Here is a 271,900-nt window from a genome sequence, read left to right on the forward strand (position 1 = left end):
ATCCAACTCGCCCAAACCCATTAATCTTATATTTATGTACTTAAAACAAAAAGCTAACTCCCTCTTGACAAATAAGTTGGTAATAGCTTGGTGGTAATAGTAGTTGCTATTTGCACAAGTGGTGCAGGTTTAAATCACATTACATGCATTTTATTTTTACACAAGCGGCGAAGCCATTGGACTATGTTCGGGTTTCGGATTTGACTGAACTACTTAGGTTAAAACCAGTTAGACCAACTTGAACTATCTAATTAGATTGTCTTTGAGCTAATCACATCAAGAGTGTTGAACCGTTTAGATCCGAATCAGTACGGTTGGACTGAACTAGGTCGGTTCAGTCAATGACGGATTGACTTGGACCAGCCCATATCAGGTTTGTGCACGGGTTTGGGACTGAACTGATTGGCCCAAAGCGGGTCAGGAGAAGTATATCGAACATGTTAGGATTCGGGTCAAGTTGTACAAATACGAGTCGGGCCAGACGATCCAAACCGGGAAAAACAAGTGGGGAAGATTTAGGGTCCGGACACCATCCCACCCACCCCATTTTGGGTTCGGGTAGACCCAGATCAACATGCTCTGGGTTGGGCTGGGTTCTGCCTGGGCTGACCGACCCAAACGAATTGAATCGAGGCGATCGAGTCTGTTCATATTTAGACCAAGTTGAGCTGGTTCGAACTCGAGTCAAGTTGATTTGGATTTGTGTCGATTTGGGTGAAGTGTGTTGATTTGAGACAAAACTAATTTTAGTCAATAATTAATATAAAATGAATGTATTAATTATAAATTATTTCATTTAAATGAAAACAATTAAAAAAATGGCTAACAAATTAATACTTATATCTTTAATGGTTAACCCAATGGTTATCCACAACCCAACCAACCCAACCCATTTAAATTGACCCAATGATTGATCAAACCCATTTCCAACATGCCAATTAGATGGGCGGTTGGGTGGATTAGATGCTAGGTGGGTTCAGCGGATTGGGTGAAAAATTGTCTCCCCTACTCCCATGAATTTAAAATGAAATTCTCACTACAAACAAACAAATGTACATTGCACCATTTCAAATTGGTCCTCCGACGGTCACAGTCAATAAATAAATAGGTTCCCTTCTAGGCAAGAATGGATAAGAGTGAATAACACTATAGCCTTTGGTTGCAAAATTCTTGCCATAGGCCTCATTCTTTTTATGTGAGAAATTAGCCTCTAGCATAGAAATTGAGGTAGCATGCAATATGAAAAATGATCATACCCGATCTTGCTAATTTCCATTATTTAAAGAAACTCTACGTCAATGGACATAAGACCATATTTGATTTCGCTTTTATTAAGTACTTTTTATAAGTACTTTACATAAGTGTTGTAAAGTACTTATTGAAAAAACAACTTGAGAGTGGTTTTTTTTTAAGCACTTATTAAATAAGTGCATGTTCAAAATTTTTGGGACGGCTCAATCCCTGGTTAATTTTTTAAAATCCCCAAAATACCCCCATGTGTTAGAGAAACCCTCTTCTTCCTCATTCAAACAAACTCGAGTACACCAACGGTGGCACCAGTAATGGGAACATTCGATGACCATCAAACAACCTAAAAACTCACCAAGGATCAAATCACTTTTGGAATGATTTTGTGCATGTTTTCATGAACATTTTTGGTTTTTTGAGGTATTTAATATTTGGAACCCTTTTGGCATTGTTCATTGCCAGATCTGGTTTTTTGGAAGGATTTCACTCCATTATCACCGTACAATTGTTGTTGACATCAGGTTGGTCATCCTCCACCTTCGTCTTTGCTTTATAATTATTTTTAGTGTAACATTTTGCTCAAAACTGTTTTTTTTTTATTATTTTTAGAGATAAAAACGATAATGTAGTGATTTTTTGAAGTGTATGTGGTTGTGTTAATTATTTTGCATAATCCGAATAATGGGTGATGGGAATTTTTGTTAATTAGTTCGGTTGTGTTAATTCTCTTATGTTAAATATTACTGCACTTTTGTGTTTTTCTTCCAAGTTATGAATAATTGGTGATGTTTTCCAAATTTAATTTTTCCTTAATCCGAATGTTGATTGTTTTTTTATTAATATGATTTTTTGTGATACTATAATTTAAAAAAAAAAATTATTTCACATTGTATATGCTGAAATATATGAATCATAATATGTTGAAATATGTAAATAATAATACACTAAAATATTTGAATAATAATATGCTAAAATATGTTTTATTGATTTTTTATATGAATAATGATATCCTTGTTAGACAGTTTTGTATGCCCTTAGCTTCAAATAGAATGATGTACTTTATGAGTTTATTGTAATTGAATAAAGATACATATTTGATTCATGTCCCCTTGGTATGTTTCTGTGTAATACCCTTAAACTGGACACTTAATGAGACTCGTGTTAGTTTAGAATGTTCACAGCCAGTGGGTCGGTCTGGGGAGACCTATCCTGACAAGGCTGACACTGTAGTGCCACCAAGTCGGTTGGGGTGGCCTGTCTCAGCTGCCAGGGTGAGACCCTAGGCACATACAGTGTAGGATTAATTGAATCTTTGAACTGGACCAGATTTCCAGTATTACCCTGGACCTTGGAGATTGATGGGCAAAACTGGAAAGTTACACCCGACCCCTAGACTCGATTATGATACTGCACTAGGTGTCGGATTGGGCTATCTTTGATGTACCAATCAGTGAGATCCTTAGCGGGGGTCAAAACCTGGGTATGTTGGGACAGTCCGAGAATTCATCTGAGTGGGTGATCATAGTGACAGGATCAGCCCCTTTGTCGGACAAAGGTAATGATCGGGGATGCACTCTCACTGATGGAAACCAAGACTGCCGGCAGTCGATTTCAACCGTTGAGATTTGTTTTGCAAAATATATTTTATATAAGATATAAAAGTATATATATGGTTTCTAAAATGTTTGCAAGAAGGTTTTAATTCCCGGGATCTATATGAATGGAGAGTGCAACATTGTTCCTTGCAGCCGAGGGAGATGTCCTCTCTTGTCGGGCAGTGTATGATCATTATGGGCTGAGAGGTTAAGTGTAAGACCATTGAGGATAATACCTGATGGGCTAATCTTGCATTTGCCCACAGTCCCTGGGTGTTACAAAGTGGCTTGGCCCAGGGACCTCTTAGGGTAAGTGTTGGGCCCGTAGAGCCCATTTGATGGGTTTCAGGGGGTGCATTGTCTTTAACAGTGTATTCGGCCAGGCCTTGTAACAAAGGCTGGGCCGAAACCATGTGGCTGATGTGTAGATCAATGCTTGGGTCCCACGCCATACAAGGAAGCCCAACTGGGCAGCAGTTAAGAGGGTTAAGTGAGCACATAAGCTTAATGGGCCTAAAGCCCATTTCGAACTGGGCTGTTTATTTAGTTAATAAAGGGGCGAAATCTGAAGTGGATCAGCTAATAAGATTGGGCTTAGACCCTATCCACTTAGAGAGTCCAAGATCTAAATAAGATTTAGATCTGGAAACCTCCTAATCAGATTAGGAGATGGCTGATCTGATCTCTAGATAAGATAAGGATTATCCCTTATCACTTAAAGGGACTTCTAACCCAAATGTGATTTGGATTAGCAACTCCTAATCTGATTAGGAGTTGATCCCTTTAAGATTATAAAAGAAGAAGGGGGCGGCAGCCTAAAACACACACAGATCATCAGGTTTTCTTTAGTGCTGAAATCAAGAAGAGAGAATTCTGCTCCCTGCAAATACTCTCTTGCCGCCTCCTTGTTCTTGCCGTCCTGTTTGCCAGTTCGATCTCCACTTGTGGGAGAAGTCAAGATTGGATCTTGACATCAGTCATTTGAGAAAGGATTGAAAGGAAGCTGTGCTCACGTACCATCTTGCTGATTCTTGCGAAGGACAGAGTTCTTGGAGAAGAACACTGCTGATTCTGCTCCACCTGCACTGCGCCATCTTCAGTGGGAGCAGTCTTTGGATCCTTCCTTGGGCGTGAACACCTTCGTTGGGAGATATTACTTCTCCGTATCAGGTATAATCCTTCCCACTCCTTTTTGGTTCAGATCTGGTTCAATTTATGGTTCAGAATTGATCCTTGAAAATATGATTTTCTAAATGGGGAATACGATTCCCAGTTGAAGGGAGAGAAAAATTTTTGAAATTCGCCCCTTATTCCGCAATCTTTTGGGCGTCCATAGGATGGATCTCTCATCCCTTCAATCCTGAAATTTCATTTTGGTGATTCTTATTGCATATTATTGTTGTTGTTGTTATTATTATTATTATTATTATTATTATTATTATTATTATGTGAAAAATATTGTTTATATGTATGGGTGAAATGAGGGTTAAAATTGTCATTTATGCTAAAATAAGCACTTGTAGGGAATACAGTTCACCAAACATCCTCACCCCAATAAGTGCTTAAAAAACTCAATAAGTGATTTAGAAAATGGATCACAAAACAATGTTAAGTAGTGGTTAAAATAAGTACTTAGAATAAGCACTTGTCCATCACTTAACCACCAAACATAGCCTAAGTGCCGACCTAAGTCTACAAAACCACCGCCATATATGTTGATCGGCAAACTGCCATGGAAACTTTAATTGAAATCAAGACCAGCACTTTTCTTCAATTTTTGTGTTAAGCACATCTCTTATGGACTAGCAATTGGAATAAGAAATCAATTTCTATTATGTTCCAACTTATTTCAATTGTTGGTATGTTTTTTTTTTTTCATTGGGATTGCAAGGGAGTCGAGCTACTATGCTTGCACAGTAGATGTAATTTCCTTCTCAATAAATAAATGCATCAATGGCAAATTGGACTAATGTATCCCAAGTACCAATAATCGAGAGTTGTCAATGGATCAGGTTTACTTAACGGACCTGAATAGACTGAACCGATTATAACGATTTTGGTTCCATAGTTTTGTCCCAGTTAATAATTGGATTGGTTTTGATTGAAAAATTCGGGGCCCTCCTAAATTGAAGATTTTTCTTTTCCTTATCATAAGTTACAAATTGCCTAAAAGTCTATGATTATTCACAAAGGTTGTAATATTGAAGGAGCTTGTGGCTTTTGTGGAGAGTTTGAAGATATTGATCATATCTTTAAGAAATGCTCATATGCGAAGCAGATTTGGATGGTGGTTGAGCTTAATATTGTTGGGTTATTATATTATGGTTCATATGGAAAAATAAAAATGAGATACATTTAATAATAAAACCATCCCTCCTATCTTGATTGAGAGCTTTGAATTGCTTCATAGAGGTTGTGAATTGTATCAAGATGAAGGGAAATTTTGGGGTTCATTATGTGTCTCGTAATGCTGATGATTGGTGTACTATTATGTGTATTGCTGAGGATCACCTTGGAGCCATTCGTAATCTTAAAGCATACAGGATTGGCTTACTACTATCAATATTGCTGAAGCTTGGATAGCCTAGGAAACTTACAATATGACTTTCAATATTAGAGAGCCCTCGATCATAATTGAAGGGGATTTAATGTTGGTCATCAATTATCTGAAGAGATTTGTTGCTATTGTTATTGAACATCATGGAATACCGTAGACATGTTAGCTCGCATTTGGCTTGTCATCATGCTTTTTAGAGAGGTGAATCAAGCTGCTGATTGGCTGATACACAATGCTATCATGGATGGACAAGTTAATCTAAATTGTATTCCTTCTTTTAGTTTTATTTGTTTATAAGAATTTAATTGACGTGGTTTCCAAATTATACGAAAGATAAATGAGGTGGGAGACAAGTTATTTGGGGGTAGTAAGGTAAGATGAAAATCGATGTAGTTCTCATCCATAAGAGAAAATTATGGTTTGATGAAGTGATGCAAATTTTGCATTAATTTTTTAAATGTAAAGTGTAAATCATAGTTACAAATAAATAAATGCAAAATTTGTATTTGATTCATATTTGCATTTTGCAATGCAAATTAAACCCAGACAAAACAACACGAGATATGATTAACTGAACCAATAGTTGTTCATAAGGCTATGAACCAATAATAACACTACACACCACGCACCTCACCAGGCATAAAATACATTTAACTTCTCGTATGGGACCTATATATTTTGGCGTTCGGCTTCAATCAATCCAAATCTCATTCAAACAATTTTTAGGCTCCGTTTGGTTTGTGGGATGGAGATGAGAAAAAAGGGAATATTTCAAAAATATTCTTTTTTCTCTCATTTGTTTCAAGAAAAATAAGGGGATGGGATGAAAAAAAAGTGGGATGTGAGATTCTAAAATTGTGCAATTGGGGTTTCACCAAAACAGTGCGACTCCAACTCCTCTCTCTATCTCTCCTTTCTTCTCTATTCTGTCTCTCTGTGCGTCTCTGCTTCTATCTGTCCATCTCCCTTCTCTCTCTCTCATCAAAAGCAAAACCAAAAGCAAGAAAAAAAGAGAAAAAACCAACCCCAAATCATGGAAGGAGATGCAAACACACCATCCTTTTGGCTACAAACTAGTACCACCATCAGCTGTAGCCATCGTCGTTCTTCTTCTCCTTTATTTCTTAACTCCATCGTTCTAATCGTCGTATGGCCTCTCGCCGCTTTCTTTCTCTTGCTCTTTGTCATTCCTTCCTTCCATAGGATTCTCAGTAGGAGGAACTACGAGTCCTCCAACAGCACTGATGATGAGTACACCAATGTTGCCAGCAGCAGCACCTCCCAAGTGGCCGATAAATCACATCCATCCTCAACCCCACATCCCTGGTTCGAGTATCACGACCACAGCTTCTACAATCCCATGACATTCTCCACCGATTCCACTAGGGTCGGGCATTTGAGGAGGAATAGAAGCTCCTACCCGGATCTTAGGCTAGAATCCTCGTGGTTTTCCGAGAGCGATGATAGAGCTCAATGATAGTGTACCAGAAGTCACGAAAATCCATTCACCACAACCACATGCTCAAACACTGCCGTCGTCGCCTCCTCCTCCTCCACCCCACCGCAACGGGAATCGAAACAATCGGAACATAAAAGTAGCAAAAGCGAAAAGAGGGGGAGCAGTGGAGCGAACGACATAGCAACTACATTGGCCTCGCTATACCATCAAAGGAAGAAGAAGAAGAAGCAGAAGAACAAGGATAGTTATGGTTACGATAGTTCCCTTCACTCTCCACCATCTTTTCATTTAGTGATGAAGGAAGATTTGGCCCGACCTCTCGACCACCCAACACGTGAAAACAACCAAGGGTGGTCTGGCAGAAGCAGCAACTCAGCATGGTAGTACGCTCAAGGCACGAGCTCCGAGAGGAGGAACCAGCGGTCCGAGCTTCCCAAATGGAGCCCGAACTCTCCCTTTGGCCCTGAGCCTTACGAGGAGCGCAAAGGGCAACAACCCAAACTGGCCCACCCCAGGGCAGTTCGGGCCACACCTCTATCCGAACTCAAGAGTTCACCTCGCACACCACTCCAACACTTCGTCTCCAGGCCGCTGAACTGAACAACCGTACCTAACACCAAAGGAGTCTGTATCCTGAGGCGGCGCACCTGACTGACTTAGGATCTGACGCTTGACAGCTGCACTTCAACGGCCACCTGCCACTGCCACCTCCAATCACAGAAACGGCTCCGACAAAGAGAGCAGTGGCAGTTGTCTGCCCCAGCAGAGGTGATGACACCCAAACTGGCAGAAGTGCAGAGGTAATGATACTCGACCTGACAGGAGCTTGGAAGTGAGTGCGCGAAGTGGTTATAAAAGGCTCTCTTCCCCCCAAGAACGAGGTACGTGATAACTTTGCGCCATCTGGTTTTTCATCTTGCCCTTGAGGAAATACTAACTTGAGCTTCGGAGCACTCTCATTGGGTTCCTCCCCGGAGATTACTCGCTTTCTTCCCCATTTCAGGCACCTTTTGCTCCAGCTAGAGGCAAGATCGTTGACAACCAGGACCGACCGGATTGCGCTCCATCAATTGGCGACGTCTGTGGGAACGCTTCTAAAAGCCTCCCTCTAAAACTCTCATAACCCCTTTTTTCCAAGAAACCCCAACACCCATGGCTTCTTCCAGCAATGTCGGACGTAGCACGGAGATGAACGCCACCGGGGAACAACTTCAAGTCCCCGTGGTGTGCATCGGGCAGTTCACCATCCCCCTTCTGGTGGATGGGACCCCCAGCCTAAATGCGCCACGAACAGTGGCGCCCGTGAATCTTCCCGCCATGAACGTCCCCCTTCCTCTCCCTGTCGAGACAACCTTTACCGAACCAACTAGTGTCCCCCTGGCGACTAGCCAAAACCAGTTTGATGACTTGATGCAGTACATGCGGGCAATGCAAGCCCAAATGCAGCAGTTCCAGCAGCACCAAGTACTGCACCACATCTCTCTGTATCACTATCAACAGCAGTTCCCCCAACTGCCTCTGAACCAACCACAACTTCCACCTCGGCACCCCGCTCCGAAGTCATTTAAGCCCTCCCCTCAGGACAGACGCCTTCACCGAGGAGAAGCCTCCCAACCTCAGAACCCCCCCAAGAGCCAGGCCTCATCCCCGGGCCGGAGGGAAAGAAAAATCACCCCCGCCTCGCAGCTCAACGGCGGGTCGGGAACCTTGCATGCCAAGTCAGCACCTCGGCACTCCAAGTCTGAGCTCTCGCCCACAGAGAACTGATTCAGCGTCCTAGCGGCGGACTACCAATAGTCCGGACCCATCGAGCTCGGCAACACCGAGGCCAGCAGCGCCAGTACCAGGCCTACTCAGCAACGAAGACGCCGGCGAGGTCGCCGAACTACCACCCGCGTCCAGCCCGAGCTCCGAGGTAAAGAAGAGACAAGCTCGGACGAAGTAAAAGCTGCCTCTATTCTCTCAGTCCCTTCCCCCCTCTCATCAGAACTCCTTGCAGTTCCCATGCCCAGAAATTTCAAACTCCCCCCTTTAAACAAGTATGATGGTTCCTTCAACCCCAACGACCACGTTGATGCCTTCCAGTCCCAAATGCACCTGGCAAGGGCCAGTGAATCATGCACGTGCGTGGCCTTCACTACCACCTTCAGGGGGGTGGCCTGCACCTGGTACAGGAACCTGGCCCTCGGGTCAGTAAGAAGCTGGACCTAGTTTGTGCAGGTCTTCACCGCGCACTTCGTTACCAGCAAGCGGTGCCCCAGAACTGAGGAGAGCATCTTCGGAGTAGTCCAGAGAGAAGGAGAGTCCATCCGGGGCTACATCAAGTTGTTCAATGATGCGTGCTTGCAGATACCGTGACTGGACCCCGCGGTGCAGCTCGCGGCAGCCAAGAGAGTGACACACAAGGAGTTCAAGTGGCACATGGTAGTTAGCCAGCCCGCGACGGTAGCTGAATTCCTCAAGCTCGCGGATAAATTCACGAGAACAAAGGAGGAGTTCAACCAAAGGACCGAAAGCGGGATCAAGAAAAGGAAGAGGGAAGGCGAGCCCTCCAACCCAGATGACAGAAGAAGGAAAGATCCAGCTCGGGAGATGAAGCCGAGCCAGCCGTTCCGAGCTCCCTTAGCAGCTCGGACAAACTACACACCCTTAAACGCGAAGCGGGCTGAGATCTTGATGATGATCAAAGATGCCCCGTACGTGAAGTGGCCACCTCGTCTGAAGGGAAACCCGAACGAGAGGAATAAAAATTTGTATTGCAGCTTCCATAGGGACCACGGTCATAGTACCGAACATTGTAATAATCTCTGGGACGAGATAGAGGGACTCATCCATCGTGGGTACATAAGAAATTTTGTACAGCATAATAATAATAATAAGGCAGGTCGGTAAGGGGAGCATGGCAAGGATGTCCCCGAGTCCAGCAGTAGGTCGGCCGAACAGTCGCAAAGACAGCCTCCGGAAGAGAGGCCAGTTCAGGGAACCATCCACGTGATAGTGGGAGGTTTGGTAGTAGCGGGTTGTACTTCGGCAACGGCCCGGACGTCAGTTCGCGAAGCTACCCGAGAAGAGCAGAACCCTCCGAAGAGGCCGAAGACGGAGGAACCGATTTTCTTCACGGAAGACAATGCGCAAGGGGTCCACTACCCCCACGATGATGCGCTTGTCATCAAACTAAGGATCAGTGACTTCGAAGTCAAGCGCGTGCTTGTTGATTCAGGCAGCTCGACGGACATTCTCTTCAAGTCGGCGTTTGACCAGCTTCAGTTGCAGAGAAGCGAGCTGAAGCCCGCAAACACTCCTCTGGTGGGCTTCAGCGGAGAGGAAGTCAGGCCCCTCGGGAAAATTACAGTACCTGTGGAAGTCGGCACATGGCCCTGTGCAGTCAGACTCAACCACAATTTCTTGGTGGCCGCTCTGAGCCGCTTCATGTCCTAGTCGGCAGACCGCTGCCTACCTTTCTTTAAAGCAATTAAAGGCAAAGGGTTTGAATGGACTCAAGACTACTAGCTCGCGTTCGATGAGCTAAAGAACTACCTTGCTAGTGTGTCGGTCTTAACCAGGCCCGAGGAGGGCGAGGTCTTGGAACCGTACCTCTCGGCAAGCGACGAGGTGGTCAGTTCGGTACTAATAAAAGAAGTAGATCGGGTCCAACGACCCATCTATTATGTTAGAAAAATTTTGCAGGGAGTAGAGACGAGATACCCGCAGATAGAAAAGCTGGCATACGCACTGATAATTGCAGCTCGGAAACTCCGCCCATATTTCCAGGCTCACACTATCATCGTCTTGACTGACAAACCTCTGAGTCAAGTCTTACTCAAGCCCGAGGTTTCCGGTCGGCTGACGAAGTAGGCCATCGAGCTCAGCGAGTACAACCTCCAGTATAAGCCACGAACTGCTATTAAGGCCCAAGCCTTAGCATATTTCATCATCGAGTGCACGTTTAGCTTCGAAGTCCCTAGGCCGGTTGAGCCCGAGATCCCTAGTTCGGGTGAGCCCAGAGCTCCTAGGCCAATAGAGTCCGAACCCCATGAGGTAGCAGCCAAGGTGGCATCTCTCCTAGTTAGACTAAACGCGAACTGGGATGAGGAGCCCTGGATCCTTCACGTAGATGGCTCCTCGAACCGACAAGGCAGTGGGGCTAGAATAGTCCTACGCGGCCCGAGTGGCACAAAATTGGAATACGCGCTACGCTTTGAGTTCGCGGCATCCAACAACGAGGCGGAGTACGAGGCATTGATAGTCGGGCTGGCCCTAGCGCAAAAGGTAAGAGCGAAACACATAGTTATCTGCAGCGATTCCCAGCTTGTGGCCAACCAGGTTATGGGCGAATACGAAGCACGCGAGCTAACTATGATCACCTACTTGGCAAAGGTAAAGGAGGCTCTGCTCAACTTCCAATCACACTTCATCAAGAAAATCCTGAGGTCAGAGAACACTGAGGCCGACGCTCTGTCCCGGTTAGCCAGCACCAGTCACAACGTCATGAGAACCGTGTACATAGAGGACTTACCTCGGCCTAGCATTCTCGGTGGAGCAGAGGAGGTCGCTTCCGTCTTTGAAGCAAAGCCGAGCTGGATCGACCCACTCGCGAGCTTCTTGCTAGATTGGACCCTCCCTATGGATTGCAATGCAGCTAGAAGGGTGCAGTGCCAAGTAGCCAAATATGTCATAATAGACGAACGGATGTACCGACGATCCTACACGCTCCCCTACCTGCGTTGCTTGCAACCTGCCTAAGCCGAGCTCGTACTCCGCGACACTCATGAAGGTCTGTGTGGCGGACACTTGGGGGGCAGGGCCCTCGCCCAGAAGGCACTTTGACAAGGGTACTACTGGCCAACGATTAAGGCAGAGGCCATCGAGCTCGTCCGAAAATGCGACAAGTATCAGAAGCATGCCAATATCCACCATCAGCCTGCCGCCAACCTCAAGTATCTCACCAGTCCATGGCCCTTTACGCAATGGGGCATCAACCTCCTGGGGCCATTCCCGCCAGCAATAGGTGGAAGGAAGTTCCTAGTAGTGGTGGTAGATTACTTCACAAAGTGGGTAGAAGCTGAACCTCTCGCAATAGTCACAGCTCGAAACGTACATAACTTCTTTTGGAAGAACATAGTATGTCGCTTCGAGTTACCTCGGGTACTGATCTCCGACAATGGCAAGCAGTTCGAGGATATCAAGTTTCAGGAATGGTGCCAAGATATGGGGATTCGGCAGAACTTCACATCGGTCGCGCACCCGTAGGAAAACGGTCAAACAGAAGTGATGAACAAAGCTGTCCTCCGCGGACTGAAAGCGCGACTAGACCGAGCTAAAGGGTTGTGGGTGGACAAGCTACCAAGTGTTCTATGGGCTCACCGAACTACGGAAATAACCGCCACGGGAGAGACCCCCTTTAACCTCACCTACGGCACTGAAACGGTAATCCCGGCGGAGATCGAAGTACCTACACTGCGACTAGACGCATACGACGATTAGACAAACGAAAACGAGCTACGTACCAACCTCAACCTGCTAGACGAGGTAAGAGACCTCGCGTACATCCAGACCGCAGCTTACCAACAAAGAGTAGCTCGGTACTACAATGCTAGAGTAAAAAAGCGGAACTTCCGCATCGGCAACCTGGTTCTCCATAAGATCATGGCACCCGAGCCCGGCGTGGGCAAACTTGGACCGAATTGGGAAGGGCCCTACCGAGTAAAGAGAGCACTCGGGGGAGCATACGAGCTCGAAACATTAGAGGGAAAACAAGTACCTCGAGCGTGGAACGTCGTTAACTTAAGACGATACTACCTATAAATTACCAAGCGAAGTGGACTAGGAGTCGCTATCAGAGCCTGAGGGTTAGAATGATGAGCTAACAAGAACCTCAGCACCATAAGACTTAGTCACCTCTTCGGCATGGACACGCAAAAGCAAAATGCTAACACCAAGTTGATAGGCAAAGTGATAACAGCAAGTTGATAAGGTCCTCGACATCTCATCATCAGAGGCATATGGTCAGTTCGGAAAAAAGAGGGTGACAACAACTTAATCAAAAGAACGTTTCATTACAAAATACCTTGTTTACATTCCAAAAAAAAAATAATAATAATAATATACTCTATTTACATTCCAGCAGTCCGACAATCTCAGTCCTCACCCTCGGAAGGCACGTCGACGATACCCGAGGATCCTGCCTCATCCTTAGAATCTGGTTCACCATCAGCCGCGTTGGCCATCACCTGAGTAATGCGCGAAGTAGTTATGGTGATGATGTCGAGCTCGGGGTACGTATTCCTGATCATCCACGGGCTCAGTTTAAAACCCCTTCTGTACGAGCCCACCATCAGGTCGTCAAAGAGCGGCAAGGCGATATAGTCTTCAACGGCCTTCTTCTTGGCATCCTCGATGCCTTGAGAAAAGATCTTTGTCCTCTCCCTAATATCCTCTTGAAGGTATTCGACCTGATGCTGCAAGTCCAGCCTCAGGTCCGCCATGTGCTTCACCACCACTCCCATGGCCTCGGTGTCTCTCTGAGACCTTGCTAGCCTGGCCTATGCAGCGCGAGAAGCCGCTTCGGCAGCACGGGAAGCCTCTTCGGCAGCTCGTGCCCGCCTCGAGCTCCTTTCCGCTTGGGCCGCTAAGGCATGGATGGAGGAGTTCACCTACCAAAAGGAAAAATAACGAGAATGTTCAAAGAGCAATATCAAGAAAGGTAATGACAAGGAGCCTGACAAGAAATCACTGACTTACCACCATGGCATAAGAGGCAGCACGCCCGGCTACATGGTTCAAAGGAAGCTCGGTCCACGCTGTGACCTCCTCAGGGTAAACGGCCTCCCTACTTTTTTGAAGAGCGTGGTTCGGCGACAACACGCTCCTGAACTCGCCTTGGCCTCCCGAGCCTGAAGGCCCAGCCCGCGTATAAGCAGCCTTAGTGTGAGGAGCCCCCGTATAAGCAGCCTCGGCGTAAGGGGCCCCTGCCGCTTCTTGTACTAGAGGGGCCATCTCGGGCTCCCTGGACGGATCCACTGGCGGATAGCCCGGTACCTCGGGCTCCACATCTCGGGGCAGTTCGGCACGAGTCCGTTTGGCAACTCGCTTCCTCCTCTTCATGGCATGAAACAGGTTCCCACCGCGAGTCTTTTTTGCGTCCATCACACCTACAAAAAGAGCTCGGCATCAGGAAAACGAAAGAACGGAAAGCAAAACAAAATGGCAAGCCTCTGAGCAAGGAACCTACCCGAACTCAGGCCGGCCTGGATGAGCTTGGCCTCCATCAGATAATGGTGGCATTTAGCCCAAGCCGGGCCCATTCTTGGAGGCCCTTCGCCGTCTCCCTATCTAGCGTAACACCATGATCGGGGGCAGCCATCCCCCACCCGGTTTGGAACGGCCACCCCACTGCACTTCGCACCCCAAAATAGTCTCGTTTCCACGCCGGGACCTTGTTGGGAAGATCATGTAAAAGCTTGAACCCCTGGCGAGGAGACAAGTAGTACGCCCGCCTATGCTCGGGAAGGGGACCCGCTTGCTTCTTAAGCATTAGAATGGAAGAAAAGATCTCCAGGTCTAAAGGCAAATTGTGTTCACAAAAGAGGGAGATAGTCCCAACCAAATTACAAATAGAATTCGGGTGAAGCTAACCGACGGTAACGCCGAAGTGGTTCATAACCTCGACGATGAGGGGGTGGAAAGGTAGGCGCAACCCAGCGACGAGCTGCTCCTGGAATATCACGATCTCGTCAGGACCGTGTTCCCAAGGGAAATCACCCGAGGGTATAAAGTAAGTATACTCCCTAGGTAGGTTGAACTAGGTGATAAGGGAGTAAAGCCCCTCAAGCGTCATGGTTGAGGGCCCAAACTTGTCTAACGTCCAACCTCGACAGGAGGAGGACGCCAAACTACCCGAGGCGACTCGGCCTACGGGTTCAAACTCTTCCTCGAGCTCCTCCTCGAGCTCTACCTCGGGCTCACTAAGGTTGTCGGGGGATGCAGCTCGGTTCGTAGAACCTGCATCTGACCCCCTCGAAGAACTGTCTAAGCTGTCCGTGTTAGACATCGGGAGGAAAAGAATACCAGGAAGAAAGTACCGACTCACCCGGGAAAAGTAAACAGACTACGGAAGGAAGATTTCCCTTCACTCTCCACCATCTTTTCATTTAGTGATGAAGGAAGATTTGGCCCGACCTCTTGACCACCCAACACGTGGAAACAACCAAGGGTAGCCTGGCAGAAGCAGCAGCTCGGCACGGCAGTACGCTCAAGGCGCGAGCTCCGAGAGGAGGAACTAGCGGTCCGAGCTCCCCGAAAGGAGCCCGAACTCTCCCTTTGGCCCCGAGCCTTACGAGGAGCGCAAAGGGCAACAACCCGAACTGGCCCACCCCAGGGCAGTTCGGGCCACACCTCTATTCGAAATCAAGACTTCACTTCGCACACCACTCCTGCACTTCGTCTCCAGGCCACCGAACTGAACAACCATACCTGACACCAAAGGAGTCCGTATCCTGAGGCGACGCACCTGACTGACTTAGGATCTGATGCTTGACAACCTTACTTCAACGGCCACCTGCCATCGCCACCTCCAATCACAGAGACAACTCCGACAAAGAGAGCAGTGGCGGTTGTCTGCCCCAACAAAGGTGATGACACCCGAACTGGCAGAAGTGCAGAGGTAATGATACCCGACCTGATAGGAGCTTGGGAGTGAGTGCACGAAGTGGTTATAAAAGGCTCTCTTCCCCCCAAGAACGAGATACGTGATAACTTTGCACCATATGGTTTTTCATCTTGCCTTTGAGGAAATACTAACTTGAGCTTCGAAGCACTCTTACCGGGTTCCTCCCCAGAGATTACTCGCTTTTTTCCCCGTTTCAGGCACCTTTTGCTCTAGCTAGAGGCAAGATCGTTGACAGCTAAGACCGACCGGATTGCACTCCATCATTTAGGATCACACCAAAACAGAGAAGAGAGTAGAACTCTATTTTGTGATAGTAATTTTCCTATTATTTTCCCATATAAAACCAAATAATGAAAAATTAAATTTTTATATTTTTCCATCCCATCTCATCTTTTCTCATCCCACCCAAATTTCCCCACAAATCAAACGGAGCCTTACACTCTTGCATTAAGAATACGTACTTATGTAATTTATTTCATGGAGAGATATTCCTAATCCAATATTGTCAAAAGGCAATTAGAACGGTGTGGGCATGGACTTACCGTGGTGGAAGCCGATCTCTGTATTTTGTCACTTGTGCACGGAGGCATTATCATTGCTTACACAACTAAAGCTTTCAGTTAATTCGGGCCGGGCCTGGTGTATTCCTCGGGTCAATTCGCCCAGTCCGTTCTAATATCGCCAAGGAGAATCTATACTCCTTATCCACCACACAACACGAGCAACAGAGCAGTAAACAATCTTACAGCCACATGCCACCCTCTATTGGGAATATCTACCCATGAATTATAAATATAAGTATGAGAGATGTTCTCTGTGTGCGGGCAGGACATGGTGTAAGTACGGTGTGAGATGCGCTCAGTTCGGAGCATATACGAACTCAAACAGCACCAACCTTGAAGACTAAACTGCCCCTAATAGTTCCACTATTTACAACACCGGCCTAGTGCACCAGACCAGACTGCTCCTACTGGTTCCATTATTTATAACAGTACACGGCAGCTGAACCCACTTCCTGACCTCTAGGCACAGCCGCACAGAGTGGTATTTTGGTGCTTATATCAAAGGACAGGGGTATTTTTGTTTCTCGGTTGAATGCCTCAAAGCCTTGTAACGGGATTGTATCATCGTAGTTCGAGACTGGATAGATAGGGGAGGAAGAACAAAGCTATCCTCATGGCGTCCACTGCGTTTCTACAATCTTCATCTTCTTCGTTTCATGGCCAATTTCCAGTCGTTTCTGTCTCTAATGCTACTAGAATTCTGTCGGGAAGATCTACAAATGGATGTCGGTTGACAGTGAAAGCTAGTACAGGTATCGTTTTGGTTGATAAATCTGAAGCAGAGACGGCTCATCGTCTGAAGACGAATTATTTGGAGAAAATCGCTCCTTTGCTGAAGGACGAGTTCTCTTACAAAAACATCCACGAGGTGTTGTCCCTTTTGTTCTAATTCTAGGGCTAGACAACTCCAATTTCAGTTTATTTTGCATATTTTCTCTCCATTTCGGGTTTCAACGTGCACGGCAAGGAACCATTTGGACTTGCCATTTTAGGGTTATCTATTCTTAATTATCCCCTTGGATTTCACCTTTTAATCTTGAAATGTTGAATTTTGGTAGATTCCCAAGATTGAGAAGGTTGTGGTGAATTGCGGTATTGGAGATGCTGCACAAAATTCGAAGGGTTTGGAAGCAGCATTGAAGGATTTGGCGGTCATTACCGGTCAGAGACCTGTAAAGACACGAGCAAGGAATTCTATTGCGACCTTCAAACTCAGGGAAGGCCAACCAATTGGTATTGCCGTCACACTGAGAGGAAATGTGAGTTTGTTTAATTAACTTCAGTTTCTCTAAGCTTGCTTTTACATTCAATTTTGCACTTCCTACAGCTTGGAGTTCAATATTTTCTAATGCTAGAACCTGAAATTAGAAGATTCATAATTTCATTGCATTCTTTGCTATTAGGTTGTGTTTGTGTGAAGGAAAAAGTAGGGAAAGGTAGGGAAATAGCCTTAATGATTGAACTGAGAATCAAAAGATACACAGATGTTGGACAGCGATAACGCTTGAACTTGAAATGATTGACATTCACAACGCCAGATACAAAATGTTGGATACTGGTAGTGTTGGAACTTACATTTCAAAGATTCATATTGCCATTTCTTATTATGCGCCTTCTTTTGTTATGTACTTATGTTAATGCATTGGATTGATCCCTATGTCAGTGAACTGTCAAGTTAGTTATTATTCTCCACTGTTTTGTCTTGTTCTTGTAAATCTGGAGATCTGAGTACAGGGGGCAGTTACCCGGGATTCGGCCCTGCATTCATCGTCTTACTTAATGGAGCTTGTTGGGTGAAAATAGGAACTATTACAAACAACCATGTTCCTTTTAAAGGGTAGTCAATGGATGGGAGTGGGATGATTACAAATTTATTATTGGGTTTTTGTTAATTTTCATTGTGACTGAAAATTACACCATTGAAATCCCTTGAATGATGGGTCTGAACCTGCTCGAGGGCATTCATTTCCTCATCTTTGCATTCATGATATATGTTTTCCATGCACAAAACATAGATCAATCAGATCTCTAGCAGTCTGCTCATATTTACTTGAACATGACAGATCATGTATTCGTTTCTGGATCGGCTTATAAACTTGGGGCTTCCTAGGACAAGGGATTTTCAAGGAGTAAATCCCAACAGCTTTGATGGGCATGGAAATTATAGCATTGGGATTCGTGATCAGAGTGTGTTCCCGGAAATCAGGTTTGATGGCCTTGGTAAGCCAAAGGGAATGGATGTCTGCATAACCACCACAGCTAAAACAGACAAGGAAGCTCAGAGGCTACTCTCTCTGATGGGAATGCCATTTAGAGAGGGAGGAGGTCCGACGACGGTGATGCGCAAGAAGAAGTTGAAGGCACATCACTTTGACTCGAAATCTAAGGGACGAAGATAGTTGATGATCTCTGGGTAGATACGTTTGCCTTGTACTTTTTCTTCTGTCATTGCCGATCCCTTCACTGTTTTTATTTTTTTTTATTTTTAATTTTTATGGTGTTAGTTTTGCCAACAACAACGAGATTGAACGGAAATGATTCTAGGTAAATTGTGATAAGCTCTGAAATTTGATGTGTTTTTCATATTTTGATATTTTCTTTTCTTGTTGCTACAACACTGCTTTTCATTTTATTGGCTAAAGAGTAGTCGCTTGAAGGAATAAATCTTGCAGATTCTAAGATCATGTGTAAGACGATATGCATCGATGTCGTAATCCAATCTTTGAATTATTACAGCATGATCTCAACGCGGTCGACCACTGAATATAATAGTGACATCGTTGTTATTGTAAAACCATCCGAATTTTGCTCCGTGGACTGTGGATGTCTTACTTTAACCTCCCTGCCAATTGACGATAGATGTTTTCGTCTTGTCGAATCATCCACGTTAGAACGAATCCTGCTCATTACGACCGGAAGTGTGTTAAAGGTAGAAAAAAAGGAAGAAAAGGGTAAGGAAATCTATTCAAATCTTGTAATTTCCAGTTTTCTGGTGATGAATGAATTTGCCCAAAGGCATTTTCTTAAAAAGAAAAAAAAAAACCCGACTTACAATAAGGGTTATGTCGTCATTGTCTTTGCCTAGATTTTCTGCTATTGATGAATGAATGGGTGTATTTGTGATGGAATTTACTTTAAACTCGTGAGGTTTCGTTGTTTGTTTGGGGTTAAGATCCTTAGGCTCAATTTGGAAGGAGTATAAATACAAATATGTAGAGTTCAAAACCTTTGTATGTATTTGCTTTGTATATATTTGTATTTATACTCCTTCAAAACTGAGTATGTACAATGTAAAACCTTGTATTTTATATTATTTGGTATGTATTTATACTGTACATATTTGTATTTACTCTTTCCAAACCGAGCCTTATGGATCATACAAATTTTTTTTTTGTACGATCCATTGATGCCAAACATCACCTTAATTACTCAAAAGGTAAGGTTTCTCACCTTTTGATAACACTAAGAAAAGTCCACAATTCCACTTGCGCTTACAAATGCACACGAGAGAGAGAGAGATGGTGGTAGTAAATGTGACGCAATCTGGCTGCTCCTAGCTGGAGATGAAATGGCTTCTAGTAGACGACGGGGCTAGTTGATCTGCACAGAGAACATCAAAGAACCCAGGGGCGTTTACCCGATGAGGTCGCTCCGATGTTTAAGTCAGTAACTTGCAAGCTGAGAGTAATTTAGGAAATAAGAAGGCTAGTGAGCAGTAATTGCACGTACCTTGGGCCCCTGGAGGGAGGCCTTTATATAATGGAGTCCTCGCGGGCCTCGCAGAGTAGTTCCGAGATCATTGCCATGATAGAATCTGTTTTCGCGTTAACTGGAGATAACATTATCAGTTGATAAGGTTAATCACTTCCGCTCGAATCGAACGGGGAGATAATTCTTAGTTGTTACGAGGTGTGATCCCGCAAAAATCAGGAACCATTGGAGTGACTTCCAGGGTTATATTGAGGGCAGATCGGTATACCAGAGTTGGTTTCTACCTCAAACTGATGTTCTCGAGCTAAGGCTCGTACACCTCGAACTGAATTATGTACTGGTGTCACAACTTAGTACCGAGGTGCCCTTAGCTCGGGATGATTTCAGCTCGAAGAACCCTTAGTTCGGGGTAGTGGAGTATCACTTTGTAGCGAGCTAGGTATGCCGAGTTGTCACCTAGGTCGAGTCATGTCCACATGTCCCCCTTATTATGAGGTCAGGCCAAATCACCCTCCATCAGTAGTAGTTTAATCCAACATATGAATAAAATTACATTGAAGTGGTTTTTCAAACGCATATTTGGAATACTAAGATGGATAATAGGAAGATAATATACTCGATGATTGTTTATTCAAAATTGTTATTCTACACAAAATTTCCATGAGGTTTCACTCCAACAACAGTGATGATTCTCAAGTTGGAAAATATTGCGGATGACAAGGAAAAGTTAGAAACTTGTTTTATCAAAATCTGACTACTGTGCCCTAGGCTGCTGTTTCTACTTGCATGGAGCTTCGAGCAATTTCTAGAGCCTCTTCAACAGAAGATGCACTCTGAAGCTTTTGTTTATCAACCAGTGGCCGGTTCCTTGCAAGTTTAGGAAGGAGTTCAAATTCCTGAAATAATATTCAGAGCAACGTCAATTTTCCAGTTTGGTAAGCAATATGCACAATCTGAAATCCCATCATGTATAAGTATATCTCTTATTGCATGTTCGATGGTCAAAACTGTTTAAAGGTAATGGAAGTTTTTAACATTACTCATAATTCATGTCTACGATATCCTAAGATTATACGGTGTACTAAGCGTGAAATACACAATGTTGTTCCTATTCTTAAGTAGACATGTCACACGTGATCTTAGAAGTGGTTCAATGAATAAGGCTGAACAATCAAGGAATCTTCCATGTGGCAAACTGGTTTGAATCACAAAAAGGCTAGACAGGTTCTATCGATATGGCAAATTTAGCTCCCAAACCCTTGCCATGTGGTCTGGATAAATTCTGTTTTTTTTTTAAGCAAGTTTAATAATAAAATATTGAAACTTTCAATGGTCGATATTACTTGTCAAACACACGGGAAGAATATGAGAAACATGGCTGATGTGGATGGGAGGGTTGAACAGGTGGTCAAACCAGAGGATCCCTTAGTGGATGGTTCTGATTGGCCACATAATCCCTCCAAGTGGCAGAAATAATGACAGGTTGTCTGGAAAGTCACTACTTGAGCCAACTACTGAACCTTTTTTCTTTTTCCTTCAATCTTTTGTATATTTTTCATTAAGTTGTGGCTGATTACTCATCGGTTCTTATTAATTTTGGAGACAAGTGCTGCTTAGAATCCTATTTGAGACAAGTTCAACTGAAGACATGCAACTTCAACCACTGGGGTACTCATTCTTAATTATTGCAGTCAATGTTCCTAGTCCAAGCAAGCAACCCTAATGCAAGAATGAGCTGAAACTTGATTAAGAGTAAAAAGCAATACCTCAGGGCTTCCACTTTCTAGGAGAACTCCTTTCAATTTACCTGTCACAACAGAAAAGAATAACAATTTTCTTACAAATGAATAAAGATTTGAGTAAAAAGGAAGAATCAGAAAAAATATATATATATATTTACCAGAATCTAGCCAAAAAGTAGCAATTTTAGGATTGAAGTTTCCAATTTCAATTGTCTCACCAACTGCTCAGTTAGGACCAAAAAGAAGAAACAGAGGGAAAAAAAAGAAAAGAATAATGAGTACTAAATACAAGTGAATGGAAGCACAAACCAGATAATATGATTGGTTTGTAGGGTATGTAACTGCAGTGCATATTTACAAATTATTACCATTATCTCCATAGAACTGCCACCACACTTTCCTTCTGCTCCCTTCATACTCAAAAACTCTAGAGTAGAAGTATGGGAGATAGTCATATCTGGATGCAAGGTACATCATTAATTTGGGAAATGGTTAGGTAAAATCTTCAAGTGCAGCACATACAAGAACAAACAAAGTAACAGTTGAGGCTGATTCTACATACAGGCTGGTCTGTGCACTTTGTAATGCTCTGACACAGTGTTGTGCTGAGCGACGAGCATGATCAACATGTTCAAATCGAGCAATCCGGTCATATATCTGATTGGAGAGGATTAGATGGACTATCAAGTTGATTTTTAATTTGATTTTTCAGTAAAGATGGAAATGGAGAATTTCATAAAGGCATACTTTCAAAGGGAATGCTGCAACATCTCCAATTGCGAAAATACCAGGTACTTTTGTTCGGAACTGACCATCAACCTGAGAAAAGGGATTCATTGTCAGCCCTGTATTTTTTTTGGATAAGGTTAATTCTATTTGTATTAAGAGAAATGAGTGGGAGTCTGTTACCGAAATTTACACACAGTAAGTTCAACTGTACTAATAGTTATATACAAAAGAGGATTAAAATAACTTGATCATATTCAAGCATGAAGTCTGAGAACCAAAAATACTTAAAATAGAAATCAAAGTATAAATGTATAATATCGGGAGACTATCTAAGAGGAACAACAGATTGCATGTAAATCAGTTCTACTGACCTGTATTCCACCAACATTGCTATTCAAGCCCACTGCTTCAAAGGGGCTGACAGTGGGCTTTGCTCCAATACCAACAATAACCTGCATTTGAAGAACCATTGCTCAATGCCATTTTCACCATTTCTCCATTTTCCAGGTTGCAGGTAAAAGTGATCTTATTTGAATGTATATCCTGTTTAATATGGATTCTTTTGAATGAAATAGGATGCATCTAATGGTATAGTGATCTTATTCTAAAACCCTGCATACTTTTGGATAAAGTGCATCATACTTAAGCTTTTAGGGGAAAAAACAAAACAGGAACAAATAATACAATATACATATGGCATTTTATTTGAGACCAATATGCCAATGAGCATCAAGTACCACGTCTGCTTCTATGGTAAATCCATCTTCAAGGTTAATAGCAGCCACACGTCCATCAGAACCAGCCTCCAAGTTTTTGATACGGGCACCCTAATCAAAGGATTGAGCAGATTCAGAAAGCATTATAAATGTACCACTTTTAATATTAAAATAAGTACACCAATTATATTCATCAAACTAAAATAAAAATTAGAAAACTACCTTCAAGAACTTGACCTCATTTTGTTGGTAGAGATCTTCATATCTCTGAGCAAGTGAAGGAGTAAATAGTCTTTGCATTAGATGGTTCTCTGGAAAAATAACCTATAAGAAAGTCCATAAATTAGAAGATTAAGTAAATCTGTAACTACCTTATGGGATGTGGGGACATATATCCAACTTTCTAGCAAGAGAAACATTATTTTGTCCAGTTAAAGAAAAGAAAAGAAAGAAAGATAACAAGGGATGTTAGAGCCATGTGGAAAAAGAGTCCTCTCAGATAAACAATTGAGCAAACATGATTCACCCAACTCCATTAAGGTTATCCTAGAAAGGCTATCTAGAAATTCATACTGTGGGAAGAGATAATTTATTCAACAATGATGTCACTATCACAAATTCAGAATGAGTAGAGAGCTCATTACAGAGCTATTACCACCAAGCTAGGAGATGTAATTTGGTCCACATTCTGGAATCTCAAGATTCTAGGAAAAACTGTACAGATCATTTACAATTGAGGCATGGAAATGTTAGGAAAAGCATAAAAAAGGGAGAAAGATATAGAAATTGAAGGTAATGACTCAATAAGTATTGCACAATCAAAATGATTTACACTTCATATCATGGATTTAGCTGTGATAAAGTGTATATTACAATGTCAGAATGATGCCAATGTAATGATGCTTGATTTAATATGCAATGATGGAAATCCATAGCAGCTTGGTGCATGTGCAATAAATTGCATTACCAAGTCCTCTCAGATAAACAATTGAGCAAACATGATTCACCCAACTCCATTAAGGTTATCCTAGAAAGGCTATCTAGAAATTCATACTGTGGGAAGAGATAATTTATTCAACAATGATGTCACTATCACAAATTCAGAATGAGTAGAGAGCTCATTACAGAGCTATTACCACCAAGCTAGGAGATGTAATTTGGTCCACATTCTGGAATCTCAAGATTCTAGGAAAAACTGTACAAATCATTTACAATTGAGGCATGGAAATGTTAGGAAAAGCATAAAAAAAGGAGAAAGATATAGAAATTGAAGGTAATGACTCAATAAGTATTGCACAATCAAAATGATTTACACTTCATATCATGGATTTAGCTGTGATAAAGTGTATATTACAATGTCAGAATGATGCCAATGTAATGATGCTTGATTTAATATGCAATGATGGAAATCCATAGCAGCTTGGTGCATGTGCAATAAATTGCATTACCAATTTCAGAATGTAATTATTACTCTGTCAATCAAAATCCTATTCCCATGGTACAAATTCAATTGTAATCATACCGTTGTATCAAGCTTCCAACCAGAAGCAGCAGCAGCAACCTCCATTCCAATATAGCCACCACCAACAATGACCACTTTCTGTGCTTTCTCCTAAAAGAAAATAAACATTTTTTTTATAACAAGAAATAAATCAGACAGTACTCAAAGCAAGTAATGGAAAGTAAGAAGCCATCCTCACTAAATAGAAACATCCCATAAATTATGGCCTCTAGACTTTCAACCATATACTAGGAAAGGAGCACTTATTTAACAGTTTATTTATCAATATTAAAGGTTGGGTTTCCATTTTATACTTCTTAAAGCCTTCTTTTGCCTTATGAAGATTCTATAGTTACCACTACAGGTTGCTGAGAATGATAAAAGAGCTAAATACTTATGATGCCCAGATATGGATATGGATATGGACACAGACATGGAAATAGAAAACTCATAGATCCCATACGAGTTTCAGGACCACAATACTAATTGCAGAGATTCAGGTTAAATTCTGGTTCAATGTATATAATGATATTCTTTTTCATAATTTGCAAATGGGTGCAGATCCATATATTAGTTGAAGGTGTTAGGAGACGATAACATTTGGAATCAAATTGAATTCTCAACAGCTTTGCAGATACAAGAAAGCACTCCCAAAGTTCCATCAAATGTCTTATACCATTTCTATATTATAGATTCATTCAATATAGGTCAAAAGATCCGTTGCAGCAGGATACGGCAATTGTAGCTAATCAAAGTAAAAGTAATAATCAGAATGGAATTTACCAATGATGATATTAGAGAATCAGTATCAGCAACATCACGGATATAGTGAACACCAGGCAAGTTTCCTCCAATTTTATCTGGAAATCTGAAAAAAAAAATGAGGATGCCACTTAACTTTATTTGTCAATCATCTAATTTCCAATAAATTTCAAAGGATCAAAAGGAAAGAACAAAGCAAACTCTGTATACTTTTTTTATGCATTTATACATTAATAATTATGGTTATTTTGACATTAAATATAATGTTATTGATATATTTATGGAAGTTATATGCATTTCTCAACGTATCCAAGTGTTTCCATATTTTTCGTTTGTATCCATGCATTTCCAAAGTGCATCATTATCCAAGTAGTTTGATACAATACCCAATACCGATACTTTAATCCTTGACCCTAATAGAATCTTACATCCCCCTGGAACCTTGCTTCTCATAATATAAGATATTTTGAGAATTTAGATAGTAGAATTCAACCAGCCCTAAAGGAGAGTTTGATTTGCCCTAATCTGGTGCCCAGTTAATCTAGAACTAAGTGCTAAAAGGCTGCAGGCATGACTTCCATTGGTGAAATTGATTTGGCCAGTTGTATTGGCATTGTTTATTGATTTTCCAATCAAAGAATTCAGATTTGAAAGCTGATCTTGGAGCCTCTACAGGTATGGATTAATTAAAAATTAAAAATAGTCAAATACTCCATGGTGATCTTAGGTTTACAATGAATCAAATTGGTGTTCTTTCTAGCAACTTCACTTTCATTCAATGCTTTAGCCCATGAATAAGTCTCATCCAATAGGCACATCTAGAAGAATATATGCCTTAACACATTGGGGATGACAACTAAAGTGGGAACCTTTAAGCTTTACTGCAAAACATATGAAGCATATCAAACTTGATGCTCCAGAACCTACACCTGCACTAGTTCCACTCTATGCTCTGGTGGCTTGGGTTTACATGCAAAACAACTTTTACCATACACAAATGGCATATAAATGCATACCTAGCTAAAACACCATTTTGATGGTTCGCTTTCAGAACCAAGAGCCTACAAATAAAATTTAATCATCCAATGCAATGTCATTCAGAGATTAAACTTGTCTAGCTACTAAAGATGGGGCAATTTCCAGGAATGAAAATATACAAATTGTGTGCCAAGACAATCCAAATGTTTATTTAGGCCTTTGACCAACCAATAGATGGGCTATCAATTAGATAATGCAGATTATTCAATATTGAGTATTCTAAACAATTCTAGTTCTCATAAATGCAAATCTAAATAAATAAAGCAAGTGGGTTGAAATAGCATCTAGGTTATTGTCTATGGTAGTGCTGTATTCTAAAAGAAATCGTTTTGGTTAAGAGTAGCATAAAGGTAGACATCACTTGAAGTTGAGAGGATTTGTACATTATAAGACTGCTCTTTAAGATAGGTAGGCATTTCCATAACAATTGGTCATAGTAGTTATGGTACCTCACGGCTGTGCATCCAGTGGCAATTATAAGGGATCCATACTTGAGAAGTTTGCCCGAGGATGTAGTAAGGGTCTGTTTTTCTATATCAAGACCTGTTACTGGATCTTCATACAACATCTTCACAAAAACGAGAAGCTATGTTATAGACAGTATTTGACAAAATATGCAATATTATCATGTAAAACTGGAAGCAACGTATTAGAAACATAAAACAGAAGAATCACAAAATAACTAAGTCTACCTCTATGCCCTTCTCTTTATACCATTCAGGAGTTTGCCTTTCGCCACCAGATCCAACGCAGGTGTGAAATCCCTGGCATATCATGGTTGGACAAAGTTATCAAAATCAAACGAAACTACTAGCAGAGGCTTGCTTTTTGTAAATTTCTTATGATTCACAGTTATATAACTTTTTATTTCTTTGAACTAAAAAAAATGTGTCGACAATATTCATAATTGACCTCTATTGAGAAAGAAAAGGGAAGAAAGAAACCATTGTAAAGCCAATCAAAGCTTTGTCCTAAAATTCTTATAAAGACGAGAAATGCCCATATTAGATAGATTGCATAATATGATCTCCTAAACCCCATGTTTTATTATAGCAAATACGTGCAAGGGTAGAACTTCATGATATTAACATCCGTGTTCCAACGCCAGGCAAATATTGGTTTCAAATTCCAGCCCTCTGTTTATTGTTAAGCATGAAATACTAACACCGGTGTCTCCTCAGTTACTAATCAAAATTGAGATCGTGCTCATCTTACAGGTAGTCGTGCCGGCTTTTTATCCAGAGGGAACAAATAACCTTTAGTCAAAGCGGGGCGCTCATAAGGCGCAAATGCCTGTATAAAGCACCAAAACGAAATCTCAAATTATAACTTCAAGGTTGCATACGAACTTTCACTATCAAACATCAAATTTTTACACTGACTAGAAGACCGATCATCGTACCTCCTTAGACACAATGCAAAGCCTTCCATTGGCCATTCCATGTTCGACAAATGTCCGAGCTGCGTAACCGGCTGAATTTCCACCCCCGACAATAACAAACCTGCAAAATCCGGGTCCACATAACAAAAACTCACAATTGGGTGCATATTCGAGCAGACAATGGTGATATAAACTCGGAGGCCTACTCTCGGTTCTGGTTAGCGAAAGTCGATGATGCAACGACGTAGGTCCTAGGAGAGCTACTGAAGGCGATTGAAGACGGTTGAGGAATTCGATTCAGTGAAGCAGGTTGAGGACACCAAAGAGAGAGGCCGTGCTTCAAGCTCAAAGAATTCGCCATGGTTGCAATTGATCTTCGAACTGTAAGTGCGAAACGATAAATTAGGATTTAAAGAATGGAAAAGAAAACGAAGATGGTTGAAGCTCTGTTGATGCTATTGTCTGAAACTCTGATTATACATATATAGTGGATGTTTCTGTGAATGAAGTCGGACCTGAACCTGAAGGCATCGAAATGCGCAGTTTTCCTGACCTTGATCGCGTTTCTTTGATTATTTTTTTTGTTGGACCTTCGAGTTAGCTCTTTGGGCGATCGAAGAGCCAGCAGCTTGAGTTGAAATAGTGAAACGTGAAACTTTTTCCCGACGAAGAACTTTGGCTGTCTTACGTTCGACAGCTTATGCTGTCGACGAGGCTCTCTGTTTAATGTTTATTGTTTAACACGTTAATCCATAATAACAGGGATTTAAGTCGGGCGGGCTGGGCTGGATTTTAGATAAACCTATCCAATCCTATTAATTGGGTCGAGCCCAAAGTATTTAGTCAGCCTAGTTCATAATAAAATTTGATGCATTCGGGTTGGACTCGAACTCAATTCAATTCAAGTTCGGGTTGATTTAAAAAATATGCATGATGCGGAAAAGATATGGTATGAAAAGAGTTTTGATCAATTAAAATTCATTCATGAATTTTGATAAATAACGCTTAATTGGTTATCCCATTTATGATTTTAGTTGACTGGTCATAAGTTTTTTAGATATCATATCTTTTCTATATCATAGTCTAACTCATATATATATATATATATATATATATATATATATTCATATATGCACATATACGCGTGTATAATCGGGCCGAGATAAGGCTTTCAAAGAAGTAGACCTGAGTCGAACCTAAAATTTTTAAAAGTCCAAAGTTTGGGTCTCAGGTCCAATTCGAAGAACAAAAATTTAAGCTCAACCCATGTGAGGGTTGGACCCGCTCTTGCACCCCTACCTTTAGCGCCGCACTAGAGATGTCAATTGGATGGTTTTGGTCTAACCCGATCCAGTCCAATGTGAGTCACTTATAAATGGATTGGACCCAATCCAATCCAAATCCAACCCAATCCATTAAAAATGTAAATGGATTGGATTGGATCCAACCCAAACCGAATGAAATATCAATTATTATATAAAAACACTTTTAGCATTGAAAAGGCACTTTTGTAAAAGTATTTTGATAAAAATATTTTCACAAACTTCATTGAAAGTACTAAAAGCACTTTTCAAAAAGTACTTCCATAGACTTTTACAAAAGTACTTTTGTAGAAATGCTTTTGTAAAAGTACTTTCAAAAAAGTGCTTTCGTAAAAGTACTTTTATAAAAGTGCTTTCGTAAAAGTACTTTCATAGAAGTATTTTCATAAAAGTACTTTTGTAAAAGCACTTTTTAAAAAGTACTTCAGACTTATAAAAGTATTTTTGTAGAAGTGCTTTTGTAAAAGTACTTTTATAAAAGTATTTTTGTAAAAGTACTTTCGTAGAAGTGTTTTTATAAAAGTACTTTCATAAAAATACTTTTGTAAAAGTGCTTTCATAAAAGTGATTTTCTAAAAGTGCTTCCGTAAAAGTACTTCTATAAAAGTACTATAAAAGTACTTTCATGAAAGAAATTCTGTAAAAGTGATTTCATAAAAGTGCTTTCGTGTAAAAGTACTTTTGTAAAAGTGCTTTAATAAAAGTACTTTTGTAAAAGTGATTTTGTAAAAATGCTTTTATAAAACTACTTCTGTAAAAGTGCTTTCATAAAAGTACTTTGGAAAAGTATTTTTACAAAATAAAAGTACTTTTATAAAAATGTTTTCATAAAAGTACTTTCATAAAAGTGATTTTGTGTTGTTTTCAATTTTGATTGATTTCAAATTGGACAAGGGTTTGGCCTCATGATCAGATTATTGGAAATTTGGTTTAAGGTGGCATTCGTTAAACCTGAAAAATTAAAAAGATATTAAAAGTGTCTGAAATCTGAAAAGAGGCATAGTTGCTTTTCTAATTTTTAGAGGATTTGAATCCGTAAGTTTGTTTGTGTTGGATGAACCCTTTACCATCTGAAATTTATTGATTTTACTATTTTACCCCTAGAACATACTGTTTGGAAATGTTGAATTCAATTTACATTATCTCATAAAAAATGATTTTCAACCTCAAAATAATATTGAAATAATATAAATAAAAATAATAAATCATTAATTATTAATTAATAAATGAAATGATTAAAATTAAAAAAATAATTAGTGACTATAAAAATATTAAAATAATTAATAATTTACACAAATAAAAATTAAAATAATTTTTAAAAATTAATAAAATAATTAAAATTTAATAGTTAATAAAAATAATTAATAAATAATAAATAACACAAATAAATTTAATAATAAATAATTAATGTTTAATAAAAATAATAAAATAATTAGTAATTAATAAAAAAATTGTGGTGGAAGACAGGGAAAGGGAGGGAGGGAGGAGATAGAGAGAGAGAGAGAGAGAAAGAGAAGACAAGGAGAGAGAGAGAGAAAGAGAGAGAGAACTGCCGCTGCGGAGAGAGAGAGAGAGAGTGAGAGAGAAGAACCATAGTGGCGGGAATACAGGAGAGAGAGAGAGAGAGAGAGTGCAGCGGCGGTGGTGGCAGTGGAGCTTCGTTAGTTCACATTGAGGGTTCAATTCGATTTACATGAAAGACAAAAATATGTAATATTAAAATTTTTTTGAGGGTATTTATGCCTTTTACGCACCTCTGAATTACGTCTGAACACATAAGTGTTAGGCTATTGACTTAAAATTTCAGATCTAGAAAAAGATTCCAGATCGATTTTCAGACGCAACACCAAATGAATCTAGTGTCTGAAAAGCAAGTTTTTTAGACACCAGACGTCTAAAAAGTGTTATCAAACGAGGCCTAAGTCTAATTCAAACCGATAAGAATATGGACCAATTTATTTTGAATTGGCCCAATCCAATAATTATAATGGACCGTTCAAATTCGATTTGATATGATTTGGATCGGATTGGATCCAAAACCAAAACCGGTCGATTGACACCCTAGGCTACACTGTTACTGAATCTTGCACTTGCACAGGGGCTAACGTGCCATAAACCATGCCTGTCTTATGTTCACAGCCTACGACGAGGCTCTCTATTTTAACACGTTAATCCATAAACCATGCCTTCAGCACCGCATTGAGGGATTGTTTAGTTCTGTTTGGTGTTTATTTACTAAACATTTATATGGATTTTATTTTGAAAACCAAAAAAAAGTGGTTGAAAAGCGTTTTTTATATATTTTTTCCAAGCTAGGCACCACATAAACTTAAGTTGTGTTTGGTTACGATGCAAATAAATTTGTACTAATGCAAAACTGTGGTGGTGCAAATGATTTCAGTGTAAATTCTGACTTATTTTTGTTTCAAATTTTAGCTTATTTTGTTTGATTGCATTACAAATGAACTAAATTAAGACATGAATCAGAATAAAGTAAAACCCAAAACAAAATTAAAAGAGAATTTGATTTTTTTTGTTTGCACTTCCATGCATTTGTATTAGGTCAAATAAAATTGCACTGCAACCAAACACGGCCTTGATAGTAAAAAATGCTTTGGTGTTAGGGACACTAAAAAGAAGCTCCCCCCCCCCCAATGCTCCCACATAAATTGAGACAAATGTTTAATTTGATAAACAATTTAACCAATTAGCTTCATTTTTAAGTAAATACGTCCTATATGGCATTGAACTAACACCATTTTTCAAATAAACGACAATGAAACCAAACACCATATGAATTTTGCATAAGGACTAATGTGCCACGTTAGAAAAGCCCAATAGGCAGCACATGTTGTTGAACATGGACACCCAAAGCTTTCTTTGCATGGAGCCACAATGCAATTTGCACAAAGCCTGGATCAATCTGAGTTTTTTTTTTTCATGGGTTTGGGTTTGGCAAAAAAATAAATAAAGTGAAAATTATAGTTTACCCATCACACAAATTTTTATTTATTTATTTTATTTATTTTGCAAAACCCTCACTTATAAAACACATGCTTCACCTTGTATTGTGTCATATTCCCCCACCTCACTATTATAGTGACAATTTTATTAAGTGGATCAATAATTTGCCCTAAAATTATCAGGTTTGACCTAAGCTTGGTTGGGCTTGGATTGAGGCATTGAGTACTCCAAATCCATCGAAGTACTCAGGTCCAACCCAACTCAAAACAAATACATGTATATCTAATATGCACATTTGTATATAAAGCTTGTATATATTTTTAATCGACCATCATACAAAAATGTATTAATAAATTCTTTTAAACTTCACCACCAACCTGACCATACCAACCAGGTCCAATCCAACCCAACCCAACCCGAGCCCAAATTTGATCTCAACTGTATTAGATTAAGCTCAACTTAGGCCTTGGTTGACTCTCAACCCAACCCTAGTAATAGTAGGATTTAATCCCAAATCTCCGGTACAACCAGCCATAGAGCTTACCAAGTTAGCCCATTGGTACCGTCAGTTAGAAAAAGGTGTTGATGATATAGAAATTTGATCCAAATGCTAAATATATTGGTATTCCTTTCTTTTGGTACAAATAAGCTTGCCTCAAAGTTTATCATAAACAACCTATAAACTAAGCTAAACCCAATGGAAAGCATCTTCTCTTAGTCAAGTTGGTAAGCCGATCCTCATTCAATCAGTGTGGCAGGTAGCTCCTGTTCATTGTATGAATTTGATCCAGTTCCACAAAAAACTGTTAATGAAATTGATAAAATCATTAGGGCCACCATTCGCTTTTTTGTAAGTTACTTACCCATGTGCTTTTATTTCTTATTTAATAAGGCAATGACCATTTTAGCCATACAAATCCATTATTGAAAATGACATTTTTGTCACATTCAAGTGTTGACAACTTTCTCCCTAGGTGGGAAAGTTATTTACCCACCTAGGAGATGAGTATCACTTACCCGGGTAAGTGATACCCAGGAAAATAAACTTCCTTGATCCCACATAAATATGAAAAAAGAACATGAAATTCTTGGTCAACCAACTTTCCCCCCTCTCAAAATCCAAAAAAAGAACGCCCCCTAGGAATTTCCAATGGAATTCTTCTACCAATAGACATAAATACTGATGGTGTGCTTGAGTATGGAGGCCTTGGCCTTCACCTTATCAGGACTGAGAACAAATCCCTTATCAAGAAATTAGCTTAGTGGTTTCTTAATATCATAAAATTTGGGCTAGAATTTGGAGATCAAAATATTTACACTGCAAGGACTTATTTCCCTCGGAATAAAAACATCAATCATGTTCTCTTTCTGGAAATCTATTGATCTTATTCTTAGAGACTTCCATCATGAAGTTGGATTTTCAGTCCAATCCCGCCACCATTGAGAATATCTCTATTTGTTCCTTGGAATCATTCTAATATCCAATTCTTTATGATCCCTCGACTCTTAGGGGGCGCTTTTTTTCGGATTTTGAGAAGGGGGAAAGTTGGTCAATGGGATTTTAATTCTCATTGAGCAAGAATCCCATGTTCTTTTTTCAGATTTATGTGGGGACCAGGGAAAGTTTATTTTCCTGGGTAGGTGGGTAAATAACTTTCCCACCCAAGGGGAAAGTTGCCAACACTGGAATGGGACAAAAATGCCCCTTTTAATAATGAATTGTTATGGATAAAATGGTCATTACCTTATTTATATGAGAAATAAAAGAACATGGGTAAATGCACTTACCCGGGTAAGTGTTTCCCTAGAAAAACTTACCCAGATAACTGCATTTACCCGGGTAAGTAACTTATCAAAAAGCCAACAGGGCCTTACCAAGATCTCTTCAATAAACCAAGATAACTAACTTTATGAATATGTTTATCCAAACTCCACTTTTTTTCCAAAAGATTCTTCCACTTCTTGGATCTGCCTAAAAAAAAAGGGTTAAGTATACTGCAACCCAATGCAGAATTCTGAATGACAACCCCCCATAGTCTACTAGTAGCCCCCCTATAAACTACATACCGCCCATGAATTTGGCATCAATTCATGGTCAGGATTCATCCCCGTATACGGTGGGGCTAAAAAATTCTGACTTGCACTAATCAGTCACTCTCCCAAAAAAAAGGAGCGACCACTTTTCTTCAAAGGAAGCCTACCTTGACTATTGACTTCTTCAGGGTTTTATCTAATTACCCAAAGTGTTGCTTTAGGTGGATTTAAAAATTCCCACTTCCCCCTAGGTTTCAACTTTTCTTTTGGAATGTTCTCAAGGACTTGATTCAAGCTAAAGACAAGTTAAACATGAATGATAATGATCAACACTACCTTCCTTTGTAATCAAGATTATGAGACTAAATCATCTTTTCTCTTTTCAATTATTCTCTTTGTTTCCTCCCTAAAATTTAAATTTCCTATATTTGTTTTACGATAATTGGCTTCAATGTGTTTGCAACCTTATTTAATCCTTACCCAAAAAGGAACTGATTTCTCAAGTCTTATTCCGGATTGATTTATCTCTTTATTATATTTGGATTGCTTGAAATGAGAAACTATTTAAGGATCGTTCTGTTTCAATCCATTGCGTCATAGCTAAGATCAATCCTTACTTCAATTTTCTAAAGATTTCCGATAATTTGATCCAAAATGTTTTCATCCGCCAATTCTAATATTCTCAATATCACTATTCCCACAAATACTTGATTGATATTATTTAGGGAAAATTCCCGATTAGTGCCCTGTATTTTGGGCCTACTGCCACTTTAGTCCCCGATCGAACTTTAAAATGTGACAATTCAGCACCCAAACTTTCAAAATGTATCAATCCAGTATCTACCATTAAACAGCTGTTAACCAACTGTTAAATGACATAGGCAACCCTATATTGATCACAAGTAGAAAGCAATACAATGTCACAATAAAGAGTTTCACTTGTAGAGTGCTTGATGATCTCCCTAATTGTGATGTCTTTTCATCATTTGGTTTGAAACCGACCATTTACAAGCAAATATGTTTATCTATTATTTTCAATTTAGTCTAAATGATGATGCCTCCATTCTAGCTGCTGTAACCAGTGGCCAATGGAAAAACCAAAGCTCCCCGACCGAATACGAAAAACTGAGGGAGTTGATTTTGGATTGCAATTACAAGGACATTGTCACCTTCAGATAGATGCTATTGAATTGTTCTAGGTTTTAGGATGCATGTCAAGAGATGATACCTCTGTTTTGTAGCCCCATGTAGCCAAGGGGAATTTTACTAACTAGAGAGATGCTAAAGTTGGGTTCTGGTTGGATGATGGAGGATGGAAAATCAATTAATTTTTGGCATGATAAATGGGTTGGGGTTGTGCCTCTTGCAAATAAAGTTAATAACAAAAAAGAATTGAGTCTATTGAGAACAATGATCTTCTTATTAGCGAAGTTGTTGATCAAGAAAGGAAAATTTAGAGAGATAATAAAATCTGTAATCCAAGCCATGCCCGACATACAATCAAGGTCATCTTCATCCCCTCCAAGGAGAGAAAAGATAAGTTGATATGGAGACTTAATGTGAATTATGCTAAGGTAAGTTTGATCCAATTCACCATGAAATTGGTGTATATTATGCTAAGGCAAGTTTGATCCAATTCACCACGAAATTGGTGTATATTATGCTAAGGCAAGTTTGATCCAAAGATCAATGGAGAATTTTAAGTGGAATTCCAAAGTTTGGAATCTTATTTTTCCTTTGAAGCTTGAAGTCTTTATTTTTCTCCTACTGAATAATAAACTTCCATCAAAGACATTTTTAAGGAATAGAGGAGTAAATATTGGTGAACTTGCAATCGATATGGTGAAGAAGAGGATTCTATCCATATTTTTAAGTATTGCAACTATGCAAAACAAATTTCGATGACTATTAAGCCTGATATAGAGGGGCCTAATGAGCGTGACCATCGATAAAGGAGTGGTGGGAAAGAATTTCTATAAATAAGGACTTTGGGTGTAATAATATAATGGAGAAGACATTGTGTATTTTTTGTGGTTTCTATGGAATAGTGGAAACCAAAAAGTTATCAAGGATATTGATATCCCTCCTCCTTAATCTTTGAGCAAGCTAAGAATGATTATTTGGAAAATTTTGAACAAGGACTCCATGGAAGAGAAGATCATGGTTTTCAAAACTGGATCAGACTGGATGGTCAGAATGAAAAATTCAGGAATCGGTTAGGTGATCGGTTCTGTTTTACCCTAGAACCGTTAGTTTGCCAAAAACCATTGATTTGGTTAGCAAATCGTTGACCCGAGTGGTCAAACCGTTCGAACCGTCCAATGGTTTGGATGTTTTTTTATTTTTAAATTTTTTTTTATTTTTTTGTTAGAACAGGTCGTCCGTTCGGTTTGAACGGTCGGATCGTTCGACCTGAGAATCGGACCCCTTACCGGTTCGTTATGCAGTTCGATTTTAAAAAACTTGGAGAAGACAAACTCTTGAAGATCAATTGTCTAGAAAAGTCATAACATTGATGTTGTTAAAATAAATGTTGATGCTTCTTGCATTATTGATGGTAATTGTTTGGTGGTTGCAATTGCTAGGAGCGACCTTGGAAAGATTATTGATGTTAAAGCTTTCTATCTTGGGCAATCAACAATAAACATGGCTGAAGCTTGGGCTGCTTGGGAAGCCCACAACTTGGCGTTAAATTTCAGGGACCACTCCATTATCATTATAAGTGATTTATAGCTCGTCATCTATTGTTTGTAGAAAGTTATGGATCCTCTATGGAGACTAAAGAACATCATTGAAGGTTGTTGGGAGCTAAGGAACCATTTTGAGAAGGGTATTACTTATAGACATGTACTACAAGGCCAATCAAGTTGTTGATTGGTTACTTATGTAACTCATTCATGTAGTCTACGTTTTCTAAATCTCAACCTCCAAGATTTTCTCGGGTCGCTGGCTTATATATGTACTAGTGATTTATGAGGGCGTGCTACCCCCTAGGGGTGTCAATTGGACTGGATTTGGTCCAATCCGATCCAGTCCAATGTGAGTCTATTATAAATGGATCAGGTCCAATCCAATCCAATAAATGTTTTGGACCAATTTGGACCGATTCAATTCAATGTCTGGACTGTCCAATCTGTTCAAATTTATTTTGATTTAGATTGGTTTCAATCCAAACTCAGTCCATTGACACATATATTAATGGACCATATATTGGCTTAATCCAACCCAATCCAATATAAATTTGTTATGGACAGACCAGGTCTAATCCAATCTAGTAAATATTTTGGATCGGATTGGTCCAGTCCAATATGTCTTGTTGGTCTGTCTAGTCCATCCAAATTGATTTTGGACTGGATGGGGTCCAATCCAAAACCGGTCCATTAACACCCTTACACCCCCCTCATTTTGTAACTCCTCTCTATTTATAAAAAAAAAAGAAAAAAGTTAACCACTGATAAAGGTGGTGTGTTAGGTTACATGTTGTATGAGAATGAAAAATGGGTAGGAATTTTGAAATTGAATTCACTCCTCACGTGCATTAGGAACATCTTCTATGAATGATAAAATTAAGTATGGAAGACTTTCTCAATACATGGATGAAAACATTGCGAGGTTGGTGTGAGGTGCATTTTGTGAGGAACAAATCGCAGGATTCTAGAATTTCTCCATGGTTTTCAAAAATGGACTAGACCGGACGGTCCGACCGGAAAACTGGGAACCGGTCAAGCCCCAAAACCGATTTTTGTTAAAAAACATTGATTTGGTCAACAAACCGCTGACCTGGGTGGTTGAACCTTTGAACCGTTCAACGGTTTTAACCGTTTTTATTTTTTTATTTTTTATTTTTTGTCAGAATGGGCCATCTGTTCGGTTCGAATGGTCGGACCATTCGACCCAGTAATTGGACCCCTGACCAATTTGTTGTTCGGGTCAATTTTAAAAACCTTGAATTTCACATTGTGGACACATAAAAACCCGTGCCCGATGCCCCTAGTGAAATGCAAACACACTTTACTTTAATAAATTGAATGTATCACATCAGTTATTAATTTTTTATTTTAAACAATGGAATTTTACATTTCACTAGGGTCACTGAATTTTTCTATGATTGCAGGTGAGTTCAGATCTGTGCCCTACAGGGGGCGCCCCACAACGTCCCACAGCACATCCCCACCATGTATTGGGAACATCTCCCAATGATAACATCATCATTTTTGGTACTATCATCGGGAGATGTTCCCAATACATGGCGGGGATGTGTTGTGGGACATTGTGGGGCGCCCCCTTGTGGGGTGCAAATGTGAACTCGTCGCCAGGTGATGTTTTCTTGGAATCCCCACCCAAAGTGAGCAACCATTTTTTGGATCACAACATTTTACTTCTTATTGTGATTCCCACAAGGGGAACAACGGTAGCCAAAATCCTTAGCATAATTTACCCTCAACCCATTTGTACTTACATTATTTATTCATCCTCAACCTCAAACTTAAGGGGTGGCATATTAACCATTGTCAAAAGGGGAATAAATGAAAATAGAGGACTTCACGCAGAATCTTATATCAATATAAATATATTAAGCTGAAATGTGTACGTAAGAAGGCCTATGGATGAGGGAAATGGAATCTAGCAGTATTTTTTGCCCTTTTTCATAGAAATTACAAGAATGTTACTCTCAATCAAATCTCTCTCTTTTGCTTTTATTTTCTTTTAAATTACAAGAATGCCACTGTCTCCTACCAACTCTCTCTCGCTCTCTCTTGCTTTTTTTCTTTCAAATTTTCCACAAACACACACACACACACATTCTCTCTCTCTCCTTATAAATTACAAGTAGGGGTGGCAACGAGCCGAACTTTTCACGAGCTGCTCGAGCTTGGCTCGTGAAAAGCTCTCGGCTTGGCTCGGTTTCAGCCGAGCTCGAGCTTGAGCTCAATTTAGTGGCTCGATTATTAAATGAGCCGAGCTTATATATATATATATATTTGATATTTAGTATATATATAATAAAAATATTATAATTCTTAATTTTTTAATTATAAAATAAAAAAAAGTATATATAATTTTATTTTTATAAAATATTTTTTCTAAATATTTTTATAAAATATAAAATGAGCCGAGCCGAGCCGAGCTAGAGATTATGAACTCTTGACTCGAGCCGAGCTCGAGCTCATGGTTCTGGCTCAAACCGAGCTCGAGCCTTGTAGAATAGTCTCGAGTCGAGCTCGAGCCTGGTACTATTCAGCTCGGCTCAGCTATAATTCTTAATTTTTTAATTATAAAATAAAAAAAAAGTATATATAATTTTTTATTTTTATAATAAAATATTTTTATAAAATATAAAATGAGCTGAGCCGAGCTGAGCTGGAGATTATGAACTCTTGACTCGAGCCGAGCTCAAGCTCATGGTTCTGGCTCGAACCGAGCTCGAGCCTTGTAGAATAGTCTCGAGTCGAGCTCGAGCCTGGTACTATTCGGCTCGGCTCAGCTCGAATCCACCCCTAATTACAAGAATGCCACTCTCTCTCCAACTGAGGGAGACCTCAGCTCGACATCTTGGCTACTAGGGGACCTGCAATCAAAGGTAGTCGAGTTCGAGCCAAGCCAAGCTCGAACTTCTGAGCTCAAGCTCAAGTTTCTTATTCAAATCGAGCTCGAGCTAGATGACACTTCGACCACTGAGGGAGACCTTGGCTCGACACCTCTGTCTCTGCGGGAGATCTCAGCTTAGCACCTCAACAATTGAGGGAGACCTCAGCTCGGCACCTTGTCAACTAAGGAAGACCTTAGCTCAACACCTTGCCTGCTAGGGAAACCTCAACTCAACACTTCAACAACCGAGGGAGACCTCGGCTCGACACCTTAGCTGCTTGAGAGACCTGCAATCAAAGGTAGTCGAGCTCGAACTTCTGAGCTTTTGACTTGAGTCGAGCTCGAGCCTGATAGTTTATGAGTGAGCCCCTGCAATGTAGGGCCCCCTCCGCTAGTATATCTATTAAAGGAATAGGGGTGGTCTCCCCTTTCGCCAAATGGCAGCCCTATATATATATAAGATTCTACATTGAAAATTCTCAATGAAGAATTTAATATATATTCCACCGGTTTGATCGTCTGATTCAAACGAATGGCCCGTTCTGACAACAAAAATTACAAGCAAAAAATACAGAACCCTTCTGGCCATTGATTTTCGGGTCGATGGTTCAATCATCCAGTTCGAACGAACGACCCGTTTTGACGACAAAAGTTATAGGAAAAAAATTGAGTGTGTGAGGTCTATTAAGCAGTATCATACGTGTTATGTCATTCGAGTGCATGATTCATAGGACCCTAAAATGGAACCATTCTAGCCATTGATTTTTGGGTCCACGGTTCAACCGTCCGGTTCGAATGGGATGGCCTGTTTTGACAACAAAAAATAAAAAAATAATAAACGGCCAAAAACCATTGAACGGGTCGATGGTTCGACCGCTCGGGTCAATGGGTTGTTAACTGATTCAACGGTTTTGGCTAGGGACCAGGATTGGGGTAAAATATAACCGGTTTCCTGGACAGTTCCCAATTAAAAAAAAAATGGCGGTTCGACTGTCCAATTCAACATACAGCTCATTCTGACAACAAAAATTACAGGCAAAAAATTGAGTGTGTGGGGTCCATTAAGTAGTATCGTACGTGTTATGTCATTCAAGTGTGTAACTCATACGACCCGAAAACAGAACCGTTTTGGCCACTAGTTTTTAGGTCGACAGTTCGACCATCCAGTTCGAACGGATGGCCTGTTATGACAACAAAAATTTAAAAAATAAAAAATTGATAAAAAACCATTGAACGGGTCAACGGTTCTACCAGTCGAGTCAATGGGTCGTTGATCGATTCAACGGTTTTTGGCCAGGGACTGGGATTGGATTTTCACTATTCAAAGGTTTCTTCTACTGTTGGCTTTATTCGAGCGTGTGCGGTATGTTCCTTTTTTTTCATTTTCTGTTTTTTTTGTATTTAGTCTTCTTCTTCTTCAAGATCCTCCAAAATGGTCTAGGGTTTACTACCATTTTATTTCTTCCCTTTTGTTTTTTCTTTGGGTTTTCTTGTGCAATATTTTTTTTTTTATTTTTTTCTTACAAGATGATCTGCTTTGTCTCTTTCTTTGATTGCATGTATGTTTAACTCCATTTCAAAGCGGAACTTTGAACTCGATTTTTCTGATATTTTTTCTTTGAGTTTTCTAATTTGGTGGATTTACCGCCAATTTTTTATGTGTTTAAGGTCACTTTGTATTTATCTTTCAAGGTTTTGGAATCCTCTTTCAAGGTTTTGGAATCCCTTGCAATGTCCACCATTCCCATGACTATGACTACAAAGTTATTTCGTATAATTATTGACATCTAGAAAAAATGGCCCAGGAGTGGAACTGTTCTGGCCATCGATTTCCAGGTTGACGGTTCGACCATCCGGTTCGAACGAATGACCCATTCTGATAACAAAAATTTAAAAAATAAAAATGGCCAAAAACCGTTTAACGGGTCGACCGTCTGGGCCAATGGATCGTTGACTGATTCAACGATTTTTGGCGAGAGACCGGCTTTGACAATATTGCAATTCCAACCCCTGCTAAGCAGGAACCCCTCCGCTAGTGCTTAGATTCCGTGACTTCTATTATCACTTATCAATACCTTCATTGGCTGAAGTGTCAGAACAACGGGTACCTTCGCGTAGAGAGTGAAGAACAGTGAAATTCATAATACTATGGATTTGCATAACTTTTCTGTACGTGTAAAAGGCTAGGCAGGTGCACTAGCCACCGTCTCGGCGATCAGCTCCGTTTGACTCTTAACCAGTTTTTTGGAAAAAAAGACCTATTTGATTTGAACAACGGTTTCTGACCATTTTTTAGAATCGGATGGTTAAACCATTAGCCCAAAATCAGTGGCCAAAGCGGATTCAGTTGTATCGATTTTTAAAACATTGGTAATTAAAGAAAGCAAAACGAAGAAGTCCATTACCATCCCTCACAAGACTTCCACTATCACCACTATCCCTAGAATTAATTTTCAAGCAATCTATCTCACATTTCTTCTTTTGATTGAGTTGGGACGCTAGGAGTGGGGACAAAATAGGAGCAACTTACCTCACGAAGCCATACATTTTCACCTATGCAAATGAAATTTGTAGCATAGGCAAACATGAAGTTTTGTGTGCATGTCCCCCACCCCACTACAACGAGGCGTTATATGTTAGACTTGAGTTAAAGATTGTGTTTGGTACCATTTTTGTTTATTCCTGAAACATTGGATCGATCAATATAAATTGGTGAAAAATTTAAATTATCACTTCGTATAAGGGAGTCATTTTTTAAAAAAATTAATGTACAAGATTAATCATTGACGTTTAGAGTTGAAATGTCTAATTTGACATTTTAAGGTGAAAGCAACAAATTGTATTGATCCACCTAAGACATTTTGATATAAAAAACATGTCTTACAAATTTGTATTGGCCAATCCCAAAACACAATGCTCCATTTGGGATCAGTATAAAATCGTGAAAGTGACGTTGCTTTTTGAAAAACACAATGGGTGGAAGAGTGTAAGATTTATATCGATAAAATCGATGCAGTTTTTACATCGATTATCGATGTAAAACTTTATGTCATGATGAGGTTTTACATCAGTTATCAACGTAAAACTCAACTCCATCCAAACGCACACTAAATTGAACCGGGATAGAGTTTTACGTTGATCATAATAACACGCTCCTTTCAAACACCTAAAAAACCAAACTGATGTAAACATCGGTTCTTGATTTATATCGCTTCAAAATGCAGCCTTAGGGATTAATTACATGATATATGTGAGACCCACTGGCACTAGGGTTCAAAATTTCTACACAAGTGGCTGATACAACTTCTTTTAAGGCTTTTTTTTTCCCTGAAAAAACGAAGAAGAAAAAGACATGCACGAGGTTCAAAGTATGTATAACCCCCTTTCATCGTATCAGGATGTATTATTACTTTGAACCGTGATCGATACAAGAATAGCCTACTTTTCCAGTGATGCCTTAAAACATCTGATCCATTGCTCACAAGGTTGTTTAACGAGGTATGTAACCAATCATGATTTTCAAAACCGGACAGGACCAGATGATGATCGGAAAAATTGGGAATCGATTAGGTGATCGGTTCTGTTTTACCCCAGAACCATTATTTCGCCAAAAACCGTTGGTGAATTGTTCAATGGTTTGGTTGTTTTTATTTTTTTAAATTTTTTAATTTTTTGTCAAAATGGACCATCCGTTCGGTTCGAATGGTTTAGCTATTCAACCCAGGAATCGGACCCTTGACCGATTCGATTTTAAAAACCTTGTAACCGATCATGAGTGACTAGGCTTAGTGTTCCATTGAGTTCAGCTTCAATCAGTGCAAAACCCATTCCAACACCCTTTACAACCTTGCACTAGGAATATCTCCCTACTTATGTGCTTTATTTCATGGGGAGATATTCTCAATGCAAGATTGGGAGAGGCGGTTTGAATAGTGTGAACAGTGACTTGCACTGACTAAAGCCGATCTCTGTTCCATTGGGCATGGGTCAGGGTCACATGGATATGAGACCGGATCTGCTTCTCAATAGGGCGCCTCACACCGACCTGATACACATCCTACCGTGCACTGGAACATCTTCCGTACTTATAAATTATTATTCACGGAAAGATGTTTCCAATGTAGAACAGGATCTGCTTCTCACATAGGGGTGCCTCGTAGGCACATCCATCGTGCATTGGGAATATCTCCCATGAATAATAATTTATAAATACGAGAGATGTTCCCAATGCATGGTAGGATGTGCATATGAGGTTTGTGTAAAGTGCCCTGGTGAGGAGCAGATCCGGTCTCTTCCAATGCACAACAGATGTGCCTGTGAAGTGCCCTTTGTGAGGAGCATCCCATGGATACGTACAATATTGTGAATCAGTGTGAATGAATGCATAGTGACTTAGTGGACTCCGGATCTCCTGCCCACAAAAACCCTGCCCATGCCTATTCCCAATACACCACCCCCCATGAATCGGGAACATCTCCCCGCTCATAATACTACGCGGAGGATGAGGTGTTCTCCATGTGCGACTATTATAAACGTAGGCAGGAGATCCGGACTCGAGTTAGTGAGTCTGGATCACCAAGAGATCCCAAGTTCCCAACTCTCTCAAGTCTGGGGCTAAGGCTAAGTTCCAACAAAAAAGAGTTTCTCTGTATACTTGGCATTTGGCAATGAATTTGAGAGATTGATATCGAAATGACCAGCCATTTTGCTTAGATAGTTAGATCCCACCCCGAGGACTGAGTCGACAATGTCCGACTCTATAAGCTGGTATTCATCAAAATTCAGATTTCCCTTAAAGAAATACAGTGACAGTCTATACAAAAAAATTACAGTGGTAACGAAGTGAGAAAGTAAAGCCATTTTCTTCGAATTGTGAAGCACCGAAGAGGGAAAGCTCAGATGGTGTTTAACAGGATAGCAGTATTGGCGGTGTCGAAACCCTTAGTTTTCAAGGCAGAGCAATCCATGGCGTCGGAGCTGCCAACTGATCGTACGAGTTACAGGAGAGCTTCTACCCGCAAAGGCGACATCGTCTTCGTCGTCAACCCCAAAGGCACACTCTTATATCCATGCCATCCTTTTTGCTATTCTTTTTTTGATGAAGTTCCAGCATTTAGAAACTTTTGATCTCTTCAATTCTTCCAAATCAGGCGCAAATGGCCGGACTGGTAAAGAGTGGAAGAAATTAGTTCCATATCTTAGGTCTCGTCTGGATGGAGTTTATAATGTGAGTATGCCCTTTTCATTAGTTTTGGTGTGGGTTTGCAATAATGTTTAAGTGGTTTTCTATATTTTAGGTGCTTTTGAGCACGAATTTCTGGGATCCTTCTTTTGTTATCACATCGTTTAAAGTGAATTCTTCTCTTGAGAGTATTCTTTATACTCCACAATTTGCATTTCCTATCTATGTTATTTGTTTTTCTTATTGTTTTTAGTGTTAATCCTTGAAGACTTCTTTGGAAATTGTTTTCGTTATTATATTGCATTTTTTTATTCAACTTTCTTGGGCACGCAATATTTCCTTTTCGGTTAGCTTTTTGGACTAGTGCTTGGATGACAATTTAAACTGAAACACATCTTAGAAATACTGCAGTTTTCATTTTTTTTTTTTAAATTTGTTCTTTTACAGTTCCTGTCGAGATTCATTCTCTTGGTAGGTTTATTGATTCATTTTGTCTCCAGATATGATTGACGAATTCTTTGTCTCCTATTGGCCTGTCTAAATAGTAAATTATCAAACCAGTCACTAATCTTAGGCTAAAAGTTTGTATTAGAGCTTGTTTGTGATTACTGGGAGATTTCAGAGATTAATGTATCACTTCGACATGTTTATTTATTTTTCTAATGATATCTAAGGACAAACTGTTGTGACAGTGAACCAAGGCAAACAGTAGGACATAATCGACACACTATATGCATCATATGGCAATTTGAGGTAACAAGACTAGGGGGTTGTTTGATAACAGATGAAGTGTCTAACTGAATGATTCATTTCTTTGTCTTGTAATGGATAAAATAATTAAATAATAGAATATTCGAGGTTACAATAATCAACCCAACACCAGATTCAGCCACTAAGGAGCTCACAAGTCACAACTAGAGCTGCAATGGGTCAGGTCTACCTGACAGAACCAAACCAACTGAACTGATTATGTTGGTTTTGGTTCTGGTTTGTGCCCCAATTAATAATTGGGTTGGAATTGGTTTTGTTCTCCCAGACCAATTAAGAGTTAAGACCTGAAACTGATTATATAGTTAATAATATATAGAGGTCTCCTGGTTTTCTTGTAATTTTTGTTACATTTTATGTCTAAAGGGTAAATTTCATAAACAGTAGATGAAATAATTTTTGTTTAGCAATATTCCAAGTATAATCGGGTCTAATCAGGTCAGACCTGATTATCCTGTTAATAATTGGTTCAATTCTGGGTCTGTCTTATAAAACTGATTAATAATTGTTTTGGGACTGGTCCACCCTATCCCAAACCAGACCAGGCCCATTGACAGCTCTACTCACAGTCTCCTTATTTGCTACAGGAGAAAGCCATAATTTATTTAGTTCAACCACTCCAGCTGTTATCAAATGGCTCTTGACATCTGGGGAAATCAGGATGATGTTTCATGTGGCGTGCAATTCTACATTCTATTGAGATGCCATGGCTAGAAAAAAGTTATATGTTTAAGGCAACTGTCTTGGAAAAATACTATTGTTCATTATTTTGAAGTGTCAAAATCAAAGGATACATAAGGAATGGAAATAGGGTGGGGATTATACTCCCCATCCCCGTCCTTGATCCTTGTCGGGGAGAAAAATGAACCTCCATTCCATCCCTGATTTTTGATGGAGGTGGGTTCCTCATGGGGTTCTGAATACCCTAATTTTGTTTTAATTAAAAGCTTGCTTTGGGCTTGAAGGGCATAAGAAGCCATATATGACTGGGAAAAAGATTTACTTAAAAGAAAGAAAAATATCATTAATCTAGTAACATCTATTTGAGTTGAATTGAATAGAAATCTAACTCGCATAACACCATAATAGCCACCTTCAATTTTGGGTTTGGGTGACCTATCTCACTTGGAAAAAAAGCATGATGGATAAACCTTTATGTCATTATTTTTCACACGATAAAGTTCCAACAACACAACAATAACAATCCAACACCTATAGCTAACTAAAACAGAGTAAGTCACCAAGATAACATAGAAGTTGAATTTGTTAAACATACAACACTAAATAGAAAACATGAAGGCCCCAATTAATGCCAGGAAGAGGAAAGGTCAACAATCAGCTAAGGGGGGGGGTGGAAATAATTGAACAATTAATCACATGAGGGCAATTATAGCTGGAGGGAACAAGGAGAGTCTTGGGGCATTTATTGCTATGTCAGTTATGAATAAGAAGAGTTTTTGGGCATTTATAACTAGGCCAGCTGGGCATTTATAGAGGGAGTCAGTTATGCTATCAGTAGAGTATAAGAAGGGGCTTTGGGGGATGGGGGTGGCATGTTTTTCTTTGAGTGAAGAATATTGTGAGTGTTTGTGAGAGTCGGCGGTCTCTCGAAGAACCGACCAACTGTTAATGTTTTCTGCTGAATGAATACTAGTTTCTTTTGTTGATGTTCGAGTGTGAACTCTGCTGTGAGTCTGAGAACTGTGTGTGAAGTTTCTGGGTCATATCAAAACACTAAACTAGAAAATAACATATATATATATGTAGTGGCATTATTGTAATTATATATAACTATTTTCAAAATTTAAAATATAACGGGTTGGCAGCTCGAGTGGGGATTTCACTCCCATTTATGTCCTCGGTCTCGATTGGGTATCCCAATTATTCCTTGTCCCTATCCTCGTCCTCGCCAGAGCAATCCCTATACTCGATTGGGGAGGTCGAGTACCCAATGGGGACAAGGAAAATTGCCATCACTATACATACTGGAGTAATTTTTTTTTTCGAAAAAGATAATTATATTGACAAAGTGTACATGGGGGGATGTACATATAAGAGAGTTTTTTCCCCAAAACATAAATCAAACCAAAAGTTATGGTAAGGAAGCTGATACTTGTCTCAGTATCCTACAATACTACACCCACATGGCAATTTTGAAAACATGAAATATCTTAAGCACTATAGAAGGGGATGCGCGTATTAGAGTCATGAAAATAATATAGTTGCTCATCCATGATCAACAAACAACAAGAACCATGGGACTTCCTCTTGAATATGTTCTAATGTTGGTTGTTGCACCCTTATACATATCCTTAATTAGGTCCACATACCTATTTAGCACTCCTTTTCCAAGACCCACTGTATTACCTCTCTAGGGAAGGGACTTTATCATATGCTTTCTCTAGATCAATGAACATCATGTGAAGGTCTCTCTGATTCTCTTTAAAATTTTCTATCAATCCTCTAAAAAAAAGATAGCTCCTATGGTTCATCTCCCATGTTGTAACCTTTGCTCAATTATTTTTTTTCCCAAAGTTTCATGATTTGGATCATAAGTTTAATCCCACAATAATTATCACAACTTTGTATATTGTATTTATTCTTAAATATAGGCACCATAATGCTTTTTTTTTCATGCATCTTCTTTTCTTTCATTATCTTATTGAATAGTTAATATCAAGCCACATCAGCTTATCTATTCCATACCTTTCCACACTTCTATTAGAATCCCATATTGTTTTAATGCCTTTCCCTTCTTTGTCTTATTTAACGCCTCCTTCATTTTAGTAATTCTAATTTTATGAAGGTACATGCTTTTTTAACACTATTAGAGTTACTAATCTTTCCTCCTTTACTACCCTCTACATGTTATTCATTTAATAAAATTTCAAAATAGTTTTTATTTTATTTTCTTGATTTTTCATTTTTTACCAAGATTCTTTGGTCTTCCTCTTTAATGCACCTAATATGGTTCAAATCTTTTGTCTTTTCTTTCTCTCATATTTGCTAGTTTATAAATTCCATTTTCCCCTCTTTAGGCTCAGTTTTAGAAGAGTGCAAATACAAATATGTACAGTGCAAACCTTGTATTTGTACTGTATATATTTGTACTTACACTCTTCCCAAACTGAGGCTTTAGTGCCTAATTGTGGTAGAGACCATCATATTCCTTAAATTTAATCTCACTTGTTTTCTTTTTAATTTATGATTTAATTTGTTTAAGCTTTCCCCATTTTTAGTCATTTGCCAATTTTTATAATTGGCTCATTTTAATTTGATTATATTTTGAATCTCTTCATTTCACCACCTAATTTCTTTATTACTTTGCCATCTTCCTTTAAATTCTCCTAAAACGATTTTTAGCTACTTTTTTTTATTTATGTAATTAGCCATTTTGAGCCATGTATCTTTAATCTTCCCATCTAAATTCCATTCTCCTTTTGCTATGCTTGTCTCTAAAACATGTGGGTTTTTCTCCTTTTAGGTTTTACCATTTAATTTCTTGGACATTTATTTTTTCTTATTTCTCTTGATATACATCTATCACCACTAATTTATGTTGTGTTGTTAAGCTTTCCCCTGAAATAATGCTGCAATCCTTACACATCATTCACTCTATTCTCCTAGTAAGGAAAATATTTATTTGACTTATATTTAATCCACTTAATGCTATTAAGCGATTATCTTTCTTTTTGAAACATGTGTGTACTTTAGACATATTGTAAACTATTGTAAATTCTAAAATTGTATCTCTTGTTTTATACCTCTCCCCAAGCCCAAATTCTCCATGTACCATATCATATCCTACACTTCTTTAGGCCATATGCCCATTTAGACTCCCTCCTATAAAAATCTCATTTTTATTTAGAATTTCTTCGATTGGTCCTTCTAAGTTTTCTTGTAAACCCACTTATGTTAATGAATTCACCTAAAACAAGTCTAATTAAAATTATTCTATTTCTAATTCTTTTAACATTTGCAATTTCATTTTTTTAGATCCTTATCTACTATAATTTCTAATCTCTTTCTATTTTTTACTTCTCCTATGTAACATAATTTGTTGCCATCAATTTCTTTGTTTTTTCCCTTTCTTTTAGTTTCTTATAAGCATTCAATATTAATCCTTTTACTAATTCTATAGTCTTTCCTGTTAATGTTCCTACATTCCAAGTGGCTAATCGAATTCATATTTCTTGGACTAACTTCTTTACCCACCCTTGTCCAAAAGGATGTGGGAATCCTTGCTCATTTTCTGGCACAACCAGGCATAGTTGTGATGTGTCTCTTCTGGGGAATGCCCTAGCATACCCTTGCCCATTTGATGCCAAACTCGGTTTAAGGTATAGTGTGTCGCTTCTAGGAAATGCCATGGCAAAAGTTAGGATCCATGGCCATAAGAGTTTGGCAAAAGTTTTAATGCTAGATGCCAACCTAATGCAACCATCTTTAGGATATCAAAAATAATTTCCCATTCCACTCCTTTCACACAACCCAACAAATTCAAAAGAGAACATGGACCATAAGATAGTATCCCTACTACCAAAGTTGAAAGGAAAAAAGAATCAAATCTCACATTGATGGAGGGAATAATTAGGATATCTAAAACTATGAATGGTAAAACTCCCAAAGAAAAGAGATGACTAGATAAATTGGAATAAGTGGTGAATTGACTTCCCCACAGGCTTTGCACATAGTGGAGAGTGCAGCAATTGTGGAGTTGTATCCCCCTCATTATAAAGGTGATCCATATGCACTATCAAGGAAGATGAGCTACATGAAAGCCTCTAAATGAGGGGTAACCCCTTTTCCCTGAATTCTGCTATAATTAGTCATTTTCATCTTCATGATTCCTCGGGCAAGAACAATGTAAAACGAGTTTTTACTAATACAAGATTTAAGAGAGGGTAACTGTAAATTGTAAAAGGAAAACAAAAGAAGGAAAGGGGTTATCAGTTATCACAAAAAGGAAGGAAAAAGCAAAGTGTCCTTCCTTTTATCTTTCTCTTCTCTTCTTTCTATTTATCTCAAATCCCTTTAATGCTTTATGTTTCAATGTAAAACCCTGAAACAAATTTAAGTAATATATGTAATGCATGATGTTTTAAATAAAATACAATTTAAGTAATTTAACAGATATGATAATAAAGCACATCTATTGCTGATCCAAAAAATAAATAAATAAAATAAAGCACATCTTTGGTAATAATGTTATATAGGGTGGCCACCTTGCAATTTTTGTTGCTTGGGTGGGTGACTTGTCACCCAGTCAATGCCTATATGATGCATTGACAACTATTCCTTTACGAACCTTTTCTGGAAACTGATATATTTTCCAATATGTTATGCATTTTTGGTTGATGCCTTATTGAAATTAATAGCATTTTTATTTCTTAACCTTTTCTCTATAATGTGTCTAGATATGTGAATCTTTTACTTCGGGTCCTTCTCATGCTATCGACATAACGAGGGAGGTACATCTTTTCCATTGATTTAAAATATGGATGAATTTAGCTCAGATAAGGGGCTTTTAAACTTGTTTTTATAATTGCTTTGTTTTGAATGGTCTAATGGCATGCACAGGCTATTCGGGAAGGGGCTGATGGTGTGATAGCGGTTGGAGGTGATGGTACTCTCCATGAGGTATGGGATGCTTTTCCATGTTGTTTTGAGGAGATGTTGTTACAATACTGTGGCTTAATTGGATGGTACCGGGAATTTCTCATTGTTGATTGTATTTGTTTTTTCATAAGGTGAATGTTGATAGGTGTGTGTTGCTCTAGTGCGACAGCTCCCCACCCCTCATCAGGAGTAACTCTTTTTGGAATTTAAAAACTTTTGCTCCATCTCTGTTGTTTGGGTGAAGTGAGTACACATAGGTTATGTTTTGTAGACAGTTTTTGTAACTCTTCAAGTTGGCCTGGGTCTTGCCTATAAGATTTGCACATAGATTTTCTTTTGCATTGGTTATGGATGGGTTGGCTATTAGCTAAACAAGGGGCAGAAAGGGATTCACTGTTTTGGGCTAAGCTGTAACTATAGTGTGTTTTTTCTTTCTTTTTTTCCTTTTCATGAGGTTCTTTGCTGCTCTTGGAAGATAAGTGTGTTTGTCTTCCTCTTGTAAATCTTCTATTGATGATTTAATGAAAGTGTTATTGATAAAAAAAAATGGATGGGTTGACTACAAATTTATAGCAGTTCACCTTGTTTAAATTGTTCACTAATCTTTGAGGTTTTTAGTCAATTAGTAATAGTAAATGCATGAACCGTTAAATGGCTGACAAGGAATATCTCAGTCAGGTTTCAGTGGGTCAGCAGATCAGCAAATGCAATGGCTGATTCTTTGGCCAAGCAAGGGGTGTCAAGGGGAGATCTGTTTTGGGCCACTTTGTAACTGTGTTTTAGGCTTGTGTTTGTTTAGTGTTTATGACTCAGTCCTAGGGGGAGGTAACACCTCGTGCCTCTTCCTAGGCTGAATGTACTACTATTTTTTGAATTAATAAAACTACTCTCATTTATCAAAAAAAAAAAGTAAATGCATGAACCAGTTTTAGTTTTATTGATAAAAACCAGTTTTAGGTTTGTTGGGGTTCAGACCTGTGCCTGAGCCATGTGTTGAAATCTAAGAGGCTGGTTGGGACTGGGTTATCATAACGAGCACGGCCTGGTCCGTCTGCAACAAATCGAGGGTGAGCCCTCCTCTTTCCTTGAGCGTAGAACTGGATACCAAGGTCTTTTTCGGGAGAGACTGATGGTAACCCCTTAGCCCCCCTTTCCTTCTTTTCTGGTCTGCCCTTGCTAGGACCCTCTGGGATCCTTTTATAGAAAGGATTCTCTGTCTTGTCTTTTTGTCCAGGTGGGATTGGGAGTCTCTTATTACATCTAATTCCCTAGGGCCCTATTTGTTCCGGGGATCGTTCTTGTAGTATCTTGTACTATCCTGTTTTTTGTCTCCATTGGGGATCTTGCCCTGGTGCCACCATGCTGGTCATAAATGCTTACCACCTACTCGCTTTGCCAGTCATTTAATGTGGGCTGACGTGGTGCAACCCCAAAGTCTCCCCATCCTACCAAGCCTTGCTCAGTTCAACATGCTCAGAGATTTCTTTCACGCTTGGTTCTACATTTTCGTGGTGGTTGGTTTCTTGGCCCAGTCCGTGTGCATGTCAAGATGTCCTTAATAAATATCCTGTCAACTTAGTCAAACTTGCCTTTTCATCTTGCGACCCATGGTGGATCACCATCTCTTGGATGCCGGACTTCATCATAGTAACAACAAGGTTAAAAAATGAATGAAGAAATGGATAAGATTTATGGCCAATAGATACTCAAACTCGCTTAGGAACAGTTAATGTTTTATTTAACTTGTTTACTAATAGCACGATTGAGGTTATTAGAGAATGAATAAATGCAGTATTAGAAGAACAATGAAAAGATACTTTAAAATCAAAAGACTTCGAGATAAATGGAACTAGGACAAAAATACATGGATCAATTTTAGGATAAAGAAATGAATGGAGGAATGACTAGGATTTATGGGCAAGAAATACTCAAAGTGGTCTAGGAACAAGTAAAGTTTCTTCTCATCATACCTATTCCTTCTTTGTTGATTCTAATAAGGTTGCATTTGGCATTCCTTATTTTAAGACATGCCCTTTTTGCAGTTAAAAGTTCAGTGTTCATAGGGGCGTTTTAACTGCAAAAAGGAGATAAGTCCTTAAAATAAGGAATGCCAAATGCAGCCTAAATCTACCTTTAATGTGGAATCTTGGGTTTAAGAGGGGCTTAAGAGATCTAGGATGCGAGTAACTCATCAGTCACTTGGAAAGCCTACTCAACTTGACATCCCAATTATGTAAGATTGTTGACATGAATTGTATTTTTGAAAACAAGAGTTGTGAGGAAAATAAAATGGCAGGTAAAATCAAGGAAATGCTGTTTTCTTGGTTGTCTTTTGTTTAAAGGAGCATAATAGCACTTTTTTTTTTGACAAGAGTCTTCTGTTTCTGCAATCAGTTTTCTGTTCATCTTTGTGTATTCCCAATGTACAGTTCCTTGTTGTACATGGGTCTTGGCATTTTGATTTAATACAATCTGTTGAGTTTTGGGTTGATATTACTTGTTTTATTTACATAATATAGTTAGGGAGTTAATGGGCCTTAGGCCCATTAGTTTATTTTTAAGTTAAAAGTGCTTATTCAGTTCTTACAAGTAGCCGACTTACTAAGGGCATACTTGTCTTTGTACCCTCTTTTATTTGTAAGTATATAATCTAATGAAAGGGGCGGCCAAACCTAATTTTTGGCTTCACCCATTCTCTTCTATCTCTCTTCTCTTTCTTTCTCAACTGAAACATTTTCTTCTCTTTCTTTTCTTCTGTCTTTTACAGTTTTTATATCAAAACAGGTCATCCAAACTTTTCCACTTGGTATCAGAGCAAGTTTAAAGATTTTTTTTGAGCTGCTCCATGCAGCCCTAGATCAACCGACTGCATGATGAAGTAAAGGGTTGATCAAAGACTTCAGGTAAGCCCAGTTTTTGGATTTTTTTGGTGGATTTGCAATCCCTTGTAGTTGGTCTAGGGTTTAACACCAAAATTGGGAAGGACTGGAGAAAGGGGGAGAGTCCTGATTTAGTAGGACTCTTCAATTTTGACTTAGGAAGTGGCGCTCTAGTTTTCTAAGGTTCCTTGAGGTTTTCTGAAGGGGTAGGTTCAAGTCCCAACCTTTTTTGAGGTCTCTGGAGGGAGCGACAACCTCTTCTCTCTCTTCTCCCGTTCCCACAGAAAAGGGAATCTTTGGAAGGAGGGGCTTTTAGGGTACTAGGAAGGTGTTTGAGGTTTCTAAAGGAGATAAATACCTTTCTTTTCATCTCAAATTGATTTCCTAATCTATTTTGGGAGTTATGGAGGGCTGTGGAGTTAAAAACAAATTTGTAGGTGAAATGAGATTTGGGGGGAGGAGGTGTTGGAGACCTCTTCAGGGCCGGGACCATCACTGTAGTTAAGTTGGATGGTACAAACTATGTAGAATGGTCACAATCTACAAAGAATGCCATTTGTGCTCGTGGGAAATTGAGGTATGTCACCGCTAAAAAAAAGAAACCTGAAACTAACTACTCCCGGTGGGTACAGGAGAACTACATGGTGATGACTTGGTTGTGCAATTCCATGTTACCCCATATTAGTAAGAACTTTTTATGGGCTAACACAACTATTGGGAAGGAGTAGTAGAAACCTATTCACAGAATGAGAATGTTGCTAGAGCCTACTAGTTGAAAAACCAGGTGATTACTACTAGGCAGGGAGATAAGTCTGTTGCTATTTATTTTTCAGCCCTCAAAACCTTATGGTAGGAGATAGACCATTTGGAGACTGTGGTTTGGGAAAGTAGCAAAGATGCAACAACTTATCAGAAGCTGGTAGAGAAGAATATGGTTTTTGAGTTTCTAGCTGGACTTAACCCTGAGTATGACATTGCACAACAACATATTCTTTCCTGAGATAGTGTAACTCTCTCTCTCTCTCTCTCTCAGGCATATGCCTTTGTGTCTAGAGAGAAGAGTAGGAGGAATGTGATGATGAGGAACCCATGCCTTAAACAGTCAGCCATGGTTAGCACAGTGAAGCCTAAACCGAGTGGGGACAAGGATGGAAATGACCTGAGGAAGGAGGATAAGAATGATCTAATCTGTGACTACTATAAGAAACCTAAACATACCAGAGATACCTGCTTGAAGCCACCTTGTACCGGGATGGCTCAAAAACAAGAATGATGTGAATATGGCAGTGACCGGTGATTTATCAAGGCCACCTACTACGACCTCTTTAGAGTCTGTTGTAGCAGCTACAATGAGGGCTGAATTGGAGAGATATGGGCAGTTTCTGAATCAGAGGGATATAGCCAGTTCTAACTCATTATTAGGTGGACAACAAGGCGCAGGTGGATCGGGAGGTAGCCATTCTACTTTGTTTGCGTATATAGGTAGTTCACATCCCACTACAAATTATGTATCCACTATAGGTAAGGGGGGACCTCCCTAGATTATAGACTCAGGAGCCTCAGAACATATGGCCAATATTTCCACCATTTTCTCCTCATATCACCTCTGCTTTGGCAGAGATAGAGTTTCCACAGTAGATGGATCACATGTTCCCATTGCTAAGAAAGGGTCTGTCAGGATAACTGATACCATTACCCTACCTTCTGTTCTTCATGTTCCTAGATTGAGCACTAATCTTTTATCTGTTAGTATCTTGACAAAGAATTTGAACTGTTTAGTAATTTTCTCTTGGTCATTGTGTTTTATAGGATTTGGAATCAAAGAGGACGATTGTGAGGTGAATGGAATCTATCTTCTTGATGTGCTTCCCAGTCATCGGAGTCATCATGTTAGCAGGAGCATTAAGTCAGAGTCAGTGAGTCAGGTTATGCTTTGGCATAATCGGTTAAGGCATTTGTCTTTTTCTTCTTTGCACTTTTTGTTTCTCAAATTGTTTGAGTTTGTTAGTTGGTCCGGCTTGGAGTGTGAGGGTTGCCAACTTGGAAAGCAAATGCTTCAGAAGGTGAACTAGTGAAGAATGTTGTAAGGTATCAGAGGTTAGTGGGGTGGTTGCTATACTTATGTATGACACGACTAGACATCTCTTATGTAGTGAGTGTGGTGAGTCAATACATGCATGCTTCACGAGTTCAACATTGGGAGGTTATTGACAGGATACTTTCCTATTTGAAGGGGCACCTAGGTATAGGTATATTGTTTGCTGACCATGGACAGTTGAAGTTAGAAGCTTACATAGATGCTGATTGGGCAGGGTGTCTAGATGACAAGAGATCTACATTAGGGGTTTGCACTCTTTTTAGAGGTAATCTAGTTTCATGGAAAAGTAAGAAACAAACAATTGTGGCAAGGTCAAGTGTAGAAGCTGAATACAGAGCCATGGCACATGGTGTTTTATATCTCCTTTGGATCCGTTCCTTGTTAGGGGAGATTGGAGTTGAGGCTAAAGAATCCATGCTGCTATATTGTGACAATCAAGCAGCAATTAACATTGCTTACAACCCAGTTCAGCATGATAGGACGAAGCATATTAGAAGGATAGACACTTTATAAGGGAAAGGGTGACATCGGGAGAAGTTTGCTTATCATATATTGCATCTAACTTGCAGCTTGTTGATGTTCTTATAAAAGGTGTTGCAAGAAACAAGATGGAGCATGATCTATGGAAGTTGGAAATGTGTGACATTTATTCCCAACTTGAGGGGGAGTGTTGATTTTTGGGCTGATATTACTTGTTTATATTTACATAATATAGTTAGGGAGTTATTGGGCCTTAGGTCCATTAGTTTATTTTTTAAGTTAAGAGTGCTTATTCAGTTCTTACAAGTAGCCAGCTTACCAGGGGCATACTTGTCTTTGTACCCTGTTTTATTTGTGAGTATATAATCTAATGAAAGAGGCGACCAGACCTAATTTTTGGCTTCTCCCATTCTCTTCTATCTCTCTTCTCTTTCTTTTTCAGCTGAAACATTTTCTTCTCTTTCTTTTACAGTTTTTATATCAAAGTAGGCCATCCAAACTTTTCTACTCAATCTATACTTTACCTGTCCTCAGGAAAAAAATGATTGCATAAGTGGGACCTGATAAGTTGAACAAAAGTTCACTGAGATGGGTTGGGCATAAATTGAAGTTTGAGAATCTATGGTAAAACATAGTTGCGTTTTTCTGTTAATAAAAGGTCAGAATGTTGTGAACCACTTGTTTAGTTGTGTTTATTTATTATTAATGAAAATTTTGAAGTACTTCTAATTACCAAAAAAAAAATCTATGCTTTAAGATGGAGGAGTTGGCAGCTGAAAGGGCTTTCTAAAGAAGGCAAGGTTATTTGGGGAGTAGGACCAGCTTTAGTAGTTTGGACAATATGTATGGAAAGGAACAAAAGACTGTTTGAAAACTTACAGAAGAGAATTTACTGAAAGGTTGTTGGGGTAGGTTGTATTCTTGGGTCGGAACACACATTGTTCAGGAATAGGCCTTATAGCTCCTTTTTTTACTCTGGAGCTCTTTCTGTATCTATGCACACAGAATATACAGATTAAAAGATGTACAGATCTGTTTGGGCACTACACAGCTCCTTGTTGTGCAGATTTGATTTGTTTTTGAGTAATATAATTCTTTACATTTTCCTCAAAAGAAAAAAAAAAGATGGAGGATATGGCCCTAGACTGTGTAGAATTGTGCAGCAGGATACATATACACCCAAATAGTTCAAATACATGTTTGTTGGTTCAGCTGAATTGAATACTTATGTACCAAGAAAGGATGACAAATTGATGGCAAAGACTTGTAAGATGATTGCTTTTAGCTATTTATGGGTATTTCCATATCTACTGTTGGCAGGCAATAACATTGTTACTCCACATGCCTACAATATTGTCACCGACTTATGTTATAATACTATCTCTTGTACTCCACATAGTGTTGGTAGTGTTCACTAGGGAACATGTCGGTTCCAATAAAATTTTATGTTGCTACCCATGAAGTGGAAATGGAAATATGTTGTGGAAACTATCTTCTACTCCACATGGTAATATGTCAATTCCGGTAAAATTTTGTGTCACTACCCATGGAAATGGAAATATTAAAGAAGTTAGGGACATTTTAAACCATGGTTCAGATCAGGTACCCAATTTGAAGAATTTTCATTGCCTCCAGGCCACTTCAAAATCTAACAAATATCCAATCCAGGACCACTCAGAGAGAATGATGCAGACAATGGGAGAAAATAACTATATTTTAAACTCTCAAACTTTCCAGCTTCAGTTCTTCCAATTACTCAGGTTTCTTCATCTCAAACAACCTACTCAGGTTTCTTCATCCCAAGTTGCAATAATTGTAAATTTTTCTTTTAGTTATGACGGAAAGAAAATTATGCAAGTCCTTCAAAACAAATTAAAAAGTTAAAAAAATCTAGTAATTTTTGTTTAACATAAACTCTGACATGAATTAGGTATTGAATCAATGGGCTGCACAGTCAACTGTAGACCTTAAAAGAAGCTAATCGTCATGCCTATAAGCACGTGTGTGCCCCTTTTCTTATTTATTTCCTACTTGGAGATATTTGTCATGTGATTGAACTTCTTGGAACAGGCTTAACATTGATAGGTAGTCTGTTTAGCATTTGTTGATCATAGGCTTTGATGAAGGGGAATTTGACCCGACCTCGCAATCACCCGACACGTGGCGAAAACAAGCAACTCGGGACAGTAGAGCGCCCGAAGCGAGCACCGAAAGCAAGTCCAAGCTCACTACTGAGCCCGAACTTCACCAGACCGCTTTAAAAGGAGCCCGAGCTCCCTACCAAGAGTCCGAGCTCCCTACAGGGAGTCCGAGCTCCCTATTAAGAACCCGAGCTCCCTACTGAGAACTCGAGCTCCCTGCAAGGAGCACGAACTATATTGGGCCCCAAGCCTCACAAAGCTGTGACCCGAGCTGGCCCATGGCAGCTCGGAACACTCCCCAAACCGAACTCAAGACATCTCGCTCGCCACTCCAACACTTCGCTTCCGAAACACCAGGCTGACCAAACGTACCTGACACCAAGGACGTCCGTATCCAAGGGCGACACACCTGACTGATTTGGGATCTGATGCCTGACAGCCGCACTTCAAACGCCCTCCTGCTACCGCCACTTGCCACCGTCGTTACTAGCCGCAGAGACGGCTCCGACAAAAGGAGCAGTGGCGGTTCTGTCCGGCCAGAGGAAATGACATCCGAACTGGCAGGAGTTCAGAAGTAATCATGCCCGATCTGACAGAAGCCTGGAAGTGAGTGCGCGAGGTGGTTATAAAAGGCTCCTACCCCACAAGAATGAGGTATGCTAACTTTTGCGCTATCTGGTCTATCTTGCCTTTGAAAGACTCTAACTTGAGCTTCGGAGCCCTTACGCCGGGTTCTCCCCGGAGCTTCTCTTCTCCCTCCGTTTCAGGTCCCTGCCACCCAGTTCAGAGGCAAGATCGTTGACAGCTAAGATCGGCCGGATTGTGCATCATCAATTGGCGCCGTCTGTGGGAACGCTTCAAAAGGCCTCCCTCCAAAACTCTCATACCCCTTTCTTCTTCTTTGAAAAACTCAATACTCATGGCCTCTTCCAGCAACGCCGGACGCGGCACAGAGACAAACACCACCGGGGAACAGCCTCAAGTTCCCGTGGTGTGTGTTGGGCAGTTCACCATCCTCTCGGTGGACGGAATTCCCAATCTGAATACGCCACAAGCAGTGGCGCCTGTAAACCTACCTGCCACAAACATCCCCTTTCCTCTCCCCATCGAGACTACCTTCACTGAACCAACCGCCGTCCCCCTGGCAGCTAGCCAAAATTGGTTGGACGACCTAATGTAGTGCATGCGGGCAATGCAAGCCCAGATGCAACAATTCCAGCAACACCAGCTTCATCAGCACCAAGTGTTGCACAACCTCTCCCAGTATCACTATCAACAACAGTTCCCTCAACTGCCACCGAACCAACCACTACTTCCACCTCGCCACCCTGCTCCGAAGCCGGTCAAGGCCTCTCCGCAGGATGGGCGCCTCCACCAAGGAAAGGCCTCCAGGCCCCAGAACCCCCAAAACAGCCAGGCCTCGTACCCAGGCCGGAGAGAGAAAAGTCATCCCCGCCTCGCAGCTCGCAGGCGGGTCGGGAACCTCACCCGCGAGATCGGCACCTTGGGGCTCCAAACTAGAGTTCCCACTCGTGGAAAACCGATTCGGCGCACTGGCAGCAGCGGACTACCAGCACTCCGGGCCCATCGAGCTCGGCAACACGGAGGCCAGCAGCGCCAGTACAAGGCCCACTCAGCAGCGAAGGCGCCGTCGAGGTCGACGAACCGCCACCCGCGTCCTGTCAGAGCTCAGAGGCAAAGGCGAGACGAGCTCGGACGAGGTAGGAGTTGCCCCGATTCTCTCAGTTCCTTCCCCCCTCGCGTCAGAACTCCTGGCAGTCCCCTTGCCCAGAGATTTCAAGCTCCCGCCTCTAAACAAGTATGACGGGTCCTTTGACCCCAACGACCACGTTGACGCTTTCTAGTCCCAAATGCACCTCGCCAGAGCCAGCGAATCATGCATGTGCGTGGCTTTCACCACCACCCTCAAGGGGATAGCCCTTACTTGGTACAGGAACCTGGCCCCCGGGTCGATAAAGTGTTGGGCTTAGTTCGTGTAGGTCTTCACTGCACACTTTGTCACCAGCAAACGGTGCCCCAGAGCAGAGGAAAGCATCTTCGGGGTAGTCCAAAGGGAAGGAGAACCCATACGGGGCTACATCAAACGATTCAATGAAGCATGCTTACAGATATCGCGGTTAGACCCCGCGGTGCAGCTCGCCGCAGCAAAAAGAGGGGTGACGCACAAAGAGTTCAAATGGCACATGGTAGCTAACCAGCCCGCGACTGTGGCCGAGTTCCTCAAGCTCGCGGACAAGTTCATGAGGACGGAGGAGGAAATCAACCAACGAACCGAGGGCGGAAATGAGAAAAGAAAGAGGGATGGCGAGCCCTCTAACTCAGCCGACCGAAAAAACCCGGCCCGGGACCCAAAACCGAACCAGTCGTTCCGAGCTCCCCTACCAGTTCGGACGGATTACACGCCACTGAACACAAGGCGGACCGAGATCTTAATGACGATCAAGGACGCCCCGTACGTGAAATGGCCACCTCGCCTAAAGGGAAATCCAAACGAAAGAAACAAGAATTTGTATTGTAGTTTCCATAGGGACCATGGTCACAGAACCGAGCAGTGCAATAACCTTCGAGACGAAATAGAGGGGTTCATCCGTCGCGGATACTTGAGAAACTTTGTACAGCACAACAATAATAGCAATAAAGCGGATCGGCCAGGCGAGCACGAAAAGGACGCCCCCGAAACTAGCAGCATGCCTGCCGAACCGTTGCAGCGACAGCCTCCGGTAGAGAGGCCAATTCGGGGAAACATCCATGTAATTGTGGGAGATTCGGTGGTAGCGGGGTGTACATCGGCGGCAGCCTGGACTTCAGTTCGCGAAGCGGTCCTCGAGGAGCGGAACCCTCCAAAAAGACTAAAGACCGAAGAGCTAATCCTCTTCACAGAAGACGACGCGCGAGGAGTTCGCTACCCCCACGATGACGCACTTGTCATTAAACTAAGGATCAGCGACTTCGAGGTTAGATGCGTACTCGTAGATTCGGGCAGCTCGGCGGACATCCTCTTCAAATCAGCGTTTGATCGGCTATAGCTGTCGTGGAGCGAACTAAAGCCCGCAAACACTCCCCTGGTGGGCTTCAGCGGAGAGGAAGTCAGGCCCCTTGGAAAAATAATGGTGCCTGTGGAAGTCGGCACGTGGCCTTGTGCGGTCAGACTCAACCACGACTTCCTGGTGGTCACGACCCCCTCCCCATACAATGCCATAATAGGGTGGCCAATCACGCATACCCTGCGGGCGGTGGTCTCCACCTACTATTTGGCCATGAAGTTCCCTACGAACTTCGGTGTGGGGGTAGCGCGGGGCGACCAGCTCGAGTCCCGCAAGTGCTACGTTGCCGCCCTAAAGGGAAAGACCAAGGCGGCCGGCGACCTCGATCTGGAGCGGCCCGCGGAACAAGGCGAAGAACGAGCCTCGCCCACAGAAGAAAAAGTCGCGATCCCAACCTCGCCTACAGACCCAGCTCGCGCACTCCAGATTGGTGCTTCCGTCAAAGAACCCCTACGGACCGAACTGGTAAGGTTTTTACTCCAAAATTTAGATATTTTTGCATGGTCCGCAGCCGATATGCCCGGTATTGACCCTGGTCTTATAACTCACAAACTTAACAATGACCCTTTAGTCAGACCCGTTAGACAGAAGAAACGGAACTTAGCCCCAGAGCGCTGGAAGGCAGTCGACGAGGAAGTCGAGAAGCTCCTCGCGACAGACTTCATAAGGGAAGTCCATTATCCGAGCTGGGTGGCCAACCCTGTGCTGGTGAAAAAGGCGAACGGCAAGTGGCGCATGTGCGTCGACTACACCGACCTGAACCGAGCTTGCCCGAAAGACTGCTTCCCCCTTCCTAGGATCGACCGCCTAGTGGACGCGACCTCGGGACATGAATTGCTAAGCTTCCTGGATGCCTACTCAGGCTACAACCAAATCCGGATGGACCAGTCCGACGAGGAAAAAACCAGCTTCATAACCGAGTTCGGTCTATACTGTTACAAGGTCACGCCCTTCGGGTTAAAAAATGCCGGGGCGACCTTCCAAAGACTTGTAAATAGGCTGTTTCGGCCCCTGATTGGCACAAAGATAGAGTGTTATGTAGACAACATGGTTGTCAAGACACGGTTTTCACAAGAACTAATAAAAGACTTGGACTCTGTCTTCCAAATCCTGCGTCAGTTTAGCATGAAATTGAACCCCAACAAATGTGTCTTTGGCGTCACCTCGGGCAAATTCCTAGGCTACGTTGTCAATCGGCGCGGTATCGAGGCCAACCCGGACAAGATAAAAGCCATCAGATATGAGACCGCCTCGGAAAGTAAAAGAAGTTAAGAGGCTAAACGGCCGCATAGCCGCTCTAAGCCGCTTCATGTCCAAGTCGGTAGATCGCTGCCTACCCTTCTTCAAAGCAATCAAAGGCAAAGGGTTCGAATGGACCCAAGACTGCCAGCTCGCGTTTGACGAGCTAAAAGGTTACCTCGCCAGTGTGCCAACCTTAGCTCGGCCCGAGGAAGGCGAAGTCTTAGAACTGTACCTCTCGGCTAGCGACGAGGTGGTCAGTTCGGTACTAGTAAAGGAAGCAGACCGGGTCCAACGACCCATATATTATGTTAGTAAAATCTTGTAGGGAGCAGAGACAAGGTACCCGTAGATAGAAAAGCTAGCGTACGCACTGGTGATAGCAGCACGGAAACTCCGCCCGTACTTCCAGGCTCACACCGTCATCGTCCTGACCGACAAACCTCTGAGACAAGTTTTACTCAAACCCGAGGTTTCCGGCCGACTGACGAAGTGGGCCATCGAACTCAGCGAGTACGATCTCCAGTACAAGCCAAGAACTGCCATTAAGGCCCAAGCCTTGGCAGATTTTATCGCAGAATGCACGTTTAGCCTCGAAGCCCCTGAGCCGGTCGAGCCCGAGATCCCTAGTTCGGGCGAGCTCGGAGCTCCCAAGCCAAACGAGTCCGAACCCCGTGAAGTAGCAGCCAGTGTAGCATCCCTCCCGGTTAGACCAAGCGCGAACTGGGATGAGGAGGCCTGGATCCTTCACGTAAATGGCTCCTCGAACCAACAAGGCAGCGGGGCTGGAATAGTGCTATGCGGCCCGAGCGGAACAAAGCTGGAATACGCACTACGCTTTGAGTTCGCGGCATCCAACAACGAGGCGGAGTACGAGGCACTGATAGCCGGGCTAAACCTAGCGCACAAGGTTGGAGCAAAGCACATGGTTATCTGCAGTGATTCCCAGCTCGTGGTCAACCAAGTTACAGGCGAATACGAAGCGCGCGAGCTCACAATGATTGCATATTTGGCAAAAGTAAAGGAGGCTCTGCTCAGCTTCCAGTCACACTTCATCAAGCAAATCCCGAGGTCAGAGAACGCTGAGGCCGACGCCCTGTCCCAACTAGCTAGCACGAGCCACAACGCCAGGAGAACCGTGTACGTAGAGGACTTACCTCGGCCCAGCATTCTCGGTGGGGCAGAAGAGGTCGCTCCCGTCACTGAAGCAGAGCCGAGCTGGATCGACCCACTCGTGAGCTTCCTGCTAGACGGAACCCTCCCCGCGGACCGCAACGCAGCCAAGAGGGTGCATCGCCAGGCAGCCAAATACGTCATGATAGACGAACGGTTGTACCGACGATCCTACACGCTCCCCTACCTGCGATGCTTGCGCTCAGCCGAAGCCGAGTTGGTACTCCGCGACACCCATGAAGGCTTGTGCGGCGGACACCTCGGGGGCAGAGCCCTCGCCCAAAAAGCACTTCGACAAGGATACTACTGGCCAACGATGAAGACAGAGGCAATCGAGCTCGTCAGAAAATGCGACAAGTGTCAGAAGCATTCCAACATCCACCAATAGCCCGCTGCCGACCTCAAATACCTCACCAGCCCATGGCCCTTCGCCCAATGGGGCATCGACCTCCTGGGGCCATTCCCACCAGCGACAGGCGGGAGAAAATTCCTAGTGGTGGCAGTAGATTACTTCACAAAGTGGATAGAAGCTGAACCCTTGGCAATAGTTACAGCCCGAAACATACAGAACTTCTTTTGGAAGAACATTGTATGCCGCTTCGGGCTACCTCGGGTACTGATCTCCGACAACGGCAAACAGTTCGAAGATATCAAGTTCCAAGAATGGTGCCAAAGTATGGGAATTAGTCAGAACTTCACGTCGGTCGCACAACCGCAGGCAAATGGCCAAACAGAAGTAATGAACAGAGCCATCCTCCGCGGATTGAAAGCACTATTAGACCGAGCCAAAGGTTTGTGGGCAGACGAACTACCAAGTGTTCTATGGGCTCACCGAACCACGGAAAAAACCGCCACAGGAGAGACCCCCTTTAACCTCACCTACGGCACCGAGGCGGTGATCCCGGCGGAAATCGAAGTGCCTACGTTGCGACTAGAAGCGTACGACGAACAGACAAACGAGGGCGAGTTACGTACCAATCTCGACCTACTGGACGAAGTGAGAGACCTCGCGCACATCCGAACTGCGGCCTACCAACAGAAGGTAGCTCGGTATTATAACGCGCGAGTAAAGAAGAGGAACTTCCGCGTCGGCGACCTGGTTCTCCGTAAGGTCATGGTGCCCGAACCGGCGTAGGGAAACTTGGACCAAACTGGGAAGGACCCTACAGAGTAAAGAAAGAACTCGGTGGGGGAGCATACGAGCTCGGAACCCTAGAAGGAAAACAAGTACCCCGAGCATGGAACGTCGTCAACTTAAGAAGATACTACCTATAAACCACCAAGGCAAGTACCCCGAAGCCTAGGTAGAAAACGAACTGAAGGACCGAAATGGTCAGTTCGGCAAAAAACGCAGCTCGAAGACAGGACAACCAGCAATTAAACAAAAAGCCATTTCAGTTCAGATAAATGTGTACATTCAAAAAAAAAAGCCATTTTACAAGCCAGGGGCTACTTCATCATTATCAGAAGCCACTTCGACAACACCCGAAGGACCTGCCTCCCCCTCGGAGTCCGGTTCGGCATCCGCAGCATTGGCCATCTCTTGAGTAATGCGCGAAGTGGATATGGCGCTGGTATCGAGCTCAGGGTATGTATTCCGGATCATCCACCGGCTTAGCTTGAAACCCCTCCTGTAGGAGTCCACCATCAGATCATCGAAATCCGGCGAAGCAATATAATCACTGACAGCTTTTTTCTTCGCGCCCTCGATGCCTTGAGAGAAGATCTGAGTCCTCTCCCTGATATCCTCCTGAAGATACTCGACATGATGCTGCAGGTCCAGCTTCAATTCCGCCATATGCTTCACCACCACTCCCATGGCCTCAACATCTCTCTGAGACCTCGCTTGCCTAGACCGCGCAAGGCGAGCAGCCTCCTCAGCAGCACGAGCAGCCTCCTCAGCAGCTGTGGTTATAAAAGGCTCCTACCCCCCAGGAACGAGGTAGGAGGCTGCTCGTGCTGCTGAGGAGGCTGCTCGCCTTGCGCGGTCTAGGCAAGCGAGGTCTCAGAGAGATGCTGAGGCCATGGGAGTGGTGGTGAAGCATATGGCGGAATTGAAGCTGGACCTGCAGCATTAGGTCGAGTATCTTCAGGAGGATATCAGGGAGAGGACTCAGATCTTCTCTCAAGGCATCGAGGACGCGAAGAAAAAAGCTGTCAGTGATTATATTGCTTCGCCGGATTTCAATGATCTGATGGTGGACTCCTACAGAAGGGGTTTCAAGCTAAGCCGGTGGATGATCCGGAATACGTACCCTGAGCTCAATACCAGCGCCATATCCACTTCGTGCATTACTCAAGAGATGGCCAATGCTGCGGATGCCGAACCGGACTCCGAGGGGGAGGCAGGTCCTTCGGGTGTTGTCGAAGTTGCTTCTGATAATGATGAAGTAGCCCCTGATTTGTAAAATGGCTTTTTTTTTTTGAATGTACACCTTTATCTGAAATGAAATGGCTTTTTGTTTAAGTGCTGGTTGTCCTGTCTTCGAGCTGACTTCCACAGGCACCGTTATTTTTCCACAGGCCACGTGCCAACTTCCACAGGCATCGTTATTTTTCCGAGGGGCCTGACTTCCTCTCCGCTGAAGCCCTCCAGGGGAGTATTTGCGGGCTTTAGTTCGCTCCTCGGCAGCTGTAGCCGATCAAACGCTGATTTGAAGAGGATGTCTGCCGAGCTGCCCGAATCTACGAGTACACGTCTAACCTCGAAGTCGCTGATTCTTAGTTTAATGACAAGCGCGTCATAGTGAGGGTAGCGAACTCCTCGCGCATCGTCTTCCATGAAGAGGATTGGCTCTTCGGTCTTTGGCCTTTTCGGAGGGTTCCGCTCATCGAGGACTGCTTCGCGAACTGAAGTCCGGGCTGCCGCCGATGTACACCCCGCTACCACCGAACTTCCCACAATTACATGGATGTTTCCCCGAATTAGCCTCTCTACCGGAGGCTGTCGCTGCAACGGTTCGGCAGGCATGCTGCTAGTTTCAGGGGCGTCCTTTTCGTGCTCGCCTGGCCGATCCGCTTTATTGCTATTATTGTTGTGCTGTACAAAGTTTCTTAAGTATCCGCGACGGATGAGCCCCTCTATTTCGTCTCGGAGGTTATTGCACTACTCGGTACTGTGACCATGGTCTTTATGGAAACTACAATACAAATTCTTGTTTCTTTCGTTTGGATTTCCCTTTAGGCGTGGTGGCCATTTCACGTACGGGGCGTCCTTGATCGTCATTAAGATCTCGGTCCGCCTTGTGTTCAGTGGCGTGTAATCCGTCCGGACTGGTGGGGGAGCTCGGAACGACTGGTTTGGTTTTGGGTCCCGGGCCGGGTTTTTTCGGTCGGCTGAGTTAGAGGGCTCGCCATCCCTCTTTCTTTTCTCGTTTCCGCCCTCGGTTCGTTGGTTGATTTCCTCCTCCGTCCTCATGAACTTGTCCGCGAGCTTGAGGAACTCGGCCACGGTCGCGGGCTGGTTAGCTACCATGTGCCATTTGAACTCTTTGTGCATCACCCCTCTTTTTGCTGCAGCGAGCTGCACCGTGGGGCCTAACCGCGGTATCTGTAAGCATGCTTCATTGAATCATTTGATGTAGCCCCGTATGGGTTCTCCTTCCCTTTGGACTACCCCGAAGATGCTTTCCTCTGTTCTGGGGCACCGTTTGCTGGTGACAAAGTGTGCAGTGAAGACCTGCACGAACTGAGCCCAACACTTTATCGACCCGGGGGCCAGGTTCCTGTACCAAGTGCCGGCTACCCCCTTGAGGGTGGTGGTGAAAGCCACGCACATGCATGATTCGCTGGCTCTGGCGAGGTGCATTTGGGACTGGAAAGCGTCAACGTGGTTGTTGGGGTTGAAGGACCCGTCATACTTGTCTAGAGGCGGGAGCTTGAAATCTCTGGGCAAGGGGACTGCCAGGAGTTCTGACGCGAGGGGGGAAGGAACTGAGAGAATCGGGGCAACTCCTACCTCGTCCGAGCTCGTCTCGCCTTTGCCTCTGAGCTCTGACAGGACGCGGGTGGCGGTTCGTCGACCTCGACGGCGCCTTCGCTGCTGAGTGGGCCTTGTACTGGCACTGCTGGCCTCCGTGTTGCCGAGCTCGATGGGCCCGGAGTGCTGGTAGTCCGCTGCTGCCAGTGCGCCGAATCGGTTTTCCACGAGTGGGAACTCTAGTTTGGAGCCCCAAGGTGCCGATCTCGCGGGTGAGGTTCCCGACCCGCCTGCGAGCTGCGAGGCGGGGATGACTTTTCTCTCTCTCTGGCCTGGGGACGAGGCCTGGCTGTTTGGGGGGTTCTGGGGCCTGGAGGCCTTTCCTTGGTGGAGGCACCCATCCTGCGGAGAGGCCTTGACCGGCTTCGGAGCAGGGTGGCGAGGTGGAAGTAGTGGTTGGTTCGGTGGCAGTTGGGGGAACTGCTGTTGATAGTGATACTGGGAGAAGTTGTGCAACACTTGGTGCTGGTGAAGCTGGTGTTGCTGGAATTGTTGCATCTGGGCTTGCATTGCCCGCATGCACTGCATTAGGTCGTCCAACCGATTTTGGCTAGCTGCCAGGGGGACGGCGGTTGGTTCAGTGAAGGTAGTCTCGATGGGGAGAGGAAAGGGGATGTTTGTGGCAGGTAGATTTATAGGCGCCACTGCTTGTGGCGTATTCAGATTGGGAATTCCGTCCACCGAGAGGGGGATGGTGAACTGCCCAACACACACCACGGGAACTTGAGGCTGTTCCCCGGTGGTGTTTGTCTCTGTGCCGCGTCCGGCGTTGCTGGAAGAGGCCATGAGTATTGAGTTTTTCAAAGAAGAAGAAAGGGGTATGAGAGTTTTGGAGGGAGGCCTTTTGAAGCGTTCCCACAGACGGCGCCAATTGATGATGCACAATCCGGCCGATCTTAGCTGTCAACGATCTTGCCTCTGAACTGGGTGGCAGGGACCTGAAACGGAGGGAGAAGAGAAGCTCCGGGGAGAACCCGGCGTAAGGGCTCCGAAGCTCAAGTTAGAGTCTTTCAAAGGCAAGATAGACCAGATAGCGCAAAAGTTAGCATACCTCGTTCCTGGGGGGTAGGAGCCTTTTATAACCGCCTTGCGCACTCACCTCCAGGCTTCCGTCAGATCGGGCATGATTACTTCTGAACTCCTGCCAGTTCGGATGTCACTTCCTCTGGCCAGACAGAACCGCCACTGCTCCTTTTGTCGGAGCCGTCTCTGCGGCTAGTAACGATGGTGGCAAGTGGCGGTAGCAGGAGGCCGTTTGAAGTGCGGCTGTCAGGCGTCAGATCCCAAATCAGTCAGGTACGTCGCCCTTGGATACGGACGTCCTTGGTGTCAGGTACGTTTGGTCAGCCTGGTGTTTCGGAAGCGAAGTGTTGGAGTGGCGAGCGAGATGTCTTGAGTTCGGTTTGGGGAGTGTTCCGAGCTGCCATGGGCCAGCTCGGGTCACAGCTTTGTGAGGCTTGGGGCCCAATATAGTTCGTGCTCCTTGCAGGGAGCTCGGGTTCTCAGTAGGGAGCTCGGGTTCTTAATAGGGAGCTTGGACTCCCCGTAGGGAGCTCGGACTCTTGGTAGGGAGCTCGGGCTCCTTTTAGAGCGGTCTGGTGGAGTTCGGGCTCAGTAGTGAGCTTGGACTTGCTTTCGGTGCTCGCTTCGGGCGCTCTACTGTCCCGAGTTGCTTGTTTTCGCCACGTGTCGGGTGATTGCGAGGTCGGGCCAAATTCCCCTTCATCAGGCTTGAATCAAATTAAATGAATGTCTTGATCTGATGTAGTGAATATTTGAATCAGATCCTGCATCACAATTTCTGCTTAAAGATTCAGTATTGGAAGTTGGGTTTGTCTAATTAGGCCAGAAGATACCTTTCTCAGTAGATCACGATAAAGAATTAGATAAATGTCACTGATACATTTGGATTGCAATTAGCAGGTTGTAAATGGCTTCTTCTGGGGAGGAAAACCTGTTGCTGCTGAAGACCAGGAGGCTACACATACAACTGCTCTTGGTGTAAGTGATTAAAATATGCGATTTCTTTTTGGTAGAAAATTTTAAAAGTTATTGCTTTTGGTGTTCTTGGTTACAGAATGCAAAGTACATGGTGGTGCTATTTCTAAACTATCTGGTCCTTGTCAAGTGAATATGTGATTATGCTATCTCTCTTGACAGCTCATTCCCTTGGGGACTGGATCTGATTTTGCCAGAACTTTTGGTTGGTTAGTTCTTGCTCCTACCTTGCTTCATTTGACATGAGACTTTGAATTTTTGGTTATTTGTGTTAGTTCATTGCTTCCTTTATGATTTGCTTTTTCAGGAAAAATGACCCTCATGATGCCATTGAACGCATAGTTAAAGGTTGTTATGCCTTACCACTTCTCCCCCTTATTTCATTGTAATATTTGATTCAGTGTATGACCATCAAAGTTTTGGCTTACGGTGACTTGTTTGCATCTCCATTTTTTGGGTGTACAAGTGATACATATATGCATTTAATTTGTTATTTTATCTAAGAAGGAAGGTTTGCCAGGGCAGAAATCTCGTATAGATGTTGGAGTTATTAATGGAGAAAGTGGAGAACCTCACTATTTTATAAATGTTGCCGATATACATTTGTAAGGAGCATTCTTTATGCTTTTCTGGGATCAGGCCTGACAATTCAGCAGTTTTGATTTTAAATGTCTCACCATTATATGTTGTGGAAGTCTGCAGGAGTGCAAAGGCAGGTTATTATGCTTCTCAATATAAAAGATTTGGGAACTTATGTTATGTCATTGGTGCTTTGAGGGGCTTTGTTGGGCACAAAAATCAGGACCTTAGGATCAAGGTTAGTGGTTTTTTTGAGTTTTTGGGTGCACATGTTCAATTTTTACACATGTGGATTATGGGATTCAAGTGATAATGACTGGTTTTTTAACCTTATAAAAAGTTGTTTTCTCTAGGTCAATGGGGGAGAGTGGGAAATATTTCCTCAAGTAACAGCCCTTTGCATTGGAAATGCAAAGTTCTTTGGTGGTGGCATGAAAATCACTCCAAATGCTGACCCCTGCAGTGGAGATTTTGAGGTTAAAAAATTTCTCTATACCATCTTGTTCATGTTCAATGGTTGCACCAACTATTTATGTGTGACAAAGCCATGCTTTTCTATCAACATTAATTTTGGATTACACTGTATGTGTGCCAGGTGGTGATTCTTCAAGACTTCAAATGGTATGACTTCATTCTTAAACTTCATAAGCTGTACCAGGGGACGCACCTGGCCGAGAAAAATGTGCACTCAAGAAGGTACATTTTTCTTTCTTTATAGGTGAAGGTTATATTTTATTTTATTTTTGATGAATACGAAGGTTTATTTTATTTTTATTCACAAAAATAAAAAGTTCTGTTATTATTTTTATTTCTTTGATTGGTAAATAAATATCACATCATCTTCATACCACTTTTGTTTACCTTTTCCTTTCTCTTTCCTGATTTATGATGAATCATGTAATTATTTTCCTGAAAACATGTAAAAAATGTCTTACAACCTTGACCTGATGATAAGCTCAAGTGTATCCTTTGCAGCATTCTTATTAAAAGTAACAATTATGACCTTAAGACACAGTGCATCATAAGGGTTTTATTGTAATGGCCTAGTTTCTGCAACAATAATCTCTAGTAATTAGGATTCATCTTTAAGAAAACAGATTGGTCCTAGTCTTACTGAATCAGTGAAATGATTCCTGACTGGTTATAGAGGGAGTTTTTTCCTGCCCAAACAATGACTTTCAACGGTCGTCTGGTTCGGGACAGGGTAGAACCATTCTGAACTGACTGCTAAAACCGACAGTATCGGAACCAAACCAGACCCGATCGGTTCTATTATTTCACAACCGGTACCAAACCAACGGGCCAATCGGAACAATCGGGTCTAACCCGATTGGACTCGATTAAATAAAAACCCATACTTAAGATGGTAAGACCTGTAGTTTTTGATAAAATATTCTATATTAATAAAAATACTAATGAATACAGCAGCAAGAAAGGACTTACTTGATGCTAGTTTGATAAGAAATGAACATTTTGTTCAATAACTTGTTTTCAGAATATCAGTAGGATATTTGTCAAAAAAAACCCTGTTGTACTTATATAATCTTGCTAAAAATAATCTGTAAACAGCCTACAATCCTATATAATTTCAGTTTAACCTTACTAAAAACAAAATAATAGCAATTAAATTGAAGCTATTGGGAAAAAACTAAGCAAACCTGCATCTATCGAGTGATCTTGAAATCAGACTGCCTGCTTATTCAAGAATTGAAATATCCAGCAATTAAGCTAGAGCCCACTTACTAGCCACCCATTTATCTGGTACTCCCAGTCCCATGTTCACATGGGTGGTATTTAAACTGTGATAAGCTTTTTTTCTTCTACCCCATCTTCTCTTTTTCTTTGTCCATGGTAGAGCTTGTGTGTAGGAGACGGTGGTGACTGAGAATTGGTGAGACGCAGAGACGGTGATGAGAAACTTTCTCAGAGAAAGAGAAAGTGACAAGTAGAACTTTAGAAGCTAAAGCCTCAAGTGGCAAAAGAAAAACAAAAGGGTAAAGGCCAAAAGGTTTTGAGCTCGAGGATTTTAGGTGTTAAAAGTAAAATTACAATTTTAGGCATACCTATAACTCTAAGACATGTATATATATAATGGCTTCGGGACAGTCAAAACCAGTCCCAAACCGATATTAATCGGGACACAAAATAAAACCAGTCTATCGGGTAGAGTCGGTAGACCCGACCCATTGACAGCCCTATATGCAACTGCAATGCGTACAAAGAAAAAGAAGGTCCTTGGTAAAACTTTGTGTAACTCCTGAATTGCTTATGGAGTGACGCAGAGTTGATGGAATCCACCCATGGATTTGCATACACTGGATCCTACTCCTTTCATAAGCCTATGGCTTTCAAAAGATGGGAGTCATGGAGATTTGGGGGGGGCGCTCAAAATTGGTTCTCTTGGATGAGTTACAGCAACCCTGGGGTTTGGTACAGGCTCACTATAAGAGAGATAAAGAGCATAGAAAAGGAATTGGTGCAACCTTTAGATGGTTAAAGAGGAAAGCAAATAGGATGGCTAAATAGGGGTGTATAGGGAACAACTGTTTTGGGCTGACTTGTAAATGGACTTTATTAGCTTGTAAAGGGGAATACCTCATTTGTATTAACATCAATGCTTTAATTTGAATGAATGAAATAATTTTACTGATAAAAAAAAAGAAAGAAAAACTGTTGACTTTTTGTGAGATGAAAAATCTCTGGTGTTGCAAATACACGCTATAATTACACATCTATGGGGACTTGTTTTTCTATTGTAACCTTCCGCATTCATGTTTGACTTCAAATATTTCATTTACATACTATGTTATAGACATCCATCCACCCTTGGGCTACTATGTTTGGTTTTTAATCTCCTTTTTTTCTTACCAGTTGAATGGTTGTTTTTGTAGTGTTAAGACCATTGAAGTGGAAGAAATTACAGGTGGTGGCAGCATTTATGTTCAGTCTGATGGAGAACATTTAGGGTTTCTTCCCAGGAAATTTTGTGTTTTACCTGCTGCAATTGAGATGTTGTGCTAATTTATGTCATGAAGACCATCGAATTTTCTGGTTTCGGCAACGATTAGCTGTAGAATTACATAGAATGGCTACCAACGCCTCTGCTTTCTCATGGCTAATTTGTGTTTGGTGTTGTCATAGAGATCGTTCCATATTGGGGTGTCTGCAATGCGTAGTTTTATCATAGGAAAAATAGGCGAGGAAAGAATAGACTGCAAGAAATTGAATTACAATTAACCACGGATCTTTTTCTTTTTTAATTGTTTTCCCTTGTATGTTTTTTTTAATAATAAAACAGCATTGAATTAGTTATATGAGTCTTGCATGCGGGGAGTTACGATGCAATGATATGCGGCCCTTACATGAAATGTAAGCAAAAAGATGAGCCGCTTGATTGTTGTTCCTACTTATATGTACAAACTTAATAACCTCAAAAGATGATATCAGTCTTTGCAAACAAATGATCGGACCATTGGATTGGCTTATCTATAGTAGCAAACTCCATTAAGGCTGCGCTATCTGAGAATACCAAAAGATGGTTAATGCCATGCGATTGTGCTGCTCGCAGCCCTTTTAGGACAGCAAGGCTTCCCTTCTGCAATGTAGAGTTGATGCTGCGCATGTTAGATGGTGAACTCTCGTCCTGCATAGCCTGTATTAGGATCAAAGGAGCCGTCGACATGTAGGGTTGGCATGAACTGTGGTGATGAGGTGGTGTGGTGGCTTTGCCTATGCTGGATGATATGCGTTAGGGGGAAATGGGATGATGTCTGTATGACATGATAGGTATCAGGCTGTCTATTTTCGAATATGCTTTTGTTCTTTGTTTTGATGATACTGAACCTGCTAAGATACAAGAGTGCTTGCTGCTCACCTAGTGTTGATTTTAGGCTTGTAAACCATTTGGTGATAGTGGTGTGGGGTTGATTTCCCGATATTGTGGCTGGGTTTAGCCCAATTTAGGCTTTACACCAAATTGCTCTTGCAAAAGTGCATTCAAAGAACAGGTGGAAGGTTGTCTCCTCACTAACATGACAGAAGTTGCACATTCGGTCCTCTTCTTGCAGCCAAGCCAAGCATTTCCGCTTAGCAAGCCATCTCATATTAGTTTCCATAAGAAAACCTGGAATCTGTGCAGTATTTTGAGCTTCCAAATTAGTTTCTAGTTGAAATGAGAACCGGAACTGGAGCTTTCAAATGAGGATAAGTGTTGATAGGCTGATTTCATCGAGTATACACCCGATTTGTTCTTCCAAATTACTTTATCTACCGATTGGTTTGTATTTGGAGTTATTGACAAAACATGAGAAAACGCAGACTCTTGGAAGAGAATGTTTAGTTTGGAAGTGTCCCAAGAACCTTTAGGTTCTTGACTTGTGGTTCAGATATCAAGGGGTTCAGACTTGGGATGTGCCCCAGTAAAGTGGGTATCCACGGGTCAGTAATGGCTAGGGTGTCTCGGCCATCTTTGATTGACCACAGTAAGTTTGTCTTTAACTGTGGTAGAATGGAGTGAGCTTGTTTCCACCAGTATGAACTAGTTCTGGTTTTTGGAGCAACAAATAGAGAGGTACGAGGGAAATATTTGGCTTTTATTTGCTTGCTCCAAGTACCCTTGTTATCACTTAAGAGCCGACAGATTTATTTCCCAAACATGGCCTTGTTCATAATCCCATAAGATCTGAAGCCCAGTCCTCCTTGTTGTTTATGTTTACATATCTTGCCCTAAGAGATAGTGTGTGTAGTTCTCCCAATTATCTAATTTTGAGTTTGTGGCTTTTGGGAAGATTGTTGTAGACATGGAGTATGTTGGGATGTACTGCAAGACTGATTTGACTAATGTGGTTTTGCATGCTTGGGACAACAGTTTTGAGCTCCATACATTTATTCTAGTTGACACTTTGCTAAGGACTTCTTTGTAGGTAGAACAGAGACGAGGGTTTGTACCAATTTGGTTACCAAGGTATTTGGAACTTACTAGTGATTTCTTCACATGGAGGGTATGTGAAAGAAACTTGCGGTGATGTCGAAGCACATTTCTGTTGAAGAAGATGCTTGATTTAGAATAGTTTATCTTTTACCTTGACATGGATTTGAAAGCGTTGAAGACTTTTACCAAGGCCTTGACTTGCACCAAATCGGATCTACAGAATAGAATACGGTCACCTGCAAAGAATAAGTGAGTGACTGGAATGGCTTCTTTGCTGATCTGAATTCCTTCAATTTGTCCAGATAACACAGCCTGATTGAGCAACAGGGTTAGTACCTCCATTCCAATGATAAAAAGGTAAGCAGAGATGGGATCCCCTTGTCTTATCCCCCTGCTTAATTTGAAATGTTCATGGGTTTCTCCTGCTAGTTTTATGGAGAAACTAGCTATGGACTTACACTTAGAAACTAGCTGTGGACATACCCTTGTATGTTCTGGGACATGAAATTTGATGTTTTATCTACAGAAATGAAAACTAAGATTGTATCTTCATCTGTACTAGTGGATCCTGCTTTATATATGCGCCTGGTTATTGATTTGTTGAGAAGATAAAGTCAGGCCACGAATGGTTGCACAGTTGCACCTACGGCTGCAATTGAACTGAATTCTGAACAGTTTGGGCTTGAGTTCGATTAGGCTCAATTTCAATTTGATTCTAATTGAGTTTGAAACTCAAGGTAAGCTTGATTAGTTATTTGAACTTGAGCTCGACCAATAAAAAGTTTTGTTCAAAAGCTCGTTAGCCTAGCTCATTAACATATATTATAGAATATAAAAATAGATACAATGTTTTAAAAACCACTGACCCAGGGACAGAACTATTTTTGCATTTGAGTTGCGGGTCATCGGTTCGATTAGTCGAGTTAAACGGTTTAGACCGTGTCATGTCAACATCTATATATTTTAAGTGTGTGTGTATATATTCAATAAATAATGTATAATTATGTTTTAGGTATGATATATGTATTATTTCATAATTTTTAATTTTTTATTTATAAAAACATTAAACATTGTGATTTGAGGCCAAAAAAGGGATTTTTTTTCTTGAAAATAGTGGGGCAAGGCGCCTTGGGACGCATAGTTCTAAAAAGTTAACCAAAATAAAAAAATCACCTCAATTGGATATTAGAGTGCAACGTTATGGCCTCTTGAAGTTTGTATGCATAGTTAGGGCATGTTTGTTTGCTCTGATGTCTGACCTTTGAAAGTGCAATAATTACATTAAGAGGTATATTGGTATTAGTAAACTTTTCTTTCCTCTGAACTCTGAATATGGAGAACATTGTTCTGAATTTTGAATTCTGAAAAATGTCAAATGTCCAATTTAACCCCATATAAGAGAATTTTTATTTATCTATATAATTCAATAAAGAAACAATAATAAAAATTATTATAATAAATATTACCTAATATTGATTATTAATATTAATTAATTAATAATAAATTAATGATTAATTCATTAATTATTAATCACTAATTAATAATTAATTATTTTTATGATTAATTAATACTTATTATTAATAATTAATTATTACTTAATTATGAATTATTATTATTAATTAACTAATGAAATATCATTACTAATTAACAATTAATTAGTAATTAATAATTAATAATTCATAATTGATTCAATAATTATTAATCACTAATTATTAATTAATAAATAATTATTTATTTTTATGATTAAATAATACTATTTTTAATAATTAATATTTTTATTGATAATAATTAATTAATTATTAATAAGCAATAATAATTAATTATTATGATTAGTTAATAAATATTATTAATAATTAATTAACTACTATTAATATTGATTGATTGATTGACTAATTAATTAATAATTAATTATTACTTAATTATGAATTATTATTAATATTAATTAATGAATTATTATTAATAATTACTAATTAATTAGTAATTAATAATTAATGAAACTGTACGATGATAATTAATATTGTAATTAATTAATTTCTACTAGAATATTACTATAACATATTATAATTTTAGTAATATTATATGATTATATTATAATATTAGTGTTATGAATATTATATTAATATTATATTATTACTATTCATAATTTATAATACTATTGAATATAAATAATTATTGGTTTCAATATAATATTATAATTGGTAAATAATATTCTAAATAATTAGTTATAACAATTGCTGTAAGTAATTATTAATAGCACTATAAGACGATAATGAATAATATAGTTAGTGAACTATTATTATAATAATAATATAATATGAATATTATAGTTATTATAATATTGCATTATAATAATATTATGGGGAAAATAAAATATTGGTGGTGGGTTTGATGGTTCTTCATATGAGATGTTATAAGTTAATTGAGCATTAGAGGGGCAATATGGGTAAAATCTATTAAAATAATGGCTTGAGTCATTTGTACTTTAGCTATAATTAGGCTTCAGTGTTAAGAGCCACCTAACACCTCTTTAGCGGTGAAAGTGGTACGAAACCACTTTAGCGTTAAGAGATTAGAGGCACCAAACAAGGCCTTAGTTTGCAACCAGTGATTCGGTCATTGGGTCCACCGAGTCAATGGTCCAACTGTCTCAGATGATTTTTGACATTTCTCTAGTTTTTACTCGAATCGGACCTGGAATCTTGATCGGGTGACAGTTCGAGCAGTTTAACTGGCCGGGTTGAAAACATTGATACATACATACATACATACATATATTATAGAATATATAAAAATATAATTTATAATATATATGATAAAATATATTTTTATATTTTATATATAATATAAGAATATACTATATATTATATTATAAAATATATATCACATATATATCTATAAAATACAAAAAATATATTCCTTTTTGAGCTCTTGAGTTGAATTTGAGTTCATCAAATATTTAATCTTGTGCTTAAATCAGGAAATAAAGTTCAAATCGAACTTAAACTTGAGCTTGAGCCTAAAAGTATTTTAGTCGAACTGAGCCAATACATGCATAAGTTCAACTTGGCTTGACTCAATTGCACCCTTAGTTGCACCTTCATATTAAATATGAAAAAGTACATTGCACTACACCGTAGAATTTTAAATTCCACTACAATCCTAAACAATTTAAAATGGCAAACACCTTTACCCTAAAACACCAATACCCACCCATGTATTGACATCAATTCCGAACTGACACCTACCCCAAGAGGCTAAGAATTCTTAGGGTGTGTTGAATAGTCATTCTCCCTATTAAATATTGGATAGTTTTCAAGTACTAAAGAGACTGCAAATAAAAAAAGGTGGTGAGGAACAAACAAGTGAAGGGATATTTTCCATTGATTTTGCTGTTGTGATGATTGCTTTTTGTGTTGAAAAACAAAAGCATATTGGCCAAACACCCCCTTTGTGTTCCACTTCCACATGGAGAGTGGCTTTGGGGTTAGACATTGACCAATTGGCCATTACATAATTCTTATTTTTTCATGTGCGAGTTTCATTTCTTCAAAATTTTGGACAAATTTCTTAAAGTACCCCTAAAGTTTAGCTAATTGACTAACTCTACTCCTACCTCTTGTCAAAATCCATATACACGTGGTGTATAAATACTTTTAAAACCCAATACTACCCTCTATCCCTCTTCTCTTCGCTTCTCTTGTTCCTCTCTTCAGCTTTTGACAGTAACACCACCGGTTGGAAAATGTGCCTGAAGCATCATTCCACACACCCAACACGGTCAGGAACCCTCCCTTTGCAGACTCGCAGTTCCTTGGTAACCAGAAATGAACTTCTAACTCTCTCTTAGAAGTTCAATGGTTCAATCTTCAAAAAATTTAAATCTGCAACAAATCCTCCAAAGAAATCAACAGATAAATTTTTGCTAAGGTTTTTTTTTTTTTGTGTGTGTTGTCGTCGTCGGAGAAACAGAAAGAAGAGAAAGTATGGCGAGGTTGACATCCAAGGATACCCAAGCCCTCTTCTGGTCTCTTCGCTTGGCCTACATCGCTACACCCGCAAATCTCAAGATAATTGATCTCTACGTGATTTTTGCAGCATTAATTCAGATTGTTTACATGGCAATTGTTGGATTTTTCCCATTCAATTCTTTACTTTCAGGAGTCCTTTCTTGTGTCTAGCTGTTTGCCTTCACATTCGGGTTAACAAAGAGAACAAGGAAATCAAGGACTTGCCACCAGAACGTGCATTTGCCGACTTTGTGCTCTACAATTTGGTGCTACATTTGATGATCATGAATTTCCTTGGATAGGTTGCATATGCTGTTATACTTTGGATCACCAAATTTAGCCTTTTGTTGGAAGTTGGAGCTATTAAGGCACTGAAGGGTGAGTTTATTTTCTTCTGTCTTTAGTTTTTGCTGGGGAATTCCAATTTTAGTTTAAACAGTAAGGGTAGACTAAGGGTATTTCCGCCAAACCCAGATTCGTAGTTCTTTGGTAACCTTATTTATACTGACAAAGATATTCATAATAGTTTGTGGAGGTGGAGCAATTGCTGTTTCCTTTTCCTTTTCAGCAGTTGGGTTTTATTTTGAAAATTTGAGAAACAGTAGAAGGTAAAATGGACATTTTACTTTTTTTCATTACCTTTTAACAATTACGACAATTGTCCAAAACAGTAGGGATACTTTAAGATAATACTGAAACAGTAGGGGTATAGTTAGTCAATTTCCTAAATCTTAGGGGTAGTTTAAGAAATTTATTTAGGCTATCGTGAAAGGAAATGGCTAACTCTGCTCCTTTGAAAGTTATCACAATGCCATCATGATCTCCCTTATCAAGTGGTTTTATTAAGTTGAATTTTGGTGGTAGTAATGAAGTTAATCCAAGTCCCCTAGGCATAAAAAGAGTTTTTAGAAATGAGAAAGGTAGAACTATTTCCCTTTTTAAGGTCCTATAGGTGTGGGAGACTCTTTTAAGGGCTGAAATTCCTGACTCATAGAAGGGATTCAAAAAAACAAGAAATTAAATATCTTCAAATTAATAATTGAATGTGATTCAAAGTTGGTTATAAACTGGCTACAAAAAGGAGAAGATAAGGTGGTGGATTATATTAATGAAAAAAGAAAGTTCAAGTGGTTGACACAAGGAATGAAAGTCAATTTGTTTTGGACAAAAAGCTAATTGCTTTATTAATGCATTGGCTAGATAAGGGGTGGAAAAGGATTTTTTTTTTTTGGGGTTATGTTGTAATTGTGTATTATTGTATAGGAAGAATTAAGAGAGTTTATCTCTTCTCTTCTTTGTACATCCCTAATTTTCTTTTAATGAATGAATTTCAATTATTGATAAAAAAGAGATAGTCATAGTTATATACCCCTAGATGCTCCCTTGTGAGACTGAGGGCCCATTTGATTCATAGTTGAAATCGAAATCGGAATGGTCTATTCCCACAATCTGTTTGGTTCAGATAGGAATTGGAATAAGCTAGAATGGGATCTCATTTCCAAGGGGAAGGAGTGCGTTTTACCAGAAAAAAAGAAGAAAGTCTTATAATGTTAGAAATGTATGATACCAGGAGAACTTTGGCCAAGTAAATTTTAATGGATATGAGACACTAATATCTATGATGCCTTCCCCCTCAAAAAATAAAATAAATAAATAATTAACAAACACACACACACATTTATCTCACAACTTATCAACAATTTCTTAAAGAAAAATTTATCAACAATTCATTTCATTAAAATAGATGAGACTATCTTTAGCTAAAGGGACATAATTGAAACCATGATTTTCCCCAAAATTGTTGATTTTGGTCAGCAAATTGTTGAACCGATTGGTTAACTGTTTGAACCATTCGAACGGTTTTGGCCATTTTTTTTGTCAAATCGGGCCGGCCATTCAAGTCGAACGGTCAGACTGTTCAAACTAATAACCAGACCCTTGATCGGTTCAGTCACCAATTCGGTTTTAAAAACCATGATTGAAATGAAAAGCATCATTATAATTTCAAACACCATCCATAAGTAGTCTTTGAAAATGGAGCTTTACACCGATTTACAATGCAAAACTACATTATTTCCAAATGCATACAAAATTAAACCGGGGCATAAAGTTTACCCTGGTTCAATTTTTCACCTCAAACAAACGTTGCCTTAGGAAAAATCTATTGAAATAAAAAAGACATTATTATACTGTATAGATTTAACCAATCGAAGCCCTTGAATTGTTCGGATATCATGTCTTTTCGGTATCATATCAAATGAACCGCGGTTCATGATCCAGAAAAAAACTTATAACCAATGAACCGCATAAGTGGTAAGTAATGGGCGGCACTCTAGGGAAGGGTGATTACAAAGCGCAGAGTTGGTGATATCCGTTCCGTTCAATCAATTCATTCTTGAATTCGAATTCTATGGGTAAGTTGGACTTTCTGATTTGAATCGATTCGATTTATTTTTGTTTTAAATTAATAAATTATTAAAATAATATAAATATTTTTATTATTTTTAAATATATTAATTTAAATAAAATAAAAAACAAAAAATATAAATATTTTTAATTATTTTTATTATATATATGTATTTTTTTATAAAAATATAAATAATATAATAAATTTATAAAAATATATTTATAAATAGATAATATATTATATATATTTATAAATATATAATATATATCGGATCGGATAGGGGTGATCCGAATTCGACAAATAAGATCGGATCATTTGCACCCATGACTCCAGCATTCGCATTACAAGAGTGCTCAGTGCTGTGAGTTCTGTTCAGTTCCATGAGACTTCCATCGGTCGATCAGCTACTTGTGAACCGTTTGTTATTCATCATTTGATCCTGAGCTCCGTAGTCTTTGGATCTAACAGTAGACAATCGAGGTTTATAGTGGTCCCATGGATTAGCTTATCCTGATCTCGTAGTTCTTCCGGCTAGTGGAGTGGCAAGTGGCTACCGTTCACTCGCGCGCGAGAGATTTTTCGAAAGAAACCGGAACCGCGGGTAAAGCCTCCCCTCAGCGCCTACCTTTCGAGTTTCATGAAAATGGTATCTGTCTTCTCCTTCAGTTCCATCGCTCCTAACCTCGATTCACAGCGCCGATATGTCATCTATCGGTCTCCTACTCGCCGGAGAGTTCGCACTTTCCAGTGTAATGGAAAGAACCCAACAACAACTAGCTCATCGACCGATAGAGGTTCCCAATCCGAGAATTTGTTGCTTAAGGCGGCCTGGTACGGCTCGGAGCTCCTTGGGATTGCTGCATCTTTTCTCCGTTCCCCATCCAACCCCGGAGCTCCCGATCGGAATCTCGAGCTTGCAGATGATAGGTCGGAAGTGCTTGATCGTACCCAGGTTGTAGAAACCATTAAGGAGGATTTCCAGCGGTCATATTTTGTTACAGGTTTGGTAAATTCTGGGCCTTTCGAGTTTTCTGGATTTTAGGAATTTCTTTCCAACAATTTTAATATCCACGAGTTGTATGTTTTATTGTTGTGGCTTCTTTGATACTGAAATGAAGTAACGGAGAACACTAATTGCATGCCCTTTCGGTCTTTGAACGGGTTTTGTGATAAAATTCTAGTAGTTTGATTGATCTCTGTTGCCACGGATTGCAGGAATAGAAACGACCAAACGAATACAATTAGAGGATGTTTTATTATAACCCCCATTTAACCATCCATTTAGTGTCGGCATGTAAATTTAATTGAAGAGACTCGATACTGCTCTGGAGGTCATTGCAAATTGTAGCAGAAACTGTTAGAAATCATCCCACTCCGTCCTCTTATCCTACAATCTCCTTTGTATTTGACATGGCGTATTCTTCTAGTATGTTGATTCAGTATTGTGGTTCTTCCGATCAAAGTAGGTCTCATTGTTTCGTGAGAATGACGAAATTATAATTGCATATTGCAAATACATCATGGTCGACCTTTCTGGACAATCTTGTAGCAGCAGAAGTTGTCGTGGCCTAGTGGGTGTCAACATTGTTTCGTGAGAATGCTTCTTAGTATGAGGATGTCTTTTCATAACTGGATTTGACTTAACCAGTAGATGCAAAGGTAAATTAGAGGATCTCATATTTATCATATATTATTTACTGGAATGAACTACTGTCCGCAAAGTGAAGGCGTAGGGAACTCATGAGGCAAGAATCAACATAACTAATGATGCTTCCTCTGCTAGGAACCTTCCCACTCTGCACAAACACTACATACCTGTTTCCCTTGTAAATCCCCAGGTTTAGGCATAAGCTGTAAGAATGATATTGGGGTATTCATTCTTCTTGTAAAAGATTTTTTTTTTTTTTTTTACCTATAACCATTTGGGGAAAAAGTTTTGGACTGTATCCATCCCGAACAGTATCATAGCTGATGTTAATAAAATTAAAATCAAATGGGAACTCCATTGGCAAGTCAGGCCAGCTTGGTGAGTTTCCAATGGATTTCACGTAGTTAATAGGTTCAGCTAAAGAGAATTTGAACATAATCTATGTATATCACCATTGAAATGCATATAAGCATGCATATAGTAGAAACGGAAATAAATGAAGAGGTAAAATATAAGTCCTAATGTACCTTAAAACTATGCCAAAGACTCAATATTTTGCTTCTCAAATAGAAGGGGTTTTGTTAGAGATATTACAACTGTAAGTTAGTTGTACAGCTGTCATCTGTTACAACAACCTTCGGGCTTAGGTGTACAACTGTTAGTCAGTTATTTTCTCCTCCAAATTGTATTTATAAATATCTCAGTCACTTAATGAAATCACGTTCTTCTTCTCTAATTGTTGCTCTGCGTTCTGCGTCTGAACCAGTTTTACATGGTATCAGAGCACTTGGAATAATCCATGGCCGTCGCCGTCAATTACTTGCAACAACGGTGATCTGCCGACTTCATCGTCTCTGTCTCCTTTCTTCTTCATCGTCTCCGTCTCCTTTCTTCTTGTGTTCCACTGGATAGGAGAGATGACAACTTCATCATCCACTAGTAATCTGTCGGCATCCATTGATCTGTTGTCTCCTTTCTTCTTGTTCCCCTCCGACAGTCCAGGAAACATCCTGGTTTCGCAGTTGCTCACCGACGACAATTATCCAACTTGTCCGAGGGCTATGAAAAACGCTCTTTGTGCCAAGATTAAAATCTGCTTCATAGACGGATCTTTATCACGTCTTGACCCTACCTCGCCAGAATGGACTGCTTGCGAGAAATGCAATGCCATCCGATACTCGCAGAGTGACATTCCAAGAATCCATCAATTGAAACGGGATCTGGCCATGCTACAACAAGCCGATCTCTTTGTCACCAGCTACTTCACCAGATTAAAAACACTCTGGGATGAGCTCGGCACCTTGATCACATATCCGGAATGCGCATGTGGCGCTGCTACAAAGATACTTGCGGCTGAACGAGAGAAGGAAAGATTGCATCAGTTCCTTATGGGCCTGCATGAAACCATACGGTCCAGCATCCTCGGGTCAGATCCATTGCCCTGTCTCGACAAGGCGTATTCTTTGATACTTCAAGAAGAACACCATCAGCAGTCTATTTCTCTTCGTGGCCCGCCGGTTCCTGAAGCATCGACACTGCAAGCTTTGTTTCAACCACCACCTCGGGCTTCAAATGGACCAGCTCGAACCAAGATTCGATAATGTTGTAAGGCTTATTTAATTATTACTTTATAGTTGCTGTTAGTAGGCTGATTTCTTAAGATACTTGTCTTTTTTCTTATTAGTTTGGTTCTAGGGTGTGCCGTTGAAGGGATGAGAGATCCATCCTATGGATGCCCAAAAGATTGCGGAATAAGGGGCGAATTTCAAAAATTTTTCTCTCCCTTCAACTGGGAATCGTATTCCCCATTTAGAAAATCATATTTTCAAGGATCAATTCTGAACCATAAACTGAACCAGATCTGAACCAAAAAGAAGGAAGGATTATACCTGATACGGAGAAGTAATTTTTCCCAACGAAGGTGTTCACGCCCAAGGAAGGATCCAAAGACTGCTCCCACTGAAGATGGCGCAGTGCAGGTGGAGCAGAATCAGCAGTGTTCTTCTCCAAGAACTCTGTCCTTCGCAAGAATCAGCAAGATGGCACGTGAGCACAACTTCCTTTCAATCCTTTCTCAAAGGACTGATGTCAAGATCCAATCTTGACTTCTCCCACAAGTGGAGATCGAACTGGAAAACAGGGCGGCAAGAACAGGGAGGCGGCAAGAGAGTATTTGCAGGGAGCAGAATTCTCTCTTTTAGATTTCAGCACCAAAGAAAACCTGATGATCTGTGTGTATTGTGTGTCTAAAGGCTGCCGCCCCCTTCTTCTTTTATAGTCTTAAAGGGATCAGCTCCTAATCAGATTAGGAGTTGCTAATCCAAATCATATTTGGGTTAGAAGTCCCTTTAAGTGATAAGGGATAATCCTTATCTTATCTGGAGATCAGATCAGCCATCTCCTAATCTGATTAGGAGGTTTCCAAATCTAAATCTTATTTAGATCTTGGACTCTCTAAGTGAATAGGGTCTAAGCCCAATCCTATTAGCTGATCCACTTCAGATTTCACCCCTTTATTAACTAAATAAGCAGCCCAGTTCGAAATGGGCTTTAGGCCCATTAAGCTTATGTGCTTACTTAACCCTCTTAACTGCTGCCCAGTTGGGCTTCCTTGTATGGCGTGGGACCCAAGCATTGATCTACACATCAGCCACATGGGTTCGGCCCAGCCTTTGTTACAAGGCCTGGCCGAATACACTGTTAAAGACAGTGCACCCCCTGAAACCCATCAAATGGGTTCTACGGGCCCAATACTTACCCTAAGATGTCCCTGGGCCAAGCCACCTTGTAACACCTAGGGACTGTGGGCAGATGCAAGATTAGCCCATCAGGTATTATCCTCAATGGTCTTACACTTAACCTCTCAGCCCATAATGATCATACACTGCCCGACAAGAGAGGACCTCTCCCTCGGCTGCAAGGAACAGTGTTGCACTCTCCACTCATATGGATCCCGGGAATTAAAACCTTCTTGCAAACATTTTAGAAACCATATATATACTTTTATGTCTTATATAAAATATATTTTGCAAAACAAATCTCAACGATTGAAATCGGCTGCCGGCAGTCTTGGTTTCCATCAGTGAGAGTGCATCCCCGATCATTACCTTTGTCCGACAAAGGGGCTGATCCTGTCACTATGATCACCCACTCAGATGAATTCTCGGACTGTCCCAACATACCCAGGTTTTGACCCCCGCTAAGGATCTCACTGATTGGTACATCAAAGATAGCCCAATCCGACACCTAGTGCAGTATCATAATCGAGTCTAGGGGTCGGGTGTAACTTTCCAGTTTTGCCCATCAATCTCCAAGGTCCAGGGCAATACTGGAAATCTGGTCCAGTTCAAAGATTCAATTAATCCTACACTGTATGTGCCTAGGGTCTCACCCTGGCAGCTGAGACAGGCCACCCCAACCAACTTGGTGGCACCACAGTGTCAGTCTTGTCAGGATAGGTCTCCCCAGACCGACCCACTGGCTGTGAACATTCTAAACTAACACGAGTCTCATTAAGTGTCCAGTTTAAGGGTATTATACAGAAACATACCAAGGGAACATGAATCAAATATGTATCTTTATTCATTTACAATAAACTCATAAAGTACATCATTCTGATTGAAGCTAAGGGCATACAAAACTGTCTAACAGCCGTCAGGGGCATATTTATAATTTCTATTCTCTTTAATTAAGTTAATATAAATAGAAAACTGGCGGCTGCCAGTAGTGACTTTTAACTCTCAATCGTATCTCCTTTTCTTCTTCTCTTCCTCTCTCTCTCTTTCTCTCCCACTCTCCATGAATCATTACATGGTATCAGAGCAGGTTTTCTGGGCTGTAAAAGACCTACGATCCCTACTATTTTGAGCAAGGTTCCCTTCTCAAAAATCTTGAACGTGAAAGACAGGGAAACCCTAGTAGGTTATTGGCGGAAACCCTAGCAGATTTCTGGTGGAAACCCTAGCAGATTTTTGGCGGTAGTTCCTGTGTTTTTTTTTCTTGGTCGTAATACCAAGGAAACCCTAGTAGGAGAAGGGCGATGCTGATATAGACTCCATGCCTTCTCTGTTCGATGTTATGAAGTCAATTTCAGGTTAGCATCTTCATACAAGTGAATAGGTGTGTTCTTTGTGTCTGTCTTCTTTGGCGATGATGTGTAGGGCTTATTCCTTGGTTATATATATATTGGTTTGGATGTTGGATTGTTAGGCTGTATGAACTGCATTCGGACTGATAGTAATGTCTGCCTTGGTTGTGTTGAACTGATTACTGGGCTGGTTTAATGACTAAATCTTCTCGGAGTTGATTCCAACAGTGTCTTGTTCTCTTCCTCACATCCTAGAAGTAAATTCCTTGAGAGTTGGTATTCTGTTTGTGGCTGCCGTGTAGTTGTTTGGTGTTTGGACTGTTTTTCAGCAGTTTCCGATGGCAAACTATGAATCAACTTCATCGGGGGTTACACCAACCCGCAGCACAATGGGTATGGGAGGTGAAAACATGATTTTTCTCATGCCAATTACTCCTTTAAATGGTCGGAACTACCTGGAGTGGGCTAAGAGCGTAAAACTCTATGTAACGGCAAGGGGTAAAGTTGGTTACATTAATGGAAGGGTGAAAGAACCCAAGGGTGAGACAACAGGACATGATAGGTGGGATCAAGAGAATAGTATGGTGATGTTTTGGTTCCTCGCAGCCATGGAACCTGATGTGAAGAAGAACTTTATGTGGGCAGATACTGCTAGTGAGATCTGGGAACATGCCAAAACTATCTATTCTGAACAAAGGCATTATGCCAAGGTTTACCAGTTACAAGCTGAATCTTCAACCTATAAACAGGGAAACCGTAGCTTGTCTTCATATCATTCAGCCCTTACCTCCATATGGAAAGAATTGGATCTTTATCAGGCTATAGAGTGGAAACATGATGATGATGCTAAGGCCTACAGGAAGCTGGTCTCTCAGCAACGTGTGTTTGCCTTCTTGTTGGGACTGAACCCTGCATATGAACCGTTGAGGGTTCAGATCCTAGGAAGCAAAGAGTTGCCGACGGTTTACGAGGTATACTCCCTTGTTCAATCGGAAGAAAGCAGGCGGAATGTAATGGTTACAGCTGAGGGGGAGCAACAAGTTGCTTTGGCTGCAGTGAATAATAACTATGCGGGGAAGAAAAGTGACACTAAGAAGACTGATGATAAAGATAAGTTGTTCTGTACCCACTGTCGGCATTCACGGCATACACGTGACACTTGTTGGGATATCCACGGGAAACCTAAGTGGGTAGTGAAGAATCAAGAACAAGGTAAAGGTCCAGGTCATCAAAAGAAAATGAACACGGCTCAGAATGCAGCATATGTGGCAACCCAAGATACTCAGGTTGCCGGTAGTACCTGGGAACACCCTAATAGGTCTGACCCCAAGGAAGATATACTGAATTCCTTCAGAGAGCACCTGGAATCTTATGGTAGGGCCCTGCGACAAATGGACAGCTCAGTCACTGGTAGTCCCTCTACTTCATTTGCATCTACTTTAGGTAATACGACTTCTGTATTCCATGTCATTCCCACGGATTCCCCTTGGATCATTGACTCAGGGGCCTCTAACCACATGACCGGTAAGCCCAACTTGTTTCAGTCTTATAGCCTTTTGTCAGGAAGGGATAGAGTGAGACTTGCAGAGGGTTCTTTTTCCTCCATTGCAGGCCAATGATCAATATCTCTTCTCCATGGCCTTAACCTGAATTGTGTATTGCATGTCCCTCAACTTCCTATAAATTTGCTTTCAATTAGTAGCATTACAAGCTCTTTAAATCGTAGTGTAACCTTTTTTGCTGACTCATGTGTTTTTCAGGACCTAACTTTTGGGAGGACGATTGGTAGAGGGAGCCTAGTGGACGGTCTCTACATTCTCGACAACAAAGCTGGTCTCTTGGTGACATCCTCAGAGTCACATAGTCAGTCGAATAAGACTCAAATTTTTTTTGTGGCATAGTCGTCTAGGTCATGCTTCTTTCGAAATAATACAGTCTTTGTTTCCAGTTTTATTTAAGTCATGTTTAGTGTCAGAGTTCCAGTGTCAAACGTGTCAGTTGAGCAAACAATGTAGAACAGTTTTTCATTCAAGTAATAAAAGATCAAATGTTCCTTTTCATGTTGTGTATTCTGATGTATGGGGGCCTACCAATGTAATCTCTGAGGGCGGATATAAGTACTTTATCACATCGATTGATGATTACTCTCGCTATACGTGGGTAATTCCTATGCGTAGTAGAGACAAAGTTCCAAAGATTGTGAAAGACTTCCAGAGGATGGTATTTATGCAGTTCCATGTTGAAATACAAATCTTCCAATCCGATAATGCAAAAGAATACTTCCATGGGGAGCTCAATGAGTTCTTTGCCTTCCACGAATTTATTCATAGGAGCTCATGCGCCAGAACACCACAACAGAATGGTGTTACAGAAAGAAAACACAAACACCTTCTTGAGGTAGCTCGTGGGATGATGTTACACATGAATGTTCCAAAAATGTTTTGGGTGGATGTTATACTTGCAGCAGCTTATGTCATCAATCGCATGCCCTCCAAAGTGCTGAACTACATGGCCCCTCATCAGTTATTGTACCCTCAGTCTCCTTTATTTTTCATTCCCATGAGAGTCTTTGGTTGTCGTGCCTTTGTCCATGATTTGTCTCCATCTCGAGGTAAGTTAGACCCTCGGTTCATTCCTTGTGTCTTTCTGGGGTATCCCTCCTCTCAAAAAGGGTATCGGTGCTTTGATCCCGTTAGTAGTAAGTTCTTTGTGTCTATGGATGTGTCATTCTTTGAGTCTGAGCCATTCTTCCCTGCTTCTCCTCAGGGGGAGAGTAGTAGTGTGGAAGAGGAGAAGCAGGTCCAGGTATCTCTTCCTTCTATTCCGGACCTTGCTCTCTTCCGTGTCTTCCAACGTACACGTCATAGAGATCAGCGGTGTGATAGAGATATGGAGCAGCCAAACACTGAGCAACCGACACCATTAGACTCCCAGGAAGTAAGTCTACTCCCTAACCCTACTCCTACTGTGGATGACCTCGGCATTCCTATTGCCCAACGAAAGGGAGTCAGGTCATGCACTACCAGACACCCCATTACCCATTTTGTCTCTTATGATCACATTTCCCCCTCATACCGAGTCTTCCTATCTGCAGTTAATTGCATCCCTATTCCCAGAAATGTTGCAGAAGCCTTAAAATGCCCTAAATGGACAGATGCCATGAAGGAGGAGATTAATGCTCTTCAAAAAAATCAAACTTGGGAATTGGTGGATCTTCCAAAGGGGAAAGACCCCGTGGGGTGTAAATGGGTGTTCACGGTCAAGCACAAGGCAGGCGAAACAGTTGAAAGGTACAAAGAAAGATTAGTAGCCAAAGGGTACACACAAGTATATGGGGTTGACTATGATGAGACTTTTGCTCCAGTAGCTAAGATGAACTCAATTAGGGTTCTCCTGTCCTTAGCTGCTAATCTTGATTGGGAGTTGCATCAATTGGACAAAGAATGTTTTTCTGAATGGTGACTTAGAGGAGGAAGTATACATGGTTCAACCCCTTGGTTTTTGTGCCAAGGGAAGTGAAAATAAGGTGTGTAAGCTGCGAAAGTCACTTTATGGCTTAAAACAGTCTCCCAGAGCCTGGTTCAGTAAGCTTCACATGGCAGTTCAACAGATGGGCTTCAAACAATGTCAGTATGATCATGCACTTTTTGTGAAGAGATGATAGGAACAGGTTATTGTATTGGTAGTGTATGTGGATGATATCATCATTACAGGAAGTTGGAGCTCAGAGATACAGAACTTGAAACAATTCTTTGCATCTAAATTTGAAGTGAAAGATCTAGGTCCCCTGAAGTATTTCAATGGGATTGAAGTTGCCCGCTTAGAAAAGGGTATCTGTATCTCTCAAAGGAAATACACCCTTGATCTATTACAAGATACAGGCAAATTAGGTGCAAGGCCAGCAGATACTCCCATGGATGTTGACCACAAGTTAGGTGACTGTGTTGGTGAACCTTTGAAAGATGTGAAACAGTTCCAAAGGTTAGTGGGAAAGCTGATTTATTTGTCCATGACCCATCCAAATATTGCCTATTCCGTTGGGGTCCTAAGCCAGTTCATGCACTCTCCTAAGAAACCACACATGGAGGCAGCAAAGAGAGTTCTTAGATACTTGAAGAAATATCCCGGGACAAGCCTACTATTCAGTAAACACAATCACCTAAAGGTGGAAGTCTTTACCGATGCTGATTGGGCAGGGGTTGTGGATGACAGAAAGTCCACAAGTGGGTATTGCACATTTGTGGGAGGAAATCTAGTGACCTGGAAAAGCAAGAAACAAAGTGTGGTAGCAAGGTCAAGCGCTGAAGCTGAATATAAAGCTATGGCACATGGGGTGGCTGAAGTCCTTTGGCTAAAGAATCTTCTAGGGGAGCTTTGAGTTGTTGTTCATAGTCCTATGTCCCTTTACTGTGACAACAAGGCTGCAATAAACATCGCCAGCAACCCTGTCCTACATGAGAGGACCAAGCACATTGAGGTGGACAAATACTTCATAAGGGAAAAATTGGAAGAAAGGGAGATTTGCATCCTTTATGTCAACTCCAAGGAACAACTTGCTGATGTCCTCACAAAGGGGCTTCTATACTCACGACACAATGAGTTATGTGACAAGTTGGGCATGATAGACATATTCTACCCAACTTGAGGGGGAGTGTTGTAAGGCTTATTTAATTGTTATTTTATAGTTATTGTTAGTAGGCTGACTTCTTAAGATACTGTCAGTTAGTTACTTGTCTTTTTTCTTATTAGTTTGGTTCTAGGGTGTGCCGCCAGGGGCATACTTGTAATTTCTATTCTCTTTTATTAAGTTAATATAAATAGAAAACTGGCGGCTGCTAGTAGTGACTTTTTCCTCTCAATTATATCTCCTTTTCTTCTTCTCTTCCTCTCTCTCTCTTTCTCTCCCACTCTCTATGAATCATTACAGATGCAATCGTTGCCAACGGTAGGGGCATACTCGAAACAAAGGCTACCAATTAGTCGGATACCCTTCCAACTGGGGAAAAGGAAAATATGGCCGTCAAGGCAACAAGGCATCGGCTACCTAGCCTAGCAATGGACGAGTTCTTGTGCAGCTGGAACTGAATCCATTCCTTTACAGCCTTGCAACACCATTGATACCTCTCCAATCAATGGGCTTACCATGTAACAATATACACAACTGCTCTCTCTGTTGAATGTAAGCTCCCCTGAGTTTGCAGCGGCAAATGCGGATGACTTCTCTCCTATTTCTTGGATCTTGGACAGTGGTGCTTCTGACCACATGGTTGCTTCAGACCTGAATTTTACCACACACAGCAACCTCACTAAACCAGTTCATCTACCCACTGGTGACATAATTCTAGCAAGCCTACAAGGCTTTTTTTCTTTAGCTAATGGGACTTTTCTTCATAACGTGTACATGCCACAATTCAAGTGCAATTTACGGTTCGTTAGTAAACTTACTGCTCAATTAAACTGTGTGGTATTATTCTTTCCAACCTTTTGTGTCCTCCAGGACCTTGTTTCCAAGATGGTGATTGGAGTGGGTAAACTCCACCATGGTCTCCACCACTTCAAGTTTGTGGATCAGACACCCTCATCTATTCATTCGGCTGTCTCTGAAGACAATTGCACCATATGGCATAGGCGACTTGGTCATGCTTCCAACAGTAGCATTTCTTCTATTCTTGGTGTTCAAACTAGCTCCCATAACACTTGTTGTGATGCTTGCCACCGCGCCAAACAAGCACGGATTTCATTTCCAATCAGCACAACTCGTGTTTCTCAACCATTCAAGCTTCTTCACTGTGATATATGGGGAGGCTATCGAACTCCTTCACATTTTGGGGCTCATTTTTTCTAACAATTGTAGATGATAACACCTGCTGTACTTGGGTATATCTGTTACGAAATAAATCAGAGGCAATTCCTTCCCTCATATATTTTTGCAACATGGTGCATAGACAATTCAATTGTTTAGTTCAAATGGTCAGATCCGACAATGGCTCTGAATTCATGTCATGGCCATTGCAAGAATACTTCCTTCACCATGGCATCTTGGATCAAATCACTTGCATTGATACCCCCCACCAAAATGGTATAGCTGAGCACAAACATCAACATTTGCTGGAAGTAGCTTGTGCTTTGAAGTTTCAGGCCTCACTCCCTACTTCATTTTGGGGGGAATGTTTATTGACATCTACTTACATCATCAACCTTCTCCTCACATCGGTGTTATCTAGCCACTCACCTTATGAAGCACTATTTCATTCACCACCATCTTATGAACACTTACAGGTATTCAGTTGCCTATGTTATGCAGTGCATCCCCGACCCCTTGATAAATTTGCAAGCAGGGCTATTAAAGGTATCTTTGTCGGCTATCCACATGGTAAGAAAAGATACCATATATTCGACCAAACCACTAGTCATATATTTGTTTCTCAGGATGTAAGTTTTTATCATATCTTCCCCTTCTCCCAAACTCAGAAACCCCAGCCATCCCCCGTCATTCCTTTACCACAATCAAATGAGACCCACATTGATACTGCTCTCCAGCCTACAAATGAGATCATTGCCAAATCCACTCAAAACTCGACCCCTCCAAGTCCTAATATCCATGAATCTGAACCCACCACTATGCCTCTTTCACCCCAAATCAACAGATCCCAGCCATCACCACACGACCACAATGGTCTCACAAAGTCCCAGCCCGACAACAAGATTACATCTATTCCCTTCCACCATCATCCTCTAATAATGCAACCGGAACCCACTACATATGCTCAAGCAGCCTTTGACCCTCGATGGGAACATGCAATGGATGATGAAATTACAGCCTTGGAAGAACAACACTTGGACTCTTGCAGAACTGCCACATGGCAAACGAGCTATTGGTTCAAAATGGATTTATCGCATCAAATATCGTGCTGATGGCTCAATCGAGAGGTTCAAAGCACGTTTAGTAGCCAAGGGCTACACCCAAGTGGAAGGTCTTGACTTTCATGACACATTTGTGCCTGTAGCAAAACTAATTATAGTACATTGCCTACTTGCTGTTGCCGTAGCCAAAAATTGGGACATTCACCAACTAGATGTCAACAATGCTTCCCTACACGGATATCTTGATGAAGAAGTCGATATGACTATCCCTCTCGGTTTTGCCAAACAAGGTGACCATCGATTATGAAAATTGCAGAAATTTCTTTATGGGCTCAAATAGGCTTCTCGCATGTGGTTTCATAAATTCACCCAAGCTCTTCTTTTCCTAGACTTCACTCAATCTATGACAGATTATTCATTGTTTACCAAACAAAACGACACTTCTTACACTACTGCCGTAGTTTACGTTGATGATGTTATAGTTGGTGGGAATGATCCTTCAGTCATTTCTGCTTTCAAAGCCTTTCTCAATGAGCACTTTGGAATCAAGGATCTTGGGCCACCTAGTTTTTTCTTGGGCCTTGAAGTAACCTGCACTGATTCAGGCATTTTCCTTAGTCAAGAAAAATATATTCGTGAGATACTTCAAGATACAGGAATGATAGACTGCAAGCCTGCACCAACACCCATGGAGTGCCAAAGACACTTCATTGACTCTTCTAGTCCATCTCTTGCTGATCCGGTACAATATCGTAGGCTTGTTCGCCAGCTAGTGTACTTCATTGTCACTAGACCGGACCTATGCTTTGCTATCAACTGCTTAAGTCAGTTCATGCATGACCGCAAGCAAGAACATCTCGGTGTTGCTTTGTGTGTTGTCCGCTATCTAAAAGGCACTTCCTCTTATGGCATCTTCATGGCAGCCCAGAATGACCTCATCCTTCAAGGATTTTGCGACTCAGATTGGGCCAGCTGTCCACTAACACGACGCTCCACTACAGGTTACATTACCATGCTTGGAAACTCTCCCATATCTTGGAAAACAAAGAAGCAACATACCGTCTCACGCTCCTCTGCTGAAGCTGAGTATCGTGCAATGGCAGTCACAACTTCTGAACTCTTATGGCTCAAAAGACTCCTTGCTGAACTCACCATCTTTGTTAATGTCATACCTCTACATTGTGACAGTAAGGCTGCCTTACACATCGCAGAAAATCCAGTATTTTACGAGCGTACAAAACACATCGAGATCGATTGCCACTTTGTTAGAGACCATGTTCAGCAAGGAACCATCCATCCACAACATTTATCTAGCTACAACCAGCCGGCTGACTTGTTTACTAAAGCTCTCAACTCTGATCAATTTCATCACCTTCTGTCCAGGTTGGGCATTTGACTGCTCCATGCTCCAACTTGAAGGGGGGGTGTTAGAGATATTACAGCTGTAAGTTAGTTGTACAGCTGTCATCTGTTACAACCTTCGGGCTTAGGTGTACAACTGTTAGTCGGTTATTTTCTCCTCCAAATTGTATTTATAAATATCTCAGTCACTTGATGAAATCGCATGCTTCTTCTCCAATTGTTGCTCTGCGTTCCATGTCTGAACCAGTTTTACAGATTTTTTTTATGCTAAATTGTTTCTAGTAGTATTTGCACTCCCCTGTATTTGCTTAGAAACCACAACAATGCTTCTTAACTCCCAAAACATGGAATAATATTTTCTTCTTCATATTGACAAGCTTAACCCCCCCCCCCTCCCCCCCCGATTATTCAACAGAAATTTGCACATATGTTTGTTGTCCCTAAGGCCAAGAGAGCATTCAAGAATTTTGCTCTCCCTTACAAAACAAGATTCCCCTCCTCATTTTGCCAATTATCAGTGTTAAACTTATGAAATTGACATATAAGAAAATCTACACAAGGATTTTTTTTTTTTTTTTTTTTTTTTTTATATTGATAGCAACTAGCAAGTATATATTTCTTTGTAGCTACTGCTAAATAAATGGGCAGAAATAGGTAGCAAGACCTTTTAGAGAGGTGTTATCCTTAAACAGGAATTGGAAAATAAAATCAGGTTTTAAATGGACTCTCCCAATGATAGGAGTATTTATGTCAGCCGTGTGATTGATTTTAATGCAGATTCTTGGGCAACATTTCATGGATTACATTTTTTTTTCTTTCCCATCCTTGCTTATTTGATTTACATTATGAACTCTTTCTTTTCCTAAATTGAGGCAGCATGGATATAGGAATGACAAGTTGCAAGTTATCCCAATTTTGACAATATGTAGTTTTTTTCTGTATATCTAAAATCCATGTTTTCTCTGCTTGCTAATTGAATGAAAATATCCTTTTAGTCTATGTCTCTCACCTAAAGTTCACCTTTTTGATAAATCACATCACAAACTTATCATTGTTTGTGGCATCTGTTATGATGATTATGTACTAAAATATACAAACATGAAAAATGTATGTTGATATGCTGAGCTGATGTATCGGATTTCTTTACTACCTTCCTTTTCTGTGGAATTTGATAGGATGGCAATGTGAAATGTTTGAAAAAATGGGCATGGATATGGACATATGCAAGAAGTCTGGGCATGAGTAGTAGTATGTTTTCTCTTGATATTAAAAGTAATTTAAATGGGGAGTCTGTATAGAATGAAGGTAATAGATGGAGAGATGTAAAAAAATTCTCTACGCAAGTACCTATATCTGCTAAGGTGTAAATGTAAAACACTGAAAACCTGGACTGGTGTTGACATACCCTGAATATAATATAGTTTTACTCTATTAGCCATCATCCAATTCTAGTCCCCGCTATCCAGGGTCTTAGGAGGGGGTGGACTGGTTAAAGACCTAACCTCCAGCAATTTGCCACCAATTGGCTGTTCTCAGGCTTAAACCACATTCCCACGTTTGTCAACCCAAGATTTTACGATCGCACCAAGCAATGGTAAAATCTCTTATTACTCGTGATAAAAAAATCGTGAATTGGCATAAAAACCAAAGAACTGATAGAAAGATGCAACATGATTCAAATTTTGTTTTTTCGTTTCCTTTGGATCTGAGCTTCTTTTCAGCGTCACTTCCAGGTTACTTTTCTCTGAGACTTCTGAAATTCTTTCTTTTATTCAATATCTAGTTGGAGTTTAGACTAACAACAATCCTGCTTATGTTCAGGAAATCTGACACTAAATGCATATGAAGAGGATTGTGAATTTGCTGATCCAGCAGGTTCCTTTAGAGGGCTCCGCCGTTTCAAAAGGAACTGTTCAAATTTTGGGTCTCTAATTGAAAGGTCAAACATGAAACTTATGAAGTGGGAAGACTTTGAGGTGAGTCCACCAAGTTTAATTCTCCAGTGCCTTAGGAAGTAGGTTTTTATTTCCTGCTAGAACATTCAGTTGCATGTCACGTGTTTTATAGCTGACATACTGGAACACAGGATAAGGGAATTGGACATTGGCGTTTTAGCTGCATCTTATCATTTCCTTGGAGACCCATTCTTTCTGGTACGTGTTAAACTGCCAATTCAAACACTGGGTAATGGTTTACCGTCTCAACTGTATCAACCAGATAGCAGTATCTTGGTCTCCCATTTTTTCAAGTACTGCTCACAGCAGGTACAATTTGTTATTTAAATAATGCATTCACCATGTTACTGATTATACCTATGCATCTTCTTTTCTTACATAGCCACTGGATATACAGAGTACTATTTTGATGCTCAATCCGGAAGGGTATGCAGGTAAGTTTCTCGTAATAATGCCTTTGTATCTTTCTTTATGACCATATTATCAATGTTTTTTTTTTACACATTTGGTTCTCTGCCTTCTCTTAGGCATGTTGAGCATTGGAATGTTCCTAAAATGGCACTACTGAAGCAAATTCTCAGGCCTAGCAGAGGCTTATGGGGCAAGAGAAGAGGCGTTTGAAAAGTATACATTGGGACTTAAAACATATTTTCATCGGCATTATCATGCCTTTGAATCAGTTCGTAAAGCCAAAGCTCAAAACTACTCAACCAGGACCACATGCATACTGCTTCATTGTTGTTATGGAAGTGTGTGATGCAAGTAGTTGGTGGCAAAACTGCACTCGTCTCCCTCTTGTATCTGATTATATGGCCTCATCCAGTGTTTAGTTTGCTTGCTGATGACCCACATTGTACAGTAATTAGAAAGCAAAAACGAAATGTAGAAAAAAAAGTTCCTTGTAAAATAATGTTAATCTGCTTGTCATCCTTACTATTGACCTTTTATTTGTAACAAGAACCTTTATAAATTATCATAGAAAGTGGGTACAGGATACATAGACAGAACAAGGACCAAAATGGGTCCTAAAGCCAGCCTTCGAATAAACTATCCTAGACAAACCTTACATGTACAAAAGGCAATTTTTTTAAGGAATACCAGAAAACAATTCAATCCTATGTATTCCTGATCTTTCTAAACTATCAGCAAGATCATTGGACGGTCGGACTGTTTGGCCTGGGAACTGTCTAGGCACTATCACCTAGCCCAAGGTTTAAATCAATGTTTTTGAACCACCATTGATCTAGACGGTCGGATTGTTCGGCCTGGGAACTGTCTAGGCAACCGGTTATGTTTTACCCCAAACCTGGTCCTTGGCCGTTTCTTATTTTAATTATTTTTTATTTTTTGTTGGAATGGGCTATCCATTTGGATCGGACGGTTAAACCATCGACTTGGAAATCGGTGGCTAGAGGTTCTAGTTCTAGGATAGTTTTAAAACCTTGGTTTAAAGTATTTGTATTGAGTATTGATGAGGGGTGATTTGGCCCTCTAGTGACATGATGACACGTGGCACCTCAATAGCTAGACGACATCTCAGCGCCATGTAAGTAAACCTCGGGAGCACCTCGGACACCTCGCACCTACCTTGACGGCCGGACTATGAATGGTTCGGCCAAACATTAGGTTGGCGTAAGTAGACCTGTTCATGGGTCGGGCCGGGCTTTGACTCTTTATTAACAGAAAAATGATAGGTCCGAGCCCGAGCCCGGCCCGACCAACGGGCCTACAACTTGGGCCCGAGTCCGGCCCTGATAAAAAGATCGAAGCCCGAGCCCGAAGCCCGACCTAATAAAAGAAATTTAAAATTTTCCCTATTCAAATAGACATTATCTATTTTAATTCAGATGTTTTTTTCCCCTATTTAAATGAACAATGGGCCTACAAGTGAATCAACAACCTTCTTAAATCAAAAAAAATTATTCAAATGGACATCACATAGGGTTTTTACTTGGGTTTAACTATAGGTCGGGCCGGGTTTACTTAGGTTTAACTATAGGTCGGGCTGGGCCGGGCCGGGCTCGGGCCAGGCTATTTTGGTAAAGCCTGAGCTCGGCTCGAATTTTATGCGGGCCGGGCTTTTTGGCCCGAGGTTAAGCTCGCGGGCCAAAAAGTCTGTTCAAGCCCGTCCGGGGGTCGGGCTGGCCCGTCGGGCCACCCGGCCCATGAATAGGTCTAGGCGTAAGAGGCGACCTACTTCTGCCAACCTGACCTGAGTTCAGCTAGCGACTTGCCTGATGTGTTGGGTGACCTCCCCCATGAGCGGGTTATCGTCTCTAACTTCCTTGGAATCACAATGCCGCATTGGAAGAGACAATTACCACCCCGCTCGCTTCGGGCACGACTAGATAGATACTACCCACTTATGCGGAGTCCATCTCTGGGTGTGAAACCACCTCTGAATCAGACAGGTTGGAGATCTCGGACGTGCTTCATGAGCCTCATGACAACTTGCCTATATAAATGTATCCCATTCACAAAAAAGGTATGTGTGATTTAGCTCTCACACACTCTAGCTCTCTTGCTTTTTATCTCTCTTAGAACTCTTCGTTGACTTAAGCAACAAGGTGCCCACCCTAGGTAAAGCAACCCGGACACTCTGATCACTTCTTTCTTGTATCTCGACCAGGCAACCTACTCAGCTCGGCGTCCGAGCTGTCCACCAAAAACTCTGTTCTCACACTCTCTCTAATTACAAGCTTGATGGCATCTTCCAACAACAACCCTGTTAACAATGTCGACAACAACGCACATGTTGACAGAGCAGTCATAGGGGGTAGGACTAGCAAACCATGCACACTGAGGTCCCCTCTGTCACTATCAAGCAGTTCACTATGCCCCTAACCTACCAGGCATCCCTGTCGTGCAAAATCCTAGCCGCCCTCTACCCATCGTGAATACACCTCTTGTAGCGGTCGAGCCCTTTGCGGTTCCCGTCGGGATTGATGGCTGCTAGTTTCACGAGTTGGTATAGTTTGTTCGTGGGAGAGACCTACATATGAGAACGTGGGAATGTCGTTTTGTGGCATTAGTAGGGGTGCAATAGTAGCAGTCATATAAACAACACCAACAACATTAGGCCACCAGGTAGAACGTCAACTATAATCAACAACCCAACTAGAACTTGAACCAGGTACCAAATCTACCTCATTACCATGACTAGCCAAGCCAGGTCCAAGTTAAGGAGTCGAGTTGAGTTGTGGCATTGGTTGGGACCGAAGCAACCAATTCTACTGAGGGATCCAAGAGAAAGCGTCGTAGATGCGCACACCATAATGTAGGAAAGAGCCGCCTTGCCCCGAACGACAACGATGATGTAGAAAAGAAGGAGGCGAGTCAGATCCCCACCTCGATAGCGTAGTCGATGACCCGCACCTCACCACTAGCAGTTGAGATCCTCATGGCCCCAAGACCTAAGGACTTCAAGCCCCTAGCTTGGAATCATACGATGGAACAACCGGCCTGGTCGACCACCTTGACAGTTTCCAGGCCCTTATGCAGCTACATGGGCCAATGTGGCACAAGCTTTTGCATGGCCTTCCTGACGACCTTACGGGGCACAACTTGGATGTGGTACTTGGGACTAGCCGTTGGCTCAATTAAGAGTTGGAGCCAGTTTGTCGACCTCTTTGCCACCTACTTTGCGATGAGCAAGCGTTGTTCGAAGTGAATGACTTATCTTTTGAACGTGGTGTAACTTTGAGGTAAAGCGGATTCTGGTCGACTTCAGCAGCTCGACAAATATCATCTTTTTGAAGGCAATCGAGTGGATGAAGCTAGAGAGGAAGGCCGCACCACTTCAGCAGAGAAGTGGTGTGGCCTCTGAAGTGGTGTGGCCTCGAGGTTGAGTAAGAGTACTAGTGACAGTGGGCTCAGTGTCGAATCAAATGCACTTCGACCATGATTTCCTAGTGGTAGTAACTCCCTTGCCCTACAATGCCATCTTGGGTCGACTGATTTTGCACACCACACCCTCAGAGCCGTGGTGTCGACCTACCATCTGTCGATGAAATTTCCTGCGGACTATGGAGTGGGAGTAGTGCGAGGTGATCAGCTCGAGTCTCGCAAGTGCTAAGTTGCCGCGTTGAAAGGGAAAGGGAAGTAGGCCGCTGACGTCGACTTGAAGCCATCCCCGGAGATGGGTGATGAGAGAGCTTGCCCCATGGAGGACACCGTCCTAGTTCCTGTCTCGGATGTTGACCCCACGAAGACGGTGTAGATCGGAGCCTATCTCAAGGAACCATTGTGCTATGAACTGGTAAGTTTTTTAATTAATAATTTAGATGTTTTCGCTTGGTCAGTAGTAGAAATCTCACGTCATAGTGGTGGAGGATGGTGGACGAGGAGGTAGGGAAGCTCCTCGCAGTAGACTTTGTTAGAAAGGTCCAATGCCCAAGCTGGATTGCAAACCCAATGCTCATGAAAAAGGCTAATGGCAAGTGGTGCATGTGCATCGACTACACCGACCTCAATAGAGCTTGCCCAAAGGATAGCTTACTACTCCCTAGGATAGATCACCTGGTAGATGTGACATTGGGGTTTGAGCTGTTGAGCTTCATGGATGCTTACTCCAGCTATAACCAAATCCAGATGGATCCAATCGAGCAAGAAAAGACTACTTTTGTAACTGAAACAGACTTGTATTGTTATAAAGTTATGCCCTTTGGTTTAAAAAACGTTGGGGTGAAATACCAGCTTCTTATAAACAAAGTATTTGTTGATTTGATTGGGAATAAAATAGAACCTTATGTCGATGATATAGTTGTTAAAACCCGGTTTTCAAATGCTTTGATTTTTGACCAAAACTGTGTTTTTGACATTCTAAGAAAATATAACATGAAGCTCAACCCGAATAAGTGCATCTTTGGGGTAACATCGGGCAAGTTCCTCGGGTACATTGTGAACCAACGTGGCATCGAGGCTAACCTGAACAAAATCCAGGCCGCCCTAGATATGAGACCCCCTAGGTCGATTAAAGAAGCTTAAAGGCTAACAGGACGGATAGCCACCTGAACTAGTTTATGTCTAAGTCGGTTGAGTGATGCCTTCCGTTCTTTAAAGCCATAAAAATGAACCAAGACTTCGAGTGGACTAAAGAATGCTATCTTACATTTGACGAGATGAAAATATACCTAAGTTCACCACCCTTGTTAAATAGGTCAGAACTCGGAGAAGAGTTAAAACTCTACATCTCAACGAGTAACGAGGTAGTCAACTTGGTTCTAATTCGCGAGATAGACAAGGTGAAGCAAGTTGTCTACTACGTAAGTAAAGTCCTATACGCTGCTATGACAAGGTACCCAAACATCGAAAAGTTGGCCCTTCTCACTAGTGCTATCTGCCCGTAAACTACGCCCTTACTTCTAGGTCCATACAATTGTAGTCTTGACTGGTCGACCTCTGAGACAAGTCCTTCAGAAACCTAAGTTCTTAGGAAGGTCAACAACATGGGCAATCGAGCTCAACGAGTATGACATCCAGTTCGAGCCACACGCAACGATCAAGGCCTAGGTCCTAGTAGACTTCATCACCGAGTGCACGTTCAGCACGTCGACCCTTGAAGTTGTCAAGCCCGTGACCACCTCAGAGGCATTTACCAGCTTGGCACCCGATCCGACTTGGGACGAGGAGCCATGGATCCTCTATGTGGATGACTCATCCAACCAACATAGAAGCGGAGTTGGGTTAATCCTCTATGGACCTAGCGAGGTAAAGCTGGAGTACACTCTCTGATTCACGTTTCGAGTTGAATGGGTAGCGACTCCCAACTTGTGATGAATCAAGTGAATGGACAGTACGGGGCTTGGGAACCTGCCATGTTGGCATACTTGGCCAAGGTTAGAGAGCTCCTGCCTAACTTCCACTCTTGGTACATCTGGCAAGTTCTGAGGTTCGAGAACATTGAGGCCGACGTGTTCTCATAGTTGGCTAGTGCAACGAACATCAGAAAGAGGGTAGTTTACATTGAAGACCTACCACGACCTAGCATAGAAAAGGTAGCAGAAGAGGTCGCTCTTGTTTTGGTTGTGGAACCGAGATGGATCGGCCCGCTCGTTGACTATCTGCGCCACGGGACACTACCAACAAAATGCAGTGCAACTCGGAGGGTAAAGTGTCATTAGTTTGCTATGTTATCATTGGTGAGTAGTTGCATCACAGGTCATTCACACTCCCCTACTTGTGTTCTTGCGACCAATAGAAGCAAACCAGGTATTACGCGAGATCCATGAAGGTCTCTATGGAGAACACTTGGGGGGCAGGGCGTTGGCCCAGAAAGCCCTAAGACAAGGTTACTACTGACCCGTAATGAAGGCGGACGCAATGGAGTTAGTTTGGAAGTGCAACAAGTGTCTACGGTGCGCCAACATACCAAATCAGCCCATCGCCGACCTGAGATACCTTACCATCCTGTGGCCATTCGCACAATGGGAGATAGACATTCTTATTCCCTTCCCACTTGCAATCGGGCAGAGAAGGTTCTTGGTGGTCGTTGTGGACTATTTTACTAAGTGGGTGGAAGTTGAGCCACTGGTATCCATCACAGCTTGCAACGTCCAAAATTTCTTCTAGAGGAACATCATCTGCAAATTCGAACTCTCTAAGGTGCTGATATTAGACAATGGAAAGCAGTTCGAAGACATCAAGTTTCAAAATCGGTGTGCCGATATGGGAATCTAGTAGGACTTCACCTCGATGGCCCACTCCCATGCGAATGGTCAGGCTGAAGTGACAAACAGGGTGATTCTCTACGGACAGAAAGCTCGGTTTTCCCAAGCTAAGGGTTTGTGGGTGGACAAGTTGCCTAGTGTTCTATGGGCTTATCAAATTACCACCAAGATGGTGACCGACGAGACTCCTTTCAACTTGATGTACGGGACGAAGGCTATCATCCCAACTGAAATCAAAGTGCTGACCTTGCAGTCTGAGTCGTACGATGAGGAGGCTAACAAGGATGAGTTGTGAACTAACCTTGACCTAGTGGAGGAAGCTTGCGACTTAGCCTACATTTAGACCGTGACATACCAACAACAAGTAGCTTGGTACTATAACACTCGAGTTAAGAGGCACCAATTTCGACTTGGTGACCTAGTACTCAAGAAGGCTATGGTACCTAAACCCCACATGGGAAAGATAGGTTCGAACTGGGAAGACCCCTTTAGAGTACTCAAGGTGATCGGAGAAACCATGTACAAGCTCAAAATGTTGGAGGGGAGGCAGGTACATCATCCGTGGAACGTTGATAACTTAAGGAAATACTACTTATGAGTTCAGAAGTTTTAAGTTGCATCCACAAAAGCAAAAGTATAGACTGCCCACTACAGTGACTTGGCCAAACTGCTAAATGAATAAGGGGAAGTCAAACCGCTTTTAGCTCTAAGGCCCCCTATGCCGAACTCGGAAGATGTCGGCAGCTTGGCAGCTTGGTTGCGCTTCAACTTAGCCGAGAAGATATACAGTTCGGTAGTGTTTTGACTTAGCCAAAATCGCAAGTCTAGTAGCTTCAAGATCTAGGCATAGGTGCACCTAGGAAACCTCGGATCGTGTTTTAATACTTAGCCTATTTTCTAGTGATGGAAAATAAAGGGTGCAAAACAAGGCACAGTGTGTATAGGGAAGACCAATCTATTCATTCGAGAAAGAAAAGAGGGTACACAACCATTCAAAAAAGGGAGAAGGCAAAGAAAGAAAAAGAAAACATTTAAGAGCACATAGGCTCTAAGCACAGTAATTTTTTGAAGACATGAACAAAGATTCCCCACCAGTAGCTACTTTTCTTCATCACCTTATAGACTGTTATCGGCCTCGTTCATTGCCTCATCCTCTACCACATCACCGACCTCACCAGCCTCCTCATCTAGAGTTAGAGGCTCTTGGTCAACTTGCATGGCCAACTCATTCGATATCGACCTAATCGATAGAGTACCAAAATCAAAGTTGGGATGTAGGGACTTGAGGAAGTGCTGACATAGCTTGAATCCCCTCTTCATAGAAATAGAGATCACACACCTGCAAGATGCATCGAGTCATCCTTGTGCCAACGTTAACAGGATCGAGCCCATTGTAGTACTGGAAGTCCTTAGGAAGAAGGATCCCCCTCCCCATTCGTAGAGCAACTAGAGGATCGATTAGACGGTCAATAATCGAAACATCAATATTGAGAACGAATCGAGGTATGTCAGAGTGAGATGGGCTGGCGATGCGCTCTTCTAGGGCAATGAGGCAACCAGACTTTAGGCGACCTGAGTGGGCTCCATGGACATGGGGTCGCCACTCTCTTCAAGGTCGACAACCATGGGCATGCGCACAACAAACCTCTCCTCAGCATCAGTCGACAAACCCTGCATTGGCAAGAGAACTGAGGAGTCAACTGCCCTTCTGTTCTTTTTTGAGGGCCTCTTGGCCGCTGCCAAGAGGGAAGCAACACTCGCCATTTCTGAGGAAACACATAAAAAAGAAAAGTGAGTTAGTCGAGCTAGAAGGTATCCTTCAATATAAAGACAAGTGACGATTAGACCAACCTACATATAGGACTTAAGCTAGCCCGAACGAGCATAGGCTCGGCCAAGAACTGATCTATCATTAACTACTAATGTACAAGGCGCTGGACCTCAAGACATAACTCTCGTCGAACTTGACCTCGGTAACCTTTCTCGCCCTACGTCACCAAACAGTGTCCATAGGCTAGTCGATCTCTCGAGAAAAGAAGAAGTACTTACTCTTCCAGCTTCCAGTCCCTCACCTTTGTTGGGAAACCTCCCAGAAGCTTATAACCCCAACGGTAACTCAAGTAAAAACAATATGGCTCATTGGGAACCTTCTTTATATTGCATAGTCCTAAGAAGACATATATATCTAGAGGGAAGTCAAGATGGTAGCTGAGAGAGATTGTTCCCACGAGGGTTCGAATGGAATTCGGGTGGAGTTTCCCTAAAGAAATACCATAATGAGAGAGCACTTTGACAATGAATGGATGTAGAGGAAATTGGAGGTTGGCGGTCGACGCCTCCTCGAAGACATTGACTTTGCCTCGGCCATGGTTCCATGGGAATTGGTCCGGACCAGGCAGAACGTAGTTGAAATCATTCGAGATGTGGAAAGAAGACACTTGACCGACATCTTCTTCCTCGCTCAGCTTGGTGGGACTGAATTGAGAGCTCGACTGCGGTTCTTACTAAGAAGTTGAGGTCCATGTATGGGAACCTTGTCGGTCTCATGCCAAAGTTCCTTCCTCGGCCCGAGTAGAATAGGAGGACCCCCCTTAAAACTCACTCGAATACATAACTAAAAGAAGAGGAAAAAAGACTCACCAGCTTTTTAGGAAAAGGAGACCTACTTCGCCTTACCGAATTTAGCCCACTGAACTGATAGCGGCCTCCCAGTAGAATTAGCCTCCAATCTCTCGCCAAAAAACTCAAAATAGTACGAATGGGACCCCTATGGGGACTCCCTATTTATAGCCATGGGCGCAGAAAATCAACGGATGAGGTGGCATGATGGCAGATCGACGATCAAGAAGAACACACCGCTTGCAAGCCAATTTAAAATTTAAAAAATTTGCGTGCCAATTTAAAACTTGAATTTTCCACGCGTGCTAGTCCACCCTTGAGTTGAGTCAGATGAGTTATGAATCGACCGAACGAGTCACCACGGGCCAGAGATTGGCAGCGAGCTACTCCTTTCGCTAAACCAACACCGACTTAGGAGTGGGAGCAATTGATGATGGTCGATTTGGCCCTCCGATGACATGATGACACATGGCACCTCAAAACTTCAACCTCGGGAGCACCTCGGATACCTCACACCTGCTTTGATGACCTCGGTAGGCCGAACTACGAACAGCCTAGCCAAACATCAAGTTGGCATAAGAGGCAACTTGTTTCCGCCGACTTGACCTGAGTTCGGCTAGCAACCTGCTTGACGTGTCGGGTGACCTCCCCCATGAGCGGGTTATCGTCTTCGACTTCCCCAGGATCACGACACAACATCAGAAGAGCTAGTTATCATCCCGCTCACTTCAGGCGTGACTAGATAGACACTACCCGCTTACATGGAGTCCATCTCTAGGCGTGAAACTACCTTCAAACCAGACGGGCCAGAGATCTTGGACGCGCTTCGTGAGCCTCATAACAGTTTGCCTATATAAAGGTATCTCTATTCATAGCCTCACAACAGTTTGCCTATATAACGGTATCCCTATTCATAGCCTCACAACAGTTTGCCTATATAAATGTATCCCTATTCATAGAAAAGGTACACACGATTTAGCTCTTTCACTTTTTAGTTCTCTCAAAACTCTTCATTGTGCCCACTTTGTATAAAGCAACCCAAACACTCTGATCACTTCTTTCTTGCAACTCGACCAAACAACCTACTCAGCCCGGCATCTGAACCATCTACCAACAAGGAACACCAAATCACACATCATCAAGTATTGTATCAATAAGTTTGAATATGATACAAATACAAATATAAATATATTTTGAAAACGCATGATACAGGGAAAATATGAATATACTGAAATACATCAGGTAAACTACTATAAATCCCACGAATACAGATATACTTAACCTTTTTAGGGACCAAAACTGCCCTTCTTGGTGCTTTAATATCATTTATTCATCCCAAAGATAGACTCACATTTTCTTCGAGATATGCTGCTTGCCCACTGTGCACAGTACATAACCAATCATGAGTGAATGGGTCAATGTTCTATTGCACATGGGATCCACAACCATGTTATATAACACTAATTTGTTCACTCTAGAATTTATGGGTTGGGAGTTGGGATAGGACTAACCCATAAATTAAGATACATTGAATCTACTGCACTTCGTTTCCTATTTGTACATGACCAATTCAACTACCTCTTTTGATTTTTATGAAGGTTGAGGCGTTGAGCTAACCAATGATCAGATTGATGACCCAATTTGAAATTGTGGGCTAGATTTTGACAAGTCACTTGGGTGATAAGGCAAAATTTAGGCGTAGCACCCTTAGGCTGTGTTTGATTGCAGTGCAATTTTATTTACAATGTAAATTCTTGTTTTATTTTGTTTTAAATTTTACGTTATTCTGCTTCATGTCTTGATGTACTTCATTTGTATTGCATTCAAAATAAGTTAAATTTTTAAAACTAAAAATAGATCAGAATTTACACTTGAATCATTTACACTGCTATAGTTTTGCATCAGAATTAGATTACTAGTTTTAAATTCTTGTGGTGAGTATCGATTATTGCTACGAACCCAACTAAGTTATCCATATTTTACCAAAAAATTATAGCATTTGGGGAAAAAGCTATAACGAGCACCAGAAACTTGAAAGAATGGACCGAGCTTCCGTAGAGAGTTTGAAGGGTAATACTATAATATAAATATTATAAATATTGTACCTTTCTTTGTGGCTTCTAGAAATTGAAAGGGGTATTGACGTACTGTGGAGTTCAGATCTGTTACCAATGAACTCTCCAACAAATCATTAAAGTTGTACATTAAGAATATCTTCATGAATGACAAAGATGTTCATAATGTGTGGCTGTAGTTGAGACGTGTTGGGAGTATTTGTTGGTAGTAGATTCCTACAAAATTAAATCTTTTTATTGTTTCTAAAGGTACAATATGTATAATAGGGTTTGACGATGATACCCTTAAGACCTCGTATCTGAAAATGTATGATTAATCAACTAGTATCATAAACGTGTTAATTTTATCAAAACTCATAGATATTACCCCTCAAACTTACAATATTATAACATTGCCTCTCAAACTCTCTACACAGCTTGGTTAAATGGAAGCAACCAAGAAAAACCAATGGAAACATGAAATATGGCAGAAACAGTAGATGGCCATTACAATCAGTATCTCGAGGGATTATTATCTTCTTCCCATCAGCAAAATTAATGAAAAAAAAACCCAAAGAAAAAAAAAAGAAATGGGGCCGGAAAAAAATATGAAAATTGAAGATTTTTTTGGAAGTTAAATATACAATATAAGGCGAAAATTATGGTGCATGAACTGCAACATGAGCAGAACACGTGAATCATTGATAAAATGATATATCAGAACTGACATCTTTAACATATTTAACGTGATTGATTGAAACCTTGATTTAATCCGCACAAATATGCACTATAATTAGACTCTTTATACAAATGTGTACACTCCCAAACTTATTTGAAAAATTGTATGGCTAAAACCCTAAAAATACCTTTGTAAAAGCTCTTAAAAGAGACATTTTCTATCATGATCTTCTACAAGATGGAAGCTAGTGAAAGGTTTTGAGTTTTCTTTGTACAATTCAAGCACAAAATAAAAAATGATGAAGAGGGCCGAGTCACGTTTATACATACAAAATGTGTGATAATTTAAATGAAATCGCCTTGCCAGCCTTTGAGAGTGTATAAGATAAAAAATTGTTGGTCATTTCACTCCAAACATGAACACATCATTTGATGGACTCTCCTAAACGGCCTTTCTTTCGGATAAAGCAAAACTAACTACAATGTTTATTTTTATTTTTATTCCCTTTGTTCACTTTCAATCCAGCATCCCTTCCCAAACTAATTAGTATTTAATTAATTAACAGAACATCCAACCTTGTATGTTAAGCTTCAAATGGTTAGTTGGTAAGCCGGATAGGACAAGACCCTTGAGGCTAACGCCCACTCTATTAGTCGCTAGTCACCATACAATACTTGCCACCAAACCTATGGAGTTTAGACTTTATAGGCTGTTCTTAGGGTTTACATGTATTGGTGCTGCGCCAAACATCTCATTTTCAAATATTGACCTGTTTAACAATATTTATTTTAGTGTTTAATATTTGAGTTCAGTTCTTCTAGGCTGCATTCATTAATATTGGTTACATGTCAAATTCTTATCTCAATCAATTATGTTAAAGTCTATTAACTTTTCATTATTTCACGATTAATGAAGTATATTTACCATCATTCACATATCTGAAAGTTTTGTGTGTGTTATTATTTTTCTTTTTTTTGTTTAAATAGAACTTATGAAACCGGTTTTTCTTTTTGTTTTTTTTTTTGTTTTTTTTGGGAGGGGGTTGACAAATTTCTGTCTCCCCCTGAACTTTGTCTACTATTTCAAATTCTTCCCCGTACTCTAAATATTCACCTTTGCACCCAATTAATTGAAGTTTGTTTTCAAAATCTCCATATTATAATTGTGCCCTTAACATTAATCAGTCAAATAAACTACTAAAGGAAATAAAATTTTGGGATAAATTTGCTTCATCCACTAAACTGTACCCAAATTTATAAATTTTCCTCTGATGTAATTATTTACATTTATACTTACTAAATTGAATATGGTAGTCAAAGTCCAAAACCCTAGCTATTAAGAACATCCGATCAATACTAAGATATAAATTAAAAAAATTTCTAATGACACAATTTCAACATAAAAAAAATTGATATTTTAAGTGACATAGTTTTAACTAATAGAAAAAGTGCCTAAGTGTATCAAATCCTAACCAAAAGATGCCATGTCATATTACTATAAGTCTGAAAAGTTGAAACATCCATTTACATATAACTGGTTTTTGGCATTTTTCTAAAAGCAAATTTTGGTTGCTTTACCATTTCATTGAGGGAAAGAGAATCATGAAAATAAGTTTTTTTCTTGAATTTTTGGTTTCAAAAATATGTTTTTACATGTTATTTAATATCATGTTCCACAAATCATAGAATTTCTATACTAGAAAATTTGTTTTTGTTTTAAAAACCATTATTTGATGGTTTAAAAAATGTGTATTGTTTTTGGAAAATGAAACTAACTTATTTTTGCCTTTCAAAATAGAAATAAGGTTCTAAATATCAACACAGGGCATATCGGCCTGCGTTGGTGCTTTTTTTATGTTTCACTTATTTTTTTCGAAATCGGTTCAGAGGGGCCAATTTAAGGCCCGACTACCCTCTGAACCAATGGTTGACCCGATACAACCCCTGTAGGGGCGTATCGAGAATCCACCGGCACAATACGTATCGGTCGATACGGGCTGATATGTGTTGGTACTTTGAACCTTGAATAGAAACAGAATTTAAAAGCATGTTTTTATGCCCCATATGGTTTGTTGGAATAAAGGTCTGGAATTCGAATCGTAATGGACTATTCCGATTCCAACTGTTTGGTTGGGCAAAATCGAAATCCCATTCCTAGTCCTGTTGGAAAGGCATTCCCCCATTTGAGGGAATGGCCATTCCCTGCCCCTCCCTTGGGAATGAAGTCCCATTCCTACTAATTCCAATTCCAATTCCCAATCCTATTTGTAGGGGTGGGCTCAAGCCGAGTTGAGCCGAATAGCTAGCTATTTGAGCTCGGCTCGCCAAGGCAGTATGAGGCTTGAGCTCAGTTCGAGCTAGAACCTTGAGCTTGAGCTTGGCTCGAGTCAAAAGCTCGTAAGATCGAGCTTGGCTCGACTCAATCTTGACTTGAGAAAAATATTTTATAAAAATAAAAAATTATATATAAAAATTTTATTTATTTGATATTTAAAAAAATTAAGAATTATAATAATTATTTATTATTATATGTAAAAATAAAAATATTATATATTTTTATCATATTATTATTATTATTATTATTATTATTATTATTATTATTATTATTATTATTATTATTATTATTATTATTATTATTATATGCATGTTAATAAACAAGCCTGTAAATTGGATTCGAGCTTGGCTCGTGGCCACCCCTACTTGTCTGAACCAAACAGACTATGGGAATAAGCCTTTCTGATTCCGATTCTAACTGCAAACCAAATAGACCCTTAATTTATTTTTTTACTAATATGATAATTTTAAAAACAAATGAAAACAAAAACATTCATCCTTTACAACGTTAACATCCCCTAAGTTATCAATGAGAATGTATGAATCTAAGTATCATATAGGGGAGAAAATAAAGTTTGCCTTAATTGATCTGTTAACTTTTACTTGTCTTATCATATATTAGAAAATAGGTTTCTGAAGGGTTTTGAACTATAAGATATTGAAAATTGACTCAAATTTCTTTTCGTGAAAGTGTCAATGATTAATAGTCAGGGGTGAAACAATGAAATTTGCCCTGGTCTTCCTTTTGCACGTAGGAGTATAAGTCCTTCCTCAATTCCATCGAATTGAAATGACTATGCCTTGAAAGAAACAAACAGCCTCCAACAAGGCACAAATGAAGCAACTAAAAGCATAAGAAAACAAACAACCCAATAAACCTCTGCAAGCTGCATACAAGGTTCAAAGTATCGATACATATTGGTTCATATCTGCTGATACGTATCATGTCAGTGACTTCCTGATATTCCTTACAGGGATTGTATTGAGTCAGCCACTGGTTCAAAGGGTATTCGAGCCTTAAACCGGGCCCTCTGAACCGATTTTGAAAAAAATAAGAGAAACATAAAAAAAAAAACACCTATTTAGAACCTTGGCTGCATAAAGCTCAGTTAAGACTCAATTTGAAAAAAGTAGTACAGTATAAATACATACAAAATGATATAAAATATAAGATTTTACATTCTACATATTTGCACTTATACTCCTTTCAAATAAAGCTTAAGATGCAAAAAACAGAGGACATATTACCTCCAACAAAGGCCAAACTCATCAAACTTGAATCAGGGCAAGCCTAGATCCAAACTTCAAAGCCAGTTTTAGAGTCACTGCCTATGACTTTTTATTAAAAACACAACATTCAAATCAATTTTATTGATAGATAGAATATACATTTTCAGTATATAGAAGTATATACATTTAAATTGAATTGAATCGGATTATATCAGATTGGATATGGATGGATCCGTATCCGTCCAATTATAAAGGAATTGAATTTTGATCTCTTTAGTTATCTATATTCGTGACCTTGTATTTCTCTAATATATTACTATATATCGTCAGGCTCAATCCAAGCTACAGTTGTACACTTAATTCCACAAACCAATTCCCTAATTAACTAATGAAAATAGCCCAATTTCTTGTCTGCTAACTAAGATTAAAAGCATGAAATATTCACTGCAACTGATAAAGGAGGTTTACCTTTCATTGAAAATTAACTATTTTGTAGACAGTCACTAACTTAAACTAGACTTCTTTAGATATGTCATAACTATGTCATAAATACGTCTAGAAAAAAGTGAAATAACAAATGAGTGATATTGTCATAAAAATTAGTACAAATGCTTGAGCTAATTGTTTGCAACAAATTTATGATGTTTATTTAATAATCTTACGCCAAAAAGCAGCAAGAGGCAATTAATTGCATCATGATATTGTCAAGCACATTTCTATCCATCTAGATTGGTTGTATATTATATGTTATTCATTCTCCTCAAGACTTTTTCCTTTAGGAAAATAATATATTGAGTACCACCTTATTTAATTATTAGTATATCAGTTATATTCTGGTAAGAAATTGGTACAATTTTTGTTCTCAATTGAATGGGTTATTTATAAGGTTTTCCCAATTTTCTTTTATTTAAACTCAGTTTGGAAGGAGTACAAATGCTAATATGTAGGGTGTAAATACATATAAAATAATATAAAATACAAAGTTTTGCATTCTACATATTTATATTTGTATTCCTTTCAAACCGAGTCTTAAATTTCAGCAAAAAATTATAAAAAAGCTTCTGTAGGTTTTCTGACAATCCTATAAACCTCCCCCAAGCCAGCCTCCCTCTTTTGAGAAAATGTGCAAATACCTTCCTTTCGTTTTAGTAATAAAAAGGTTAAAATTACCAAAATACCTTTATTATCATTAAATTTTAACTTTACCCTTTAATACTTTACACTGCTTGACAACTTTTAGAAGAGTAATTATCTCTACTCTTCTTCAATGTAGTAAAGTAAAAAGGCCAAGTAAAATAAATAGAAGCGAATTTATTCTTTTGGGGTATTTTAGTAAATGTATATGTATGAAGTTGGTCTAGGATAAATTTGTCATTTTGGCTCAGTTTGGAAACAATACAAATGCAAATATCTACAGCGTAAATACATACAAAATATAAGGTTTTGCACTCTACATATTTGCATTTGTACTCCTTCCAAACTCAACCTTTAAGAAAATTAATGTATTGCATCAAAATTTTCAATCTGAAAAGCTAACAAAGGGAAGTATTGACACCTATTTTTTATACTACAAGGGTTTTGGTTGGGATTAATATGCAAGGAAGGTTCATACGATTGCCAAAAAGCCTAGGGAGGATTTTATAATTTTGCATAAATTTTAAAACCCAACTTTTCTCTAAATCTTTTATAGTGAATAACCATCTTCATTACATGCGTTTTCAACAAAAAAAAAAGAGGAAAGAAAAGATTTTTTCATGCCTAAAGACAAGTTCATTCATAAATGCTCAGGTTACAAAGTAGAAAAATTAACAACAAAGAAAAATATAACCAACAAAGTATGTTAAGTGTGCTGAGACAAAAACAAGTAACCACAAGCATCGGGAGAAAAATGACTTGAGAAATCTCTGCAACTGATGCAAATTTAAGAAACGCCAAAAAGGTCGGCTAAATGCCTCCACAGAGATGAAGCTAGCAAGTGTCTCCCTACCAAGTGAGTCCGAATCAACTATGCAAAACCCTCAAGGGGTATAGAGAAAACAAGTACCATGGCACCCAATCCATGACATAATTGAAAACATGAAAATGGGAGAGGCCCAAGATCACCTCCTGTTACACAAAACTCCCCCTAATGCTCCATCATCCAAACATTCAAGGAATGGGCCCCACAAAAAGCCAAAAGTGCACAAAAAAAGTTGTAACTTGTAACTGTAGGGACGTAAAATGTGCAAAAAAAATGACCCATCCATGTCGTTATAGAAGTCGAAACATTTGGAGCTTGAACGTTGCTAGAGAGAACTCGAAGATCGCTAGAAAAAGGCTTGCCAGGAACAATAACATCATTACAAAACAAATGGATGCCCATGGCAAATCCCAAAGGCACACCACACACAAATTTGACCAAGGCCCAACAGAAACAAGAAAAAGAGCAGAAGGAAAACGAAGATTAGAGTGAATAGAACCAAATATCCCAAGTCTACTCCATAGGCTTGGATCAAAATCGTCATCTCTCAAATCTGTCCAAAGAACCTCTCCAACAAACACCGATATGAAGAGAAAAACTCATATCCATAGATGTGAGAGAAAAACCCTCCCGCAAAGGGAGAAACCCTCCTGCCAAGAGAGAGACCCTTATGTAAAGAGAAACCCTCCCATAGAGAGAGAAACCCCAGCAGCCTACTACAAACAAACAAAAGATTTAAGACTCTCTATGGAAGGCTTACTATTTCATATCAAGACCCTTTGGTCAATATTAATGTAGCATCAGTTTCTTTGTTTTACTTGCATATTATTTATGAAATCTAGTGAAATATATTACCGTACAAGGGGTATATATGGTAATTCCGCACGAGGCTTTGTTCCAACTTAAAAATTGAATCAAGTGGACTGACAAAGGAAGAAAAAAAGTAGACCTGACAAAAGAGAATGCATCTTATCCTTATATCCACTATTAATATATACAACACATTCAGGCCTCATTTGCTTTTTAGTGAGTTACTTACCCAAGTTAATGCAATTACTTGGGTAAGTTTTTCCAGGGAAACACTTACCCGGGTAAGTGCATTTACCCATGTTCTTTTATTTCCCAGGTAAATAAGACAACGCCCCATTTTAGCCATAAAAGTCCATTATTAAAGGGGCATTTTGATCCCATTCAAGTGTTGGCAACTTTCCTCCAGGTGGGAAAGTTATTTACCCACCTAATGATCCGTTTGGTTTCCGAGAAATGATGGGATGAGAAAGGAATATATTTTTCCCATTTTTGCTTCCAGCGTTTGTTCCCCGAGAAATAGTATGATCAAAATTAATTTTCCTATGTTTGTTTTCTAAGAAAATTCAATAGGAAACATATTATTTTGTTGTTTGTGATGACTTGAAATTGAAATCACTTGTTTTGTTGTTTGTGATAACTTGAAGCAAAAAAAAAATAACACAAATATCAAATTTGAGATCAACTGAACAAAAAAAATGGTTTGAATCAAAAGTTGGACACAAAAAAATCAAATCCGGTGATAAGAGGAACTCTAGATCTGGAACAAACATATTCCAAAAGCTAGATTTGGAGCTCCGGGCGAACAAACTCAAATGGTCATCTATATAGAAGCTAGATCTGGACGACCAAGGACAGAGAGAGCCGGTAGTGAGATTTCGAGGGGACCCATCCAACGAAATAGGTCAAAAACAGTATAAAAATTAACAAAAACGACGAGATAGTGTTGGCTCTAAGCTTACCATTTGACGAGAACGCTGGAGATGTTACCGTTGGACGGCTCAAAGGAAGGAGACAATGTCTTTGATAGTGGCTCTCGACAAAATTTTTTCACCACTTGCCTATTTTTTCTTTTCTCAACGGGGTCTCACCATTTTAGTGGGACTCCACTTACTGATTTTGGGAACCTGCGCCCCTAGTGTTTCCCTTCCTTTCCTATGTTTTCCTTTGAAACAAACACACGCAAAACCTAATATTCCCCAAAGATGCTTCCCTTCCCATCCATTTCTCAAAAACCAAACGCACCATAAGAGATGGGCATCACTTACTAGGAAAACAAACTGAAAAAAGAACATGGGGTTCTTATCTAGGAAAATAAACTTTCCCTAGTCTCCACATAAATTTGAAAAAAGAACATGGGGTTCTTGATCAATGGGAACCAAATCCCATTGATCAACTCCCCCCCCCTCTCAAAATCCAAAAAAAAAGAACGCCCCCTCATATGCAATGTGCATGCCTTTTTGCTTTATATTTCACTAACAATTAAACTCATGCAATGCATGGGGTTGAGCAGAAATTTGGTTAAGACTTTGGGTTTCCATATTAATTAATTGGGGTCCAGACCAAGATCGATCAATGTTGAGGTTTGTTCTTGGATTGACCCTTAACCCAATCCAATCCATCTAATTTACACCCTTAATTACTTTATATTTGGGGGCGTTCTTTTTCTAGATTTTTAGAGAGGGGAAAGTTGGTCAATGGGATTTTGATTCCCATTGGCCAAGAATCCCATGTTCTTTTTTCAGATTTTTGTGGAGACTAGGGAAAGTTTATTTTCCTAGGTAAGTGATGTCCATTTCTTAGGTGGGTAAATAACTTTTCCACCTTAGGAGAAAGTTGCCAACACTTGAATGGGACAAAAATGCCCCTTGTAATAATGGATTTTTATGGCTAAAATGGTCATTGTCTTATTTACATGATAAATAAAAGAACATGGGATAAATACACTTATCCAGGTAAATCTTTCCCGAGAAACACTTACCTAAATAAGTGAATTTACCCGGATAAATAACTTACCGAAAAGCGAACAAAACCTTTGTATGAGCATTTAGGTGAGAAGATTCGTGGTCTTGTATATTATAAATATAGATGTCCCCTTCAAATCATTGATTAATTAGATTTTGTCTAATAAAATTCATAATTTAAGGGAACATACTTACACCCAAATTTTGTGCTATGCAGTAGCATGATTGCTGTTGTGCAGATTCAACAAATAATTAATGACATCCAGTTTTTGAATGCAATGTTAAGTACTTGTTTGGTTCATTGATATATAGTCATATGGATCTATCATCTCCTCTCACCCATCAGTGTGGGGCTGTTCACCAATATGTATGGTTTTGCTTTTCAAAACAAAACTAACTGCCACATCAGCAAAATTAATTTTTTTTTTTCAAAACAAAAATTGCCACGCGAGCAAAACAATACCTTTTCTAACATGGCAGTTGTTTTGAACAACAAAATATGTTGGCCAACATGTATGGTTTTGCTTTTAAAACAAATTAAAATAACCATCACATCAGCAAAGCAATATGATCTTGCTGACATGGAGTTACTTTTTGTTTTTACAATAAAACAACTCATATTGGCCAAAAGCTCCCTTAGGTTGCCCATGAAATTCGGGATGCTTGATAGTTCTTAAGGTTCCGTTTGGGAAGAGTGCAAATATAAATATGTAGAGAACAAAACTTTATATTTTGTATGTATTTGCAATTTTGCAAAAATTATACATATTTGTATTTGTACTCCTTCCAAACTGAGCCTAAGGCTCCATTTGGGAAGAGTGCAAATCCCAATATGCAAGGCTCATAAAAACACAAAGTTGATTTAGCTTTGCATTGATTTTGGTTGTGATGGGTACAAACAATTTAACTGAGAGTGCACATATGTATTGATTCAGCGTTTGTACGCTTCCCAAACAGATCCCATAGATTTCATCGTCTGCCGCAAATTTTCTTTAAGAAAGAAAAAAGCTTTTGCTTTAAGTTTAAAACTATTAAATATAAATGCTAGTATTCTGATCAATCATTTCACTTATTCTGTGACTAATCACTAACGTAAGTCGATAATTAAATTTAAACAAGAAATAGATAAAAAAAAAAAAAGATAAGCATAAGCTATATCTAATTATCTATTTCCATTTTAATGTATAAAGATGGAAAACGATGGTTTTGCTGTATTAGAGCCAAAAAAAAAAGTTAAGAAGTTGGAGACAGAGAACTTTTCCACCCCTTTTAGAGTGAAACAGATGGAGCTATAATATCAAAGTTAACACTCATTGAATCAGGAAACAGGCTGTGGACCCGTTTGCCTTTTATTGCAAAATTTGGTGAGCCGCATCAGTCTTTTGCTTAACAATTTGGTTGAGTACAATACAAAAAACTTGCTCAACCTTGAGTTATTCAATAAATTTAATTTTATAATTTCTCATGCACGTACCCTTTTTTATGATAAATTACATAATTGCACTACTTTTGATGTTAATTTGTTTATTTACTCTTTCTGTTTTTCTATTTCATCAATGTTTGATATACTTATTCAAGGATTCGCTTGGACTTGATACTAGGCATCTTTCCTTAATTATTTACAAAAAAAAGGTTAATTAGCCTGATTTGCTGATTTACTTATGGACTACATGGAAATTAAAACAAAGTAAAACTTCTCCCTTTAAAAATATACTAATGTACTTAGGCTCCATTTGTTTGCATTTCAATTTCATTTGCACTACTATAAATTCCACTCCAATTCACAAGGATTTGGAAGATTATTAAGGGCAAAGGGGGTGTCGGGGTGTAAACAGATCAAATCCGAATCAAATCAAGTAAATTCAAATTTGAATCCAATGAAAAAGTTTAATATCTAAATTTGATTCAATATCTGATAAATATTAAAAATTAATGTTTGAATTTAAATTTGACCAATTAATTATTTTAGATAATTAATAAATATATAAAAATATTTTATTTATATTATAAATTAAATAATCAGTTGAATTCGAATATTTATCGAATAGAATTAGATTATATCCAAATTTAACCGATTATAATATTAAAATTATTATTAGAATTCGATTCAATTATGACACCCTGAGGTGTCCATAAACAACAAATGATTGAAAGAAAATAGTGAGAATAATTAGGACAACATTTAAGCCAAGTTAGAAGAGGGGGTTGTAAGGTAGAGATCGTCTGTCTATGACTAAATAACCCAACCAATCAGGCTTTAAAGAGTAAACATTATTCCAAATATTTATCATTATTAAAACTTAATAAGTCCATGGAAGGCCCAAATTCCACTCCAATTAATTGCTCCTCCCTAAAGCTAACTATAATCAATCCTCCTTTTCAAGCCCTCTTAACAAGAAAAACAAAATATCCCTTGAAGTGATTGATTTTCTATTAAAGTAATCTTGCTATGCATCGAAGCAAACGTCACTCCCCATATTTACATCAATGTGGTGAATGATTTGCATCAATAAACAGACGTCCTGTTTTCATTTTCAACATATCAATCCATATCCTCCTTGTACGCATTTAAAAGGTTGAGGAAGGAAAAAAAAAACCCCGTTTTAGACAACAATGAGGAATAACCCATTTGAGACAAGGTAGTTGACTAGTTGTCTTCTTCTTCTATTAACACGTACAGAGGAATCAATCAATATGACGACATAGATGAATAAGCAAATTCGATTGGTATTAATGCCAATGTTTTTCTTTTTCTAACCATGAATGAAAACTTATCTGGAGCAAACCGAAAGTGCCACAACACAAAGATGGCCTCTTCTTGGTTTATTATTTATGAATTAATGTAGCTAGCACTTCAATTCATAAAGATCAAATCAGCCCCACAACGTCCGACAGTACATTTTCGCTGTGTATTGGAAACATCCTTTGATAATATACTAAAATAATGATATCATCATCGAAGGATGTTTTCAATACACGGCACAGATGTACTTTGAAACATTGTGAGTAATATTGTAGGATGCTGATTTGGAGGGCCCACTTCCACTTGGTTGTATTAGACATATGTTAGAAAACAAGAACCAGGATGCTAGGATCCAACTTCTGATGGGTCCCACACTGGGGATTTAACAGGTCAAAAGCAATCGGGTTGGTGGGAGTATCCATCCAAAACCTATTAATTAGATAATAATTTTTTTTTATTGTTTGGCGTAATTTTTCGGGTTAAGTACACTGCAGTCTAATGCAGAATTCAGAAATTACAGGCCCATAGTCTAGTAGTCAAGTTCTAAATATTGATAGACCCTATAGTCTCTTAGGGGTATATCGGGCAGTATTGATACTTTTTTTTTTCAAATTTAATTTAGGGGGCAGTTTAAGATTCTTCCACCCCCTGAATCAGTCAAAACCCCCATATACCCTATATATAGGGCTGTATCAGGGTGCTTCCGATATGATACCTATTGGCTCATGAATTTTACATCAATCTATATATGGTCAAGATTCATCCCACCTTAAGGTTAAAAATTCTAAAGTGGGCTGATCAGTCATTTTCCCTTTTTTTGTTTTTAATTTAGTAATCTTTTCTTTATTCTGCTAGTTAAGCAATACACGTAGAATTAGGCAGCTGAAAGACTAATGGCCCGATTCAGACTCGGGTCGAATCCGTCCTCCATCCATGTTGAGCTCTTGATACAGCCAAGCCTGGGCTGGATTATGGTTTTTCCTTCAAATTCAAGCAGCTGAAGAGGAAAACGGTCTGGGAGGGCTACCGTTTTGTATTTTACGTAGAGGAGCAGATGTCATCACTCAAAAGAAAACAAAAACAAAATTTTCCTAGTTGGATCATTCGGAGTCGGATCGGTTAAGTTTGAGCCTTCCTTTTCTGACTAGAAGACGGCTCTTACCGACAAATTGCAGAGCAATAGAAAAAGAAGAGAAGAGAAGAAAGGCATTATTGTTGACCCATTGCAGATTATCAAAACCACGCAGTGGCATCAGGCGTTGCTTAGATACCGTATTTACACTCTTTTTAAGCTACTAAACTTGGATTCAATTGCCCTTCATATGTGCCGAGCCATTGGCTGAGAGAGACCTAGAGAGAGAGAGAGAGAAAGTATTGAGGATCATGATCATTTACGTTGGTTATGTAATACAAAGTAATATGTACGTAGAGAGACTAGAATGGAGTTGATGACAAGTCGATTCAGGGTTAGATGTGAAGTTGGTCCCCCATGGACTGGACCCATTGGGTGCAATTGCAGGAGCTGCTTCTACTTTTTAAGAAGAGAAAGAAGCACAAGTTCATCCTAGCCCACTGCGTACTGTACCATTTATTCGAACAGAAAAAAGAAGAAAAGAAACGCAGGCAGAGCAATAGAAGAAGCTATGGGCCACCATTCTTGCTGCAACCAGCAGAAGGTTAAGAGGGGACTTTGGTCTCCTGAGGAAGACGAAAAGCTCATTCGCTACATAACTACTCATGGCTACGGATGTTGGAGTGAAGTCCCTGAGAAAGCAGGTCCTCTCTCTCTCTCTTTCTCTCTCTCTCTCTCTCTCTCTCTCTCTCTTTCCCCCTCTCTATAACATGCTCGTGTTGTATAGGGCTTCAAAGATGTGGTAAAAGTTGTCGCTTGAGATGGATCAATTATTTGAGACCTGACATCAGACGAGGAAGATTTACTCCAGAGGAGGAGAAGCTGATAATCAGCCTTCATGGTGTTGTAGGAAATAGGTTCAACCAACTCTATCTACTTTCTGTATTCTTCCTTATTTATCTTTTCTTCTGATATTATCTTTCTTCCTTTTTTTTTTTTCCTTTCAAGTTAACAAGCTAAAAGATCCTATTGATTAATTCATTTAATCATATCACTTGATTTATGGAATGATTCCAGGTTGAAAAAGAGGAAACGAGGGCGATTGCCTTTTGGGGGGCTTTGATTAATCCATGTTTCTGTAATAAAATGCTCCTTCTAAGTTCTAAGTTCTAACCTGCATGAGGTTTTTGTAGGTGGGCTCACATAGCAAGTCACTTGCCTGGGAGAACAGACAATGAAATAAAGAACTACTGGAATTCATGGATCAAGAAGAAGATAAGAAAACCCACCACACCACGGGCAATGGCTCCATCCAGTGTTGAGTTTGTCCAATCGGGTTACGGATTGAATCAGATAGGTTTGGTCAATCAGGATTTGAGTACAAAGCCACCGGTTGAGGATGGCTTGTTTTCTTCTTCTTGCCCTATTTTCATGTTCGACATTGGTACAGTTGATGGGCTCAGCAGTGGCAATGCTCGAGTGGATATTTTCCACGAATCTGCCGGCCTAAATTCTGACTCTTGGCATCAAAATTACAGTACTCATGAAGTTCAAGCAATTCCTCCTCCTCCCCCATCGTTTACATCTGGAATGGAGTCGAATTATTTGCCACCACTGATAGAGAATGTAGAGACCATGGTGCCCATGGAGGACCAAGCGTGTAGTATGAATGAGAATGGAGAGATTGGGTTGGAGTGTTTACAGAGGCAAGAGTCTAGTGAATGGGTTGACTCCCATCAGTACCCAGGATTTCTAATTTGGGATCATGTCGAAGCACAGATGTGTGGAGATGGAGTTGTACCTGCAGCTTCAGCAAATCTGGGACATATATTATCTTCTTATCCCCAATCTTTATAATTAAGCTACTTACTAATGGTGGTTAACATGATTCTCTCTCTCTCTCTCTAGGGGGGGGGGAGGCTTCTAATGAGTGGTGATTATTTAAACACAGTTTGTATACTTTTTGCTTTTTTCTTTTGATTGATTGGTTTTGGATAGGTATAAGACTGATTGAAGAATGTAATGAGAGAATGGGCATATGCATGCATGCAATGATGCAAACAATATCTTTCATGGTTGTGGAAACAGTAGAATAAAAAGTTAAAAAACGAGTCAATAACCAGAATTAGTTAATCGTGCTGTAACATTCTGATCAAATATTATATTTATTAATTTATACACTGCTATATACCATATATACAGATGTGTCTATTCCTGTATATTTTATTGATTTGTATATATACTGTTTAGAGAAGGGGAGGATATTAAATATTGGACATAAGTGATTCCCTTTATGGCCCACATGCCCCCACCAACTTGTTGATTATGACCGTTAGATCAGATGGCAACCTCTTACATGGGAGTTGGATTAGGGGCCACGCATATTGTCACATGCTATAAAAATAAAAGCTGTGTTTTGATTGTTTTCCTTAAAATTGATTTATCTCTTTTTCCTTTTCTTTCCAACCAAACACAGCATAAAAATGCAGAAAAATGAAGTTGGGACCTCAAAGAGACCACGAAGATATGAACCTGACACAGAAAAGAAGATAGAAATATGTAAAAGTTGGCCCATTTCGTGGGGAGTTCGACTGGTCAGTGCAAAGTCCATACGACAGCTTGTATAACCTTCTACCTTCTAATGGGAATATCTCCATACTTATATATTTTCAATGCAAAGTTGCAAAGTTGTAAGAGAATTAGTATGTTTCCATATAAGAAGTTAAAGAAAGGAGGGCAGGAGGATGAAGAAATGGGTTGATTGATCCTTGGTGGACTCAATAATGAAGTAGAGAAGTAAGATGATATTGAATTGGTGGGCTTATTAAATTGTAATGTGGATGAGTCATTAATAATTGGCCCATTCCTTCAGGAGGACCACCGCTTACTGTTGCTTGTTAGGTCCACCGCCCATTTTCTCTTTTGACAAGTACCCCAAATGGAAAGAAAGCAATGACACAACACCTTGGGGGTATCGTAGTGGGATCACATATAGCAGTTTGGATCAGGTAGGCACAACGTTGTAAGCACTTGAAATTTTTTTTTTGACACCTATCCTTTAAAATATCCTCAACCTATCTTTGAAAAAGATTAAAACTCATTTTAGACAGTTACTAAAATATTTATCAAGTGTTCATTTAACGTGCTTACTTATGTTGTGCCTATTAGATCCGGTCCCATATATAGGTCTTTAAGTTTGATCTTTCGCATTCTTTTCAAGACAATATCCAATTAAGTTAGAATGTCTGGTTTGCCTCCCTAAACTCATGATGAAATTTGAAGTTTCTTTCTCCTCCTTTCCACTAGATTGTGAATATGTATGTGTTTGGTAGAGCTTCCATTTATTAACTAAACGTTTATACTTGATTTATCTTCAAAACCAAGAAAAATAATAATGTCAACCATTTATGACAAGTAGGCACCACATCAGTAGAACAATGAGTAAACACCTAACCATGAAGATTCCCCCAATGGTAGGTGTACACATAAATCAATGTCAGCTTTTGTAAGTATCTATACGTACGAATCATCATGATGAGCTAAATGCTGATTTGGCGATGACATGACGGCATTTTGATAAGCACCTATCATGCCCATGAAACAAAACACACGCTAAATATCCTCTTAACCCAACCGTGAGTGTTCACTTGGCATTGAGAAGCCATTGCAACATTGCATTATCTCCCTATCAAATGCAAGGTTGGGGGAGGTGGCATCTCAGATGATCATGATATTAAAAGCTTGCTGAAATTTGAAGGAGAACTTCACCTTTAGTTTTGGTTGTTTTAGTTTTCTAGGTGGCCATCTTGAGGAGAATGCCACCTTTGTTCTCACAATAGTGGCGCTTTTAAAAGACAGCCTGTTCTAAACCGCTGCCTTGAACTGTTCTTCATGTAGTGAAATCCCATTTCGAGGATTTCAAAATTCCACTATTTGTCCTTTTTCCTCAGGTTGCTATACTCATTTGATTTCCACCAAATTGGAGCAAAAGAATATTCAATTTCTTTGTGTCTAGACATGGCCTAAAACATCACTCATTGAAGAAATTAGAAATCTATTCCAGATAAAGTTGTTCAGCTTGTAAATTCAACTAAAAAAGTTGAAATCAAATATAAAAACAAAGAACTTAAATCAGCACATGGAAACCTGATTTCCAACAACAAAGAGGATTTTTTTTCTTACATATTTTGTTACCAGTTTGACATTTACAATATCAATGACCACATAATCTAATAAAAAAAATAAAAAATCACATGTGCTACCTATATATCTTCTATGCCCAAAAAAATAAAAAATAAAATAATAATAGGAAAAACCACAGCAGACCGACATATAAGGTCATTCAACAAGTTGTCAACTCTGTATTTATGCACAAAAGTCTTAATTATCCATCCTATCAAAAAAACACCTAAACAATGATCTATCCTTCAAAGAATTCATCGGTCGACTCTAACTCCGATAGTATCTCCATAGCATCCTCACTTAGAATAAATCTATTCGCCACCTGTGTGGGTTCAGATTGGATCAAAAGTCGTATCTTGTGTTGTTGGTGCTTCTGAAGTTGGACATGCTTCATTGGAACCAGAAGGAAAGAATGTCGTTGAATTCAAGAGTTTCTTCTGTGGAATCAAGAAATCAGATTATCCAGAAGCCTGATTATTAATAGATTCAATGTCAAGCAAAGACTTTAGAACCCAAGCTAGGTCCATAGGCTTTTGAATCATATTGTTGTTGTAACTTTGTCTATTGGCCATAAACAGAGTATTAACTCAGCAATCTCTCAGCATTATAATTAGTTCCATAGCCAATTATATACAGACATCATGTTCAGTTAGGTCCAAACTATGGTGTCCTTAAAGGTACTGGATTTCGAAAGCCTGATAATCAGCAAAATACTTACTCCCCTTTCATCCAAGATTGAAGCCAAAAAAGGATCTCTATGCATTAATCCTAAGCAAAGACGCTCAAACACATGGGTAAGCCCCACTTCTGACAATCCCATATAGGGTGGTGTGGGTTCTCTGTAGTTTTAAAAAAGTATGTTTTCCTAATTCAAATTAAGAATTTTTTAATTCACAAATCAAAGCTTTGTTTGGATAAGATTTTGCTTTCCAGCTTTGGGATGTGAAAAACCAACTGAGCCCATAAGTGTTTTTAATTTTTGGTGAGTGCTACATTCGTGAACATTATAACTTAAATCCAAAAACACTTTAAAGTCCCAAAGCACAAAGTTTAAGTGCCTCTTTGGGAGGGATGAAGCATAGTAGCTTCTTTCTTTGATGGACTCCACACAGTCAACTTATAAGCTATGTTTAGTACAAAAAAAAATAAAAAATAAAAAATCAGGGAGCCCAAATCAGGCTGTCAGTCATTTGAAGGACTGTCCACTTTGGCCTCTTTAAATAAATTATCTGAAACACTTAAAGCAACTAAACCAATTAAACTGAATCTTCAGTTCAGCCCTCCCAAATGGGCCATAAAATTAGGGTTGTGTGTTGGGGCTTGAAAGGCATAAATCCTGAAGTTTATCCAAACATAGTCCAAATCCATTTAAATTTGTTATTTCTTCATCATCTATCATGAGAAAAATAGTTAATAATAGTATCAGTAAGAAACCAAGCTTTTGAAGGATTTATAATTCTAGTTTATGGATCATTCATCTTGTTCCACTACTGAAAAATGAAATCAAGCTGTTGGCTTTGCCATCTCTTGGTGGTCTTCAATGCAGCAAAGATTCAGGATTAGTTTTCAGGGAGTTGTTTGAACAAGGAGCTATTTCTGGATCATATCCTGGTGGACGATATTGACCTCTTGATCAGATGGATGCTTTACAGAGAGGATATTGAAACTGGCAAACAGTTTATGCATGCACCATCAGGTGAAGCTTGTCACCCACCGGCAAGAATGACAAATGAAGCTTGTACAACCTCATATTTCTCAAAAAATTTTGAAGCATTAGAAATACTTTCGAACCCAACAGTCTACATGCAATTGGATGAAAAGGAAGATGGAAGCTCATCCCATGATTCTTCAGGTTGTATTCATCAGAGATAGGTGTGGATGATTACTGATGAAGGGTGATTTGGCTTGACCTGCTAACAGGCAGACACGTGGGCACGACCAGTTGACTGGACCTTGACAAGGCACTTCTTGCCACCTCAACAGAATAGGTAACCTCGGGCACCTCGGCTAGGACCAAGAACCGAGTAGCTCGTTATGACCCAGCCTACCGAGGTGACATGTAGCAAACTTCTAGATGCAAGCCAGCTGTCTCCGAGCTCTTCAGGATCACGCCGTACAACTGTAGGTCTTATCCTCATCCCGCCCGGACCAGATGGACTCGATAAGCCTTATCGGCTTTCACGAAATCCACTTCCTGGTGCGGAACGAACTCCTAGCAGCGCGGGTCGAGGATCTCAAAGGTGCTTTGTGAGATGCACAATTTATTGCTCACTAGCCTACTTGCTATCAAGCTTTCAGCTCGCACACATAGAGTACTGACTTAAGCATCGGAACGACCACACTGAGTAAGCCACCCCGGGTCTTTTGATTCCTGTTTCTTTGCAATTCAACCAGCAACTGATGTCTGAACTACCCTCCAGCTAGGAGCATCCAGACCACACACCATCAACTACCATTGTCAAATTATGGATTTCGTTGGTCTAAATCAGCCAAGAAGGGACAAAAGCAAAGAGGCCAAGATCAGTCTCACCAGAAAACATTTTGTGTGTCACAGGAAGTCCAGGTTAAGATTCTAGTGGGAGGTTGGAGGCTTATGTTGTTGAGGATTCTCAAGAGATAGATAGAATGGATGATAGCTATGAGAGCAATGGATCCCTCCCCTACCAAGAAAATCCCCTTGACCCACCCTACCAAGAGGTTGGGTCAGCTGAACAGCTAGGTTTCATAGGAAATGATGTGGAAACAACTGCAGATGATTTAGATTTAAATGAAAAGTAAGCTGCAAAAAGGTCTAGGCTCATGCTTCCCATCAAGAGGAACGGTGATGATCAAGTGACATGTCTTGTGTAGCATTCATGATAAAAAAAAAAAAAAAAAAAAGTCCAAGGTTCCTTTGTTAATTGTTGGGGATTTGACATTCTAGATTTCTGGTGAAGTTATTGATATGTTGTCTAGTGAATATCTTGTGTGAATATCTGGTGGGGTTATTGATATGCCATCTTGTGAATTTTTCCATTTTTTAATTCCAAATAGATCTGTTACAGTGAAATGGGTCAAATTGCTTTTTTTTGTAGGCTTTATTGTTTATTTTGTTAAAGTTTTCCATGGTAAAATTCCACTCTTTAGTGTTAAATTTAGAAGTATGCATATGTTGGATTCCATATTGTTTTAGTGGCTAACGTTGAATTTATCAATATTTTATAATGAGTGATAACTACAACTAAAGATGTAAGTGTCTGAATTACTTCTAATTGGAATTATATTTTGAAGACTTTCAGATTTACAATTTCTTGAATGCTTGATTGGGAATTTATGAACTGTTATTTTTGGTGGATCCAATGTTGCATTGACTCGCCTAAAGTTCAAAATGGACAATGCATCTATATATTGGACATCACTTGTTTTCTTTGTCTTTTTAGCTTGTTTGTCTTATATAAATGGGCAGTTCTGAGGTAGAAATTTTTAGGTAGCAAGATTTTAACCAAACAAACCATTCACTTTTAGAAGGAAGTTGTGCTTTTATATGGATGTATGAAATGTGACAACCTTTCCTAAATCAAAATTTGATTCTGGGTTGGGATCATCATCTTCGGTCCCAAAATTGTTTAAATATAAGGTTAATGTAAGTGAAAATGGTCAAAATCCTATAAACATAATAAAAACAACATGACATAATGCTTTATTGATACATAGAATCATAACACCACACTACAGAACACTTCTTTTGTGGTGGTGTGTTCCAAAACACACCACACCATAGTCTACTAAACACCTGGTGTGTTCCAGAACCATGGTTTTGAAACACACCGTGGTGGGGTGGGATGTTCCAAAATAAAATCAACCCAAAATTCTCCTAGATTTATTAGACATCAACCTAACCTAGCTCATAAAAAATTTCAACCAAATTCACTTGCACCAACTATAAAACCACTAGGAAATACTCCAACCAAACTTGAACCAGCCCAAAACTCATAGCCTAACCAGGTTAAATTTGATTCGTTCACTTAAAACCCACAAGTCATAGATAGCCAAACCAATTTAAAATTAACCAACTCACCTAGAACCACCATCACAAGCTAGACCCAATCAAAATTGACCCACTCACCTAGAACCCACCATTCTTAACCTAACCAACTTAAGTTTAACTAATTCATCTAGAATCCACCATTCATAGAAAGCCAAATCAAATTAAAATTAACCAACTTACATAAAACCCAATATCTCTAGCCAAACACGTTCGAAATTGATCTATTTACCATGAATCCACCATCCTTAGCCAAATCAGTTCTAAATTAACCAATTCACCTTATAATCCACATAGAATAGACAAACCACTTCAAATTTGAATTTATCACCTAAATCAACCACCCTATGTAAACCAACTCAACATTATCTTGATTTATCTATACCCACTAGAAACCAATCCCAATCAAATCAAACCAACCCAAATTCTCCTAGATCCACTAGAAATCAACCTAATCAAACTCAAACCAATATAATTCATCTAAACCCTTTCAACCCAACTCACGTGCACCATTTATAAACCAAACCAACTCTATATCCACTAGGAAACACTCCAACCAAACCTAAACTAATCCAAAACACCTATCCTAACCAACTCAAACTTGAGCCATTCACTTTTTACCCATGTCCACTACCCTAACCAACTTAAACTTGACCCATTCATCTAAAACCCACCAACCTTATTACCTAGCCGAATCAATTTAATTATGGATGTGATGATGGTTGATGCAAGTGTGGATCATGATTATACAAATAATGAATGATGGATGTGGTGATGGTTGATGGAAGTATATATCATGAGGTAAGGATCACTTGTAGTTGGATTGATGTGAATAGATATAGAAGTGCTCTTTTCTTTGCAGCCATACCTTTTTATAGAAACTTAATCCAATCCAACGTGATTTACCTATGCCTAGTAAAAGTACATCAAATTCAAACTTTTCAACACTTGTAACTTAACCCAATTTACTTATATCTTTTAGAAGCCGATCCAACCCAATCTCCAACACTTAAAGGACCAAATTCAACTTAATCCAATTCATTTATGCTTCTCAGAACATAATTCAACCCAAACCTCTAAAATCTACAATAACAAAAACAACCAAATTGTAACTCACTAGTACCAAATTCACAACTCACCAAGACCTACAAAAGCTAAACCTATGCACCAAATCCCATATAAACCCACCCAAGTTACTTGGGCCAAAATTTAACAAAGCTACCTAAACTTATTACAACTCAACCAAGCCTAACTGACCTATTCAAGACTATTAGAATTAAACACAATCTACCTTTAGCTTAACCAATTCAAACTTAACTTGTTCACTTGTAACCCACCTCCATTAGCTTAATCAATTTAAACTTGATTTACTCACCTACAACCCATTAACCTTACCTAGCCAAATCAATTCAAAATTAATCACCTCACCTAAGACTCAGCCATCCCAAGCCAAAGCCACTCCAAATTGACCCACTTACCTAGACTCCTCCGTCCTTAGATTAACCAACTCAAACTTGACTAACTCAGCTAGATTCTATAATCCATAGAAAGTCAATTCAATTATAAATTAATCAACTTAACTAGAACCCAATATTCCTAATTAAACCCACTTAAAATTGATCCACTTACCTAAAACCCACCATCTTTAACCAAATTCAATTAAAAATTGGCCTATTCATCTAATAACCCACTTCCAATAGACAATTGACTCAAATTTGAACTAATTATCTAAAACCCACTACTCATGTTTAAATCAACTCAAAATTAGCTTAATTTACTTATACCCACTAGAAACCAATCTCAATCAGTACAAATCAACCCAAATTCTCCTAAATTCACTACAATTCAACCTATCCAAACTCAAACCAAGCTAACTCATCTAAACTATTATAATCCAACACACTTGCAACAATTTTAAACCAAACCAACTGTAGAACCTCTAGGAAACACTCCAACCAAATCTAAACCAACCTAAAACACATAGTTTCATAAGAAGTCAATCTTGCTCAATTCAAATTAAGCTAATTAAACCTAACTTTAATCAACCTAATTAAACTGACCTTACTAATCAAATTCAACCAAACCTACACCACTCTATAAAACGTAGATAATTTTAGTATGTTTGTATATGTTATATTCTTGTTATTTTATTTTGATTTTAATTTTTTTAATTATTTTCATGTGCATAGTGACCATGGATTAATAGCTAGTCCAATTCAAGATGTAGATAATGTTAATGGTACTATTGAAAAAACCACCAACAAGCCCAGTAAGTTTTGCAAGTTTGATTTTATTTCTTATTTATTCGCATCTGTTATCAAATAAAAAAAATTATTTTATATTCATTTTGTCTTTTGCAACAGATACTCACTACCATAATAAATCCATCTCAAGTGCATATAGTGGAAGTTGGGAAGGGGAAGAGGAAGACCCTTTTCCAATGAGAGTTTTATTGTTTTATTTTAACTTTCTTTATTCCAAAACATAAATAATACTTTGATTGTAAATATACATTATATTTTTTAATATTAAATTTTACTATTTAACGCATCTTTACTATTTAATTGTTACATGTATATGAATTAATAAAATATGTCATATTTAAGAACATGTTCATTTAGACCTTATTGGGTTACAGGTTTTATACTGTCAAGGATGGGTAATTAGGCTAAAAGTACTAAACGTCGCTAAAAGTAATTTCTGTGACATTTTTCCAAACGTCACCATAAATATTAATGTACCTCAAATTTATCCTTTAAGTAACAATAGGTAAATGTCCCCAAAATTTATTTTTTGTGACACTTATGTAGTGTCGTTAAAAGTACTTATTTGGTGACGTTTATGAAATGTCATAAAAAATAATTTTATTGGTGACATTTAATAAATGTTGCTAGAAAATATTTTTAGCGATGATGAAGCACAAAATATGCCCACCAATAGATAAAACGCAGAATCTATTCACTCCCTCATGTCTAATGAGGTGGCTCTGACTAGGTTCAATCTTCGGTAAGCCGAGCTGAGGGTCCGAGCTGAGAGTTGCTGAAATGAAAGAGAGGTTAGAGTGCTTGGGTAAATTTTATCCAGGAGGACACTCCGATGCTTAAGTTAGTGAGTAGTTCTCTTAGAAAAATTGAGAGAGAGTGAGAGCTTATGTGTGCATACCTCTCAAAGTGTCCCTAGGTTCATTTTATAGTTACTAGGTGTTCAGGTGTCGTTGATCAACGTCTTTGAGTTTTCTGCGGAGATGTTTCCACAGTTTGAGGGAGTGCTAGGCCGTTAGTTGCTAAATTCGTGTAGCTGTTATAGGTCGCCTGGGGGTCTTGTGGCACGCGGTTCGATGAGCTGTCCCAGTAGTTTCGATAACGGTGCTCAACCGAATATGGTGCGCGAGATAGTTTCGAGCAAGCTATCATTGTTGGTGGACCGAGCTCGCTTTAGCTTGGTCACGCACCTATTATAAACTGCCACATGTTAAACTAGCGAGCTGTCTTGCTGGGTTGGACGTTGCGTTGCTAACAACATCCATGTGTCCTCCATCAAGTGGGTTTTAGTTTACCTTGCTTTTGTTCTCAGGTTCGGTTCGCCTTTTCAATTGGTTTGGTTCAGCTCGCGATTGTTGGTTCAGCTCGGTCGGTTCAGCTCGTCCGGTTTGGCACGGTTGATGAGGTTTGCTGCCATGGGATGGCGGGCTTTTTTCAAATTTTGAAATCGCGCATCATTTTTTCAAACTTCCGCGATTAGCGCGTGTCTGTTTGTAGCTGTCAGCAGCTTGTCAGGCGCAGGCGCCGCTCGATCGTGGGAGACGTGCTCCTGTCACATTGCTTCCAAATATAAGTTGTTAACTCTCTTCTCGTGAGCTTTAAATATGGGGGACCTCGAGGTCCCCCCTTGTCACTATTCTTTGGATTTTTTGAGGATAGGTGTGTAGTGAGAGTTTGGAGTTTCCTACTAAGGCGAGCTCTGTTTTTCGTGGGCGAGTTGTTTTTTCTTCCTTTGCCAAGTTTGACAACTGTCGTTCCGAGTCCCTCCTAGCGTTTTCCTGGTGAGTACTTCATTCTTGACATGTCTCACATTTCCGCTAAAAATAGAGTTCATTGTAGTGGGCCAGGGGAGGAGTCTAGCTCCTCTGGTGAAGAGTCTTTCGAGGCCTTCTATGATGGGGATTTGGTAGGCAAAAGGGAAGAGGTTGAGGCTGCGACAAGTTCGTTTGGGGGGACCGAGCTGTCAAGGGATGAGATAGTAGAACTATGCCATAGATATGAGATCTCGGACGAGTACTAGTGGATCGCGCCTGGTCTTGGTAGCTATCCTTGGGAGCATGGCCCAGAGGGGCTATCTACCTATGAAGAATTTAGTGGCTGGTCTTCATTTTCTCCTTCATCCTTTCATTGTTGTAGTCCTGATGCATTGCCGAGTGTCTTTGGGCCAGCTCGCCCCTAATGGGGTTAGGACACTGATTGGGTTAATTAGCTTGTTCCATCATTGAGGCTTTTCTCTAAGCATTGAGGCCTTCTTAGCTTTAGTGCATATGAAGTGGGTTTTGGGTCCCTTCTGTTTCTATCTTCCTTTCTACAGTGGGAGAAAACTTTTTAATTTCCCAAATAAGGTTAGGAATTGGAGGCGGCAATTCTTTTTCATTGAGAAAGCAGGTGGTTGGGAATTCTAGCCAGAAGGAGCGAGCTAGCCTACAGACCAACGTAGGTTTTCTTAACATTGAGGTGCAGAATCTCAGACTGGACTCAGAAGGAGAGCGTGTAGAGCATCAGCGTTTGCAGCGCGAGCTGTCAGAGGCGAAGTTGAAGTGTTCCCAGAAGGAGTGCCTAGGGGCTGAGCAGGCTATGGAGGAGGCAGTTGCTTCTTACCTGAAATCCCCCGCGTACGAGAACCAGTGAACAGTGGACGGTATCCCTTCAATGGAGAGGGGTTTTGAGCTGTGTCGCTGCTATCTTAAGTCTCTTTTTCCCGACCTCGACGCCAGCTCTGTTACTTCTCGGAAGGTGCCGCTCAAGCTCGTCACCCAGGTGGACAAGGAGCCGATGACCTCATTAGAGGAAGAGGAAGATGACGAAGAGAGGTTTCAAAGGGGAGATGGCGAGGAGGCTCCGGATGACGCTAGTGGTGATGAGTAGCCTGCTTCTCAGCTCGGCCGAGGAATCTGTGATGGTCTTTGGTGGTTATTCTCAGTTGTTCCGGGGGCATTTATGCTCCTGTTAAGATCTTGGGGCATGCGTGCCCTATATTGTTCGAACTCATGAAACCTTTTTTTCTAGGCAGCCATTTGGTCTACCTCTTGTAAGGGGAGGGTTCTAGTTCCCCTTTTTTCTTTATTCAGTAAAGGAATTTTATTTCTTCCAATGTTCCATGCATGTTTATTCTGTGTGATTTAGCTGTGTTGTGTTATTGTGGGCTTACTTATTGCCTACTATTGGGTGAGCTGACTTCTGATGTTGGCAAGCTGTTCGACTCCCTATTTTAGGCATAGTACCAGCACAGGTTGTCTATGTTCCATACCTAGGGAACAATTTTGCCTTCAAGTGTCTCAAGTTCATATGCATTCCCACCGAAAATTTTAGAGACCCTATAGGGACCTTCCTACTTTGGAATGAGCTTCCCTACTCCAGGCTCAGGTATCATGATTTTCCTGAGTACTAGGTCGCCAATTCTAAAATTATGTTTTTTTACTTTAGCATTATAGTATTGTGCAACACTCTGTTGGTATGCTGCAGTTCGAATGTGAACGAGTTCTCTAGTCACTTCTAGTAGGTTGAGGTTAGCTCGTAGCTCTTCTTCATTTGATTCTTCGGTGTATGCCTTAGATCACAGGTTGGAATTTCTATTTCTATCGGTATCACAACTTCGGTTCCATATGTTAGATTGAACGATGTTTCACCGGTTGTTGTTTTAACAGTGGTCCTATAAGCCCACAGCACGTTGGGTAGCTCGCTCACCCACAATCCTTTCGCTCGAGATAGCCGAGCTTTGAGTCCTCGTAATATTGCTCTATTGGTGACTTCAACTTGCCCATTGGCTTGGGGATGTGCTACCGATGTGAATTTCTGCCTTATTCCCATTTGACCACACCAATCTTGAAATTTGATATCTTCAAATTGTTTTCCGTTGGTAAGACAAAATTTGATATCTTCAAGCTTTGAGTACTCTTGGTAAGACAAATCTGCACACTATGCTCCGCCAGAAAAAATTTTGAACGTTGCGAGATGTTATTGTTACTAAAGGTTCTGCTTCCACCCATTTGGTGAAGTAATCCACAACTACTACCAAAAACTTCTTCTGTCCTTTAGCTGGTGGAAAGGGTCCCAGTAAGCCTATGCCCCACTACACAAATGGTCATGGGCTGTTCAGGTATCTTAGGTCGGTAGTGGGCTGATGTAGGATGTTCACGTGTCATTGACACTTATCTTACCGTTGAACCAGCTCAGCTCCGTCTGCTTTCATGGTGGGCTAGTAGTATGCTTGTCATAAGGCTTTCTGGGCGAGGGCCCTACTCCCCAGGTGTCTTCCGCAAAGGCCCTCATGGATCTCGTGAAGAACTTGGCTCGCTTTAGCTCGCCTCAAGCATCGTAAGTAGGGCAATGTGAAGGATCTCCTGTAGAGCAACTCGCCTACTATTATGTAACGAGCTTGTCGCTCTATCCATCAAGATGTTTTTCTTTCTGTTGGTAGTGTTCCGTGTTTTAGGTAGTTGTAGATTGGGTTAATCCAACTCGGCTCTACGTTTACGATGCTAGTGATTTCCTCGCCTATCCTTTCTATCGAAGGGTGAGGTAATTCTTCTATGTAAATAGTCCGTTTTGTCAAGTCAATCATGCTCACAAGTTTAGAAAGGGCATCAGCCTCTGTGTTTTCAGATCTCAGAATTTTTTGGAGATACCAAGAGTCGAAACCGGGGAGTAGCTCTCTTACTTTAGCGAGGTATGCTGCCATGGAGGGTTCTCGTGCTTCATAATCTCCGTTTACTTGGTTTACGACAAGCTGCGAATCACTACATATGATTATGTGTCTAGCTCCCACTTATTTTGTCAGCGCTAAGCCTACTAGTAGGGCCTCATATTCAACTTCATTATTCGATGTTCAGAATTGAAAATGGAGCGCGTATTCTAGCTTTGTCTCGCAAGGTCCATATAGCATTAACCCAGCTCCACTTCCGCCCTGATCAGACAAGCCATCCACATGAAGTATTCAGGGCTTCTCATCCCATCCTACTATCTCGCGCACTGAAGAAGGTGCCGCACTGGATGAAGCTTCTACTTCCTGCTCTGTCGGTTCGGGCGATGACAAGCTGAAGGTATACTCAGCAATGAAATCTGCCAGAACCTGTGTTTTTATGGCTGTGCGCGGTTTGAACCGGATATCGTATTTGCTGAGCTCGATTGACCATTTAGTAAGCCTTCTTGAGACCTCAGGCTTTAGGAGGACTTGCTTCAAAGGTTGGTCAATTTGCACCACTATGGTGTGGGCTTGGAAATAGGGCCTTAACTTTCGTGTGGCTAATACCAATGCAAAGGCGAGCTTCTTTATGTTGGAGTACCTTGTTTCAATAGCATGGAGAACCCTGCTAACATAATACATAGGTCGTTGTACTTTGTCTACCTCCCTCACAAGGACTGAGCTTATCACCTCGTCAGTTGCAGAGAGGTAGAGCTTAAGTTCGTCTCCTTTTTTTGGCCTGGTCAACAGGGGGGGCGAGCTAAGGTATCACTTCAGTTCGCCAAAGGCGAGTTGACATTCTTTAGTCCACTCAAAGGACTGGTTCTTTTTTATGGCCTTGAAAAAGGGAAGGCACTTCCCAGCCAATTTAGACATAAATCGGTTCAAGGCTGCTACTCGTCTATTAGTCTTTGGGTCTCTTTAACCGTCCTAGGTGGTCTCATAACCTAGGAACTTGCCATAGCTTACACCAAAAGTGCACTTGTTTGGATTTAGTTTTAAGTTATGTTTGCGTAGAACATCAAACACAAGTTTTACATCAGAAACTACATCTGTTGAAAAAAGTGTTTTTACAACCATGCCGTCAACATAACATTTGACTTTATTGCCAATCAACTCAGAAAAAACAAAGTTTACTAAACGCTGATAGGTCGCCCCATCATTTTTTAAACCGAATGGCATGACCTTATAGCAATACAAGCCTATTTCGGTGATGAAAGCGGTCTTCGGGGTCCATTAGAATTTGATTGTAGCCTGAATAAGCATCCATGAAACTGAGCAGCTCAAAGCCTGAGGTCGCATCTACCAGGCGATCTATACTGGGAATGGGGAAGCTATATTTTGGATAGGCTCGGTTCAAGTCTGTAAAATCTATGCACATCCGTCATTTGCCACTTGCTTTCTTTACTAAAACTGGGTTGGCTACCCAACTCGGGTATTGGACTTCCTCAATGAAGTCCGCTGCTAACAGCTTCCCTACCTCCTCGTTTACTATGTTCCACCTTTCCGGGGCAAGATTTCTCTTTGTCTGCTGGACTGGTCTAACAGTAGAGTCCACATTAAGCTTATGAGTTATCAAACTAGGGTTTATACCAAGCAAAACTGTCTAAATTATTTAATAGAAAACTTTCCAATTCAGATCACAATGGTTCCTTCAGGTGGACTTCTATCTGGAGTACTTTTTCAGGTTCGGCTTTGGAGACATGTATCGTTGTCGTTTCTTCGATTGGGCAAGCTCTTTCTTCCATCTTTTCCAGTGGTGGCTCCAAGTCTATATCAATTGTTGCTCTGCCTTTGGCTTTTAATGAAGCCACATAACATTTCCGGGATTCCAGTTGATTGCCTCGTAACACTCCTACCCCCGTATCTGTCGGAAATTTCAGTGCGAGGTAGTATGTTGAGACCACAACTCGCAATGCGTGTAGTATTGGTCGTCCCAAGATTGCATTCTGTGGTGACGCGACACCCACTACCAGAAAATCATGCTCAAAGCGTATCATGTGGGGTGGCGAGCTCACCTCAACAGGCAACTTGATCCTGCTGATCGAGCAAACTACCTTGCCACTAAATCCCACTAAGGGTACGTTGACAGGCTACAAGTCTCCTTTGTTGAGTTCCATCCTATTTAAAGCTTCTACAAACAAAATGTCTATCGAGCTACTTGAGTCCACCAGAATCCTCTTCACCTTGAAATCATTGATTAGCAGTTTTACCACTAGGGCATCATAATGAGGGTATTGGACCCCGCACACATCATCTTCCGTAAAATAAATGACTTCCTCCTTTCGTGGGTGCTTACATGGTTGGTAGTTTTCTTGCTTCAATTCTTGTACTGCATTTTTCCCAGCTGATGTAGTGCAACCTGCTATTATTGAGCCCCCAACAATTACATTTATGGTCCCTCGGACCTACCTCTCTTGTGTTTGCTTACTCTACGTAGTTTGATCCTGTTGCCTGGTGTCCTGAGGTACCTCCTTGCTGGTTCCTGCTTCGGGTTGTCGCTCATCCTTGATGAAATGTTTCAGGTAACCTCGTTTGATGAGGTCTTCTATCTCGTTCTTTAAATTCCAACAATGCTCAATATCATGTCCGAAATCCTTATGAAAATGACAATATTTATTTGGGTTCCGAGTGTTGGGGTCTTATCTCATCTTGGGAGGCCACTTTACATAATCATTGAACTGAATTTGCATTAGGATTTCCTTCCTCTTGGTGTTCAGTGGGGTAAACACCCTCATGTTTGCCGGGGGCGTTACTACTCATTGTGCTACCCTCCTAATCGACGACCTGCTTTTTTGGCGTGGCGAGCTGCTACGTCTTCTCCTTGGGGACTTGCTCTTTCTGGGTGACATGCTCCTTTGCTTGGTTCTGCTAGTGCTTTCTTCGTCAGCTTGCTTCCTTTTGGTTGTCTCAGACTCTATGCCTTCTGCTTCTTCCGCTCTAATGAAATCATTAGCTACTTCAAGGAATTTCTCCATGGTAGTTGGGGGACGCAATTCAATTTCCCATTTCAACTCTCGGTGCTTTACCCCTTTCTTGGTCGCAATGAGCTGTACAGAGGGATCCAAGTCTAGAATTTGCAGTCGTTTCATGTTGAATTGTCAAATGTAGTCCCTGAGTGTCTCATTGGGCTTCTGTACGATGTTGAATAGACATGTAGCTGATTTTGAATGCCGCTTGTTGGTGACAAACTGATTAATAAAGAGTCTAGCAAACTGTTCCCAGCTCTTTATAGACCCTAGGGCCAGCCCGGAATACCATAGCCATGCTTTACCCTTCAAAGTGGTGGGAAACGCAATGCACGTACTGGCGTCATTCGCCCCATATAGGAGCATAAGGGCCTGAAAGCTATTTGCATGTTCTACAGGGTCTGTTTTTCCTCGATAGGATTCAAGGGTGGGGGCCCGGAAGTTCTTGGGCCATGGTGCTTCGAGGATTTCAGGCGCCAGGGGGGTCCCACAGGTCAAGCTATGCTGTTCTGGGAGGGAGACCAATTTATCGATTGCAATGCTGCATTCTCTAGGTGGTATCATACTTTTGGCCCAGGAGAGCTATACTTTCTTTCTCGCTCTGTGTCCATTTTTCTTCTTGGTATACTCGGCAAAACTAGTTGCATTGGACCCGGTCGGTGCATCTGCTTGACTCTCTGTTGGGACTTGTTCATTTCGAACCACTGCTTCTTCTTTGTCTGGGACCTGAATTTGGCTTCGCACTAGCTGAGGGGGTGGGTTTTCATGATTGGAGTTATGACAAGGAGGTTGCTGGTTGTTGCAAGGTTGACTTCCTCGCGGTATTTGCTAATTGTCCTGCTGAACCGGTTGATCTGGTACCGCGGGGTGCGGTTGTCGATACTGCTGGTGTTGGTGTTGTTGTTGCTGCAACTGAAGAGGTTGTTGTTGTTGCCGAAAAATGAATACAAATATGTTTTCCTACGTTCGCATTTGCTCTGTCATGTTGTGTACGCATCATACCAAATCATTAAAATGTTGTACGTCCACAGCTGCGGGAGGTGCCACTGGAGGTGGGGGTGGCATGTTTACATTGTTCTAAGCATCGGCCGGTGGTAAAGGAACATCGATTTGGCCTATTGTGATCGTTGGCATTTGGCCATTGACGTTGTTGGCAGATGGGTTGCCAGAAGATGCCATTGAAAGGTTTCTTCGAGGAAAATGAGAGAGATAAAGAGATGAATGAAAGGGAACATAGGCTTTTTGTTGTGATTCCCACAGACGACGCCAATTGATGAAGAACAAAATATGCCCACCAATAGATAAAACACAGAATCTATTCACTCCCTTGTGTCTGATGAGGTGGCTCGGACTGGGTTCAATTTGCTGTAAGTCGAGCTGTTTTACCAAGCTATGAAGCCGAGCTGAGGGTCCGAGTTGAGAGTTGCTGAAATGAAAGAGAGGTTAGAGTGTCTGGGTAAATTTTACCCAAGAGGGCACTCCGATGCTTAAGTTAGTGAGTAGTTCTCTTAGAGAAATTAAGAGAGAGTGAGAGCTTATGTGTGCATACCTCTCAGAGTGTCCCTAGGTTCTTTTTATAGTTACTAGGTGTTCAGGTGTCGTTGATCAACATCTTTGAGTTTTCTGCGGAGCTGTTTCTGCAGTTTGAGGGAGTGTTGGGCCGTTAGTTGCTAAATTCGTGCAGCTGTTACAGGTCGCCTACGGATTTTGTGGTGCACGGTTCGGCAAGCTGTCCCAGTAGTTTCGGTAACGGTGCTAAACCGGATATGGTGCGCGAGACGGTTTCGAGCGAGCTGTCGTTGTCGGTGGGCCGAGCTCGCTTCAGCTCGGCCACGCGCCTTTTATAAATTGCAACGTATTAAATTGGCAAGCTGTCTTGCTGGGTTGGACGCTGCGTTTCTAACAACGTCCATGTGTCCTCCATCTAGTGGGTTAACCAAAATGTCCCTCATCAAGCGACGTTTGCCAAATATCGCTAAAAAAATTTAAATGTCATTATTGTATAAAGTATGTGACTTTTGTAAAAAGATTGTGACATTTGCTAAATGTCACGATATCTAACATAATCGTTGCAAAAGCTTTTAACGACATTCGCAATCGTGACGATGATATAAACATCACAAAAACCTTTTGGCAATGTTTCCTTAGCTTTTAGTGACATTTATGAAATGTCACGAAAAACCTTTTTTTTTTGTAGTGGTAGCTATAGGACCCTACCTCATAGATGGAGGAGCTTACAAACAGATCCCTCTGAATGGATGATTCTTGAAATTGATAACCTATTATTACAGGACAATAATCGTTAGGCAGATGACCTATGAGATTGAAGAGTTGGGTTCCTTGAAAGGAACCATGGTATTAGGATTTGATAAGTTTAGGCAATCTTCAATATGATTATCAATATAAGGAGCTGGCACACGAGCAAATAAGCATGACTAGTCATCCTTGGTATTACTAATCTCATAAGCTATTGAGTGGTGGGCATGGATATGATGACGAACAGTTCTAGTCAGCATTATCCATTAGCACTATCTGAATTCTAAAAATTAGAAGATAATTTTTCGGTCTTGGTGATCTTGCAGACTACAAATTGATTGAACCATTTCAGATAAAAAACACAGAATCAAAATAAGGTGCACGTAAGGAAAATTTGAAGGAATGAACAATAGAAACAAGAAGAAAAAGAAAACAAGGAAACAAATAACTGACTTGTCCAGTACGATTGGGAAGTGAGTGTTCGTGCATAATCCAATCTATCTTCAAAGCATTTTTGCAGCATCGATTACCATTTTTTGCATACTGATTATACACCAAGCTTTGGGTGACACCCACTACCTTTCCCCTATGATTCTTAACATCAGAGTCTCCGGAACTAGCCTTCTAAAATTCATCGCTGGCTCGACGATCAGGTCTCTATTCATTTACCGACTTCCTTTTAAGGGGACAAAGAAGTAAAGAGCTTCATTACTTTTCTTGACTTCTTTGTCTTTGGTCCCGGCCACCATCAGTCTATCAGCACCAAGAAGATTCCATGGCTCCACACTGTAAGCATCGTAATCATCAATGAGGCCAGGAACAATTCTTCCACCATAAACCTTCTTCCTCAGATAATAGACGATGAGCTCCTGTATCGTCGGTAGAAATCTAAAGCTTGTCAGAATACGACGTCCACCTAAACAATTCATCTTCTTCATTCCGTTTGAGCTCCCGCTCCTTACTCTTATCTTCTTATAGCATTTGAGTTTATAATTACAGTTACGTTGTTACCAAAATAGATGTTAGTCCAGATCTCCTCCTTACACGGACCTCTTCACAGCATGTCCCAGCCATACATCAGGGACATCTTCCGTACATGTAAATTATTATTTAGGGGAGATGTTTTCAATACATGGTGGGATGTGTCCTATGAGCTCGGTGTGAGGAACGCCCAATGAGAATTCTAATTACACCACACTTCCAAGTTCTAATTGATTTCCAGTTTATGAGTAAAGTGTCGTCAGTTCATCTAAGTTTCAACTAAGGAATGACACGGCTAGTAGGACTCTCCAAACCGTGATGTGGTCTTTGTTTTGGTCCAAGTTTTCTTAATATCCAAAATTTTAGGGTCTCTTTGGTCCGCGGATAGGATTGAAGTCGAGATCAGAATCACTTGTTCCTAACACCTATTTGGCTCAATTAGAAAGTGGAATCGAATTCCAGTTGTTATCATTTGGTTGGTTCAATCGGAGTTGGAATCAAATCAACTAAAAACTTTCAATTTGTATTAATATATGTATTATTTTACTATTACTTTATTAATATGTTATGAATATATAATTATTATTTTATTATTATTTCATATTAGTTATTAATATTTTATTATTTTTATTTGTTATTTTAAAATTAATTTATTATATTTAATAATTGATATGTTAGCATTTTATTAATACCTTAATTATATTACATTAATATTTTATTTGTACTTGATTATTATTATTATTATTATTATTATTATTATTATTATTATTATTATTATTATTATTATTATTATCAAAAATTTCATTGGGCTACACTTTGGCTTCAATTTTATCTAAAAATAGTTAAAAAAACCCAAAAATAATGCATGCATGGATTACACGACAACCTTAAAACTGATAATACACTATCAAAATTTTCATTGGGCTACACTTTGGCTTCAATTTTATCTAAAAAAACCAGAAATAATGCATGCATAAATTACACTCAGTTTGTTTCAATTCAATTATGAATGTTACAATGTGTGCAACTTGTGTGGGTTGGGTTAGGATGAGGATAAATCCAAACCTAATCCAAAGTCTTAAACCTTATGTTTGGGCTTAGATTAATTTAATTATGACTACAAAAGTTAACTATAGATTAATTTAATTATGATTATAGCCTAATTTCATATATTAATGATCTTTAAGTATTTTAAATATTTAAGTGATATTTACAAAAATTGAAACATTTGTCATTAATAAAGTAAAATAAATAAAATAGAACACTAATAAATAATATGGAAAAAATAATTGTTTTATTAAGTACTAGCAATAATTTATTATTTTATTAAAAAATAGTAATATAATTAATCCAAATTACTAAATTAGTAAAACATTTTTGTAATAAATTATTAAAATAAAGATTTAATTATTTTAAGCAGCATTACATTATTTCCTTAGTTATAAGTTTTGGTTATTTCACTTTCGTTGATAAATTCTATGCATCACAGGGGTCCCTATAGTGTGTATATATAATATTTATATATGAAATGTACTATAGAGTTGAGTTTGAATTGGGTCGAGTTGCCTAAATAATCAACCTTAATCCAATCTGAAATAAAGTCGGATTCATAAATTCCAACCCTAACCCGAGCATCAAACCGACTCTCGGTTAGGGTTGGATTCAGGCCAACCCGGCCTGCCTAATAAACGATGCATACAAAACGGTTGCTCCGCAATCTGTACCCGGACCGTTGGCACCTCACCATCCTAGTCGCGGAAATTGAACGAGAACGAAACTAACCCTAGGTCCTATCCCGGCCCAACTCCAGCTATAAAAGAGAACATTTCTAGGGTTTTGGGGTCTCTACTGCGATTGAGTGAAGGAAAGACGACCGAAGAGCGACGGAAGTGGTGTTTCCGCTTGTCGCCCATCTCTCACCTTCGCAACCATGGTAATGGCTCCATCTAATTTTTCTTCCAATGCCGCTTTGTCAATTACTTCAAAACCAATCCCGTTTGTTCATTCTCTCGTCTTTACTTTTGCAGATTATTCCAGAGAAGAACCGCAGAGAGATCTCTAAGTACCTCTTCCAAGGTCTCTCCTTTAGTTATGTAGGTATTTTTTTCATGTCTGTTACTACTCTTATTTACTGACGTTTGATTTCTCTTTTCGATTTATGGTGAATCTGCAGAGGGCGTTTGCTATGCAAAGAAAGACTTTAACCTTGCGAAGCACCCGGAAATCGATGTGCCGAATCTGCAGGTAATCAAGTTGATGCAGAGCTTCAAATCAAAGGAGTACGTGCGTGAGACCTTTGCTTGGATGCACTACTACTGGTATCTCACCAACGATGGGATTGAATTCCTCCGAACCTACCTCAACCTACCTTCGGAGATTGTCCCCGCCACATTGAAGAAATCTGTTAAGCCCGCCGGTAGGCCCATGGGACCTCCCGGAGATCGCCCACGGTAATTGATTTTTCTCAAATTCATATCTGGTTTGATTGTCATTTGTCAATTCATTTTACTATTAGCCTTTCTAGTAATTGATCGTGACTAGTTTTTGGTATTGATTGTAGTGGTCCACCTCGTTTTGATGGAGACCGACCTAGATTTGGCGACCGTGATGGATACCGTGGAGGTCCCCGAGGACCTCCTGGTGAGTTCGGTGACAAGGGAGGAGCACCACCTGAATACCAGCCTTCATTTAGGGTAAATTGGCTTCTTATTTACTCGTTCTTCTTGGATTTATTTCCTCTTTATCTGATTTTGTTGTAGTGAGTGAATTTTATTGGCTCATTGGGTCCTTCTTTGCTAGTGGTATTGAGAGGCCCTCATGAGTTATCATATATGTGGCCGCTATGATGGAATTAAATCGCATCATGTTATAAATTATTCAATATCAATCGCTATTATAAATAATATTGAATGTTTCTCTTCCGTAGTCTGTTAACAACAACAATAATAATAATAACAGTAAAAATAATATTTATATTGACTTGCATCACTCCTTGTGTTGTTGTAAATGTTATTTTCCATAACCTCAAACTTAGCTCTGGAAAGATAGCTACAAGTTCTGAGAGGTGACGTTGTTTACCTATCTGTGGTCTTTATCCTTTTGTAAAATTGTGCCCTTACGTGTATTTTATGCAAAATTCTTAATTTGTCAAGTAGTTTACCCATTCAAAACTTGCTCCAAGAAGATGATCCAAGGCAGACGCATACTCGTACATTAATTTTCATATGCATTATTCAAGGCTTACACATGCCTGCTTAGAAGTTTGGGAGGTGAATTAGACCAATCAAGCACCAACTGTAGGGCAAATGTGTAATCTCAAGATTGGTGCCCCTTACTTTGAGATGCTTTTTTTTTCTTGCTGAAAATTTTCAAGTATAAAAAGCATTCAGAGGCTAGAGCTGAAAATTTTCATGTATAAAAAGCATTAAGTGGCCAGTGGTCTATATATGTGATTGTGATATCATAGGCAGGGTTTCTGTGGATTTAACAATCAACTAGCCTTTCATAACTAACTTAAAATGGAAACTGTTGAAGCAGGTTTTGCATTGTGCATTTAGATTTGGGTTGGGATGGAGTGCTTAGTGTTTGGTCAAGCTTGTCTTTGGGGTTACAACTATGACTTACACTTTTTTCAGACTTTTGAGCCTATATTCTTGGCAGATATATGGTGTCTATTAACAGACATTACTATTTGAACAAGCATGTTATCCACTTTGTTCTCTTAATAGAGAAGTAGCGGTTAAAAGGTTTTCTCCAAGTAGCGAATCTTCTCTTCTGAATCTGAATCATGAACTATCTAATCGTTCTAACATCTCTAGTTTTTATTCTTGAAACATCATGTTTCCTCTTTTATTATTTATATATGCTTTTGTGGTGCAATGATGATATTGTAATTCCCAGCTCATTATGAGACCTTTATTTGGAGGTCCGGGAAAAGATTCCATAACATTTCTCTGAGCACAACTATCTATCTCTTATGCGTTTCATATGTCTTATTTACTTTTATAGTTTTAAATTTGAAACCTATTTTTATGGTCTTATTATATTTTATTGAGATTGTTCCCAATGATGGTAACTTTGACCATGCTAATACTGATTATAGTTGATGATTGGATATCCATTTTAATATGCTGAGGGAACCATATATTCTTTTTCTTTGAAAATGAATATCAACAACTGCAACTTTTCTTATATTTATCAAAAAAAAAACAACTGCAACTTTTTCTTCTTTTATACATATATTTTCTTCTATCAATGTTACTAATTTATTATGATGTTCACTTTGACCATCCAGCCATGCATGTTAAGTTTCTCTTTACCAAAACTTGTTTAGTTTCTAAGTATCTTCTCTTGATTTTATGTTGTTCAGTTATCAGTTTTTCATGCTTTGTCAAAAAACTTCCCTGCTTTGCTCTCTCATTTTTCTAATTATTAGTTTACTCTCTCCAAACATCTGGTCGAAATGGATGCTAATATTCGTGAATTGCATTGTTGACTCTTTGGTTAGAGTGCAATATAGAGCTGGCTAATATTCCTCCAAACATTTGGTTTCTGGAATTGCATTGTGAATTATATTTTTCCTTCCGTTTGATTCATTAGCACTCTTATAAGGTGTGTTAATTATGAGCTTTTTGCAGGGTCCCGGTGCAAGACCTGGCTTTGGCCGTGGTGGCGGTAGTTATGGTGCAGCAGCAGGGGCTACTAGCTCTAATCTTCCATAGATGATACCTTCAGTCTTGCAAATCATCTAGTTTTTTGACGGTTTAGTGGATGTAGAATCTAAGAGCGCCTGCTATTTCTTGAATTTGTTGCAGTTTCATAGCGTTAGTTTAGAGTTTTGAGTTTGTCATGGGATCTAATTGTGTCGATTTATTTTTAATGAAAAGAGGAACATAGAATCTCTCTTTGAATTTCCTATTTAAATGATGGTTTCGTTGTGCTTTGTTAAACTATTAAGCGTTATAGTGCATTATGGCTTGTTAATTTATTTTTTGAAAAGTCGACCTTTTGCTTTGATCTCCTCGACTCTCGATTACAGTCGTGACAGTCCGTCGAGATTTCGGTTATTGAGTTAAAAGATTTGCAATGTTTTAATATTCTGGATTCAATTTTAATTTAGCTTAAGGCGCTTTCAAAAATGTTGAATGATTCAACAAATTTCATCCTATTGCTTGTTTTATTCTGATCAAAGAAGCAATTTAGTATTTTTTGATGTTTGTTCAACCGAACGCAAATTTAGTGAAATTCGTATTTGCAACCCATTTTAAATTGTGTTGTTTACAACGGATCACAGATTACCTACATTTTTTGTAAGCTGATCTGCAAATAAACCAGAAGCTTACTAGCGGAGGGGTCCTGCTTCGTAGGGGCTGGAATGGAACCATTGACTCCCTGGCCAAAAACCGTTGATCAACGATTCATTGACCTAAGTGGTTGAATCGTTGACCTGTTCAATGGATTTTGGCCTTTTTTTTATTTTTTAATTGAGAACCATCTAGGAAAGTGGTTCTGTTTTATCCTAATTTCGGTCCTTGGTTAAAAAGCGTTTAATAGATCAATGACTCATTGAACCAGGTGGTTGAATCATTTATTTGTTCAATGAATTTTTGTTATTTTTTCTTATTTTTTTTTATTTTTGTTGTTAAAATGGACCATCTGTTCGAATCGTCTACCCAAAAATTGGTGGCTAGAACGGTTTCGTTTTCAGATGGTATGAATCACACGTTCGAATGATATAACACGTATGGTATTGTTTAATGGACCTCACACAATTTTTTGCATGTAATTTCTTGTCAGAACGGGTCGTCTATTTTTTTATTTCTTTAATTGGGAATCGTCCAGGCAACTAGTTCCGTTTTACCCCAATCCCAGTCCTTGGTCAAAAACTGTTGAATCGGTCAACGACCCATTGACCCGAGTGATTGAATCATTAACCCATTTAACCTGTTCAATGGTTTTTGGCCGTTTTTTATTTTTTTTTAATTTTTGTTATCAGAACGAGTCACCTGTTGAACCGGATAGTTAAACTATCAATCCAAAAATCGGTGGCCAAAATGGTTCCATTTTTGAGTTGTATGAGTCACATGCTTGAATGACATAACACGTATGATACTGCTTAATGGACCTCACACTCAATTTTTTGCCTGTAATTTTTATTGTCAGAATGGGTCGTCCATTCGAACCGGACAATCGAACCATCGACCCAAAAACCGGTGGCCAGAACGGTTCCATAATTTTTTGCTTGTAATTTTTTGTTGTCAAAACAAGCCGTCCATTCAAACCGAACGGTCAAACCGTCGACCCAAAAACCAATGCCCATAATGGTTTTGTTTTTGGGTCGTATGAATCACACGCTCGAATGACATAATGCGTATGATACTACTTAATGGACCTCACAAACTCAATTTCTTGCCTATAATTTTTGTTCTCAGAATGGACCGTCCGTTCGAACCGTCGACCCGAAAATCGGTGGTCAGAATAGTTCCGTAATTTTTTGCTTGTAATTTTTGTTGTCAAAACGAGCCATCTATTCGAACCGGATGGTCAAACCGTCGATTATCAGAACGTTATTAACAACATTTATCAATAATAGTAAGTAATTATACTATTTAATTAAATAATCATTAATGATAGTTTTAATAATATTATTTAGTTATTTTTAATATAACAGTAAATATTAAATTTATGAATAGGATTTATTAACAATATTCATTAAACTAATAATTATCGAAATTAAATTAAATTAATAATATTTATCAGTAAAAGTCAGTAATTATAATATTTTATTAAATAATCGATAACAATACTTTTAATAATATTTTTAATATAACAATAATTACTAAATTTATTAACAGTATTTATTAATAACAATATTTATAATTTTAATTTAAAGTAAATATCTATTTATTAACAATATTTATAATAACAGTAATTATTAATTATAACCACTAATTATATATTTATTAAATTACTGTAATAATCAGTAATTATTGTTATTTTTATGACAATAATTACTGAATTGCTCTCACGTGTGAATCTACTCGCACGAGTAGATTCCATTTCCTGCACGGAGAGAACAGTTGTTATTTTTATGGCAATAATTACGGAATTCTAAGAGGTTCTTCACTTTCAGTTGTTACCCTTCTTCGAGATCTAACTTCTAACATTGTCTTCCTAATTTATTGATGTTGCCAATCTCTGATCCTTCTTCCTAATTTAAGCCTCTAACAGAAAAAAGGGTATAATTACTTGTATATACATGAGATCTAAGAAAACTATTTGTATATATCCTAAACTTTCAAAAACTGCCTACACATATATAGTTCCAAGTTTACCCTTCCATTTTGAGGACATTGTTGATCTTCTTCAAACTTCCCAATCTCAACTGAAACCCTAGAAAACCGATCTCTTCCAATCTTCTATGGTATTTTCCAAGCACATTTGAGAATGGAGGGGTAATGGTGTGAAATATGGATTAGATCAAAAGGATGGAAGGTTCAAAACAGTGTGAAGTGTGAACTATGCATCTATGGGAATGTGTTAGTTGATATAACAAAGAAGGCAAATGTCGTTTTGCAGAGAGTGAAAAAACCTATGGATTCACACTGATTGGCTATGATGCCAAATGGACGGAAGAAGGGGTGCTTTGAATTATATTTCAAAGTGAGGAAATAGATTCATTGGTCGAATATGATGCTAAATGGGCAGAAGGGGTGCTTTGGATTATGTTTTAATGTGAGGAATGATTCACTGGTTCGACTATGATACTAAATGGGCAGGAAGGGGTGCCCTAAAAATACGCCTCTGGCTCATCAAAGATCAAATTCTCTTAAAGATTAAGATGGACACTGATATAGTGACCTCGTTGACATCCTTTAAGGACTGTAGCTTCCATCGCACTTCCATCTGATACTACTGCATAGTTCCTAGAACCAAACCTTTTGATCACATCAACAACCGAGTAAATATGTAGGAGAGCTTTTGATCACATCACATCGCCTCTACTATGGGCCTATGGCTGCAACAATGGAGTTACCGAAGTCGCAAATTGCTCAAGATGGACAATGATGCATACGATATAGCAGATTCCTTTGTCGATCTTAAAGGCACGTATTTATATTTACTAGAAAAAGCAAATTAACGAAAGGTAATTATTTTTTAGTAAACTGTTGAAACCTCCCCCTTAGAGTTTTTGAGTTTTTGACAGTTGCTGAAATCTTCCTTCAAGTTTAATAATTTTAATTACCTCCTCTCCTCTGATCTTTTTAATATACTCTGCTAGAATCTTTAAAAAAAAAGGCATGAAAATGTCTAAAGTACCTATGCAATTACTATTTAAGTTGATTTTTACAAGAAAAAACAATACAAAATTTATGAACAATAAAAACAAAGAGAATTTAAAATTGCAGATTTATTTTGAGTGGTTGATATGAAGGATAAATTTGAAAAATAAATCAATTTCAGAAAAGAGATTGTAATTTTTTTATAGTGATTCAAATGAAGAGAAAATTTAGAAAATAAGCATTTTTGTTAAAAATAATTACATGGGTATTCTGAACATTTTCAAGCCTTTTTTAGAAAATTATATTAGAGGGGTTCTACTTGCAAGTGTCAACTTCAGGGGAAGTTTTAGCAATAACCAGAAACTTCAGGGGATGTTTCAGCAATTTGAACTTGAATCGACTTTATCTGTTATCAAACTCGATTGCATTCAGGTATTTTATACAACTAGCGGGGACCCATGCAATGCACAGGAAATCTGAAAATTTTAATAATTTTATTTACTATTAATTAATATTAAATTAATAATCAAAATTTGTTGCCAAATAACTAAAAGTATTCAAAGTTATTGTTAATATTTAAAATTTTAATAATTGTATTTTTCATTTAATGTTGATTTACAGAAATTCCCTAATGTCGGGCGAGTTTAGGGGCAAGGCACCCCACTCCTCATCAAGGATGGGGAATCCTCAAATTTCCCCGCCCCGTCCCCAATATTGGGTGAGTTCAAGAAAAGGTGTAAATCGGGTCGTGCTGGGCCGGCACAACACAACCCACATGTGGCCCACACTAAGTGTGGGTTATGTCGTGCTGGCCCATGGCACATCCTGGGTCGTGCCTCCCTCCCTTCGGATAATTTTGGGGGTCGGTTCGGCACGGCCCACGGCCTGAGTCCGCACGGGCCCGTGCCATGCCGTGGGCCAAGTTGGTCCATGGGTCTAGCATTGGGTCAGGCCAGGCCACGGATCGGGCCAAGCTATAAGAGGTCCATTTAAGAAAAAATTGAAAAGGATGTGTAAATTTTTATTTCATATGATTTTTTATATATACAATTAGACCTATTCATGGGCCAAGTAGCCTAACGGCCCGGCCCGGCCTGACCCGTTATTTTTCAAGCTTGGACAAAATTTCAGGTCCATGGGCTTGAGCTTGAGCTTTTTCAAATAAGCCCAGCCCGAGCTTCATGCTTTATATAAGGCATTTTGTGTACAGATCGGGCTTTGGGCTCGAGCTTCATGCTTTATATAAGGGTTGGGCTTGGGCTCAAGATCTAGGCCCGATGGTCGAATCGGGTTCGGGCTCGAGTTTGCATATTTTCTGTTGATAAAGAGGCCCTTGTTAATTATAAAACTATGATTTTTTACAAATTAAAATTATTATTTAATTCTACTCTAGTATAACAATATATATAACATTTCTATATATTAATATAAAATTTGTTATTTAAATATTATATAATAATATTTACCATATATGCATATAACTTCAAAGTTGAGCTATTTAGGGGTTATTTAACTTGAGCTCTATCTGCTAAAGTCATCATTGGACTCCAAAAGTTTGATACCAAATTAGACTTCGAATCTGATTATCCTTGATAATGTGTGGGTATGGTGCATATCTCAACTAGACCTAAGTCAAAAGAAAATAGTTTCTTGAGCCTGCAAATTTATAGATCTAATAGTTGCCTAAGTTATAAACAATTTATTACTTTTTATTAATTATTAAAATATTGTTAGCAGCGAGCTCGCGCCGAACCACCCTAGGGTGCGGAGCCCGAGGTGCCAGACTATCCGGCGGAGGATCAGCCCATGGAGCCCGAGATGGTTCCTCCTATGCAGGAGCCGGTGGGGGCTCCTTATGCCAAAACCACACACACAGGGCTCCCGCTTACTCCGAGTCTGCCCATACGCGAGCTGGGCCGTCAGGTTCGGAGGCCCCGGGGGACTTCAGGAGTGTGTTGTCGCCTGTTCACGCTCTTCAACGGAGTAAGGAGGCTATGTTTCTCGAGGAAGTCGCGGCGTGGACCGAGCTCCCTCTGCACCAAGTGACCTGCCGTGCCGTTACTCATGCCATGGTGGTAAGTGCTCCCTTCTTTAGAGTTCTTCGGCTTTTATTCTTGTATTCGTTCCTTTGATCCCTTGTTTCCTTTTGATAGGTGAACTCATCTATTCACGCCTTGGCGAACCAGGTAGAGAGGTGCTCGAGGCAGGCGCGAGCTGCCGAGGAGGCTGCTAGCCACGCGCGGTCTAGGCAGGCGAGGTCTCAGAGAGATGCTGAGGCCATGGGAGTGGTGGTGAAGCATATGGCGGAATTGAAGCTGGACCTGCAGCATCAGGTCGAGTATCTTCAGGAGGATATCAGGGAGAGGACTCAGATCTTCTCTCAAGGCATCGAGGACGCGAAGAAAAAAGCTGTCAGTGATTATATTGCTTCGCCGAATTTCAATGATCTGATGGTGGACTCCTACAGGAGGGGTTTCAAGCTAAGCCGGTGGATGATCGGGAATACGTACCCTGAGCTCGATACCAGCGCCATATCCACTTCGCGCATTACTCAAGAGATGGCCAATGCTGTGGATGCCGAATCGGACTCCGAGGGAGAGGCAGGTCCTTCGGGTGTTGTCGAAGTGGCTTCTGATAATGATGAAGTAGCCCCCGACTTGTAAAATGAAATGGTTTTTTTTTTTTGAATGTACACCATTATCTGAAATGAAATGGCTTTTTTTTGTTTAAGTGCTAGTTGTCCTGTCTTCGAGCTGCGTTTTTTGCCGAACTGACCATTTCGGTCCTTTAGTTCGTTCTTTACCTCGGCTTCGGGGTACTTGCCTTGATGGTTTATATGTAGTATCTTCTTAAGTTGACGGCGTTCCAGGCTCGGGGTACTTGTTTTCCTTCTAGGGTTTCGAGCTCGTATGCCCCCCCACCGAGTGCTTTCTTTACTCTGTAGGGTCCTTCCCAGTTTGGTCCAAGTTTCCCTACGCCGGGTTCGGGCACCATGACCTTGCGGAGAACCAGGTCGCCGACGCGGAAGTTCCTCTTCTTTACTCGCGCGTTATAATACCGAGCTACCTTTTGTTGGTAGGCCGCAGTTCGGATGTGCGCGAGGTCCCTCACTTCGTCCAGTAGGTCGAGGTTGGTGCGTAACTCGCCCTCGTTTGTCTGTTCGTCGTACGCTTCTAGTCGCAGCGTAGGCACTTCGATTTCCGCCGGGATCACCGCCTCGGTGCCGTAGGTGAGGTTAAAGGGGGTCTCTCCTGTGGCGGTTTTTTCCGTGGTTCGGTGAGCCCATAGAACACTTGGTAGTTCGTCTGCCCACAAACCTTTAGCTCCGTCTAATTGTGCTTTCAGTCCGCGGAGGATGGCTCTGTTCATTACTTCTGTTTGGCCATTTGCCTGCGGGTGTGCGACCGACGTGAAGTTCTGACTAATTCCCATACTTTGGCACCATTCTTGGAACTTGATATCTTCGAACTGTTTGCCGTTGTCGGAGATCAGTACCCGAGGTAGCCCGAAGCGACATACAATGTTCTTCCAAAAGAAGTTATGTATGTTTTGGGCTGTAACTATTGCTAGGGGTTCAGCTTCTATCCACTTTGTGAAGTAATCTACTGCCACCACTAGGAATTTTCTCCCGCCTGTCGCTGGTGGGAATGGCCCCAGGAGGTCGATGCCCCATTGGGCGAAGGGCCATGGGCTGGTGAGGTATTTGAGGTCGGCAGCGGGCTGATGGTGGATGTTGGCATGCTTCTGACACTTGTCGCATTTTCTGACGAGCTCGATTGCCTCTGTCTTCATCGTTGGCCAGTAGTATCCTTGTCAAAGTGCTTTTTGGGCGAGGGCTCTGCCCCCCAGGTGTCCGCTGCACAAGCCTTCATGAGTGTCGCAGAGTACAAATCCGGCTTCGGCCGGGCGCAAGCATCGCAGGTAGGGGAGCGTGTAGGATCGTCGGTACAACCGTTCGTCTATCATGACGTATTTGGCTGCCTGGCGCTGCACCCTCTTGGCTGCGTTGCTGTCCGCGGGGAGGGTTCCGTCTAGCAGGAAGCTCGCGAGTGGGTCGATCCAGCTCGGCTCTGCTTCAATGACGGGAGCAACCTCTTCTGCCCCACCGAGAATGCTGGGCCGAGGTAAGTCCTCTACGTACACAGTTCTCCTAGCGTTGTGGCTCGTGCTAGCTAGTCGGGCTAGGGCGTCGGCCTCAGCGTTTTCTGACCTCGGGATTTGCTTGATGAAGTGTGATTGGAAGTTGAGCAGGGCCTCCTTTACTTTTGCCGAATACGCAATCATTGTGAGCTTGCGCGCTTCGTATTCGCCTATAACTTGGTTGACCACGAGCTGGGAATCACTGCAGATAACCATGTGCTTTGCTCCAAGCTTGTGCGCTAGGTTTAGCCCGGCTATCAGTGCCTCGTACTCCGCCTCGTTGTTGGATGCCGCGAACTCAAAGCGTAGTGCGTATTCTAGCTTTGATCCACTCGGGCCACGTAGCACTATTCCAGCCCCGCTGCCTTGTTGGTTCGAGGAGCCATCTACGTGAAGGATCCAGGGCTCCTCATCCCAGTTCGCGCTTGGTCTAACCAGGAGGGATGCTACACTGGCTGCTACTTCACGGGGTTCGGACTCGTTTGGCTTGGGAGCTCCGAGCTCGCCCGAACTGGGGATCTCGAGCTCGACCGGCTCAGGGGCTTCGAGGTTAAATGTGCATTCTGCGATAAAATCTACCAAGGCTTGGGCCTTAATGGCAGTTCTTGGCTTGTATTGGAGATCGTACTCGCTGAGTTCGATGGCCCACTTCGTAAGTCGGCCGGAAACCTCGGGTTTGAGTAAAACTTGTCTCAGAGGTTTGTCGGTCAGGACGATGACGGTGTGAGCCTGGAAGTACGGGCGGAGTTTCCGTGCTGCAATCACCAGTGCGTACGCTAGCTTTTCTATCTACGGGTACCTTGTCTCTGCTCCCTACAAGATTTTACTAACATAATATATGGGTCGTTGGACCCAGTCTGCTTCCTTTACTAGTACCGAACTGACCACCTCGTCGCTAGCCGAGAGGTACAGTTCTAAGACTTCGCCTTCCTCGGGCCGAGCTAAGGTTGGCACACTGGTGAGGTAACCTTTTAGCTCGTCAAACGCGAGCTAGTAGTCTTGGGTCCACTCGAACCCTTTGCCTTTGATTGCTTTGAAGAAGGGTAGGTAGCGATCTGCCGACTTGGACATGAAGCGGCTTAGAGCGGCTATGCGGCCGTTTAGCCTCTGAACTTCTTTTACTTTCCGAGGTGGTCTCATATCTAGGATGGCTTTTGACCAGATTGTAATTTTAATAGATCATGAATAATGGTAAGCCCTAGTTGCCAAGTTTGCATTCGAACACTCCTGATGTTTGTATGGATCCTGTGTGTGATTCTGATAACAATATAATTTTCACATAACAAATGCACTAATTCAATCTTACAACATGAAGGTGTCAGCTAGCATGCTGTTAAAGTCTCCAGCTGGTTGTATCGGAGAGTTGGGATTGACTCCCGCCTTCACCCCAGTTAGGGGGCGGGGGGGTCTAGGGGTTTGGGGCAGGCTACCCCTGTTGTGCAGCCCATTAATTTTCTTACAACGTATTAATTTTCTACCTTAGCCTACTTTATCATATAAGTTCTTCAAAGATCATAAACACATAGGAGTGATTGATGTAAAATTGGTATTATTTTCATCTTTTGTAATAAAATCAAGAGAGATGAGAGAAGTATCGATACCGTGCCGATTGACAACGTAGCCTAGGAATTTGCCCGAGGTGACGCCAAAGACGCATTTGTTGGGGTTCAATTTCATGCTAAACTGACGCAGGATTTGGTAGACAAAGTCCAAGTCTTTTAATAGTTCTTGTGAAAACCGTGTCTTGACGACCATGTCGTCTACATAACACTCTATCTTTGTGCCAATCAGGGGCCGAAACAGCCTATTTACAAGTCTTTGGAAGGTCGCCCCGGCATTTTTTAACCCGAAGGGCATGACCTTGTAACAGTACAGACCGAACTCAGTTATGAAGCTGGTTTTTTCCTCGTCGGGCTGGTCCATCCGGATTTGGTTGTAGCCTGAGTAGGCATACAGGAAGCTTAGCAACTCATGTCCCGAGGTCGCGTCCACTAGGCGGTCGATCCTAGGAAGGGGGAAGCAGTCTTTCGGGCAAGCTCAGTTCAGGTCGGTGTAGTCGACGCACATGCGTCACTTGCCATTCGTCTTTTTCACCAGCACAGGGTTGGCCACCCAGCTCGGGTAATGGACTTCCCTTATGAAGTCTGCCTCGAGGAGCTTCTCGACTTCCTCGTCGACCGCCTTCCAGCACTCTGGGGCTAAGTTCCGTTTCTTCTGTCTAACGGGTCTGACTAAAGGGTCAGTGTTAAGTTTGTGAGTTATAAGGCCAGGGTCAATACTGGGCATATCGGCCGCGGACCATGCAAAAATATCTAAATTTTGAAGTAAAAAACTTACCAGTTCGGTCCGTAGGGGTTCTTCAACGGAAGCACCGATCTGGAGTGTGCGAGCTAGGTCCGTAGGCGAGGTTGGGATCGGGACTGTTTCCTCTGTGGGCGAGGCTCGTTCTTCACCTTGTTCCGCGGGCCGCTCCAGATCGAGGTCGCCGGTTGCCTTGGTCTTTCCCTTTAGGGTGGCAACGTAGCACTTGCGGTTGCGGGACTCGAGCTGGTCGCCCCGCGCTACCCCCACACCGAAGTCCGTAGGGAACTTCATGGCCAAATAGTAGGTGGAGACCACCGCCCGCAGGATATGCGTGATTGGCCGCCCTATTATGGCATTGTATGGGGAGGGGGTCGCGACCACCAGGAAGTCGTGGTTGAGTCTAACCGCGCAAGGCCACGTGCCGACTTCCACAGGTACTGTTATTTTTCCGAGGGGCCTGACTTCCTCTCCGCTGAAGCCCACCAGGGGAGGATTTGCGGGCTTTAGTTCGCTCCTCGGCAGCTGTAGCTGATCAAATGCTGATTTGAAGAGGATGTCCGCCGAGCTGCCCGAATCTACGAGTACACGTCTAACCTCGAAGTCGCTGATCCTTAGTTTAATGACAAGTGCGTCATCGTGAGGGTAGCGGACTCCTCGCGCGTCGTCTTCCGTGAAGAGCATTGGCCTTTTCGGAGGGTTCTGCTCCTCGAGGACTGCTTCGCGAACTGAAGTTCGGGCTGCCGCCGATGTACACCCCGCTACTACCGAACCTCCCACAATTACATGGATGGTTCCCCGAATCGGCCTCTCTACCGGAGGTTGTCGCTGCAACGGTTCGGCAGGCCTACTGCTAGTTTCGGGGGCGTCCTTTTCGTGCTCGCCTGGCCGATCCGCTTTATTGCTATTATTGTTGTGCTGTAAAAAGTTTCTTAAGTATCCGCGACGGATGAGCCCCTCTATTTCGTCTCGGAGGTTATTGCACTGCTCGGTACTGTGACCATGGTCCCTATGGAAACTACAATCCCTCTTTCTTTTCTCGTTTCCGCCCTCGGTTCGTTGGTTGATTTCCTCCTCCGTCCTCATGAACTTGTCCGCGAGCTTGAGGAACTCGGCCACGGTCGCAGGCTGGTTAGCTACCATGTGCCATTTGAACTCTTTGTGCGTCACCCCTCTTTTTGCTGCGGCGAGCTGCACCGCGGGGTCTAACCGCGGTATCTGTAAGCATGCTTCATTAAATCGTTTGATGTAGCCCCGTATGGGTTCTCCTTCCCTTTGGACTACCCCGAAGATGCTTTCCTCTGCTCTGGGGCACCGTTTGCTGGTGACAAAGTGTGCAGTGAAGACCTGCACGAACTGAGCCCAACACTTTATCGACCCGGGGGCCAGGTTCTTGTACCAACTGCGGGCTACCCCCTTGAGGGTGGTGGTGTAAGCCACGCACATGCATGATTCGCTGGCTCTGGCGAGGTGCATTTGGGACTGGAAAGCGTCAACGTGGTCGTTGGGGTCGAAGGACCCGTCATACTTGTCTAGAGGTGGGAGCTTGAAATCTCTGGGCAAGGGGACTACCAGGAGTTCTGACGCGAGGGGGGAAGGAATTGAGAGAATCGGGGCAACTCCTACTTCGTCCGAGCTCGTCTCGCCTTTGCCTCTGAGCTCTGACACGACGCGGGTGGCAATTCGTCGACCTCGACGGCGCCTTCGCTGCTGAGTGGGCCTTGTACTGGCGCTACTGGCCTCCGTGTTGCCGAGCTCGATGGGCCCGGAGTGCTGGTAGTCCGCTGCTGCCAGTGCGTCGAATCGGTTTTCCACGAGTGGGAACTCCGGTTTGGAGCCCCGAGGTGCCGATCTCGTGGGCGAGGTTCCCGACCCGCCTGCGAGCTGCGAGGCGGGGATGACTTTCTTTCTCTCCGGCCTGGGGACGAGGCCTGGCTGTTTGGGGGGTTCTGGGGCCTGGAGGCCTTTCCTTGGTGGAGGCGCCCATCCTGCGGAGGGGCCTTGACCGGCTTCGGAGCAGGGTGGCGAGGTGGAAGTAGTTGGTTCGGTGGTAGTTGGGGGAACTGCTGTTGATAGTGATACTGGGAGAGGTTGTGCAACACTTGGTGCTGGTGTTGCTGGAATTGTTGCATCTGGGTTTGCATTGCCCGCATGCACTGCATCAGGTCGTCCAACCGATTTTGGCTAGCTGCCAGGGGGACGGCGGTTGGTTCAATGAAGGTAGTCTCGATGGGGAGAGGAAAGGGGATGTTTGTGGTAGGAAGGTTTACAAGCGCCACTGCTTGTGGCGTATTCAGATTGGGAATTCCATCCACCGAGAGGGGGATGGTGAACTACCCAACACACACCACGGGAACTTGAGGTTGTTCCCCGGTGGTGTTTGTCTCTGTGCCGCGTCCGGCGTTGCTGGAAGAGGCCACGAGTGTTGAGTTTTTCAAAGAAGAAGAAAGGGGTATGAGAGTTTTGGAGGGAGGCCTTTTGAAGCGATCCCACAGACGGCGCCAATTGATGATGCACAATCCGGCCGGTCTTTAGCTGTCAACGATCTTGCCTCTGAGCTGAGTGGCAGGGGACCTGAAACGGAGGGAGTGAAGAAGCTCCGGGGAGAACCCGGCGTAAGGGCTCCAAAGCTCAAGTTAGAGTCTTTTCAAAGGCAAGATAAGCCAGATAGCGCAAAAGTTAGCATACCTCGTTCTTGTGGGGTAGGAGCCTTTTATAACCACCTCGCGCACTCACTTCCAGGCTTCTGTCAGATCGGGCATGATTATTTCTGAGCTCCCGCCAGTTCGGATGTCATTTCCTCTAGCCGGACAGAACCGCCACTGCTCCTTTTGTTGGAGCCGTCTCTGCGGTTAGTAACGACGGTGCAGGTGGCGGTAGCAGGAGGCCGTTTGAAGTGCGGCTGTCAGGCGTCAGATCCCAAATCAGTCAGGTGCGCCGCCCTTGGATACGGACGTCCTTGGTGTCAAGTACGTTTGGTCAGCCTGGTGCTTCGGAAGCGAAGTGCTGGAGTGGTGAGCGAGATGTCTTGAGCTCGGTTTGGGGAGTGTTCCGAACTGCCATGGGTCAGCTCGGGTCACAGCTTTGCGAGGCTTGGGACCCGAGGTAGTTCGTGCTCCTTGCAGGGAGCTCGGGTTCTCAGTAGGGAGCTCGGGCTCCTAGTAGAGCGGTCTGGTGGAGTTCGGGCTTAGTAGTGAGCTTGGACTTCATTACTTTCGGTGCTCGTTTTGGGCGCTCCGCTGTCCCGAGTTGTTTGCTTTTGCCACGTGTCGGGTGATTGTGAGGTCGAACCAAATTTCCCTTCATCAGATATTGTATAAGAAAGTCATGTGATCTAGAGAGCCAGGAGCTACTGCTTTCCTGCACTAGTTTCACTGAACAATCAATGTGTCATAAGTGTTTCATTACACATGTTAAAGACCTGTACATGTGAGAGTAACTGGGTTTTACAGTCATGAACACCTGTCACTGTCATACACTGATTACATAATGCAGCAAGTGTGGAGGAAAAGTGCAGCAGATCTGGATTCTGTCGTCTATGTATGAGAAAGTCTTAAATTCGATGTGATAACATGTGTTTTCCATCAGCCAATGATCCTAAAGTGAACTCCATTCATCTAGTTTCTTGCCCAGCTCAAACATGGAATTGATCATGATAAGGCCTTATTACAGTACTGATTCTCCAAGCACATTTTGATGTGTTTTTGAAGGTCTGAACAGACATAATTCTGGCCACTTGATGGATCTACCTTAAAACCAAAAAAAAAAAAGTCCTGCAAAACTGCAACAGCTAAAAGAGTATTGGCATTTACTGGTCTGGTTGAGAATAAACCGAACTTTTAGATTACTGACCAACAGCTGAACCCAACAAGGCAACAACACCCTAAACCTGATGGTGGTAAGGGAACCATCAACTCAATTAGACTCAGCCTTGATCCCAACTTAATTTCAGCTAGACACTGAAATTAAAGCCCACATATACTAATATACCTAGAAAAAGGTATGTATTCAACTTCCTTTACCTCAGAGTTTGCCCCACATCTTCGCACCCTTTACCTCTTTTTTTTTTTTCTTATTCCTTTCAGACCCCTAGATAGTGGAATGTGTATGATAAAAATACCTTGGGAGGAGATGTATCAGGTTGTGATTGGCTCTCTAAGAGGATCTGAACTCATTGTCTATGTCATTTTCTGCATATATCATTTTGTCCACTAACTCAAAAAAAAAACTATGCAACAATATTGAGAAAGTTATGCTTTAGAATGTACATCCAAATTCAGCAATGTGGGAAATGTGCTTTTCTGTTATACATCCTTGGGACAAACTTGTGAACTTCAAGGTTTCATGATGCTCTTCTTATGGTAATGCTTCTTTTTGAACTGGTGAAGTTGCTTTACTTCATAAACTTTAGAGACAATAAGGTTTTCTCGATTAAGATCTACCTTTTAATTATTTTTCGTGTGGACGAATAAAAGATGTGAGATGAAGTACAGAAATAGGAGATTCACTGTCATATACAATGTTTGCAAGGCTTTGATTTGCAATCAGGTGGAGAGGTCTGATATAGGGGGGTTTGAGGCAATCCTATTCGGTTATTCCTCCAAGGGGAGAAGCCCCTGTGGGTTTGGACTTTGGACAACATTCTCAATTTCTCATGTCAGATAATTTAAAGAAAAGGAGGTTTCAAATGGGAAGTGTTATGCTGCATGTGTAGAGAGAGTAGATTTCAGGCACCTTTTTCACTTTCTACAGTAAGAAGGCATTTCTGTGGAGATTCTTCTTTTCATCGTCTTGGGTGCAATTGTTGCTTCAATATAGTCGTAAGGGAAACTTTCTGATTGGCCATGCAAATAAAGGAAGAAGAAAGGCAAAATATTTTTGACTTGCATCTAATTTTATATGGGGGGATTTGGAAGGAAAGTGATTTTTTTCAAAAGAATGAAGTATTGAAAAGATCTGTGCTGAAACATGGATATGATTGTGGACTGGCTGTTATTCTCAGATGTGTTCCAAAGATTCTTTTGATCTACTCTTGAATAGGTTATTTTATTTTTGTTGTTGAGTTTATGTATTAGCTGATTTATGGGGATGGTGTTGTCCGCTGGCATATGATGAACCTCGTCCCAGGTCCCACAACTCAAACATAAATTGAAGTAGGCTACTTTCCTCACCAGTTACACACTTGTCAGAAGACGGGCTACTTTCCCACAACTCAAACATAAAAAGCTTATCAGAAGAGTCGTTGTCTTGTCGTCACCCAACCACCATTGTAAATCGCCAACCATAGTAACATTATGGTTCTACTTACACAGTTACACACTTGCAAGTTGCAACGGCCATCCTCCTGCATGCAATGCAAGTTTACAAGCCCTCTGTAAACTTAAAAGCATCTAAGATTCTCTCTTCAAGGGCTTCATCAATAAACGTGTGGTGAACAAGAAACCATAAATATGCCCGTCTTACTAAGCAAGATTACGATAGGGAGGATGCAAGGAAGTCCAGAAATCTGTATCAACGGAAAACTATATATAAAATAGAAGTTTGGACTTTGGGGTTTAACAAGTGAACAAAAAAGTCACAGACAGAGAAGACCCGAATTAGACCCAAAAAACAGAGAACCACTGCATTAACAGGATGTTGTATACCCTATTGCTCTCTGAACCCACACCTCTATTGCTTGCTTTTATAGAAAAATCACACCCGCATATCCACAAGTCATGTCGTAAAGAGGCCTAATCGACTTCCTCCATCTTGCTCTCCTCGTTTCCATCCTCCTCCAGTGGCGGCATATCAGTGTCATCTGCTCCTGTCTCCTCCTCATCAATACTCAGACCCAATTTCAGCATCCTGTGAATTCTCGAAGCAAAGGTGTTTGGATCGTCGAGGCTGAACCCGGAAGTCAGCAGAGCGGTTTCAAAGAGCAAAAGCACAAGATCTTTGACCGACTTGTCGTTTTTGTCAGCCTCAGCCCTCTTTCTCAGCTCCTCCATGATGCCATTATCGGGGTTTATCTCCATTGTTTTCTTGCTGGACATGTAAGAGCTCATGCTGCTGTCCCTCAATGCTTGTGCCTTCATGATCCTCTCCATGTTCGCTGTCCATCCATACTCGCCTGTAACCAAGCAGCAGGGCGAATCGACGATCCTGTCTGATACTACAACCTTCTCCACCTTATCTCCCAAAATCTCCTTGATAGTCTTGCAGAGGTTCTCAAACGACTTCTTTTTCTCCTCTTTCTTCTTCTTTTCTTCCTCCGATTCATCGTCAAGTTTCAACCCTTCCTTGGTGGCCGAAACGAGCTTCTTTCCATCATACTCCTTCAACTGCCCAACTGCATACTCATCAATGGCATCAACCATGAACAGCACTTCATACCCCTTCTTCTTGAGGCGCTCCAAGAAGGGAGAGTTCTCAACGGCTTTCTTGCTCTCACCGGTAATGTAATAGATATCCTTCTGACCCTCCTTCATTCTGGTCACGTAGTCCTTCAGGCTCGTCATCTCTTCACCACTCTTTGTAGAGTGGTACCTGAGCAGATCAGCTAGCTTTGCCCTGTTTTGGCTGTCCTCATGGATACCCAACTTCAAGTTCTTGGAGAATGCCTCGTAGAACTTGGCATAGTCGTCTTTGTTCTCTGCTATCTCGGTGAACATTTCGACGCACTTCTTCACCAGATTCTTCCTGATGACCTTAAGAATCTTGTTTTGTTGAAGCATTTCACGAGAGATGTTGAGTGGCAGATCGTCAGAATCGACAACACCCTTCACAAATCCGAGGTACTCGGGGATGAGTTCCTCGCAATTGTCCATGATGAAAACCCTGCGGACGTAGAGCTTAATATTGTTCATCTTCTTCCTCGTGTCAAAGAGGTCGAACGGGGCTCTCTTGGGGACGAAGAGAATGGCCTTGAACTCGAGCTGCCCCTCAACAGAGAAGTGCTTGACAGAAAGGTGGTCCTCCCAGTCGTTGGTCAGGCTTTTGTAGAAGGAAGCGTATTCATCCTTGGTGATCTCCTCCGGCTTGCGCAGCCAGATGGGCTTCTGCTTGTTGATCAACTGCCACTCGTGGGACACCTCCTTAACCTTCTTCTTCTTAGACTTGGTCTCTTTCTCCTCGTCAACATCTTCGACATCCCCTTCCTCTTCTTTTTTGGTTTCCTCGTCTTCATCGTCGCTGATCTCCTTCTCGGTAGTCTTCTCCGTCCAGAGATAGATGGGGTAGCTGATAAATTCAGAGTGCTTCTTAACGAGGTCCTTCAACCTCCTCTCTTCCAAGTACTCCAACTGCAAAAGGATACAACCAAATTTTATTTTAACTTGTGTAGCCAGAGACGACCCAACAAATTAATGTTCCCTAATTCATCACTCGATTCGAGAATAATTTGATCATCTCTTGACTAGACACCTACCTGGTCTTCCTTGAGGAAGAGGGTGATCTTAGTTCCCCTGCCCAGTTGCTCTCCGTTAACATCCCTGGTGACGGTGAAGGAACCACCCGCTTGTGACTCCCAAATGTACTGCTCGTCATCGTTATGCTTGGTGGTCACTATAACCTTCTCCGCAACGAGATACGCCGAGTAGAACCCCACACCAAACTGTCCAATCATACTCACATCAGCCCCTGCTTGCAATGCCTCCATGAATTCTTTGGTTCCGGACCTCGCAATTGTCCCCAGATTGTTGACCAGATCTGCCGTAACGAACGATTTAGGTTATTTAGAACCAATATAAAAGCCAAAATCAACCTCTAGAGTTAACCATATTTGTGAACTCCTCTCCTCCCTACCTGCTTTGGTCATCCCAATACCACTGTCAATGATCGAAAGAGTCTTGTTAGCCTTGTCAGGGACAAGCCTAATGAAGAGCTCTGGCTGCGCATCAAGCTTGCTCTTGTCCGTCAAACTTTCGAAACGGATCTTATCCAACGCCTGCACCGAGCAAACACATTAGCAATCAGAACTATAAACCAAAAAAAAAAAAACAATTTGTAGCAACTAAGTTCGAAGAAAGAAGCCATGTACTCACATCAGAAGCATTGCTAATGAGTTCTCGAAGAAAGATCTCTTTGTTGCTGTAGAATGTATTGATGATCAGGCTGAGAAGCTGGTTGATCTCGGCCTGGAATGCGAAAGTCTCCGCATCGCCCATCTGGACATCCGCCATGGCTCCGCCAACGGAACTTAAACCCGGACAATTACAAACAGAACTCGTCGATCAAGAGAGAAGAAGAAGCTAGGGTTTCGCTCGCAAGAATGCGCAGAGAAATTGATTTCGATCAAGCTGGGGGCAAAGAAAGCACAAGGGAAAAGTATTTATATTCCTAACTGAGAGTTTCTGGGTTCTTCTTCTTCCGATGAGCTTGCGAGGAGAGTGGATGGAAAGTCTCGTTTCCCGCCTTCCAGAATCTTCTATTTTGCTATTTCATGGCTTTTGATTGATTTTTACATCTCCTTTTTGCCAGAAGCTTAAACTACGATTTTTCATGTTTAAAATCCAGAAGGTTCCACCAGCTGTGGCAATCCAGAAAGTTCTTTGCGTGCCACTTTTTCGTGGATGGAAGTAGACACTAATCAGCCGATGAGATGACGGACTCCAACTGCTCTCGTTACGGACGTCAAGCAAACGACCCAACGAGACACACTAAGGCCGTCTAATCAAAACGGTCGCTGTAACTGTAATGGGATTACCCGAATGCACGAATGGCGATCTCTCCCGAATCAACAGGAAAAGCTGCAAACGGAACGAATGGGCACGAACATGCCTAATTGTCTAGAACCAAAAGAACCAGTGACAATTATCTCCTGAAATTTCACTTTACAATAAAAAATTAAAAATAACAACAAGTATTTAACTTACATAGGTTCGTTTCACTGACATGTTCATATAAAAATTACGGATAAGTACGGATACATACGATGCAGAATTCTGAATTCCAGCCCCCTAGTACCAGCCCTCTCCCCCTATAAACCACATCCTATCCGTGAATTTGGTATCAATTCATGGTCAGATGTATTTCCCCACTATTAGAACTATAAAATTCTGATCCGGGCTGATTTTATCCATTCTTTTTAATAAATTAAAAGGGATTCATGTGATGCACAGAAAATCTAAAAGATTCAATAATTTTATTTATTATTAATTAATATTAAATTAATATTCAAAATTTATTATTAATTAAGTAAAAGTATTCAAATTTATTATTAATATTTAAAACTTTAATAATTATATTTTTTATTTAATGTTGATTTATAGAAAATAATTATTATTAATTTAATATGAATAAACATTTTTTAATAAATTTAATTTTACAAATAATTTGTAGTAATTTTAATAATTGGTATAATTTTTATTATTTTTAAATGAAATTTTGATTAACTTTAAATAAATAAAAATTGATGAGGGCGGATTTGGCCCCCCAATGGCATTGTGGCACATGGCATCTCGGAACAACTAGGTGACATCCGGAACCACTTAGGCAACAACTTGCCTTAGCCAAGATGATGGTGTCCCAGGTTTCTCAGAAGTTGGCACACAAACTGAATGTTCCGGAGGATGATCAACGTGCATAGCGGTTACCTCCGAGGATTTCGGACCGGTAAGGCACGACCTCCCGGAATCTCAGATGTGGTGCGTGAAGCCTACGCCACAATGCCTATATAAAGGCACTAACCCTAATGAAACAGGGTACGCGTGATTTTTCTGCTCTCTAGCTCTCTACACTCTCAAAGTTATTCAGCTCGCATCAAATTACTAACTTAAGCATCGGAGCGACCTCACCGGGCTAGCCACCCCAGGTTCTCTGATCTTGTTTTGTAGATCCATCTAACTCGTCGTCCGACTAGAAGCTAGATCATCCTCCAGCAGGGAGCAGTCAGTTCGACACCTAACCTACCTAGCTCGGCCCAGTCAATTCGGCGCCTAACCTGCCCAGCTCAGCCTAGTCAGTTCGGCACCTAACCTGCCCAGCTCGGCACCTAATCTACCCCCAGCTCGGCATCCAGGTCCTCATCCAACAAAAGTTCTCCACTTCGGCCTCTGTCGTCGGCCACTTGGAAGCAGACCAAATGACGAAGTACTTAGCCAAAAATTGGTTCATCAATTGGCGTCGTCTATTGGAAACGCTACAAAAAGCTAAGTTCTCATCTTCTGAAAGGCTAAGTCCTCTTCTTCCAAAAAGTTGAGTTCTCACCTTTTAGAAACTAAAGCTCTCACTTTCTAATTTCCATTTTTTATGAACTCAAAGACTAATCCAGATCTTGTTTTACAAATAATTTGTAGTAATTTTAATAATTTGTATTATTTTTATTATTTTTAAATGAAATTTTGATTAATTTTAAATAAATAAAAATAATTACAAAAAGCAAACATTTTATTAATTTCACTAATAATTAATAATTATATAGGAATGACAAGGGGGTGGGTTCAAGGCGAGGCACCCCATCCCGATCCCTGCCCCATAGTCAAAACACTCTACTCCATCCCCATTGTCAGGCGGGTTCGGGGCAACACAACCACACCCCAATGCCAGGCGAGTTTAGGGGCAAGGCACCCCACTCCTCATCAAGGACGGGGAATCCTCGAATTTCCCAGCCCCGTCCCCAGTATTGAGCGAGTTCAAGTAGAGGTATAAATCGGGCCATGCTAGGCCCGCACAACACAACCCGCATGTGGCCCGCACAAAGTGCGGGCTGTGCCATGAAGGCCCACGGGGCGTCTTGGGTTGTGCTTCCCTCCCTTGAGATAATTTGAAGTGTCGGTTTGGCACAACCCACGACACAACACAGGCACGACCATGGAAAAGGCCAAGCTATGAGAGGTCCATTTTTTTAAAAAATTAAAAAAGATGTTTAAATTTTTATTTCATATGATTTTTTATGTATACAATTGTTTAAATATACAATTAGACATATTCATGGGCCGGGTTACCCTACGGCCTGGCTTGGCCTGACCCATTATTTTCCAGGCTTGGACAAAATTTCAGGCCCGTAGGCTCGAGCTCGAGCTTTCTCAAATAAGCACGGCCCAATGCTATTACATATATAAAAAAGTACTTATGTTATATATAATAAATAATATATATATATGCTTCTTAATTATTAATAAATATCAATTTACTATTATGAAATATAAATTAGTTTATTAATTTATTAAATTATTACTAAATTAATATCATATTACTTTATAAAAGTATACTAAAAATAAGACATGTACAGATCGGGTTTTAAGCTTAAGCTCAAGCTTCATGCTTTATATAAGGGTTGGGCTTGGGCTCAATATCTAGGCTTGATGGTTTGGCCAGGCTCGGACTCGGGCTTGCACATTTTCTGTTGATAAAGAGGCTCGTGTTAATTATAAAACTATGATTTTTTACAAATTAAATTTTTTATTTAATTCTAGTCTAGTATAAAAAAATATATAACATTTCTATATATTAATATAAAATTTGTTATTTAAATATTATATAATAATATTTACCATATAAGCATATAACTTCCAAATTTAGCTTATTAGGGGTTATTTAGCTTGGGCCCTATCCGCTAAAGCTAGGGGTGTCCACAGTTCGGTTAACCAAACCATGGACAATTTTTGTAAATCGAACCGCTTAACCGGTCCGTCGGTTTTGGTTTTTGACTGATTCGGTTCTTTGGCTATTTAGTTTTTTATATTTATAATATATTATATAAATATATGTATAGTATTATATTATAAATAATAAATGATATATAATATATTATATTTATAAATATAATATATGTATATATTTATATATATAATGAATATATATTTATATATAGTATATAGTAAACATGTGACATATATTAAAGATGTATTTAAAATATACATATAAATATATATACCGGTCAGTTCGGTTAACCGCATTTTCCAGTTCGGTTCGATTCAATTTTTTGGTTTCTCATGGACACCCCTAGCTAAAGCCATCATTGAACTCCAAAAGTTTGATACCCAATTAGACTTTGAATCTTATTATCCCTGATAAAGTGTAGGCATGGTGCATATCTCAGCTAGACCTAACTCAAAAGAAAATAGTTGCTTGAGCCTATAAATTTATAGATATAATAATTACTTAAGTTATAAGGGATTTGTTACTTTTTATTAATTATTAAAATATTGTTAGCTATTAAAATATTGTAATTGATGAGGGCAGATTTGGCCCTCCAATGAAATTGCGACACGTGGCACCTCGTGACAACTAGGCAACACCCAGGCAACAACTTACCAAGTTGGTGTCCCACTCGGGCACCGGCCTGGCCGGCCTAGCGCGACCTGCACGCGGCCTACGGGTGGCCTGTACGCAGCCTGCGCGACCTGGCCGACCTGGACCAGCCTGACACATGATCCGACCTGGCCGACCTAACCGCCCATAAGACGCCCACCAATAAAACTCGGCATGCATACCCCACGAGCTCGGTAGCTCACCAAGGAGCTCGCCAAAGAACTCGGTAGCTCACCAAAGAGCTCGCCAAGGAGACAGGCAGCTCGGCAGAGCTCGCCCCAAGCAGCTCGGCATAGCCCAAGGAGCTCGGCATAGCTCCACCGGGCAGCTCGCCACTTGTAGGGCAGCTCGGTACAGAAGAGTAGTTTGGCGTATCGCAGGAAGATCTCCTGACCTAACAACCTGGCCCAGACACCGACCCGCCAACTGACACAGGCGCCGACCTGACAACCTGGCCCAGGCGCCGACCTGGCCGCCTGACAACCTCGAGGAGTTCACCACTGTGCCCCGATTCTGACAGGATGTGACGAGTCTTACTTTTTGAATGCTTTTCACCCACCTAACCCGCGAGGACTCCAGTATATAAAGACCTCACCCCCCAAAGGGGAGGGAGGAGGAAAAAAGGATGGTAACCCCTGCTCTCTAGCTCTCTCATTTCTCTCCAAGCTCTCTATAATGAGAATGCTAACTTAGGCATTGGAGAGTCCCTGCCGAGTAAACACCCCCGGGTCCTCTGATTTAGTTCTCGCAGGTCCCTCAGCTCTCACCGCCTACAAAGGAGAGGAGATCACCTCATGCTGAGGATAGTCGGGTTGCGCTGCACCAGGGAGCTCCACCATTCTCTGAGTTGCAGGCAACCTAGGAGCAGGTCAAATGACGAGTCCACCAAGCAGCTCTCCACCAGGGAGTTCGCCACCAGGCAGTTCTCCACCAGGGAGTTCGCCACCAGGCAGTTCTCCACCAGGGAGTTCGCCACCAAGCAGCTCTCCACCAGGGAGCTCGCCACCAGGTAGTTCTCCACCAGGGAGTTCGCCACCAAGTAGCTCATCACCAAGTCACTTCACCACCAGGTCAAATGACGAGGTACTTAGCCAAATAAATGGATACACCACAAAAAATTGGTACGTGACTAGAAACGGTTACATCAGTAATTATAAAATTACTGTATTTATTTAAAATACAATAATTTTTGGAAAATATCATATTTTCAGACATATTGCAATTTCTTGGCTAAAACTAATTAAATGTAATTTTCTACTATTTATAGCTTAAATTATAATTATTGTTAATTGTAGTTTAAAAATAGTTGTTGTTAATTGTATTACTATTAATAATTAAAACGCCTCATTTTTTTCATTATTATTCGGTATTTTTTGTAATAAAATATAATTAATTTGATTTTTTAATTAAGCTTTAGGTTTTTCAGAATTTTTGGTGTTTTTTCATTATTATTTGCTAACTTTTGCATATGAGTATTTTTCAATAATTCAGTATTTTCAGCATTTATTTTTGCATATTAGTCACTACAAAATTAATTTGCATTTGCTTTTAGTAAAAATAAATTAAATAACAAAATAAATACCATAGCTAATAAAAAATACAGCTAATTTTCAATAATTTTTGGCTTCGCTATTTTTTAATAATTTTTGATATTTTTTAATAATAAAATACTATTAATTGTACTTTTTAATTATTTTTAGTAAATACCCTTATTAATATAAAATATTGTTAATTTTCAATATTTTTTAATTATTTTTAATATTTTAATTATGTTAAGGTTTTTTAGAATTTTTTGGATTTTTAATTAATTATTGGTATTTTTCATTTTTATTCAGTAATTTTTGCAATAAAATATTGTTAATGAAACATGTTCTATATTTTAAATTTTCATTAATTTTTATCATTTCTAATGAGTTCATTATGCACAATAAAGATCTCAACTCATAAGTTATTTAATAATAAGTTTAAAGCTATCAATTAATATTTGGGTAAATTTTTTAAACTACCCTTATGGTTTAGCTAATTGACTAAGTGCACCCTTACTGTTTGAAAATTGACTGATGCTACCCTTCCTCACCAGAGATTGTTTCTAATCTAGGTTTCAGATAAAAAACAAGTAGCTTTTATCTCAAATCCCCATTGCCATCGTCGATCTCTCTAGTGGCTCCATCCAGTTGAATTTAAATGTAAAACGGTCATTTTACATTTTTTCTGTCATGTCTAACGATCCTAGTAATGTTTAGACAATTGTCAGAAACAGTAAGGGTAGTGTAAGTCAATTTTCAAACAATAAGGGTACATTTAGTCAATTAGCTAAGCCATAAGGGTAGTTTAAGAAATTTACCCTTAACATTTTTATATTTAAATTTCTTATTTTTATTAGCATTTATTAAGCTTGATTTTTAAGTGGAATTGAAACACATTTTCAATATTTACTAAGTTTTGTTAATATTTATTTTTAGTGAAAGTTGAGTAGATTTTTAAATTAATATTTTTTTATTGTTTAACCTCAACCTATTTATATTAGGGGTAAAAGCATATAAGGGCAACTTTTGGGGTTTAATATCAATAAAAGCAATATTTTTAAAAAAATTTCAAAAACAGGTTAAATTTTTAAAAATAATATCAATAAAGGGCAAAAACACTGTTCATCATCTTTTTCTTGCCATTTGTTCACCAACGCCGCCTGTCACCGCCGTCTGCTACCGCCCGCCGCCTCCTCGGCTTCCGGAAACATTACTGGAGGTGGCGGCGGTGGAGCTGGTGGTCATTCCTCTGCCCAACACTGCCACTTCCGCCCACCTCCGTCTCCTCCTTCGGCAATGTTGTCAGAGGTGGGTGGAGATAGAGGTGGTGGTAGAGGAATGACCACCAGCGGTGGCGGTGGCGGGTGGCGGCGCTGGTGAACAAATGGCAAGAAGAAGATGGGGAATAGTGTTTTTGCTCTTTATTGATATTATGTTTAAAAAGTTAACCTATTTTTGAATTTTTTTAAATATTACTTTTATTGATATTAAACCCCAAAAGTTGCCCTTATATGCTATTGTCCCTTTATATTATTACTATTCTCTCTCTTTTAAATGTAATAATAACATGCATTTAAATAAGAGGCCAAAACCCAAATGTCTCTCTCTTATAGTGTGCAGCTTTATTGATGTAATCAAGATAAGCAATGATTACTATTTTATATTTAAAAAAAAATAAGAAAATAAGAAAAATACAAAATATGGAGAAAATAGATAAATAGCTTCTCTCAAATGAGAGACATGATGACATGGACAAACCAATTTTAAAGAGAGAGAGAGAGACAGAGATTAAATAAAATCGAATCAAACCTTAAATTTATATTTATTAGAAAGAAACTTCTATCATTTCATTTGAATATTGAATCCAGACAGAAATTTACATGAATCTATTACAACAACCAAGATGGCTTTAGAAAACTAATCAAATCATAAATCCTTAAGAAAATGGTAATTAGGGAGTTAAAAAATTTTAAATAGTTAATTGAAAATATTTTTTAAAGTTAATTAATGGAACCCTAATGAATGGAGTATTTGTTGCGAAGTGAAAGTTTAAGGGGGTCTCTGTCGCAAAATAAAAGTTCAAGAGGGTAATTGTCCCTAGCCCCACATTAGAGGGGGTCTTTGTAATTTACCCAAAATAAAAAGTGATTCATTAATAATATCAAATCAAATGTCAAGTGTCAAATTCGAATAAAATATTATAATTTATTAATGACTTGAATTAAAAATTATTAAAATATTATAATTGATTAACAAATTGAATTAAAAATGATTGATAATATTTTAACAAAATGGTTTGAAAATAACTTTTATGAAACTCCACTTATTTTAGTAGAATTTCAACATTTAAGATTTTAAGACAATTTTCTAGTAGAATGATTTAAATTGAAGTAATATGAAAGGGGCGGCAAAAAATGAAATCAGTGGGAAAAGGTGCGCAAGCAAAAGGCAAATTGGGTATTGGGTGTATCAAGGGGAAAAATGTAGCCTGGCTTGGTGAATGGCTATAGTGGCTTTTTCTAGTGATTGGCGAATCCAATGTTTAGTGGGTTTTGGTGGAGACCGGATTTCTACACTCGTTTGATGTGTTGAGGTGCATTTCTAATGAGATTGGAATACGTTGTAGTTCGTACGGATGCCCCGGCTCACTTGTGCAATAAAATTAAACGGTGTGCTTCCCATCTCTCTCTCCTTCTCCTTCTTGCGGGAGTCGAGAAGACTGAATTAGTCCGCCATGCTATGTTTTTTTCATTGTCGTTCAAATCTGTAAGATGCCACGACTTGTACCCCTGTTCAATATTGATTGAAGCAAAGCTGAAATATCCTAGCATTGAACTCTTCCATCACTGAAGTCATTGAAGCCCATGGAAGCCATCCCAGTTATCAAGTTTTCTTCTCAATGTTAGATGATCTCATAAGTTCTGAATCAGGTGCACCATTGTCGAAAGTTGACTTCATAAAAAGCTCAAACCCTTAAATTAATTAAGCTCATGGTTGACGATTTCAGCTATGGTGAAGAAGTCAGAGGACCCCGATTCCCCCAAATCAGGATTTTATTTGATATTCGATATATTAGAGAAGTATACGTCGAGTTGAAGGATTTAGAGATGTTTCCCATCTCTGAACTGGTGACAAACCCATAAGGCTATATTTGGAAAGAGTGCAAATACAAATTTGTAGAGTACAAAACCTTGTGTTTTGTATTATTTTATATGCATTTGCACTATATATATTTGTATTTGTATTCCTTTCAAATCGAGCCTAATGTCATCATGGATTCCTTCTCTGAGTTTTGAAGTCTATGTTTCGTAAATCCCATATGTGTAGAGACTCCAAAATCCATATATTATTCACTTTTATTTTAGGGAAAATTCCCGATAGGTACCCTGTACTTTGGGCTCGACTGCCAATTTAGTCCCGAACTTTAAAATGCGACAATCTAGTACATGAACTTTCGAAACGCAACAATCTAGTACCTACTATTAATGGACCATCAGTTATTTATATCATGTGACCTCATGTGCGATTTAAGACATTTGAAAATATCAAAATTACCCTTAAAAATAAAACATGTCGTTCATCATCTTCTTTCTCAAAAAAATGCGTTCCACATCTTCTCCATTCGAAATTCAAACCAGTTTCTTCATAAAAAAAAAAAAAAAAGTATTTCGCATCTTTTATTCTCACTCTCATTAGAGTACCAAAACGTTTGACGCTCTACACCAAGAAATCCAGTGTTCGTACGACCTCTCGGAAGACTGCTTGCTCTCATTTGAAAATTGAATCCCACGCTCGATTTATTTCTCTCAAGCATCACCATGGCTTTCATGTTTCCTGGAGAAACTCCCGTGCATTTGAAGGATATAGTCAGAAAGACATTGGTATAATCTTGGCTGATGTCAAATCGGAGCCCTACGACGTTGCCGACTAGGCGCCGGAGTCGGTTAAGTTTCCGGATGCTTTCAGCCAAGTTGTTATAGCTGAGGACAGTTTAGTGTCTTTAGACGAGGGGCTTCCTTGGTGGGAGTAGTTTCCCAAGTGTTGGGACATCGTAATTCTATGTTTCTTAAGCAACGGAAAATTTTTCATTAACTAAGAAGATCACCAAACCGCTCAAAACAAAAGCAGCTGGCCTGTAAGTCTAACTACAACAGCTTCCTTCATTGAAGCCCACGAGAAAAAAAAAATAGAAAGCTTTTATAAATTACAGCCAGACCTGGGCATCCCCAATCCAAACAAACTCTCCCTACCCATTTATTGCCAATTCACCTACTTGTACGTGTCAGGGTAGGATTGGAAGCTCCACTCTGTTAATGGAAAAGAAACTAACTCGCCCAGGATCTACATGAGAGAATTTTAAGGGAATGCCATTGCACTTCCTCTCTAGTTCTTCGATCTCATTTCTTGATGGTGGATGAGCCCTAGTTACATAGAGCATAAAACTTGGATCACTAGGAGATGATTTTCTGAACTTGTTGTTAGGAAGGTAAACTTCAAAATCCGGTCTCAAATCACTAATCTGCAAAGTTTTAAGTTGGTTGATGAAGGAAAACCTGTTCACCAATTCAGTGTCTGAAACTGCACTGGTTTTTGTTGTTCCTTGAAGAGCAGAGTTACAACCATTATTACTCTTCATGGTCCAAGGGACACATACCGACCAACAATGTACCCAAGGGATTTTAGGTGTCTGTAAACCTCAAAAGTCTCCCAACAGCACCCACTCTTTCCTTCTGCAACCTTCTCATATAAATCTTTCAGGAAAAGTGTTGTATCATCAACATCCAACATATGCACTGCCAATATTTCAGCCAAAAACAAGGTTTCTTCAATTGTATAGTAGAGCTTTCCTCTTCGAACTATTCCTGTTGTTATCCACATTTTGCCTTTCTTTTCAATAACCCCAGCCATTCCCATCTCTGCATTCCAATGAGCCTTAGATGTATCTTTCTTGAATTGCAATTTGGGGATAGAACCAGATGTATATTGAAGTTCTTCATCATTCAACTCTTTTGATGTAACTTCCAGATCAGACATTCCATCAGATGAACTTGCTAGATCTTCAATCTCCATTATGCCAGTTATTGGTCGTATTTGCTTTGTTCCGAGGATTGATAACCACCGGTGTGAGTTGCAAAGGGTTCTTCGATTAGAGTTTTTGCCGCCGTTCCACAATCATGGATACTGGTATGTGGTGAGTGGCCAGTGGGGTGTTTCGGGTTAGGACTCGGAGGAGAGAGTGGGGAGCGTTCTTCCATTTTTTTTTGTTCTGAGAGGTTAAGTTATATATTTAATTATTCAAGATATCACAGGTTGATCACCGGTGCATTCAAACTCTAGTTTTGCTAAGCTCTTCAGCTTGTTTAATTGGAAAGGTGAAGTTGTGAAGAAAGAGAAGGAGGATGACTAGATGGTTGTGTCTATATCTAACGGGAAACTTCTTTCCAAGATTGTAATTGTATTAATCCACCGCTCCATGACAACAAATAAAACTGCAGAGATCCGTCAATCTATATTGTAGTCTAATCTAAAATCATCACGGCAACAGGAGTAGTCTTCTCTAGCAACGGCATTGGATTCTTTGATTTCAACTTTTCTGGCGTCGTGTTCGAGCGTCAAGTTCAACTTTTCCGGCAGCGCATTCGCTTGACATCACTAGCGTGAGGGAGCTGGTTTTCGGAATCTTTGTAACTGCAAGTATGAACAGTGGTTCCCACTTGCATTGGTCGAAATAGCTTATGGGGTCATTTTCGTAATTTCAATCGGGAGTTCATGCATTATTCAAAATAGCTTAGGGGTATTTAGGTCTTTTTGTCTTCTAATTGACAATGAGTTAACATTGAGTACTAAATTGTCAGAAAATAAAAGTTCAAGTACTAGATTGTCGCATTTTAAAGTTCGGGTACTAAATTGGCACTTGAGCCAAAGTACAGGGTACCTATCAGGAATTTTCCCTTTATTTTATAATCTTGATTTTGAAATATTAAAAAATGAAATAATGATGTGTATCTTGCACGCTTCTATTCGACGCCCTCAACGAATCGTCCATCTATCTAGAAAACCAACAATTAGTGATCAGTCTAGCAAGCTTCATTGGCAATACTTGCATGGCTATCCATATTGTAAGCGAAAGCCTCCACCTCAATAGTAGCCTTCCTTTCAACATCACCAACACAACAACAATGTGAGCGTCCAAAAACGGCTTACTTGAGTTGGAAATGGAGTTGCCACCCATCAGATTAGGAAATGTTGGTGATGGGACCTCTGGGAATCGCATCAAAATTCATTTTTTGTTCAACAGTGACTCCAGAGCCCGAGGCACTACTTAAACCAGTCCGGGTAAGACTCGGATGGGAAGGGAATGTGTCAGGCACCCCTCTCTCGGGTCTAATATGTGAGGCCCACATGGTGATCCCAAACAAGCATGAGCATAAGAAAACAACTAATAAGGTAAAAGAATAAGAAAGCAAATCACAAGAACAAGCCAAGAAAAAATCCTTATTTTTATTTATCTATATTTTTTATTTTTGTTTTTTAAATATGTTTACATTTATTAACCTTTGTTAAATTATGTTTTTTATTTTTCTTATTTAATTTTTCCCTTATTTCTTTTTTATTTTGTTTATTATTTTTTGTTTTCATCAAGTATTTATTGTTTTTAGTTATGATCTCATGAAACCCTATTTGTATGTTTATTTTATGGGACTATTTATTTTTTTTCTTTTTCTTATTTTCTATTTTCTATTTTTTTAATCTTTTGTATTTTGTATTTTTTATTTTTATTTTTCATTTTTTCTTTCTTTCCTTTCTATTTTTTATTTTTATTATTATTATTTTTAGTTTTAGTTACTATTCCCCCTCTTAGTAGCTTATTCCCTTTTTCATAATCTATTGATCCTAAAAGCCATCATCACATTTTCAACCTTCTATTTTTCTTATCTTTTATCATCATCATCATCATCATCATCATCATCATTATTATTATTATTTTTATTACTTTTTTATAATTATATTTATTTCTAGCATCACTTCAAATGATCACTCAACCTAAATTTAAATAGCCGAGAAACCATAACCTAGGCTAACCAACATTTAGAGATAATATAGTAGGAAACAAATTAATAGACCTAGAGGTTCCATCACATTTAACCTAATAAGAATCTAACCTTTCAACAATATAGAATAGTAGAGAAGAACAAATTTCCACAAGTCAAAGGAAAACAACCATTCAAGTTTCTACAGAGCTAGTCATTTAGAACAAACCTATAAGATAATGGCAACACATGAAGCAAAACTATGATGGGATTGAGTGAGAATGCAGAGCTTACCGAAGCCAGTTTCATGGAACCTCATCATCGGCTCTGTCGGCTTTCCCCCTCCTTACCGGAGCTTAATGGGTGTGGTTTGATCAGTTCAGATGTGTTAAGATCAAGGGAATCTAGGCTGTGGGTGTTTTAGGATGACAAAAGGAGTCAATATGGAATCTTTGTTTGAGAGGTCTTGAGTCTGATGGTGGTGTTTGATATGAGGGTAAAAGTGTAGATAGGGGTTCATCAGGGGCCATTGGATTGGTATCGGATGTGTTTAACAATGGATTTAGAGGCTTTCGGGCTAAAAGTTGGGGTTTCTAGGTTTTTGGATATTTTGGAGAAATCGAGAGGGTCTGATCGGGTGTTTGGGGTAAATTGGAGCAGTGGACCGAGCAAAAATCTGGTGTTGACTGATAACTTTATAGTTGAATGCCTTAAGGGCATCACTTCAGGGGTATTTTAGGCCTTAGAATAGTCAAAATGTCTCATTTTCCCAGTTAAATTCAATATTGTGACCTTTGAGGATCTTTGTGCAAATCTTGGGGAAAAGTAGGGAAGTTTCAAGGCTGAAATGCAGTTTTCGGGAAACAGGTGTGAATTCCAGTAGAGATGGGGTGTTTTTGTGAAAAACTGAGTACAAGAGGGTGCCTCCTATCTGCTAAACCTAGAATGGTGCCCCTCCTACTGTATTAGCATACTCCTCTCTCCCTAACAAACCCTAGATACACCTAACTGCTAAATCCTCACCTTCCATCCCTTCTTAACATCTAATCTCCACCCTCCATTCTAAGGCACCCTATTTTGAGTGCATTCTAACACTAGGGTGCCACCTAACTGCTAATCCTCACCACTCAGCATTTAGCCACTAGATCTTAGCCCTCTATTTCACTCTCTATCTTGGCCATTCAACCTAGGGTGCCACCCACTCCTTTTAATCTCCACCTTTCAGCCCTAGGCACCTAAATCTCCACCATCCAATTATGGGCGCCCAAATCTCAGCCCTACATAATATTGGACGCCCTCTCCTTCTCTTCTCAGCCTTAGGATCACCTTAGAACAATCCTATACCTCCATTCTAAACCCTAGGGCACCCATATTTTTGCTAAAACCCAATTGTCGCCCCCCTCTTTCTCTCTAATTCTTGTTTTATCCACCCTTCTCTATAAAAAGGACCCAAGAGTTCCTATGAAGGAGTTGGATTCTGCCCCCAGGTAAGACGAAAGGTTATTCTTAAGAAGTACAAGGGTAGAGCAAGAGAAGAACGCCCAGGCAAGAAGAGGGGTTCCTGCTTGCATTTTGCCAACCACTACTGCCACCTCTGGATTCAGATCCCAACCAATTTTCCATTAGTTTTAGATTTACTTTCCACTCTTTAATTTCCAGTCCTTATTTTTATTTCTGCAATTTACATTTATCTAGTTTAATTTTGACCTTCCTTTCTGCAGATCTGAAATCCGGCCAGGTAAGACGAAAGGCCTAGCTCGAAGAGTTCGAGGGTCAAATGATTGATCTGGAGATTGCTACCTCTGACCGAGTTGCAAACTTTCTATTTAGTTTTTTTATTTAATTATTTCTGTCATTTGTTTATCTTTTTGCAAGTTTCACTCTAAACATTGTTAAAGTTTTATTTTAATGGATTCCAGATTAATTAATTAAATTTTGTGTTTCTACAATCTCCAACCGTGTTATTTTGTCCCGATTGAAGTATGCAATGATTTTTCCCTCGCTTCCTAGTGGATACGACCATTATCACCACTAACTGTGTTTCGTAGTTGTTTTGAGAATCGGTAAACTTATAAATATTGAAACAGGTGTTGTGGAGTGGTTAACAACACGCTTCCGGAGACACCAAGTTTTTGGCACCGTTGTTGGGGAACACAACGGAGAAAATTTTTTATTTGCTTTGTCCGGATCTGTTTCATTATTTTTTTATTTTCGTTTGATTACTTGATTTGTAATCTCATTTTAATTCTTATTTCTCTTTGATTTTGCATGACGTAATAGCAAAAGGTGGGTTACTGGAGCATTGCCAAACTACGGAAGAAAAAGAGAAGAGAAGAGAAATTGGATGCGTTTCAGGTGTAGTCGTCCCATTTTATTTTTGTTTATTTTTTTTATATTTTTGAATTCTTTTTTTTCTTGGTAAAATAGTGATTTTCGAATTTTTAGTTAATTTTTTTTATATAGATTCGATTTATATTATTATTTTTCTTTCACTTTGTTCTTAGATCTATTTTTTTCTTTTAATTTATTGAGCGAATTTCTATTTAGGATTATTAGGTTCTATTTTTTTTTTCAGATTAGAAACACACTTCATTTATTTTATTTTATTCTCTTTTATTGCCACATATTCTTTTTTTTTTATTTTTCTGTTTAATCCTTTAAGTAGTGATTTTTCTTGTTAGAATTTATTTTTGTAGTTGTTAATATTTTTTAGCATAATTAATTCTTTTATTTTCTGTTTGCTATAATTATTTGTTGCTTTATTTAATTTCCCTTTAATTAGTTAATTAATTGAATAAGGGTTTTGGCGTAATGGGTATGCCTAAGTCACCTTGTTGGTTTGTGATGCAAGACTAGCTCGGTGAGACTAGGAGGGTGTTTGGTTCCGTGGGCATTTATTCAATAAACACTGCCACATAGGTGCCATTTCAGTAGTTCCTCTCTCATTATTTTCCGTATGCATCGAGAATGACAAAAGTGGACTTCTGTTTCTGTGCACGCCTACCGTTTGGGGAAGTTATTATTTAAAGCTTCCACAAACAATTAGGGGTTTTTTCACTGTTACGCTGATGCGGTGCCTAGTGGCACCTATTTGTCATAAACGGTTGTAATTATTACATTTTTCAGTTTTACCAGCAAATAAAGTACAAATGTTGATTGAAAAAAAATGTAAAATGTACCAAACTAGTACTAGACGGGTAACCAACAAGAGTCCACCGCCATGAAAATGCATCTATTGCAATTAGCCAATGATGCATGCCAAAACTTACACCTTTGTTTCATCTTATTAGGGAGTGTGGTGATGAACGATGTTTTATCTTGAATGGTAGTTTTGTCAGTTTTAAAAGTTTTAAGTTGCATATGATGTCACATGATACACAATGCTGACAGCTAGTTAATGGTAGGTACTAACTTGGCACGTTTTGAAGTTTGGAGACCAAAGTGAAACTAGGCCTAAAGTACAAGGTACTAATCTACAATTTTCCCTATTATTTATTGCAATAAATCACTTGTAATTTCATTGATATCTATAATTAGCTGAACATGTGCTTTGGCTTCTCATAATCTGCCAAACCTTAACCGTTTCTCTTATTCTTTTTTTTTGTAAGAAACTATAGCTTTATCTTTATTAATGAATGTGTTTATTTTATTTAAGAATAGTTGTATTAATGGTTTTTCTCTTGTTCTTTTTTTTTGTAAGAAACTATAGCTTTATCTTCATTAATGAATATGTTTATTTTCTTAAAAAAAATAGTCATATTAATGATAAACTAGCGCGTAAGGCCCTGCTACGCAAGGGGAGCATTCTATGAAAAATCACAACGAGATTAAGTAATCTTCCAAGAATAGGTAGTAGCTTGTGTGCATAAATAGTTAAGGTTGTTTTGGTGAAAAATAAGAACTAGGAGTGGCAATTTTCCCCATCCCCGATGGGGACCCAACTTCTCCGACCCCATCGGGTCGAGGATGGGGATTGTTTTGGTGGGGCGAGGATGGGGTCGGGGATGGGGATTGAGGTCCCTGACCCCGATTATATATATATATATATATATATATATATATATATATATATATATATATATATATATATATATATATATATATATAAAATGTTATTTATATTTGATATATATTATTATATTATTTATATTATATATATATATATCAAAACATATTTAAAACATTATTTATAATTTAAATTTTTTATTTATTTTAAATAAATTTATTTTTCAAAAAAAACACTATTATCTAAAAAAAATTGGGGATTCGGGTCCCCATAGGGAACCCATCCCATCGGGGATCAGGGGTGGAGGATGGGGAATACGATCCCCGCCCCAAACCCGCCCAGTTGCCATTCCTAAGGTTGAGTTTGGAAGGAGTACAAATGCAAAATCGTTTCACCTTTCCAAACACAAACACATATGCGTGAATGAAGATTTGATCCACACATAATTATTCTCAAACCATCTTCACGGCCTCTTGAGATGCATTGGAAACATCTCTATGCATGTATGCTTTTATTCATGGGGAGATATTCTCAATATACACAACTACAATGCATTATCTGATGAACCACCAAGTTAGCACTCATGCTAGGCCACCTAAACACAAAAAAAAAAAAAATTGAAAGTACATTTGATGGTGTTAGAGTCGGCTATAGAAGGGTAGTATAGACCTTTTATATTAAGTTATATAGCTGATGTGGCTCTCACTTAAGTGAGGGCATAAGAGTAATTCTTATTTATTTGGAAAAGCATAAATAAAGACTGGCCGACTAGAGAAGATGAGTTTTTTCTCTAGTTCGACCGGAACTCTTCTTCTTCTTCTTCTTCTTCTTCTTCTTCTTATTATTATTATTATTATTATTATTATTTGAAATCGTACGGACATTATATCTGAATTTTATCATGGCATCAAAGCCATGATAATTAGTTCAAATCAGTCTTCTTCTTTTCTCTCTATTCTGCGCAATCTCTCCTAGGGCTTTGTAGAATTCTCACTACTAGCTACGAGTTTCTCAGAAAGAAAAAAAAAGGACTGGTCATTTTCTCCTTCTGGGGGTTTTCATGCCTCCAATGAGTGTCGTTGTTGTGGTTTTGTGTGGTTGGTAGAAAGCCCTCTACTCGACAGTTCTAAGAGGGCTGGTTTCATGAGGGTGGCAGTGTAGATTTGATGAAACAAGTTAATGATCTCTGAATCAAATTGTGTTGTGTAGTAGAAATTTTTTTTTTTGATATGTTGCAGAACTAAATGTCCTATTTGTGAGATGTATTGTGAGGGTTTATGGTGCTGACATTGGACGGCAGCAGTGGTGTTGTTGCTAACAATGGTGAAGAATTGTGAGTGTTGTTGTTGAAACCTATGATAGTAGGAACCCTAGTAGTATTCAATTGTTAGTGTGTAGTGTGGTGACTAATTAGTGTAGTAGAGTGACAACCTAGTGGTAGAATTTCTCCCTTTTTCCTTGTGCAGTCATGGGAGACAGCAATGAATGCAAATCAAGTGTGATGGTCCCTTTTGATTATTTGAATGTGCAGATGACTTCTATAAAACTGAATGGTGAGAATTATGTGCCTTGGGCTAAATCTATTGAAGTTTTTCTGAAAACCAAGAAAAAAGTGAAGCATGTGAGGGAAGATAAACCCCCAATTGATTCTCAGGGATATGATGAGTGGGAGCAAGAGGATGCTCAAATTATGACATGGCTATGGAATAGTATGGAATCCAAAATCAATGTGAACATCATGTTTTTAAATACAACCAAGGAGGTTTGGGACCATGCAAGGAAGCTTTATTTTGGACAAGATAACTCTATTAGGGTTTACCAATTGTACCAAGAGTATTTCAATTTGCAACAGGGGGATCAGAGTCTTGAGGACTATTATGCAAGTATGAGAAATCTGCAAAATGAGTTGAATGTGTATCACCCTCATACTCTTGATGTCAAAATTCAGCAACAACAGAGAGAGCAGTTGGATGTGACCAGATTTTTAGTAGGGTTGAAGTCTGAATGTGAACCGATAAGAGCACAAATACTAGGAGGGTCTGCTCTTCCCTCTCTTGAGGAAGTGTTTGCTCGTCTTTGGAGGATCTCAGTTGGACCCACAGAGAATTCCATTATATTAGATAGGTCTGCATTTGCAGTTACGAGAAGGGGAGGCTGTAGTGGTAGAGGGGGTCAACCTGGTCATGGTAGTGATGGTGGTCGTGTTGGAGGTCGAGACTCATGGGGAGCCCATGGTAGAGGACGTGGTAATACTCAGAGGAGGTGTACACATTGTGGTATGGAGGGACAGACTATCAACTTTTGTTATGATTTATATGGCCCACCTTCAACCTGGGCAAATCATGCAGCCATAAATGGTGGTGGTTCGAGACAAGAATCTCAACATACTGATCAGATACCCTCTACATCTACAGATGCCTCCAAAAAGGAGATGTTGAGTGTTCTATGAGATGAGTATGAGCGGTTCATTAAGGGTACATCTCAACAGAATACAGCTACCCTTGCACACTCAGGTACTGCTTGTCTAGCATCCAAACCTTCCCATTGGATTATAGATTATGGAGTTTCTGATCATATGACTGGGACTCCAGGTGTGTTTTCATCCATTTTTACGTCATCCACATCACAATCTGTTACTCTTGTCAATGGCTCTACATCTGCCATATGTGATGTTGGTAATGTTAACACAAACTCATTATCCTTATCCTCAATTTTACATGTTCCCAAGTTTCCCTTTAACCTAATGTCTATTAGTAAATTGACTAAGTCTCTTAATTACTTTATAACTTTTTACCCTTCCTCTTGTTTGTTTTAGGATCTCAAGACAGGGATGAAGATTGGTTGAGCGCATGAAGCTGGTGAATTGTATTATCTTGATGGAGGTGGTTCGACAACAGCCCTTTAGACATCTCTTTCTCCTCATTAGTGGCATTGCAGTCTTGGTCTTCAGTCTCTTAGAACTTTTCAGTTTCTTGTTCCGTTGTTGAGTCATCTTTCTACTTTGAATTGTAAGTTGAGTTAGTTTGGGAAACATCATCGTGTTCCCTTTTGTCATAGAGTTGATAGTCGTACATCGAGTCTTTTTTCTTTAGTCCATTCGGACATCTGGGGTCCAAACAGAATAGTGTCTTATAATGGTTACAAGTACTTTGTAATTTTTGTTAATGATTTTTCAAGGATGACATGGCTTCACCTTATGAAAGAAATGAGTGAATTGTTTTCTATTTTCCAAAAATTTTACGTTGAGATTCGCAATCAATTTGGTGAATACATTAAAATTCTCCATTCTGATAATGACCACGAGTATTTTTACACACCATTTCAAGAATATTTGGAACAACATGGCATTATCCATCGAACCTCGTGTACCTTCACCCCTCAACAAAATGGGGTGGCTGAGAGAAAGAATCGTCACCTTTTGAAAATTGCTTGGTCCCTCTTACATTATATGAATGTTCTGAAACCCTTTTGGAGTGATGTTGTACATACATCCTACTTCCTTATTAACCACATGCCCATGTCTATCCTTGAAGGTCAGTCCCCATTCTCTGTTTTGTTTCCCACGTTGTCTCCTTTTCCGCTTACTCCCATAGTTTTTGGATGTGTGTGTTTTGTTCATAATCTTGGGCTTGGAACAAGTTATATGCTAGATCCACTAAGTGTATCTTCCTTGGCTATTCCAGGACTCAAAAAGGGTATAAGTGTTATAATCCTAGTTCTCAATGTTCTTTTGTGTGTCCTAATGTTACATTCTTTGAGTCTATTTCTTTCTTCACCGAATCGGATGTTTCTTCTCTTATATTGCTATCATCTCCTCTTTCAGTTCCAGTTGAGGACCCTGTTCCCCTAGTTCTAGTTGTGACCAAGTCTTTTCCTCTAGTGCAACTACCAGTGGAACAATCACCCATCTGGTAAGTGTATACACATCGTCAGGCACCAGCTCCTCCTCCAGCTTCATCACTGTTGATAGATCCAACAGTTGTTACCATCCCAACCCCACCCCCCATTTCTGACCTTGATCTCCCTATTGCTTTGCAGAAAGGTAAATGCAGTTGCGCTCTTCACCCCATTTCCAATTATGTTTTTGTATCTCACCTTTTAGCTTCCCATCACCAATTTGTTTCTATGTTATCCTCTGTCTCTATTCCCAAGGATGTCCAAGAAGCTCCCACTTCTCTAGGGTGACACCAAGCAATAGAAGAACTCTCGGCCCTAACTCACACTCATACATGGAACCTCACCACTCTTTTACCTGGTAAGCATGTTGTAGACTATAAGTGGGTGTACACGATTAAATACTTACTTGATGGGGGTGTTGAATGGTTGAAAGCTCGGTTAGTTGCTAAAGGTTATTCACCGCTATATGGTATCGATTACACAAACACCTTCTCTCCAGTTGCCAAAATGGGTCAGTTCGTGTTCTGATTTCTCTTATGGTTATGTTTAATTGGCCCTTGTTTCAGCTTGATATCAAAAATGCTTTTTTACATGGTGATCTCTTTGAGGAAGTGTACATGGAGCAACCACCAGGGTTTGTTGCTCAGGGGGAGGGTGACAAGGTATGTAAACTTAAGAAGGCTATTTATGGACTTAAACAATCTCCCCGTGCATGGTTTGGGAGATTTAGTGAAGTGGTGAAGAAGTTTAGAATGAAACAGTGTCAGGTTGACCATTCCATATTCAGCTATGAATCCAATGCTAGGAAGATCCTATTGGTGGTATATGTAGATGATATTGTTATCACAGGCAGTGACAGACTAGGGATTGACAGGTTGAAGATTTACTTGCATGATCACTTCCAGACAAAGGATCTTGGCAAATTAAGATACTTCCTAGGGAAAGATGTAGCGAGGTCCAAGAATGGCATAAATCTGTGTCGGAGGAAATATGTCATTGATCTTCTAGAAGAAATAGGGTTGTTAGGTGGTAGACCAGCTGAAACACCCATGGAACCGAATGTTAAGTTGAATAGTGATGCAGGTGAGGAGTTTGAGGATCCAAGAAGGTACAAAAGGTTGGTGGATAAGCTAAATTACCTAACCATCACTTGACTTGATATCTCATTTGCAATCAGTGTAGTGAGTCAGTGTATGCAGAATCCTTGAATTCCACATTAGGAGGCGGTCCTAAGGATTGTGTAGTATTTGAAAGGAGCTCCAGGTTGTGGTTTGTTATATAAGATGTAGCGAGGTCCAAGGATTGTGTAGTATTTAAACGTATACACGGATGTTGGTTGGGCTAGTTCCATATCTGATAAAAGGTCCACTACAGGTATTGCACTTTTTTTGGTGGGAACTTAATGACATGGAAAAGTAAGAAGTAAACAGTGGTAGTAAGAAACAGTGCAGAGGCTGAATATAGAGCCATGGCACACAGAGCATGTGAATTAATGTGGTTGAAGCATCTCCTAGAGGAGATGGGATACTCGATTGACACTCCTATGAAACTATATTGTGATAATCAAACTGCAGTTCAATATATGTGAACACAGGAAATCAATGGACAGATCTGTTTACCAAAGGGTTGAATCGGGGAATAGTGGACTACATATGTAACAAACTAGGACTATATGACATATACTCACCAACCTGAGGGGGAGTGTTAGAGTCGGCTATAGAAAGGTAGTATAGACCTTTTATATTAAGTTATATGTTAATTGTTTAGCTATGTGGCTCTCACTTAAGTGAGGGCATAAGAGTAATTCTTATTTATTTAGAAAAGTATAAATAAAGACTAGCCAACTAGAGAATATGAGTTTTCTCTCTAGTTCGATTGGAACTATTCTTCTTCTCCTTCTTATCTGAAATCATACAGACACTATATCTGAATTTTATCAGATGGCATTAATAAACTCTTAAAAATCTAATTCTACAATCAACGACGAGACACCACAACTTATAGCTTTGGCTACATTTCTTATTTTTCTTTTTTTTAAGGGAAAATTCCCAATAGGTACCCTATACTTTAGGTCGAGTGCCACTTTAGTACCCGAACTTTAAAATGTGATAATCTAGTACCCCAACTTTTGAAATGCGGCAATCGAGTACCTACCATTAATGGACCGTCAGTTATGTATATCACGTGACCTCATGTGCGATTTAAGAATTTTGAAAATGTCAAAATTACCCTTGGAAATAAAATACACTATTCATCATCTTTCTCAAGAAAATGAAACAGAGTCCAAAGGGCTCGCCGTTGGCCACCACCATGGCCAGTGGGAGGGCTGGTGTTCTCAGTTTGCCATCGTAACCGCCACCATGGCCCGTGCTTGACGCTCAGGCCATTTTGTGCATGGATTTGTGTGGTTGTTGAGGAAATATTGGCATTCATCGGCGAAGGTTGCCCACCGTAACCGCAATCGGTGAAGGAAATACTGGCACTGTAACCGTGCGCAAACACTATTTCCCAAAGGACGATAGATTGTGGTGTTTGCTAAATGGGTGGATGAATGCCAATATTTCCTTCACCGGTGAGTGGCCAAAGCGATATTCCCTCAACATCCTCAATGAAGGTTGCCCACCATAACCGCCACCATGTTAGGGTGGCCATTCATCCACCCATTTTGCACATGGATAACAAGCACTCAGTCCACTCCTTGGCTCTCACTTTCAGGCCTTTTTGCGCTTAGATTCCACCCCCAAGGCAATGGTTATGTGGTTGCAGTTTGGTTGGTTGGTAAACTGGAAAATACAGTAGTGTGGACAGCCAACATAGATGACCCACCAGTCTCCCCAAATGCTTCTTTGCAGTTAACAACGAATGCTGAGCTGCTTCTTCTAACTAGGCAAGGTAAAGAGAGACGCATTTCTAATGTATCAGACTCTATTTCCTTTGCAGCCATGCTCGACTCTAGAAATTTTGTGCTCTATAGTGCCAACTTCACTGTCCTTTGGGAAAGTTTTAGGTTTCCAACGAACACCCTATTGGGAGGACAATATCTTCCAATGGTGAGTCACTTGTTGTCTAGTGTTTCAGACACAGATTACTCGACTGGAATGTTTCATCTTGAGATGTAGAACGATGGGAACCTTGTTCTTAAACCTAAGGACAACGATAATCCTTTCTGGGCTTCCAGAACCGATGGAGAACAAGGTTCTAACAGCTCATTCTATCCATCGGAAACTATTAGGATCACCTATTAATAGAAGGTTGATAAAGAAAATTAGATGACACTTAAAGGGTATTTGTGTCTTTTCCCATGGCACTTAACAGTGAGTTAACGTCAGGTACTAAATCATCGCAAAATGAAAGCTCGGGGTACTAGATTGTCACACTTTAAAGTTTCGCAAATAAATAGGCACTCGGCCTAAAGTACAGGGTACCTATCGGGAATTTTTCCTTTTTTTATTACTATTGTCATAATCCAACACATGAACTATAACCAATGCCTTTATTTGGTTTAAGATTATTTACTTTTGTGGGTTTTTAATATGATACTACTCTTTAAAACATTAAAGTTGCATTTGTTTGTAGTGTAAAAGCCAATTTGGTGAAGTTTTACACTCTAGCCCACTATTTGCGTTCGTTTGGATGAAACGTAAAACAACAACGATAATCGATGTAAATGAGTGTCAGTACCCGATTTATGCTTGGTCCCTTCTTTGACCCATCTCCTACACTCCAGACATCCGATCGGACCACACCAATCTCTTAAAAACATGCCAAAACCATAAGAAAACAAATTTTAGCCCCAAATGCCCATAAACTCACCATTAAATCTACATGATTCCCTTTCGATGATCTTGATTGTGCCACATTCACCATACTCGGTCCCCGATCAAAGTTCATAATGTGAAACAAAATTCTTAAACAACCAATCACACAAAATTTCAGCCCTAAATTCCTTGATTTAGCTAATTGTCCATTAGAGGTTCCATTTCGATGTGTTTGATACTACGACGCTTCTCGAGCCTAAACCCTATAATTTGTATACATACACGACACAATCAAACCCCCCCAACAACCTCATAATCCCAATCCATACCTATCCACCAAATTTCATCCCAAAATTCCCTCATTTGACATATCATCAAGCCTTGATTCCGTTTAACATATCGTATTGATCAAGGCCTTACATGTCACAGATCTCCATCATCCAAGCCTTATTTGGACAATCGGACTCCACCACCATGTTCATAGACCCAAAAAATCCTAGCACATCAAATTTCATGCCCTAATTCACCCGTTTGACCGTTAAAGTAAGAAGATGTTATTTCGACGCACCATATTGAATCACTACATCAGCTGCCAACCTAGGATTTCAAGTGGGTGGGAATTGATGTCAACTCCTTACTTGACCCCATTAAAACACTTGGACCAATGAATTTAAGCCTAGTATGATTAAAAAACTCAAAATACTAAACAAACCCCCACTTGAAACTATAAAAGCACAAAAGTACATTCAAAAGTTAATCAAATTTATGTTTTTTGCCACTATCAGCCCCAAATACAGGGCTGCAATGTCTGGTATGCCCTGAGCCCTCATTGGATGCACGAAATCCATAAAAATCTTTCTAAACTTTTCTAAACTCGAGAAAATTTGTTGCACAAAGAATGAAGGGTCAACTCCATGCCTTTTTCTTCAAAATCTTTGCCTACTTCAGTGAAAGAACTCTACTAAATCACAAACACTATAGCTAGATGAACTGCATACCCATTTCCCTCTCTTTTCTTTATAAATAGAGGCCCAACTTGATCTTGAAGGGGGGGGGGAGCAGTTTCCCAACTTTTGTAGTACACCAATTTTACTTGAAATCCTGAAATCCCTGAAGCCAAGTTCAAGCCTCAAATTTGTTTCCCCTATTTTCCAAACTTAACACCAGAAATGCTCAACCCAACTCTGTACCTTGCTCAAGATTTGTTTGAAATCCTTTTTAGTTGTAGGAAAGTTTGTTTCAAGGTCGCACATGAGGTAAGTCTTTCATTCCATCGTCTCTCTGCTTTTAGTTTAGTTTTAGATTGTTTAAAGTCTTAAAACCATGGAAAACTTGCATTCCTAGCTTCCTCCAGATTGAGAAAAAAAGAGGTAAAGAGGCGAGGGTCTTAGGGAAACCAATACCTAAGACCCGATAACATCACTTCAAATCAATTATGGGCAAAGTTGGGAACGCTTTTACCAGATTTCAGGAGCTTTGAGAAATCCTATTAATTCATGTTTCACTAGAATTTGAACCCGAATTACTCTCATAATGGGCTGCAATAGCAGTTTGGAGAGATGGGTGCCTAATACCTTCCCTCTCCCAACATTTGGGACCCAAAACCTTTCAGTACAGTGCCTTTCTCATGGAGAATGGAATCACCATCAAAGAGTTAAAGTTGAACTTTCAAATTTGAAAATGATGGCCCATTTTCTCTAAAAAATGGGTGGCAACTCCATCTCTTTGAGCCAGCCATGAGCTTTTTGGAGCTTATTATAAGCTCTTAAATATACTACATCAAGAATCAATGTGAAAATTACATAAAAAAATCGATGTAAAAAACTCTTGGAGCTCTCCATCAGTTTAAAAGTATAACGCCTCTCTTCTCCTTCGAGAAACTACTCTCCTTCTCACTGCTCCAATAGTCATGGCTGATCTCAACCTCTCATTATGTCTCTGTCCACAATAAAAATAAATTAGCAACAACTTCAATCATGGGGTTCCTTGATTAGAAACCATTGAATCCTTCGAGCTCTCCATGTAAAAAACTCTTGGAGCTCTCCATCAGTGTAAAAGTATAACGCCTCTCTTCTCCTTCGAGAAACTACTCTCCTTCTCACTGCTCCAATAGTCATGGCTGATCTCAACCTCCCATTATGTCTCTGTCCACAATAAAAATAAATTAACAACTTCAACCATGGGGTTCCTTGATTATAAACCATTGAATCCTACCCAATAAATGAAATCCCATCCCAAAACCATGAACTTTTGAAGACAAAGAAAATCTATATATTAAAAAATCAAAGTTGTTTTCTTTCCTATAACTTGATGAAATGATCTATGTCATCTCTCTCTTTCTCAATCTGACAAGGCAAAGATTGAGGAAATGCCACATAATGATAGACCATTTGACTATTATCAAAACCCAAATTTGGATTTTTATGTTGTTGTTGTTGTTGTTGTTGTTGTTATTGGAGATCAAAATAGGCGGTGTTGTGTACGCCGATAACAACTACACTTTGTCAGAACTCCTAGCTAAAATATGGATGTGTTGATGGGCCTTCAAGACTAGGTGAATTCTCTGGAGGCAGAGCCCCAACCCTTGCTTCCCAAAATTCTCCATTGGCAACAAAACCCTCGAAACAACAAAAATAGAAACTGGGTTCTGATAAAAAAAGTCTAGGTTATCAACACTTGAGCAACCCTTGTGTCAATCGCAACGAACCCTTTAACCCTTGTAATATTCAATGTGAATGTCCCAACACCCATGGTTTACGTTGCCAAAGTTGGCTGAACAAGATTAACAATCGATTCAAGAGAACCCAACAGATAATAAGAATGCAGAATGTGGAACTTCAAGATGGCTTTTCTCTCAGTCAGGAAGGATTACAACCTCTTTGTCGTCGAAAGATCAACAAACGCATTGGCTGACAAGGATTGCAACCTTTCCATTCATTCATCTCAAATACCTCTGCTATTCCTGAGAAAGTTGGTTAGGTTAGAAAGGGTTGGGTTTTAACAATGGTGGAGTTTACCTCTATTATATTTCATCCAAATGGTAGCAAAACTCCAATGTTTAATTTACATCGATGTACCAAAACATGAAGAATGTTAAGTGGATTCAACATCCAGTTCCCATTTTACACTCTCATAAACCCATCGATGTTAAACTCCTCGATGTAAATTTGTAATTACATCGCTTCCAAACATAGCCTAAATGACTCAACTAGAAATAGGATCTATACTTGTTGAATAGAGACATGGGATCAAATCTTGTTGCCACCAGGGTCGAGGGAGGTTAATGGTGAGGGATAGGCTACTGCCATAACCGTTGGACCATTCAGCCTGAGAACCGTCTAGGTAATCGGATCGGTTCTGTTTCATCCTTAACCTATTATTTTTCCAAAAACCAATGACTTGGTTAGCAACCCACTAACCTAAGTGGTCAAACTGTCAACCCATTTGACCTTGACAACAATTTTGACCTTTTTTTATTAATTCGGAACAATTCGTTTGTTTGAATTGCTGACCCAAAAACTAATGGCCAACGCGATTCCAGTTCTAGGTCGGTTTATAAAACAATGGTGTAGCTAGGGTGAGCATTGTTCGGTTAAAATCGAAATTTTTTGTTTCAGTTTGTTTTCTTTGGCTTTTTTGGTTTTTGTTTTTTTTTTCGGTTCGGTTAAATCAATTTTAAAAAAAATGGTCTCGGTTTCGATTTTCAAGATTGGAAATTCGGTTAACCAAAAAAATCGAATTAACCAAAACTTATTATATACATAATATAATATATATTTTTAATATGTAAAACATAATATATTATAATATGTATATAATATATATTATATAAAATATTAAAATATATAAAATACATTAACATATACATATATCATAATATACATAAATATAATATATAATATGTATTAGTATAATATTAATAAAATTCGGTTTTAACCGAAAAACCAAAAACCGAACCGAAAAATTTAGTTTTGGTTTTTTAATAATTCAGTTTCGTTTCGATTTTATATTTTATAAATTGGTTCTTAACCGAATAAACCGAATGCTCACCCCTAGGTGCAACCCCATGAAGCGAGAAAATAAAGACCCCACTAGAAAGAATACCAATCTACTAATCCACACCATTAACCATTGTCAAAGCCAATCATAAAGATATAAAAGAGAGAAAATCTTTGATATCAAAAGAGCTTTGACCAATGGCAACATTTGGTGAATTTTTATGAATTTGGTCATTTCTGAAACCCATTTATTGGAGTTCAAATCTGAGCCCCACAGTATGGCACCCCAAAAACTCCCCCACATAATGGAAACCCGCCAAGTGTCCTCCCACATGCATCCCCTCGGCATGTGTGGAGGTAAATCACCCAAAACCAAAATCTCTCCCCATTTCTGCTTACTCATCTCCGACACTGACGACTAGGGGTGTTCAAATTTGGTTGATAAACCAAAAATTGAACCGAACCAAACTGAATAAGCAAATTCATCAATTTGGTTTCGGTTTTGGTTTGGTTTGGTTGAAATTTTCAACCAAATCGATCCGAAAACCGAATTAGTGTTTATTTAATGAAGTATATTAATTATTAAATATTTAATGTGATCTATTTAATAATTTATGCTAATTAACTATTATATTTCCCAATGACCAATTAGGCAATTTCCCATTGGGCTTTAATTATTTGTGAATAACTTTTAATTAATAATTGTTAATTAAAAGCTAGACTAATCATTGTTCATTAGTTATTAATTGCTTTTGAAAAATGCCCAATTCACCAATTCCCCATTGGCATAGGGCTTTGGGCATAACTTCTAATTAATAATAATAGTCAATTAATTAAAATCATCGGGTTTTGGGGCCATTTTAACTTTTAATTATTAACACTTACTAATTATAAATTATTTATGGGAAATTGTCTAAAACTCGTCATGAGTTTTCAATATTTCTCTTAAACTCACCACAACTTTTCAAAATATCTAAAACTCACCATGTCAGTATGTTTTTATTTTCCAAAACTCACATTCCGTTAGTGCACCGTTAATGCTTCTTAACAGAGGTGTCCGTGTCAGCATAAATAACAATTTTTATGACCAAATTACCCTTGAATGGTGAGTTAGAAGAAAAATGGTCTTTTTCAGTTTTCAATTTTCTTGTTTGTTTGCATTTCTAGTGTTTTTTATAATTTTCAATGTTTTTTTTTATAATTTCTGTTTTTTACAATTTTCTATTTTCTACAATCTATAAATTTTCCTATATTTTTTGTTATTTATTTGCAATTTTTGGTGTTTTCTACAATTTTATTTTCTGATTTTGTTTTTAAATTTCTATAGTTTTATAATTTGAAAACAATTTTTTATTATGTTTGCATTTTCTGTAATTTTTTATATTTTTTTGTAATTTCTATGTTTTATGCATTTTATATTTGAAATTATTTTTTGAACTTTTCCTTTTTTCATGTCTAAATATTAAAATGGTAATATATTAATACCCGTTAATTTATTTTGTATATATTTTATATTTTTCTATGAAGGTTAAAATGGTAATATAATGACACCCGTTAGTCTCTTTAAAGTCAAGTTAGTGACAATGTGAGTTTTAGACATTTTGAAAAGTTGCAGTGAGTTTAAGAGAAATGCTGAAAACTCATAGCGAGTTTTAGACAATTTCCTATTATTTATTAATTGTTGATCAATGTTTATCATTTATGTGGAATTAGGGCCTAATCGAACGGAAAACCGAACTAAACCGAACCAAATTCGGTTAAGATCATTTCGGTTCTAAACTCTAGTTTAATTCGGTTCGATTGGAAAAATGGTCAAACCGAATAGTCAGTTAGGTCTTCGGATGTAATCAAACCAAACCGAACTGATCGATTTTACACCCCTATCGACGACCGTTTCGGCAGACACAACTGAAACGACAAACAGTTTCCTCTTTGACCAGAAATGGCAATACCTTTCGCACAGTATGGCAGCAGACCTCCCTCCTCTCCTCTCTCTTATTTTCTCCCTCTTTGGTTCTCCCTCTCTCCTTTCTTTTTTTCTTCGAACTCACGACACCACCGTTGTAACTCAACCCAACAGTGGGATCACTCCGAACCCTCCCCTCTCTCACTCTTCTCTTCAGTATTTCTCTCCTCTCTCATCCAATTTCAGTATTTCTCTCCTCTCTCATCCAATTTCAGTATTTCTCTCCTCTCTCATCCAACCCTATCATTCTCATATCTTCCCTCCTCCCCCACAAAATCCACCCAAAATGGCACCATTCCTTTTTCCATTTCTTTACTCGATGCAGCGGCGAGAACAAAGAGCTCCTAGCGACATCTCTCTCCCATCCTCACTCGATTCCAGTGGATATCTCACTATATATATATTTTTTTCAATTTATCTCTCTTTTCTCACTACTTCTCTTCCCTCCTTCAACATCTTTGGGCTTTCCCTCAAGTACATGCAAAATCCCATATTCTTAATTATTGTTCTCTGGACCTATTGTAATAATCGTCGCCTGAAAGCATATATTTCTCAGATTCCAACGAGAATCATATCAAACAGTCGATCATCCCGCATTCGGGCGCGAAATCCTCCCCCTATATTGTAGCATCTACTTCAGATCAGAACCGTCTGGAGCTTGCCCCATTAATCTATCATCCTCATGCCCATGGATTCTTTTCTTCTGTGCTTTGTATTGAAAAAAAGTTTAAAAAAATAAAGGATGAGAGAGATGAGATGAGAGAGACGGATTCGTACCGTGTATCTATTGGAACGGTCATCAGCGCTAGAGATGAGAGAATATGCAGGAACGGGGGAGAGATTTTGGTTTTGGGCGATTTAGCTCCACACACATTGAGGAGAATGCATGTGGGAAGACACTTGGCAGGCTTCCATTATGTGTAACGTTTTTGGGGCACCAGGTTGTGGGGCGCATATTTGAACTCCATTAACTTTGGTTGGAGCCTATGTGGGCCTATCTGGCACCAGGTTGTGTCAGATCCTGTAACTCGCACTGACCTGTGGGCCGTACTGTACCCACTTTATACCTTTACTCAAGTCTCAAGACGATACGTTACTTCATAAGTCATGCCTTTGGCACTGTTGCCGTTAAACGATGTGCGAAAGACTAGCCCTTTTGAGACAGCTGTCCAAGTGTTTAACGTATACAACTACATATTAGACTCGAATTATCACCGTTCTAATCTTTAGAATCTATTTGGTTCACGAAAATAGGGGTATGGAATTGGAATTAAAATGGCTCATTTTGATTCTAACCGTTTGATTAATAGTATTGAAATTTGATAATGGAATGATTATTCCCTCCCCTCCAGAATGAGAATCTTATTTCAGTTTATTCATATTTTTATATAACCATCTGAAAGCAAATAAGCAAATAGATGAGGAATAGACCATTCGGATTTCGATTTCGATTCCAATTTCAAGTGTGAACCAAATGAACCCTTATTTATATAAACAAAACCAGAGTTAGGGACGTAAAGTTTCAATCTATAGGATAAAAGATTAGAATCAGACGTTTTAGATGCAAGGAGGACCTTATAGCTGTTCTTAGGGTGGGAGTCTACCACTACCGCGCGTTGACAAACTTCTGGCGGCTCCAGAGTCCAGAGTGCAGACCCGCAGTAGGAACGGTGCCATTGGTATTGGTGTGAGCAGGAAGAAGAGTACAGCGTCGTTGGCTGCAAAGAAATAAGAATGTGAATGCGGAGAAGTGTGTAGCTAAACAGTGATTAACTCGACTCTCCAACTCAAAATTTAATTAAAATTTTCAAAAAAATAGGTTTTCTTCCCTGCTGAATGACCAGTCATCCATGTCAAGCGGATCAGTGAAGAAGAGGCCTAGGCGGTCGAGCTTACAGCCCTCCTCGCCCATGGCGTCTCCCGTTTCTCCAACCTTTTGGAAAAAAGGATCCGTTCTTCTTCCACTTTTTATGGTCTTATGCGTTCTCATGCTATTTTTCGTTACGCCGAATACTTCGAGGAAATCTATGTTTGAGGTCTCTTCGACCCGAATTTACTCAATTGAAGTAGTCAACGAGTTCCCTCACGATCCCAATGCTTTCACGCAGGTATCCATTTAGTTTTTTTAATATTGATTCTATTTTGCTATTTAAACAAAGCTAGATTTTTCGTTCATATAATTATATGTGCATTTGGAATTGTTTCAATCAAGACTGTAATGTCAGTTCTTCATAAAATTTTCGTAGGAAAGTTGCCAAAAAAAATTCAATTGGTTAAGTATTGGTAAAATAATACTGGATACTGGATAGAATGCTAGATAGAATCTGGGAGATTGGAAGAATATGTTATGGACTTCAATTGGGTGATGTTGGAAATAGGTCTTTTCCCTGAATCTTGCACATGATGGTAGAGTATAGTTGGGAGAATTTTTGGACTTTTGGTTATCTTTGGATCCGTATGTGTTGAAAGGTGATCCATGGAATATCTGCTCGTTATTACCAGTCTTAATGCGAAATTATTTGGGTTCTATATGTTGAGCAAAAGGAATATCTGCTCGTTATATATATATATATATATAGACCAGATTTATTTAACACTTTTAAGTTGGTTCAGATATCCATTTAGCCATAACCATATCGATTGAATTGGATTTGAAAATATGAACTGTTTATAATCTGCTTAAATGCAGATATTGCTTGATCCAATCCGATGGGATTGATTAAGTGGGTTTTGGAGTTTAGGTAGACCTATTTTGTCTATTTATTATACAGTTTGTTTTTTAAATTTAATTTCCTAGGTTTATGCTAGTCTTGTATGGATTTACTGAATTTCAAATAAAATCATATTTGAACTGGATATCTGGATATATAAATGGATTGAATTCAAATCTATGTTTCACATATCATTCATATCTCTAGTTGAACTTGGATTTTGTGGATACTTATAAGATCAGATTCATACATACCCCTATCCAAATTTGATTTGATGATCTGTTTGCCGCCCTACTTATATATTCAGGCCAACAGTACTTAACCAACTAAAAATGAAAGAAAAAAGAGAAAAGAAGTGGTTATAATGCTTTTGTTTGCATTGCTAAGTTTGTTAGTGAAGGGTACACAATGGAGACTGGGTGAGGTACTCCCAATATGTTGCTAGGAAACCATTCTATCGATAAATGCCACTCAAAAATTTTGTTGAAGTGATTTGTGTAGTTGGAATGTTGCATTACACCTATATTTTATCCAAGCCATTAACTGAATCACAGTACTGTTCCATTTTCAGGGGCTCCTGTATGGAGGAAATGACACCCTATTTGAGTCAACTGGTCTGTATCACCAGGTGGTTAATTGCTTATTCATTCATCCATTCTTTTGGGTTAATAGAGCCATTTTTTATGAATTATTTAGATTTCCTTTTTGGTAAACATGAGTTATTTAGATGAGTCTATGGAGTTACATTTATTGTGTTGAGTTGTTCTAATGCTTTCAGTTCATGGAAGTCTGATCAACAAAAATGATCTACTACTTTTTCTTGTACTCCTTTTTGATAATTACTATGCTTTTTGATACTTCCTTTCTTTGTTTGTATCAATAGGAGGAGATTTTATTGATAATGTGAAAGCTAAGGTAAGAACCTCTGCTAAAAGATGGACCAGCTAGGACAGAAGTGAAACATATATAAAGTACAAAATGGCCAAGCCTGACAAAACAAAATAGAACAAAGTTAAAAAAAAAAAGAAATACAATTGTTGTTCTACCATTGGGTCTAATGTCCACAATCAAGATTCTGTTTGTAAATTTCTCTCCTTGCAAGTCCATCTGCAATAGAGTTAGCTGATTTGTCTACCCACTTGGATGAGCTTTTTTTAAGGAGTCTATCTCATCTATTACTTGCTATCCTGAATTAGTTGTAGGTTGTTCTATCTGGTTATTGTTTGTTACCTCAGTTGCCTACAAGGCATAAGTTACAATGCTAGGATCAAACATGAGATGTTATAGGACTTATCATGTGCAGTTTGCAGAAACCGTCACAACTATTGGCCATTTTTTCATAATTTGGAAAGAGCTTTAGCTTGTAGCTACCATAATTTCTGTTATTACATAAACACTGTAAGTACATGTGGTTTACTATGTCTGTGATAGCGATGAAGGCATCAAACCAGAATGACAGAAATGCCTATGACAACACGGAAGACACCGAGGGCCTGTGATGAGCCCATAACCCATCACAGGTTTGCGATGAGCTCCAAGCCATCGTGGACCTGCGGTGGACTAAAAGACCGCCGTGCAACTGCAACAAATCAAGGCACTCACGACAAGACTCCAAGCAAAACTAAGCGAAACACGTCAGATCAGCTCTGATATTATCCGTGCCATGTCGATACAAGAGACCCGTGAGGGGAAGTAGCACACATATACCATGAGAATCCTTGGACGAAAGAAAAGTTCGTCCTAGGAAGATCTCACGCGACACGTGGCAAACCCCCAAAAATGTCCTCCTGACAACTGACATCGAATTGAAGATCCCCTTTCCTAATAGGAATCAAACCCCTTTTGGATCATTCCCTTTAGGGCCTCAGGGTCTCCCCTTATAAAAAGAGGAATAAACCGTGATTACACTCGACTCTATCAATTCTGAGACCTCTATTTACCTTCGCTACCTCTGGCCTTTCTTTGTCCTTCAAGGAGACCACCACACTTAGCCTTACCACACCATTTACAAACACCTTATGGCGTTTTAAGGTATGTCTTAAACCCTTCACTATGAGAATCTAAGTTCATTTTGTGCTTTTGCAGTTCTTCCCTATTGCATCTATTTCCAAATCATGCATCCCATTTGTAGTTCATTTTACTCACAACTTATCTATTCCTTTTTTTCTTGATTTCTATCTCTGGACAACAAAATTTAAAAGGGGTTTCATGTTATATCAGCTTTGTTGTACATTAGGCCTCAAAGCTAATGATGGAAATACATCAACTACATGAGTTTGGATTTCCTCTTTGTTAGCGTAAGGGGTATTTCTGTCTTTATACTTATGTTAAGGTTGCTGATCTGTAATATTATGTTAGAACCAGTGCTCCTTACTTAAATAAGGGCACATATGTCTTTTCCATCACATGTCTGGCCGAATGGGAATTAGGTTTTTTGACTTCCAGTTTGAACCAGACTTTCTCCTTTTCTCTCTCTCTCTTTCTTCCACCTTTCTACCTCTCTCTACGTGACTGATCTCAGACAAATAGAACTTCAAGGCAGGCCGAATCATAACATGGTATCAGAGCCACTCGAATATGCCTAGATTTCTGTCTGCCTAGATTTCTATTCTCTGTGCACCCAATCTAGGGTTTCTCTTGATTTTCCTGCATTCAACTGGAGATAAGGGAAAGGGCTGAAAATGAGTGATCGCCCTCTCCCCTTGGAGGTTTCTATGCCTCCAATCGTGTCTTGTGTGGTCGGTTGCTGTGGTTTTTAAGAAGCCCTCCCCTAATCGGTGAAGAGAAGAGGGCCAATCTGTGTGGTGCAGTGGCTGTCTTGTGTGGACTGATTTTCTGCCTGTGTGGTTGTTCCTTCAGTGATAAGGTAAGAGATTTCTATGCATGATTTCTGTTATGGATCAAATAGGAAGTATGTTTCAGATCAAATGCTGGGGTTTCAGACAGTAGCGTGCTAGGGTTTATGCTGTTTTTGTGTATTTCAAAGGAAGAATTGTGATCATATAGTGGTGAGATTTCAGGTAGCCGTAGGAGTAGGGTTTGTGGTGTAAAGAGTACAATTTTCAGCAACAACAAGTGCTGAAATCAATGTGACGAGTGTGATCTAGTCGTGTGCAGTGTGCAGAATTCAGTGATAATAGAATTCAGCAAGTGTGCAGAATCGGTGATAACAGAATGGGAGATAACAGTGATTGTAAATCTAATGTGATGGTGCCTATAGACTACCTGAATGTTCAAATGACCTCCATTAAACTAAATGGAGAGAATTATGTGCCTTGGGCTAAATCCGTGAAGTCTTTCTGAAGGCAAAGAAGAAAATAAAACACATAAGAGGGGAGAAACCCTCCACCGACTCTCACAAGTATGAAGACTGGGAGCAAGAGGATGCTCAGATCATCACATGGTTATGGAATAGTATGGAACCCAGGATTTGTGTAAATTTCATGTTTCTTGACACTGCCAAAGATGTGTGGGACCATGCGAAGAAATTGTATTCGGGTCAGGGCAATACAACTAGAGTGTATCAGCTGTATCAGGAGTACTTTAATCTGCAACAAGGTAATCAGAGTCTTGAGAAGTACTATGCCAGTAAGAGAAACATACGTAATGAGCCGAATGTCTATCACTCTCTCACTTCTGATGTCAAAATTCAGCAACAACAGAGAGAACAACTTGATGTGACGATTTTTTGTGGGACTGAAATCTGAATATGAACCAGTATGGGCTCAGATACTAGGAGGATCAACTCTCCCTTCTTTAGAAGAGGTATTTGCTCGACTCCGGAGGACTTCTATCGGATCTACTGAGAACTCTAATATCTCAGATAGATCTGGCTTTGCTGTGTCGAGAGGTCGTGGTGCTAGAGGTGGAGCTCGGGGAGCTCAGTTTGGCCGTGGTGGTAGTAGTGGTCCGGTGTATGGCCGAAGTGGCAATGGTGGGCCTACTTATAATCGTGGTGGTGGTCGTACTGGGGGCAGAGATTCAGGGGGAGCCCGTGGTAGAGGACGTGGCTTAGGCCCGAGGAGATGCAATCATTGTGGTATGGATGGACATACCATTAACTATTGTTATGATCTACATGGTCCACCCTCAACCTAGGCCAATCATGCTGTGACTAGTGGCACCAGTTCCAGCTTTAGACAGGAGAATCGTTCATCTGATCAGATACCTCCTACATCCACAGATGGTCTCGTGAAGGAGATGGTGAGTGTTCCCCATGATGAATATGAGAGGTTTATCCAATCCACATCACAGCAGAACACGGCTACTTTCACTCACTCAGGTATGGCTTGTTTGGCATCCACACCCAATCCCTGGATCATTGACTCTGGAGCCTCCGATCACATGACTGGAACTCCAGGTGTGTTTTCTTCCCTATCTCATTGCTCAACATCACAATTTGTCACCCTTGCTAATGGTTCCACATCCTCAATTTGTGGTGTTGGTAATGTTGACCTAGACCCTATATCCCTATCCTCAGTTTTGTATGTTCCTAAATTGCCTTCTAGTCTTATGTCTGTTAGTAAGCTGACCAAATCATTTAATTGCTCCATTACTTTTTATCCTTCTATGTGTGTTTTTTAGGATCTCAAGACGGGGATGAAGATTGGTGGAGGGCATGAAGCTGGTGGACTGTATTACCTTGACGGTGGTGGAAAAACTTCAACAGCTCTCCAGTCATCCCTTTCTCCTCTCCAGTGGCACTGTTGATTTGGTCATCCGTCGTTGAAAGTTTTGAAGTCTTTGGTTCCGTCTTTGAGTCAACTTTCTGTTTTGGATTGTGAGTCGCATCAGTTTGGGGAACACCATCATGTTCCCTTTAGTTCTAGGGTTGGTAACCGTGTGTCGAGTCCTTTTTCTTTGATTCACTCCGATGTTTGGGGTCCTTATAAAGTGATGTCATATAATGGGTATAGATATTTTGTCATTTTTGTAGATGATTTTTCAAGGATGATGCGGCTCTATCTAATGAAAGAAATAAGTGAATTGTTTACCATTTTTCAAAAATTTTATGCTGAAATTCGTAATCAATTTGGTATTCACATTAAAGTTTTTTGTTCTGATAATGGCCTTGAATATTTATCCTCATCATTTCAAGAATACCTGGACCAACACGGCATTATACATCAAACCTCATGTACCTACACCCCACAACAAAATGGGGTGGCTGAGAGAAAGAATCGCCATCTCTTGGAAACAGCACGATCCCTCATGCATCACATGAATGTTCCCAAACCCTTTTGGAGTGATGCGGTGCTTACCTCTTGCTTTCTAATTAATCGGATGCCCACGTCCATCCTTGATGGTCATTCTCCGTTTACGATCCTGTTTCCCGCCTTGTCTCCGTTTCCTCTTACTCCTAAGGTATTTGGGTGTGTCTGCTTCGTCCATAATCTGGGTCCCAGGAACGACAAGTTCGATGCCCGTTCTCTCAAGTGCATCTTCCTTGGCTATTCTCGGACCCAGAAAGGGTATAAGTGTTACCATCCTAGTTCTCGACGGTCCTTTGTGTGTTATGATGTCACCTTCTTTGAGTTTACTCTGTTCTTTTTGGGGTCCAGTGATACTTCTTCCTCCTCGTCACCTCCTCCTCTTCCACTTCCCGTTGCCGACCTTCTTCCCCTTGTTCCAGCCGTGACCAAATCCTTGCCTCCAGTGCCACCACCTGTTGAATGCCCACCTATCCGTCAAGTGTATACACATCACCCATGCGCACTAGCTACTACTCCTCCGGCTACATCACCGTCGACAGATCTGGCCCCAGACCCGAACCCAACATCTGATCTTGATCTTCCCACTGCCTTGTGGAAAGGTAAACACACTTGCACCCTTCATCCTATTTCTAATTATGTTTCACTTACTCACCTTTCCGCCTCCCATCGCCAGTTTGTCACCTTGTTATCATCAGTTGTTGTCCCTAAGGGTGTCCAGGAAGCCCTTGCCTCTCCAGGGTGGTGTCGTGTGATGGAAGAAGAACTTTCAGCCCTTCATCATAATCATACTTGGGACCTCACCGTTCTTCCTCCTGGGAAGCAAGTTGTTGGTTGTAAATGGGTTTATACAGTTAAGTATCTGCCTGATGGTAGTGATGAACGCCTGAAAGCGCAGTTGGTTGCAAAAGGGTACTCCCAAACCATGGTATTGACTACATAGAGACCTTCTCACCAGTTGCTAAGATAGGGTCAGTTCGTGTTGCGCTCTCTTGCAGCTATGTATGATTGGCCGCTATATCAGCTTGATATCAAGAATGCCTTTTTGCATGGTGACTTACTCAAGGAGGTCTACATGGAGCAACCTCCAGGGTTTGTTGCTCAGGGGGAGGATGGTAAGGTATGCAGACTAAGGAAGGCTATATATGGGCTTAAACAGTCTCTTCGAGCATGGTTTGGTAGGTTCAATGAGGTGGTAAAGAAGTTTGGTATGAAACAGTGCCAAGTTGATCATTCTGTATTCAGTCATGACTCTCCGGGAGGAAAAATACTGTTGGTGGTGTATGTAGATGATATTGTTATTACCGGGAATGATAACATGGGTATTGATAGGCTGAAGACTTATCTACAGGATCATTTTCAGACAAAGGATCTTGGTAAACTGAAATATTTCTTGGGGATAGAGGTAGCGAGATCTAAGTATGGTATTAATTTGTGCCAGAGGAAATATGTGCTTGATTTGCTGGAAGAAACAGGCTTGTTGGGTGCTAAACCAACTGAAACACCCATGGACACAAATACTAGGCTAAGCAGTGATATGGGTGAAGTGTTTGAAGACCCTGGCAGATACCGACGACTTGTAGGTAAACTGAACTACCTAACCATTACTAGGCCAGACATCTCATTTGCGGTTAGTGTGGTAAGTCAATTCATGCAGAAACCTCTGATTCCTCATTGGAATGCAGTTCTGAGAATTGTGAGGTATTTAAAAGGGGCTCCGGGTCGCGGTTTGATATACAAAAGTGGCGGAAAACTTGAAATAGAAGGGTATTTTGATGCTGACTGGGTCGGTTCTATGTCTGATAGGTGGTCTACCACAGACTATTGCACTTTCCTGGGGGGTAACCTGGTGACATGGAAAAGTAAGAAGCAGACAGTCATGGCAAGAAGTAGTGCAGAAGCAGAATATAGGGCTATGGCGCATACTGCTTGTGAATTAGTGTGGCTAAGGAACCTTCTACAGGAAGTAGGGTACAACATCAATACTCTAATGAAACTCTATTGTGACAATCAGGCTGCAGTTCATATTTCTTCTAATCTGGTGTTTCATGAAAGAACCAAGCACATTGAGGTTGATTGTCACTTTGTGAGGGAGAAGGTGCTGAATGGAGAGCTAGACACTGCATACGTTAATACAGGAAACCAGTGGGCAGACTTATTTACAAAAGGGTTGAGTCAGGGAAGAGTGGACTACATATGTAACAAGCTGGGATTATATGATATATACTCACCAGCTTGAGGGGGAGTGTTAGCGTAAGGGGTATTTCTGTCTTTATACTTATGTTAAGGTTGCTGATCTGTAATATTATGTTAGAACCAGTGCTCATTCCTTAAATAAGGGCATATATGTCTTTTCCATTTATTTTAATAATAAAAGCGCATGTCTGGCCGAATGGGAGTTAGGTTTTTTGACTTCCAGTTCGAACCAGACTTTCTCCTTTTCTCTCTCTCTCTTTCTTCCACCTTTCTACCTCTCTCTACGTGACTGATCTCAGACAAATAGAACTCCAAGGCAGGCCGAATCATAACACTCCTTATAAAATTGGTCCTCAGACCCACCTCACAGCCACACATTGCAAACATCTCCATACTTGTATGTTTTATTCATGGGAAGATGTTCCCAATGCACGGATGCAAGGGCTGTGAGGTGGGTGTGAGGACTGATTTTTTGAGGAGGAAATCTGATTTCCAACTACATTACTGAGATAGTTCCAATTGGTCATGCTATTGTGTCAGATACCTCAGTTTTTAGTTTAAATCACATATCCATGCCCATTTCAAGCTGCAATGTTTCCATATCCAGGAAGCGCTAGCATGTAAACTTGTAAAATTCATGGAAGTGATTGAAATTTTCCAAAATAATCACAGTGAATCTAAATGTACATGTATCAGTCATTGTGACTTTATAAAGTACAGACAACTATTGGAAACAGAGTTACCCTTTTGGGTGTAAAGGGTGCTACTTTGTAAAGTCTTTTGGAGCTCTTGCCTGGGTCCCTTTTTGTATATATTTACATTATGCATTAACAATATTGTTTGGATTACTCATAAAGAAGTGTTCCATGCAACCCATGCTGCTACATCTAAAATTGTATTTGTATCCATTTCCCTGTAATTTATGCACTGACCATTCAATTACTTTTGTTTTATTTCAGTCCTCAGTCAGAAAGGTTGTTCTCCAGACTGGGAAGGTAATAACTCTATAATGCCAAAATCTTATTTGGTCCTCTTAATGCATACAGAGAGTATTGGTCTTATTGTTTCTTTTTAGGATGTGATAGTATCATATATTATTGCCCAACCTTGATTTTCAGAAATATATAACTAATGAAAATGAACCATAAACTACAAATACATTTCCTAAATCAAAACTATGAAAATGAAATGATGATTATATGGTTGATGGGTTGGTTGATAGCATGACCAGAATTTCAGATTGACTTTTGTATGCATTTCATGGCCAGGGCCCACAATAATTGACTTATTCCTTTATTACATTAGATATGACACTGGAAAATGGGAGTAATTAAATTCTTGAAAGATTTATTGTTGGAAGATTCATTATTGAAAGCTGTTCTTGAGAACACACTCCTTATCAAACCTTAAGAACCAGTCTTTTGCTTCCTTTGTGAACCTTGATGCACATCCCTATCTTGGAAGTTGGAACTTTGGCCTTTGTAGGGGACTTAAGGAATCTGAAATTGAAGAATCCATGTAGCTTATTTATTTGTTGGAAGAGGTCTTTCTGGACCCTAATCAAAATGACCTCACAGCGTGAAATGGTGGCAACATTGGCAAATTCTCTTCTGTCTCATTCTTTAATGCAATCCTACCTGTGGATAAATCCCCCAAGCTTTTATCAATGCAAAGCAAGATCCTATGGAGATCATGCACAAGAGCTTCTATAACCTGGTCCATTTGAGAAAAGAGAAATGTAAGGATTTTCAAGATAAATACCAGACTAGAGAAGATCTAATCAAATTAATTCACATAAGAATTGTTCATTGGGTAAAATCTTCTGGAGCTTTCTCTTGCTTCACTTCAGAGGATATCCAGTCCATGGTGGCAGCATCATCTATGGCATACAACCACCCTACAATGAATTGGAGCCCCCACTGATAAACAAATTAACAATGAACTATGATTGATGCAGTATGGGGAACCTAGGAAGATTTGGCATTGCTAAGTTTTCAGAAGCCATTCAGGTGATATTTTTGTGGCTTTTCTTTTGGACCAATTGGATCGGCAAACTCTATAACAGCAGAATTGCAAGTGGTACTACAAGGGCTGAAGATGGCTAAAGCTGCAAATTTTTCAGGGCCTGATTGTAGAAGGGTACTCTAAAGCTATTATAAGCTGGTTAACCTTAGAAGCAAAATAGTGGAAGCAAGGATCCTTCTTGCCAATGTTCCGAGGAATATTGTTTCTTTGCATTGTCATTGATTTTTTTTTCATAATAGATAAATTTATTAACAAAAAGAAAAAAAGAAAGATATACAACTGGTGTATCTTTTTTTTAATTGTTTGATTAATAACATATTGACAAGACTTTTTAAATAAAATTGCAGAGAATAGATACAAGAAAAGCAAATTAGCTAGGATGAGACCACACCATTGGCCAACATAATCCATAGATACAAGGGAAAAAATCTCTAGCCTACCCCCAGCCAAAGTGGGGGAGGCCCCCAAGTTATCTCTTCATTTTGTATTTCTTTTTTCCCCTTTTCAGTCAAATTTGGTTGCCAATAGAACTATAATATAAGTTATTGTACTTAGTACAAAGAATAATGTTAAATAATATTCTTCCTAAAGATATAAAATCTGTGCATTACACGATAATGGCTAGGATGGTTTCATGTATATTATTCAAGTTGTTTACTGAAGGCCTTTGTTTCCAATTTTCAGGTTGAGATTCTTCATAAGATGGATTCCTCTTATTTTGGGGAAGGCCTTACTCTTCTTGGTGAAAGGTTTGTAAATACCTCTTTTAGTTTGCAATTTCTCTTGCACGTTAAAGAAAATAAAAAGATCTGTGGTAACAGAATTTTTGCTTTGTTGTTTTATTTTTGGTTTATTATCCTGGACAAAAAAATCTACTGTTGAAGATGTCTGCTTGTTAAATTGGTAAAGTCTAGTTGTTGTGATGGTACAGTTTTAGGTTAAAAATATGTGCTCGTTTGCCAGCCTATTAATCAGCGACTTTGTCTACGTCATCATTAAATAGTATCTGTTATCCAAATAATAATTTGATCTGGTTGAGGGTAATCTGAATTTGATCTGTTTACAATTGGACCGAATATGTATCCAATGATCCATCTCTGTCCGACCTGATATGATCCAATCCAGTTCAACTTATATACATGTATAAAATTCAAATTGATCCATTTGTAAAATTGCTTTAATGTTGAAATTCATTTATTCAAGTTTCATACAAATTATTTTCAATTCATTTTGTTTATGATATTCAGTATTCAATGTTATTTTTAGTGTTCATTTTGTTAATTATATAATATTTTGATAATTTTATATTTTTTTAGTTTAATTTATTAATATTATTCAATATCTGTTTGCAATCCGAATTTGGTTTAGATCCTATATAAATCTGACAAGATTTCATTTGAATTCACATTTTTTTGAGAGGGAATAACAGAATTTCATTAGAATAAGGAGCAATGCATGAGAATAACATAATTCACATATTAATGAATCAAATTTTGATCTAGGTAAATCCAACTTGAACTGATCCATTTGCCACCCTAAACATGGTAGATATATAAGTAGTTAATTGATATAACACCATTTTTATGAATTGGAATGGGGTATTGATGGTGGATCAATTGATATGCAGTGGAATATGTTGATGGATAATAATGAAGGATGAAATACAGTTGGTTAGACTGTATGTTTGTGTTTCTGAATAAATTTTCAGCAATAAGGAATTCAAATAAAGCTTGCTGTATTTTTTTTTTTTGATAAGTGAGTAGTTTTATTAATTCAAATAAAGAAAATACAATCAGCCTAGGAAGAGGCACGAGATGTTGCCTCCCCCGAGGACTGAATCATATACACTAAACATGCCCAAGCCTGAAACACAAATTACAAAGTAGCCCAAAACAGATCTCCCCTTGACACCCCTTGCTTGGCCAGAGAATCATCCATTGCATTTGCTGATCTGCTGACCCACTGAAACCTGACAGTCATATTTCTTGTCATCCATTTAACATTCTTTAACAGGTCCCTATAGCCCCACCAAGCTGTATCTGGGCTATTCAGCCAGCCCACTACTACCTTGGGAATCCCCTTCTACTAATAAATTGTTCACTCCAATTTGACTAGCCATCTGTATACCTTGTACCACTGCTAGTAACTCTGCCCTTACAGAATCACCTTCACCCACTGGTCCTGAAAAAAGAGAACATATTGCTGTCTTTGTCTCTCAGAATCCCACCAATTCCTGATGGCCCTGGGTTACCTTGGCAGCTGCCATCAAAATTCAATTTTACCACTCCATTTGGTGGGGGTTTCCATTCAACTTGTGATTTGTTCTTGGTGGATACTGTAGAAGCCATTGCTTCCCAGTTTCTCCTTAAGTCATCAAAGGAGAAATCTGCCAACAATTGTGAAGATTTCAACCATGAGATTGTCCTTGTCAATAAAGTTTTCTGTATTAGAGAGAGACAAAAAACTAATAAAGAAAAAAAGAAGAAAAGATAGAGAATTATTAAAGAGATAAAGGGATACCTGGCCACAACTAGAATAGCTTGTGGAGAAGGGTAATTGAAGCTAAATATGGGATCAGTAACAGAGATTGGGATTCAAATGTGGTTAGGGATTCATATGGATGTTCTGTGTGGTAAGGAATTCAGAAAATATATCTGAAGTTTATGAAGGGTATTAGATATGAAATGGGTAATGGGCAGAGGTTGCTGTCTTGGAAGGACCAGTAGTGTGAGGAGGGATTGTTGATGGTTCAATATCCGAAGCTATTTGATATAGCTTTAAATAATAATGCAACAATGGCTGAATACATACAAATGCAGAATGGAAGTAGAATATGGAACCCCCTATTTCCCAGAAATCTGAATGAGTGGGAAATATCATCCCTCATTGATCTGTTGCAGATCATCATCTTATCCCACCCAACTATATGGGGTTGGCTACATGAATCCTGTTTACCCAATCCGTTTTATTTAAAGTCATATCCATTGTTAAATTATTAGTGCTTAAATCATTTCTTGCTACTTCTACCCATATCCTTTTTGGTCTACCCCGAGTTCTTCTAGCCCTTCAATGTGTAACAAATCACTTCTTCTAACTAGTGCAGTTGGTGGTCTTCTATGCACGTGCTGAAATCATCTTAGCATACCTTCTCTCATTTTATCACCTGTTGGTGCTACTCCTAGGTTCCTACAGATAACTTTATTCCTAATCTTGCCCTTTCTAGTTTTTCCACTCATATTATCTTAACATTTGCATTTCTACCACATTCATTTTCTTGACTACCTACCCAACACACTGCTCCATCCAACATGGCTGGCCTTACAACTATTTTATCGAAATCTCCTTTTAACATAAGTGGTATTTGCCTATAACATAAAAGCATTGTTGTCAAGGCGACACCTAGGCGACAAGGCACCCTTGGAAGCTCGCCTCACCCAATCACCAAGTAGTTTTGTGCACTATGTTATAAAATACTTTTATATTTTTAATTTTTTGACATTGTAATTATAAAATAGGCATTATTAAACTAGAATATTCATTTTATGTGTTTATGTACTAATTTCTTTTTATTATTTTCTTATTTGTTAGAGTTTAATCAACACAAATATTGCTAACTGCTGTATTGAACCCATGGTTCAAAGTATCGATACACCTCTGTGTATCAGCAGAGGTGTATCAGTACTTATAACGATACTCCCCCTATTTTTTTCATTTCTTTGGTTTTCAATTTCATTTCTAAATAAATAAATAAATATATATATATATATATATTATTTTAAAAAATGGGTAATACCTGTAAACATGTGTATTGGGGCGCCAAAGATACAACACAATACACTCGATACAGGACGTATCATATCGAAGTTTTGATCCTTGATTGAATCCTCAAAGATTTCAGAACCTGAACCAATAAGCAAGGGAATAACTTAAAATTTTGTCTAATCAACACATTTTCTTCTTACAGATCTTCTTCTTCTTCCACCTTTTCTTTTATTCTTTTCCTATAACAAAAGTAGGGGTTCAGCCCCTATATTTTTTGAATTTTCTTTCCTTTGTTCCTTGTCTTCTCATAAAATGTTAATTTTCTAAACTTAAAACATAAAATTTATACTTCTCTTATGAAAATTATGGATAATTATTAAGGAAAGATGGTTATGGAACCTAGGGAACTACCCTTGGATATATGGTTTTACTTAAAAAAAATCCCTCGCCTAGGCGACTAGGCAACAAGGCGCCCCCTGTCGCCTAGCCTCGCCTTGGCGCCTTAAAAAACTATGCATAAAAGTCCAGTGCACCCCTCCGTTTTGCCCATCCTACTTTAATTCTTTGGGTGACATCCTCCTCAATCTCTCCCTTGTTATGAATTATTGAACCAAGGTAACAGAAATGGTCACATTGAGTTATCTCTTGATCTCCAATCCTAAGTGTATCTTGATTTACACTCCTATTGTTACTAAATTTACATGTCATGTACTCTGTTTTAGTCCTACTTATTTTAACACTTCTTGCTTCTAAAGCATTTATCTATAAGCTTAATTTTGCATTTAATCCTTCATTAGTTTCATCAATTAATGTCATCCGCAAACAACATGCACCATGGAACTTCCTCTTGAATAGAAACCTTGGTGAAGACCCATAGTAACTGTAAAATCAGGTCTCTCCCACTAGCTTTCTAACATTTTTTTTTTTGATAAATAAATATCATATACCATTAACTCAAAGATTGGTCATTGATCTGTTGCAGATGCTGTATAATAAAAGGCTGAGTGGGGAAAGGGAGTATAAGAGGATGTGGAATATGGAGTAGTCTGGCAAATTTACTTTTAAATCTTTTTATAGCAATTTAGCAGGAGATGAAGCTTCTAAATTTCCAAGTACAAGAGTTTGGAACAGAAATATCCCTTCCAAATTATCTTTCTTTGTTTAGATGACAGCTTTGAACAAAATTTTAACTAAAAATGATTTGAATAGAGAGGGGTATTGAAGTGGATGATAGAAGGTGTGTAATGTGCTGCAGATGTGGAGAGGCTTAGACTGCCACAGCAACCAACCACTTGTCAGAATTAGTTATCTCTGTTGGTTGTGTAATCGGCCAAGGGCCTGAGCTACAAATAGCCTTGTAAATAGTTGGCATGACCGAATTAATTGAATTTCCCTCCAACCTCTCTCTCTCTCTCTCTCTCTCTCTTCTCTTCTCTTCTCTTCCTCCCTCTCAATTTCTAAAGGAGGTTGTGCTCCCTCAAAGTAGCACTGGTTCTAACACAGTGAACAAGGAGTTATTTAGAAGTTATAATACAGGTGCTTGTGTGTGGTTCTCATTCCAAATTTAAGGATTATTAGTAAATCGGATGTTAACTTTTTAATGAACTTCTTTGCACCATTAGTTAGACACCCCTCTAATTCTAGGAAAGATAAATGGATCTGGAGGACAGACTGAAAGAGGTTTTTCTTCTAATTAAAATTTTCTTTTTTTTTTCCTCAGGGTGGTGGGAAAGACTCATTTCAATCTGGAATTATTTGGTTAGTCGTGGTTAAGATTATAAACAAATTGAGCTGAGCTGAGCTTTTCCAGCTTTGCCCAGGCTTGCCATGTCAGAGTCTGGCTCAAGCTTGGCTTGTCATGTTAGAGACTCAGAGTGTGATTGACTCAGGCTTGTTTAGCTAAATGATCTCAATATGATGCTCAGGCTTTGCTCAGACAGGCTGATCTCATGAATGAGCAAGCTAGTTCAACTCATTTACAGCCATAGTTGCAGTTCATCAATTTAAATAAACCTAATCTTGGCATATATTTATCTTTATTTGAAGTAACAACACATTTCTTTTGCATGAGTTCTGGTTCCTTTGGAATCCTCAACTGTTTATTCCTTCATTTGTATTATTATTTGTACTACACTTTATTGGAATCTATTGGAAGCCCTGATTTGTGTAAATTTTTATGTCCTGTAGGTTGTTTCAAGTGACTTGGTTGAAGAAAACTGGTTTCATATATGACAGATATAATCTAAGCAAAGTATTTCATTGATCTTGTTTTTTTCTTTTATGCTTTGGTTTATTTCTTTTGGTTTGATGAATCATGGAGTGCACTTGAAAAGTTAGAGCTAAGTTTGACATGATGAATAATAGAAATAGTCAAGCATATCTTGTTGACTGATTGGCCATTTTAGCACTTCTTGTGTAGGTGACTGCCCAATTTGGTTATCAATCTTGTTTTTTATTTTCATGAGATGTCCTATTCTTGCGATTTAGTTTTCAGATCTTGTTTTTTCTGTAAATTTAAAAAGTTACCATGCCATGATATGTAGTTCCTACTTTCTAGTTTGTTTTCAGACCAAATTCATGGCATTTATTTCTATTCATATATTTTTGCTTTCATGCAGCGTGGGACATTTACTCATCAGATGCAGGATGGCTGGGGACTGACAACAGATGGGAAAATCTTATTTGGGAGTGATGGATCTTCAACACTCTATCAACTTGACCCTAAAACATTTAAAGGTCTCTCAAGCATATGGTAGTTAGTGCTATTTCCTTGTCTTTTTATGGGGTGGTCTTTGTACTTAATTATCTGTATTTTGTATAAGCCACTTCAACTTTCAGACCACATGGTGCTAAGATTTGGTTAAGTTCCTCTTGCCATTTATATTTTGATAATTTGGTGCCATTATCAAGTTTTAACCTAAACATCTTTGTTTAACACAGTGATAGGAAAAGGAGATGTGAAATACAAAGGTCATGATGTTTATAATATCAATGAGTTGGAATTTATAAATGGTGAAGTATGGGCTAATATCTGGCAGGTGATTTCCTATCTCCAGTAGCATGTGCCACGCATTTTATGACATAATTGGCTTATAATCACCTTCTCTTGAATGTATACAATTTATGGACTGGGATTGTTCATTGTTTTGTTTCTAAACCTAGCCTGACTGGGGTTGGATGCTTTCAACAGGTGTCTGAGTCAGGAAAAATTGAAAGTTTTGTATTGTCTGAGTCTGATTTTTTTGATTGATTAATAGATCTGATCTTTCATTTTTGTGACTGTTGTTTTTAAAAAGCATTAGGACTTGATTCTTGTTTCATCAATCCTAAAGTAATTATCCTCCTCTGAAACTTTGGATGATTTCCAGCACTATAATCTAGTAATCTTTTTCCTCATCCAATGACTTTCATGGATCATTTCATGTAGATGCCTCAATTACTTTCCTGAATTAATGTATTTTCATGGTTCAGACTGACTGCATAGCCAGAATTTCACATAAAGATGGGACTGTTCTTGGATGGATTCTCCTTAACGAGTTGAGGTTTGCTTCTTTGCCTTGTGGTTACAACTTTCTATTTCCATCCAACCATTGGTTTTTCTTAGTTTTACATGACATTATTATTATTACATAGATAAGTTCTCTGTGCAGTTCCTTGAAAGTTTTATGACAGATGCTCATGTTTTTTCTTCTTTAATAATTTTTATAGGGAAAATTTAATTGCAGCTGGGAATATTGTAAGTATTAGAACCTTTAAAAAAAAACTTTTATGTCAGAGATATTTTACCTTTCCTGTGAAAATTTGTTCACAACTGATTATATGTGTTTTTTTCTTGCTGAATTGTGCTGATGTTGAGAATTTCAATATTTTCCAGCAAATTGATGTTTTGAATGGAATTGCTTGGGATAGAGAGAATAACCGTTTATTTGGTAAGCTGAAATGTCTTATGTACCTTTCCTAGTCCTCTTGTTTGAATAATTATAGAATTAGTAAAGTACAATATTTGCTAATTGCAAACTGATTGAGAAGGGGCAATTTCAAGTTTCAAAATAAAATGATTTTAAAGGAAGCCAACATAGTCAAAGTAAGGCACTGAGTGATAGAGATATTAGAATGACTAGAGGGCATTACTGAATAATAACCTTGTATCTTTTGTAAGTCAAATCTACCTATGCAATTTTTAATATCTCAGGAATGATCTGCAGATAAACCTCTTCTTTTTTCTCATCCTTTAAAATTTGTCATTATTGATCATATTTATGAAGCATTGTCATTCTCCTGTTGAAACTTCGCCAGCTGACCCACACTCAGATGCCAACTGGTGTGGGAGGCAGTTATTGATCCAACCCACCAAACCCCTTTTTCTCCTTTTCTTCTTTTCTTTTTCTTAAATGTTTTCAGTTTGCTAATCTGATCAGGTTAAGTCTAGTAGGCCATTTCTCATCTCTGTATAAGAACCTGCAAACTGACCCACTACTTGGTATTTACCAGATTGGCTAATCTCAGACCTTGTTAAGCTGGGTTTTTCCTTTTTAATTCGACCATTTCTGGCTCACAAAATCTTTCTGTCACCCCAAAATACATGCATACAGGATGGCAAGGTCTAGCTCTCATAGGAGTACTACTGAAGGATGGTTCCTAACCCAGTCCTCATTGGCTTACTGCTAACACCAAGAAATAGCAAGTTAGGCAGGTTATTCAATTAATTTACTAGGTTGGTCAAGTAAGGTCAAACTGGTTTAGGTTATGTATACATCAAGCCGCATCCATATCATTAATTGCCTTGGAACATTGAGACCTGAACTTGGGAAATAGAGGGAACAATTGGAGGTAGTGGTTTCTTTGGATGTTTTGGGACAAAGGCTGCCACTTTTATCCCCAACTACAATTGACACTGTTGTTTTGCCAATATTACTTTTACTCACTTCTATCCTAGTATCTTACCCACGTTCATTTGATAGTTACAGGAAAACTATGGCCAAAGCTTTATGAGATCAAATTGCATCCATCATCTGGTCCATCTCAAGGGACCATAGAGCAACTTTGCCTGCGAAAACCATTCCGTTTTGTTTAGCCATAGAGCACTTTGCTTGTGAAGGAGCTGACATGGTACAAGGTGAAAAACTTCCTAAAGAACCTCATTTTGTCGCTGCTGTACACACTCAGCCAACATTTTGATGCAATGTTTAAATGCACTTGCCTCCTGAGGTTTGAGTCCCAAGTTTCTAAAAGAACTATTACCAGTTTTATGATGACATTAGCAAGGAATACTGGAAAAGAGTCGACTCAGCAATGTGTGTGTGTGTGTGAGAGAGAGAGAGAGACTGTATTGGTTAAATTGGATTTCACCAAACCAAATTCCAATTTCATGTTAAATGTCGTAATTCTTGGATAAGTGTGTACTTTTGTCTATGTTGAATTCGTTGATCAAATGAGGCCGAGCTTGCAATTTGTGAGATGTAATCGGTGCCCTGGGATTACATACAATGTATGTATACCGGCTCATGATTACTTATGCAGCAAACCAAAAAAACAAAAAGCAAAAGAAACAAAAAAAAAAGCGATGCCAGTTAGTTTATCCTAAAAATAATAAACTATGTTTTGAAAATTAGACAGAAATAGTGGATGGCCGACCGGGTTGAACAGAAACCGCCACTATTTTGGTTTGGCCCAATTATCAAACAGACATGATAATGAGAGAAAACCTATAGGCTGCATTGGTTAATCGCTAAAAAGGTTTTGACTATGATACCGGAAAGACCTGATACCATAAAACCCCTTTACCAATCAATAGGTAAGTGGTAACCAATCAACTTGCCTTGAAGGGTGTTATGGGTTTGGTTAATACTTCGGCCCTATTCGTTTGGTGCTAAGTTATTTAGTTGGGTAAATGCATTTATTCGAATAAGTGTTACCTGACTCGTGTTCTTTTGTCAGGTGGGTATATGAACAGATAGGATTTTATTTTTTTTTGGGCAGGAACATTTTAATCTTGCACAGTTTAGTCAATTTCTCCCCTCTATGGATAAATAACTTATCCACCTCTTAGGTGGATAAAATTTTTCAGGTAAGTTGTCAAAAACTTATGAAAATGTTTCCATGAGACCCACACTTCACTATTAAAAGAACATGGAAAAGTTTATCAACTTATACTCCCAAACAAATAAGTCTTTATGGCAACTGCCAATTTGGTTGCAAGTTTTCTTGAGCAAGGATTTAGATTTTAGAGTAGGTCTGTTTGGGTATTGGAGTTGTTTCTTTGTTTTGTTAGTTTGTTTGTGTTGTCTCCTGTTGTTTGTGTTTGTTTGTTTAAATAAAAGTTTACATTTATAAAAAAAAAAAAAGGTAAATTACAAAGACCCCCCTGTACTATGGGGTCTGTGACAAAGACCCCCCTATACTTTGTTTTGCGACAAAGACCCCCCTTTACTATGACCGTGAGACAAAGACTCCTTTCCGTTAGCCTTCCATCCAAAAAGGCTGTTGCAATATTTTTTAATCATCATATTATCTTCCAACGAGAAAAATACTGTTCATCTTCCTCGACCTCACAATACACTAACAACAGCGATGGTAATCTCCTCTACCTCAAATTCCTTCACAGTTCTCTCTATCTCTCTCTCTCTCTCTCTCCTATGATATCTCTTCTTCCCCTTCCTCTTGACAGCGTCGGGATTGAACCCATTTTCACGATATTCTTCGCTCTCGGACGGAGCAGGTGCAGAAACGATGGCAGTGCCCCTAAAACCCCTATTGCCATTTTGTTGTCATCGTCAAGCACCAAGCTGAAGAGGGCACCAACTACATGTTCTTGCCCCTCGGCAAATCCACCTTTTAGTACATAGATCAATGGTAGTACAACCCCTGTATGACCTTATGATCTTCACCTTGTTGATCTTCTCCAAGGATAGATTCACCAATGCTGCCATCGCGTTTATCTGAATAGTAGAATATCATGATACCAGGTGATGTCGCAGGGCTGATAGTAATCGATGCGTACAGAGGGTAGCCCTAATTTCTTCTTGAGTTCTCGTTACCTTCCTCAGAGAGATCACGACTTCCTCTACTCGAATACCTGAGATCTCTTGAGCTTAAAAATGAATTTGTCCTCTTCAAACGAATTGGGGTTTAGATTTTCATCGTCTGCAATAATCTTGGACAAGGACGAAGAAGAGTAACAAGAGGGTCGAGTGGAAAGAGGTAGAGGCGTTTACAAAATGATTGTTGTTACTTCGTTGAAGCATAATCGCCATGGATTTCATGCATTCCGTCTTTGATAACAATTGAATCAATGATTCATCAAATCATGGGAGTTGGTGCAAAAACACCCAGAGCTTCCTCGCAAGCTCGGAATGCCATGAAATCAGAGTTGTCGACTAGAATCTGGACAATAATGTGACTAAGCACATCGATCCCTCCTGATTGAACAAAATCACCCATCATGGCGTTGTCATTGAATGGCGTGCACTCCATTGTGGTGAGTAGAGATACCAACTCTGTGTGCTTGGCCGAGATGGAAGAGGACGACAGATGAGACTAGACCTATTCATGGGACGGGTGGCCCGACGGGCCGGCCCGACCTATAATTAAACCTAAAAACTCTAGTCGAATACCCCTCTTTTTTTCACCTCTTTCCCTTATTTTTCCAGTCGAACCCTTCTTCTCCACATCCTTTTCCCTTCTTTATATTCTTTTTTTAATGTAAATAAATTTTGAATTTATATTCTTTTTTTAATGTAAATAAATTCTAATTTATATTGATTATTGAATAGGGAAAATTTCTAATTTTTTATTAGGTCGGGCTCGGGCTTCGGGCTTTTTATCAGGGCCGGGCTCGGGCCCAAGTTGTAGGCCCGTTGGTCGGGCCAGGCTCGGGCTCGGGCCTAACATATTTCCATTAATGAAGAGTAAAAGCCCAGAGCCCGACCCGACCCATGAACAGGTCTAGATGAGACTGAGACTCTCGATGAAGTCAAATGAGTTGCAGTGCCAAAAATGCAAATAGAAAGTCTAGAAGATGGGTGCTACCTCTTTAGTAATCCTGCACAAATGGGGTTGAAGTTATCGTAGATTAAAGTTTTCATGGGAGTTGGGAAAGAAGAGAGAAATGTGAATGAATATGAGGTAGAGGAGATTACCGTCGCCATTGTTAGTGTATCATGAGGTCGGGGAAGATGAACTGTGTTTTTCTTGTTTGAGGGTAATATGGGGATTAAAAAATATTGCGATGGCCTTTTTGGAGGGAAGGCTAACAAAAGGCGGTCTTTGTCTCACGGTCATAGTACAAGGGGGGGGGTCTTTGTCGCAAAACAAAGCATAAGGGGGCCTTTGTCACAGACCCCATAGTACAAGGGGGTCTTTGTAATTTACCCTAAAAAAATCAGGTAGTATGTATCAAAATTCATGGGAGGGTTTTGATTGGTCAAAGCTCTTTTGGTATCATGTCTTTCCAGTATCATAGATTTTCCCCATTAAAAAATGTGGACCACCTGGTCCAACACTGATTAAAATGTTATAGAAAAATGCTTATTTAATTTTTAACATGATAAGTTTGTCTGCCATGTCACCAATTCCATGAAAAAAATCTAGAGTTCAATTAAGGTGCATAGTGTATTCATTAATATTGGCTGCAGTTTGGATCTATTACCCACAATCTGTTCCCACATCTCTATCCATAGTACTTTATAGCTGTGCATTGAGAATATCTCTCTTGTCATTTATGAAAGATGTTCCCAATACATGACAGTGGTGTTATGTGTGTAGAAATGTAGGAATACTTTGTGGGTAGAAGATCCAATCCACTATCAATCACGTTAAAGTCCGCTTACTTTTGAATAGTTAATGACACATAAAGTATGCCTTTATGTTTAATAAGGTGTAATTATCATTGCATTCGATCAATCATGTCTATTGTTGTACAATGCAACGGATGCACCCAAGGTTCAAAGTATCGACACGTATCGGTCGATACATATCATTTTGGGACCCCTCCGATATGCCCCCTACAGTGGGTGTATTGGGTGTCTGACCAGTTTAGGGGGTGGAGGAGCCCTAAACTGCCCCCTGAACCGGTTTCAAAAAAAAAATAAAAATAAAAAATGCTATCGATTCGTCCAAAGGGCGTATCGGGCATATCGATATTTTGAACCTTGGATGCACCATAGGTTTTGCCAAAAAATCTATGCTGTAAGAAAGAAAATTCATCAAAACTGAAATTGAAAAACACAAGTAGCAACAACCAAAAAGAAAAAACAAGAACCAACTAAACAACCACTAAGACTAAAGATAACAAGCCCATCCGAGTGATCATCCTCGGAAAAGATAGCTACATACATACCACTTTGGTGGGTTATGTGGTTATGTGCAGCACAGTTCCCTGGACTCGACTGTACCCCATTTTGTTGTCTAGTGTGCAACACAGTTTGCATCCCCGGCTCACCTGCTTATAAAAGAGAATTTCAAATTTTAGTTCGATTATATATCTTTAATAACAAAAAGACACTCACTAGGGCATTGAGGGTGCTAGTCATCCACTCACAGTCAACTCTCCACGATTGAAGTTAGGTATTGGATGAACCTGACTAGAATTCTGGTACATGTAGCCCTATTACGAAACATATTACATATCTGGATGAGTTTTGGGCCATGAGAAAGCCCAACAAGGAAAATAAGATGCGATTTGGATTGGATTTCTTGAATACCTTATGAGAGAGAGAGAGAGATGCATTTGTACATTTTTGGATAATTAATAATTAAGCACATGCGTTGTACGTGAGAATTTCTTTCTTCATATTAATTACTTGAATTTTAGATATATCATAGTTAAGACACAAATTGAAAATTAACAAAAGTAACAACATAATTAAAAATAAACTTAAATGCTTGTAGCAAATAACAATTATTATTATTATTATTATTATTATTATGTTGTTGTTGTTGTTGTTGTTGTTGTTGTTGTTGTTGTTGTTGTTGTTGTTGTTGTATTTCATTTCTATCATAAATATAAAATAACTTTTATTTTAACAAATATTTTTATTTAATATGATGAATATATAACATTAGAAATGTTCTCAGATGTTTTTGACAAAATTCTGTACATTTTCATTTTTTTTGTGTTATATATTTTTTTATATTTATTATTCAATTATGATAGCATGGGTTTTTTTTTTTGAAAAGTTCATTGACCCACCATCTAGATAAGAAAATAGCTTTACTTTTGGATTAGTTTTAAATTAGGGAAAGATATAGTCAGAGATGGTTGTACATTTAAAATTAGGCTAAAGGTTGGTCCAGAAACCTACAAAACTCTGATAATCGACTCTACATTTCAAATGATAAAAAACCCTGCCATGTCATTGGAAGTTTATGTGGTTGTTGCCAACATGAGACTCTTAATCCATGTTGGACACAACAAAAAGCTTATATTGAAATTGCCCTTTACTGTTGGGTGATTGGAAAAAAAGGTTTTTAGTTTCACTCTCTCTCTCTCTCTCTCTCTTAATCTCCCTTCCACTCTTTCACTCTCATAATCGTCTCTCTTAGTTCAATGATTGTGTGATTTGAAAATAAATAAAAATGGTTTTTAGTTTCTATATTTATGTTTTTTCTATCAATTTTTTATTCTCTCTCTACCTATCGTTATTCCTCAATCTCTCTCATTCTCTTTCTCGGTCGATCTCTTGTTCTCCCTTAATTTTTATCGTTCTTCCTTAGTTTTTCTTGCGCTCCCTTTCTCGTTCTTTTTTTTTTCTTACACACTTATATGGTATTAGTCATACCGTATAAAAGATCATGTGACCAACTTGGTATGGTTCAAAAATTATTTCAACAATTTGATAAAAAGTCACAATGAACTCTTGGTTATGAAATTTACACCAACTTGATAGAAATTTATAACTTGATTGTACAAGTGGTTGATCCCTTTAGTTCTTTTATATGATCTGATTAATATTGTAAAAGTTTGTAAGAAAAAATAAAAAAAAAACAAGAAAGGGAATGAGAGAAAGACTGAGGGAGACCAATAGAGATTAAGAGAGAAGGAGATACTGACCGAAAGGGAGAATGTGGGAGAAGAATGAGAAAGATTGAGGGAGAAAGAAAGATAGGTAGATAGATAGATAGATAGAGATATAGATAGATAGATAGATAGATAGATAGATAGATAGATAGATAGATAGATAGAGAGAGAGAGAGAGAGAGAGAGAGAGGGAGAGAGGGAGAGAGAGGGAGAGAAACAAAGGTTTTGATTTAGCTACAGACCGAAACTAAGAGAGTGGGAAAGATTAAGGAAGTAGGAGATAGAGAGATGATTGTGAGAGTGAGATAAAAGGGAAAGAGATCGAGAGACAAAGGGAGTGGGAGAGAAACTAAAAACCTATTTTCAATATAGGCTTTTTACTGTGTCCAACATGGATTAAGAGTCCCATGTTGTTAATAACCACATAAGCCTCCGATAACATGATGGGGTTTTTTATAATTTGAAATGTAGAGCCAGTTGTTAGAGTTTTGTTGGTTCCTGGACCAATCCACAACCTAATTTTAAATGTATAATCGGCTTTGACTATAATTTTTCCTTTAAATTATATAAATAATTTTTACTTATCACATTTAATTTTTGTTTGTCTATGAAATCATTTAACCCAAACCACTAACCCACTACCCAAAAAGAAAAATAGTTTGATTTCTAAGTTGAGATTAAATTTTGCATTACATTTTTGTCATTGATAAAATTATTCCTTATGTATAATACTTATTTTTGTTCAATACAATGAATGCATAATATTAGGGTTGTACCAAATATTTTATTTTATATAAATATATAACATTAGATACGTAGCCAAAATTTTATCTATTTTTTATTTTTGTGATTCTTTGTATTTTCTATTTATAAAAAAATTATTATTTGATTATGACATCACTTCATTTCTAGGTAGATTTTAAATTTGACATTTCATTTTCATCATTAATAAAAATACTTTTTATATTTTATACTTATTTATTTTAATTTTTTATTATTTAATTATGATATTATTTATTAATCAATTTGACCCTAAATGGTCGAATTGCTTGCCCACCACCGGGAGGGAAGAAAATGGTTTTGTTTTCAAATTACTTTTCAAAATATCTATTTTTATACTATTAAAATTAATATTATGGTTTTGATTACAAGACTTTAATGATGAGAAAAAATATACCTTAAATATAGAATTTAATGAGAGAATATAGGAAAATATTTTTATTTCCAATTGGTTTTAAATTTTACATCCCATTTCCATCATTAATAAAAACATTTATTTTTTATCGTACTTGTTATTATTTAATATGTATGTTAAAAATGTTTCCATTTTTTTTTTAATTTCTATTTTTTTCATTTTATCATTTAATCGTGACAACATGGATTGACCCATTTGACCCAAAATGGTTTATTTTCTTACTACCACCTAGATGAAAACACTAATTTTTAGGTAAATTTTAAAAATATAAGCTTTTATGTTATTAGAATTATTAATTTATTAAGTATGGATTTAATCAATAGAACTTAATGATGAAAATAAAAAAAATGACTTAAATATATGATTCAATGAACATGGATGCAAGTTAATAATTTAAATGTTGGATTTAAAGAGAGGGAATTGAATATCTTAAAGTTACCTCTTTTCAATTCATTTAATACTAATAACCTATTACCCTATCTGCCCTCATTTTTATAAATTTAAATATAGAGGGGCAAATTTTCCCCTAAAAAAAAATCAGAAATATTCTTGAGGCCATTTGTGCTTTTTAAAGTAGATGTTTTCGAGCTGTAACTGACCTAGGCAATTGAACCGTTCTGCTTAGGAACCGTCCAAGCAACCAGTTCCATTTTACCTCAAACCCGGTCCTTGGCAAAAAATTATTGAATTGGTCAGTGACCTACTGACTTAGGCGGTCGAGCCGTTGACCCATTTGACCTGCTCAAGCTTTTGGGTGTTTTTTATTTAAATCATTTAAATTATTTTTCGTTGGAACAGGCCATCTTTATAACTAGATAGTCGAATCTCTGACCCGATCAACAATTTTTGGTTATTTTTTATTTTAATTTTTTTATTAGAAGGACCATCTATTCTAACCGGTGTCCAAAACGGTTCCGGTTCTGGATAGTTTTTTAAAACCTTGCTTTTGGATGATCTTTTAAACGAACTTATCTATACCGGCTGATTAAATAAAGGGTAAACCTATCATGCCGAAAATGTATGATACCGGAATTTTGGTAATAAGAATTGGAATTTCAATTCTGGATGTTGGGATGTGCTGAATTCGTATGTATTAAAATACATGCGGATGTTCATTTCGTATGGATTTGAAACTCTACCCTCGAGGCGAAATTTACAATTAATTTTTGCTTACTTTGTAAAAATTTTGAAACTCTATTTCAGCCAATTTACAATTTACAAAATACATGGAGGCGAAATTTGAGCAATTTCCAGGAAAAATGAGAGAGGACAGGTTTGGAAGGGTAGGTTTTGTGTCTGATTTGTAGACGAGGATGGCATCGAAAGAGTCTGTCTGTCTCAATTTGTGGTATTTTTCGAGCAGTAAAAATGTGAGAAAGAAGTAAAACTAAACGATGGATAGCCGATAGCCCAGTATATAAATTCGGGTTTAACTGTTGAAGTAGTAAGTACGGCAGTGTGGAAATCCAAAGATGGTTCATCTTTTTATTATCTTCGTACTTAAGCAAAATGGATAACCGATTGCATCTGCCTTAAACTAACATGCGCTGGTGTGCTACGCATTTCTAAAATTCCCAGTTTTCAACCAACGCGCAAACAAAAGCATCTCTTCGACTCTTCATAGTTTCCCCCTTCTCTCTCTCTCTTGTTAGCTTGCGCGCTCTGCACTTCTGAATCTGCTGCAATGGCGTTTCCGTACATGGAATCTGTCGTAGGTAGGGTTTCTCGCCATTCTGCTTCTTTGCTTTTCTTTCCCTTCCCTTTATTGTTCTTTTTGTTAGAGCCTTGGTTCTTCTCTGAAAATGATTGAAGCGTGCTTCTGATTCTTGTTTTTATTCTTTATTGGTAATTTTCTTGGTTCATTTGGTCTCTTCGATCTTCTCTTCGGATTGCTCTTTGTGTTATTGAGCTTAGTATGGTTCAGTTGTTTGATATGGATATCCAGGTCATACCTTGTTGGTTCTCTATTGGGGTTTTCTTTCTTAGTAATTCTCATGCCAGTTTTTGCCGCTGGTGTAGATGAAATACGCCTATGGCTTTCTGTCTTGGTGACATAGTTGGGCCAGAAACACCTTCAAAATTTGCTTTTGAATATGCCGAATCTCATCACTCCCATTTCCTCTCTCCAGATTGGGATTCTCTCTCATCTTTTTTATTTTTCCTCACTTTGGTTCTCTGCTAAAAAAAATTATCCCTTTTTTATTCTTTCTGCTGATACCTGCCTGCCGTGAGTCTTTCTCTCGAACCTTCAGTATGTGGTTGGACTTTCTTCTGAGCCTTGTAGTTTCTTAGTAATCGGAGATTTCTTTTTGCAGGTTTTATGATTTTGATGTATATTTTCGAAACATACTTGGATATACGGCAACATCGTTCTCTGAAGCTGCCTAACCTTCCTAAACCTTTGGAAGGTGTGATCAGTCAAGAAAAATTTGAAAAGTCCCGAGCTTATAGCCTTGATAAAAGGTATTTCGTCCTCCTCCATCGCTTCTCTTACACGTGGAAGTTGTTTCTTTGAAGTTCTTTTTTTTTCATGATTTGATATGCTTCAACACGTTTAACTGGCTTCTGTTTCTACTGGTCTATTTCTTATCTCTTTCAGCCATTTTCACTTTATTCATGAGGCTGTAACCATACTAATGGACACCGCAATTTTGTTTTTTGGTATATTGCCGTGGTTTTGGAAGGTGAGTTGGTTAGGATTTGTCGCAGCAACTTCTTTTTCTTCTATTTTGGTGACGGATCGTACTAACTTCATCTGCTTCTTTTGTCTATAGAGATCAGCAGAATTTCTTATCTACACCAACCTCAATCCTGAGAATGAAATACTTCACACTCTTGCCTTTCTGTCCGGTGTTATGATTTGGTCACAGGTTTGGATATAAGCGTCCATAATTTCTCTGAAAATAAGATTGCTTATTTGTTCAGTTTTGGGGACAGAATAGTCACTAAAAGAACAATATTTGTATAATTTACAGAGATATAAACCACTACTTGGGTTACTGAGAGGCTTCACCATGATATACAAAATAGTCAACCGCCTTCTATTAAAGTTAATACATGAAATTTATAAAATGCTTCATCATGAGAACAGAAAACAATTGTTTTCCTTTTGTTTAGCCAGGTGCTACCTTGTTTGTTTGCACAGGCATATGTATGGTTGTGCAAACCTATTTATGTGCATATATACAATACAAGATTATATTGTAAAGAATTAAACTCCTAAGTCAGTACTACCTCTACTACTACTACTACTACTACTACTACCACCACCACCACTTGTTTGTGGTTTGTTGAATTCCATAACACCTCTATATAATAAGCCAATGATCCTATGTTATTCTTAATAGTTTGAATAGTGACTTTTTTATAATTTTCTTATGCAGATTACTGACTTGCCGTTCTCTCTGTACTCGACATTTGTGATTGAATCTCGGCATGGTTTCAATAAAGTCCGTACTTTGATCTTTTTCATGTCAGCCATGTTCTTGTCATGCTTCCCTTGCACATTGGATTTCCTTTGGGAGGCTCTTCTGCAATGTCTAGTTTCCTGACTTGTTTGTCAATTTGATTTTTGGTGTTTCTAAGTTTTTTTCCATCTTTTTTCTTGTTTTGCAGCAAACAATTTGGCTATTCTTTAAGGACATGTTCAAAGGAATCTGCCTTTCTATTATACTTGGACCACCAATTGTGGCTACAATCATTGTAATAGTTCAGGTAATACTGTTTACTGGAGAGTCAGAGAGATTCATTTGATTACATTTAGTTAAAGAAAATACCCTGGGGTTGTGTAGTTCTAGGAAAATGCATGAGCATAATCTCTCTGGAAATGCTGTTTATTTTATTGAGATTGTCAGGAGCTACATTCTTAGGCCTACTAAGGCATGGAATTTTGTGGTTGTGTTCATGGTAGGGGGCAAAATAAATTGCATTTTCTAAATGGTGAGCATTTTGATCTATATTGTTTCACATGTTGATGTGAAAAGTACATGACGAAAATGTATTTTAGTGGCATTAATCACGGTGTCTTGTGCATTTCATATATTACAGAAAACAGTGGTCATGTTGGTGGTTTATGCACTTAGCACATTTAACACTAGGAAGAGATCAGCCAAATGCCTTTTAGATATATTTGTTTATTTCTTTTTCTGTAATTCATCTTCTACATCACTATCTGTATAGATTGATGCTCCTGTGATTGAATTATTCTAATTTCAACTTCATTGATGCAGAAAGGAGGTCCATACTTGGCTATCTATCTTTGGGGTTTTATGTTTGTTTTGTCCCTTGTGATGATGACACTATACCCTGTTTTAATTGCTCCACTTTTCAACAAGTTTACACCTGTAAGCATTTTTGTTTACTTTTTTGTCTTATATAGATAACTGATGACTTTGAATTGCATATATAGCTGTTTAATTAAGATATTCTTTTACATTTCATACATTTCTCCTGAAAAAGAGATCTATTTAGGTGTATTTTTACTTGATTAATGGTGCCTTTTCCATTTTTCTGTTGGACTACTGGTGCTCTGATAGCTTCCTGATGGAGAACTTCGTCAGAGAATTGAGACTCTTGCTTCCTCACTCAAGTTCCCTTTAAAGAAGCTTTTTGTTGTTGATGGATCAATGAGGTCAAGCCATAGCAATGTAAGGACTTAACTTTCTTTGATGTGTTTTATTTTGCACAAGTTGCTTCTTTTAGATTTTATGTTTTGACATAGAGCTATCAATTAATCCACTTTTAGCTATTTGTTCTGCATTTTACAAATTTCCTATCTTTCTAATATCGTTGTCATAATTCTTAAATGGCCCAGAGACTATTAGAATATTTATTGTATATAACTTATCTTTGTAAAAAGAGGTGATGTAGATGCACAAAAATTAAAGAAGAAAGAAAGAAAAGTGAAAGAGAAAGAGAAAGAGAAAGAGAAAGAGAAAAAGAAAGAGAAAGAGAAAGAGAAAGAGAAAGAGAAAGAGAAAGAGAAAGAGAAAGAGAAAGAGAAAGAGAAAGAGAAAGAGAAAGAGAAAGAGAAAGAGAAAGGACCTATTCCATGGTTGGCCAGTTGATGTAGAGTGGAAGAGTCAAAATTGAACTATTCTGGATTTTTATATGTTTTTGAAATTTTAGACAGAAGGGGTATTTTGGTTACTCAACATGTCTGTGGGTCTGATCTAGTAATTTGATTTGTCTAGTTATAATTTATTTGTTTTTAAAATATAGAAGTCATTAGTTAAGTTTATAGGAATTATTATATTTTCTTATAGTATTTATACATGTGTAAAGTGCAAAGTGTGAAGGATGAATTAATAAAATTTATTTGAGATCTTACAACTTTTGCTATGTGCAGAGTCATTCCTATGATCTAGAGTGATTTTAGGTACTCTGTTGAGTGATTCTGTTTTCCCCCCTCTTTGCTTTGCCCATTTATTTATTTTTTTAATCATTCAAGAAGCCATTATGGCTATGAAGTATTAACAGCCATAAGTTCTTCATTAAAAGTTTTATTCAACATTCTCAAAGGACTGGAATGGTCTAGGTGTTTTTTTTTCATCAAAACACAAAATTTTCCCATTGCATCCGTTTTCTTCTTTTTGTACCAAACCTTTTTCAACTGCTCCCATATTTGGACACCTCCCATAGATCTTCATTAACTTTCCATCCCTTCAAATATCATCTCAAAAGTCCATTTAGAACCCTAGATTCCATAATTTTTAAAATTTTCATATTATAGATTTTTTGTCCTTTTGTGCAAGACATGCTTTAAGTCAGGGATAAGGCTTAGATGATGATGACGTGCAAGATATACTTTGAACTTAACCAAACTTGGTTGCCCTTTACAACTATCCATTCTAGCCTTACCTATGAAATTTCTTTAAAAATTCCTATCCTAGACCTATTTTCTCTATTTTGAAGTTTTTTTACTGTCCTTGAACAAACGTGCAATTCTTGCAATTAAGTCACCCTTTCTAACTTAACCGTTTTTTATTTCTTAGTTCTGAATCACCTATTAATCCATCCTAATTCTCCTAGTCCTAGACTCATCATTTGCTCAGTCAAGTCCTACATCAATTGGTACCAGAACTATTGGTCCTAAATCCAGTCTATTAATTAAATTCTCCATGGTCTCCACTTGAAACACATTGAAGGAAAACTGGTTTGAAACAGGAGTTAACCTTCAAGTTCAAAGAGGGAGAGATTCTCTGAAACTAAAGCAGGAGTTAACCTTCAAGGTACAAGGCATAACTGTGTGATAGTTAATACAATAAATTACCTTTTTCAAAAAAAGTACAAGACATAACTCTGTAAGAAGTTAAGGTAATCAGCAATGTGCTCTTTGTTTTTGGTACCCTACTGCCTACAGTTGTGGATAGTAAGTATCTTCTTTATCACTTTAATGAATTTTTTTTTAGTGTTAGCTATCCAAAAAAGGCTTCAATGCTGGTGGTTGCACAGACATACTAGATTATTATTATTATTATTTTTTGATCAGTAGCGACACTAGTTTGAATGGCTAAAGGAAAACAGTGGGGGTTAATCCTTCCAAAAATTGTACCTTTTGCACAGATAGATCTGGATTTCTTAACTGCTCAGTTGAAACCATATGATGCCAAATGCTTCGTACGGTTTAATTACAAAATTAATGGTTTCAGTTTATACATTTGCTCAAAATATATGCAATTCAGAGAGGAGGGTCCAGGAGTTTCTTTATTGCACTTAGTCTGCACATGCCGTCGATATGCCATATAGAGACAAAACATATTATGGCACTGCACTAGAGCTGCCATCCTTTGGAGCATTTTGGGAGAAAGGAATGCAAGTATATTTGAAGATAAAGATATGGGCATACACACTTATAAAAAAAAAAGATAAAGATATGGGCATCAGCTCATTCATTAATTTGCTGATGGTGAAAATTGTCCACTGGGTATTGGCATGTGAGGAATTCAAAAGTGTTACTTGAGCTGTTAAGAGGTTGACAAAATAGTGGCAGCGTTCCAGACTAGAGCCCTAAGTAGCCAAGAGGAGTGGAAGGCTCCTAACAAGGGAACTTAAAACCAAATTTCAATGGCAGCAGCTTGGGCAACCTGGAATGGCGGGCATTGGAGGACTAGTTAGGGATCACAGTGGTAATATCCTGCTTAGCATTTCAAGTCTAATTGGTTTTGGCAATTCTTGGAAGGCTGAAATATTATCTTTTGTTACAAGGGATGAAACTTGCAATCACAAAGGGGTCGACAGAAATTATCATTGAAGGAGATTGCCAAGTCCTATTAGAGACATGAGGAAATACCTTAGACATATAGAAGTTTTGTTAGGCAAGTTCGGAATCTTTGACACAATCTGAACAGCTCATTAAGATGGTTCCTTGGTCTGCAAATGCTTTGGCAGATGCTTTACTAAGTTGGGTAGACTGTAGACAGGGAATTTTTAGTTTGGGAAACACCAGACCCGGGATTTTCTTTGTAATATTCTAAGATAGACCAATTTTGTTATCTCCATTTCATTTATTCTTTGCTTCCCCTGTTATCGAGCTTTTTGGATGGTGGGCTATTTCAATGAAATTCTTGCTGACTGCTATTAATTCCTTTTCCTTTGTTGCACTCTAATAGCTGCAAATGTACATATGTGCTTCTTGTTAATTTTTCCTTTGTATCTACAGTTTTTTTAATATTATTCTTTCTGTCTAACTCATGTATTGATGCCTGGCAGGCTTACATGTATGGGTTTTTTAATAACAAGCGCATCGTCCTTTATGACACATTGATTCAGCAGGTTTGAGGCACTTCTTACTTTGATCGGTAACCAAAGGAATTTTGTTGATAAAAAGCAATGTACAAGATGTGCATCATAGTTGCAGAGTAAGAATGCAAGTGAAAAGATAAGATCAAATATAGCTAGAGGAAGTCTTACAAACAAAGCCTTCTCCATTAATATCCCCTTCCCCATCTAGTTACATTATCACCCCAGACGATATTCTCCCCTTCTTAAATCCTGTCTTGCTACCCCTTCTTTTTCTATCTATTTTATTTTTGTTGGTTGGATTGAATAGGAATTTGAAAAGCCTTACTTTTTCAATCATTATTCTGTTTATGTTGCTTCTATCATTTATCAAAACATGATTACCATATCATGTGATTGGGTTTGTTCTCTGTTAGAAGGTAGGAAGTAGGGCTGAGAGGATATGACTTCATTTATGTGTTTGGAAAAAAAACTTAGACAGTTTTTTTTTTTTTGTTTGAGTTAGATTTAGGTAATTTGTGGAACAAAAGAAGGCATAAAATGCAGCCCACAGAAGATATTGAAGAGGAAATTAGAAAGTGTTGAGGTACAAAAGAATTCAAGATAGAGAAAAGTATACCGATTAAGAAAAGATGGAGAAAAAGAAGAAATTTTGAGCAACCTGAACATGTGCCTTGGAGAATCCTTAGCGATGTAGGACTTACTGGTTTGATACCAAAGTGATTTAGGATGGATTGCGAACAGGTGCTTTGCTGCCAAATTGATATAGGGTAGTTCACTCAAGATGGGCTTGTAGAGCTAGGAATCAGATTTAGATAGGTGAATGGTTGGATAGATTTGGTTAGGAAGGGTTGTGGGATTTTGAAATTCCTTTGGCTCTTGAGTTGGTTAATTCTCTAGATGGGGTTTGCCTTGACCTTTCTAATTTGGTTCCTAAAGGAAAATTTTCTTGTGCTTCAGTTTTTTTGATCTCTTACTTCACCTTGTCAGTCCCTACTCCTTTACTGTTAAAGAAATCTGGAGTGAACTGATCCTTCTCAAAGTCAGAGCCTTTTGTTGGGAAGTGTACCATATGAACATCAATACCTAGTTAGTGCTTATCTACTCATGTTTATCCCCTTTGTTATGCTAGTGGAGAGAGCACCTTCCATTTGCTAATCTCTTTCTTTTGCTGCCAACATTCTTTTTTGCATTTCATTTTTTTAACTTTTTTTTTTTTATGCAGGTGATTCCTCCGATGGAATTGGTTAACCTCTTTTAATCAAATTTCTTCAGAGGCAAAGTAATGTGGAGATGCACCAGGGCAGAAGTATTGTGGTCTATATGTGGTGAAAGGAATGGGAGATTGTCTACAGACAAAATCCAAGATAAAACTAAAACTACAATCGTAGAAAATAATGCATTGAAAATCATCCATTGGCTCAAATAACATGGCTCTTCATTGACTTCACCATCGATGATGTCATCTGTGGTTGCAATGGATTGCCAACTTCTTAGTCTTTAGTGATGTTGTCTTCTCCCAGTTGAAATGACTACCAAAACACTTGATTAAGCTTAACTTTGATGGATACAGTAGGACTAACCTATAGGAAATCAGGAATAGGAGGGGCTTTGTAGAAATTATAATGGAAACAATATTGCTTTCTTCTCTGGATCAGTAGGTTATTGGAATTCAACAAGGTTGAAGGGGTGGGGGGTCCAATATTGAAATTATAATGGAAACAATATTGCTAAAGATCTAAACTACACAAACTTGCAAGTTGAAAGCGGGGGGGGGGGGGGGGGGGGGGGGGGGAGGGAAAGCTCAAGAGAAACAAAAGCATTAATGTAACATGGATCCACAGATTGGCTAATGGATTGACAGATGCATTGGCAAAACAAAGGGTGAATAGAAAGGGTTTATTTTGGGGTGGGGAAGGGAATCTTTGATGTATACAGTTTCTGTATTAGCCATCCCAATCTCAGGGATGTAGCCATTTGTTTATATATCTCTTCCATGAATAATTTTTTTGTTACTAATCAAGGAAAAAAACAGTTTTATATGGGATAGGCTTATGGGGTTAAAAGATTGGGGAGGGCTGGATTAGATTGGATTTTGAATCCAACCTAGAGTAGGTGATTTAGAGAAAAGTGTTTCACGGGGCTAATCGACGAGGCCCTGTGCGACGCTCGATGGGGTCGAGAAAGCCTACAAATGCAAGCAACAACACACAAAAGGCAACAAGAAGGCATACAAATTAGACAAAAGGCAACTTGTATTGCATTAATCAGTGGTAAGCACAAGCACACAGTATAGTGTCGAGGGGATCTCGTGCTTAACCTTTACACGCTTATGACTCACTCGACTACCTACCTCCCCTCAAAGAGTACGTTAAGCTTTTGGTGGTTTGCTTGAAGATAACATCAATTCTCCCAAAAATCTTACAGGCGAAAATGACGGTGTTGTCCCTTAACGTAAGCCTGCCAAGTGTAGGCAAGGCTAAGCCTGTGTCAGACCATAATAGGCTCCTCCACTCAATCCATTGTCGTCATCGACAATGGCTCTTCTCGTGAATGGGCGTTTGTGTCCCGCGCCATCCACTTGTCTACTAGTTCCAGGGCTCTCCTGGCCAACCCGGGTCTTGCCTATGTTGGTGTCCATTTATGGGGACAAAACCATTTCACCATGCCGGCTTGCCTGGACTTCACCCCCTGTGTTGAGGTTACTCAAACCGCGCAATGGCTATGCCGTTGAATTGTGTGAGAAGGGCCCTCGAAAAAATTGGATGTGTGCTCTACCAGTTCCAGGGCTCTCCTGGCCAACCCGGGTCTTGCCTATGTTGGTGGCTTGCTTGGACTTCACCCCCTGTGTTGAGGTTACTCAAACCGCGCAATGGCTATGCCGTTGAATTGTGTGAGAAGGGCCCTCGAAGAAATCGGATGTGTGCTTCGCGGAGGTCCGCCCCATGTATCATCTTTACCTCAAGGCTCGATCGTCTTCTTGGTAGCTTTTCGGTATGCCGTTGAATTGTGTGAGAAGGGCCCTCGAAAAAATTGGATGTGTGCTCTACCAGTTCCAGGGCTCTCCTGGCCAACCCGGGTCTTGCCTATGTTGGTGGCTTGCTTGGACTTCACCCCCTGTGTTGAGGTTACTCAAACCGCGCAATGGCTATGCCGTTGAATTGTGTGAGAAGGGCCCTCGAAGAAATTGGATGTGTGCTTCGCGGAGGTCCGCCCCATGTATCATCTTTACCTCAAGGCTCGATCGTCTTCTTGGTAGCTTTTCGGTGGTGCTACCGAACACGCTGAGATAGGTCTACTCCTGTTGTTGGCGATGTGTCCTGGGTACCCTTTCACCATGCTGGCCTGCAAACTTCACCTCACCGTGTGCGGGTTACTCAAACCTAGTCCATGGCTTATGCTCTCTTCAAGAGAATCTAATGAAAGAATTTTTTGGTAATCTATCTAATGAAAGAATGTGACTTGAAGAGTTTGGCTATGGAACTTACCTAAATTGGTTCTTCAAACGTAATAAGACTATGGCTATACAAGAATGAAGAAAATAACCTTGCTGTCCAGAAATACAAACATACGTAAACAATTCAAAGAATTCCAATCTTGACTCCTTGGATCCTGCACCACTTATGTTCCTTGCCTTCTTCCACCACCAATGCTGCTGCTTGTCAAATTTCTCCTTTCATTCAATATGTGCTTTTTTGAAAAAAGATCTTAGCAAGTTGGATGGTATAGTTATTTATTTATTTATTTATGAAACGTCTGACTGGTCTTGTCTCTGGGACAGAAATTGTTGTGAGAACATCATATCTATTGCTGTTTAGAGTTATGTTTATGGTTACCTGCTGATAAGAAAATGAGGCTATAAGTTCTGCATTAAGATGGCAGTCATGGCACTGAGTTGGCTATAATTTAACCACCTTTTACTGATACTAAATCACACCTGTCATGCTTTAAGGGGATAACAGGTTTACTGGTTGATTTGACCATCTGTGTCAACAATGTGTTAAAAACATTTCTTCTATCCACTTCCTTTTTGGCCTTTCCCTTGCCCTTAGTGTCATTTAGTGCCTAATCACTTTGTCCTTGAATTTCAGTACAACTTATATTGAGGTTTTTAAGTAATATTTTTCTTACATACAGATGCATACATTCACATATTTTAGTCTCACATGGCTAAGTTAATTTTGCAGTGCAAAAACGAGGAGGAAGTTGTTGCAGTTATTGCCCATGAACTTGGTCATTGGAAGCTTAACCACACGATGTATTCATTTATAGCTGTTCAGGTATATATATATATATATCCACCCTATGCAAAGTTTGAAATTTATTAATGCCCCAATTCCTCAAATCATATGTTGAGCTAACTTGCACTTTAAGATGAGATGCATTAATTATTAGATTTTTTTTTAAGAACATAATTGGTGAAAATGAATTTAATCCAGACTCAATTGGGGAGCCCAGTGCACGAGGCTCCCGCCAAGTGGAGGGACAGCTATACACAACCTTAATCCAAACACAATTGACTTCTTATATTTCTATTTAACTAAATAAACACAAAATTTGACATAAATATGATAAAGTTTTGGTGTTAACTGTTGCTTTGCATGCTTTGGTGGTTCTTTTAAAAGTCAAAACCCCAAATGCAAGATATGGAACAAACACGTCTTTCACTGTTTTGTTGGTTCACATACCTAGCTCCCTAACTTAAATATGAATTCAAATATGGTGCAGTTGGTTAATCATTTTTTTTATCAGCAAATAAGAATTTTATTAATTTCAAAGATAATATTAAGGTACAAGAGATAGGTATCAGCACTGCAATGACCCAACCTGCAAACAATTACAGCACTGCCCAGAACAAAGCAGATCTATCTGCTCCCTGTTTTGCTAGGGTATCTGCCAAACCATTTGCAGTCCTTTTCACCCAACCAAACTGAGAATTGAACCTCCTTGCAAGTAGGTCAATTTCCCTAAAGATAAATTTGAGCTTCCAAGGTGCTGAAGTGATTTGCTTTGCCCAAGAAATGACCAGTAGTGAATCTCCTTCAATTTCTAAATCTGTTGCTCCAATCCACTCAGCCAGCTTTAAGCCTTGTAGGGGAGCCATAGTTTCAGCCTGAATTGAGTCACCAATACCTATTGGTCTCGAGAATAGTGCCACAACTTCGCCTTGATGATTTCTAAGCACAGTAAACACACCCCCTATACCTGCCCTTCCTGGGTTGCCAAAGGAACTCCCATCAAAGTTTAGTTATAGTTTATTTAGTTCAGGTGGTTTCCACTGCACTCTCACAAGGAACTCCCATCAAAGTTTAGTTTTAGTTTATTTAGTGCAGGTGGTTTCCACTCCACTCTCACAATTTCTTTTGGTACATCTGTTTGCGCCACTTCAGTCCAGTTCCTGAGAATGTCATTTGTGGAGATGTTCTTGATAATTCCATGGTCATCACCCAATGTGCAGCTCTGATTTTTACGGCTTCAATGACTTCCACCTTTGATTTGCTTTTTTCAAAGAAAATTCTTTGATTTCTTTCCTCCCATGTAGTCTACACCATAGCAGCTCTTGCTGCCTTCCATAAATACTTTCCCCTTTTTCTTTGTTGCCTCAGGAAAGTAGGGCTGAAAAGACTTGCTTCATCCTGTGGGGGAGCTCATCTGCATCCAAAGAGAACAAAAGTATTCCCAAATACAAGAAACAAAAGAGCAGTATAAGAGTAAGGTAGGGTTTCACCACAAGCCTTACAAAGGACACACGCATGAGGAGAAAGGCATTTGTTTGGCCTTCTTTTCTGTAGCACTAGCACATCACAGGTGTTTTCCTTCGCTAGGAACACTTCCCAACAGAAGGCTTGTAGGGATCAGTTTGCACCAGATTACTCTGAATGGGAAATTCACCCCCAAAGTTTCAGGGTGAGTGAGCAGACTGAAGAAGAGGCACAAGAGAATAAGCCATCAGAGGCTGGGGACCTGATTCTATTGTCAGCTGAATTTTGGTCTAATTGGACCTTCTCCAAGGTTGAGATCAAAAGCATTAGGGAAACACATTCGTTATCTCTCAGATCCCTTCTGAAACCTAGGTCTCAAGAAAGACCCAAGTCTGAAAGCACACCAAAGGGGTGTAAACGGATCAATTTGAATAGGATCAAGCAATATCCGAATTCGAATCCAATTAAATATTCGAATGTTCGATTCGATTCAAATTCGATTAATTAATTATTTTAGGTAATTAATAAATATTTTATTGATATAAAGTATATAAATTATTTATATAACTTAATTATTTTATATATACAAATCATATAAAATATTTATATATTATATATAAGAATTAAATAGTCGGTCGAATTTGGATATTTTGTTATGGTCCCGCGCATAGGATCCTGTCACGGGTCGGTCCACGGTGCGAATGCCCTACCTTCCCTTGCATCTTCCCTTGCGTGCAGACCCTTTTGCGGGACTGAATGGGTGATTTGCCCAAGAGACCACCCGAACTCTCCTCACTCTTTTCTTGGCTGAAAAACTAAATCCTTTATTTCAATTCGTAGCTCCTTAAATAGGAGATTACAGAAGGAAATTCCTAATTAAACTCAAACTCCAACTTGAACTCAAACTCCTAATTACCTACTCCTAATGGTAACTCACTCTTACTTAAGATAAGATAAAGATGAGATTAGATAAAGATAAGGGATAAGATAAGGATAAGGGATAAGATAAGGATAAGGTAAGCTGGCGGCGAGTTGGCTTGATGTGTCCAGATAAGGATGGGCCCACCCCTATGAGTTGTCGTGTGGGCCCCGCTCTGTTGCTGCCGGGTGCGTGCACGCGGCTCATGGTGCCGCTGCTGCGCGGTGCGTGCGTGCGCGCGGCTCATGGTGCCACTGCCTTGTGGTGCCGGGCGTGTGCGCGGTGTGTGCTGCCGTGCAGTGCGTGCGGTGCGTGCTGCGCGCCATGGTGCCGCTGCCGTGCGGTGCTGGGTGGGTGCGTGCCGCTGTGCGGTGCGCGCTACCGATGCGTGCTGCTATGCGGCGCTGCCAGGCGGTGCGTGCTGCTGTGCGGCCTGCCGTGCGTGCTGCTACCTATGACTGCTCCGCAGTGCGCTGCCGGATGGTGTGCCCATAACATTACACCCCTCCCGGACTATGAGCTTGTCCTCAAGCTCGTGTTCAGGATACATGGCTTGGGACTCTGCGAATGGATCAAACGGCTGCACGCTATTTCTTAGTCCACCAATAGTATGAACAACAGGGACTGCCCCGTCTCTCAGTGCATAACGCTGGACTATTTGATGCAGACCCCCGCCACCTTCTTTAGTTTCCAGCTCCCAGGCGTAATCGTGGCTTACAGTGACTACCCGCTCTGCTGCACTCAGGCCAGCCGCAAGGCCATTGAAGTGTTCCCTACCTCCTGGGTCATATAGTTTGAAGTAGTTTTGTGGAAGATCCACATAACAGAAATCACGTACTGGACCACGACCCCGGTGTGCTATGTTGTGGATCATAAAGAATGCACCGGGTATGCTTACAGTTGAGAACCTCAAGGGCGGCCTTACCGAAGAGGACCATGTGTTTTAAAATATCCTCTCGGCCTTCCCCATATATATTTTCCTCAATATTACGAAACATAGGGCTGTCCATGAACACAAAATCTATGCCATCAGCATAAGCTTGGAAGAAAATTACCTCTATATCCTACCCCTCCACCTTACATCTCTTGCACACTCCTGTTTCTTGGATTTCTGTATAGTTACCATACTGTGGTGCTGCAACCATAGCTTTATGTCCACGCCGAGCCAAGGCCTTCGGTAAGGCCCCAACAACATCGCCAAGCCCACCCGTCTCCGTCAAAGGAGTGCATTCTGTGGGTTCTACTATAATGTTCATGACATCGTCCCCGGCCAAAGGAGGAGACTTTACAGTTTCATCCTCCGTGCGCTGATCCTTGGAAATAATTGCGGCTGTAGGGGCAGCGATCTGTTGTTCGCTGCATGCCTCTGCCCAGTCCGGATGGCGTCTGTTGGTGTTGGCGATTCCCTCCGAACTCATTTCTTTGTTGGAGAGGAATGCTTCTAGCAGGCGTCGCATCTCCCGGACGTCCTCCCTGACCTCACGAACCTCCATGCTGGTTTCTGCAAGTTGGTGTTCCAGTTCGTGGACTTTGGAAGACAGCTGCTCCATATCGCCCGTGACGTTTGGCTCTGATACCAATTTGTTATGGTCCCGCGCATAGGATCCTGTCACGGGTCGGTCCACGGTGCGAATGCCTTGTCTTCCCTTGCGTGCAGACCCTTTTGCGGGACTGAATGGGTGATTTGTCCAAGAGACCACCCGAATTCTCTTCACTCTTTTCTTGGCTGAAAAATTGAATCCTTTATTTCAATTCGTAGCTCCTTAAATAGGAGATTACATAAGGAAATTCCTAATTAAACTCAAACTCCAACTTGAACTCAAACTCCTAATTACCTACTCCTAATGGTAACTCACTCTTACTTAAGATAAGATAAAGATGAGATTAGATAAAGATAAGGGATAAGGGATAAGGGATAAGATAAGGATAAGGTAAGCTGGCGGCGAGTTGGCTTGATGTGTTCAGATAAGGATGGGCCCACCCCTATGAGCTGTTGTGTGGGCCCCGCTCTGTTGCTGCTGCCGGGTGCGTGCACGCGGCTCATGGTGCCGCTGCCGCGCGGTGCGTGCGCGCAGTGCTGCTGCCGTGCGGTGCCAGCGTGTGCGCGGTGCGTGCTGCCGTGCGGTGCGCGCTGCTGCTTGGCGGTGCGTGCTGCGCGCCATGGTGCCGTTGCCGTGCGGTGCCGGGTGGGTGCGCGGTGTGTGCCGCCGTGCGGTGCGTGCGGTGTGCGCTGCTGCCTGGCGGTGCCTGCTGCTGTGCGGCCTACCGTGCGTGTTGCTGCCTATGACTGCTCCGCAGTGCGCTGCCGGATGGTGTGCCCATAACATATTTATCGAATTGAGTCAGGTCATATCCGAATTCGACTGATTAGATATTTGAATTAAATCGAAATTGGATTTTTGAATACCGTTGACACCCCTCACCAACCCGAGCAACAGTGAGAGAAAAAGAAGGCCTAAGCTCATGTTTGGATTATTTGGCAAACTTGTTTTAATACTATGCTTATGTTAGATGTACTTGGGTAATGGCAGAGACATAGAACCTCATTAATAAAGATTTATTTTTGTAAGATGTCCTTGTTAATAGAATGTGCTTCTAAGTTGTAACAAAATGCAATTTGTCTGGTGCCATTATAATTGATATTTGTGCCATGTGCAACCACCTAATGTCTAATGACATCATTATCCTGAGCTTCTGGGTGGGGGTTATCTGATACTTTTAGCTTTCTTCAATTACACTGTTGTGTTACTGTAGGTTCTCACATTTTTACAATTTGGAGGATATACTCTTGTGAGGAACTCAAAGGATCTATTTGAGAGTTTTGGTTTTGATACTCAACCAGTACTCATTGGACTGATCATATTTCAGGTAAGAAATTGTCTTGGACCCTTTTTCAACTTAAAAGGAACCTATATAGGTGTGTATCTTGAGTATGCACTCATATATTGATCTGATCTAGACATGAAAGTTATTTGCTACTTCTTGATTTACTAAGACATGTTGGTCATTGCTATTCTTGATTGTCTTCATGTAAATTCAGTAGGCATTTCCAGACAAGTAATTTGTACTCAAGGTGGATTTTTGTATTGAATATTCAGAGAAGTGTTATTAAAGCATTGACTAGTCAACAACTAGTCACTTGGGTTGAACTAAGCATCAACTAGGTCAACTGGCTTGACCATAGTTTTCAAGGTGCCAAGGCTAAGCTAGGTAACAGGGGGGCACCTTGCTGCCTATGGCACCCACCCAGATGATGAGTTTTTCTTTTTCATAATAAAAATATAAATACCATTCCCTAGGTTTCATTGCAACCAGCAGTTATCTTTAACTAATAATTACCAGTAATCCTCATGAAATAAGTCTAAACCTCATACCAAAACATTGAATATCAACATATTTATGAGAAAAATAATATGAAAGAAAAGAAAACATACAAAACATAGGGCTAAGCCCTTGTTTTTGGAAATAAAAAAGAAGTTAAGACCTTTTTATCCCAGAAGAAAGGACTTTAGTTGCTCTTGTGGTTACACAGGTCATTAGTGGCTGTTAAAGACACTTGAAGTTTGAACTACTCTCAACTCTCAAGGTGGATGCCATCTTGAATTGCAACTATGAATCAAATCCAAGTGTAAGAGCATAGACTTGCAATATTCATCAAAAAAAGAGCATAGACTTGCAAATCGCCATAGACCTGGATAAGTCTACCCAGTTCAGACTGGTTTAATAAATAACCTGGGAAAGCATGTATTAGAAGATTCTAGAAACATCTTATTAAGGAAAATATAAATAGGGGCCCCATGCCCAGATGGGGACCCAAGACCCAAATACTGGGGGGGGGGACCCAGATCCTCTTTTTCCTTTCCTCCCCTCTCCTCTTTCACACCACTGACGTTCTCTCTTCTCTGAGATCATCAACCATCTGCAGAGAATTACGGGGGGGCTGATCCCTTGCCAGAGGGTATGTAGTGCAGCTCCACCGAGTGTCCGGTCATTTCCGTCTTCCCAAACACCATTTTTCTCAGACTTTTGGAGTTGACAATCCGTACCAAATCAACGTTCCAACAATTGGAGGTGAAAGATCATAGTGGGATTGGGATAATCATAATTTTCTGTTTTTTATTAATTTCAGACCATCTTTTTATTTTGTTTTGTAAACTCGTTGAATTCCTAACATTCTGTACTACAGGGTTGTATTTATGTGTGGCATGTTTATGTTGTGAAAGTAATTTATTTTTGACCTTTTGAGTAGGTTGGAGATTTTATTACTCAGGCAATTTCAGGGGAAAAACATCATTCTTTAGGTGGTATTATGTAAAATATTACATCCATGCAACAGATTCCAGCAAATCGACTAGTTATCCTTTTATTTGCAATTTCAATGAGAGATTAAAAGAATAGCTCTTCGACATTGATCTTTGATTGAGCTGATATTGGGAAATTGCTTCTTGCTAACTGATTTTTTTATTTCGATGATTACTGGTTTACTGAAGGAAGACATGGATATTTTATTGCACTTTTTCCTATTTTTCTGACGTGATTATTCTTGTCTACAGCATACTGTAATACCTTTTCAGCATCTTGTGAGCTTTGGTCTTAATCTTGTGAGCCGATCATTTGAGTTTCAGGTAAGGATTTTTTTTGTTACATTATTGACCGAAGTCTTAATCTTGTGAGCTTTGCTCTTATTCTCACCCTTGGGGATATTTTTCTTTTTTTTTTTTTAAACTCAGGCTGATGCCTTTGCCAAGAAGCTTGGTTTGGCCAAACCCCTTCGTGCAGGTCTTGTGAAACTGCAGGTGAATTTGTTAACTCTATAATCTCTTTGAAAATATGCAAATGCATTGGAAATTTGGAATGCGTTTTCATAGAAGTATTTCGTTTAGGCTGTATTGTCTACTATTATGTGCATTATGCTTTTCGAACAGAACTCTTCCTTGCCTTCTAATAGACTTTCTTTATACTGTTGAACACTATGCTCAGCCATCTTTGGTCCTTTTGTCTTTTGCTTTGCTTGAAGTTATGTAGAAATTTGTTTCTTCATTTTCTTTTTATTTGGGGGGAGGGTTAAGGGTGTCAATGGACTGGTTTTGGATTGGACCCCGTCCAAACCAGTATCAATTTGGACGGATTGGAAGGACCAACAAGACATTGATTTGGACCAGTCCAGACTTAATGGTCCAAAGTATCTATTGGGTTGGACCTGGTCCATTATATTGGATTGGGTTGGATTGAGCCAATATCTGGTCCATTGATAAAAGATAAGAACATAGGTGTCCATGGGCCAGGTTTGGGTTAGAATTAATCTAAATTAAAACAAATTTGAACAGATTGGATGGTCCAGACATTGAATTGGATCAGTCCAAAATGGTCCAAAATATTCATTGGATTGGATTGGTCCTGATCCATTTGTAATGGACTCACATTGGACTGGATTGAATTGGATCAAATCCAGTCCACTTGACACCCCTGGGGGGGGGGGGTGTGGATGAGTTTAAAATAACGAAGATACAGGATTTCTGGGCTATTATCCATCTGGCATAGTTCAAATATATTTCTGGGTGATTTTGGGGGGGTTTTCAGCAATATGATTGTTTTCTATGATGGGATTTCTTTTGAATGTGCTCTGCACTAAGGTGGTGTTTGGAAGTGCTATTTGTTTTTAAATGGGCTTTTTAAGTACTTTTTGAATTAGATGAGCATATTTGAGCATTTGCTGTGACCATCTTTTTGGTGCCTGTTATTTCATTACTCATCAGAGGTCTGCATGGTTTTCAGGAGGAAAATTTGTCAGCAATGAACACAGATCCATGGTACTCGGCTTACCACTATTCTCATCCTCCACTTGTTGAGAGACTTGCAGCGCTTGATGAATCTAATAAGAAAGAAGAATGACAAAAGGGTGGGACCTACAGAATGTCTCGATGGCAAATGAACAAAAAAGCATTCTGCCACAACGGAAAGCTCATTTCTTATCGTGGCCGTGGCGGACCCCACTGCAAGCATGAGATGAGCAGCAATCAATTTTCTCGTTTCTCCTTCGAAAATAGAATCCATTTGAATTTTTCAATTTAGTTGGAACTTGCAGTTGTGCTGTATCACTATCGAGTTATAGGAGTCGGCAACACTTCTTTGGTTAACGCTCAATACAGAATGGAAAAAAGGAACAGAGGTTAGTGAAGCTTTGGTTAACGCTCATGGTCATATGGCCGAGGCTCTTTTAGGTGGTATATGCTTGATCTTATGTTACAGTTTCAAAATAACCCGACTGGATGATCTTCGGCTGACCTTGAGCTTGTCGCTTGATAACACTTTTTCAGGCATCTAACGCAAGGTTCAAAAAATTGTTACGTATCGGTCGATATGCATTGTATCGGGAGCACCCCCGACCTGCCCCTACAGAGAGTGTATGGGGTTTTGACCGGTTTAGGGGGTGGAGGAACTTTAAACCGGCCCTCTGAACTGGATTTGAAAAAAAATAAAAAAATAATACCTATACTGCCTGGGTGCTCCTTGATGGTGTATCGGGCATATTGATATTTAGAACAGTGATCGAACGTCCAAAAAATTTCATTTTCAAACGTACAACTCATTTGTGTTTCGATTTTAATACAAACTCTGATAAGGTAAAATAGGTCTGAAATGGTAAGACATGAACGTGGTCAGATGCATTTGATAGCCCATAGGCCATAGCCAAAGTCTTAAATGCCTTCAAATCTTTTTGAAAAGACCTGTGAACGAGTCGAGAAAACCATCTTCCATCATTATAGTCTGTAATACTTCTTTTCCAATGAGCATTGGATACATCCTTGGTGATGGTGTTGGAATGGTATACATATAAGGTGTGGTTTTCATGTGGATCACGTGTACCAAAGAGTGGTTTTCATTCGTGATAAGTGATCCAGCTCAGTGTGCATGATTTTGTTTCCAGGTCATCCGCAGTGTTTCTAATCAATTTGTTGTCCTTTCTTTTCTTGTGCACGAAAATGGCCTTGTATTTTCTAGGAAAAAACCCACTTTGTCTGACCCCATTGATGAATGATAAGAGATACAGAGATGCGAATTCTGGCCATTGGAAGATCTCTAAAGAATCTGGCGTGTTTGGGAAGCTCCGAGGTATTAGGTTTGACAAACATAAATCTCGCGAGACCTCCGAAGATGTGTTTGAAGTCCTCTAACAGTTCGTTTGGTTTGTGCGACCTAGATGAGAAAATAGGAATATTCATCGAATATTTTTATTTTCTCATGTTTGTTTTAGGAGACATGTTGTGATGTGGCGAGAATACCATTCTCAAAATATGGGATGTGGGGTCTCACCAAATAGGTGCCACCCCGCTGTTTTCATCTCCCCACCTTTGCAACGGTCTGAACTCCAACCACCTGTATCTTTCATCTTTGGCAAAGTTTACGGCCTACGTAAGCACTTCCATGTGTTTCAGGCGCTTAATGGACAAGGAGCATGGGCTTGTCAATGGAGTTCTCATCCTCATCTTCTGTGAGGGTCAGATATGGTGTATTCAAAATTTTCTTCTTCCCATGTCTTTTCCATTTGCTAACCCTTGCTATTGGTTTGGCGCAGATCTAAAACCCTTCTTTGCTATAAACCCTTGTTTATTGCATATATCAGCCATTAAAAGTTGTGGTTTCTCTTTATCTTCCTCAATCTCCACCATAACATCCTTCTTAATTTCCTCAACTCTTGTATCCCAAATTCCGTCTATAAGTTTCCAAGTCTCATCACTAATGATTTGCGTCTACAGATAAGAACAGAAAAAAAAAAGAAGCATAAGATCGAAAACACAACCATTATCTTCATATTAACAGTTTTGCAGTCTTTGAACCTTTCTCCTCAGTCTTTGAACCTTTCATGGTTCGGTATGAACAAAAATTTGGAAGAGAATATTATTAACCAGTTCTATTCTTTTGAAGTCCGACTATGATATTGAAAAGATATCATATGTTAAAAAAACTGATAACCAATAGATGATAGAATAAAGGTGTTTAACCAATTTTAATTGCGCCATGTGAGCATGACACATGGCAATGTTCAAATACTATTATGCTATATCATCCCCAAAACAAGTCTTGTGTGGTTAAAATGGAGATTACATGGATCATTCATTAATATGGAATGAATCCGACCATCCTACAAAATTTTCTCAGCAATCAAATACAGGGAAACAGATTTGGTAGGATAAACCAAACACAGGTGACAAGATTGAGAACATAAATTCACTTCTCATCTCATCCTTTCCCATCCCATTCCATCTCATCTTATACTTTCTTGGCATCCAAACAGAGCCTAAAGAAGAGATACACGACTACACGAGTTTGATCCAGTGTCTCCGTAATCGGAGTGATGCTAAGTGATCACTTATTGGCATTGCACTATCAAATAATTCTATGGAAATCTCATAAAAAAGATTTATTTTCTTTTTACACCACACCGTAATTAATCTACAACTTACAAAGAAAACCCATTATCACTATTATCGATGAGAGTTTCAATGACAATTTGAGGATATACAAAGTCCGGATCTCCTACCAACAAAACACGATCCAACTCCCTACCAACATGATCTAATACTGCACATCTCATTCATGGTGGGTCCCACTTTTATGATGGGTTCCAATCTCATGGTGAGATGTGTGGTGTTAGATGAAGTTGGTAGGGTGTTCGAACATGTTTTGTTGGTAGGAGATCCCAAGATATACAAGAACGGTACCAACCGGCTCAGTTTGTAAGGTATCCTATCGGTTAAGACAAAATTACTTTTCTTTTTCATAAAAAATAAGGTAAAATATAACTGAAATGTCTCAAAATTAAAATTTTCCATCCTTCTATGTTGAAAACAAGGTCGCCTGCTGGTTGATAAGGTGCCGATTGGCTAATTGGTAAGGTCTCCCATTGATTGTAGTGATTTGGGATTAAATCCCGCCTGCACATGGTTAGGGGTTATGGATTTGTTGGGATGGACTCCCCCTAGTGTTGTGTAGCCCCATAGAGACAAAATAAATAAGTTTGTCCCAAAAGCCACAACTATAACCCTACATTTGTTAATTTAGTTTTGTATATCATATTTTCCATTGTGATGTTGTTCGAATTGAGATGAATGCACAACAGATAAGTTTTGCCCACTTGGACAAGGTAAGGTGGAAGGGCGATGTGGTGCACCGAGCAAAACCTGCAACTAAAGCATGACTAGAGGTATCGAAAAAGAGGCCTCTGGGAAGGCACTTCGACGCTTAAATCAGTAAGAGGTGAAAAGGTCTTCCACTCCCTAGCCTTCTTGCTTTCTTGCTCCTTCAACCCTACTTAGCTTGGACCAGCTCGCCCTTAATAGTTCAGCTCGGCCAATCTTTTCACCTCCTATTGATTAAGCATCGGTGTGCCTTCTCCAGAGACCTCCTTAGAACCTTTGACCACACTTTAGTTACATGTTTTCTCGCCCTTCCACCTCAGTTCATCCATATTGGTAGGACTTATTTGTTATGCATCCACCTCGATTCGGACATCACTTTGAACCTCTGAAATACAAGAGGAAACTTTTTCCATCAATTGGAGAATTTAGAATCTAGCAATTGAATTGTAATGGAAAGAGGCAACGAGGAATCTCAACTCCACCACATATCTATTTCTTTCTCCCATTTTTTATTTTATTTTGCAAATATGGGCAGGCAACCAGTGCAGGTGCCAACTATCGCATTTTAGGGCTGCTGGTTCATGGTTCAATGTCATTTTCTACATCGTGTTCATTTGTCTGTACGTGTAAGTCTGAACGTCCCTGAGCCATAAAATTATGTAAGAATTCTTGCGAGAATTAGGTACCCTTTGGAGTTTGGAGTCCAATATCATCACATCAACATCTGATGTGTCAAAACAAAGAATATATAGGGAAATTATTGTCATTTTCTTCTAGTACTAGTAGTAACAGTTACTACTTATTAGTGTCTGAATGGTTAGGTTAGGTCTGATCAGGATCTACCACCAAATCAAATCTCCTAGTCCTAGTCCTAGTATAAAAAGAAAATTAAATTTCAAGGTGGTGTTTGGCTTGGATACTGTTTTCTGGTGGCCGTGTTGCTTATGAGGAATCAGCAACGCAAGTAACCAGATCGCGTTTTATGTCTGTTTCCTGACAACGCTTTTTCTGTGCTTTGGATTTCTTGATGCGGCTACACATTAAAATTTGGTAAATTTATGGGGTAATAGCATATAAGGGCAACTTTTGGGATTTAATATCAATAAAAGTAATATATTTAAAAAAGTAAGTTAATTTTTTAAAAATAATATCAAAAGGACAAAAATACTGTTCATCTTCTTCTTCTTGCCATTTGTTCACCCGAGCCACCGTCCACCGCCGCCTGCCACCACCCGCCACTGCTGTTTGCCTCCGCCTTTGACAACATTGTCGGAGGTGCCGGAGGTAGAGGTGGCGGCGGCGGCACTGGTGGTCATTCCTTTGCCTACTGCCACTGCCACCTGTCTCCACCCATCTCCAGCAACGTTGCCAGAGGTGGAGCTGGCGGCATTGGACAGAGAAACCACTAGCGCCGTCGCCACCATCTTTGCCTCCGGCCACCTTCGGCAACATTGTCGGAGGTGGAGTGGTGGGTGGCAGCGGACGACAACTCTGGTGAACAAATGGCAAGAAGAAGAAGATGAACAATGTTTTTGTCCTTTATTGATATTATTTTTAAAAAGTTAAACTATTTTTAAAATTTTTTTATATATATTACTTTTATTGATATTAAACCCCAAAAATTGCCCTTATATACTAAAAACCCTAAATTTATTTCAGGTCTTATATATTTTATATTATTATTAGGTGACAATTAGGTGCCACGTAGACAAAAAGGTGAAACATGTTATTTTCCATTACAATAAATGTGAGATGATGTTTTTCTCAAAAAGTTTCTCTCACAATGTTGACATTCAATGTTGCATGGAATGGTTTGAAAATATTCAAGTAAATAAGAAAAAGTGAAAGATTAAACTGGTTTTTTGATCCAATGTTGTTTCCTGAAAGGCATTTTTTGAGAATATATATTAGAACATATATTATATATTATATCTTATATACATATTATATAACAAAACTTGGTTAGTTCAGTTTATTCAGTTAATTAAATTTGTAATTCTAAAAATCAAAACTGTAACTTAAATATCTAAAAACCGAAGAATTAATCAAAACCAAAAAATAATCAAATAAATAAAACCAAGCCCAAAAATTTTCGATTTGATAATACTCACCCCTAGTCACCAGTTAAAATACTTACCTAATGCCCACAACGCCTTGTAGAAACGAATCTGATACCAACTTCCCACCATGTTGCAACCATGCAGTGGGACCATTTCTCCATGAATTCAGTATAAACTGACTATGCTCAACGATCTTGAACAGATTGCGATCATCACTCAGCAGTGGGCCCAGGAACCCCACTACCTACAATTACAATAGGTGGGACCAGCTCCTTAGCCACGTGTAAGTGATCGTTTGTTGGGTAAAGGTATAAATGGAGCCCATAGGGCGTAGAGACAAATTAGGAGCTTCCTTGAGAGTTGGTGAGTTGGGAGTTGAGTGGGTCATTTCAATTTTTTTTTTTTTTTTTTGCATGGGCTGCGGATGCACACGTCATTTAACGGAACCCAAGGGGAATTTTGGATAAAATCGCTTCTCCCGTAAATGACTAGCAGCAACAAGTAAAGGCTAAAGAAGAGAGAGAGAGAGAGGGAGAGATCATCTTAGTGACTGTTCTCCGCTGTTCGTTCCGACTCCTCTGCAACTCCAACGGTCCAACCCTGCTTGCCCGAACGACAAAAGCTTCTCTATCTCGGCCGGAAACCTCCATTCTTTCTGGCAATAAAATGTCTTTTACACCTGTACACTCATATTTTCGTCGATTTCAGGGGCCGTGATACCAATTCTTGTTTCTGCCACATTTCCCCTCTTTCCCTTTCTGTTCGCCAAACATGTCGGTCTACAACACAGCGTTTTTGAACAGAGAACTCTCCAAGCCGACCTCAATATTCGGTCTTCACTTATCGGTTGTCATCGGAATCTGCGTTGGAGTGTTCATCGTTCTCGTTCTCTTCCTACTTTCTCTCTGCATCACGTCTCGTTGCCGGAGATCTCCCAAGTCGAAGCTCTCCGCATCCAACCACACCCCCGTCGTCTCCAAGGAGATCCAAGAGATCGTCCATGTCGCTACTCCGGATCAGCGGCCGGTGCCGCCTGCCGTTCCCGAGATCCAGATTGACATTGGCAAGCCGGAGCATCGGGTAGTGTTCTCTGACAGGCCCTCATCGCACGCAAGCGGAGAGTCTCGTTCAACTACTGCAACGGATACGGTATCGATGTCTGGGGGCCCGCCGGAGGTTTCTCATCTAGGGTGGGGTCACTGGTATACTCTGAGGGAGCTTGAAGCGGCGACAAATGGGTTAGCAGATGAGAATGTGATTGGAGAAGGTGGGTATGGAATCGTTTATCGAGGGGTATTGCCTGATAATACGCTAGTCGCGGTGAAAAACCTGCTGAACAATAGGTACTCCATTTCCCAAACCATCTATTCTCTGTACCAATGCATGCTAGGTTTCCACTGTTTTCTTATTGGTTGTGCTGCTCTCTTCTTTGCATCTTATCCTGTGACTTCTCATCCTCAAATACTGGTATACAAATGGGTTCTTTTTATTTTCTGTGCCAATTATGTTAGAAATGTTAGTTTCCAGTTAAGTTTCGGATCTTCTGTTTTATGGTTTAATCAAGAGAAGCTGGTGAATTATCACTTATCAGGGGTCAAGCTGAGAAGGAGTTTAAAGTAGAGGTGGAGGCAATTGGGCGTGTTAGACACAAGAATCTGGTTAGGTTGCTTGGATATTGTGTGGAGGGAGCTTACAGGTACTGTTTCTTTTGCCATTTTATTTTCTTTTGGGTGAATTTTCTTTATTAACAAGCTTAATACCAATGTGGTGGGTTTTTGCTCATCTTGCTTGAGTCTCTGAGATCCTCTTGAAGCTGATTGCATGTTTTGATTTGAGGCTTGAGATGCTTAAGATTTCATACTGTTTTACCTGCATTTCTGTATTAGGATGCTTGTTTATGAGTATGTAGACAATGGAAATTTGGATCAGTGGCTTCATGGGGATGTAGGGCAAGTCAGCCCTCTAACATGGGATATTCGGATGAACATTATCCTTGGAACAGCAAAAGGGTATGCCAGTTTCTCTAGGAATTGTGGATTTTTCCTTTTTCCCCCCGAGTAACTTAATTTTCTGCACATTTAATCAAATGAGAATTTTTTTTTTCTCAGTTTGGCTTACCTTCATGAGGGCCTTGAACCAAAGGTTGTTCATAGAGATGTAAAATCTAGTAATATACTACTAGATCGACAGTGGAACCCCAAGGTCTCTGATTTTGGGCTAGCTAAGCTTTTGTGCTCTGAAAGGACTTACGTGACAACTCGTGTGATGGGAACATTTGGGTAAGTCCATTTCCTCTTTTATTTGAGATGGTTATGGGTTCTCTTACAGTCATAATCCTGTGACTCTATTACTTCTGTCACTCTACCATTAGCTAATTCCTGGATTTTGTAGCTATGTAGCACCTGAATATGCCTGTACTGGTATGTTGAATGAGAGGAGTGATGTCTATAGCTTTGGAATACTCATGATGGAGATAATTTCTGGCCGGAGCCCTGTAGATTATAGTCGACCACCTGGAGAGGTAGTTAACTTGGAAGCATTTGGTCTCTCCCACTTGTAACAATTTTTTTTTTTTTTTGTTTATTTTGTGTGCTTGACTCTCATTTATTTCAACTCCTGCATTGCTTAAATTTGATCATTAATTTGCAGGTAAATTTGGTAGATTGGTTAAAAGCCATGGTTGGAGACCGAAAGTCTGAGCAAGTAGTGGATCCTAAGTTGCCAGAAATGCCTCCTTCAAAGGCACTTAAACGGGTTCTTCTGGTTGCTCTTCGATGTGTTGATCCGGATGCCAAGAAAAGGCCTAAAATGGGGCATGTCATTCATATGCTTGAGGCTGATGATTTGCTACTACGTGATGTATGCCCAATATTTTCTATAAAAAGACCAAATTCTCAAGTCCTTGATGTATATATATATATATCGAAATGAATCAATAATGTGATTGCACTTTCCTGCTTCCACTTCCAACCCATTTATTTGTCAGATTACTATTTTGCAGGAACGTCGGATTGGACGAGAGGCTAGCCATTCCCATCGTGATTATCCACCAGTGGATCAGGATGTTACAAGGTTGGGCAATATACAGTTGGCTGAAAAGGCCTCTGATACAAGTGAAGGGGAAAGCAGTAGCAGTCAACACCATCAAACAAGGTGGAGATTGTGAAAATGAGTAAATTAGATGGCTGACAATTTAAATCTGTCATAGTTTCAGAAAATTCATTTTTCTACAGTTGGTCCATTTTTCTTGATAATAGATTCCAGATCATCAGAAAATGATTATTTGCATTTGTTGTATGTTCATTTATCAATTTAGGATCCATGATGTCTTGAATTGGGATGCATTTGTATCATAGAAAAAGTACATTCATCATCCTAATAACCACAATTCTTTAAATTGTTGATGGCAAAAATTACAAATGGCTGTATTGAAAATTGGATCTTTGCTGTTTTTTCGTACATATTCAATTATTACTGAGTCATTCCTTCCTATTTATTTTTGGTAAAATTATCCAGCAGGTTCATTGTTCTAGCCTTGTTTCATGTCATCTACATCAAGTGCAACTCTATCACCATTAGAAATTAGTAAAAAGGGAGGTTGTATTACATTATTGCTGATTCCAAGTAGGATGGTTGTGGGAAGTGGAACTCACTCATCTATAAATCTATAATTAGGTTGAAACATCCGCTGCCTGAGAGGAGATTGAAGGATCAAGGATCCTCCAACTCTTGTTTGTGTTGGGCCATGCCAAGCAACCTGAACTCTTGTCTTGGTTGAGGCAGCCAGAGCTAGCTTGGTAGCAAAATTATAGTTGACTTGTTTTGGGGGTGGGTGGGTGGCGGTTGGGCTTCAGTCTTGGTTGTTGCTATCAAGTATCAATCTTACATTCATTGCCTGCATTATTGATGACCTGGCATGGCGAATGAAGAATTACTAAGATGGCTTTAAATGTTACTGATGAAGTTATCTTTTATCTGTTGTGGGGTACAAGTAGGCTGGAAACATCTGCCATATGAGCGAATTGAACCAGACAACTTGGACTAACCATGAATCCATGAATGGAACAAGTGAATGTCAGTAAAAAGCGTTTTAAGACTTAACCGAGCTGATATTTTGATGACTTGTTGGTTCAACGTTCCTGTAAATGGCTGGATTTTGAGTCTGTCAACTACTTGATCAGCTGGATGGACTCTCTAATTTTAGGTAGCTCCCAACCTTTAGTTCAGTGGAAAATGATAGCAGACTGTGGCACGTTCTCTTTAAACCAGTTTGTGAATTTTTATGAATTACTCAGTTTCGTGAATGAATGGAGACTGGTGGAGAGAGAAGGGAGAAAGAGAGTGTGCATGTAGTACTTTGAGAGGCGAACATCCCTGTCGGTGTTGGTGAATCCTCGATTACCAACCAAGTTTCATGGCCAGTACTCACTCTTCCTAAACTAAAGCAATAGTAAAGAAAGTTATTAGTGTAATCATTTTGCAGTGGCCGGCCGTTGAGTTGAATTTGCAGCTGAACTTAGCTGGGCATTTTATATCTTTTGTTAATTCCTCCTGGCCCCAAAGGTGTGTAATTGCCTACCTAAGAAGCACAACAGTTATTCAGTAATTAATGGCTGGTTCGCTAGAGCAAGCATGCTTTAATAGCATATAAGGGCAACTTTTGGGGTTTAATATCAATAAAAATAATATTTTTAAAAAAATTCAAAAATAGGTTAATTTTGTAAAAATAATATCAATAAAGGGCAAAAACACTGTTCATCATCATCTTCTTGCCATTTATTCATCAGTATTGCCATCTATTGCCACATGCCACGACCGTCCATTGCCGCCCGCTGCTGCCTCTGACAACGTTATCGTAGGTGGCCGGAGGCAGAGGTGGCGGCAACGGCGCTAGTGGTCATTCCTTTGCCCGGCGCCGCCGCCACCTCTATCACCACCCACCTTCGGCAACATTGCCGGAGGTGGAGGCGGAGGTGGGGGCGTTAGGGAGAGAAATGACCACCAGCATTGTTGCCTCTGCCTTTGGCAACGTTGCCGGAGGTTGGTGGAGATAGAGGTGGCGGTGGCGGCACTGGGCCGAGGAATGACTACCAGTGCTGCCATTGCCACCTTTGCCTCTAGCCACCTCCAGTAAAGTTGCCGGAAGCAGAGGCGGAGGCAGGTGGTGGCGGTGGACGGTGGTGTTGGTGAACAAATGGTAAGAAGAAGATGATGAACAATGTTTTTGCCCTTTATTGATATTATTTTTAAAATGTTAATCTATTTTTGAATTTTTTTTTAAAATATTACTTTTATTAATATTAAACCCCAAAAGTTGCCCTTATATGCTATTATCCCTTCATACAAATTGATGGTGGTTAGAAGTTTCTATACCCCTATACGAGAGAGAGAGAGAGAGAGAGAGAGAGAGAGAGAGAGAGATTTGCTCCTTGAAAATCTTCAAGGCTGTTGATTTGGTTTTATGATTGTCAATTTGGAGGTTTGGAGATAATGAACCACATAAGTAGAGGTGTAAAGTGGGCCATGCTAGGCTGGCACGGCACGGCCCGTGGGCGGTCTGCACAAAGTGCGGTCCGTTACGGGCTATGCCACCCTCCTCAGTGAAAAATTTGGGGATCAGCCTGGCATGGCCCACGGCCTAGGCCTGTATAGGCCTGTGCCGTGCTGCGGGCCGGGCTGGCTTGTGGGTCGAGCCTTGGGCCAGGTCTGTGTATCGGGCCAAAGCTATTTATTTAAAAAAAAATTGATAAAAAACTTAAAATTTTAATTTTATATGAATTTTGTGTATACAATTGCTTATATATACAATAATTAAATAAATTAGTATAATAGAATTAAAAAATTATTTATTTTATTAATATATTATATCTTATAATATAATATATATATATAGACCGTGCTAAGCCGGGCTGTGGGCTAGGCCGTGCCGGGCCTGACACGGCTTGCGGACCGTGGTGTTGGACCACAGGCGGCATGGGCCGATTTAAACCTTTACACAGAAGGTGATTGTTTTAGTGATTGGGTCATGGTTTGAACGGTTAGATCTTTCGGTTCAACTTATTCATATAAAATATAAAAAAAAAAAAATCGATGATTCATTCTAGATTATCTTTCAAAGTTATGCGGCATAAACATGTGGATGGGGTTACTAGATTATCTTTCAAAGTAAACATTTCTAAGAACTGTGCAATAAAAAAAAAAAAAAACCATTTTGATTTTTAACTGCTGGTTCATGGTATGGTGGTCTGAACATCTGAACCAAGTCTCACAAGATTGTTGTAGGATACAAGTCCGATTCTTCTGCCTCAACTAGACCTGTTCATGGGCCGAGCTCGGGCCAGGCTTTTACTATGTATTAACAAATTTTTTAAGGCCCGAGCCCAAGCCCGGCCCGACCATCGGGCCTACAATTTGGGCCCGAGCCCGGCCCTCATAAAAAGCCCGAAGCCCGAGCCTAGGCCCGGGCCCGAAATTTAGCCTATATTATTATTATTATTATTATTAATGTTGAAGCAGCTGAATAAAGAGAGAGATAGATTGAAATTATAAAGAAAAGAATAATATATATATATATATTAAATTATAAATATATATTTTAATAAATATTATATTATTTATATATTTTATATAATATATAAAATACATATTATATATTTTATAAAGTATATAATACTGAGTCGGGCCGGGCCGGGCTTTTTTGACAAATCCCGAGCCCGGCCCGAAACACAGTCGGGCTTACTGTGTTAAGCCCGAGGTCAGGCCCACGGGCCTAATTATATGACCAAGCCCGGCCGGGGTGCGGGCCGGGCCGTCGGGCTACCCGGCCCATGAACAGGTCTAGCCTCAACCCATATAGCAGTCCAAATGAGTTGGAGACAAAATCGTGTACACCGGGCTGTGCTACACGAGTGAGGGCCCACAGGAAACACTGGTGTATTCACTTGTGATAAGTAGCCCAGCCCGGTGTGCATGACTTTGTCTTCTGCAATCTGGTCTCCCCTTATAGTCATGCATGGAGAACATCTCTTGTATTAATATGTTGTCATATTGATCAAAAAAATATAGTCATACTCCTTGTGTATAAGGCGTCTAGTGGGTAGCAGATCCAAGAGAGAATCTGGATCTGCAGATCTGCTCCCCACACCAATCCTAAGGCATATTGCAGTTGCAAGGTTTTAAAAATTAGACTGGACACAGAACCATTTTGGCCACTGGTTCCTGGGTCAAACAGTCTAACCATTCAGTCTGAATGGATGGCTTATTATGATTTAAAAAAAAAAATAAAAATAAAAAACGATCAAAAACCATTGTTTGGGTCGATGGTTTGACTGTCTGGGTCAATGGATCAATAGTTTTTGGTCCAGAAACGGTTTTTTAGGTGAAATGGAACCGATTGCCTGACTGATTCCCGGGTCAACCAGTCTGACCATCCAGTCTGGTCCAGTTTTTAAAATCATGTGCATTTGTATATTGGAAACATCTCCTATATTGTCATTTATGGGGTGATGTTTACAATGCATGGCTGCAATATACTATGGGGAGCAAATCCAGATTCATATTTCCCTATGAATGACAACCTACAAGTATGGGAGATTCGTAATGTATGACGGCAATGTGTTATGGGATTAGTGTAAGGAGAAAATCCAAATTCTTACATGATTAATTTTGTATTAGCCCGTGGAATAACCTTGTGAACTTGCCATCAATACCCAATTTAAAGAATTTACACAACACACCAGTTAAATATTAATAAATTCTCAAATCAGGTTCACCCAAGTTGCACTTCTTATGACATGAAAGATTCTTTGGACCTCTCTCTAATAAACCCAAATTAATCACTTTCAGTCTTTTACTACTATAAGTTCCGTGTAAATACAAGGTTTATAAATATAGTATACAAGGTTATACACTGAATATATATATTTTTAATTTCTCAAAAAATATATATATTTGCATTTGTACTTTTCCCAAATTGAGACGCAAGTGTCATCCAAATTATATTAGGCTCAGTTTGGAAGGAGTATTGGAAGGAGTATAAATACAAATATGTAGAATGCAAATCCTTATATTTCGTATTATTTTGTATGTATTTATATTGTACATATTTGCATTTGCATTTGTACTCTTTCCAAATTGAGTCTTAGGGATAGGCAGAATGGATGTGAAAGGAGCCAAATTGAACTCAATGAATCATATTCATATGAGACATGCTCCACCCAAAAAATTGGAAACCAACGAACTTGGTGGTTGCCCTCAAGATTCAGAGAACTAAGGATGTCATCCATCTGGTGGATCAATCTAGTCTAGTGAGGTCTGGGGCTTGGAGTTGCAAGGGTTAATATGATAAATGCCCTTCTTGACTACCCACAACAGCTCTATTCACATCTACCCACATGAGATCGCAACCATATACGGAGAACATTTCACGCCTTTACATGGTGTTATGTATGTGGAGATGTTTCCAATACACGAGGGTAGTGTTTTGTGAGTAAGTGTGGGCAGAGTTGTCATGGGTAGTGTAGGTAGGATTGTGTTCTCGTTGGCGGGTGATTGAGTCTCCAAAAGTTTGGAGATGGCGACGAGAATGAGAAAGAACGTGGAGAAGAGAGGAGAGAAGGGAGTTTTCTCTCTCTCAGAAACCTTACATCAAGATTGTATTCCCCCTGGGGAAGAATTTCTCTCCCCATTTTATAGAGAGAAAGTTAAGGTTATCAAGGAAGAAGTTTTTTTTTTTTTTTTTTCTGTTAGGAAAGATGATATTTTTTGTTAAGAAATGAGATCTTTCCTTTTGTTTGAATATTAAGGAATCATTATTAGAGAATCTTATTCCTTTCGGATTCTCTACATATGCGATCCTATTATACTGACGTGGCATGGGTGACGTCATCGTTTGGATGGCGTACTTTCATTAAACCCGCATGTGTAATTTAAAGATGCACGTGTAACCAACATTTATTCCCGATCTACTATGATTCCACAGTTCTATAATGGTGTTGGGTTTATTGCAAATCGGTGCGCGTCTTATAGGTCATCGTAGATTCACGCGTGTCTAAGCTTTATCGCAGATTTGCGTTAGCCGAAGTTCATCACAACTTGTCCCGAGTATGAGTTCATTGCAGATTTGCGATGAACAATGAGTTATATTCATCTTCCTCTTGTTTCACCAGGAGGCAGAAAAGTCTCTTGCACTTGCGCCCTGTTGAGTAGAGTTCCTCGCAATTAAAACATTGTCCCCTCGCCCTACGTTCTGCCATCTCAGCCCTGGACATGTGCTTAATGGGGTTTGTAACGACGCTGCTCCCTACACTGGATGCTGATCTGGAATTGGTGCTTGTCTGTGGCTTTCATTCTTGGCTGGCTGCTAAGTATGGAGCCACTCCGAGTGGTTCCGGGGATGCCCATGCTGATGGAGGCCGCCCCATACTGACGGTTCCGTGGCTGAGTTGTAGTTTGCGTTCGAAGGCGCGTGCTAGGTTCATGGCTGTGACCAGGTTGGGAGGGTGTTGCATCTCCACGTCCACCCTTAGGGGTTCTGCTAGCCCCGCGGTGAACATGTCGACCTGCTGATCTACGCGGACCGAGGTTGCTCTGGCAAGAAGGGTTTGGAACTGGCATTGGTATTCTGCCACGGTTCTAGTTTGCTTGAGGTTGATTAACTCGCCCAGCGAGTTGCTTGTCAACGGTGGTCCGAAACTGAGGAGACAATATGACTTGAACTGATCCCAACTAAGTCCTGGTTCTTCCTATTCCACTCGGTAGAACCAGAGCTGCGCTTCGTCTGTCAGATGGAACGCGGTCAGGCTAACTTTATCCTTCTCCTCCGTGCGCTGATTACGGAAGAATTGCTCGCAGCGGTACAGCCATCCCAGTGGGTCACCGTTGCCGCTGTATGAGGGAAACTCCAAACGGCTATACTTGGGAATAACTGCGGCTGTTGGGGCAGCGATCTGCTGTTCGCTGGATGCCTCTGCACAGTCCGGACGGCGACTGTTTGTGTTGGCGATTCCCTCCGAACTCCTTTCTTTGTTGGAGAGGAATGCTTCCAGCAGGCGTCGCAGCTCCCGGACATCTTCCTTGACTTCATGAACCTCCATGCTGGTTTCTGCTAGCCTATGTTCCAGTTTGTGGACCCTAGAAGACAGCGGCTCCTGTTCCCCCATGACAGTAGGCTCTGATACCAGAATGTTATGGGCCCGCGCGTAGGATCTTGTCACGGGTTGGTCCACGGGGAGAAAGCCCTGCTTTCCCTTGCGCCTTCCCTTGTGTGCATAACCTATTGTGGAAAACCGAATGGGTGATTTGTCCAAGAGACCACCCGAACTCTCCTTACTCTTCTCTTGACTGGAAAACTGAATGCCTTTATTTCTACTCATAGCTCCTTAAATAGGAGATTACAAAAGGGGGGTTCCTTGTTGGATTCAGCTAGGCTAGGGTAATCCAACTCAAACTCAAACTCCTACTTCTAAATAAATTATCTACTTCTAATGGTAACACAACTCCTACTTCTAGTGGCAAACCAAACTCTTACTAAGAAGATAAGATAAGATAAGGATAAGGGATGAGGGATAATACAGCTGGCGGCGAGTTGGCTAGAGTGGCAAGGTAAGTGGGCCCCCCTGCTGCTGCCGGGCGGTGTGCGTGTCTCACAGTGCTGCTACCGTGTGGTGCGTGCTGCTGTCGTGCGGTGCGTGTTGCTGCCGTGCGGTGCGTGCTGCTGCCGTGCAGTGCGTGCTGTTGCCTAGTGCTGCTGCCGCGTGGTGCATACTGCGCGTTGCCGGGCGGTGCGTGCTGCTGTGCGGCTGCTGTGCGTGGTGGCGCGCGCTGCTGTGCATACTGCCGTGCGCACTTCTGTGCTTGTTGCTACCGGGCGGCGGTTGGTTAGGCTCGCCTACGAATGGGTGTCTCCTGCTTCTGTGTCCGCAACATTAACAACGGAGTATTCTTTCTTCCACAATGTTTTTGATACTCCAAAGAGGAAGAGCGCATCCCCTTGAGCAATCAACAACAATCTTTGAGTCTCCTTCTATCACGACATTCTTACCGGCAAATCAAGAGTCCAAGACCTTAGTTGCGTTAAAAAACCTAACTCAATCAACTCATCTCTAAGACCTTAGCTACGTTAAAGAAGCTAATTCAATCAACTCATCTCTAGCTAAACATCCTAAGACCAAATATCCATCAGGCACCGAAATTGATATTGATGTAATAAGTTCTAGGAGGGTTCCTCCAGCTTCCTTTTAATTTGCAGAAATCAAATCATAAGTATGGGGAAGTTCAACTATCTGCTTACAATGGAGATAGTTGGTTTAGGGGGTGTTGATACTGTAAACGAGATAGTGTCATGTGTTTCGAATCAAATAACTTAGCATATTTTCATAGTACTAAACAATGTTTTAAAAACCGATTCAGAACCGGAACTGCTTTGGCCACTAATTTTTGGGGTTGGCTGTTCAGCCATCTGGTTTGAATGGATGGCTTGTTCCAATTTAAAAATAAACAAAAATTAAAATAAAACTACCAAAAATTAGTGTTCAAATCGAATGAATTGATGGTTCAATCATCCAAAATCTATGGATCACTGACCAAGCCAACAGTTTTTAACCAAAGAACGGATTCAGAGTGAAATAGAACCAATTGCCTGAACAATTTCTGACTGAACGATCCAACATCTGGATAAATGATGATTTGAAAACCATGATACTAAATACCACCTTAATCATGTAAATAAAAGATCATTTGCACTGGAGGATTAATTAAGAGTAGGGCCCGTTTGGTGTGTCTTTTTGGGAAGATCTTCTAGTAGCTCTGACAGTCAAAAGACACATCGAGCTTTTGTATGAAGATCTGAACAGCCTGAAACATTTTTTGTAGATGTGCGTCTTTTCGTGTGTCTTTCCGCGTGAGAATAAAACGCAAAAGACGCGAGAAGCTTCATTTGGAGCTTTCCGAAATCAGACCAAAATGGGCTTTTCAGCATTCCATCTTTTGGTGACTATACCTTCCACGCGCCAAACAGAAATAGACTGAAAATCGGTATTCCCGACTTATAAACAGCTAAAAGACATGCCAAACAGGCCCTAAGAGTACTAATACAAATATGTGCAATATACCGCTTTGTATTTTGTATTTGTAAATTTATATTTGCATTTATATACTCTTTCCGAAATGAGCCAAGAGAAGAGAAGTGAGGCTCAGGTTGGAAAGAGCACAAATACAAATATGTATAGTACAAATTTATGAGATGGGATCTGCTCCTCACACCTGGCACCTCATATGCGCCTCACATGCACATCCTACCATGCATTGGAAACATCTCCCCTACTTATTAATTATTATTCATGAAAGATATTTCCAATGCATGGTGGATATGCATGTGAGGCGCTCATTTGTGAGGAGCAGATCCCGTCTCCAAATGTATAAAAAACAGTATAAATTACGTTGCATTCTACATTTTTGTAATTCTATTCCTTCCAAACTGAGCCGAAGGGCAAAATAGAATTAACGTGGCCCGACCGCATATAGTTGGAGAAGGGCAAGACTGAGGTGAAAATGACGATGACAAGTTGACAACATCCCCACCTTCCGTTTCCCGTTTCCGTGGCCAACCAAGTTTGAAAAATTCTCACTATATCTTTCGTCGTCTTCGTAACACTCCAATAAACGAAGCAGAAGAGAAGCCCACTAATCCAGCCCAAAACCAAAATATAAATAAAAAAAAAAAAGGAGAACGTGTCTTGACTATTGACAACTATTCGATGCATCTTTGATCCATCAATCTTGACGGACATTGCTCAATATAATCAATCTGAACCATTAATCTATGATCTGGTTATTATTATGGGCCAGGCGAGGAATTAATCTGAATCCTGAAGGTTCGATAGATGATAAACATTGAGGACAGCGCTCACTATATCACCACCCCGAACCTTTACTTTCCTGAAAGATTTTCAACGCCGAAAGATCAAGATTAGCTCATAGTTGTTTAACGCGTCTGCAACTTCTTCCTCCTCTCTGTGGTTTTCGTTCCGTTAGCATCGACTCAGGTATGAAATTCTCGTCCTTGATTGTATACATACTGTGGATCTATCTTTCTCCGGCGATGCCTTTTAGAAAGTTGATCCTTCTTCTTAGATTGAATTAGGGTTTGAAGTTTTCGTTTGATTAGGGTTCTTGTGTTATTTCATTTTATGTTGGCAATCGTTCGGTTTTCCCCCATACTTTGTGTTTTTGTTAGTTAAGCAGTGGATCTGTCCATTACCATGAGGACTTATCCGATTTCCCATACCCTTGTTCATGTGATGATGTTGTTTTGAATTTTATTCAATTCTGTGAAGATCTCTTTGTTTCTTGCTGGATCTACGATCTATCTATGGTATTCAATCTAGCCCTGCTGGTTGGTTCAATTAAAATGATTAATTCGAAGAAACGGTTATTAAAAAGTACAACAACAGTATTGAGCAAAATCGATCTGATATTTTATCTTTATCTTTTAGAAGGTTCAAGTACTGGTTCTTCTAAGAATCGTTTGGAACTCTCGTGGGGCCTGTAGATGCACATCGGGGCTAATGTTCTTCCGCCCACCCAATCCTCCTCCCCGAATTGCATGGGTTTATATTATTTGGATGTAAAACCACGCCATTCAATATGAAGTAATCACAATCATAATAATAAGATTATTATTTTTAGGGGGGGGGGAGTATGGGGTTGGAGGTGGGCTATATCACAAACCCCCCCAGTATGTGCTGTTATTTGTTTTGGACTTGTATGGAGATGGGGTCTCAATTTTTGTGCAAATAAATGGGAATCAATCTGATGTTCAAATTGATCCTATTGATTATATCTTGCCTGTAATTGTGGTTTTCAGAATGAAACCATTAACATTGTGGCGTACTATTCCAAGCAATCTGTTATTTAACAATGGGAAAAAAAGAGCTACTCTTAATGTTTGTTCCATAATACTAGCCATTACTGTTTCTTGTTCATTAGTATTGGTTTACTGTTATTTCTGTAACACCTTTTTTATCAAATCAAATACTGGTATTGCATATTCATTTGGTAAATTTATTGAATTCTAATGGTCTTTTTAACTGTTAGAATAGTATATATATAAAATTCTGTCTTCAATTCTATTGTGTTTCATATCTGCTTTAGCGAGATTAGGGTACAATGTGCATCTTGGCCATTTGTAATATTGTATAAACAAAAATTCTCTCGCTCTCTCTCTCTCTCTCACACACACACACACACATATTATTGCCTTTGTATCGTGATATAATTTTTCCTTTCTCTTAAAAATTAGTGTTACTCTTTGTACAGTTACATATTGAAATGAGCCGTCCACACGATGGGAATTCACCTTTCTTTCCTTTTGGAAACCCTTTTCGGATGATATTTCCAAAGGGATCTTACCTGTCTCCAAGGTTTCTGGCACTGTTAAATTCCTTTGAAGAAACATTGGCGGAGAGACTGAAAAAGCTCAAGCCGAAGGACCATGGTGACATTCTTAGCTTATCATGGATGAGTTTAGCAATGCAATTACTTTCTGAGACGCATACAGACATCAAAACCCTGGTTACTGATCTTCAGTTTCCTGTTTCTGATTGGGATGATAAGTGGATGGATGTTTACTTGGACAACAGCATCAAGTTACTTGACATTTGTATTGCTTTTAGTTCTGAGCTCTCCCGACTTAATCAAGGACAGCTCTTGCTTCAATGTGTCCTGCATGTATTGGATGTATCTAGTACTTTCCCATCCAAGGAACAGCTCATGCGTGCCCATTCTTCTATTAGTGATTGGATGCAAAGAATACACTTGAGAAGCCCAAAACTTGAAAATTGTGCTGTTATTTTACATGAGCTTGCTGAATCTCTTCACCTGCCTAAGATTAAGAACTCAGCCAAAGGAAAGGTTTTGATGCGGGCCATGTATGGGGTCAGGATAGAGACGATATTTGTTTGTAGCGTCTTCACAGCAGCTTTCTCAGGATCTGCGAAACCATTAGTAGATTTGCATGTTTCTGACAAGTTCTTGTGGGCAGAGGTGTTCAATGAATTGCAAGGTGATGTAAATGGGGGTATAAGTAACTTGTTTTCCAAGGAAGGTATCACGATTTTGAAAGATCTGGAAGCAGTTGAAACAAGTGTGAAGCACTTGTATCAAATGACTAGTGCAGATGGTCTTACAGAAACAGATAAATTGCGCAATTCGGTTTTGGATTTGGCAAAATGTGCAGATGGTCTTTCGCAAGGGCTAGATCTTCTTTCAAAAGAAGTAGAATGCTACTTTCAGAATGTTTTAACAGGCCGTGATGCTTTTCTTTGTAACCTAAGAGTAGGTGGTACCGAGTCTGAGCCACAAAGACAAGAAAATAGTGTTGAAGAGCAGGTTGTGAGATAATCTGAGGAAGCTAGCATCTCTTTCTACACCACATGTAATGTAATGTAGCATTATCTGTTTTCTGATTGCTTGTTATATGTATGTAATATACGAGTTTTTTAGTGAATCAAATACCAAAGCTTTTGTACTGTTTGCGTACTCCGTTCTGTTTCTTGTTGCCACCATAGTATTTAACTTGCAGGGAATCCAGGGATGGCCTACCACCCACGTATTCTATTCTCCGTTAATCGACAAAGTCAAGAGTTGCAATATGGTATACCGAGGGGTTAAAATCTCTCACCACCTAATTCGGACATTCTGCGCATGCTATTTTTAACCTTGAAGATACCTTTTTACCGTTACTTTTAACCACAAGATTAAGGGTGGTCTATTATCGAAATCAAAATTTCTTTGGTCTATTCCCATACTCTGTTTTGTTTGGGTCAGATACTGATAGGAATCAGAATGGAAATTAAAAATCAGTTGGAATAGAAAACCAATTTGGAATTTCCAAGAACTTGTGCAGATCCATCCTGTATAGAGCACAATCCATGCAAAAAAAAAAAAAAGTTACGAGTAATACAAAACCAACCATGTTGTGAAACACACTCTAAATATGCAAGAATTTGATAAGTAATCACCTGATTGGTTATCGCTTTTATGGTAATGCTTTTCTTTAAAGACAATAAAATGGTAATTTCTTTTGGTAAAAAGAAAATGCGATTTTCGATTTATTGGTTACAAGTTTTTCAGTATCATATCTTTCTGGTATTATAGTTTAACCTTTAGGCTATGTTCGATTTTCGGTAAGTTTTACTAATAAATGCAATTATTTGGGTAAGTTTTTTCTGAGAAACACTTACCCGGATAAGTGCATTTACCCATGTGCTTTTATTTCCAATATAAATGAGGCAATGACCATTTTAGCCATAAAAATCTATTATTAAAAGGAGCATTTTTGTCTCATTCAAGTGTTGACAATTTTTCTCCCAAGTGGGAAGGTTATTTACCTACCTAGGGAGTACTCATGAAAAGAAACTTTCTTAATCCCCATATAAATCTGAAAAAATAACATGGGATTTTTTATCAATAGGAACCAAAATTCCATTGACCAATTACCCTTGTGTATTTTCAGATCGTTTTGCCATTTTAGTGTATAAACCCCAATTTGTAAACCCCTTCTCCCTTTTTTTTTTCATTCTTAGGCCTCAACTACAACAAAGGTGGATGAATCACTAAAATAGAGAAGGGCTTCATTCTCACGTATCGTTTTTCTTATTTTTGAAACCATGTTACCCTATATTCTCCATGAATTATCTTCATACGAGAGTCTCATCCACGTATTAACAAGGAATGTAACTGGTGAATGTCAACTGAGGTTTATGCACCTCAAAGTAGTAGGGCAAGATGTTTGGTGTCAGATCATGTTGGGAGGGGGTTGGAATGTTTTATCAGTAGGTAATCCCAACTCTTAGCTAACACTATGGTGGTTATATAGCGTAATACTGTCCAATAACCAGTGATAGTTCCCCAACAACAACTATAAATGGAATTTGGATTAGTTGAACACTGTAATCGATAATAAGACTCTACACCAGTTTTAAAATATATGGGCTGTACACTAAAAAGTTGAGTGATTGTGGGTCCTGTGTATTTTAAGACTGATGTACAATCTTATCATTATTTCCACAGCCTGATGAACAGCTAAAACTTTCAACTAATCCTATTTCCAATAAATGCTAAGTGAGAGATTGAGTGCTTATGGGCCACATACATTTTATGACTGATGTGGGGCATTACCATTTTATGACTCGGTTTGGGACTTGGGAGTACGCCGTTCATGATTGGAGGGGAGGAGATGGGCATGGAATCCATGTAATCATGTAAAGTTTAAGATTTTTCGGTGGCGTTGCTATTTATGACTCTGTTTGGATAAACTTTTGGCTTTGAATTTTGGGCAGTGAGAAGTAAAAATGAGTTAAAAAGTGTTTTTGAGCATTTGATGAAAATTGATTTTAAAAATATAAAAATCTTAACTTCCTTTTGCTTCTTTCTCTTCTTCCAGGGGTGTTTCACTTTCAATGAAAAGGAATATCTTATTAAACTCCATTAACAATGGTGTTAGGTAAGCATAGACTTGGTTTCAAGATTTTTTCATTATTATCTGAATTTTTTTCCTCTGCTTGGGGAAAAGAAAAGATGTAGTCAGTGATTTATCTTCCACAATGAATGGTGGGTCCATTTAAGTTATTATCTGAAATTTAACTCTAGACATTAACAATGTCTAGAGTTATCATTTAAGGAAGGATATATATTATATATATATATAATATATAAGATATATTTTAAGAAAAAAAGAAGAGCAAAAGAACAATAGGTTTGAAGTCAACATACAAAGCTAAAAGCTTATTAAGGTGGCGTTTGATGTCTAAAACTATAAAGTTGATGTCTAAAAGTCAAAAAGTTATTTTCCAAGTTTGAAGTTTAAAAAGTAGTAGAAATGCATGCCTTTATTAAATTAAAGTCTGGAGTTGTTCTATACTATCGATAAATTGTGTAGATTGAAACACATTACATTTATAGAGGTGTTCTATAGGGTGTGGTGTTGTTTAGTCCATACAATGTGTTTTGATTCCATGTATCTTATATAATATGTGAGATAATCTATATTGTTAGTTATAAAGAATAAAAATGATGAAACATAAGCATGTATTAACTGATAAAGAATAATAAAACTAATAAAGAATAATGAAACATAAGCATGTATTAACTGATAAAGATAAAAATGATAAAAATGTTAGTTATAAAATTAATTAATTAAAAACAATCAAATATCAAACAACTTTATCTAATAATAACTAATAAAAATTAATGTATACAAATATCTAACATTGATAAAATTTAATAAAACTCAATAAGAAATTAGTACAAACATATTAAGAATATTGAAAAATGTTACACTTGAAATTAAATTTCAACATTAGAATTATTTTAAAATAATAAAAATTATAAAAAAAATACAATAGAAAAAACCTGGGGTTATAACGTTTAACACCGAATCAATTTTTTGTTATAAAAAATGAGTCGTCCATGCTGTGGCGTGGACCAATCCATGAGAAATATCCATGGAAGAAAAAATGCAATATATATTCAGTGTTAATCGACGATATAGTGTGGACCAAATGATAGAATCACATTTGAAGGGAAACCAATCTTTTTCAATACTTTATTTTATGCAGCAATCAATTGTGATGTTCCAAATCATACTTTTCAAAATTTCATCAAATAGCTTTCAAGCATCAAAGACTATGGGCTTATTTGACAGGTTTTTTTAGGAAGATTTTCTAGTAGTTCTGACAGTCAAAAGATGTATTGAGCTTTTGCATGAAAATCTTTACAGCCTGAAGCTAGTTTGGTATATGTATGTTTTTCTGTGCATTTTTCCGCGTGAAAATAAAACGTAAAAAGCTTCATTTGGAACTTTCCAAAATCAGTCCAAAATGAATTTCTCGTGCCTTTTTAACACTCCGACTTTTAACAGTTAAATCTTCTGCGAATCAAACAAAAATAGACTGAAAATCGATTTACCCGACTTATAAACAGCCAAAAAACGGCACTGAAATACACGTCAAACAGACCCTACATAAAATACATATCGAATAAGCAATTCAAGATAATGAAGACATGAGAGAGGAATCGGGTATGAAGACTAGGTGGCCTAGCATCCTAGGCCCATTTTTCTGTGTCCATCCCATTCCTTCTCTCTCTTTTGCCTCTCCACCTGACACCGGACACCGGTCACCGTCAGTTGCCTACCAATACCACCACCTCTATCTCTCTCTTGCTAATGTCGCTTAACATTTTATGTAGATTTTGGAAAAGATATTGAATAGTTTGAACTGAGAATTAGATGGTGATTTCTGATTGTTATTTGGTCACATCGTTCCGTAGATGGGAAATTAAGCAAAGCCTCATAATCTCTTTAAATAAGAAATTAATAAGGCTATAGAGGATTTGAGAAGCTGCTTATCTTTACATTTTGTATTTAAAAATGTTGTACATATATATTTTCATGTACAGCCTCAAAAAGAAAGGGTTATGATTGAAATCCTCCAGGTTCTTTTAGGTTTTTTTGTGATGGTGTAATAGGGCAAGATGCAACATCGGATGTCTAAATTGGCTGTATTATCTGTTGCTAATAGGAGATGGGTGGACCATAAAAACATGGATTGCAAATTATGCAGATATATTTTTCTTTTTTTCATATGAATATGATCTTCCTGTTTTGGCAAAAAAAAAAAAGATTATAATGTTCTTGTTAGGACTCATTTGGATTCATAGAACCAATTTATATCTCAATAGGAAGAAAAAGAAATTGGTATCACTCTTAAAGGCTGCATCCGGTTATCTTTTCTGCATGGTTTTCGAACCGTGGTTGATCCGGACAGTTGGACTGTTCAGCCTGGGAATCGTTTAAGAAATCGATTCTGTTTTACTCCAAACCCAACCCTTGGCAAAAAATTGTTGAATTAGTCAATGATTTGTTTGATTTGGACTGTCAAACCATTGATTCATTCAATGGCTTTGGCTGTTTTTTTTTTTATTTTAACTATTTTTAATTATTTTTGTCATTCATTCGAACCGGATGGTTGAACTGCTGATTGGAAACTGGTGGCCGGTTCTAATTACAGGTCGTTTTTTAAGACATTGCTATTTGTAAGTTAGAAAATGGGTAAAGGGAGAGGAGACGAGGGAAGAGAAGGGATGAACCGACGAATGCGAGAGGTTGATTTAGTGCTGTTAGTGGGACATTGATTTTTACTTGATCAGGCCACGTGTCATATGGAACTTGACAGTGAGTAGGAATTCCTATCCATAGTTGGCAGAGAAGTTTTTCCCACTTAAAACCTTATAGGGTTTGGGTTGAGAGTTCACATCAGCCCCCCCCATAAGGGGCACCCCACAGGGGGGCTGATTTTGACTCTTGGGTGGGGACTTGGGACCAGGCTTCTTCATTTTTTAGAAAATGACATGCCAATGCAGTACGTTTTCTAAAAAAAACTCTCAGAAATGACATTAGATCCAAACATGGCCTTAGTAAGACATTGATATATACAACCAAATTGAGTTCACTTGTAAATTAAAACAAAAATAAGTAAACTATGTAAATCTATATTATCTATAAAAGAGTGAATGCCCCCTCCGTATTGTAATTTCATTGAACGTTTTTTACCCTATTTGTCTAAGAATACAACGGGTATAAAAAGGGCATACATGTCCTTTAATCTTATTTCAGAAACTATCCACTAAAATGGTAAGTTGGATAGTTTTGTCTTAAGAGAATTTTATCCGATATCCATGAACTTCCAAAATACACTCCCACTTCTAAAATTGCCCACTTATAACTGTTCAAAAACTGATAGAGTGTTGGAAGTGGATATGGTAAGTTGAATAGTCTTGTTTAGAAAATTCTATCCATAAACTTTGAAAATATCTTAATTAATTTTTGGATAAATAAATTATAAAAAATATCATGAATAATTAATAAATGTTTATATTAATTAAAAGAGGTGCATGAGGAAAAAATGTACGGCAGCGTTTTTTTTTTCTTTTCTTTTTCTCCCATTGCAAGGGTACATGCTAATTACCTTATTAATCTAAGTCTTTTCAATAACCAAATACAATTTAAATTTAAAGTCAAACAGGTAGGTAAACTCATCCAATCCAATTAAATATTCCCATATTCAAATTTGATTCATTAGTATTATGATTTGAACCAAATCTTATCCATTCAGGTGTTATTATAGAATTCAGATATCAAATGGATTTAATAAATTAAACTACCTATTTACTGAGTTCATTTTGCCACATAAACGAGTGTTTCCTTGTACCGACCAATGAGATCATCCCACGTCAGAGGATAGTCCAGGTTGGATTAAAAAGGAAATTTTGGTTAGTATAAGTAAACACTCATACAAGGGTATGATATGAGCTGAAGCGAGAATGAGAGTAGCCCTGTTCATGGGCTGGGTTCGGGCCCTGCCCAAATTTGAACTCACCCCAATCTACCCTTTTTAGTTTTTACATCGAACAACATGAGTGCAAAATCAAACTTTTGCTATCATTGAATGCAAATGTGTCTTGGGTGCTGTTATTATCAATACACAATATACTTGAATCA

At 39.7% G+C, this 271,900-nt stretch overlaps 12 protein-coding genes, 2 non-coding genes and 1 pseudogene across 20 annotated transcripts; 12 read left to right on the forward strand and 3 right to left on the reverse strand.

The window, feature by feature from the left end:
* Positions 1 to 16,594: 16,594 nt before the first annotated feature.
* LOC104600203 (Ribosomal L5P family protein) lies at positions 16,595 to 18,774 on the forward strand. The gene is made up of 3 exons (XM_010263038.2): positions 16,595 to 16,958; positions 17,149 to 17,349; positions 18,154 to 18,774. Exons 1-3 carry the CDS (start codon positions 16,704 to 16,706, stop codon positions 18,487 to 18,489), a joined length of 792 nt encoding a protein of 263 aa, XP_010261340.1. The 5' UTR covers positions 16,595 to 16,703; the 3' UTR covers positions 18,490 to 18,774.
* Positions 18,775 to 20,398: 1,624 nt separating this feature from the next.
* Positions 20,399 to 28,365, reverse strand: MDAR6 (monodehydroascorbate reductase 6). Of its 2 annotated transcripts, XM_010263037.3 has the most exons (17): positions 28,186 to 28,365; positions 27,877 to 28,051; positions 27,692 to 27,791; positions 27,505 to 27,582; positions 26,982 to 27,053; positions 26,739 to 26,857; positions 25,273 to 25,357; positions 24,511 to 24,600; positions 23,211 to 23,312; positions 23,010 to 23,099; positions 22,644 to 22,724; positions 22,291 to 22,362; positions 22,106 to 22,200; positions 21,912 to 22,000; positions 21,702 to 21,764; positions 21,568 to 21,608; positions 20,399 to 20,697 (listed from the first exon to the last, which is right to left on the reverse strand). In XM_010263037.3, the coding sequence occupies exons 1-17, from the start codon at positions 28,199 to 28,201 to the stop codon at positions 20,566 to 20,568; spliced, it is 1,500 nt and encodes a 499-aa protein (XP_010261339.1). In that variant the 5' UTR covers positions 28,202 to 28,365; the 3' UTR covers positions 20,399 to 20,565. The 2 variants fall into 2 exon arrangements, with proteins under 2 accessions (XP_010261339.1, XP_088751644.1); XM_088895518.1 differs by lacking the exon at positions 21,702 to 21,764.
* Positions 28,366 to 44,099: 15,734 nt separating this feature from the next.
* On the forward strand, positions 44,100 to 74,091 carry LCBK2 (Diacylglycerol kinase family protein). 3 transcript variants are annotated; one of them, XM_010263036.3, is made up of 12 exons: positions 44,100 to 44,632; positions 44,730 to 44,806; positions 50,947 to 51,000; positions 51,110 to 51,169; positions 70,126 to 70,203; positions 70,363 to 70,409; positions 70,508 to 70,548; positions 70,721 to 70,805; positions 70,903 to 71,017; positions 71,133 to 71,255; positions 71,375 to 71,475; positions 73,651 to 74,091. In XM_010263036.3, the coding sequence occupies exons 1-12, from the start codon at positions 44,479 to 44,481 to the stop codon at positions 73,652 to 73,654; spliced, it is 939 nt and encodes a 312-aa protein (XP_010261338.1). In that variant the 5' UTR covers positions 44,100 to 44,478; the 3' UTR covers positions 73,655 to 74,091. The 3 variants fall into 3 exon arrangements, with proteins under 3 accessions (XP_010261338.1, XP_010261337.1, XP_088751645.1); XM_010263035.3 differs by having other exon boundaries at positions 73,671 to 74,091; XM_088895519.1 differs by lacking the exon at positions 70,126 to 70,203 and having other exon boundaries at positions 73,671 to 74,091.
* Positions 74,092 to 79,279: 5,188 nt separating this feature from the next.
* On the forward strand, positions 79,280 to 80,917 carry LOC148804224 (dolichyl-diphosphooligosaccharide--protein glycosyltransferase subunit DAD1 pseudogene; annotated as a pseudogene).
* A 1,719-nt stretch (positions 80,918 to 82,636) lies between these two features.
* Positions 82,637 to 99,021, forward strand: LOC104600199 (Nuclear transport factor 2 (NTF2) family protein). The gene is made up of 5 exons (XM_010263032.3): positions 82,637 to 83,124; positions 97,906 to 98,060; positions 98,171 to 98,237; positions 98,422 to 98,473; positions 98,567 to 99,021. Exons 1-5 carry the CDS (start codon positions 82,761 to 82,763, stop codon positions 98,658 to 98,660), a joined length of 732 nt encoding a protein of 243 aa, XP_010261334.1. The 5' UTR covers positions 82,637 to 82,760; the 3' UTR covers positions 98,661 to 99,021.
* A 23,630-nt stretch (positions 99,022 to 122,651) lies between these two features.
* On the forward strand, positions 122,652 to 124,288 carry ATMYB103 (myb domain protein 103). The gene is made up of 3 exons (XM_010263031.3): positions 122,652 to 122,872; positions 122,956 to 123,085; positions 123,362 to 124,288. Exons 1-3 carry the CDS (start codon positions 122,740 to 122,742, stop codon positions 124,023 to 124,025), a joined length of 927 nt encoding a protein of 308 aa, XP_010261333.1. The 5' UTR covers positions 122,652 to 122,739; the 3' UTR covers positions 124,026 to 124,288.
* Positions 124,289 to 145,346: 21,058 nt separating this feature from the next.
* LOC104600196 (small ribosomal subunit protein eS10z) lies at positions 145,347 to 148,523 on the forward strand. The gene is made up of 5 exons (XM_010263030.3): positions 145,347 to 145,458; positions 145,553 to 145,601; positions 145,699 to 145,975; positions 146,086 to 146,218; positions 148,163 to 148,523. The coding sequence occupies exons 1-5, from the start codon at positions 145,456 to 145,458 to the stop codon at positions 148,244 to 148,246; spliced, it is 546 nt and encodes a 181-aa protein (XP_010261332.1). The 5' UTR covers positions 145,347 to 145,455; the 3' UTR covers positions 148,247 to 148,523.
* Positions 147,394 to 147,488, forward strand: LOC148804225 (small nucleolar RNA snoR69Y). Its single transcript, XR_016081575.1, has one exon. It is a non-coding gene; the product is annotated as a small nucleolar RNA snoR69Y (small nucleolar RNA).
* Positions 147,584 to 147,666, forward strand: LOC148804226 (small nucleolar RNA snoR53Y). Its single transcript, XR_016081788.1, has one exon. It is a non-coding gene; the product is annotated as a small nucleolar RNA snoR53Y (small nucleolar RNA).
* Positions 148,524 to 163,755: 15,232 nt separating the features above from the next.
* On the reverse strand, positions 163,756 to 167,068 carry LOC104600195 (heat shock protein 83). The gene is made up of 4 exons (XM_010263029.3): positions 166,273 to 167,068; positions 166,034 to 166,175; positions 165,657 to 165,937; positions 163,756 to 165,531 (listed from the first exon to the last, which is right to left on the reverse strand). Exons 1-4 carry the CDS (start codon positions 166,408 to 166,410, stop codon positions 163,981 to 163,983), a joined length of 2,112 nt encoding a protein of 703 aa, XP_010261331.1. The 5' UTR covers positions 166,411 to 167,068; the 3' UTR covers positions 163,756 to 163,980.
* A 9,572-nt stretch (positions 167,069 to 176,640) lies between these two features.
* LOC104600416 (uncharacterized) lies at positions 176,641 to 177,078 on the reverse strand. Its single transcript, XM_010263343.3, has one exon. It carries the CDS (start codon positions 177,076 to 177,078, stop codon positions 176,641 to 176,643), a length of 438 nt encoding a protein of 145 aa, XP_010261645.1.
* A 21,194-nt stretch (positions 177,079 to 198,272) lies between these two features.
* Positions 198,273 to 217,963, forward strand: QC (glutaminyl cyclase). Of its 2 annotated transcripts, none has more exons than XM_010263027.3 (11): positions 198,273 to 198,772; positions 199,947 to 200,003; positions 207,741 to 207,776; positions 209,491 to 209,555; positions 214,756 to 214,819; positions 215,187 to 215,304; positions 215,509 to 215,606; positions 216,040 to 216,110; positions 216,277 to 216,304; positions 216,443 to 216,497; positions 217,530 to 217,963. In XM_010263027.3, the coding sequence occupies exons 1-11, from the start codon at positions 198,515 to 198,517 to the stop codon at positions 217,640 to 217,642; spliced, it is 963 nt and encodes a 320-aa protein (XP_010261329.1). In that variant the 5' UTR covers positions 198,273 to 198,514; the 3' UTR covers positions 217,643 to 217,963. The 2 variants fall into 2 exon arrangements, with proteins under 2 accessions (XP_010261329.1, XP_010261330.1); XM_010263028.3 differs by having other exon boundaries at positions 217,536 to 217,790.
* Positions 217,964 to 226,330: 8,367 nt separating this feature from the next.
* On the forward strand, positions 226,331 to 245,319 carry ATSTE24 (Peptidase family M48 family protein). 2 transcript variants are annotated; one of them, XM_010263026.3, is made up of 14 exons: positions 226,333 to 226,495; positions 227,096 to 227,243; positions 227,380 to 227,464; positions 227,555 to 227,650; positions 228,164 to 228,229; positions 228,396 to 228,494; positions 229,010 to 229,123; positions 229,316 to 229,426; positions 232,491 to 232,553; positions 236,708 to 236,800; positions 241,896 to 242,009; positions 243,695 to 243,766; positions 243,872 to 243,937; positions 244,917 to 245,319. In XM_010263026.3, the coding sequence occupies exons 1-14, from the start codon at positions 226,465 to 226,467 to the stop codon at positions 245,031 to 245,033; spliced, it is 1,275 nt and encodes a 424-aa protein (XP_010261328.1). In that variant the 5' UTR covers positions 226,333 to 226,464; the 3' UTR covers positions 245,034 to 245,319. The 2 variants fall into 2 exon arrangements, with proteins under 2 accessions (XP_088751646.1, XP_010261328.1); XM_088895520.1 differs by lacking the exon at positions 232,491 to 232,553 and having other exon boundaries at positions 226,331 to 226,495.
* Positions 245,320 to 250,830: 5,511 nt separating this feature from the next.
* On the forward strand, positions 250,831 to 253,738 carry LOC104600192 (putative serine/threonine-protein kinase At1g01540). The gene is made up of 7 exons (XM_010263025.3): positions 250,831 to 251,684; positions 251,933 to 252,037; positions 252,228 to 252,350; positions 252,450 to 252,620; positions 252,733 to 252,862; positions 252,991 to 253,200; positions 253,343 to 253,738. Exons 1-7 carry the CDS (start codon positions 251,113 to 251,115, stop codon positions 253,505 to 253,507), a joined length of 1,476 nt encoding a protein of 491 aa, XP_010261327.1. The 5' UTR covers positions 250,831 to 251,112; the 3' UTR covers positions 253,508 to 253,738.
* Positions 253,739 to 263,225: 9,487 nt separating this feature from the next.
* On the forward strand, positions 263,226 to 265,878 carry LOC104600191 (protein BPS1, chloroplastic-like). Of its 2 annotated transcripts, none has more exons than XM_010263024.3 (2): positions 263,226 to 263,384; positions 264,658 to 265,878. In XM_010263024.3, the coding sequence occupies exon 2, from the start codon at positions 264,670 to 264,672 to the stop codon at positions 265,738 to 265,740; it is 1,071 nt and encodes a 356-aa protein (XP_010261326.1). In that variant the 5' UTR covers positions 263,226 to 263,384; positions 264,658 to 264,669; the 3' UTR covers positions 265,741 to 265,878. The 2 variants fall into 2 exon arrangements, with proteins under 2 accessions (XP_010261326.1, XP_019053798.1); XM_019198253.2 differs by lacking the exon at positions 263,226 to 263,384 and adding an exon at positions 263,394 to 263,713.
* The last annotated feature ends 6,022 nt before the right edge of the window (positions 265,879 to 271,900 follow it).

The sequence above is a fragment of the Nelumbo nucifera genome, chromosome 1, assembly GCF_055504915.1.
Source record: "Nelumbo nucifera cultivar China Antique chromosome 1, China Antique-T2T, whole genome shotgun sequence".
NCBI lineage: Eukaryota > Viridiplantae > Streptophyta > Magnoliopsida > Proteales > Nelumbonaceae > Nelumbo > Nelumbo nucifera.

Excerpts from the sequence above, each read along its gene's own strand:
- LOC104600203 (XM_010263038.2), top strand. The coding sequence starts at position 16,704 with ATGGCGTCCACTGCGTTTCTACAATCTTCATCTTCTTCGTTTCATGGC. Across the intron at positions 16,959-17,148 it reads CTTACAAAAACATCCACGAG|ATTCCCAAGATTGAGAAGGT; the intron begins GTGTTGTCCCTT and ends GAATTTTGGTAG. Across the intron at positions 17,350-18,153 it reads CCGTCACACTGAGAGGAAAT|ATCATGTATTCGTTTCTGGA; the intron begins GTGAGTTTGTTT and ends TGAACATGACAG.
- MDAR6 (XM_010263037.3), bottom strand. Across the intron at positions 23,100-23,210 it reads ATGAGGTCAAGTTCTTGAAG|GGTGCCCGTATCAAAAACTT; the intron begins GTAGTTTTCTAA and ends TCCTTTGATTAG. Across the intron at positions 22,201-22,290 it reads TTGCAGCATTCCCTTTGAAA|ATATATGACCGGATTGCTCG; the intron begins GTATGCCTTTAT and ends CTCTCCAATCAG.
- LCBK2 (XM_010263035.3), top strand. The coding sequence starts at position 44,479 with ATGGTGTTTAACAGGATAGCAGTATTGGCGGTGTCGAAACCCTTAGTT. Across the intron at positions 70,410-70,507 it reads TTTGCCAGAACTTTTGGTTG|GAAAAATGACCCTCATGATG; the intron begins GTTAGTTCTTGC and ends TTGCTTTTTCAG. Across the intron at positions 71,476-73,670 it reads AAAAATGTGCACTCAAGAAG|TGTTAAGACCATTGAAGTGG; the intron begins GTACATTTTTCT and ends TTGTTTTTGTAG.
- LOC104600199 (XM_010263032.3), top strand. The coding sequence starts at position 82,761 with ATGAAAATGGTATCTGTCTTCTCCTTCAGTTCCATCGCTCCTAACCTC. Across the intron at positions 98,061-98,170 it reads TGAAGTGGGAAGACTTTGAG|GATAAGGGAATTGGACATTG; the intron begins GTGAGTCCACCA and ends ACTGGAACACAG. Across the intron at positions 98,474-98,566 it reads CAATCCGGAAGGGTATGCAG|GCATGTTGAGCATTGGAATG; the intron begins GTAAGTTTCTCG and ends GCCTTCTCTTAG.
- ATMYB103 (XM_010263031.3), top strand. The coding sequence starts at position 122,740 with ATGGGCCACCATTCTTGCTGCAACCAGCAGAAGGTTAAGAGGGGACTT. Across the intron at positions 122,873-122,955 it reads TGAAGTCCCTGAGAAAGCAG|GGCTTCAAAGATGTGGTAAA; the intron begins GTCCTCTCTCTC and ends CGTGTTGTATAG. Across the intron at positions 123,086-123,361 it reads CATGGTGTTGTAGGAAATAG|GTGGGCTCACATAGCAAGTC; the intron begins GTTCAACCAACT and ends AGGTTTTTGTAG.
- LOC104600196 (XM_010263030.3), top strand. Across the intron at positions 145,602-145,698 it reads CTCTAAGTACCTCTTCCAAG|AGGGCGTTTGCTATGCAAAG; the intron begins GTCTCTCCTTTA and ends GTGAATCTGCAG. Across the intron at positions 146,219-148,162 it reads AATACCAGCCTTCATTTAGG|GGTCCCGGTGCAAGACCTGG; the intron begins GTAAATTGGCTT and ends AGCTTTTTGCAG.
- LOC104600195 (XM_010263029.3), bottom strand. The coding sequence starts at position 166,410 with ATGGCGGATGTCCAGATGGGCGATGCGGAGACTTTCGCATTCCAGGCC. Across the intron at positions 166,176-166,272 it reads TCATTAGCAATGCTTCTGAT|GCGTTGGATAAGATCCGTTT; the intron begins GTGAGTACATGG and ends TGCTCGGTGCAG. Across the intron at positions 165,938-166,033 it reads TATTGGGATGACCAAAGCAG|ATCTGGTCAACAATCTGGGG; the intron begins GTAGGGAGGAGA and ends TCGTTACGGCAG.
- LOC104600416 (XM_010263343.3), bottom strand. The coding sequence starts at position 177,078 with ATGGAGATTGAAGATCTAGCAAGTTCATCTGATGGAATGTCTGATCTG.
- QC (XM_010263027.3), top strand. The coding sequence starts at position 198,515 with ATGTCAAGCGGATCAGTGAAGAAGAGGCCTAGGCGGTCGAGCTTACAG. Across the intron at positions 209,556-214,755 it reads CTTACTCTTCTTGGTGAAAG|GTTGTTTCAAGTGACTTGGT; the intron begins GTTTGTAAATAC and ends TATGTCCTGTAG. Across the intron at positions 215,607-216,039 it reads TATGGGCTAATATCTGGCAG|ACTGACTGCATAGCCAGAAT; the intron begins GTGATTTCCTAT and ends TTCATGGTTCAG.
- ATSTE24 (XM_010263026.3), top strand. The coding sequence starts at position 226,465 with ATGGCGTTTCCGTACATGGAATCTGTCGTAG. Across the intron at positions 229,124-229,315 it reads TTTTCAACAAGTTTACACCT|CTTCCTGATGGAGAACTTCG; the intron begins GTAAGCATTTTT and ends GTGCTCTGATAG. Across the intron at positions 242,010-243,694 it reads TTGGACTGATCATATTTCAG|CATACTGTAATACCTTTTCA; the intron begins GTAAGAAATTGT and ends TCTTGTCTACAG.
- LOC104600192 (XM_010263025.3), top strand. The coding sequence starts at position 251,113 with ATGTCGGTCTACAACACAGCGTTTTTGAACAGAGAACTCTCCAAGCCG. Across the intron at positions 252,351-252,449 it reads ATCCTTGGAACAGCAAAAGG|TTTGGCTTACCTTCATGAGG; the intron begins GTATGCCAGTTT and ends TTTTTTTCTCAG. Across the intron at positions 252,621-252,732 it reads CGTGTGATGGGAACATTTGG|CTATGTAGCACCTGAATATG; the intron begins GTAAGTCCATTT and ends TGGATTTTGTAG.